This window comes from Pelecanus crispus, chromosome 1 (genome assembly GCF_030463565.1).
Source record: "Pelecanus crispus isolate bPelCri1 chromosome 1, bPelCri1.pri, whole genome shotgun sequence".
Taxonomy (NCBI): domain Eukaryota; kingdom Metazoa; phylum Chordata; class Aves; order Pelecaniformes; family Pelecanidae; genus Pelecanus; species Pelecanus crispus.
This window is the reverse complement of record NC_134643.1, coordinates 222,892,546-223,177,514: the sequence shown is the minus strand read 5'-3', so window position 1 is coordinate 223,177,514 and position 284,969 is coordinate 222,892,546. Positions and strand designations below refer to the sequence as shown.

Genomic DNA, 284,969 nt, shown 5'->3' with positions numbered 1-284,969 from the left:
CTAATTTCAATCTCCTTTGTTGTGACTTAAGCCAGTTACCCCTCCTTCCACCCTTAGTACATGCAAAGAGAAACTGATCTCCTCCTTAGAGCAGCCTTCTGTCTATTTGAAGGCCTCCTTGGTCTCCCTTCTTCTAGCACCACCGACCACTTGGTTATGATCATAGATATGATCATAGACCCTATTTTCTGAACCTTTTTGCCTTCTCAGACACTGATTGTATCTGTTCTTACTGAGGTTATAAATGTGAGAGGTCTCAAAGAGTCCCCTCACCCCTACAACAGAACTGCCCTGAGGTCGGTGGCGTGACTCCTGACTTTCACTTTGGGAAATCCATGCTGGGATAAGCACATCTGAAACCAAGTTTAATTAGGAATCATCCAAATCCGTTAGCATAAAGATAAAACTTCAGGTCTGTAAAATTTGGGGATTTGGGGGGGAAGATGTCAGTAAATAAAGCACTTCTGCATCATTCAAGGAGCTTTTAAAAGTTATTTATTTAACATTCCAGAGATTGTTGTCCTTAACTGGAAGAAATCCATGTTCTAAGAAATAAAGGAAATAGGATCATAATCAAATTATCCATTTTGATTTTCAGAGTGATTAAAACTAAGCTAACAGCCATCTCCAGTATAAAAATAAACTTTTGAATATTAAGATTTTTAAAACTCAGTGTAGGATCCAACTCATGGTCTGTAAAGGAGAATTTGCACTGAAGTCCCAGACTGTCACTTCAGTAGCGCTTCCTTCCCATCAAATCATGGTGGGTTTTCCCCATTCTTCCAGAAGCTTATATATTTAGAAATAATATCTTAATAATAATGAATGTCACAAGAAAAAGATTGAAGTAGTGTGGCATGCAAGAGGAGTGCGTGTCCTTAGGTTATAAACTCCTCAGATCAGCGATGGTATTTTTACCTTTTATTGATCCTGGACCATAGCTGAGGTTGTCTGTCTTTCCTTCAGAATAAATAATAAATAACGGTAATAAATACATTGGCTAGAGAGTAGGCTGTCTACTGGAGGAAGAAGAAGAGAGCATGGGACACTGAAATCCTTTTTTTTTAGCCTAGGTTCTAGTGTGGAAAGCAATGAGAAGAAGAGCTTTTGCCTTCTCATTAAGGATCCAAATTTAATTTGACGATGCGTTAATGCAGCTGTCAGTGTTTCCATCGGGAATTGCACATATGTGACCTGTTCTTGTTTGCAGTGAGAGGACAACTCTGCATGTCCACAAGATATTTTTTTGGATTATTCATTTCTCTTAGGTTGAGTGAGGTTGGCTCAACCCTCAGATCTGGCTCTCTGAACTTATTTAATAGTCAGCAACACTGGAAGAGTAAAATTTCTCCTTTTCCTGATACCTTTTAAATCGTACAGTTATCCCCTAAGTCCAACAAAACAGTAGCTCTTCAGTGCTCTTTAATTTGGCAAACAACCAAAGGAGATCCTTTTGCTGGGCCATGCACTTCTTCCTGTCCCTCCGCTAGTCCATGGCTTAGTCTCCACGGCCCAAGTTAATTTGTTTGAATAATTGCTTTCTTCCGTTCCCCATTGATGGTGGCACTTTGCTACCACCAGGTGAACAGGAACTTGTAGAAGAAGTCATGTGATTTGAAGCGAAAACCCTTTTCAGCAATGTGGGGCTGAAAGGATATTTTATAACCTTTGGCTTCAACATCCATTTGAATGCAGTCCAGCAGATCACCAATACTTGGCGCTGCCTTCCAGGGACCAAACTTCACCACAGATTTTTTATCCATGTCCAAGCTGTTCAAGGCATCCTGACATCTGACCGCGTCCTCCTCACTTCTGACCACGCACACGATGACACTGGACCGGCGGGATGCGACGGCTTCCGCCCTCGCGATGCGGATCATCAGTTCAATGTTCTCGCTGTAGTTGGGCACACGAGCCAGAAACTGCTTCCTCGCCACGAGCTCCCCGAAGATCTGCGGGGAGTCCTCTAGCTGCTTGATTAGAGGTTCGATGTCGTAGAACAACGCCTCCTTGTAGACGTCCTGGATGCACTGGGTGGGCACTTGGTTACTGCGCAGGTACTCCAAGATGTATTTGAAATAGGTGCCTGGCCTGTCGATGAAGAACCTCCCTTCGGAGTCAGTCCTGAGTTTGGGCTGGCCAGTGAACATCTCTGCCAGCTTGGAGCCAGGGTGTTTCTTTAAGGTGCTCAGCGTTGTCGTGTACATCTCCCCGCCAACATTTAACTCCACGATTGGTGACAACTGCAGATATCACAAGGGGACAAAAAAACACGTGTGTTACCCATCTGAGGTTGTCAACACGGAAGTGTCAAGGAAAAGGAAAAAAAAAAAGGTGACTGCAGCTGAAAATTGGAATGACGGTGTAAAGAGCACTGCGAGGCCCCATCCCTTGGGGGACAGGTGGGAACAGCCACCCCATTTATTGCTAAAAGCAGATGCAGGATGTTTATACAGCCTTTATAACCAGAGCAGCAGAGACTTGGACATTTCTAAATGGCTGAGTGCTCACCACATCTTGGGGACGAAGGAAAATGTTGTTTTGCCAGTGAGGAAGAGGCACAAGAAGTACCCTGCCCAGGAAAGCTGTCGGTGACTACAGGATTTGACGTCGATCCCCTAAGTCCCACGCAAGCATTTTCCCTGCTGGCCCCTGTCCTTCCAGCGAGAGTGACCTGAGCTCCCACCTTACCCACATGCAGAGGGACAAGGACCAAGCTCAAAGCTGTGCAACTGCATTCCTCTCACCTAAGCTGGTGTTTTCTCTTAAAAGGAGGAACTAAAGCTCTTTGAAACTTCAGAAATGGGTGGCATTGGCTTCTGCTTGTCTGGGGGTTTAGTTATAAATACTGAAGTAAGACACAAAAATCCAACATGTCAGAGGTGGGGGACAGAAGCTGTTTAGCAAAGCACTTTAAAAATGCATGATAGCTTTAGCTAGGAAGTAAAGGGAATCATTCATGCAACTGGCATGCATTTAAGAAGGAAGAATATAAAGTTTGGATTTTTGTTTGGATTTATTTTGTTTCACCATGCATTCAATACCACTGCTTGAAACACATTGGAAGAGGCCTGAATGTCCGCAAAGCTGGACCTGGTGTCTATTCTGACCTTCCTGACGGTTCAGTGCTGAAGAGTTTTAACAGCCTCCCTTTGCACTCAGTCATTTCTTATAGTACTCAGTGGAGGAAAAGGAGAGGGAAGAAAGGAGGCAGTTATTTTCCCTCCCGACGTCACTGCTGTAATGCAAGTCACATGCCTGGCTGGGATCACACCTGCCATTGGGAGGGCATGAATCAATAAACAACCCTTTTTTCCAGGACCTCACCTGCTCTTTCTTGGATCCAATCGCGCAAGGATCTGCTTCAGTGCTGCTAGTCACATGCCTCAGGTGAAGCGTGTGCTTAAGGGCTTAGCTGGATCCCACAGGTACAGACCCACGGGATGACGTGAGCTGATCTCACAACTCACGCCAAGAGGAGGGGAAGCTCCTGCTGCCCTCTCCCCTTTCCACCCTTGTACCTACCTACGTGCTTCTGTTGCTCCCCTTGTGCCAGCTCTGCTTCTCTTTCATCTTCCAGAGCTGAACTGGCTCACGGAGGATTTAACAAGCACCAGAGCTGGCAGAAGGAAGGGACTAGGAAGAGACAACCCGGAGCAGGGGGAAACCTTCCCTTTAAACAGCAGCAAGCAGAAATTTGCTCACAGCCTAGGCAAGCCAGGGAAACAACAGAAGATTCAGGCCAAAGACCCAGCTGGAATATTGCTTTGCCCTGCTGTGGGTGGCTTCATCTCGAGGGCAATCATTTATGCTAGGGCCAAGGAGACATAAAAAATGATTCTGTCTGAGACTGTCTTGTGATTTCCACCCACTGAAGAACATGGCCTTAAAGCTGTTTCTGTAGTAAAGCCTCTCAGTTAGGAAATTTGCCATTAGTCAAGTGATAATAACAGCTTTCCCTGGCAGGGATCATTTGATAGGAGGCTCTCTTGCTTTTGAGCAGGTGCTCCTTTTTCAGATGGCAGGTCAGATGTTTCATGCTGTTTGTCACTAATACAAATGGATAACATGTTCTTCATTAATACAGTAGCCCAACTAACCTTGTGTTCTCAGACCTTGATTAACGGTTTTGACCTGGGACCAAACTGGTTCCCGGTGGACTGGGAGCACTGGCACCAGCTGACTCCCAGCTCTGTAATTAGCCAGCGAGGGAACACTTAGAAAGTCATTCCACCTATCTGTGCCCCAGTTTATTAATCTGCGAAACAGTTACCTCATTTTGCAACCTACACCTCAAAAATGCAACACAAGAAGGTTGGATCTGTTAAAGACAGAGAGGTCTGGGTGACAGGCTGTACAGCTACAACAGAGAAGGCAAACTGGTTAGCGACAGACTGAGGGCAGGGGAGTGGAAAAGGAAAACATCATCTGATCTTGTCCCTAATTTCTGCCTAGTAGGGCACTGCTTGTCTCGAGCTTGCCATTAATTTTCCTTAGAGGTAGAAAAACTACTGCTCCCAGCTGATGATTCTGCACATCTACAACACAGGGCAGCTTTTACATCATGAGAGACCCTAAGAACTATTGAAAAACCCCACAACTCAAAACAGGCTTTTATTTAGGGATGTGACCAATTAAAATTCGTATTAAATTAATTCCCCTTCTTGTCAAAAGAGAAAAAGAACCACTCTGGTTATTTGCTGTTGCCAGGTCTTGTATACCTGCGAGGGACATGGCCCTTCTGTAAGCAAACTGGTGCAAACAGGTCGGAGTCAGACACAGCTTTTTACCTAGAGTCCTCTTCTTGGTCACATATCTGGCAAGCCCTGGTGTCTTCAAAATGGCAGATGGGGGTAAAAAAACCCTCTAATGTAGCCCAAAGGGGATGATTTGATCCCACAGGATGAAACTCTGCCCCAGAGTCCATACCTTACTCACCGTGTGCAAGCTACCAGTGACCTGCTTCCCAAGGGGCTTGTGCTCCGACGAAATGCTCATCTCCCCCGGGAGCTGATGGCTCAGCGGTGTGGGAAAACCTGCTGCTCAGTGCTCGGGCCCTGCCCCACACGCAGGATGGCTCCTCGCCGTGTTCCAGTCCTCCTTCACTTGTTTTTTCTTCAGTGGGTCAGTTTTTTTCCAAGCTCCCAGCCCAGCCACTGCCCCGGAGGCTTCAGTTTGCTCCAGGCACAGCCCTGGTACAGGTTGCAGGTGTAGGGAGAGGGGAGGGAACAGGCCGAAAGCGGAAGTATTTGCTCATTAGTTTTCTGGCAAGGAGGAAGGTGCAGGGTGGACTTGGGCTGGGTGCCAGCGCACACCTCCTGAAAGACTATCTGTGTGGTGACTAAGAGCCAAATAATCCTTTCCAAAGGAGGCCCAGTGCCCAGAGCACCTCTGAGGAGCCCCTCAACGTGTGCCTGCGTGACCGCCTCTGCCTCGCGAACCGGTTGTATCGAAACCAGTAAACATTTTCACAGCTTTTTGGCCTCTGTGCGCTGCTGGTTTAAACCACAGTTTATCCCAAACCATCTCATTGATCTCATTTGTCGTCTGTATCGATGTCAGTCTGTCCAAGTTGGTGGCATTTTCTTCCTTGCCAATACAATCTCTGGGCACTGAGTAATTTGTGCAAGGTAAATAAAACCAAACCTGAATGTCTGCTTGAGCCTGAATGATTCTTTTCAACTGGTCATGAATATTTGATTAGTATCTTTGCATGACATTGTTTTCTAATATCCTGTATCCACCAAATATCAGAAGTGGAGAGCACCACAGATTTAGTGGTAGTGGGACTGTTTCTCGCAGCATCATCAAAACATTCACAAGGATGTCTCTGTTAATTTTCTAAATGCAGAGGGTCAAATCAGAGTAAACCTAAATAACCTTTCCAGATCTGGACCACACACCTGCAGTCTCCTTGGTTTTATTCTAGGTGTTTTTGAGTGCACTGTTGCTTTCAAATTTGTCTTCAGGCCACTCATCACTTCTGTGTCTTTGTTCCATTATGATGGCAAAATTGCTGTGGTCATGATTGTCCAGAGGTGTAAGTCATTGTTTGTAAGGATAGACAATATCTTTTATTAGATCAGCCGACATTGATGGGTAAAAACATCCAAGCTTTAGGGCACATGAGGCTTTCTCACGTCTGTCAGCTTCTGTTTCAGCTTGCTTGGGTTTTTTTCCCTTTTTTTCCAGTTTCTGTTGGTCTAATAACAGGTGTTATCTCCTCTACCAACCTTGCCTCACTCTCCTTCATTTCAAGCTGCTTTCTGATACCAGCAACCAAAGGGAAAATCTCAGGCAAATACAGCGCTTCCTAAAAATCTTCCTGGGGGAAATTTTAATGATGAAAACCAACAGTGTGGTATATAAGGAAACCATTTGCACAAAATGTGCATTGTGCTCATGGACACCAGCGTTGCTGGTTTTGCATCCTCCAGGGATTTTTCTGGATCTGAATCCGCCCAGAAGACAGCATCAATCTGACCAGAAGCTTGAGGCATGGAGCAAAAAGTTAGAATTTGCACTCATTCACCCACCTTGAGAATAAAGCCAGTCCTCACCCAAAGCTCCATCAAAGCTGGACCCAGATTCGTTTGAATGCTTTATGCATTTGGGTGAACCTCTCATCGAACCCAACTTACATTTTTGCTTCTGCTGCTCTAAAGCATCCTGCGGGATCCTCAGTAATAACCTGTGTCTGCGTTATCTCTGCTGCTTTAAATAGAAGGGCTTGAATTTTCCTTTTGCCAGACCAGAAGAATTAGTACTGCTGGATGCACTAGTGAGGTCTGCTTGCAATAAATTTTAAAAAATCAATGCTTATTGGAAAACAGGGAGAGCTGTAACATCTGCATCTCTGTGCCTTTGATTCCTGCAAATCCCACTCTTTAGGCTGGCTTACATAGATGCTTCAGAAAATACCCTGGATATAACTAAGAGGTGGAGCTCATACTCATTCCATATGGCACGTCTTCAGTGCTGGAAGTGATAACCTTTGCTTCTGCAGCTGCAGCTGCAGAACTGGACAGACAGGCAGACCATCACCTCTCTGCTCCCACAAGCTTTTCACTAGGGAAGGGTGAAGAGCAGTAGAAGAGGTTACTTTGTGCAGAAGTTCATCTGGAAGGTTTCCCCAAACCAGAATCAAGGGTGGCTGATGGGGTTTGAGGCCAAACCTTCAATGCCACAGTGCAGGTCCTTACCACTTCAGCAAACAGAATAGTTGTTAGCTGATGTCCACAACTCTTTTCAACTGCTAGGCCAACCACAGCTGGTCCTTCAGTCTGATGAACATACTGGCCTGGTTCTTCCAGTCTCTTATTCCTTTTTTATATCTTGGCCACTTTTGCTGGCACACTGTGGGACAAAGAATCAGCCTGAAATTCTGTGAAGTATTTTGGCTGGAAGTCACCATGTATGTGAAAAGTCTGATTGTTATTATTTGTGCTTCTTCTGGGACATTTTAATCCCACCAACTGCACAGAATCATAGAATCGTAGAGTCGCTGAGGCTGGAAAAGACCTTTAAGATCATCGAGCTCAACCGTAAACCTAACACTGCCAAGTCCACCACTAAACCATGTCCCTAAGCACCACATCTACGCATCTTTTAAATACCTCCAGGGATGGGGACTGAACCACTTCCCTGGGCAGCCAGTTCCAATGCTTGACTACCCTTTCCGTGAAGAAATTTTTCCTAATATCCAATCTAAACCTCCCCTGGTGCAACTTGAGGCCATTTCCTCTCATCCTATTGCTTGTTACTTGGGAGAAGAGACTGACCCCCACCTCACTACACCCTCCCTTCAGGTAGTTGTAGAGAGCGATAAGGTCTCCCCTCAGCCTCCTCTTCTCCAAGCTAAACAACCCCAGTTCCCTCAGCTGCTCCCCATCAGCCCTGCGCTCCAGACCCTTCCCCAGCTTCGTTGCCCTTCTCTGAACACGCTCCAGCACCTCAATGTCCTTCTTGTACTGAGGGGCCCAAAACTGGACACAGTATTCTGGGTCCAGCCTCACCAGCGCCGAGTACAGGGGAACAATCAGCTCCCTGCTCCTGCTGGCCACACTATTCCTGATACAAGCCAGGATGCTGTTGGCCTTCTTGGCCACCTGGGCACACTGCTGGCTCACGTTCAGCCGGCTGTCGACCAACACCCCCAGGTCCTTTTCAGCCAGGCAGCTTTCCAGCCACTCTTCCCCAAGCCTGTAGCATTGCATGGGGTTGTTGTGACCCAAGTGCAGGACCTGGCACTTGGCCTTGTTGAACCTCATACAATTGGCGTTGGCCCATTGATCCAGCCTGTCCAGATCCCTCTGCAGGGCCATCCTACCCTTGAGCAGACTGACACTCCCACCCAGTTTTGTGTCATCTACCAATTTACTGAGGGTGCACTCGATCCCCTCGTCCATATCGTTGATAAAGATAATAAACAAAACTGGCCCCAGTACTGAGCGCTGGGGAACACCACTTGTGACCAGACACCAGCTGAATTTAACTCCATTCACCACAACTCTCTGGGCTCAGCCATCCAGACAGTTTTTTACCCAGCAAAGAGGACATCCATCCAAGCCATGAGCAGCCAGTTTCTCCAGGATAATGCTGTGGGAAACGGTGTCAAAGGCTTTGCTAAAGTCTAGGTAGACAACATCCACAGCCTTTTCCTCATCCAATAAGTGGGTAAACTTGTCATAGAAGGAGATCAGGTTAGTCAAGCAGGATCTGCCTTTCATAAACCCATGCTGACGGCCTGATCATCTCATTGTCCTGTATGTGCCACGTGATGGCAGTCCAGACGATCTGCTCCATAACCTTCCCTGGCACCGAGCTCAGACTGAAAGGCCTGTAGTTTCCCGGATCCTCCTTCTGACCTTTCTTGTAGATGGTGTCACATTTGCTAACCTCCAGCCAACTGGGACCTCCCTGGTTAGCCAGGACTGCTGATAAATGATGGAAGGTGGCGTGGTGAGCATTTCCGCCAGCTTCCTCAGTACCCTTGTGTGGATCCCATCTGGCCCCATAGGCTTGTGTGTGTCTAAGTGGTTTAGCAGGTCATTACCATTTTCCCTTGGATTACGGTGGGTTCATTCTCCTTCCCATCCCTGTCTTCCAGCTCAGGGGGCTGGGTACCCCAAGAACAATTGGCCTTACTATTAAAGACTGAGGCAAAGAAGGCATTAAGTACCTCAGCCTTTTCTTCATCCTTTGTCACTATGTTTCCCCCCTCATCCAATAACGGATGGAGATTCGCCTTAGACCTCCTTTTGTTGCTAATGTATTTATAGAAATATTTTTATTGTCTTTTATGGCAGCAGCCAAATTAAGTTCTAGTTGGGCTTTGGCCCTTCTAATTTTCTCCCTATATAACCTCATGACACCTTTGTAGTCCACCTGAGTTGCCTGCCCTTTCTTCATAAGGTCGTAAACTCCTTTTTTTCCTGAGTTCCAGCCAAAGCTCTCTGTTCAGCCAGGCCGGTCTTCTTCCCTGATGGCTCATCTTTCAGCACATGGGGACAGCCTGCTCCTGCTCTTTAAGATTTCCTTCGTGAAGAATGTCCAACCTTCCTGGGCTCCTTTGCCCTTCAGGACTGCCTCCCAAGGCACTCTGTCAGCCAGGCTCCTAAACAGGCCAAAGCCTGCCCTCCGGAAGTCCAGTTCTGCTGACCCCACTCCTTACTTCTCCCAGAATCAAAAACTCTATCATTTCATGATCGCTATGCCCACACAGCCTCCAACCATCACCTCACCCACAAGTCCTTCTCTGTTCGCAAATGACTTGCTTTAAGATGGCATTTTTCAGTCCTGCTATACAAATTACTGCCAGATGGATTTTTTTTTTCCCCTTTTCAATAAGGACTTAATTTAAACTGTGAAATTCATCTGATCTTAAAAGAGGCCTTAGGAAGAACTTATCGCTGCCTACCCATGGGGATTTCGTGCTTTGCTTTTAGGTGGTCATCAGAGGTGGCATCCTGGATTACTAGGACCACACATCTGACCTGTTTGGTGACACCGCTTTGCTGGGCAAGCATCCAACTCTGCATCAAAGCCCTCTGTGCCTGCATTAAGTGGAAACAGTCACTCTTACAGTTTGCCACTCCTCCTTTTACCCCACAGTCAAAGCCATGCTGAGGAAACCAGTGGGTGGGGGAGCAGCCCATGAAAGGCAGAAGTGGGATCAGGGTTTTGGAGGGGACCGGAGGAGGCAGCTCTGACAAGGCTCTCAGCAGTCCATGCTGCTGGTGCAGCTAGCTGAGACTGGCTTGAATTTCATTCTTCCCTTGAGAAGGAAGTAAAAAGCCAAGACCATGAAAGTCTCCATAGCCTCGGGCAACCAGGATCCTGGGATTCCCACAACCAGCAGCTCCATTGTAGCTGCTGCTCCACAGCTCCTGGAGAGGTCTTGGCCACGGCTGTGCTGTTTCAGGGAGTTTAGTGGGGTTTCTCCCTTTGGGGAATGGGATTTGATTTGTATTAAGCTGGAATTTCCACCCAGGATCTCTGTTGGGCTTTATGTTACCAGTTGGCTTGGATGCCTGAAATCCTTCATCCTCTGGGCCTTTTAAAGCTGCATCTGATGCACTGATGGTCTGCTGGGGATCCACCTGCTTGCTGTTGGGCAGAGAAAGAGGTCTGAGGATGTTTGCAGAGGAGATCAAGCAGGATCAGCAAGGTCCTGTCATTGAAGGGGAGGCTGCTGAGACCTACTGGAGAAGCTGGCTGCCCAAATGGGTCACAGAACCATGAGGAGGACAAGGGAGAAGAACCAGTTAGATGTTCTTCATTCCTCTTCCAACTCCTCGAGTGCAGCAGTGCTTCAAGCCTTCTGCCTATTCTGCTTGGGGTGGCCACTGGCTCTGACATTTCTTTTGTAGACACTTCAAAAGTAGATTTGCCTCTGCCCACATGTTTTTTTTAGTGAAGAGGGATATTTCCAAGACTGTAAGCTCTTTCAGGCAGGGAGCATCCTTTCACTGTCTTTGTATGAAGGACTAGCCTGTGCCTGGACCTTGTACAAGCAACCACAGTATGAATCATAAGAATAATCGTACTAGTGCTGAGAACATTGTGTCTGCCAAAGAGTGAATAACTTGACAATGGCTTTGTGGGGAATAAATATGTCTTTTGTGAAAATTGTATAAATATGTACATAACAATGAACTGGAACATCTCTATGCTGGTACATACATCAGTTTGGAAAATAGCATTATCCTTAGAAGTATTTTTAACAGATTTCCTTAACACGTTGAATTGGCAGCTTCTGTTTAAGAGAATTAGATCAGCAACATTCAGATTTCGGTTTTATGTTCCAGTCCAAGTAAATACACTAAATCCAAGGGGAAAAAAAAAGAATGACATGCTTAAAACAGGAAGGGAAATGAGAAGTTTAGATGTGGGGAAGCATCTGGGAACAGCTCCTGTTTGCCCTTCTCCTCTTGTTCCCTCTTCTGCAGTATCTAAGTTTCTTGAGGGAATAAAGCCCTTTTGCTTTGGACCATTTGCCTGGAACATGGAGGATCCATAGTCAGTCTCCACCCTTCATGGTATATTGCAGCCACTTAGCATTATCACTGCTGGGAGTGATGATAAATCAATGGAAAGGGCACCTATAGAAGCTGATTCCCAGGACCCACCTGCTCCAGGGCATCTCAGTGGAGGAGATTCCTGTGGAAAGCTAGGGAATGAGCCAGGTTATTTTAAACAGTGGTGGACTGGGTTAACAGAGAGGCAACAAACTTGGCACAACTCTTCTGAACCCCCATGCGGATAGTATTCGCTCCAGCTGGGACTTGGTGGGGCATCCCAGTCTCTGTCCTGGAGTTTGCCGAGGGATGCAGCAAGGCAAGCCAGGTCTCTTGCAAAGGTCACAGGAAAAACAGGGGGGTTTTGTCTTTTGAAGCACTTTCGATTCCTGCAAATTGCCAGGTTGCTCTGGTGACCTGTGGCCAGCCTGCGCAATTTGTGAAGCAACTCTTTGTCACCGCTCACGAGCACTCGGGATCCAAGAGCTTACTGTCCTCACATCAGCTCTCACTGGCATCGCTCCATCTGCACCCTGCATGGCCAGATCCTGGGGATTTGTTCCTAGTGGAGCCAGCAGTGCCCGGCGAGGGGGAGACCCTCATGTGGGCAAACTTCTAGCATAGCAGGGTGAAGCGTGATGCAGCTGAAAAGCAAAACCATCAGCAGTCTGCTTTAGCTCTGCTCGGGAATTGCACCGGTGAAGCTGGGCTGGTGTCTCTGCAGTCCAGGAGCCACGCCTAAATCAAACAGCCATGCACTGTGCAAACACTGTCGGCATTTCTACACACTGCCTTCCAGCCGTTTATCAGCTCCACCCACCTTCGCAGACGTGGGGAGCGCATGGCTGGTGGCTTGTATCAAGATCTGAGCTGGCTTTCGACAGGCCCCAGGACACCATCAAAAGCCAAGAGAGCAAAACACCTCCTGGCCAAGCAAGTGCATGTGCCATCCCCAGTGGATGAATGGAGGGAGGCATCCTCAGGATACAGGCTCAACCACTCATACTGCCATCAGTCAAAACAACCCAGCAGGCCCATCAGTGTCCACGCTCCTGAGAAACCACATTATTCTCCTGGTCCTCATGCCCATTGACTTCTTTCCCATGTTTGTATCATGTTCAGCTTAGGTTGTAGGCTTTCCTGGAGCAAGAAGCCAAACTAGATACAACAGCGCTCTCTTCTTGCCCGTCTTTATCTCCTCATGTGCTTCCCCTTCCTGAGCTCTCCCCCAACTCTTGACATGCCGCATGGAGGGTGTGGGGCAGATCTGAGTGTATGCTTACTACTATTCCCAGGTCCCTGTCGCACAGCAGTCCCATTGAAGGTGTTGGCATGACTCCATTTAGTTGGTCGCTCCATCTTGAGGGATGCTGGGTTGTCTCCAGTCCAAGTTCAGGCTGATGCTGTCAGTCTAGCCAGAAAAAGGACTATCTACAGAAAAGAGGATTATTTCAATGTAGTCTCTGAAGGATGGCAGCCCAACCAGTGGGTTTATGCCTGGCCTTGTTGCTGAGGCTACAAATTGCTTCTCCCAAGCCAGTGGTAGGAGAGGAGATGCTGGGTAGTCATGGAACAGCAAGGCTTTTCCTAAGACCATTTGCTGCCAGCTAGACGCACAGAAGCAAGACTTTGGCTGCGTATCTCTGGGACCCTGTGAGACCAAGGCTTTGATCAAGAGATCCTTGGACATCTGCTGTGGAATTAAGCTGCTGGGGAGCTAGAGGAAGGATCTACACTTTTGGGGCTCCCTCTGGGTATACGTGGCAGATATCCCTGTCCCCCTGGTGAGATGCTCCTGCCAAAGGGGTATTTTTTCCAGCACCTCCTCCCTTTATTTGGGCTGTTGATGCAGTTAGATGGTTTTTACAGTCCCCATTTCACACATTATTCACGTTTTGCTCACACTTGCCACATTACAGCAGCTCAGACTGGGTGGAATAGGGGCATTTCCCAACATTCACACCGTTGCAGAAATGCCTTGTTCCCTTTGGGGACCTTCAATGCAATTATAAATTCTGGTTTCTATCCAGTCCTGCCCTGTTTCCCTGATGGGTGCTTGGACACAGTATTAGCAACAGTTTATGGATACCTTAATTTGTCCTTGTTCAGTGCTGGGCTTTTCAGGGAGTGTCTCTCTCTAAGAAACCCTGGGAGAACAGGATGAAGCAAATGAGAAATTGCCCTTGCTCTGCACATCATGCCTTCTCCTTAAGTAAAAGCTCTGAATGAGTAAGGAGAAGGGGAAGCTGAGGACCAGAGTGGCAAAAGGTTGACCATAGAATCATACAAGGAGTGCTGGGCAAAAAAAATACCATTCAAAGGTCCTGAATTCTATGTCATAAATTCTCCTCCTTCAGAAATCTGAGTCTGCTCCCTCCCCATGAGAAGTCTTGTCTGAAACAAAGATTAACATGTATGTATATATATATAGTACAATGTATATGGAGTGTATCTCTGTATAAGATGTGCATATGTATCTTACAAATATTTTTGTCCCCTCTCCATGTATATGTGGGAGTCCTTTTTGTTTGCATTCTGGTTTTGAGCTTTAAAATGATTGCATAGCACATTTTAAGATAATTCCCTTAGTCACAAGGGGCAGCAAGTCTTTTTCTTAAACAAATGACTAGAGCACATGGATGCACACAGGGAAAATATTAAGCCCAGGAGAGTGAGAGAGGCTGCAGTGTTTTTTGGCACCCATCAGACACCCCCAAACATGCCCAGTTATAAAGGTTTAATACCAACCATACACTTTAAACCGGTAATGCCTCTCTACCCCCTATATTAGCATCCTTGGAGCTATGGTTGGGTAAGATGTGGGAGTTTGTCTCAGAACTCTGCCTGGTTGGTAGACGGGCTGCAGACAGACCTGGGTCTTCCAGCCCTTGGGTCTTTCCCCATGGCCACAGCAGGAGAAGGCTGAAGAGCAATAGTGGGAGCACCAGGCTTGAGTTATCCTCCTTGCTGAGACACTTTCCCAGTCCCATTGCCCTACACGGCACAGTCTCATCTTTTCAGCCTTGGTGGGTCCCCAAAGTTTCAGGGAAGGTAAAAACAAATGGGAAAACTGGGCAAAAAATAATATGTCTTTTCTTTTGCCCAGCACCATCAGTCAATGCTTCTGGGGTAGTTTTGAGACTGTGCAGATATTTAAGCATGACTGATTTTGAGATAGCATCTACTGTTGCTCAGGATGTCAGGGCAGGGGGTGTGGTGGGGGGATGCCTTGAAGCTGCAGGGAATTTTGTTGTTAAATTGTGAAATAAGTTTTCTCTTTTTTTTTCTGTGCTATTGGAGCTTCACTAAAATAAAAGCAAGGGTTGAAGTTCCTGCTTTTCTGTTTCTTTACAATGTTGTGGAGCTTCAAAGTGCTGCTGAGCAATCAGGGCCCCACTGTGGGGGTTAACATGAACCCATGACAAGGCATGGAGCTGCCTCCAGGTAATGGGAAGAAACAGGGGAACCATCTGCAGAATATTTGCTCATTTTAGACTGAGACTTTTAGAGCTGATGAGTCTCTGATTTCAGTCTGAAGGATATTATTTCACTTTTGTGATACGGCAGTTTTGGAGAGCATGTGCAGCAACACAACTGGACCCTGCAGCCCAGGGTATGGTCGCAATCCTCCTCTCACCACAGATGCTCAGAAATCTCCAGTTTCTTTAATCAAAACTGCAAATCTGATGGAAGATTGGTGTTTGTTCAGTCAAAGCAGTGCTGTTTCAACAGCTGAATTTGTTTTAAAATGGGCTGAAGAGGCAAGGGGACACCTCCCTCTAGTGCCCAGTTCAGTAGGACATCCCCAGAGTGGTGTGTCTGGGAGGGAAGGACTCACCTGGAGGTGGGACCCAGCCTGTCCTGAGGGCTCCAACACCCTTGCAAAGGGCTTGCAGCCCCTGCCCACCCACAGTTTTTTTTGCCGAGAGCTTTGACCCTTCTCCCCCCAAAGTTCGAAGGGATCAAAGGTGAGCAAAACCCTTCCTTCCTGCTCACCCCAGCTGAGCATCCCCACCTCCTCCTCTGCTCCTGGCTCTGGAGGGAGCCACGGCCAAGAAGGGAGGAGGCAGAATTGCCCCCTGGTGTTGCTGGGGCTGGTGGGGATTGCGGCAGGTTGTTTCCAGGGCTGTGTGTGGTGGAGGTGGTGCTGGGTCTGAAGGGCTGGATGAGTGTTCTCCGAGGGGAGGGATGTGCAGGTGCCGATTGGGTTGGGGAGCTGAGAAGTTGGGGGTCCAGGAGAGGAGGGGATGTTGGGGAAGGGAAGGAAGGATGCTGGGGAGCAGGTTGGGATCCCAGCACCCATCACAGGATGATGGCAGGATTACACCAAACTTTGCAAAGCATGAGAGCCAGAAGGCTGGTGGAACATCCATCCCAACGCAAACCCAATTTCTGCTCCCCAACAGAGAAACCCTGCTCACCTCCCTGCACTGGAGCGTGGCCTCAGTGGCCAAGGTCCCACCATCCTCATGGGCTGGGAGCTATGCAGAAGCGACAGCTGGTAGGAAACACAGGACACATTTGCACAAGGCTTTGTGTTTCATTTCAGATCAGCCTTGGGAAGCAATTACATTATCAAAGAGACCAAACCAGTTGGGGGGGTTTAGGCACATGCAGAAAAAAGCATCGCTTCAAAGGTACAGATGCCTTCTACAAAGTAATAACGTGAAACACTCATTTCTACCCTGCAGAAATTCCCCTGGGACAGGGGTGAAACAAAGCAGCAAGGTTGCTGGCAGGATTGGCTATGGGGCAAGTTGGATGGTACAGGCAGTGACCAGTGAGAAGACAGCCAAGCTCTGCGCTGCTCATGAAGGACTTTCCTCGGTGGGACTTGGTGCAGGAGAAAAAGTGCCACTGGGCTGCAGATGACGGATTGCCCTGTGGGGATAACCAACACAGCTTGGCTGGGACATCCTCATTCCTGGCCATGTTTCCCCCAAAACAAGAGTTAACATTGCAAAGTACCCGCTAATGCTCCCTGTTGTTGCTGTTACCTTTCTATGATCTCCATTTCAGTACAAGGAGCTTGGCCATGAGCCCCATCTCTGGCGGGGCACAGGGATTTCTCCCCAAGGGTTCTCAGGGATGAAAGTTCCCCCACCATGGAGAATGGGTTTCCATCCCCCAGGGTAGGGGAGAATTGAAATATCCGAGATGTTTGCAGGTGGCATGTCAAATTTAGACTTTTGGAGACCTGAAAGTGCCAAATTGCTCCCGAAAAATGACTCTGTTGCAGTTTCCATCACAGAGAAAAGAGAAGCAGCCAGAGCACCAGTGTCTGGCAGCTCCTGGAGTCCAGAGCTCAGGGTCCTCCAACCATGTGGCCCTTTTTTCCCTGGGATCTTTTGTGTCTGCCCAACAGCAGCCAGACATTGCCTATGCTGCAAGCTGGGGAGTCTTGGGGAAAACGTGGAGCTAACAAAGTGACCTTTGTTCAGTGGCACAGCGTGCACCAGTGGGCAACTGGGAAAGACAAATCCAGGAGGATGTATCTGTTGAGCAACAAAGTGCAGACTCATAACTCCTGGGATCTGGGGGTGTGATGCAAACACTGGAAAGCCACCCAGCTGATGGGGCAAGAGGACAAAGTATGTTACCCCTCAGCCAGCTCCTCCTTGGCAACTCCCCAAGCTCTTACGTCAGAGGCTGAGGTTGCAGGCTCAAGAGCTAGACTGATATTCACTGAGACTCATCTGCTCCAGGATCTGGCTATACCTCCGGGTGAGGGCTTTGGTGTTTTTGGTGAGGTCTGTCAGAACTTGCTGCAAACCATTGACGTGATGGGAGAGGCGTTCTTCCAGATTACTGTCTGAACCCTCATCTAAGGCTGTATCGGCCTCGGCACCAGTCTGGTTCTGGTCGGTGACGGAGGCCAGGCCTTTCTCCACCATGGGCTTGATGGCCTTGAGCAGCTGGTAGCGCTCGTAGAGGTCCGTGCGGCCGCCCGCGGCCGGGGCCGCCCCCTCCTGCTGCGGGAAGACCCCTCGGAGCAGGCTGGGGAACATCACCTCCTGCTCCATCTTCTGGGTGGCCAACAGGTACTGCTCCATGGCCACACGCCCACGGCCCCGGCAGCGCTGCTCTGGGCTCTTCTCGGGGTGCCGCCTGCTCCCCGTCCCCACCGAGGGCTTTTTATGCGGGGCCGGGGCGCGTCCCTGCTCTGCTGTGCTCTGCTGTGCTCTCCTGCCAGCGGGGGCCAGGCTGGACGGCCACGGGGCCGGGCTTGGCTCCAGCCCAGCTGGGGCTCGGCCGCGCCGTGTCCCTGGCTCTGTGCAATCTGTCCCGGCCCAGCTGCCCCGTGGTCTTCGCCCGAGCTGGCCAGGGGTCCTGCTGTGTCACCATGCCGGGAGCGGGGCAGTGAGGAGGGCAGGTGCCTGGAGCATCGTCTGTCCAGTCCCGAGCATCCCCATGGCTCCCAGGGCCCAGGGAGGGTGGGTCCAGTGCCTGTCCCCTGCTGTGGACAGGCTGGAGGCAGCACCATGGGAAAGCTACCTTGATTTGGGCAGTTTTGAGAAGTGAGGAAGGAGACGAAGTGATTTTTTTTTCTGGAGAGAGGGAGTCAACCATATGCCCTGTCCGGCCACCCTCCTTCTTCAGGGCTGGTCTGGGGGTCTCACACAGCCCACCCTTGGCAAGTGGCCTTGATAACAAGCCCTGCTAAAAGAAGAACATGACAATAAACAGGTTGTACCTGTCTGAAGGGTTTTTGCCCAAAGCTGGTTGCGTTAAGGAGCAACATGACCATCAGCTGGATTAAATAGTGAGCAGGGAATTACAAAAGGGACTTTTAAACGAAGAAGGAGTCGGCCTGAAAGGAATGGTCAGCACTCCCAGTGCGAGGGAAGGAGCTCGGAGGGGCGACGGCGGGGACCAAAGCCTGTTGGACGCTGCCAGAGGCAGCCCTGCTGGCGTGGCGGGCTCTGCCCGGGCCTGGCCGAGGTCCCTCCCCACGAGACGCCGAGGGCAGCCTGCAGCCAGCTCCTGGCTGGCAGCACGGGGGGCACCGGGCAGGGCAGAGCCAGGGTCAGCGCTGGAGAGGCTGGAAGGCGCCTCTGGAGACGATCCGGTCCCAGCCCTGCGCAGGCAGGCTCAGCGACGGGGCCGTGTCTGGTCGGGTTTGGCTGTCTGTGAGGACGGGGACTCCACCGCCTCTCCGGGCAGCCTGGGACAGGGTCTGGCCGCCCGCGCTGTCAGAGACACCAAGGGCTGTTCTGACGTTGAGATGGGGTTTCCTGGGCTTCGGTTTGTGCCCGTCGCCTCCCGTGCCGTCACTGGGCACCACAGGAAGGGCCTGGCCCCGCCGTCCCCAGCCACCATTAGGTCTCTGCGCACGTGGGTGAGGTCCCCCTGAGCCTCCTCTTCTCCCGGCTGAGCAGTCCCAGCGCTCTCTCGGCCTCCCTCTCCTCAAGGGAAAATGCTTCAGTCCTTTCAGCGCCGGCACGGCCCTTCGCTGGGCTCTCTCCAGCGCGCCCGTGGCTCTCGTGCTGGGGAGCCCGGGCCGGACCCAGCACCCGGACGCGTCCCAGCAGGGCCGAGCCGAGGGGAAGGATCCCCTCCCTCCACCCCCTCCTGGGGGGCTGGTGGCCACCTTTGCCCTCGGGACACCTTGCTGGCTGCCGGCCAACCTGGGCAAGCAGGGAGCCAGAGCTGGAGGGTGCGGGAGCGAATTTGGGGGGTGCTTTCCCGCCGGCAGCTGCACGAGCGGGCGGTGGGCAGCGGCAGGGGGTACGGCTGCGGCCAGAGCACCCCCGAATCCAAAGGCAGGGGTGTGCAGGCAGGGACCCTGCCCTCCGGGAGGGGCGGGGGAGCTGGCAGCCCCCCGTCCTTGGGGACGTGCAGCGTGCGCGTAGGGCTTTTTGGGAGTGGCCAGGGAAGGGTATTTGGAATTTCTTACTGATTTAACGTTTTGGGTGAAAACTGTGCTTTATCTCTTGTCTTCCTGATAGCGAGCCTGCTTGGCCAGGTCACTGCTCTCTGGTTAATTAGACGTCCTTAAGCAGATACAAATAAACCTGCAATGTGATTTGTTTCAAGGATGTGAATGGACACGCTTGTTGGGCAACAGTGCCAGTGCCCCGGGCATCGATCCAGGGCAGCACGGAGCCAGCATCCCCCTGCCACGCCGGAGAGGGCCTGATCTGCCCCGTGCACCCCCGTCCTGCCAGGGACCGGCGCGGGGTTGTCAAGGACAAAGGCCTTTCCCGTGACCATCTCGCCTCTCTTATCAGCCACGTCCAACAGCGGTGGCCAGCAGCAGGGCACCGTTCGGGGCTTGACGCGTCCCCGGGGCCAGCGTGATGCAACGCCCTGCAATCGGAGCAGGAAGGGAGCCGGGCGTCCTGGGGGGTTGCAAGTGGCCCAAATGTCATCAGCGTGGCCTTCCAGCTGGCACAGACCCTTGCTGGGAACATCTTGCCTCTCTCATCCGTCGTGTTCAACGGCGGTGATGAGCACTTCACCCGATGTGCCGCTACGATACTTCCCCGGGCACCACGAGCCTCTCCAGCTGCCGAGCGCGCTGCCCAAGCCAAAAGCCATTGCTGGAGGTGCCCGCAGCCCTTCCGTGCTGGGACCACCGTCTTCTCCAGGAGACACACACCCCCTCCTTCAGCTCCAGCCGTGTAAACCTCCAGAGGGACATCACCTCCTTTGTGGTCCTCACCTCACCGGGAACCAACGTCCCTCCATTCCTCATGGTTCAATGGAGGCAGAGGAGCTCCAAAGGCAGGCTGGAGACCCCATGTCCACCTTCCAGCTCCACTTCTCCCCTGGCCTGCGCTATCGCACTCCATCGTGCAGTGGCATTGCAATGGGGACGGCTTAGGTGTCTCCTAATATCCCCCTTGTACTCCACTTTCTCGGGATAAGAGAGAAGGCTGCAACCTTGCCAGGGCTGAGGGAGGACACGAGGGCAGATCTGCCCCGACATCCTCCCGCTGGCTGGGAAGAGTTGCGTTTGCCCACGTTTTGGGGCACTTGGTGCTGGGCAACACCTTTGCAGATGCCGTGGCTGCCCTTCCCAGGTAAGCAAGAAATTCAGAGCCACGAGGGAAGTCACCTGGAGGCACGTGGCAGCAGTGCGAGTGGGGTCGGGGATGAGCCCACGGGAGGTGCAATGAGATCCTCAGGTCTTTGCGTCCGCAGACTGGGCATTTGGGCAGGCCTCCCCCTGACCCGCCATCCTCCTGGGGAGCCCGTCCCCTGCCGTGGCTCAGAGGGAGGAAAATGCCACCACACGTGTGTCCCAGTGTCGTCCCCAGCACCGCCTGCTGTCGGATCCCCCGATGTCTGCGCCTCCCCTGACACCGCCAGCGCCAGCACTGTCCTCGTCCTTGCTCAGACCCGCTCGGCGCCCTTTCAGCTGCGGGCTGGCCTTGCCTCCAGCCCCCCGCTGCCCCCTCACAGCCCCCGACCCCCCGGCTGGCCACTCGGCCACAGCGGCTGCAGACCCCGTTCCTGCTGCCCGTGCTCGGGGAGGACACGCCGACGGCGACATGGCCTTGACAGCCGGGAGCAATGGCCTGATGCGGCGAGAGGAGATGGGACTCTCCAATGTCACCCACTCCTAGACCCAGGTTTGGGGTCCCGGGGGCGGCTGCTTCCCAGGGGTGCCGAGACCTGCAGCTCCGCTGCCCCTCGGGCCCGGTCCCCAGGCTCAGCCCTGCTTGGGGCAGCTCCAGGGCAGAAACCCTGATGGGCAGGAGAACGGCGTGGGCAGCTCTGGGGCACAGGGCAGCAGCAGCAGCAGCGGTGGGACAGCCCCGGGGAGGGCTTTGGAGGGAACCCTGAGCCTGGTGACTGTGCTGTGCATGGGCTGACATCTCCCTCCCGGTGCACAGCAGCGGGGCTCAGCGGCCATCTCGCTGTTGCATCTCTGGGCTGTGCCTTGGGCAGATTCACACCCTTTTGTGCACAGAAAACAGGCGCCAGCTTCTGCTGCTGTTGCTGTCGATATAAGGATGAAATTTGGTGGTGCTGTCGAAATAAGGAAGAAATTCCAGTGGTGAGGCACTGGAAGAGGTCGCCCCGAGAAGCTGTGGATGCCCTGCAGCTGGAGAGGGCTCTGATCTACCTGATCAGGGGAAGACATCCCTGCACGCAGCAGGGGCTTGGACGAGATGGTCTCTGAAGGTCCCTTCCAACCCAAACCATCCTGTGACTTTGTGATTCTTTTTCCCTTCAAATTCCCCATCGCTGCATGAGAAAGTCCCCTCCCGGCAGAGCCAGCGTCCCCCAGCCCCACGCCGGGGCACTCCTCGAGGGCTCCAGCAGGGAAAAGCACCACACTGACAAGGGCTTCATGGGGTTCATTTTATTAGCAAAGATCAGGGAAAACGCCCCTCGGAGTCCAGGTACCAGCTGGAAAAGGGCTCGACAGTCACAGGGGACCGTCGGAGGTCGGGGCCACCGTGCAACGCTGCTGCCTTCGTGCCGCTCTTTGAAAATAAAGAGGAGGGCACGAGCTGTGCGGCTCTTCTGATGGGCCTCCCCGCACAACCAGATGCTTCTTCCTATGAGGATAAGGCACCTTCTGGTTCTCTGGTGGTCCCAACCATCGCCAGCGCGCGGTGCCGGCGCTGGCAGATCAGCTGCCGCGGAGCGGGGAGGGCGAGCGGGGCTGGGGAAGAGCCCGCGACGGTCAGCGACGGGGACGTCCTCTCCTTCGTGCCACCAGCACCCATCCTGCAACGGCAGCTGCCCTTAGCCCCAAAGGCCATCCCGGGGGGAGACCTGGCCCACCAGCCCTGGCTCCGTAGATCCCGAACCCCCGGAGTCTCCTCACGGAGGGGTGGGGTGGGTCCCCTCCTTCAGCATGGAGGTGGAGATCTGCGGGTAATTGAGGGGACGGCCCCCATTTCAAGGCTTGTCCCAGGGGCTCCCCAGCCCTGCAGTGTGAGGGGCCTCCCCGGGGACATCGGCCACCCCTAGTCCCGGTGCCCCTGGGCTCCGCGTGCCCCCAGCTCTTACCTGGCGGCCGGGGCAGGGTCACCAGCTGGGCTGGCCCTCGCTGGGGCTGATCTGCTCCAGGATCTGGCTGTACCTGCGGGTGAGGGCGTTGGCGTCCCTGGTGAGGTGGGTGAGGACCTGCTGCAAGCCGGCCAGGTGGTGGGACAGGCGCTCCTCCAGCTGGGCATCCACCGCGTCGCCGTCGTCCGAGGACGTGTCGGCCTCGGCGCCGGTCTGGTTCTGGTCGGTGACGGAGGCCAGGCCTTTCTCCACCACGGGCTTGATGGCCTTGAGCAGCTGGTAGCGCTCGTAGAGGTCCGTGCGGCCGCCCGCGGCCGGGGCCGCCCCCTCCTGCTGCGGGAAGACCCCTCGGAGCAGGCTGGGGAACATCACCTCCTGCTCCATCTTCTGGGTGGCCAACAGGTACTGCTCCATGGCCACACGCCCACGGCCCCGGCAGCGCTGCTCTGGGCTCTTCTCGGGGTGCCGCCTGCTCCCCGTCCCCACCGAGGGCTTTTTATGCGGGGCCGGGGCGCGTCCCTGCTCTGCTGTGCTCTGCTGTGCTCTCCTGCCAGCGGGGGCCAGGCTGGACGGCCACGGGGCCGGGCTTGGCTCCAGCCCAGCTGGGGCTCGGCCGCGCCGTGTCCCTGGCTCTGTGCAATCTGTCCCGGCCCAGCTGCCCCGTGGCCTTCGCCCGAGCTGGCCGGGGGTCCTGCTGTGTCACCATGCCGGGAGCGGGGCAGTGAGGAGGGCAGGTGCCCGGGGCCTCTCCTGACCCAGCACCGCGACATGGCCACTCCTGGGGCACCGGGAGAGTGGGAGCGGCTCCTGTCCCCCGCGTTGGGCAGGCTGCGGGCAGCAGCGCTGCCGGGGGGCGTCACCTCTCCCTGCTCCCTGCTGCCATGCACTGGGAATGTGAACCCCTGGGGACATGGAGCAACCTCCATCCGCAACTGCCGGCCTGGGGGTGGTGGCAGCCACCGGTGTGGAAAATCTCACTGGGGATGCACTGCCGCATGGGGTCCCACCTAGGATCCAGGAGACGTGGGATGGGACCAAACACCGCAATGGAAAAATCCCACGGCGCGGAGCCACTGCTTCCCACGGGGGAGTGCGGACGGGGCCGCCGCCTCCCCCACTGCCCCATCCCGGGGCAGAGGCCACAGCTGGGGCAACAGCCGGCACTGCCCGTCCCCACGTGTCCCTGCGGCATGTGGCAATCGGGGAAGATTGTTCTATTTGGGGAAAGGCTGCAAGGTCCCTTGTCCCTTTTGCAATCCTTGGTGGTGGCAGCTCTCCCACCCCCCCCACCACGTCCCAGCCAGGTGCCCGTGCTGCCGCCCATCCTCTGCACCCCTGACCTGTCCCCTCCGCCCCTCTTGTCCCTGCTAGGGTGCCCCCAGCATTTCTGGGTGCCCTGCTGTGTGGCCCAGCACTGCACCGGGGTGGGCGGGTGCTGCTGGCCCCGTGCTCTTGGGGTGCCTGGGCCACCACGGAGCTTCCCGGAGGTGCATGGACGTCCCAGTGTCCCCCCGGGGTGCAGGAACCATTTTTGGCTGATGGGGTCCCTGGAGGCATGGCGGGGGCATGGGAATGATGCATCTCCCAAGACTGGGGATCTGGGGAGCGACCTGGGGCTGCAGAGCCCCCATATCCCCCTGACCCACTGCCCTGAGTGCTGCGTCAGCTCAGGAGGATGATGCAAAAGCTGAAACAAGGGAGCAGGGGGGCAGAGTGTCTCCTGTGTCCTTCTGCTGCCAGAGTCCTGCAGTGTCCCTGCACCTCCCAGCAGCTTTAGAGTGGCCCAGACACACAACGTGGCCAAGCCCCTTGCTGGCACCTGCAGCATCCACACGTCCAGTGACAGCTGTCACTGGTGGCTGCAGACCAGTGTGTCCTCCACGAAGCCCAGGGTGAAGCTCTAGCTGAAGGATGAACGCAGCCCACCCTGGGGGGACACTGGGACGTCCATGCACCTCCGGAAAGCTCCGTGGTGGCCCAGGCACCCCAAGAGCATGGGGCCAGCAGCACCCGCCCACCCCGGTGCAGTGCTGGGCCACACAGCAGGGCACCCAGAAATGCTGGGGGCACCCTAGCAGGGACAAGAGGGGCGGAGGGGACAGGTCAGGGGTGCAGAGGATGGGCGGCAGCACGGGCACCTGGCTGGGACGTGGTGGGGGGGGGTGGGAGAGCTGCCACCACCAAGGATTGCAAAAGGGACAAGGGACCTTGCGGCCTTTCCCCAAATAGAACAATCTTCCCCGATTGCCACATGCCGCAGGGACACGTGGGGACGGGCAGTGCCGGCTGTTGCCCCAGCTGTGGCCTCTGCCCCGGGATGGGGCAGTGGGGGAGGCGGCGGCCCCGTCCGCACTCCCCCGTGGGAAGCAGCGGCTCCGCGCCGTGGGATTTTTCCATTGCGGTGTTTGGTCCCATCCCACGTCTCCCGGATCCCAGGTGGGACCCCATGCGGCAGTGCATCCCCAGTGAGATTTTCCACACCGGTGGCTGCCACCACCCCCAGGCCGGCAGTTGCAGATGGAGGTTGCTCCATGTGGGCTCAAGCTGCACCAGGGGAGGTTTAGATTAGATATTAGGAAAAATTTCTTCATGGAAAGGGTAGTCAAGCATTGGAACAGGCTGCCCAGAGAGGTGGGGGAGTCCCCATCCCTGAAAGTGGTCAAAAAACAGGCAGACGTGGCACTCTGGGACATGGTTTAGTGGGCACGGTGGTGTTGGGTTGATGGTTGGACAGATGATCTTAGAGGTCCTTTCCAACCTCAATGATTCCTAATTTTTACATTCATTATAATTAATCCAGCCACCAAGCCAGGAAACATGAAATTGCTACTCTACCCTTAATTGGTTTAATTGGTTTAGTGATGGACTTGGTAGTGTTAGATTAATGGTTGGACTGGATGATCTTAAAGGTCTTTTCCAACCTCAACAATTCTATGATTCTATGTCCCCGGGGGGTTCTCGTTCCCAGCGCATGGCAGCAGGGAGCAGGGAGAGGTGACGCCCCCCGGCAGCGCTGCTGCCCGCAGCCTGCCCAACGCGGGGGACAGGAGCCGCTCCCACTCTCCTGGTGCCCCAGGAGTGGCCATGTCGCGGTGCTGGGTCGGGAGAGGCCCCGGGCACCTGCCCTCCTCACTGCCCCGCTCCCGGCATGGTGACACAGCAGGACCCCGGCCAGCTCGGGCGAAGGCCACGGGGCAGCTGGGCCGGGACAGATTGCACAGAGCCAGGGACACGGCGCGGCCGAGCCCCAGCTGGGCTGGAGCCAAGCCCGGCCCCGTGGCCGTCCAGCCTGGCCCCCGCTGGCAGGAGAGCACAGCAGAGCACAGCAGAGCAGGGACGCGCCCCGGCCCCGCATAAAAAGCCCTCGGTGGGGACGGGGAGCAGGCGGCACCCCGAGAAGAGCCCAGAGCAGCGCTGCCGGGGCCGTGGGCGCGTGGCCATGGAGCAGTACCTGTTGGCCACCCAGAAGATGGAGCAGGAGGTGATGTTCCCCAGCCTGCTCCGAGGGGTCTTCCCGCAGCAGGAGGGGGCGGCCCCGGCCGCGGGCGGCCGCACGGACCTCTACGAGCGCTACCAGCTGCTCAAGGCCATCAAGCCCGTGGTGGAGAAAGGCCTGGCCTCCGTCACCGACCAGAACCAGACCGGCGCCGAGGCCGACACGTCCTTGGACGACGGCGACGCGGTGGATGCCCAGCTGGAGGAGCGCCTGTCCCACCACCTGGCCGGCTTGCAGCAGGTCCTCACCCACCTCACCAGGGACGCCAACGCCCTCACCCGCAGGTACAGCCAGATCCTGGAGCAGATCAGCCCCAGCGAGGGCCAGCCCAGCTGGTGACCCTGCCCCGGCCGCCAGGTAAGAGCTGGGGGCACGCGGAGCCCAGGGGCACCGGGACTAGGGGTGGCCGATGTCCCCGGGGAGGCCCCTCACACTGCAGGGCTGGGGAGCCCCTGGGACAAGCCTTGAAATGGGGGCCGTCCCCTCAATTACCCGCAGATCTCCACCTCCATGCTGAAGGAGGGGACCCACCCCACCCCTCCGTGAGGAGACTCCGGGGGTTCGGGATCTACGGAGCCAGGGCTGGTGGGCCAGGTCTCCCCCCGGGATGGCCTTTGGGGCTAAGGGCAGCTGCCGTTGCAGGATGGGTGCTGGTGGCACGAAGGAGAGGACGTCCCCGTCGCTGACCGTCGCGGGCTCTTCCCCAGCCCCGCTCGCCCTCCCCGCTCCGCGGCAGCTGATCTGCCAGCGCCGGCACCGCGCGCTGGCGATGGTTGGGACCACCAGAGAACCAGATGGTGCCTTATCCTCATAGGAAGAAGCATCTGGTTGTGCGGGGAGGCCCATCAGAAGAGCCGCACAGCTTGTGCCCTCCTCTTTATTTTCAAAGAGCGGCACGAAGGCAGCAGCGTTGCACGGTGGCCCCGACCTCCGACGGTCCCCTGTGACTGTCGAGCCCTTTTCCAGCTGGTACCTGGACTCCGAGGGGCGTTTTCCCTGATCTTTGCTAATAAAATGAACCCCATGAAGCCCTTGTCAGTGTGGTGCTTTTCCCTGCTGGAGCCCTCGAGGAGTGCCCCGGCGTGGGGCTGGGGGACGCTGGCTCTGCCGGGAGGGGACTTTCTCATGCAGCGATGGGGAATTTGAAGGGAAAAAGAATCACAAAGTCACAGGATGGTTTGGGTTGGAAGGGACCTTCAGAGACCATCTCGTCCAAGCCCCTGCTGCGTGCAGGGATGTCTTCCCCTGATCAGGTAGATCAGAGCCCTCTCCAGCTGCAGGGCATCCACAGCTTCTCGGGGCGACCTCTTCCAGTGCCTCACCACTGGAATTTCTTCCTTATTTCGACAGCACCACCAAATTTCATCCTTATATCGACAGCAACAGCAGCAGAAGCTGGCGCCTGTTTTCTGTGCACAAAAGGGTGTGAATCTGCCCAAGGCACAGCCCAGAGATGCAACAGCGAGATGGCCACTGAGCCCCGCTGCTGTGCACCGGGAGGGAGATGTCAGCCCACGCACAGCACAGTCACCAGGCTCAGGGTTCCCTCCAAAGCCCTCCCCGGGGCTGTCCCACCGCTGCTGCTGCTGCTGCCCTGTGCCCCAGAGCTGCCCACGCCGTTCTCCTGCCCATCAGGGTTTCTGCCCTGGAGCTGCCCCAAGCAGGGCTGAGCCTGGGGACCGGGCCCGAGGGGCAGCGGAGCTGCAGGTCTCGGCACCCCTGGGAAGCAGCCGCCCCCGGGACCCCAAACCTGGGTCTAGGAGTGGGTGACATTGGAGAGTCCCATCTCCTCTCGCCGCATCAGGCCATTGCTCCCGGCTGTCAAGGCCCTGTCGCCGTCGGCGTGTCCTCCCCGAGCACGGGCAGCAGGGACGGGGTCTGCAGCCGCTGTGGCCGAGTGGCCAGCCGGGGGGTCGGGGGCTGTGAGGGGGCAGCGGGGGGCTGGAGGCAAGGCCAGCCCGCAGCTGAAAGGGCGCCGAGCGGGTCTGAGCAAGGACGAGGACAGTGCTGGCGCTGGCGGTGTCAGGGGAGGCGGAGACATCGGGGGATCCGACAGCAGGCGGTGCTGGGGACGACACTGGGACACACGTGTGGTGGCATTTTCCTCCCTCTGAGCCACGGCAGGGGACGGGCTCCCCAGGAGGATGGCGGGTCAGGGGGAGGCCTGCCCAAATGCCCAGTCTGCGGACGCAAAGACCTGAGGATCTCATTGCACCTCCCGTGGGCTCATCCCCGACCCCACTCGCACTGCTGCCACGTGCCTCCAGGTGACTTCCCTCGTGGCTCTGAATTTCTTGCTTACCTGGGAAGGGCAGCCACGGCATCTGCAAAGGTGTTGCCCAGCACCAAGTGCCCCAAAACGTGGGCAAACGCAACTCTTCCCAGCCAGCGGGAGGATGTCGGGGCAGATCTGCCCTCGTGTCCTCCCTCAGCCCTGGCAAGGTTGCAGCCTTCTCTCTTATCCCGAGAAAGTGGAGTACAAGGGGGATATTAGGAGACACCTAAGCCGTCCCCATTGCAATGCCACTGCATGATGGGGTGCGATAGTGCAGGCCAGGGGAGAAGTGGAGCTGGAAGGTGGACATGGGGTCTCCAGCCTGCCTTTGGAGCTCCTCTGCCTCCATTGAACCATGAGGAATGGAGGGACGTTGGTTCCCGGTGAGGTGAGGACCACAAAGGAGGTGATGTCCCTCTGGAGGTTTACACGGCTGGAGCTGAAGGAGGGGGTGTGTGTCTCCTGGAGAAGACGGTGGTCCCAGCACGGAAGGGCTGCGGGCACCTCCAGCAATGGCTTTTGGCTTGGGCAGCGCGCTCGGTAGCTGGAGAGGCTCGTGGTGCCCGGGGAAGTATCGTAGCGGCACATCGGGTGAAGTGCTCATCACCGCCGTTGAACACGACGGATGAGAGAGGCAAGATGTTCCCAGCAAGGGTCTGTGCCAGCTGGAAGGCCACGCTGATGACACTTGGGCCACTTGCAACCCCCCAGGACGCCCGGCTCCCTTCCTGCTCCGATTGCAGGGCGTTGCATCACGCTGGCCCCGGGGACGCGTCAAGCCCTGAACGGTGCCCTGCTGCTGGCCACCGCTGTTGGACGTGGCTGATAAGAGAGGTGAGATGGTCACGGGAAAGGCCTTTGTCCTTGACAACCCCGCGCCGGTCCCTGGCAGGACGGGGGTGCACGGGGCAGATCAGGCCCTCTCCGGCGTGGCAGGGGGATGCTGGCTCCGTGCTGCCCTGGATCGATGCCCGGGGCACTGGCACTGTTGCCCAACAAGCGTGTCCATTCACATCCTTGAAACAAATCACATTGCAGGTTTATTTGTATCTGCTTAAGGACGTCTAATTAACCAGAGAGCAGTGACCTGGCCAAGCAGGCTCGCTATCAGGAAGACAAGAGATAAAGCACAGTTTTCACCCAAAACGTTAAATCAGTAAGAAATTCCAAATACCCTTCCCTGGCCACTCCCAAAAAGCCCTACGCGCACGCTGCACGTCCCCAAGGACGGGGGGCTGCCAGCTCCCCCGCCCCTCCCGGAGGGCAGGGTCCCTGCCTGCACACCCCTGCCTTTGGATTCGGGGGTGCTCTGGCCGCAGCCGTACCCCCTGCTGCTGCCCACCGCCCGCTCGTGCAGCTGCCAGCGGGAAAGCACCCCCCAAATTCGCTCCCGCACCCTCCAGCTCTGGCTCCCTGCTTGCCCAGGTTGGCCGGCAGCCAGCAAGGTGTCCCGAGGGCAAAGGTGGCCACCAGCCCCCCAGGAGGGGGTGGAGGGAGGGGATCCTTCCCCTCGGCTCGGCCCTGCTGGGACGCGTCCGGGTGCTGGGTCCGGCCCGGGCTCCCCAGCACGAGAGCCACGGGCGCGCTGGAGAGAGCCCAGCGAAGGGCCGTGCCGGCGCTGAAAGGACTGAAGCATTTTCCCTTGAGGAGAGGGAGGCCGAGAGAGCGCTGGGACTGCTCAGCCGGGAGAAGAGGAGGCTCAGGGGGACCTCACCCACGTGCGCAGAGACCTAATGGCGGCTGGGGACGGCGGGGCCAGGCCCTTCCCGTGGTGCCCAGTGACGGCACGGGAGGCGACGGGCACAAACCGAAGCCCAGGAAACCCCATCTCAACGTCAGAACAGCCCTTGGTGTCTCTGACAGCGCGGGCGGCCAGACCCTGTCCCAGGCTGCCCGGAGAGGCGGTGGAGTCCCCGTCCTCACAGACAGCCAAACCCGACCAGACACGGCCCCGTCGCTGAGCCTGCCTGCGCAGGGCTGGGACCGGATCGTCTCCAGAGGCGCCTTCCAGCCTCTCCAGCGCTGACCCTGGCTCTGCCCTGCCCGGTGCCCCCCGTGCTGCCAGCCAGGAGCTGGCTGCAGGCTGCCCTCGGCGTCTCGTGGGGAGGGACCTCGGCCAGGCCCGGGCAGAGCCCGCCACGCCAGCAGGGCTGCCTCTGGCAGCGTCCAACAGGCTTTGGTCCCCGCCGTCGCCCCTCCGAGCTCCTTCCCTCGCGCTGGGAGTGCTGACCATTCCTTTCAGGCCGACTCCTTCTTCGTTTAAAAGTCCCTTTTGTAATTCCCTGCTCACTATTTAATCCAGCTGATGGTCATGTTGCTCCTTAACGCAACAACTTTGGGCAGGGACATCGTCCGCTAGATCAGGCTGATCAAAGCCCGTCCAACTTGACCTTAAAACTTCAAGGGATCCACAACTTCTCTGGGCAACGCGTCCCAGCATCTCACCAGCCTTCTTGTAAAGAATTTCTTAATTTTGTCGACAGCAACGGCGGCAGAAGCCGATCCGTTTTCCAGGCAGGAAAAGCGCTGTATCTGCTGAACGAGGGCCCAGGCGTGTGGCACGGTCAGGGGGACGCTCGCCCCTGTCCCTCTAGCACAGGGCCCCCAGGGGACGGGCGCAGAGCGAGGCGAGCCAGTGGCCACAGCAGTGGCTGCAAACGGAGCTCCGCTGGCGCGATCGCTTTCACCAGCGGATCCAAAGAGCTCGGAATTTCTGCTGGGAGCAGGATCAGACCCCGGTGACGAGGCGAGGAGAGGGACCCACATGTCCCACGCCTCAGCGCGGCACTGGGCTGGAAGCAGGGGTGAGGCAGCGGCGCCCAGGGTGCAGCAAGAGGCTTCCCCAGGGGAGAGGCGCTGGGGAAGGCGCTTTGAGACGCCGCACAAAGTCGCACCAAGTGCACAGGGGGAACGCGGCAGCGCAGGAGGAAGCCAGGGCAGATGCTGAAAACCAGCGTAGGAGATTGGTAATTAGATAAAAAAAAAAACCAAAACATTCGCAACTGGAGCAGCCTCAGCCGGAGGCGTTTTGATGTCCAGAGGTGCCAAGCACCCTGCAGTGAAATTCAGAAGAGTTGCAGATCCTCAGCGTGTCTGGAAAACGCTTGGGTTCAGTATGTGGATTCGGGAGCCAACAACCAAGTGAGAAAGTAGAAAGGTTGGATCCTGGTTCCCAGCAAAGAAAAGTAACGCGAGAATGCAAAATAGAGAGAGGGAATTAATTAGGGAGAGCATCTATTTTCGCTAGCAGGATAGAATTAATTTCACAGCAAAACTTTGGCTAGCATCTACAGGAGCTGGTCCAGACCGTGCTTAAGGGTTAGGAGAAACGCCGATGAGAAATAAAAAGGAGGAATTTACACAGCTACTTTCTGGGTTTTTTTTATAAGATATATCCTGCATGAACAATCTTCCATTTTCACAAATAACTGAAAAAGGGGTGAATCGAAGTTGTTATCCCATTACAAATACCCGTCATCTATATGTTGATACACTGTGACGTAACAGAAGAACAAATAATTAAACAGAGTATTTAATCATAGCTTGTATTACGTGAGAGCGAGTAATGGTTCATTTCCCAAGCCATGGACGGTTGAACAGTTACAGCCAGCCCGCCAAAGTTCTCGGTATGGAATTAGCGCAGCAGACGTATCCTGCAACATGTCGCCGCTGGAGAAATCCTCAGCGAACCGGGTAGAAATCCTCCAAAAGCTCTCCTATTCTTTTCTTTTCTACAAAAGGCAACGGGCAGAGTTGTGAAAACCTAATCAGCATTTAAGACCAATTCTGCAGATTTTTAATATTAAGTCTTAAGGTTAACAAAGCCACCAAAACCTGTTTTTTGCTACCAACAGCGAACTATTAGCTTGCTGCATAAACTAAATACCCAACCCCTTTTCCACAGGGGTGCAGAGCCCTGTGAGGAGATCTCAATACTGACAGTTCTCTACTTCTACAGATTCCCTCCAAAATGGCATTATGCGGATTACAAACCAACAGCCAGAGGCACCTAACTGTATTTTAGTATAAAATAGACAATTTTAACCAAAATTTGCCATTGCATTGCTGGGTTTAGTGACTACATTTAGGAAAACGCTGTTCTTCACCAACGTTCTAAGCCAGCAAGAGCCAACAGCGCTTCAGATTTCCCGATGTTTCTATTTCTTCTTCTTTCACCCACTCTGCTTATTTTCTGAATATTCATCACACCATTTTTAAATCAACAGGCACTGCAATTTTACAAGAATAACCAGTAAAACTGTGATTTTTACAAGAATAAAACCTGTCGTTTCTAATTTTCATTACTTACTTTATTTTTCCTTCACTGGCACAAGTTGGGTCTATTCTAATTCTTTTTTTTGGCTCTGCCATTTTTATATTAAAATAAGCTTTTAGGAGGAGGAGTTGGTCATCAAGGCAGCTGATCAGCTCCATAAAAACATCTATTTTCACATCATAAAATCTTTAATACCGTTGCAATTTAGATTGTGAATAAGCAGGAAAGAGTTAGAGTCGGTACGACTTGCTAGAAAAGAAGAGATGCTGCAAGCAGCCCGGCAACGCCTTTACACACATTAGCACTTTGTAACTGGTACCTTAGGGCAGGCTGAGGTCTGTCTTAAAATACCAACTTATTGTACCTGCTGCCTTAAAGTCTTCCGGGTGCTGCCTGATGTACTCAAACAACTCTCGGTCCCGTTTGGCATGTATGTACTCCGTACGTTTAGCAAGGAAATAGCCAACAAACCATCCCACGGTGGTGAACAGGACCTGGCGGTGAACACCTGCAGCAGGAAGAGGAACGTCCCCTGTTTTGGCCCACCTCCCGGCCCCAGGTGGGCCCCCCGCTCTCCCCAGCCCCCCAGATGCCTCATCCCCACGCGCCCTGGTTCCTCTTCCCCCACTTCGCCCCCGTGGCCGGCCCCCCCGGTCCCGCACGGGCAGGCCTCCCGTGGCCCCGCCAGCCCCTCTTTGCCGCACGGCTCCTTCCCCATCCCACCCCCCATCCCTCAGAGTCACCCCAAAACCCACACACCCCCACATGATGCCCCTTTCTCCAGCCCCCTCCGATTACCTCCGATTCCCCCCCCGAGAGACCCCTCAGCTCAGGGCCTCCTCTCCTTCCCCCTGCCCCTACATCCCTCACAGAGTCACCCCAAATCCCACACACTCCCTTCCCCAGCCCCTCATCTCAGGGCCCCCTCCCCTTCCCCCTACCCCATCTCCCTCACTCACCCCAAATCCCACACACCACCTTCCCCAGGCCCCCCAATCCCCTCTAACCCCCCCATCCCTTCACCTCAGGGCCCTCTCCTCTTTCCCCTGCCCTACCTCCCTCAGAGTCACCCCAAATTCCGCACACCCCCTTCCCCAGCACCCCCAATCCCCTCTAACCCCCGCAGCCCCTCACCTCAGGGCCCCTTCCCCTTCCCCCACCTCCCTCAGAATTACCCCAAATCCCTCCCCTCCCCCCACCTCCCTCACTCACCCCAAATCCCACACACCCCCAACCCCAGCCCCCCCAATCCCCTCCAACCCCCCGATCCCTTCACCTCAGGGCCCCCTCCCCTTCCCCCACCTCCCTCAGAGTCACCCCAAATCCCGCACAACCCCTTCCCCAGCTCCCCCCTCCATCCCCTCACCTCAGGGCCCCCTCCCCTTCCCCCGCCTCCCTCACTCACCCAAATCCCACACACCCCCTTCCCCAGCCCCCCCAATCCCCTCCCACCCCCCCAGCCCCTCACCTCAGGGCCCCCTCCCCTTCACTCCCCCCCCACCTCCCCCAGAGTCACCCCAAATCCCGCACACCCCTTCCCCAGCCCCCCCAATCCCCTCCAACCCCCCAGCCCCTCACCTCAGGGCCCCTTCCCCTTCCCCCTTCCTCCACCTCCCTCAGAATTACCCCAAATCCCGCACACCCCCTTCCCCAGCTCCCCCCTCCATCCCCTCACCTCAGAGCCCCCTCCCCTCCCCCTACCTCCCTCACTCACCCCAAATCCCTCCCCTTCCCCCACCTCCCTCAGTCACCCCAAATCCTGCACACCCCCCTCCCCAGCCCCCCCAATCCCCTCCAGCCCCTCCATCCCCTCACCTCAGGGCCCCCTCCCCTTCCCCCACCTCCCTCACTCACCCCAAATCCCGCGCACCCCCTTCCCCAGCCCCCCCAATCCCCTCCCACCCCCCCAGCCCCTCACCTCAGGGCCCCCTCCCCTTCACTCCCCCCCCACCTCCCCCAGAGTCACCCCAAATCCCGCACACCCCCCTTCCCCAGCCCCCCCAATCCCCCCCAGCCCCTCACCTCAGGGCCCCCTCCCCTTCACCCCCCCCCCTCCCCGAGTCACCCCAATCCCGCCGCGCCCGCCCCCGGCTCCCCCCGCACCGGCGCGGATGACGGGCCGGTGGTTGAAGCCGTTGTCCAGCAGTGCCGCCACCCAGCCGGCCAGGCCCAGCCAGACCGAGCCCTTGTTGAGGAGCGGCGGCGGCGGCAGCGACCGCGCCTCGTCGGGCAGGAACACCATGGCGGCCGGCCGGCCCAAGGTGACCGGGCGGAGCGGTGCCGCAGCGCACTGCCCCCGCCGCGCCCGCCGCCGCGCACTCGCGTTCCGCGCCCGCCCCCGCTTCTGCTTATTTAACCCCCAAACCCCCGCACCCCCACCGCAAACACCCCCCTCCCCCCCCAAATCGGGCGGCTTTACGGGGGGGTTCCCGCCGTCCTGAGCCCTCGGGGTGAAGCGGGTCAGCCCCACGGCCTGCGCCCTGCCGGGGAGGCCAGGCTGGAATTAAATTAGCGTTTTAATTAAACCCTAAAATCAAACCCAGTTCCTTTCCAGAGCTCGTCCTGCCAACAGATTAAACACTGAGACCTACAGTGGTGTTAGCTTTTCTTTCTTCGTTAACATAAAATCACGTTAAACCGGTTGCAACAGTACCAGGACTGACGTAACCATTAAAAAAAACGCGTATGAACGCATCGCGGGTCCCGAAGGATTCCCAGCCTCTTTCCTAAAAACTTGTTATTTAGCTTTTCTCCGCACAGGCGGAGGTTGGGCTGTCACCGCTCCTTAGCAGGAGATGCCCAAGCTGAGGCAGGAGTCCTGGGAGGATTTCAGCTTGACCGGCAAAGGCGCTGCTGGAGAAGAGCCAGGAGAGGGGTTTTTTGGGATATGGCCATTCCGCTACGCACGGACAGCGCCTGTAGACACCTGGGCTTGTCCAAAGCATTTGACACTGTCCCACGTGACATCCTCGTCTCTAAACTGGAGACATGGATTTGATGGATGGACTACTCGGTGGATAAGGAATTGGCTGGATGGTCGCACTCAAAGAGTCGCAGTCAACGGCTCGATGTCCGAGTGGAGACCGGTGACGAGTGGCGTTCCTCAGGGGTCGGTATGGGGGCTGGCGCTGTTGAATGTCTTGGTTGGAAACACGGACAGTGGGATTGAGTGCACCCTCAGCGAGTTTGCAGATGACACCAAGCTGAGTGGTGTGGTTGGTACTCCAGAGAGAAGGGATGCCATCCAGAGGGACCTTGACAGGCTTGAGAGGTGGGCCCATGTGAATCTCATGAAGTTCAACAAGGCCAAGTGCAAGGTCCTGTACCTGCGTTGGAGCAATCCCCAGTATCAATATAGGCTGGGAGATAAAGGATAAAGGAGGACTTGGGGGTACTGTTGGATGAAAAGCTGGACATGAGCCGGCAATGTGCGCTGGCAGCCCAGCAAGCCAACCCCACCCTGGGCTGCATCCCCAGCAGCGTGGCCAGCAGGTCGAGGGAGGGGATTCTGCCCCTCTGCTCCGCTCTGGGCAGACCCCACCTGCAGCCCTGCGCCCAGCTCTGGGGCCCTCAGCACAAGGAGGACACGGAGCTGTTGGAGCGGGGCCAGAGGAGGCCACCAAAATGATCCGAGGGCTGGAGCCCCTCTGCTCCGAGGCCAGGCTGGGGGAGTTGGGGTTGTTCAGCCTGGAGAGGAGAAGGCTGCGGGGAGACCTTAGTGCAAAGGGGGCCTATAGGAAGGGTGGAGGCAATCTTTTTAGCAAGGCCTGTTGTGACAGGAGAAGGAGTAACAGTTTTAAACTAAAGGAGAATGGATTTAGACTGGATATAATGAAGAATTTTTTCACACTGTGGGTGGTGAGGCACTGGCACAGGTTGCCCAGAGAGGCAGTGGAGGCCCCATTCCTGGAAACATTCCAGGTCAGGTTGGACGGGGCTCTGAGCAAGCTGGACTCATGGAAGGTGTCCCTGCCCATGGTGGGGGGTTGGAACTGGGTGATCTTTAAGGTCCCTTCCAACCCAACTGGTCTGTGATTCTATGATAAACATGGGCATTATGGATGCCCTACCCTGCACAGAGCTTTGAGGCTTAGACCAAAGGTAGAACAGAGGTGGAAGCAGCACTGAGGCACTGCCAACAGTCACAGCAGCTAACAGCAGCATGGAAAAGTAGTTAACAGAGTACAAAAAGCAGAAACTATGAGAAAGTAATGAAAAGCAGAGTGGAAAAGCCTGAAAATGAGCTCACTGGCTGTGAAAAGTTTAAGTGTACAAGCTATTTGGTTACACAAATGGCCACAGCAACTACTCTACTGTCCACCCACTGTCCAACAAGAGCCACGCACTATTTTAACATCCAAAATACTCAGAGAACATGAAGAGGGTAACCATCCCCTGGGCTAGCCCCTGTGAAGGGGGTCACGTTCTCCAACTAACATGGAAAAAAGTTGAAGAACTGCTGGAAAGAAAATCAAATCCATCCCTTCTACCCTACCAGGTTCATGTGTCAGCACTGGGCTCCAAACCAGACCCCAATTTCTAGAGCAAAATCTAGAAAGGGTTTTTTTGGAAAAAAAAAAAAAAAAAAAGTACGATGAACTGCATCAGTTACCTACAGCTTGTCATCTTCAAGCGTACAGAACACAATATACCTCTTCCTCAGTGTACTAGAGGAACTGTGGACACTTGGTCTTCTGTCACGGTTGCTGAGTTTTACATGAATTGCAAATAATTATGATTATTCAGCCACGTTATCCGATACGCTTAATGGTGTTAAAACAATACCAAATTGAGGCATGCATCTGAAATGAGGAAGTTGGGCTACAAAAATAAGTACGATTACAAGAATATTAAAACCTTTTCGCAAAGACTGTATGAAAGAAGGAGATCAGAGGGACACAGACATATTAAGCAACTAACAAACCTTCAGATTCGGGTGTTCAAGAGTTTGACAAAGCACCTCACGACAAATTTCTAGCTAGACACTACACCCTTACTTGTGCTGGTGTCCCTCAAAAAGCAGGGTTTAGACATAAGATTAAGAAGAAAAACCACGCAAGAAATGCTCAAACAAAAAATATCAAGTTTTTAATTTACATATTCCACAGAACGCGATTACAACGCTCTCTTCTACACAGTAATGATCCCTTGTACTTTGCCACATCGATTTTTATTCAAATACAAACAGTAATGGGAAAGCCGGGCAGGTTTTCCTCGGGACAGAAGTCTGGACCTCGTTAAGCTTCACAGTTTATCCCCGGCAAGTGGCATCCCACCGCGCCCCACGTTATTGTGCCGAGCGCTTCTGATCAGAGGTATCCTCATTGGGCAGTGTAGAAGTGTCGGAAGAAAAACTTCCCTTTGTGGTGATGGTACACGTATGCTGTGTCTTATCACGAGTTGTATGTCCTTGTGACAACCCCTCACTGTGCCAGATCATCTCCTCAAACCTGGGACTGGTCCCAACACTGGGGTTTTACTCGGCCTTTTGTCGAACAGGAATTCGTTCGGTCAAGACAGAGATGTAGAGTTTCAGCCAAGCGTACGTGACGCCCAGAGCACAGTATACGGAGGTCAGCAACAGAGGGACAAAAGGGAAGTGCTGTTTCCAGGGGGTCAGAGGAAATATAATTTCAGAGAAGATTTCCAAAGGCACTAGTTGGACGAGGTAGATTGTTTCGAGCCAGTTAAGGAGAGGCCTCTCTCTCCTGTCAGAAGAATTAGGAGAGGGGGGGGGGGAGAAAAAAAAAAAAAAGATAGTGTTAAAATACATGTCAACTGAAAATAACCTGGTTCTAGCTATCACTGGTGACCAGTGCAAAGAATATCCCCCGTTAGTTCACAACAAGGCTTTAAATAACAATTTAAAGAGTTTCAGTAGGAAAACACATGATAACAGAGTACACTTAATGTCCTTATTACATGGCTTTAACACCCAGTTCCAAGATGCCCTGGAATCTAAGTAGAAATCTCAGCAGGTGCTCTGCTTCACCACACATCATTCCAGCAAACAACTGAACAGAGACCTTCATACACGTTTGTTCCATGGAAGCTGTTCTACGTCCAAGAATTGGAAACGTCAGATTTATCTTAACTGCTGCCCCCTTCCCCCAAGCTTTCTGTAGGACGTACGAGCCGGTGTCTCTTGCAAGGGGCATTGGCGGTAGGGGTTTGACTGCAGGTAGTTTACAGGGGAATTCATGTCCTTCTGGAAGGAATTTGGGTTTTTTTCAGAACGTTAGGAAGAAGAAACTTGCAAAAGCTCCATCTCTAGACAGAAACTAAGCTCCTACAGCGGTCTTTAGTTAGACGTCTTGAGACAGAATGATTGAATTCTGGAATGCTAAGGGGGAAAAAGCAGTCTGGCTGAAAGAGGAGCACCTCTACCAGTTTGTGACTGAGGTAGTGAATACAGGTTCATAGCATTTCCAACAGATCACAGAATCATAGAATCGTTTAGGTTGGAAAAGACCTTTAAGATCATCCAGTCCAACCATTAACCTAACATTACCGAGTCCACCACCGAACCAATTAAGGGGAGAGTAGCAATTTCATGTTTCCTGGCTTGGTGGCTGGATCCTTCACTACAGCCTGGCTTTGCCATGAAACGTTTCGGAAATAAAAAAGTGGAGGCTACAGGGGTTATAAGGATAAGCGCTATCTTTGGTCAAGCAGCTAAGAGGTCGATGGCCTGCATAAATACACAGGATGATTTGGGGAATTATATGTTCTGACAACCAAGTGTTCACAGGAGATGTGCTGACAAATCACAGCTTGTAAATACATGTTAGTTATAACCTGCCCCTTCCACACATGAAAATAGGAAGTACCACTGCAAAAAAAATGCAGTAGTATTTATAACTGCTAGCACAAACAAACAATCTCTAGATAACTCAATGTAGTGAGTGCTCCAATATTGAATTAAATCCTCACAGGCTACATCACCACAACTTTGTGCTTTAACAGCACATCAAGCAGGCGGGGATTTACAGCCTGCTGGGACTAACTGGGTAGCTGTCACAATTCAAACGTAACAAGGATGCGCTATAATAATCTTAACTTAAGCCTTGCCTCCTGAGAAGAGGACAGGGGCAGCGGCATCTTTTGACTAGTGATACTTCAATTTGATACTTCAGCACCAGTTTTCTGCACTGTTTGCCCTTATGACAACACTGTTCCAAGTGACCAAAGAAATTATTTTGTTCTTGGCTTTGGGAACAAGTTTCTTTACTTACCTGAACAGAGATTTCAACGAAGAGAAGCTATAAACAGTAAATAGCAGCATAAGAAGTATTTTAATTGGAAGTTCTGAAATACAAGGAACATAACATACTTATAAAATTAATTATAAAAACCTTTTGCCATATAAATTGCAGTATCATTAAATCCTACTAGTCACACTTGCATTGCCCAACGTAATAATTTTCTCCAAACAGAACTAAATGTTTTACTGCTTAGGACACCTAAAAATAAGCATAGATATTTACTAAAGCAAATGCTAAGTATTTGCAATACACTTACTTCAATTATCTATTAACATACTGAACACACTAATTATAATTACAATATAATAGCACTGCAAATAAGATTTTCATTATTAAAAAAAATATCAGAAATTACTGGGCTGGGAAGCATAAAGCATAAATGTGACAGCCAAATCAATGCTATCTAGTTCTAGACTGTGTGGTAGATAAAAATTAAGTAATAGAGAAGGCAGAAGAAGTTTCTCATTTCTCAAGGCAGCAGCTTCGCTATTGCAAATAAGCAGCATCATCAGACCAAAAGAATTTGAGTGTTTGGATTTGAACTCTCCCAGAAAGGTGACAATCAAGAGTGCTACGGTGTTGTCGTAGCTATAATGGCCTACAGTTTAAGCGAAGCACAAGGGGAGGAAGGAAGGAACAGCTTTTGGTCACAAAGACAAATCTGTCCCTACACATACTGATTTAACCAACGCTGCTGCATGATTTTTCAGTTTAAGCATGCAGTAGTAGTCAGCTGGAAAACAGCCTGTCAGCTTTGCCGTTTCAAACTGCCTTTATCACTTTTGCTTCACATGGTTATGTTAAACAGGGGGGAGTTTCTAGAACTGTGGCAGAATGAAGGATAACAAGTATTGACTATGACAATTTCCCATCTCTATTTCAACTTAAAGCTTACAGCTCTTCCACAGCTTTTTAAAGCAACGTTTCTTTTCACTAGTTGGAGAGTTTGTATTTATGGCAACAGGCTGACATACAGCCTCTTGCAACTTTCGACTTACTATATAAAAATAATCCAAACCCGTTACCTGCACATCATTCTCTGGAAAAAAAACCCAAAGCAGTAAGATGAAAGCATAGAAAGAAGGAAAACACTTTACCTGGTGGTGTGAACAACAATGGAAAAAGTGAGAAGTGCCCTGTGGTTGTCAGAATCAAGTAGATGCCAGCATCCTTTGCTCTCTGAACAGACAACAAGCTAAAAGTGACAAGAATTTGTTATGCTTTTGTCTTTTAGCAAAGAAACTTAATTGCAGCTAAACAGTACACAATTCATAAGAGACCAAAGAACAGGTAAAATAGAGTTTCATAGCACCCCAGTCCCTCCAAACACTGGACCTGTGATGAAGTCTCCTGCTTCCAAACCACATGGCCTCAGAGAGAAAAATGCAGGAGAAAAATGAGCCAGGAAACCCTTCCCCAGAAACCACACACCCACTGAACACAAGCATCAGAAAGGCCTGGAGTTTTCTACAAATGGTCTTTTCCCTTTGCCAGCTGGCTGCCAACATTGTCATCCCTACTTTTTCCTCCTTCCTTTTGTTTTTCCAGTGTTAATTCCCTCCCTCCCATAATTCCCACTTGAAGTGTTTAAACATCACTAAATGTCCGAACAGGAAAATACAGTTTGTAGCAATACTAGTCAGGCAGCTTAAAAACTACAGCCTCACTTCTACCCAAAACAGGCATTAAGTCCTTTTGGTAGAAACTGTGTCCTGTTCTTATCAGGCATAGTGCGGAAGGCCCCTTTCCTCAGCTGGCTCCTGAACAAGCTACCTAGCATTTTAGCTACAAACCACAGCACTCACCAAGGCTTGAAGTGCCCAAAAGCTAAAAGACTACAATATTTTTACATTTGTCCCTGCAGATTTTTACATTTGCCACAGTAGATCTCTAAACTTAACTATTCAGAAAGAAAAAGAACTTAATTAACTACGCATGCTTGCCAAACTTGAGTATGACAGCAGTGTCAAATGCTTCAAGCCAGGCAAGGCAATTAATTTTTCTCTTCAAAAGGCAAAGCCACAAAACACGCAACGAATAGGTCTTGGACTTTTTGGGTGCAACAATTACATTGCACAAACGCAGTAATAACAGTGGGGGAAACAAACGATCCTAAGAAAGCAGCCTGCTTTCGTCCATCACGTCACATGAGTGAGAAGTTTTATCAAGCCTGCTCCCAAGCTGTCACTAAGAAAAGGAGGCTTCAAGGGGAAGCTAAATGAATTCTTTTAAGAGCTGCGGGTCCACATGCAGCCTAAGGTCTGAACCCCATTCTTTCATAAGCATGGGGTTTTTTGGGTTTGTTTTTTTGTTTTTTTCATTATTCTCACAGCAATCAAGCATCTGAATCAAAACACAGAAATTTGCTGTATACTATGCATCTTAATACAACTCAGCATTCAGAGAGACACAAAAGAGTGTACGTAGTGGGAAGGCCTGTGTGTCAGACTCCTAAACTGACTGGTTAATCATCCCAACACTGTACGCTTCTGTTCGTCCCATCATCTGTAAGTCAGTACAAAGCTTTGCTATGCCCCACAGAGCTGATACAGGAACCAGCTACTCCCAATAAAGCTCTACTTAAAGCTTCTGTCAATGCAAACTACTGCAAAGTATAAGCCAGTGTTAGTGTGTCATAAGATACTGTTTGTTTAACACCACACCGGTTTCCTACATATGCTATACCTGCATCAGCACATTCTCTTGCTAAGGCAGCCACTTTTTATTGTGCCCGAAATCAATTTACTTGAAACACACAAAAACTTTACGGCTTAAGGCATTCTATAAGCACGTTCATTTTCTGAAATATACTGAAAACGAAGTTATCCTCGTTGAGGAATCTTCAACAAGTGCCTGCAGGTTCAGTTTGGCCAATGACTACGTCTGAAATTCACTTACCTTAAAGGCAGAATAGCAAGGAGTATTGCTTTTTCATGCACGTGCCAGCCAAACATAAAGGAGCTCAACGCACAAAGAACAAGGCACTGAAGAAAGCCTCTGGGCCCTTGAGGTTTAAACCAAAGACAGAAAACAGAGGGCTAGAAACAACAGGCAAAAACAGGACTTCAGTGAAAAGTCTGGCAATCCTGAACACAAGCCATCGTCCAATGAGATTTTTTGTCAGTGTTAATAAACAGCACTGCCCCCAGGTTGCGCTTGTGTGGCAGAAGCGTTATATAGCTCTGGAGGAACCGTACCTATCTGGATGTACGAGTAGAGCCTTAAGGACTTCATCAGTGTAACAGGAGGGAAAAAACAGACTGAAAGACTACAGCCAACCCCCTGTTATTTGTGTTGCAAGAACTGTCTCTGACTCCATGCCACTGCACTCATTTTATCAAAGTTACTACATAAAGGTGTTGAAACAAAGATTTCCAATTAAAGGCTAGTTGCTCATTAGAGTGAAAAGGACTCTGTATCCAAGTAATTACTTATTGAACCTTCAATTCTTTGCTTGTCATGTGAAGAACACTACGCTTACCTGTAGCTCATGCTGTTAGGAACACTGCAAGCTGCCCGCACAGTTGCGTCAGTATCTCTACTCACATCCTACTTCAACTACCTTTTGTCACAAAAGGTTACTACTAGCTCAGCATGCAGAGTGGTTTTGATCCAAGATCGCTTTTAATCTCTTAACTGTTCTAGAGCTGACACAGGCCATAGTTTGAGCCATACTTGAAGGAAGTAATATTGTGTATCAAGAAAGATATTAATTCCACATTTATCCTAATAACTGGTTTTATTATTTTTGTTTTTAAAGAAAACTTATTTGTTGCTCTGGAATTAAAATCCATGTGAAGTGCCTGCTAATAAAGTCTACAGAGGACAAAACACATCAAGTTTCAAAAAATATTATTTGTTCTTACCAATATAGATATGAAAGTACAGATTAACGTTGCCAGTGGAGTCACGGAAGGGAGGACAGTATGCTGAAATTCTTGAACCAGCCCTCCCGTCATTGAGGCTTTAGGAATTTTTGTTGGATCAAGAAAATTACACTTTAAACCTAAAAATAAAACATAAAAAGAGCACAAACTGATAAATGTTAATGAAGAAAATGAAGTAGCTGAACGAGGTACATGGCCAAGTTTTTTCTTTTTTAAAAGACAGAGATGGAAGGTTGATTTCTGACCTACCACTGGAAATGTATCATGCACTGGATTATGCAGACAATCAGATGATTTAAGGCAATCTGAAAATGTTATTTACTACCTGCATTTCAAATGGGGAAGACTAAAATCCAGAGAGCTCTATCTGCAAATAGAAACCAAATAGCAAGATTAGCATACCGTACCAAAAATTGTTAGTGCTTTATCCATGGCATTGTACAAAGCCCAGAAGTTGGGGGCCCAATAAGCATGGCAGAGGCCTCGCTTGAAAGGAAAAAGCTGTGAAATGACTTGAGGCAGCTGGCCCTACAGAAAAGAAAGACAAGAAAGAAACGGTCTCTTTAGACAAGACATGGTTTATATTTTTATAACGCAATTTTCTAACAGTTCATGGGAATAACAGGTGAAAAAGAGGTTATTACCAACACTATGAAGGGGCCCAATGAAAGAGCAGAAACAAGACAGACAATCAGCCCCAGAAGAGTTACATGAAGCAAGCTGAAACTTCTCCACTTCAGGGATCCATCTACAAGAAGCAAACAGATTATGAAAACAGTTACTGCAGCAAGTGGAGCAGGAGACAAAGCATTCCATGCCAACGGAGAATTGCTAGCGCCTATCTAAAAGCAGCACATAGCCTTCTAGGTCAATCCATTCAGTTGCTTCCTTCAACAGTTAGTTTGCATTTACTTTTTCCACATTGCAGCTCCTGCATTATACAAACTTTTGGTATTTTCTCTTTCAAGAGAAGTACCTTCTCTGTTCATGTGAGGAGTATCAGACACGTTTCAGTGCTAAGAAGCAGAAACTCAAAGAAGGACTTTAAAATAGCTTCTGATGCTATCTAAGAATTTCATATCCAGAATAATTCTTACGGCTTCAAACTGCCACCTGCCATTTGTTCTTGATGCTTTTTCTCAATAAAGAACTCCCTAGAAACATCAATTTTACAGATACAAATAAATTTCAAAGATCTTTAAAGATCTTACCAACTCTGCTACCGAAGCAGAACTTTTGTTCAACCCACAGCCATCTTGTTCTGATGGTATCTGCATGTCTTGAGTCTTCCCCAGGCCCTACTAATTAACAAAATCCCCCAACAGCGAGCGAGGAAAAACCCATCTTACCTGCATTATTTGCAGTAAAACAATAGGATCGCAACAAATAAATGCCATATGCTGGGGCCACATACACGTAAATGTGTTTGAAATGCAGAAGAACAGCAAAAAGAAGAGCACCCTCCAAGTATCTTTTCTGAAGAAAAAGAAAAAGCAAAACCCAAGCTTCTTCTACTTGTTCTCCCTTTGTACTAACTTTTAACTGTCACTTTAGGAGTACAACAGAGGACAAGACATTTATCATAGGCATAAAAACGAGTATTTACTTCAAATTACAAACTCTGTAGCGTCATGCACAACAAGTGTGGAGGAGGAAACTACATCATCACGATACTTGGAAAACTGGGATAGACCTCACCTCCCCACAGCTTCAGAGGTATGTTTTCTAAGGACTGGTGACTTGGAAGAAGATAAGATGGCAGGAAACCATGCTGCGTTGCTCAGGTATAACACAGAATTTAGCTTTCTCACAGGGAACTGCAATGCTGTGGCATCAGCAAGCAACTACAGTGAGTTTCCAGTACTCCTCTCCACTCCCCCAAACTCAATAAATAATTAGGCATCCAGCTTAGTACACCTCAACTTCCAGCCATGCTCGACCAGTTCATTGGGCTGCTCATATTGAAGGTAATTAATGCACCTAAAACACACACGGCAACAACGGGAAAGAGCCACTTGAGTTTACCTGACATAGTCGGGCAACAGAAAGAAGCATCAGCCCAAACAGAAAGCCATTGTACTGAAAGTGAATATCTGAATTGGAGTCAAGAAAATAACAAAGTAAGTTTTCTTTACTACTATCAGTTTTCTGGGGAGACTCAAACATATAAACAATAAATTCAAATTAAAATGGAACTTAAATCAAGAAAGCAACCTTAAATTCATTCCACATAGGCATGAAGTCATTACTTAACCATATCCGTAAGCACAGACAGAAAAATCTACTAATATTAGTACATTATCTTGATGAAATGAAGCATGACAATCTGACCACATAGGTATCATGCAACATATATGATATAAGTCAAAACAAACAAAAGGTTAATTCTCCACTTTTTGAATTTTTAAATATTAGTTTCTGCCTCACGTTGGTTAATGGATGGAGACAGCAGCCCTCGCTTATCACCTACCACCTGTAATACAGGCAACTTAAGCAAGGACTGGGACACAAAAAACTAGTCCTTCCTATGAAAGAATTACTGTTGCTTTCCCCCTCGGTCCCGTCCTCAGCTAGATGTCACATTATGTCACGACTGACTCACAATAATTGGACCTTCCAGGGGTGTTTTTATATCCTCTTTTTAAAAAAGACCTTGCTAATTCTCATGTAACATTAACCAGCTGAATACAGGTTGAACATAAAGCACTTGTAGAGATTTTCCTTGCCATGGGACAAAGCTGGAACTGCACCCAGGAAAAAAGAGGCTGTCTGCTTCTGTAAGCAGGTGGAGGAGGAGCAGCCAGCAGGAACGGGCATGCTGCTGCCAGACTGGTCCTCCTGCAGTTCTGGCAAATCAGACCAAAAACTGAACAATTTCCATTTTGCCAAATAATTATTCTAATGAAAACATGAAGTTATTCAACTAACCCCAGAAAAGTTGGGTACAAGTGTCACTGGCTGTGATAGTAATAACAATATTCATGGGTTTGTACCACATGCTTTAACAGGTTGTTAAAAAAACAAACCCCAAGCCCACAAAAAACCCACAACAGTTTGAAAGGATACGATCCACAATTAACAACCCAAAATTCCACAACAGCAGAACGGCAAGAATAAACGTTGGTTTTTCCAGGATATCCTTTGCAGCTCGTTTCCCATTTACACATCTGCAGCACCTGAATGAGAGCAGATGAAACAGAAGTCTTAATTGAAACAGCCAACAAAAACATTGTTGCTCTGAAGAGTTGAGAAGTGTACTTAACCTGAAGAAAACTATTTTATTAGGATGGAAAGCAATGATAAAATTATTGCTAAGTTCATAACGAATAATGTTTAGTAAAAAAAGGATTTTAAATTTCAACAGCTGTAGTATGTTCCACATGCTAAAGCTTATGTTAAATAACTTAGTCTCGGGTTCAAGTCTCACATTCAATAATAACCATATCGTTGTCATAACCTGTTTGCTATCAACTTCCCATGAAGGAGCAATGTATTGCTACATCTGGAGACAACGTACCAAGTTGGATTTAAGGTCCCCAGTTGGACATTAACCTCTTCCTGCCCCCCCCCCCCCCCCAATATTATGAGCTATTCCTGTCGGTTAAAAACATCCTATTACTTCTCAGTGCGAAGCCATATAGTCCATATTATTTTTGAAGATAAGTTTATTTCAAATTAAAAAGTTGTGCACGATTTGTGTTGAACTACTATTAGTGAAGCCACTTTAAGAAAGCCAGATCATTCACGCATCTTTGAGTCAAAACAATAAAAGGAAAAAAGCCACAATGCAAAAGCTAGCCCATTTCAAATAAAGTAAGTAAATAAATGAGCTTAGGTAGTGCTCCAATGCAACAGAGAACTTTCTACCCAGATTTTGAGCAGAAAGAATAAAATGAGGGAAGACCATCACAGCCAAATCATTAAAGTAGGCAAAATAATTCTTCAAAACATCTCCCCCCTTCTACTCTTTAGGTGCAAGATAAACGCTTCTTCACAAAGTCAGGGCACACTGAAAACACACCATCTTAATATTGCTAAATTAGACTTAGAATGATCAGTTTATCATCAAGAATACCAAAAACACTGGAGTGACTTCGCATATTTGATGCTACTGGCATTTTGTCACAAGTTTCCTTTATGCTTCTACTCTAGAAGAACAGAGCAATAAGAAAAGTAACAGGAAAACACAGTTGGGTGCAGCCAGACTGTCCTGCAACTCCTACAAAATGAACACAGCGACAGAAATAAACTACCTGTAATGCGTGAAACAGCAGCTAACATCTGAATGCATACAAAGCTGACCGCACATACAGCAACAGCCTCTCCAAGAACAACAAATGTTATCTTGTATATAGCAGCATGTTCCAAATTTCTCCTTGGTTAAAGCAACTTTGGTATTTCCATGCATTTCAAGCTTATTTGTACAAATAATTATTTGTTGTTACTATAGAAAAAGTCCATATATTAGTGACTACCCACTGTCCCTAAAATTAGAACATTAAGACTTACTCACGAACTGCATATATGAAAAGGATATCTGTAAAGATGACAGAAAATCTTTGGAAGAAGATGGTTGCGCGACTGGTGTAATTTAGATTTTCGATAACCAACATGTTGGGGTCAAAGTACTTGGCGACATGCGAAAGCGCATATTCAAACCAAGCAAAAAATGGTGGATAATCCAGGGTCCATTCCGAAGTTGCCTAGAGACAAAATGAGATTAAATAATTTAACACAATCCATGCTGTTTACAGTCCTTCAGGTACAGTTCATCACAGCAAATCAGTTGATGGATTTTATCTCAGTAGCCACTATTTAACAGAAGCTACTTCACTATGAAGTAGCCGGCTGAACATGATTTAAGCTGTTCTTCTGTAGTGCTGGTAGAGGGATGGGACATCTCTTGATCAGTAGCAAGAGATTAAACAACATTTTGTGTATCTGCACCTAACTGAAATATAATTGTCTGTTCTTTATAAACCAACTCACAGTAATAGAGCCAATATTAAAAAAATCTCAGTAAAATAGCTCACGGTGAATATTTGTCTAGAGGAATCACCAGCACAATCAGCCTTGTTACCGTCTCAAAATTATTTTTACTCATTAGTCATAGAATCATAGAATGCTTTGGGTTGGAAGGGACCTTTAGAGGTCACCCAGCCCAACCCCCCTGCAGCGAGCAGGGAGAGCTTTAACCAGATCAGGGTGTTCAGAGCCCCGTCCAACCTGACCTTGAACGTTGCCAGGGATGGGGCCTCCACTGCCTCTCTGGGCAACCTGTGCCAGTGCTTGACCACCCTCAGTGTAAAAAACTTCTTTCTAATGTCTAGTCTAAATATATTCTTCTTTAGTTTAAATCCGTTATTCCTTGTCCTGTCACCGTTTGTATATAAGTCTTGATTCTAATAAGAACTTATCAAGATCAAATAGTATTATTTGATCTTTTCCCATAAGGACAGTTACTATGTCCTGACCAATGATTAAGTCCTTGGCTCTGGAAACAGAAGAGGAGGAAGGAGGCACAGAGCAGTTTGGGATAGGGTATATTTGTCAGCATGCATGCTCCCAAATGCTTGTGTTACACTGCTGAAAGGCATCCTATGTTTTGACACCAGGATCACGCTGGCATAGCAGAAGTTTGTTTTACAGTATTGGATCAGCCTGTCAGAAAGTTCTGACCCACACAAATCATTTACTCCTGGATACACAGTTCCCAGACGCTTACGTGGAGGAGTACTGGAGACTATGATATTTACCCCAGAACTCCAGAAGATATTGTGAGACATATTAAAACCCATTTGCGTAGGCTGAGTCTATCACCAACATGAAGGTGATTCATCTAGATTAAAATCTATGTATGCTAGTAGCACACCAGCAGAGGCTCAAAACTTTAATACAGTGATTGATGTCATAATGTAGATACCCATTTATATGATTCGTTCTTTATCGTGATAACTGTGTATCATTAATAACAAGGGCAAAGAGAGCAGCAACTTAAGACTGCCGTGGAACTTGCTCCTGTGTTACGCACCCTTTCTACTAATCCATGTGCCTTAATCGTCTTTTCCATTTCACCTTCACAAGTATGAGCAGCTTTCCCAAGCAATTCTCATTTTTTAACTACAAGCTACACAAGACCAACAAATCATGACTGGTATGTTTTTGAACCACTGCTATACAGCTGCCAACCATCAGCATCTATAATGTACTTTCTGTAAATAAAAGCCTTTCTCCGCTAGCATTCACATAGGCTGACATACCCAATGTGCCTATAACTTATATACAGCTAAAAAAAAAAACAAACCAAAACCCAAGCGTACTTACTTCATAGTACCACTGAGAGAGGGGCAAGTTGTGAGTGATGGCAAGCCAATTCCTATGTACTTCGAAATCTGTGGAATAACTACAGAAGGTTTCTATTAAGTCATGTACATGCACTTAAAAGAGAAACGTTTCAGAGCACATCACCGCAGGTAGACAAAAAGGAAGCCTACACTGATCAGCTCTAGGGCAAGACTTTGATCAAGGAACTCAAACGGTAACAAAGATGCTGTATGTACTTTGTGCCAAGGACATACACGGGTGACTGCAGGACAAGAAGCTTGTATAGCTTGGCCTTTTCTGACAATTAATGCCAAAATTCCAGGTTCTGACTGACTTTTTAACAGCAATTTGATTTTTTTTGAGGAAAAAAAGCTACAGCGTCTTTTAGAGATAAAAAGCGTTAACGTTTCAGCACATTTAACGGCCCTCCCCAACAAGAGCCAGCCGGCATGGGCTGTAAGCCCCTTCAGACACAAAAGCCAAGCTGCCTCCCAGCGCCGAGAGGACGAGGAGCCAGCGCCGCCCCGCTCCCCACAAGCGCCCGAAGGAAACGAGGGCCTTCAGGACACCCGGGCCCCTCAGGCACCGTCGGCCCACGCCGGCCCGTGCCCCCGTCCCCACCCGCCCTGAGGGGCAGCGGAACCCAAGCGCCGCCCCGGGGGGCTGACAGGCCGTGCGGAGCCCCCCCCAGCCCCGGGAAGCTCCTTACTACGCGGGGATGAGGAGGCACTTGAGGAAGGAGACGCCGAGCGCCAGGGCGCGGAACCAGCCCCGGCCGCCCGCCGCCATGGCGCGCGCCGCCCTGACAGCCCCGCCGCGCATGCGCCCTGGCGGCGGCGGCCCCGCACGCTTTGGGGGGCGCGGCCCCGCCCGCCGCGACGGGGGCGCATGCGCGGGGCTGCCCGCCCTCTGGCGGCGGCCTCGGGCGCAGCACTGCGCATGCGCGGGGTGGGTGGGGTGGGGCGGGGTGGAGCTTGGGTGGGGTGGGCGTGGGGAGCGGCGGGTGATACAGAGTCATGGAATCGTTTAGGTTGGAAAAGACATTTAAGATCATCCAGTCCAACCAACCTAACACTACCAAGTCCACCACTAAACCAGTTAAGGGGAGAGACATAATTTCATCTTTCCTGGCTTGGTGGCTGGATTATTTTTTAATGAAAGTAAAAACTAGGAATCATTAAGGTTGGAAAGGACCTCTAAGACCTTCAGTCCAACCACCAACCCAACACCACCATGCCTACTAAACCATGTCCCTGAGTGCTACGTCCACCCGTTTTTTTGAACACTTCCAGGGATGGGGACTCCACCACCTCTCTGGGCAGCCTGTTCCAATGCTTGACTACCCTTTCCGTGAAGAATTTTTTCCTAATATCCAGTCTAAACCTCCCCTGGCACAGCTTGAGCCCATTTCCTCTCGTTCTATCGCTGACTACTTGGGAGAAGAGACCAACACCCACCTCACTACACCCTCCTTTCAGGCAGTTGTAGAGAGCGATAAGGTCTCCCCTCAGCCTCCTCTTCTCCAGGCTAAACAACCCCAGTTCCCTCAGCCGCTCCTCATAAGGCCTGTGCTCCAGACCCTTCACCAGCCTTGTTGCCCTTCTCTGGACATGCTCCAGCACCTCAATGTCTTTCTTGTATTGAGGGGCCCAAAACTGGACACAGCATTCCAGGTGCGGCCTCACCAGCGCTGAGTACAGGGGGACGATCCCTGCCCTGCTCCTGCTGGCTGTGCTATTCCTGACACAAGCCGGGATGCTGTTGGCCTTCTTGGGGTTGGGGGAGGTGGGACCTGGGTGAGGTTGGGTTGGGGAAGGTGAGACCTGGGTGAAGTGGGATTGGGCGATACGGGACCCAGGTGAGGTGGGACTCCGGTGATGTGGGGTTGGCTGAGATGGGGTTGGGTGAGGTGGGACCAGGGTGAGGTAGGGTTGGGTGCTGTGGAGCTGGGTGAGATGGGACCTGAGTGAGGTGGGGTTGGGTGCTGTGGAGTTGGGTGAGGTGGGACCCAGGTGAGGTGGGACCCGGGGGAGGTGGGGTTGGATGAGGTGGGACCCAGGTGAGGTGGGGTTGGGTGCTGTGAGGTTGGGTGAGGTGGGACCCAGCTGATGTGGGATTGGGTGAGGTGGGACCCGGGGGAGGTGGGGTTGGGTGCTGTGGGACCACCCGCAGGGTTGGGTGGCTGTGGAACCAGGTATGGTGTTGGGTGGCGTGGGGCCTGATGTGGGATCGGGTGGTGTGGGACCAGCAGTGTGGTTGGGTGGTTGGTGATCCTGGGTGATGTGGGGTTAGGTGGCTGTGGGACCACGCGTAGAGTTAGGCGGTGCTGGGCCTGGACGATGTGGGATTGGGTTGGGTGGTGCAGGGACGCTGTGGGGCTGTACTTGCAGCTGCCTGGGCTTGGGCTGCTCCTGGTGTCCAGCATCTCGGTGAGGAGGGGACAAGCTGTGGTGCCAGTTCCATGTTCATCATTACTGGTCTCACACAGGGATGGCATCACCCGAGCTCAGCCCCAGCTCCATCCCTTCATGCTCCTGGGTATTTACTAGAGCTGAGAAAGGCTGTTCCTTACAGGGCTCAAAATCAGCCATTGCTTCTTCCAGGAGACTCCTCTGTCCCTGGGATATGGTTAAAGCGATGGAGGGCTCTGGCTCACCCTGGGTCTGAGTAATCTTTTAGGATCTCTCTGGATGCTCCTTTGCATCCCCTCTGCGATGTTGGGCAGGGTGCCGGGGAGCCCAGCACACTGCTCACCATCAGCACAGGCTTCACCCTGTTTATTTGGGACAGAGACCGGTGTCTCCCCCACGCCTGGAGACATGGTGTCTGTGGGTGGGCTAATGGTGGGTGAGGAGCATGGAGGAATTTATGGCAGCTCTCACGCCAACAGCTGCCCGGCATCGGGCAGAAGCCACTTCGAATTACACCAGCTTAGCTCTGCTCCAGGGAGGTGCCATCTCCAACTAGCGTCACTGGGGGCTGAGCTGGCTCCCAGGTATAAAGTGCTCTTTCAGAGGAACAAGCTCAATTTTTTAATACCCTGAAGAAATTGTGGGCCTAGAGGGTGGATGCATGCAAGGCTGATGCCTTTTCGCTTCCTTACAGCAAACCTTCGTCTATCTAGGAATAGTACCTTGTAGGGGCTGCATGAAATCATACAGATAATATGTCAAACTTATTTTTTCCTATGCAACAGCAATAGAAATGGTTTGTTCAAACTCAGGGACTAGAGACAAGTTCCACAGCAGTAAAGCATTAGGGTTTAGAAGGGTTTTCACTGGAGAAATGAATCCTGTTTATAAATGTTTGAAACGTAAATGAGCTAATGCATTTAAAATGGTTTTGATTATTTAGGAAGGCTTATTCATCCAAGTTTTCTACAACTGCACATTTTGGGGGAGCTTCCTACAGTTCTCAGCCACAGAGACGCACTGTGTAAAATCCTTAGAGAGAGGAAAAGCCACAGATTCAGCAAACATCGCTGCATGCTTTTCTCCCAAGAAGTGTGTGTCAGGCAGAGCATCTCCTGCGTCATTCACATTTTATTTACTGTTTTCTAAAATACATACTAGTAACAGTTCAGAAAAGAGTTACAGGCAGAGAAATGCAACCAGATTTTTAAATGCGATAGCCCTAAAGGCTGTTAAAGTGGTAAGAAATAAAAAACGTCTTTTGACACTTTCCAAATAGTATTCATTCAAAAGCATGGCTTTCAGTGAATTGGGGATCAAATTAAGAGTAGAAGCAAGAAAGTAAGAGGGAGGGGAATGGCAGGAGGAGGAAGAGAAGAGGAATTATTCCATACAGCCCTCCCCTATAGCTCCCTTTTTTCTGAATTCATAGGGAAACCATCCCTCGTGTTATTCCCAAGCAAATCGGAGAGCATGAGCTGCGTATTTATGCTCCACCCAGCCCTTCTCACACAGAGTATCTACATGACTGCCTGTGCTAAGTCACTGGGAGGGCCACATATTAGCACTGGTTGTACCCTGCATGTTTGTGACCATCAGTGTGTGGATATGGGAATCATTACAGAATGGCAGTTAAATATTTCAAAATATATTGAAATTCTGAGCAGTGACACCAAATTCAAAGGGATGCGGTGAAAATTAAACTCCCCAAGGGAGTCTTTTTTGTAACTTCTCCATTTATCTGTGAAGTATCAGAAGATCCGAGATTTATTTTCCACAGTCTATGGCATGGACTGAAGGCAATATTTATCACTCCTGTCAACCTTACATATGGACCCCACCAGCCTTTCCTAGACTGGGAATAAATCTGATTGATTGCAGGTATTTACTGCCAGTGAACTCAGACAGCAATTTATACTCAGCAACCCAGTTAAAATATGGGTAACTACAGCAGTGCATATATTTGGTGATTTAAAGCACATGCAAATTGAAGCAAAGCTGTCTGCTCCTGACAAGTTACTAGCATAACTCTTGCCGTGACCAGTATTTAAGTTGCATAATAGGAGATTAAAACTGGAAAGGACCAGTGAGTCATTCTGATTGCAGCCTCCGTTGTTATCTTGCTGGGTTTTTTTTTCCTGAACACATCAAGATTCTTTATTCTCTCCCTTCTAAATCCTGGATTTCTTGTTAACATGTGAATTCTTTCAGGTCTGACTCTTTACACCTATTTCTTTTATTTCCCTACCATAGCCAGCAGCAACAAACAGTCCTCTCGCTGACTCCTGATGACCTTTAACAACAGCTGCATGAACTAAAGATGTCTTGGTATTTATCTGTGGTTTCAGTCCCTTCATTGTAACTGGACATTGTTAGATATTTAAGAGCTATCAAGCCTAAAAATCCATGAGTGATTCTTTCTGGACTCCACTAAGATGCTTCATAATAATCTTTTTGTCATGTAAGAAATCCCACTGTGCTATGCACGTGCCCGCATCCGAAAATGCCATTAGGCTACAGCTAATAACTTGTTTATCATCTGCCCTAACTCTGGTATTTTTCTGCTCTAACACTATTGATCTCTCTGTTCAGTGGCTCTCTGAGCATTTAGGCCATTTAAAAAAAAAAGTGCAGGACTTAGCCTCATTTTGTAGATGAAGGTTTTGAGGGAGACGGGCATATGGCAGAATCAGAACAGGAGTTATGCACCGAGATGTGGAAGAAAGCACCCTTCAAACTTTAAGGGGAAAAACCTCACTAGATCCTTTCCTTGTTCTCAGGCTCTTACAGGAGAAATATCAGTTTGTTCTGAGAGTGAATATTCCACTCAACGGTGAAATAATTTTTAGATGTTACTGCTAAGAAATGCCAAGTGCTTTTCATGACTAGTGATGGGGTTGTGCTGTACTTAATATGGCTTTATTTACGCTCACTTTTCTTCAATTCAGGAAAATGAGAAGAGTCATCAGTGCTGTTGACTGGTAAACAAAAACAAGTTACACGTCTAGGGCTCAGAAAACGAAGGTAAACAAAAGCCCGCTATCTAGATAAAAAGGGAACAAATGTTTTGGAGAGAGAACATTCCTATAAACAGTCATTATAATGTAACGCACAGACTGCAAAATTAAGAGGCAGCTATAAATTTAGCTTAGCGTGTAGTTTGAAATAGCAACTGCCTTTGTATAACATATGTTTGACTGCAATCGCAAGTGATTCATTTACCGCTTATTTCACGTACTCGATTAGCATGCAGAATGACTGTGGCATTATAAATAGTATCTCATGCTTAGAGATGTTTATTCTGCTTAGCAATTTAGAGGCATCTTAAGTTTTTCTATTCCTCCCAAAGCGTGTCTTCACGGTGTATCTCTCTGCACATTAATCATAGAATCATAGAACCATGGGATGGTTTGGGTTGGAAGGGACCTTAAAGGTCATCTATTTCCAACCCCCCTGCCTTGGGCAGGGACACCTTCCACTAGACCAGGTTGCTCAAAGCCCTGTCCAACCTGGCCTTGAACACTTCCAGGGATGGGGCATCCACAACTTCTCTGGGAAACCTGTTCCAGTGCCTCACCACCCTCATAGTGAAGAATTTCTTCCTTGTATCTTATCTAAACCTGCCCTCTTTCAGTTTAAAGCCATTACCCCTTGTCCTATCACTACATGCCCCTATAAAAAGTCCCTCTCCAGCTTTCTTGTAGGCCCCCTTCAGGTACTGGAAGGCTGCAATAAGGTCTCCCCGCAGCCCTCTCTTCTCCAGGCTGAACAACCCTAACTCTCTTGGCCTGTCTTCATAGGAGAGGTGTTCCAGGCCTCTGAGCATTTTTGTGGCCTCCTCTGGACCTGCTCCAACAGCTCCGTGTCTGTCCTGTGCTGAGGGCCCCAGAGCTGGGCGCAGGGCTGCAGGTGGGGTCTGCCCAGAGCAGAGCAGAGGGGCAGAATCCCCTCCCTCGACCTGCTGGCCACGTCTCTTTTGTTGCAGCCCAGGACATGGTTGGCCTTCTGGGCTGGAAGCCCATTGCTGGGTCATGTTGAGCTTCTCATCAACCAGTACCCCCAAGTCCTTCTCCGCAGGGTTGCTCTCAATCCATTCTCCGCCCAGCCTGTATTTGTGTTTGGGATTGCCCTGACCCAAGTGCAGGACCTTGCACTTGGCCTTGTTGAACTTCATGAGGTTCACAGGGGCCCACCTCTCAAGCCTGTCAAGGTCCCTCTGGATGGCATCCCTTCCCTCCAGTGTGTCAACCACACCACACATAACACACGACAGAGATTTGTGGCCGGCTGTACCTGATTTAGTTACCTGAGCACAGATAAATGGGTATTCAAGTGGTCCATCTTTTGCATCATACGTGGATAGGTTAAATAACTCCAGAAGACCCAGATTCAGTTCTTCCCTCAGTCTTTGGGGATTCAGACCCACATTTCCACATCAGCAGAATTACCCCAGTTTCTATCTAGGTCAGGTTGGGGCACTCTTCATTTCTTGTTTAGAGTTTTAAGAAACTGTATAACTGCTTTTAGTGTGGGTACTGCTACAGTCCGAAGAAAAGAAAAGGGGATGGGGGCAAGGAGGAAGAGTAAATGCTTTAGATTAAGCTATGCATAGTGCTTCTGGGCACTCCTCTTAACGTGCCTTTCACCAGAAAATGCAGTAATGATTCATCTCTCCCAGGGAATATTTTTATTTTGCTGAAACTGAATGGAGCAGTACTGATCCAGAGCTCTAAAGAGTGTGTAGATCAGACTTCTTCCCCCTTCCAAATGAGATTTAAGCCCACTGCTCTTGCCTTTCAATAAACTCAAGCTGACAGGAAACAAATTACTACAGATAAGTATTATTTTAGTCCTGACATACAAGAACTCCTGTCACAGATCATTTAAAATCTACTCTCAAGGGTACAGGCTAAAAAGAAATACTGCCAACAGGCCCCAAAAGCTCTGTTAGCATAAATCCAGCAAAGGCATATCTGTTTCAAGGCATAGATTTGATGAAAGAGGGTTCATGTATGGTATTTTGCAGATCATAATCATGTTACCTGCATAGATCATCACTGCGAATGTCCAACTGACTGGCAAACTCATGTGAGAAATAAGATTCACAGAGGAGTTGCTTTGCTTTGTCAGTGGCTTGCAGCAACCCCTGGAACAGATTACTCCTGCTTTATAATTCAGGATGGGGATGGGGGAAAAGACGTTCTTCCTAATGCAATGAAAACTAGAAGAACATGGTGACTCAGGTTGGAATTTAGCTACAAAATCCTGTTTACAATCCTCAAAATTCACAAAACTTGCCAGGTTTAATGGCTCCGAGGCCTTCAAGTCCAGTCAGTGCTTCCTAACAACATGGTCCCATGTATACCATGCTGGTTTAGCACCAAGTCAGACAGGGGAAGTGGTTTGTAACAGGCTGCCAACAGCTGCAGAACGTGCATTTTTACCATTAGCATGCTGATTTGTGTTGTTCATGCAACTACAGCTTGGGACAGTAGCAATATATTTATCTCACTGTATTTTACGACAGTAATAAAACGCTTCTTTATGCTTGTTCACAGGTCAGCTTAATGTAACGATGGAGTAGTTACTTTGGGAAACAAGAACATGAGCAATACTGAGCTTTGCAGCCCTGTGCTAAGAACTTTTGGAAGCACTAAAATTCTACATGAAAATCTTGCTTATTGCATTTTCCCTTCTGTCTCATTAGACGTAATGGGAAATGTTCCAGAGGATCTCTCATGCACACGTAGCAATCTGGTTAGGGAAAGACAGCTAAGATACTTTTAAACATAATTAGCTGAGAGTGAACCACGTTGAATGTGGCACAAATGATGTTTAGAGCTAACATGCAGCTAGTGGATTAGGATCTTCATTATAACACAGACCGGGCTTGTAAGGAAAGAGCTTGACCGTTGTCATCACCTCTGGTTTCCCACGGCCTTACCCCTGACAATCTGACACTAAAGCCAAGCAAGCAGGTAAAATGCTAGCTTAGTGATCTGACCATTTCACAATGATGTAAAAAATATCGCTCAATGCACCGGGATAGGAAAAGTGAGCCTCTGTTTTTGTAATAAAAAATACTAGGTGTAACCTGATGGGCATGTTGTCTTTCCAGACGGAATCCATCCTACCCAGAGAGCATCCCATGCACTCCAGGCACTGCTGAAGGGAAACATGCCCAAAAGAAGGCCATGCCCAGGCAGAAGAGGCTCAAACGTTTGGAAGATATTTGGGGGCCTCTGCCCCCAAATCTATCTCCACCTCAGAAAATTTAAGTAGCATCCTCCAGAGGAATGTAAGACTATAAGAGAAAGAAAAGGACAAGTTGTCTTGGATGCCTTTGGAATGTAAAAGTAAAGGTTTAAGAGTATCCAAAGCAAAGTTCACACACCAGCCACAATCTTCTCAGTTTGTAAGAGCACCATTCTCTCCCCTATGGGTTCCTTGGTCATTCCCGGTGCCAGTCACATCATTCAAACACAGCTTTCCTGAAAGCACAACGGAGCAGGGGCTTCCTCACAGGGGTCAGAAAAAAACCCCATCAGCTTCAGATGGTGACAGAAATCCTTTGTTGAACCCAAACAGAGAGGATCCCTTACTCATTTGCAGTTTGCACCATCCTTTACAGCTATATTGAGTGCGCGCATGTGGGGAGGCTTCTTCTCTGTGGATCCAACCAAGCTGCTTGGATGCTCTGCACAGGTGATATGGCAAGACATGGGAAATGCGCTCCTGGGCTGTCCGCTGTGCTGCAGCTCCACAGCATCTTTCACTGCATCTGATCTCCAGATACCTTCCACACTGTGATTACTGAACCCTCATATCACCCTTGCAATATAGGTTAAGGATCACGCCCATTTTCCAACTGGAAAATGTAAGGACAGAAATTAAGTGATTTTCCCCACAATTGTACAGCAGGTCAGAGGTGGAGGCAGAGACAGAACCAATCCTTAATTCAGGTGCTAGACAATATTCCTTTCGTCTAGAATATGGACATATTCTGAAAGGTCGCATTGGTAAATACATTAAAGGAAAATCATCTCCCTGTTAGTGACTCTTAATCCAGGTAAGCATGATTCTGAATTAGGCTGTAAGTGTGTTTTAAAGGGAAACACTTAACCTGTGTTATCTCCATGCTGGTGCCATAATAACAGCCATTCCTACTTGTACCGAATTAGGCGAATAATCTTATTATTCATGAAATCTGAAGTATGTGGATGAGAAGAATCTATGCAGAAGCCATCACTCATGGCTATTTTTAGCACTTCTTCCACAAACACCTGGAAGCTATTGATTTGCTTATTATCTGGCACCACCCAGAGTCTCTTTAAGTTGTGTCTGGTGTACTCCTCTTCGGGAAGGCCTTCCACACTTGCAACCCAATCCAAGGTCAAATGGTTGGGGTCCTGCAGGTAGCTGGATATTGAAGAGAGGTTTCCGTTGAAGCAATAGTAAAGTTTGGAACCGAGAAGCTTCAGGAACAGACATGACGTGGAGAAGATATGAGCACTGAACACTTCCATGTTGGAGGAAGACAGGCTGTAGATCTGGGGTGCTTCTCGGACGGTGAAGTGAACAGTCTGGGTCTTCTGATCGAGGGTTATGTTGAGCATGGCATTCTTCTCCGCTTTAGAAAGTTCCACCTCCTTCTCCTGCAAGGCCTCAATCAGTGGCTGAATTTGATAAAAATCTACCTCCCGTCGAAGTAAGCCCATTTCCTGAAAGTCTTCAGGGAGGTCCAAGTGAGAAGTTCGTAAGAAGTTCAGGATATAGCGGAAGATTTTGCCATCTCTGTCGATAAAGCAGTTGCCTTGGCTGTCCTTCTTGGTTGGGATCTTCCCACTAAACATGGCCCCCAGCATGGAGTCTGGAAAGCTAGTCAGGGTGGACAGGGAGGTGGTATAGAGTTTTCCTCCAACATTGAGCGTGATGGGTTCTGACATGATGGAAAAGTCACGATGCTAGGACTAATTCTAAAAAAAAAAAAAAAAAAAAAAAATCCAACACCACATATTTAGTTGCATTTACCTGTTTGAAAGGTTAAACTACAGAGACAGAGAGTCCTAAATATATAAGGGTAACTGCATGGCAAGAATTCATCATAGAAATTAGAAATGGGGAATTACTTTTGGAGGTTGTATCTGAGAACAAATGTAAGGATGTTTTTTCTCCCAACAGACTTGAACAGGACTTTGTTTAGTTCAGTTTAGTGCCAGAAATCATGAGTCTTCCAAAACTTTACAATCATGCTAAAAGCGAAATCTCTCCTGTGGATGCCTACAGCACAACGACTGCTGACTTCAAAGCAAGAGTTGTGTCCTGGGCTCACCTGATCCCATCTCCCTCATGAACACAGAATGTAGCGGGGAAAAAAAGGACAGGGCAAGAACTGGACACATCCCAACATCTTCCATGGCATCCAAAGATATAATTAAAGCAAGAAAGCTGTTGCAGCAGAATCCCCTGACACACGTTCGAGCGCAGTCAGCCTAGCAGGGAGCCGTAAGCATGTGACAGTCTGCGGTTCCATTCAGTAAAAAAAACACCAGGCTTTCTTCTTTCAATCTGCTTTACCTTAGAAAACATTTCCTAATTAATTGGGCCATATCCCAGTTGATGTAAATTCCACGCAGCTTCTCTGCAATCAGCTGAGACGAACGGAGGATGTGATTTTATGGTGCAGTTAAGCATCACTGCGTCTGGAAGGGGCATACCTCCCTTCGCCCTCCACCACACCTTCCTCCTCCCTTACGCCAGCTCTGGCACTTATCTGACCCCACAGTGAGCCAGTTTAGGGAGAAAAAACATCATTTTCTATTCAGGAGATGTTTCTGCTACATTTTGGAACCAGATGAATGCTAGGGCTGGTGCAAGGGAAGAGGAAGGAGCTACATGGCCCCTTCCATTGCAGATCAGCTCAGCTGCCTTGAAAAGCTGGGCCCTCATTCCTGCTAGCTGAGGACCTGCAAATCTGTTTTTCCTTGTTTGCTAAATCCAAATCAATCACCAGTTAATTCCCAGTTTTATTGTTGACTTAATCAGCAGGAAACCCATCAGTGTTTGCTTGCAGAGGTGGGAGGTAGCTCTTGCTGTAGTCTATGGTCATTCAACGGAAAGCTGCCAAACAACTCTTAAAATTAAATTTGAGTGCAGGCATTTTCTTAACTAGTCATGGAATAATCATAGACACTATGACACTATTATCAGATCCAGATTCACAGCAAAATACAGACAGGAAGAACGCCATCTTGTGCTGGAATAGAAATTCTTTTATGGCTGCTAAAACTCAAATAATGGGGGTAATAGCATCCTAAAACAAATATGCCTCTAAAGAGCAAGCACATTTTACTATGAAAGACTTGCTCACCCTAAGGCAGTTTATGAACAGGTCAAAGGAGAATGTGTATTTCACTTCCAGGTTAAGACTAACGTTCCACTCTGTTCTTTAGCCCGCTTTAGTCCTTAGCACACAGTGTATGTCTCACTGCCCAATAACTAATGGAAAGAAGCAGATCTCTAAATCCACTGAGCGCTTTGCCTGTGTATCCCTTAGTCCCACGTATCCAACAAAATTGGCAAATAGAGACGCATGCGTAGACCAACGCAACACCCCGTCTACGCCTATGACCAAAGACCATCCTTGTGACTAACCTCAGCCAAATATACCCTAGAAAAAAACTATTTGTTCCAGTGGTAAACTCCCCTTAGCACTGTAGTCTCAGCGTACCTCCCACTCTTGAAGATTTCTACCCACTTTAGAGTCAAGACATGTTTAAAACTGATCATATAGAGGCTTTAACTGGTCTAATTATATAGTACAAGTGGCTGCCATGTACTTTTTCCCCTAAGGGCTTGCAATACGTCTGTCAAAGCATTGCTGCAAGCACAGTCTGACATTCACAAAAACAACCTAAAATGGATTTTACTTTTTTTCAAGTTTCATCAAACAGAAGCGTTGCCTACATCTCCCTGCAAATAACACAGCTTGTAGAAGCAGACTGACAGTGACCCCAAAGGCCATGTTCGTTGCTTCCCACCTCTGCTACCCCTCAGGCTGCTTTAGACTAAACAACCCAAATTTTTATGTTCTTTCTTCATAGGTCATGTTTTCCGATTTTTGAGCCCAAGCCTGCTCATCTACACCACAGGAGTAGTTTTTACAGGCTGGATTTCAGTCTCCCAGGACACCAGCTTGCTTTTATTTTGGACCCCCCCACTGCCCGCACACTGGATTAAATGTCAAACATTTAATGATGCGAATATCTGGCCCATGGATAAGGCTGCAGGATAACTATTCCACAGCTGTCATTAATAAAGTGGAATCAGCATATGACAAGTTAATCATCTGCTTTTGCCTAATTCATCCCATTACTTGCAGGTTTATATCTTCATAGCGTGAAGATTAATCTGATAGTCTGGCAACCTCGGAAGACCCAAAACTGCAGCACAAATGAGCACACATATGTCTACTGGATTCATCATCAACCTGGACTTAATGCACTGACCAACCAAGGTACTTGACAGCAGCTGGGGAAAGAGTCAATCCTTGCTGCTTTTTTCTCATAAACTTGTTAATGAAAAAAGTTTTTCATAAACACATAAAAATTAAAATTAAATGGGTTGTCAGTTTTCTCTCTTTGCTCATCCAACCAGCATTTGCAGTCCCTACCCTGGTTTATCAGGCCTGGGTACTTTTCTAATGCAATATAAAGGTTCTCCAAGAATACAGCACGGAAATCACTTCTGCTTGGTAGCATTTCCACAAAGAGAAGGGACCAAGAGAGCACCTGCAAATTTGGCTATAACCTGCAGTCACCAAAGACAAGTACGAATTGGGTTAGGGTTCTTGGAAGCAGAGAATTACAGTAAAGCCTTTCATGTAGCTGCTCCCCAGGTAGCACTTAAAGTTCATTCAAATTAGATCAGCTAGAGGTCTAATCTGAGAGTTAAAGATGCAAATTTGGCCAAAGAGCACAGGGTTTATTTTGTGCTTTTAGAGTGGCTTGTATTTAAATACATCTTTCTTTTTAAAACAGATGTATTTAATATTATGGGGGAAAAAATCTAGGGTTGATTTAAAGTCATAATCTTTCAGTTGATGAGAGAGAAACCACCAGCGGTGAACTTTTTGGAAAAATCAAACTCCTGAATAGAAGCTGCTGTCTGAGCATCTGAGCATTTTAACCAACCAGAGCTTGTAAATTTTAACTTGGGTTTTACTCACAGGAGCATCCTCAACAGATGCATAGAGAATATTTCTGCAATGATCTTCTACCCCATGAGGTGAGCTCAGCAAATACTTGGTTCGAACCCAGGAGGGTGCTAAGGGTTACACAGCAGGAAGGTATGAAAGAGCATGTGAAATGACAAAATCTACCTGTTTTCACTTATTGATGCCTTCACGTATTTAGAAACATCAGCTCAGTTCCTTCATTATCCATAATGCTTCCTTTGTTTAATCATTTTAAATGTAGAACAGCTTTGGATATGCTTATTTCCCCTCTTATGTATTCATCATATTTGAGAGCGCTTTAATTAGCTAATAAATAAAATTCTGTATACATAATTTAACTGAGTGCCTGTTTTGCTCAACTTGGCAAAAAAACCCAAGTGTACAAGTAATCATAAAAATAAAATGCATCAGTTGCGATTTGCCAACATAAGTAAAATGTAAAGGAATGGCACAAATACTACGACGTATTTAACCACTCTGAAAAATGCGTACAGCTGTAGTCTATCCTTTTTAGCCAAAAAATGCAGTTTAATGGAAAGTCTAAAGTTATAAATATGTTTATATGGTTTTCAAAGAGACATGGCTCTTTCCTTAAGACATATATATAAAGCAATTTTTAACAGCATTTTTCTGGTTACTCATTCAGATAAAAAATGATGACTTAGATCATTCCAGTTAAAAATAATCTACCCTGAAACAGCATAAAACACCAAAGAGATATGGTATACTTGGTTCTGTTTAACAGTCTCATTGAAGATTTGAAGAAAACTCTCTCTGCATTAACAAAGTAAAGCTAATACTAGTTTAGCCGAAGCTATAAGCACCAGCAGGGCAGAGAAAAGATACTAAACAGATCAGAAAACAAAACAAGAAGTTTTTATTTGGGAAAGTGTGTAGCAATGCCTTGATTTCCCTGACAAGTAACCCCAAATATGAGTATTTCTTGGGAAAATATTGCTTGGAAAAAGCAGCAGTAATCGATTGTAAACACAGATTAGACTTTAGAAATGGCAGGGAAGGAAAGTGAATCAATTCTTTGGGATTTCAGAGGCAATGCCTAAGACAGAGTTAAACAGGCTGTGTCATTCAGAGGATCTCATTAATGAAATTAATTAAACACAGCAGCAAAGCAAGAGCGATCTGTAATTTGGTAGGAGTGGATCATGATGAGTTGTTAAAAAAAGGGTTTCCAAAGTCCTTCCCACAGGCTGCTTAAGGCCTCTGAAGCCTTTACGCTTTACGTGTGGCATTAAAGGCATTAAAAGTTGTAGCATCCCCTGAAATACAAGTCAATGCATGCTGTGACAGCAACGGGGTCTTTTGCTGCCAGACGTAGCGATACGTGGCCATTTACACAGTCATTGCCCCTGGTTTTAATTTTATACGTAAGGTATTACACTGCTGGTCAATTTGATAGTGTAGCCTTCAATAGCCCACCCGTAGAACATCCCTCCATGACCAAAATTTTGGAAACCTGTATTTAAGACAGTGAAATACGTGCAGCTTGGTTAAGAAATAGTTGAGGAGTAACAATGAACTGCAAAGTACACCCACAGCAGAAAAAAGAAAAAAAAAAAAAAAAAAAAAAAAAGAGATGAATTATTTAGGCGGGCACAATGAAGGATGCCTAAGTGGCAATAAAATTAAAGCAAGCCGGGAACCATTTCTGCTAAGCATCAGGGAGAGCAGCCGGACTAAAAAGCTCTTTGGCTTTTTGAGCATTGCCCAAGAGAGCTGGTGAAAGTCACAATCAGCTGGATAAATGTTACGAGAGATAGATCAGGTAATGCATTATAGGAAGTAATTCTGCTTTGGGAGGGGCAGGATTGATTTCAGCTAAAAAGAAGGTATGAAAAAAATACATCTGGGCACCTGTATGGCAGCTGGGGACTCTAAATGTGGTTCGGCAGAAGATGGTTGTTCGGAGGATGGGGCTCCAGTCTGCTTCGTTAGAGTGCATTAATGGCAAACACATAAGCAGGCAAAGACACTTCTTTCTGCTCAGTGCTTGTTCTGCGTTGGGTTTTGCCCCAGATTCCCCGCACCCTGCACGTATCGCTTTGCTCCATCACATCTCACTGAAACCCACGCTTCGGTTTGAGGTAATGTATTGGGCCTGGTTGAGGAGAAATTAATCTTCCCCACAGCAGCCCTCACAGTGCTGTGCTGTGCACGGGTAGCTAGGAAGGTGCTGATAACACACCGGTGGTTTGGCTGCTGCTGAGCCGTGCTCCACAGCATCGGGGCTGTCTCTCCATCATCCCCCCCCCTCACCAGTGGGCTGGGGGTGGGCAAGATCTTGGGAGGGGACACAGCCAGGACAGCTGACCCAAACTGACCAAAGGGATAGTCCATACCATATGACATCCGCTCAGCAATAAAAGCTAAGAGAAAGGAGGAGGAAGGGGGTGCATTTGTAATTTATGTTTGTCTTCTGGAGCAACCGCTACGCATACTGAAGCCCTGCTTCCTGAGAAGTGGCTGGACATCACCTGCTGATGGGAAATAGAGAATAAAATCTTTGTTTTCCTTTTGCTTCCACGCACAGCCTTTGCTTTTGCTTTTTCATTAAACTGCCTTTATCTTGACCCACGAGGTTTTTTTTCCATCTCATTTCTTCCCCCCAGTCCTGCTGAGGAGGGGAGTGATAGAGCGGCTTGGTGGGCACCTGGAATCGAAATTCCAGTTTCCATGAAACACCCGAGTCCTGAGAAAAAATACCTTCCTGAAGTTATGAACTCCAGATCTGGGCACACCCAGCCCCGTGGCACTTGCTGTGCCTTTACCTGCAGACCAGTTTCACCCCTTGTCCCCTCTCAAGGGGACAATTTCACAGAGGAAATCCAGGCCCTCAGCCACCCCCTTGTGCCCTGCGGTGTTATGGGGACTGCAGACTAGGCAGTCTGAGGCCCAGAAGTCACCCCACAAAAGACAGGAGAAAAAAAAATTATAAAAGAACAACAAAGGGAGGGCAGAAACAAAATAAATAGTATTTAGGGAATCAAAAACGAGAAAAAAAATCGTTTGACTGCTTTCCTAGCCAGCAGCAGCCAGTAAGCATCAAGTGAGAGCTGGGTTTAAGGAAGGATTTGGGACAAAATCTGTTGCAAGGACGGATTCGCCCTCCCTTCATGTACCCCTGATGCACATTTATTTATCTCAGCTCGTCCTCAACTACAGCAGGTTAATCATTTGCAGTATGGTTTCCACACCCTATATGCTTATTTATAGTAATCTCAGAGAGGAAACCCCATGTTTTCCCATGGATGGACACACCTACTTTTGGACACTAGGTTAATATCAGCGCCTCCAATAAATATAGTGCAGCACTTTAATACTTAGAGGCTTAAAATTCGGTCGGTGAAGCAGAGCGTGGCGTGTCTGCCGGGAGCTGAAATGCAGCACCGGAGGGGGGCCAGCAGCTGCTTTCTGTTTCAGGACTGCTGTGAGCCACTGGAAATTTCCAGCTGGCATTTGGGGAAAGGCTGCTCACCCCCGAGGCTGGCGCGGAGGACACGGGTGACGAGCTCCAGGAAGGGACTCAAAGTCCCAGCAGGCGCGTGGCAGGAAACGACGGCTCACCCTTCCCTTCTCGGACCGGATCGGTATCGATCTGCTGGCAGCTGCGATAGCCAGCGATAGACACACTGACTGTCCACCGTCGGAGAGCAGCTGCTTAGCCACCAGTTATTTATATTTAATTTTCTAACTGTGCTTTGTTAGGCACGGAAATGCTCCTCTGCCCACGAGACACACGAACGACGGGGAAGCGTGAATGGGAGTTTCACAACATCCCCGGTTTGTTGTGGGTGCGATGCTGTGTGTCCATCCCTTCCCAGACCTGCACCTTCATGCTCTTGAGCATCTCCTGGGCCTCTTGCTTAGGGATGCAGGTGAACGCAAAAGGCTGTGCATCCGGCTCTCTGCAGACGCTGAATTTAAGGAATAAAGAGAAGGGGGTAGGGAGACGGGGGCAGGGAAATAGAGCTGGTGCCCAGTGAGTAAGAGGAAGGAGAATATAAAACAAAGGTCAGATTCCTCTTGAGAGAAGAGGAATGAAAGCAGCGGTGCACGGTGGGGCGGAAGAAAACGAAATGAAGGTTAGTAGCTACTGAAGGAGAACAGCAGAAGACAAGATGGAGGGGGAGAGGGAGTGCAGAGCCAGAGAGATGCGGCTGCAGCGAGGTTTGGAGAATAAAAGCCAAAGTGCTGCGGTGCTCGGCACTCTCCTGGCGTGACTGCCGACACCCGTGGGCTCAGGGGCTGCTGTGTGGGCAGCGCAGATTGCCAGGCGGGCACAGCCGCCGGCTGCCAGGAGGGAGCCCGTCTGGGGTCTCATGGCAGCAGGAGCATCACTTTGCCTTCCAAGCAGCTGATATAACCCTTTGGATGGTCCAATATACCAATTCAACGCCAGCCCCGGCAAAGGTTTTCACTGATTTCTAATGTCCTGTCCCAGCATCCACATGGGTATCACTTGGCACCCTTGGAGTATCTTCCAGATACTCTTATTTCTTTCCTGGACCACTTTATCCGCACACAGGTAGACCACCACCTGCGTGCTGCTTGATGCACGCACGGGGTGGTTCAGCAATCCAGCATCGCCCCTACCTCCCGCTGACGCCATCGCTTCCAGGGTGCCCCTGAATTAAGAGGGCAGTGAATTGCCAGCATGGATGCAGCCGCACGCTAGCGAAAAGCACTCCGAAATAGCACTTACGAGGTGGGTGCCATCCAGAATTAGCCCCTCCGCAGGGCACGGCTCACGTACGGCCCAACGCCGCTGCGCGGGGCTGGCCGCTGCTCGGCTGGCTGCAGAGCCAGCCCCGGGTGTGGGCATACAGGGCTTGGATTTGCTAACCCGCTGTTAAATCCTTGGATGTTGGAGATGTTTGGGTGAAAGCGGGTGCGGATGGCGGGGGGGATGCAAAGTTTGCAGAGCGGCGCTGAGCCCTACGCTGGTAAGATGAACCACAGGCACGGCTCCTCCCTCCATCGCCAGGCACTCGCACTATTAAATCAGCTTAAAATGCTAAAGAAATAACCCCCCCAGGCCCCCAAAGCAGTGCGGGGCTTCCCGCATCCTCCGCGGAGCAGCCCCCCCACACCCCGTGTGCCTCAGTTTCCCCACCTCGGGGGGTTACGGTGGGGTGACCCCGGCCCTTCCCACGCCCCCCCCCGCCCCGCCGGGCGGGTCATACAGAATCGTTTAGGTTGGAAAAGACCTTTAAGATCATCCAGCCCACCCGTCAGCCTCCCCGCCCCGTCCCCCCGTACCCACCTGCGCCCCCTCCAGCCGCCGAGCCCCGGCCGCTCCCCGGGCGCCGCGGGAGGCGGGGGCGGCGGCGGCGGCGGGAGGAGGAAGCGGGGGGCGAGGCCCGGCCCGGCCGCGCTGGGATTTGTAGTTCGCCGCCGCCCTCGGCCCTGCCCCGGCGCTGCCCGCAGGACTGCGGCTCGCAGCCGGCCACGCCGCAGCCTTCACCGGCACGGCCCGGGCCGGCCACGGCGGGAGGTAGCGTGGGGCAGGCGGCAGGGAGGGGAGGGGGGCTCGGAGGGGAGCGGTCGGGGCTTGGGGTGATGGGAGGGAGGGGTGAGGGGGGAAGGGGTGCGTGGGGAGGGGTGCAGGAGGGGTGCTCAGGGGAAGGGGCGAAGGAGGGGTGGTCGGGGAAGGGATGCAGGAGGGGTGCTCAGGGGAGGGGATGCAGGAGGGGTGCTCGGGGGAAGGGGTGAAGGAGGGGTGCTCCGGGTGAGGGATGCAGGAGGGGTGCTCAGGGGAAGGGGTGAAGGAGGGGTGGTCGGGGAAGGGATGCAGGAGGGATGCTCAGGGGAAGGGGTGAAGGAGGGGTGGTCGGGGTGAGGGATGCAGGAGGGATGCTCAGGGGAAGGGGCGAAGGAGGGGTGCTCCGGGTGAGGGATGCAGGAGGGGTGCTCTGGGGAGGGGATGCAGGAGGGGTGGTCGGGGTGAGGGATGCAGGAGGGGTGCTCAGGGGAAGGGGCGAAGGAGGGGTGGTTGGGGTGAGGGATGCAGGAGGGGGTGCTCTGGGGAAGGGGTGAAGGAGGGGTGGTCAGGGAAGGGATGCAGGAGGGGTGCTCTGGGGAAGGGATGCAGGAGGGGTGGTCGGGGTGAGGGATGCAGGAGGGGTGCTCAGGGGAAGGGGCGAAGGAGGGGTGGTCAGGGTGAGGGATGCAGGAGGGGTGCTCTGGGGAAGGGGCGAAGGAGGGGTGCTCCGGGTGAGGGATGCAGGAGGGGTGCTCTGGGGAAGGGATGCAGGAGGGGTGGTTGGGGTGAGGGATGCAAGAAGGGTGCTCAGGGGAAGGGGTGAAGGAGGGGTGGTCGGGGAAGGGATGCAGGAGGGATGCTCAGGGGAAGGGGTGAAGGAGGGGTGGTCAGGGTGAGGGATGCTCAGGGGAAGGGGTGAAGGAGGGGTGGTCGGGGTGAGGGATGCAGGAGGGGTGCTCAGGGGAAGGGGCGAAGGAGGGGTGGTCGGGGATGGGACGCAGGAGGGGTGCTCTGGGGAAGGGATGCAGGAGGGGTGGTCGGGGTGAGGGGTGCAGGAGGGGTGCTCAGGGGAAGGGGCGAAGGAGGGGTGGTCGGGGAAGGGATGCAGGAGGGGTGCTCTGGGGAAGGGGTGAAGGAGGGGTGCTCCGGGTGAGGGATGCAGGAGGGGTGCTCTGGGGAAGGGGTGAAGGAGGGGTGGTCGGGGAAGGGATGCAGGAGGGATGCTCAGGGGAAGGGGCGAAGGAGGGGTGCTCCGGGTGAGGGATGCAGGAGGGGTGCTCTGGGGAAGGGATGCAGGAGGGGTGGTTGGGGTGAGGGATGCAGGAAGGGTGCTCAGGGGAAGGGGTGAAGGAGGGGTGGTCGGGGAAGGGACGCAGGAGGGGTGCTCAGGGGAGGGGATGCAGGAGGGGTGCTCTGGGGAAGGGGCGAAGGAGGGGTGGTCGGGGTGAGGGATGCAGGAGGGGTGCTCAGGGGAAGGGGCGAAGGAGGGGTGGTCGGGGAAGGGATGCAGGAAGGGTGCTCTGGGGAAGGGGCGAAGGAGGGGTGCTCCGGGTGAGGGATGCAGGAGGGATGCTCAGGGGAAGGGGTGAAGGAGGGGTGGTCGGGGTGAGGGATGCAGGAAGGGTGCTCTGGGGAAGGGGTGAAGGAGGGGTGGTCGGGGTGAGGGATGCAGGAGGGGTGCTCAGGGGAAGGGGTGAAGGAGGGGTGGTCGGGGAAGGGATGCAGGAGGGATGCTCAGGGGAAGGGGTGAAGGAGGGGTGGTCGGGGTGAGGGATGCAGGAGGGGTGCTCAGGGGAAGGGGTGAAGGAGGGGTGGTCGGGGAAGGGATGCAGGAGGGATGCTCTGGGGAAGGGGTGAAGGAGGGTGGTCGGGGTGAGGGATGCAGGAGGGATGCTCAGGGGAAGGGGTGAAGGAGGGGTGGTCTGGTGTTGGGATGCAGGAGGGGTGCTCTGGGGAAGGGGTGAAGGAGGGGTGGTTGGGGTGAGGGATGCAGGAGGGATGCTCAGGGGAAGGGGTGAAGGAGGGGTGGTCGGGGTGAGGGATGCAGGAGGGGTGCTCTGGGGAAGGGGTGAAGGAGGGGTGCTCCGGGTGAGGGATGCAGGAGGGGTGCTCTGGGGAAGGGATGCAGGAGGGGTGGTCGGGGTGAGGGATGCAGGAAGGGTGCTCAGGGGAAGGGGTGTAGGAGGGGTGGTCGGGGAAGGGATGCAGGAGGGGTGCTCTGGGGAAGGGGTGAAGGAGGGGTGGTCAGGGTGAGGGATGCTCAGGGGAAGGGGTGAAGGAGGGGTGGTCGGGGTGAGGGATGCAGGAGGGATGCTCAGGGGAAGGGGTGAAGGAGGGGTGGTCGGGGTGAGGGATGCAGGAGGGATGCTCTGGGGAAGGGGTGAAGGAGGGGTGCTCCGGGTGAGGGATGCAGGAGGGGTGCTCTGGGGAAGGGATGCAGGAGGGGTGGTCGGGGAAGGGATGCAGGAAGGGTGCTCTGGGGAAGGGGTGAAGGAGGGGTGGTCGGGGTGAGGGATGCAGGAACGGTGCTCACGGTGAGGGACACAAGAAGGGTGCTCAGGGGAAGGGGTGCAGGAGGGGTGCTGGGGGTGAGAGATGCAGGAGGGATGCTCAGGGGAAGGGATGCAGGAGGGGTGGTCGGGGTGAGGGACACAGGAGGGGTGCTCAAGGGAAGGGACCCAGGAGGGGTGGTCTGGTGTTGGGATGCGGGAGGGGTGCTCTGGGGAAGGGATGCAGGAGGGGTGGTCGGGGTGAGGGACGCAGGAGGGGTGCTCAGGGGAAGGGACACAGGAGGGGTGCTCAGCGTGGGGGATGCAGGAGATTGCTCGGGAGGGAGAAGGGACGCAGGAGGGGTGTTCAGGGTGAGGGACGCAGGAGGGGTGTTTGGAGTGAGGGACGCAGGAGATTGCTCAGGAGAAGGGATGCAGGAGATTGCTCGGGAGAAGGGACGCAGGAGGGATGCTCAGGGGAAGGGATGCAGGAGGGGTGCTGAGGGGAAGGGATGCAGGAGGGATGCTCAGGGGAAGGGATGCAGGAGGGGTGCTCAGGGTGAGGGATGCAGGAGGGGTGCTCTGGGGAAGGGACGCAGGAGATTGCTCAGGGGTCGAGATGCTGGGAGGGAGGGATGCCCGGGGGAAGGGGTGCAGGAGGGCTGCTCAGAGGGAAGGGTGCTTGGGGGTCGGGATGCAGAATGGAAGTGTTGGGGAAAGGGCTGCAGGAGGGATGCTCCAAGGGAGGGATGCTCAAAGGAATTGGTACAGGAGGGGTGTTGGGGGGGTCAGGCTGCTCCGAGGGAAGGGGGGAAGGGACGCAGGGGAAAGGGGCGCAGGAGGGATGCTCAGAGGGAGGGATACGTGGATGGAGGGATGCAGGAGGGTGTTCAGGGTTTGGGATGCAGGAAGGAGCTAGGAGTAAGGAGTGCTTGGGGGTCAGGATTCAGTCGGGATTCTCAGGAACCGGGATGCTGAGGGAGGGAAGCTTGGGGGTTGTGAAGCAGGAGGGATACTCAGAGGGATGCTCAGGGGTTGGGATGTAGGAGAGGCCTTGGAGGGAGGTGTGCAGGAAGGATCCTTGCAGTAAGGGCTGCTCGAGGGGTCGGGATGCAGGAAAGATGCTTGAGGGAGGGATGCTTGGAGGGAAGGGTTCAGGAGGGATGCTCAGAAGTCAGGATTCGCAGTGTGATGCTCGGAGAGAGGGATGCTCTGTGGTCAGGATGCAGGAGGAAACCCTGGAGGAGGGATGCTTGAGGATTTGGATGTTTGAGGGTCAGGCTGCAGGAGGATGATGGAGGGAGGGATACAGGAGCAACGCTGGCAAGCGCGTGTGTGTGCATTTCCCCGGTGCCTGCAGGGCTTTGTAAACCTGTTTACAAGTCAGCATCTTGTTATGAGGAACTGGCCAAGATGGGTTGAGGTTTTCCCCAGGGAAGCTGACCTGGGGAGAGACACCCAGGGATGTTCCCATCCCATAGGGAGCCAAAAAGCCCTAAAAGTGAGGGTCAAATTCAGAGCAGTCCAGATCGAAACCCCTTTCAGGTTAAATCTGCCCTGGCTTGGACTTTGCAGTTGTTAAAGGATAAAAGCAGACATTGGCATCTTGCGTATTTGCCACTTTTATGAGGTTTTCAAAACGCTGTGGGAACTAAACCATACCCTGCTGTGTTTGTACCATGGGACTCATGGCAGAGAAATTTCAACTGCATACCCTACCTCAGGCTGAAAGGATGTAGCAAGGGGCTGAGCTTTCACCTGGGGAGGAGTTTCAAAATGCCTTGAACATCTTTGTGATGGAGTCCATAAAGTTTGCCGTGGTCTCACTTCGCCTTCCTGGTTTCTGGATTGGCTGATGCAAAACCAAATATGTTGGGGGCTGGAGGAAAACTGAGGTCTCAAATAAGTGTCATATCCCATTTTTCCTGAAAGCACCACCAAAAAAATGGAGATCTCTATCTCCAAGCAGTGAGGCAGTGTCTGATGAATCCTAGCCAGCATTGGCAGTGTTGGCCCTCGGTCCAGTATGCTTTGGTGAACAGGACGTGTTTTTTCCTTGGGTTATATCCAGAGGTTTAATTTCTATACACAGACAAAAGCAGAGAGGAATCTGAAGAAAGAAGAGTGATGTTAATGCTATAAATACCTTCAAGAAAACAACCAGCTTTCCGGAGATGTATTTACAGTCTCCAGGGATGATAATAGAAAGGACATTGGTCTGAAGGTCAGTGCAGGATCCGGGCGCTCCTAGTATAAAGCCCCATGGAAGCAGGGTAGCACAGCTCTGGCTGAGAGCTCTGGCTAAGAAGGAAAGCAGAAGGCTTTTGGGGGAAGAAAAGGAAGATATGTTCATCTGGGGGATGTGAGGAGGAGTGACCATCCTGGGAAGATCTACCTAGTGCGGGCGGGACAAAGCCTTTGCGCATCCAATGCCAAATATATTCAGAACATTAAAAAGCAACTGGGGTAGGTTATTTTTGTCTGTGGTTTGTGCTGGGCTTAGCCATAAAGCCAGTGGTTTGTCACTGCTGGTCTAGTGGTTAGAGCAAATCCTGCTTTATGTGCCCTTCTCTGCCGCTGGTTTTCAAGGCAATGGGAGAGAGGAATTTAATTCCTTGTGCCTTGCTTTCTGCATCCATACCAGGATAGCTGATAATGGTGATAATAGCTAGTGATGGCTTTGAGATGCTTTATGATGAAAGGATACCGGGACATATTAGAGATACGTGTATGTAGCTGTTGACTAGAGGGAAGGAACGGAGCTGGGAGGAGTTGTCTGTCCGGAGAAAGAGAGGACGAAATGTTAGGGCCTTGGGCTTTATTTGGCATTATTGTGCTGATCGCTTTGACATCCAGCCAAAGCCTTTTTTTTATTTGATGACTGAGTGCCTAACAGCAAAAAACACAGAGCAGGAGAAGAGACTGGGGGAGCTGCATGCACCAAAGGGATCAGAGAAGCAGCACTGGAGAAATAAGAGAGCAGGGCAGCTAAGATAGCTGGGTAGGGCAGCCAGTCCAGCACTGTTGTCCATGAATTATGGCCATGGTAGGTCACTTGGAGATGACTGATAGAATTGTGCGGTGTGGTCAAACATATTTATAATGTTTTAGAGGAAAAAGGAATTGATGAAATACATGGTACTGCAGAAGAAAGAAAAAGGGTCCACAGTGGTCTGTGGATCTAAAACATCAACAGATTTTAGTAAAGGTAGGGACTACTAGATGATAAATTTAGGCTGATTGCAAATAGATGTCTTTTTGTTAGTTACTTTTTAGGGACCCCTTAGAAAAGCGTGTGGTCACAGGAGAGAAACTCGCTATTCCCAAGGTGGAGCTACTGATGTACAGCAAAGCCATGCAAGATGCCGACAGTCCGGTTGAGTGACAATGCTCAGATAAATCTTTACTCTCCAGAGAGGACAGAAAGCTGCTGAGCAGGTTGGAAGGTCTTGCAGAGCGTGGGGACAACCTCCTCCTCCAAATCTGCTACTGCCTGTGGCTGAAGGGGAATCTCCATTGGTGCTGTACTAAAGGGCAGCTCTGATTCAGAGCGACAGAGGACAGGAAAGCATGAAGAGCCTTGCCAGCCAAAAGTAATTAGCTCTAGTGAGTAGGAGACATACAACACAAGTGCAATCTGTCCCTGGAAAGCAGTATGGGACAGGAACTGAAGAATATGTGATCTCCTTGAAAAGAGAAGGTGAATTTAGAAAGGCAGATTATAATTACGTGCAGAAAAATTGGCCAGCCTGCTGTGCTCATGATTTTTCACTGTTATGACTGCAGGTGGGTAGACTTTCACTTCTGTTGCTAAAGGGGTATTTAACTGGATTTTCTGCAGTTATTAGCTCCGAGTTTCTGCCCAGATCTCATAAAAATGGTCCTGATCCTCTGCTCTGCCATGGCACTTCATTGGGTGTAACTCTGATAGGAGCTGAAGCGAACAAAGCAAGGTGGAGCATTGCCATTCATGTATTTGCAGGTCTGGAGAGGTTTGGCTGCCAGCTTTGCCAAAACCTATTGCATCTCCTTGAGCAAATGGTTTGATCTGGATGTGCCTCGATGTTTCATATTGCTACAACAGTGTGAATGATATCTGCCGTGTCGCTTAAGTGAGGTATATATTCCCTTGCGTATATTCCTATAGATATAGTTTGTAGGCCAGTGGGCTCTATTTTAGTTGAAGCCTCCAGGCATTATTACAGTGCAAATAATATATAAGGGAGGCTGAGGCTTTAGAGAATAATAAGTAGCTGGATGTGAAATAATTAAGAAAGAAGTAAAGAGAGAAGCAGCAACTGTGTCATTGGGAGGACTTGAGGTAGGAACCACAGCATTAAGTTGCAGTGAGTGCTTGACGTATACACAGAAGATCATTGAATTGGAATCACGTCACTTATATTCATTAAGGTTATTTAGTCAGAAAAACTAGATCTCAGCTAAATGAAGAGTATAACCAGGTGTGTAAATCATGCTAGATCACAGGGAGGCAGAAACAGGAGGTGCAGTAGCATGGATGAGGGTCCAGCAGTGGCCTTTGTTTGATGATTTCCAACTCTATAGGGAAATTGCAGTTTCTTCCTAGTTATTTAGAGGGCTTTTTAGCCTTTTAGGAAAATAGTCATAAGGAAGTGCTAAGAATGACTGTCTGTGACTGTCTGATACCTGCTGGTCCGGCTGTATCTGTTGGATGTGGTAATGATGAGTTGCAGGCTGTGGTTCTCCTCCTTGGCTGGATGAACAGGCATGTACTTTGGACTGAAAAAAATCCCCTTTGCCTATGAATTAAGGGGACATTTTTTCCCTGCAAAAAAATCATTAGGACACAATTACTTTGACATTCCTGGAAAACAGACCTAAAGAAGTGTGTGACAATAGGGGCTGGTCCTTTTAAGCAGTTGCATACCAATTCATGGCAAATTTTGTAGAAATTTTAGAGAATGCAGTATTTTTTGTGCAGTATTTTGTGCTCCAGCAAGGCACTGTGTGTGCTCTCTTCCATACTGCAGCAGCTCAGCATGCTGCAGGATTGAGCCCTAATTGCCTGGCTTCCTGGAGGATGCAGCAAGAATAACAGTGATGTCTTGGCTGACATAAAAGAAACCATTTCAGCAGGAGTTAAGGACAATAAAAGGTGAGTCTTGTTTCTGTACTTCCAGGCCTCCAGAGAATTCAGGGAAGTAGATCATGATTTCTTCTTTGTGAGTAAGAAGTAAATCACTTTATTTATCAGTCTATGTTTGGATGGTGGGATTTTTTAATTCCTTTAGTGCTATTTATCAAACCACATGTGGTGCCATTGTAGAAATGTGCTGAATTTATTACAAGATTTCCTAAAGGTAAGGCACATCTCAGATCTATGTTTTCAGAGCTTTGTAAGATCTTGGGTGTAGGAACTGATACTGCATTCTGCAAAAAATTTCCAGCCTTTACTGGAAATCTGCTGCTGGCAGGGATAGGGGAATGAATTGATTTAGAAGTAATTGGATAGACTTCAATTTAAATGAATCCTAATTAAAGAAAAAACACAGGCAGAAAAGAAATATAAGGACACGTCTGAACAGTACAGATTATGAAGATTAGACCCAAGCAAAGCCCAAGGTGACTTTTCATCCTGAGATTGGATTTTGGTTTTTTTTTTTGCAGTTTACTCAGTTTGGAGAGTGAAGCTAAGCTGGTCAATGCTGCTCTTTGCTTAAATTCCTTTTCCCTCTCTGTTTTCTAGAGCGTGGTTGGATTTCTGTCCTTGTGGGGACACATCTCATGGTCAGCAACACCTGTTGCAAATGTTGATGAAATACTTCATTTTATTTGTGGCTTTAGATGGAATTTAAGTCTGGAGCCAGGGCTGCTCTCTTTTACAGCGCCCTTTTTATTTTGAGGGGGCCTGGGAGAAAGCACTGTGGACCCTGGGGTGTATTTGTGAATGCAGTGTGTGCCACGTAATGCCATCAACACTTGTTGATCTGCCAGGTGGAGTGGAGAGTGTCTTCAGGACAGTTTTGTAGGTCTAAGCATCTGCATGACAAGGATGAGATAGGAAGACATCCCTCCCTCTTCCAAAGCACGTATCGCTCTCTTGCACATCTTCAAAAAATCGAGAAGGATTATCTGAGAACCTAGTTTTGTCAGCCTCCCTTTGTTTCTTGGGACGATCATAGAGCACATCCTCTTGGAAGTTGTGTCTGGGCACATGAAGGAGGAGATGACTGCGAATGACCAGCATTCATTTGGGGAGGGTAAATCATGCTTGACCTATGTGATGGCCTTTAAGGATGGACTGGGTTGATCTGTGGATGAGGGGAGAGTAGCAGATGTTGTCTTCTTTGACTTCAGTAAGGTTTTTGAGATGATGGCCCACAGCATCCTTGTATCAAAGATACAAAAGAAACTGCAGTCTAGATGGGTGGACTGCTAATTGGGTAGGAAACTGGCTGGAACTATCCTGGGACCTTTCCTTTTTAACATTTTTATCAAAAGCCTGGCAGAGAGGATGAAATTCACCTCATCAAATTTGTGACTGGCACCAAACTTGCGGGAATGGTCAATACGCTTGAGGCCAGGGCTGCCATACAGGAGGACCAGGACAGGCTGGGTGTGACAAGAACCTCGTGGAATTCAACAAGGACAAATGCAAAGTCTTGCACTTGGGACAGACTCACGTGGGATGGACTCGCCCAGCTTGGACTCATCCAGGATGGAATAACCCCCCTCCACTGACTGACTGACAGCAGCCCCCCAGTGTGTACAGGGAGGTTATTCAGGAGATGGAGCCAGGCTTTTCACAGCAGTGCGAGAAAAAACAGACATAAATTGAAACAAGAGTTTCCAACTTGAAATAAGGAAAAACTTCCCACTATGAGCTGATTAGGCACTGGGACAGGTTGCCCAGGATGGCTGTATGATCTCCATCCTGGGATGTTTTCAAGACCTAAAGGACAAAGCCCTGAGCAGCTTGGTTTGATTTCAGCCTTGTACAAGGGTTGGACTAGAAACCTCCTAAGGTCCCTTCCCTCCTGATTCTGTGATTTTACCCATGCTGCTCCTGCCAGTCGTTCACCGGGGGAGCAGAAGAGTTTTGCCATTTCATGGGATTTTTTTGTTTTCACTGTTATGTGAACTACATAGCAGATGGGAACCTCAAAGCAGCTCTTCAGATCAATAATTAACACTTTGACCTTCTATAGCATCCTCGTGTGCTCCAGGAACTCAGTTCTCTTTACAAGCAGGAATGAGCTGATCCTCCCAACTTCTCCATGAGTTGTTATTGCCAGTGAGGAAGATGAAGTGCAGAAAGGTTTTCCCACTTCAGGAACACCCATTATAAAAGCCTGATTATCTGAATATTTAGTCTCTTTATTTCAGTATTAAACAGAGGAGAGCCAGGGACCAGATATCCAAGGCAGCATTTGGCTGCCCAGCAATGAACTGTCCTTCCCTCTCCTGCAGTTCCCTGGATTCTTTATGACACAATTCCAATTTCTACAACAAATGAGACAGTGGTCTTACAGACAACAGTCTCCTTCACTGCAAACCCTGATTCATTCTCCAGGCAGGTCCTGGTGGGAAAAAAAGTTAATATGAGATCCTTTAAATAATATCTCTCTGAAAGTATCTGGAGCTGTGCCGGGGTTGAATTAGCCATCTTAATTCCTAACCTTTGACATGTGAATGCTCTTTTAGTGTAGAATGCTCTTTTAGTGTAGTTTTAAGACTGTAATATTTGTTATTACATATTACAAAGAAACTTGAATGTTGTTTTAATGTAGTTCTAAGATTGTAATACGTATTATAAATGTCTCCTTTTTAGGGGCTCCCTGGCTAGCACCCTCCATCCTGGCTTTGTCTGGCCCACAGCCAGGGAGCAGTTTGGTGTACCCTGATACACAACAGAAACATGAACTTGTTTGTCCCTGTCTGCTGACATCAGGGTAGTTAGAGAGGTGTAGGTGGGACCGTGTTACCTAAAGCCCAACCTTGTACTGTAAAGTCCTTCGTTAGTGAGGAGAGCATGGACCCTCCACCACAAGGTCACACCTCAGGTGGTTCTCCCTGCGTGTCTTTGAGTTCCTAATGTCAATATGAGACATTACAACATTTTCTGATGAGGAAGGTGGTTTGCTTTTACAGTCCTTAGATACTCTCCATTGGCACTTGTTTGTCTATTGACTATGGAGGGAGTTTGTTTCAGCCTTGTCCTTGCTACACTACATCAGATGAGACCTAGTTGCACTCCAGGCAGCAAGGCTGGGGTCACCCATCCTCACGTCCCCTTCTGTGATCAGCCTGAGAAAGAACCAAGCCCTTTCAGGAGCTGCAAATGTATCTCAAAATTCAGATGCAAGTAGACTCTGCGTTGAAAAATTGGGTGAAGTTTGGCAATGCTAAAGCAGCTAAAAGCCCAGTCATACAGGGACCACCAGTGGGCAACCATCACCCCCGGAGGGGCAGTGAGGCCACGCAACACCACGTACACCAGTGGGCTGTGGACTGTGATGATTTATGGAGTTAGGTCTAAAAGGTCTGTAGCCATTTTTTGAACATCCTGCCTGTGTGGTGTTTCCACGTTGCTGTGCCAGGCTCGGCATGGATTGCTCCAAGGATGTAACCATGGTGAGACACAGTGAGCCCTGTAGATCCTCCTGTCTCCTCCTGGTGCCTTGTCTATCTGCCAGATGTCCAGGGTGTCAGGGCTCAGGCTGTGACGCTGCAGAGAGGAGGTGAAGGGGTCTGTACAGTCTCTGTATGGCCAAGGTGACCACTGAGCTACAGCTAGGGCAACTGCTCCTCCTGATTTCTGGTCTGTCTGCAAGCCCCCTCTGCTCTCCAGGTTGGCTTTTAGCCTTTGCTGTCACTTTGTGGTACTTTCTGTTTGAGGTGAAAAGACGTTACCTGTGGGCTTTTATTCTCTCCTCTTACCTTCTCCTTGTTTGTTACTGGTTTAATGCAGGCTGGTCCCTCAAGAGTCCTGCTTATGTCTTCTGTGCAAACAACGTGGTGAGGAGCATTAGCTTTGCCATAGCTTGTTGTAGGGAAGGCAGCAGTGGTGCTTGATGGGGAAAAATAAATCCAGCACCTGAGCATAGGACTGCATGAGTCAACAGGCAGGGGACCAAAAGGCCAATGTGGTGCCTGGAGAGCCATTGCAGCGTAGGCTGCTGTCATCGCTGGATGAGGGGGTAGCCATGCATATATCATGGTTTTTTTCTTCCTGTGAGATTGTGGGGGAAGCAATGATGGGAAGAGGAGATGTTTGATTGAGTGGGAAGGCTTCCCAGCCAAGCAGCTGTGAGCCAGAGCTTGAGGTTTGTATCTGGCATGGGTTTTCCTTCTTCACCAGCAAGCAGCTGTCTACCAGCAGAGACGATGCTCTCTGGCTCAGATGCAGGCTTACTCCAGGGATGGGATGGTCCTTGGATGGCATCCTCTGAGGTCCTTTCTGGATGTCATCTGTTAAAACCATACTTGGGGTACATGCCACCTGCGTGTATATTTTTCATTAATATAACACTACCCACTTGGAAAGCTTCAAATGCTTTCCAAGTGCTAACGAAGGAAGTTTCAACCAACCCCACTAGGAATTGCTGTGTGTTGTCCTCATTTCACAGGACAGTGTCCTCATTTCACAGTTAGGAAACTGAGGAACAGAAAGGTGGTGATTATTGTTCTGGTCAGACACACGTGAGCGTGGATGGATGTGTCCTGCCTTGATCCCCCATTTAGGTAACAAAGATGATACATACCTTCCTTCTCCCTCCCCCATGGATCATTTCAGGCTATAGGCAGGAAGGGACGTTCTCCAAACGTGTATTTGTGCAGTGCATCGCACTGGGGGGACCTGCTGTGGGTGAGCCTTTATTTAGTCCCTGTAATACATTTTAAGAAATCCTGGCTGTCTAATTTTATCATTCTGTAATGGGGTTTCTTGTGCAGTAATGCATCCAACACCTGGTTATAAATGTTGTTCTGAGCTCTTCCAGGGAAATCCTTAGGGGTTTTTTTTAAGCACTTTCTCCTCTAACGCTTTATTGCTGACGAATTTGGGCCATGACGAATGGGAAACTTTGCCTGACTCTGCAGTTTCTCTCCCCTCTCGCTTTGGTCCTGCATACAAATGCGGCAGGTCCCTGGGGAGCAGCCAAGACTGCACCACTCGGGCAGATTGGCTGGCAGCATGATGTAAATGTCAAACGTACACCCCTGCTGTTGCAGAGAGGCTGCAATCCCATCTCTGCTTCCCAGGGCTTTTCTCTTCTTCCCTGAATGTAAAGACAATCATCAGGAGCATCTTTGCCTCTTGAGGACACCTGAGCCAGCAGACACCAGTGGAAGACCCTGGCTCCCCTAATTCCCCACTCAACCCCTCCATGGGTCTGTGGCAGGCTGTCTCTGGCGGGGAGTGGATTTTGTGAAATGTGGGGCACCATCTTGAGTTGCTGAACCCATCGAAGAGAGGGAGCTCATCCATCCCTAGGGTCAAATGTAAGGGTGTAGTGGGTTGTTTACAAGAGAAAAATGCTCAAATGTGTGATTAGTCTGAAGAAGTTCTGTGTTTTTGTTTATTCATTCAGTTTGGGGGCTTTAGTGTCAGTCACACATCACCAAAGTGGAAAATTTTCTGAATGCCACCATGAAAAGGGCACAAGAATTACCATCCTCATAGTGGTCCCAGACAGCTCTCAAGCTCTGCTTCTTTGACATCCCTTGCCAGCCTGGGCTAGAAAGCTCAGTAGACCCTGCCTGAACTAATCTGCTGCTCTGTTCCTCTCTTTCAGCAGCTGGGAGCAGAGATGGATAAGATACTGGAAGCCGTGGTGATGTCCTCATACCCCAACAATGTGAAGCAAGGGCTTGTGAGGCGCGTCATTGAGGCAGCGAAGCAGCCCATGGACAGTGAACAATGCTGGTCCATGCTGGAGCTGTCTACCAAGCTTTATCTCACAGGGGACACCAAGTATAAAAGAGAGATCGGGAAAGAGGTTTTGGAGGTCTATGGCCATTACCACCCAGAGGAATTTGAGGAGTTCTTCAACGTCCGCTTCCTGCTGAGCCTCCTCCAGGAAGGCTATGGACCTCTGGGGAAGAGAAGCCATTATGTACTCGATTATATCCAATTAGGACTGCAGTTTGTCTTGGAAAGCCCGTCAGCAAACAGCATCTTCAGCTTATTGAGGATTGAGGTGCTCCGGAAAGTCTGTGAGAGGCCCAGCCCCAAGCAGTGTGCAAAGATCAGCAAACTCTTAACCCAGCATCCTCAGTGCATTCCCACGGGCAAACACCAGGTCTTGTTTTGTCAGCAGCTGATCCGGTGCATCGGGCAGTTCCAGTGCGTCTCCGAGGGGGAAGAGGACATCATGGAGTTTTTGGAGCAGGTGAACAAAGTGAGTGGTCTGCTGCAGAGGATCTGGAGGACTCAGACCTCAGCCATCCTGCCCTCTTTGAAGGAGCTGTTCACTATCATTTCTTCAACAGGTAATTAAAAAAAAAAAGGTTGGGAATATAAATGTTGGCTCTGATGAAGTCAAATTTGGTTAGTTTAACATCTTTCATGGTTCTCATCCATTCCAGAGATGCAGCCACAGTTGAAATATAATAAACAAGTATCCCTAAAAGTTACCCAGGGCTTTAAGCTAGGAAAACAATATAGGAAGCCACACAGAGTCTGTACACAGGAGTTGTTAACTGGGTTGAAATATTTGCAGCACAAGTTTGTGTGTTCAGCACTTCACAGCATCAGCTGGGCTTAATGGAAAGCACCTTATCTGCAGCTGGTTAGAGTGGGACTTGAAAGCTTTTAGAAATGTCACTCTCTTATGGCTGACTTGATGGAACCCCACAGCCTGCTCCTTACCAGACACTAGGGACAAAACTAAGGAGTAGCTTAGGAAGCCCACCCTTTGGAGGGTGGTCATATCTTAAGGTGGGACAGAAGATATTTATCAAATTTCTGGGGCCTTTAGATTATTGCAGAGGGTCTCAGAAGATTTTTGGAGGTACCAGTGCCGTGAAAGGCTGGACTCTCTGCTGGCAGGTGAGCTCCTGCTCCAGTATTCCTAAGCCCACGAGGAGATGGATTTTTCAGTGCCCTCTGTATGAAAGCCTCATCCTTTGGAAGATGCTCGAGCAGGAAAACCTGCAGTCGCATCCCATTGCAATTATTTGCAGTAATTAGTATAAAGAGAGCATGCAGAGGGAATTTGGGACCCAGGGTTGGCCCAAGAACGTTCTTGTGCCTGTGATCTCTTCCTCCCTTTGGGTTGTGTGTGGCTTCATGCAAGAGCCCATCTGCTATGACCCGACCTTGTTACGTGCTACACTGGGATTTGGGGAATTGTCCTCCTAACACAGCTAAGTGCAGACTCCACTTTGCTCATTTACGCCAGCTGACTATCCACTCCATTTATGTAGGCAGAAATGATTTGGCTTTTAGGACCAAGAAATGACCTCATGTGCCTGGTTTTCCCAGTGACTAACATCTTAATTGCTGGCACTCATCCATGTCTTGCAGAAGAGCAGGAAACGCCATCCAACGCCTTGGCCAGTGTGGTCCAGTTTGTTCCTCTGGAGCTCATGGATGGTGTCATAAGAAACCTAACCAATGATGACAGCATCACTGATGTGCAAATGATGACGGCCATCAGCAGGTAGGAGAAGCTGCATTAGTGAACGTCATTCTCAGTTTGGATTAAAACCTGCCACAAAGCTCCACTCAGTTCCTCTGCGTGGTTTTATCCCAACAGGTTTGGCTGGTGCTGTCTTGTAAGAAGTGTGTGGGGAAAAGGGGAATTTCTGGATCCTTCTTTCCAGCCCTGAGGGCCTAGAGAACTAGAATAAAGACTGATGATGATGATGATTATTATTATATTTGTTTGGTTTGATTTATTTTTTCTTAAAAATAAGTAGTGTTATGGGATATCCAACATAAGATGCCTTGAAGAGCTTTGATTTTTTTCCAGAAGCTGTTGAGGGCCTTTTCTTCACAAAATCTACTTTACAGAATTTCATATTGATCCCCATCTCCCTTCAGGAGGACATCATCCTAAATCACCAGTCACAGCTAAAAATCCTGGAGAGGGAGATATACCCAACTGTTTCAATGATCTCGCCCTGACCTTTGTCAGATGAGTGTGGTGCTGCTGGTCTGGATCTTGCTGCTGTCTAATGTTTATCCCTGCCCTCTGTGCAGGCAGAGTCAATGGAGACCTTGCCAAGGCATGATGAAGAATAGTGGGTGAAATACTACCTGACATGTTAGACCTGGTCTTTGCAGAGCCAGTGCCCTCCTTGGCATCACCAGATCTTCCTTGCCCACTTGTGTCCAAGTCCTGCAGCTCCTCTGTGCTCCAGTGCCTTGCTCCAGACTTGCTTAGGAGTATCTCCAACCCATGCTTTCCTTAGAGAAATGAGTGATGTTCACATGCAGTAGCACGTGTACTTAACCCAAGGGAGCTGATGTGTCTTCTTCTCACTGGAAACATCTCTTTTCCTCTTCTTATTACAGGATTTGTGCCCCCCACCAATAAGGTTACATGACAGAAACACACATTATTCCTGATGGGAACTTTATTTATGCAGAAAGGGGTTGCTTCTTTTTGACTTGCTGGGGAAGGTCACGGTTTTCCCAGCATCCAGAGCAACCCAAGACAGAAGATTAAGTTATCAGTCAAGTTCTTAACCCTCTTCTCCATCTTTTTACCCTTCTGGGAACCTACTGCTGTGAGCTCCAGGTGATAAAGCCTCTAAGAGTGCCAGTGTCTTAATATAGAGGTTGCAAAATCAATTGCATCATTCCTTAAAACATTCTTTGTCACGCAGAAGGATGAGTAAATGATTACATAGCTGAACATTAAGCAGAGCCTGCAAAATGTAATTAAGATCACTTAGGAGAAATGTGGAAGTTTTGGCAGTGTGTTTATGGCAGACAGGTGCCCCAGAAAACTGCACAACTGTTGGCCTTTTAATGAGCGTCTGCTCCATGCCTAGAAAATCAAAGAAAAATGTACAAGTTGAAATGATCTTTCAGCTTAGGATCCCTGACAAACTGGTTGCATACAGAAGTCTCTTCCTCCAAAGTTTGGGTTTGGGAGTTAGTAACGGGAATAAACTGGACGTGGCGTGGAGCTTCTGATCAAGCGCTTAGAGAACAAATAGTGGTAAAAAAAAAAAAAGCAAGCCTGGCACCTGCTGGTGTAAGTGTACACCACAATCTCTTTTATCTCTAAAAGATAAAAGATATTTCTATAAGATATTTCTTTTAGTTTTCTCTTTTCAAATAAACTCTATTAATGCGCATCCATGACTTCAGAAGTACTCACTGATTTGTTTTTTACTTTTTTTTTCCTGAGGGTGTATCTGTTTCAAAGAGCCCAGGTCCAGATGAAGAAGGCATCTGCCATCATGCAGCAATGCAGGCATTTGCTACCTCTGAAAATCAGGATCTGCGCTTTTAGAAGTTTAGCATACCAAATCAATGGCTCCTTTGGAAAATTAGGGCCCTGGCTTCCAAAACATTTGTGGATCTTGCAATGTGGAAAGTGCAATGTGAATTTAAAATGTAATTTCTTCCTACTGTAGCAATGCAGGCAGGCAGCAGGCAGGACTGTAACTTAGCCACTAGTGCTGGTAAAAAATAACTTACAGTAGACAAGGTTATTTTATGCCTGTGTAGAAGAAGATAGGGTGAAGAGGGGCCTTTGGATCCCTGAATCCATCTTGCTGCTTTATAGGCATTGACATTACAGAGCCCTTTCATGAATGTTCAACTACACTCCTCAAAGCAGGAAGGGCTTTTGCTCCCACTGCTCTTCTTTCATAGCTGTTCCACCATTGGGCTGTTCTGATGGTTCGAATATCTCTTCTAATAGCCAGCCTATATATATTTCTGGCCATCTTATAGTTCGTTTTGATCTTTTGCCAACATAAATAGCTGAAATAGCTCTTTTCCCTCACTGGTGTTTATTCCTTCAATGTATGCAGGCAGAGCAGCCCCTTCCCATTTCTGCTTTCCCATGGCTGTGCTAAACAAGCCAGGTTATTTCAAGCTTTTCTCACAGGAAAGGTTCTTCATTTCCCTGGCCACCTTAACAGGCTTTTTCAACACTTCAGTTCATTGTCTTGGACAAGGATGTTGAGGTTTGTGCACCGTGTTCCAGGTGTGGTTCGTCATGACCTTAGACAATAGCTTGAGAGGTCATTGTTTTGCCGTAGAAAACACTTTTTCTTCTGCAACACAACATGGCTTTTCTGGTATTTGCTTAATTATCCAACTTGGCTTGACTTTTGGTATTTCTCAACATCCCAACATATTCTGCTTTTCAAGCTTTCTTTACTGGCTAGCCTTTTATTTTTCCAGTTCCTTGTAGACTTCACTTATTTTGGCTCTTTGTCTTGTGGTGGTTAGTTATCTGTGTTCCCTTCATATATTTTGCACAAGATACAGACTGATAAGCAAAAGGGACTGATTGGGTAAGATAGCTGGACTGAGGTGGGAGGATGAAGATCTGGGATATCTTCAAATCAAAGGTACCGAAATGGTTAGCAAAGTTTGACCCTTGGAGACCCCGAGCCTTAGTTACTTCCCATTTTTGTTTAACATTAAATGTAAACAGAAACAACGTGTCATCACTCAGTCTGAGGTTATTTTTTTGTGAGTGACTTCTGTAAAGTAATTATTACTTGCAGAAACATGGCAACATGTTGGTTGCGTGACTATAGAAGAAATTTGTTAGCTGTGACATTCAGGAATATCTGGCTTCTATGAGGGTTACCAGTATTTTTCTTTTAATGTGTTTTTGGAAATGAATGTTTCCCACACAGAGAATTTAAAGATCTGAATCTGAATGGTTTTTCCTTACCAGTAACAATTGATCATACCAGTATCACTTGTTCTCTAACAGTGACAATGCAGAGACCTTGATCTTGACCTCACACAGATGCAGATATACAGATACACTACCCCTTTAAATCTGCCTTATGATTCTTTAAAAACAGAGGTTGTCTGTATAGGGCCTCCCCTGGAAGATATATTAGAAAATCCCCAAGGCAGAGCTATGGTATATAGAACACCATACTGATGTTGAAAACTTGAACTCAAGCTGACTGAAGGCAGTGGAAGAAATCCCTACTTTCTTCTACAGACTTGGGTCAGGTGCTCTGATGAGCCACAGCGTGCCGATGGCATTGGGGTAATTTGACTTCAGGCTCCGTTATGCTTTGAATAACATGTGAAATGCCTTATGTGGAGCCCATCTCTTACTTGGTCATCCCACTGACTGGACACAAATTTGGAGGAGGTTTAACCCAGAGCAGAGCTTGGCTTTCCTGATATATGCATTGAATTTAATTTAAAGAATTTGTATTTCATTTCAGGATGATCGACTGGGTGTCCTGGCCCCTGGGAAAGAACATAGACAAGTGGATCATTGCTCTGCTGAAGGGTTTGGCTGCAGTGAAAAAGTTCAGCATCCTGATTGAAGTTACTCTTTCGAAAATTGAAAAGGTTGGTGGGCTCTTTTAACCACAAATGTGAACAACAGACTTCTTGCACCTGAGATATCTTCTTGCCTCTCAACCGAATGAGGATGAGATGTGAATTGAGATGTATAGAAAAGAGAAAAGAGGTTTTGAAGGGACCGTTGTGCCCCCTGCATCCTCTGCAAACGCTGCATTGCTGTGTATGGGGTGGTGGGCTGATGACATTCTCCAGAACAACCTGCAGTTCTGTAGGTCTTGGTTTGCAAAGGTACCAATGTCGTAAAGGTTATGAAATAAGACAAGCCAAGGATTTTCAAGCCAACCAAACAGTTTTCTTCCCAAACTATGGAGCTCTTGTACAACCTGCCTTTGGGAATGTGACACACTCTCCTTCAGCTGTGCCTGGATCAGTGCTGATTGGCATGGGCAAAATGCATACCAGTGAGCATGTTAACAGTGCACACAGTCACAGATCAGTTTTAAAGCCTGTGCCCTGGCCTTAGTTCATTTACTAGTGCAGATAAAGTCCCACTGCCATTGCCATCACCATTGCCAGCAGTGTGTACTTGCTGCTCTCTGAAACCCATGTGACCAAGTGCTGAAATTGGTCACCATTTCCAAACATTTTCTGCGCTGTAGTCCTGCTGTTCCCTCATTTGTAAGATGGGTGTAACACCTGGCTGAGCCTCCAGTGGAAGTCACCGTAGAAGTTATCAATACCATAATTATTGGAACATAAGTATTGGAACTTTATCAATAACTGCATTTGTCCCTGTGATCCCGCATGTGCATTGAGCAGTGGGAAAGTAGCCAAGCATCTCTGGCTTTTCTTTATCTTTCCTTCTGTTGTTAATGCATAGCAAAGGGACACAGCCCTTAAAATAACATGCGATTCTTGGAAACTCTCAGAAGGATGGTCTGAAAGGGGTAGAGGGCATTGTCAACTTACGCCATTTTCTGTAAAGTAGGATAAATATCATTACTTAGCCTTTGAAAAAGGCCTTTGCTTTCTACGTCTTTGCCTGAAAGGTTGGTGATAAAGTTCCAAATATCACAACAAAACAGAAGAGGCACATTTTAGAAAATCTAGCATCATTCTATGCTTGCGTGGCCTCGTCCATGAGGAGGTATGGAGATGCAGCAGTGTTACAGAGCTCTGCGCCAAACTGTGTGTATGGGGTTTGCGTGGCAAGGTTTTGGGAGCAGGGGGGCTACAGGGGTGGCTTCTGTGAGAAGCTGCTAAAAGCTTCCTCCATGTCCAATGGAGCCAATGCCAGCCGGCTCCAAGATGGACCTGCCCTGGCCAAGGCCGAGCCCATCAGCAACGGTGGTAGCGCCTCTGGGATAACGTATTTAAGAAGGGGAAAAAAACCCCTGTGCAACAGCAACTGCAGCTGGAGTGAGGAGTGAGAATATGTGAGAGGCAGGACTCTGCAGACCCCAAGGTCAGTGCAGAAGGAGGGCAGGAGGTGCTCCAGGCACGGAGCAGAGAGTCCCCTGCACCCCTGGTGCAGCCCATGGCGAGGCAGCTGTGCCCCTGCACCCATGGGGGCCCACGGGGGAGCAGAGATCCACCTGCACCCGGGGAGGAGCCCACGCCGGAGCAGGGGGATGTGCCCCAAGGAGGCTGTGACCCCGGGGGAAGCCCACGCTGGAGCAGGCTCCTGGCAGGAGCTGTGGCCCCATGGGGAGAGGAGCCCAGGCTGGAGCAGGTTTGGTGGCAGGGCTGGGGACCCCGTGGGGGACCCACACTGGAGCAGTCTGCTCCTGAAGGGCTGCACCCCGTGGAAGGGACCCACGCTGGAGCAGTTTGTGAAGAACTGCAGCCCATGGGAAGGACCCACGCTGGAGAAGTTCATGGAGGACTGTCTGCCATGGGAGGGACCCCACGCTGGAGCAGGGGAAGAGTGTGAGGAGTCCTCCCCTGGGGAGGAAGGGGCAGCAGAGACAATGTGTGATGAACTGACCGCAGCCCCCATTCCCCGTCCCCCTGCGCTGCTCAAGGGGAGGAGGGAGAGAAAACGGGGAGTGAAGTTGAGCCAGGGAAGAAGGGAGGGGTTGGGGGAAGGTGTTCTAAGATTTGGTTTTATTTCTCATTATCCTACTCTGATTTGATTGGCAATAAATTAATTTCCCCAAGTTGAGTCCATTTTGCCCATGACAGTAATTGCTGAGTGATCTCCCTGTCCTTATCTCAACCCAAGAGCCTTTTGTTATATTTTCTCTCCCCTGTCCAGCTGAGGAGGGGAGTGACAGAGCGGCTTTGGTGGGCACCTGGTGTCCAGCCAGGGTCAGCCCACCACACTGTTGCAGGCATTGCACAGGCCTGAACGAGTGAGGATAACCCACAGGGTATTTTTGGGATGCCCTGAGGCCATGCTCTGGACAGGAGATGACTCTGGAGGACTGGCTGTGGGCTGCTTGCTTTGACATCCAGCGTGGAGCAGGGACAGACCAGCAGCCGTGGTAGATGCCCAGTGCCTCTCTTCCCTGCTGGCCCCTTCTCATGCGTGCTGCGGTGCCATCCTGCCTTCTCATTGGCTTTTCTTCTTCCCCACCAGGTCTTCTCCAAATTGTTGTACCCCATCGTGAGAGAGGGGGCTTTGTCTGTCCTGCAGTACATGCTGCTGAGCTTCCAGCACTCGCATGAGGCATTTCACTTGGTAAGGCTGTGTCCGGCACTCACGAGGCATCACCCTGACTGTAATCATGCCATGGGGCAACATGGGTGGGAGGGAGCCTAAAGTGCTGAGATATTGGGGAGTGTTTCCCTCATCTGCTTAATTTCACTGAGTGATGTAAACCCAACCCTGTCTGTCCACTTGCAGCCTGTCCTGGTGGCTGCTGACCCTCTCCTGCAGCCCAAACAGCTTTTTGGGTACCGCAGAGCTGGTGCTGAGGCGTGGAGGCAAATCCTGAGCCTAAAAGGAGTTGGTTGCCATGGACAGAGCAATGACAGTATGTCAGAGAGTGAGGTCCTGAGGAGAGTGAGCCTTTGCTTTCTCCTCTGATGGTTCCTCCATTTCTCCTGAGGCTTATCAGCTGGATGGCTCATCTCCGGGGATAAATCAGTATAAAGCTGGTTGGGGCTTGGCCCTTCCAGATTTGAAATGTGTGCAATGTGCGCATGCGTGACTTTTTTTCTGCGGTGCTCTACCAGCTGGAGGAGTGGTCTCTATGGGCAAGTGCATCCCCATGGTCCTCTCTCAACTTCAAAGCCCACCAGCCAAGGATGCAGTTAATGCAAATATATCGGATGGCCTGTCAAGTCACGCTGAGGGTCTCCTCAGCAGTGGCTGTATCGCTCTTGCAGTCATTTTAACCTGGTGTTTGCCAGCCCTGCAGGTGAAGAGGAGGTTCCCCTCTTCCCTGCTCTTGCTCTTAGACAGCTCGCTTCTCCCAGCCACTCTCCCTTGTTCTGAGCTGTTTGTACAGCCCTGTGCTGAACTGTGTTGTAAAAGGAGCCCAGGTGAAACCTAACCTAGCAGAAATCATGATGGTCAGTATTGCCCAGCTTGGTCTGGGTCTGGGTCAACCACAAACCTGCACTATTGCATTTGCCTGGAGAAGGAGAGGGGAGGAGGTGGAGGGGTGGCCTGGGGCAGGAAGGTGAGCAGGGCTACGCTGACCCAGGCTGGCTTAGGATGTAGTTTCAGGGTCAGGCTTAGAAGATACGGCCCCATATTTTTTCCTACCCCTTCAGCTGAGGTGTTGCCAACTCTGGCTTTGGGATGCGTTAGGTGAAGCATTTGCATTGAGAGCATCTTGGAGGGCTCAGGCAGCGGAGGACAGGGAACACATTCTTAAGCAGCCCATGCTGTTTCCTAAGCAGGTGCCTGACTGTCCCTTGGACTCAGTGGGCCCCATCCCACGTGTGACTTCAAATTGTCACCAATATGTGGCACCCATTACCATTTCTTGAAGTGATGGGGTACGTTTCCAAGCATTGCAGAGCATCAGCGCCATAAGACTTGAAGACTGAATCAGAACACTTCTGCTTCATGAATTCTCCACTGTTAAAGGTGAAAAACACTTTTAGCAGCATCTGAATCTCTTCTTTTCCACAGTGATATTTTATTTTGCTGTTGACACTAAGGCATGGCTCTGCTTCTTGTCGGTGTTGCCACTGGAATGCTGTAATTAAAAAGCAGAGTTGAAGGCAAAAGCATGCTTGCAATGATTGAACTGATAAAAGAAGTAATGGAAAAATACTCCTATTAATGTTTGATTTTATACTTTTTTTGTTAAAGCCCTTACATTTGGCTTTTCACCTGAAGTTCACAGAATAAACAGATAAGTCTGGAAAAAAGTAAAGCTAGCCAACACTTTCAACTGATGTTTTTTCATTCCTCAGCTGGAGACACTTTAAATGAGCCTGAATTTCTTGAGAAACTCTTTGGTTTCTAAAAATAGGATCGTTCCAACGAATTGTCTTCAGTTGAGTGTCCAAAATTTGAAACACTCCAAAAGCTGTCAGTTGCTCTTGGCTTTAAGTTTCCATCTGCAGCCCAGCGAGCACAAATTTTCTCCCCTATTTATAAAAAACAGGGCACAAACCTGTCTTGCTTCTTATCTTTTTGTGTTTGTCCTGGCTCTTTGGAAGGATTTTGAGAATTGTTCCCATCATAGCTTGGCAAAATATTGATTTATAAAATGGCACTGGGATTCATTTGCTTCCCCAACAAAACCTTTCTGATGCAAAGGAAATGGTTAAAATCACCAACATTTTGAGGAGAAAGAAAGAGAGAGAAAGAAGAAAGGAAGATGAAGGGAGGAAGGGAGGACTGGAAAATGGCCAGACTGGGGATCCTGAGACTTTAGTCCAGGATTGTTCTGGGGTAAAAATCACATAAAATATAAATATGAAAAAGGTTGCATAAGTGTCCAGGGTCACTCTAGCACATCTGCAGGGTTGGGAATAGGTTATTAATTCTCTGTGCAGCTGCGAGGTCAGCAGAGGGTGCCCGTGAGCAGTGTATCGTTTGTGTCTGCTTGTTCATTTTTAAATTTTCTAGATGAATGCAAAATAACAAATGTGCTGCTTATGTGCCTGTCGCTACCTATCTGACCATACCAATTCCAGTTTAGTTTATACAGTATAAAATAAAATATAGCACTCCAGACAACACTTCTTGTACGCTAATTCATCTACCTTGTATGTTTGAATCCCTGCATTTGGCAGCCAGTGTATAATGCTCCTTTCCAATGTGGGTGTGTGATTTAGTAGAGATTGATCTGCAAAAAGAATGGTAATTTCAGCCTGGCAAAGCAGCAGCACAAACCTGCAGGTGTCATGGAGCATGAAACCCTATAAGGTCTATAGCATTTGCACTACTAAAGTCAACAGGAGAGTTGCTGCTGAGTTCATAGGTTGAAGAATGAAGTCCAGAATGGGACTGAAGTCAACTCCTGTTGACTGTCCTTTCTGCCTTGGGGGGGGAATTTCATTCCCCTGTGCATGTGTGTTAAAGCTCTGTGAGTAATTTGAAGCCATTTTTGATGTAGTGAATTTTCCTTTTCCAGCTGCTCCCTCACATCCCCAGGCTCGTGGCCTCTCTGAAGAAGGAGGACTCCAACTCTGCCACCAGCTCCCTGGAGCAGCTGGCCGAGCTCATCCACTGCATGTTCTTCCGCTTCTCAGGATTTCCAGATCTCTACGAGCCAGTCCTAGAAGCAGTTAAAGTAAGGCACGCGCCTCTTGGCCATTTTTCTGTTTTGCATATGGAAATGGCATCTTAGTTTGCAGCCTAGTGCAGAGGGACTGTCCTACTGGTAGGGATGTCCTAACCTCAACACCTCAAATTGTAGTAGAAGAAAGGGTTTAAAATTCTGAGTTTGAGCCCCATGTAGGCAAGTTGAGGGAATATACTTCTCTTACAGTGGGCCTGCAGAAGTCCTGATTGTGCCTGTGGGTTTTAGCTATAACTTTAATCTTGAATGCCTCTAAAGTACTAATACTAGCAGCTAAACACTTCCTTAGAATCATAGAATCGTTTAGGTTGGAAAAGACCATTAAGATCATCCAGTCCAACCATTAACCTAACATTACCAAGTCCACCACTAAACCAATTAAGGGTCCTTGCATAGATGCATGTTCATGCAAAGAGCAGGGGAAATGAGTTGCATGAACACCTCTAGCAGAGAAGTTTTGCAGTTGCTGGTTACTAATTCTTCATGTGGAAAGATAACAATTAGTAACACAGATCTCTCTTCCAAGGCTCTTCCTATTCCAAATGAAGATCGGATTAAACACCTCTTGGGACAAAATGCTTGGACCTCCCAGAAGAACGAGCTGGCCTGCTTCTACCCACGCCTGGTGTCCAAATCGGAGACGGGAAAGATTGGGTTAATTAACTTGGGAAACACCTGCTACATGAACAGCATCATACAGTCTCTTTTCATGGCTTCAGAGTGAGTTTTTGCTCCCTTGCTCCCACTCATCACACCGGTGTTGCATGTCCTGCACTAATTTTCCATCTTACGGTTTGCATCTTTACTTTTCTTTTGCAGCTTTCGGCATTCGGTGTTGAATTTAACCGAGGGCAACTCCCAGCCCCTGATGACAAAGCTCCAGTGGCTCTTTGCGTTTTTGGAGCACAGTCAGGTAATTATTTCATGTTCTAGTTATTTGTTTGGACTGTCGGCTGCGGAAAGGCTCGTCTCCAAGTTGCTTCCTGCCGACTCCAGCGTGCTGATAAGGAACTGTGGATCTTGCTGGGTTTTTATAATGAGACGAATTTTGTTTATATGAAAGAGACTAATTTTGGGGGTGGAGGAGGCAAGCTCCTATCACCCATGAAAGCGAGCTGTGTTCACACCAGGCTGCCTGTCTTCCGCCTGTGGTCTTCCTGGGTTGGACTGATGTAATAACTAATAGTTTTGACAATGAAGTCCATTCGGTAATAGTTTACATATGTGGCCAGCTGAAAAGCATGTTGGGATAAAGCAGAGGTTTTTGTTTCTTGCTGTGCAGCAAAGAAGACTGGAGCTGCTTGCTTGTCCCCTTGCTTCACAGCAAAGCACAAGCAATTGATGAAAATTGCCTTAAAAGTGGTTTTGTTAAAAGAATAATAATAGACACACCCCCCCCCCCCTTAGATTCCAGATGCTTTGAATTCTCTGTGTGTGAAATAAAATAAAAATAACACCCTTAAACAAATTAATTATGAATGCTTTCTTGACAAACATGAAATTTAATATGAGTGACTCCTGGCGATACAACTAGGTCATATCTAGCTCCTCTCTTGAAAATATATCTTTCTGTCCCTAGAAAGACATGATTTTGAAAGTCCAGTGAATTTTCCCTTGCTGTGAAACCAGTCATCTGGGCTTCTTCATTTTCCAAGCCTTGACTGACAGAGGTGTCTTGTTGCATTGTGGTATTATGTCATTACAGATGACTTTTGGGGGAAAAATGTAGACAACCTGTGAAATTTAATATTTGGTCATAGAAGAGTCTAGTTTTTGATGGCAGGTTAAGGTGTCTGTGATCTGTGATGAGCAAATACAGAAGCATATTTGCTTGTTGTGTAATTTATGGTTAATAGTTTCCTGCTAATTTCCTAACAGCCTTCTAGTTATTTTTCTTCTTTGGGCTGTTCAAGTCACTTCTTTGCCGAAGATGGGTCTTTTTCCATGTTAATTAGACAGCAGCTTCCTAACAGCAGTGATTATATTATCCGGTAATGCAGATTACCTGCCTGCAGTGATCAGAATGATGGGTTGAAGTTTAGTGGATTTTTTTCTTTGTTTTTTTTTTTTTAAGAAGGGATTTGGTGAGAGAGATCCTGATCAAATTAAATGGAGCATCAAATTAAATTCAGTCTGAATTAAGTAGAATTCTCTGTGTCAGGCCAATAAACTATTTTAAAATTGAAGGAAGAAATAAACACGTGGATATTTTATAGAAGTATATGTAAAATAATGGCTGAAATTCATCCTTACAGTCCTGGCTTGCAGCAAACCAAGAAAATCTTTCTGTGCACTGGGATTAGCCCTTGTAGGGGAAAAAATGGAGACCTTGTCAGGCACACAAGTGCACCCCGCTCCCAGTGAAGCAGCCAGAAAGACCCTCCTCTTCCCTCTCCATCCCCCTGTGTGAAATAAGAAGCAGATCCCTGGGGTTAAAAGCACTTCTTCTTCTGTGTTGCTGCCAGCGACCTGCCATCTCACCCGAGAGTTTCCTCTCTGCCTCCTGGCCACCCTGGTTCACCCCCGGCGCTCAGCAGGACTGCTCGGAGTATCTCAAGTACTTGCTGGACAGGTACGTAGCAAGTGCCGTGATTTCGGAGCCTGGTGACAATGGCATCCCTAGACCCAACTTAGTGTTGACCCACGTGCAAATGGGGCAAGCAGCTGAGACCCAGAGGAGGTGGGGAAGTGGAGGCTTGGGGTGAAAGATGGTGAGACCGGTCCGGGGCTCCTTGATACAACCTTGGGCTGGCTTAGGGGCAAGGTCAGAACTTAGTTCAGCTTGAAAATTTCTGCCCTTGCTCTGAAGGCAAAGGGAATTGTACCAAGTTTAGAGATTTGCCTGACAAGCCACTCAGCTTCCTCTGTAAAATGTTGATTTTTGCCTTTCTCTTACCTGGAAATCCCGAATCTCTGGTGTTGCAGCAATCTGTTTAGAAGTGGGGGGTCAATGGCACATGGAGACCTCAGGTTCCCAAATCCTGGCCAACCCCTCCCCACCTTCCTCACGCAGTACCAGACTCCTGGGCACAGGCAGGTTAACCCAGATTAACCCCTTGGAGTGAAGAACAGAAACCCTACTTCAGAAACTACCTCTTGGTGTCATATCGGTGCATAACGCAGCCTTTTTTATCCCTGCCAAAGATTACATGAAGAAGAAAAAACTGGAAAAAGGATCTACCAGAAACTCAAGGAATCCAACTTGATGTCTCAGGCGGTGGAGCATCATTACTTAAACAAGACATTGATTGAGAAGATGTTTGGGGGTAAAATGATGACAAAGATCCGCTGCTTGAAGTGTCTGAATGTCTCCTCCCGAGAAGAAGCTTTCACAGACCTGTCCCTGGCTTTTCCCCCACCAGACAGGCACATGCGTGGGAGCACGTCTGTTTTACCGGTGGAAGAAATCGGCCCACAGTTTATTGAGCCTCCTGAAAACCCAAGCCAGCTTACGGGGTCTCCCTGGGTCCAGAGGAAGGCCCCCATGGCCAGAGACCCTGCAGCCCCGCCGATGCCAGTGGAAACATTGGGTTTCCAGGAGCCAGGAGAAGCAGCAAATCCCTCAAGTGGCAATGCCGTTGGCGTGGACGCAGCCACAACCGCTCACTCGGCTTTTGGGGAGCAGGCGTGTGCTCGCAAGGACTCCAGGTCCGTCCCAGATTTAATCAACTATTTCCTATCCCCAGAGAGACTGACAGCAGAGAATAAATACCACTGTGAGAAATGCGCGTCCTTGCAAGACGCTGAGAAGGTGGCCGAGCTGACAGAGGGTCCACACTACCTCATCCTAACGCTGCTGCGGTTCTCCTTTGACCCACGGACTATGAAGAGGAAGAAGATCTTGGACAATGTCTCCATCCCCGTGGTGCTCAAGCTGCCCGTCCTTGTCACCCCAGAGGAAACTGAGGAGGTTTGCCAGCGTGGGAAGGACAGGGCTGCCCCAGGAAGTGGCTTCATGTCTGTTGTGTATGACCTCTGCAGCGTGGTGGTGCATTCAGGCATCTCCTCCGAGAGCGGCCATTACTACTGCTACTCCAGGGAGTGCACCGACACTGTCCCCCTCGGGCAGCCCCGGGACGGGGCACCGAAACCGGCCTCCGACAAGCAGTTGGACTTTGAAATCCAGTGGTACCTCTTCAATGACACCAGAGTTTCGTTCTCCTCCTTCGAATCGGTCAGCAACGTCACCTCTTTCTTCCCCAAAGACACTGCCTACGTCCTCTTCTACAGGCAGCGGCCGGGCAGGCAGAGCTGCCCACTGCACGAGTCTCTGGCTGAGGCTGGCCGCCTGCACGGCGAACCCTCCCTCCATAAGGACTTGATGGAAGCTATTTCCAAAGATAACATCCTCTACTTGCAGGTAACTCCCGCTGCCGTGCACAGCAGGGTGCGATCCTGCGGCTGCCCGGCTCAGGGGCCACATTCCCACCCATCCGGGCAGCAGCAGCGTCGCGTCCTGTGGATAAATCCCTGCATGCGGATACCCACCCGCTCCCTGAAGCCAAATCCCTTTTCCTTTTTAGCATCCAGGTATAAACAGGTCGCAGTTTCCTGATGAAATTGGGCATTGAGGTTGGTGCAAGACACCTCGTGGCTGTGCTCGGGGTTGATTTGCTGTTGCCTGCCCCAGGCAGCTCTGCCTGAACTTTTCTCCTAAGTCCCTGGGAAAGATGGGCAAGCTGGGAATACAGGCTAGAACAGATTTCGTTCAGCTGGTGGAGTTCAACGCTTTCCAAACAGCAGTGTCCCATCGGACTTGAGCAGCACCCCGGGAAATTTGAGGGGTCCCTCCTCCCCCAGAGGTGACAGGGAAGGGCTGTTTTCTGATGACTGGAGAGATGCAATGTTTTGCTGCATCCCGTCTGCTGAGCTTTAGAAATGAACACATGGCATTCTCACCCTGGTTTAATTTGGAGGAGGCTCCCAGGAGCAACCAAACAGGCTCCCAGCTCCTCGGGGAAGGTGGGAGCATCCCCCCACCCAGGTCATTTAGCCACAAATATCCTTGTGTTATTTCTCCCTCTTCCTTCTCCCAGGAGCAGGAAAAAGAAGCGAGGAACAGAGCTGCCTACATTTCTGCCTTGCCGAAATCCCCGCTGTGGTGGAGAGACTTTGACAGGGACAAGGATGATGACAGCTCGTCGGGGGGCTGCAGCCCGGCGGCGGGCGGGGGCGGATCCGGCTCCTTTCATGGACTCGTCTTCTAGCCAGCGGATTAAACCAGATAGTCAGTGTACACAGGGCCCACCTGAAGCCAGAGGCTCCTCTTCCTCACCCTGATGACAGCGAGCATCTTGGAGGAGGATTTGAGGAACATTTCAATGGAAAAGGACTCAGGGGCTGATTTGGAGGCGCCTAGAGGGTCCCACTGCTTCCTATGCACTTGGTCTTCATGCCTTAATGTAACTAAGCTACTGCGGAGATGAGCAGCTGCCGACAGCTCGGAGAAGTGCCCTTTTGCTTCAGCGTAGCCGTGTCTTGCCTGCTGTGAGCCATGCCACCAGCCTGGGGAGGGGATAGGGACAGGGATGGGGATGAAGACGGACCCAGCGGGGCCCCAGGGATGGAGATGTCCCGTGTGTATCTCGTCTGCAAGCCCTTCCCATGGTGCTGAGTCGGTTTTGGGGGGACCTCTGCTTGGTTGTTGGGTTTTTTAATGTGGTTTTCAGAACCACCTTGACACACCTCTAAAGGTAGAAAAAGGCTGAAAAGGCTGAAAAATGCCGTGCAGCCAACATGGCAACGCTGATCTCGTGGGGCAGTGATCTTGCAAGCCTGCTTGGTCACAGCGAGCAGTGGCAGGTCAACCAGAGGGGTTTTATGCAGCATTGCAAAGCACCCAAGAGACCAAGGGGCACAAACCCTTCCAGCCAAGAGAGACTGACCTGGTCCAGTCAGGGTTACGTGGGCTCCAGCAAAGCCCTGTTGTGTTACTGGTGACCGCTGGATGCTGTTAAGATACACGGCAGGCCCAGACACACAGCTGTTTTTCCAGATATGTCTTTAGGACTCGGTTAGCCTCTTTCTGCTGCTGTCATCTCATGGCTTTCTGGGCTGGATCTGTCCTTTAAAACTCGGGTTTTCCTTTGGGATACCTTGAACTGAGTGGCAAATGACAGAGCCCCCCCTCAACCCACTAGCTATTTTTTTTTAAATGCTGATTTGCAAGGAGAGTAGCCCAACCAGATATATTATATCAACCCAATATAAATACATACTATGTAAACCAATGTATTATATAAATCAGTAATGGGACAGGGGCTGATTTTGGTGGCAGGAGACCAGCCTAAGCCCCGGGACAGCACGTCTACAGGACCATGGCTCCCTGCCATGTCCCTCCCCGGCCATTGTCCCTGCCTGCTCCTCCCTCGTGCCTGTAGTAGAGATTTCTCTGGCTCAAGTGGCAGAGACTTGTGCCTTAGGTCCTGGGTGCAGGGCCTAATCCTGACCGTGGGGTATTGTGGGGGGAATATTGCGTTGCCATGGAGGAAAAGGCAAAGCACAGACATTGCTATGGACAATGTGAGCAGAAAGTCTGCTACAAAGGACACTTGGGATCAAATCTCTGGCCTATAGTATCGTATTCTTTTATTGCCTTTCCTGTATATAAATAAAGGAAATTAATTAATTCAACATAGAGGCTTAGTGTCATTGCAATACTCATAGCTGTTGGGCTGATGGGTCAAAAAGAGGTGGGGAAGCTGATGGGAGACGAGCATCCAACCTCACGGACGTGGGACAACCCTGCAGAGTGGTGTCTTGGGAGAGGGGAGCAGGCAGAGGTGGGATGGGGACCCCCAGCCTGGAGCTGGGTGCCCTCTAAATGCAGATCACAATCCTATTAGCTGGGTTTTGTAGATAAGCAGTGGAGTGTGTTCATTGTATTTAAGTCCGCTAGACTTAAAGCAGTGCTAAGAGGAAATAAATGCGGACCCAAAGCTGAAGTGATACGAAAAGGACAGTGTTTCCTGGTATTATTAATAGACTTTTATGAACCTCCTGTCCAAAGAGGTTGCTGAAAGCTTTCATGTTGCTGTCATGCCAGCTCCTTGCTTTGTGCTGGAGTGTCACCCGGAGGCATTTTCTGGGCTGTGTGCTGGAAGGTGCTTTTGCAGGAGACTGTCTCTGCCTTGATGAGATCCTAATCTAAATAATCAATGCAGATAATCAACCCAACATGGAAAATGGAGAGGCTGTATCATAGCTACGCTCTTCCCTGAATATGTCTTGTTTTTTCCCCAAGAGTTTCTGAGATGAGCAGAGGCAAACTGCACACAGTGCTCGGCACAGATGGCAGCCTGGATAGTTTCAATGGTGTAACGAGGTGGTCTGGTTTAGTCCCTGTTCATTTCCTATAATTCTTAGCGTTGGACTTCCCTTTTGGACTCAGCCCTGAGCCTCTGTTTTCACAGCATTATCTACAGTTGCGCCATGATCCTCTCCCCAAAATAATTACTATATATATGTATATGGTATAAATATGTATTTATATACATATATAATATACACATAGATGTACAATTATCAGATAAATATATGTAAGATATGAGTACTAAATATTTAACATACACTAAAGTTTGCATTAATATACTTTATTAATACTATTATTACTATGAATACTATTAATATACCATGTTATAATTTTATAACTATACTGTACTATTAGTAGTATACTGTAATATATTATGAGTATTAGTAATACACTGTTAATATTATAGAATCATAGAACCATGGGATGGTTTGGGTTGGAAGGGACCTTTAAAGATCATCTAGTTCCAACCCCCCTGCCATGGGCAGGGACACCTTCCACTAGACCAGGTTGCTCAAAGCCCCGTCCAGCCTGGCCTTGAACACTTCCAGGGATGGGGCATCCACAGCTTCTCTGGGCAACCTGTGCCAGTGCCTCACCACCCTCATTGTAAAGAATGTCTTCCTTATGCCCAAACTAAACTTGCCCTCTTTCAGTTTAAAAATGTTGCCCCTTGTCCTGTCCCTACACGCCTTGGTAAAAAGTCTTTCTCCATCTTTTTATAAGCCCCCTTTATAGATTGAAAGGCTGCAATAAGGTCTCCCCAGAGCCTTCTCTTCTCCAGGCTGAACAATCCCAACTCTCTCAGCCTGTCTTCATAGCAGAGGTGCTCCATCCCTCTGACCATTTTGTGGCCCTCCTCTGGACCCACTCCAACAGGTCCATGTCTTTCCTGTGCAGAGGACCGCAGAGCTGGACGCAGGGCTGCAGGTGAGGTCTTACCAGAGCTAAGTAGAGGGACACAGTCCCCTCCCTCGACCTGCTGGCCACACTGCTGGGGATGCAGCCCAGGATACAGTTGGCCTTCTGGGCTGAGTGCACATTGCTGCCTCATGTCCAGCTTTTTTACCAGTACCCCCAAGTCCTTCTCCACAGGGCTGCTCTCAATCCCTTCATCCCAGTCTGTATTGATGACAGTGGGGATTGCCCCGACCTTGCACTTGGCCTTGTTGAACTTCATGAGATTCACATGGGCCCACTCCTCAAGCCTGTCAAGGTCCCTCTGGATGGCATCCCTTCTCTCTAGAGTATCAACCACAACACTCAGCTTGGTGTCATCTGCAAACTTGCTGAGGGTGCACTCAATCCCACTGTCTATGTCATTGATGAAGATATTTAATAGTATTGGTCCCAGTACAGACCCTTGAGGGACACTCCTTACTACTGGTTTCCACTTGGACACTGAGCTGTTGACCGTAACTCTTTCAACACAGCCATCTGGCCAATTCCTTATCCATCAAACGGTCCATCCATCAAAACTGTATCTCTCCAATTTAGAGGTAAGAATGTTATGGGGGACTGCATCAAAGGCCTTACAGAAGTCTAGTTAGCATTAGTATAGTATGCTACTATCTATGCTATACCAATTATAGTATATACTATATCGGTATTAGTAATAACAGTAATACTTGTATATGGTATATTGGTAAAGTATATACTATATATGACAGTATGGCCCATAGTATCACACATGCCTCTGGCTGAGGACAGCCCGCAGCGGAGTGCTCAGCTCCGGGTTTGGGATCCCAGATGTGCTGCTGATGTGAGGTGATGCTACTCTTGTCTAAAAAAGGGAGTTACAGGGGCTGTGCTGTAGGGATGTGTCTTTCCCCAGGTGTCATCTTTTTTTTTTTAAAGCAGATATAAGTGTCTTGAAGGGGGGAGTTGAACTTTTAACTCCAGGGAAAAAGATTTGTTCTTGTGTTTAGGTTTTATGGGTGATTTGGTATCCTGAGCTAGGGCTCCCAGGTGTTGAGCTGCTGATGGGCGAGGAAGGCAGCATTTGCCCTAACCCTGCTCACACCAAAGTGTATCCCTGGAGCAGATATATAGTATGAAATTCACTTTAGCAGCTGAAAAACACGCAGTTTGGGTTCTGGTATCAGGAAGAACCCTAACTGCATCCTAAAGGCCCTCATTGCACAGACAGGACACCTGAAGCTGTAGGAGGTACTTGGCTGGGAAGATGCTCTGAAAGATTTAAAGGTGCTGCATAATTCAACTTGATCCGGTCATTAATTCCCCCTTTCTCTCCCCACTCCAAATCCATGCTGGGAGTCACCAGTGAGAGATGTGTTTTTATTATCATTCTTTTATTTGCCCATTGCTTTCCCAATGCATATACAGTACTTAAAAATGAGATCACCTTCATGTCAGGCATGTACCATGTTTATTAACAGCAAAGAAAGTATTATCTAGGCTTCACTCAAGACCAATTTACAGGATAAATAATTGTTTCAAATTACTTAAAAAAACAAACAACAAAACCCTGAAGAATAAATTAATAACTTAAGTGATTAGCTGTCCACAGTGATTTGAAAACTTAATAACCATTCAAACAGTGACACCACAAGAAGACACGTACTGTACAGTTTGCCACAGATTACTCTTGTCTTTCCTTCTACAAATGGAAAAAAAAAATGAAAAATACTCCTCTTTAAGAACAGTCATAGACTTTGAAACACACAAAACATCCCTGCGAATCGGCTGCCGACACAACAGCTTCAAAGCCGGGGCTGCGACCCCGCCTCGCAGCAGGTTAAGAAACAAATGGAGAAAACTACCCTAATTTCTCTGGGTCCATTCCCACGCAACAATGCCCAAAGTCAACGGGGACCTGTTGACTTCGCCAAGGCCGGGGTTGAGTGGGATGTAACTACTCTAAAGGTTTTGTCCTAACCCTACGGGATTCATTGGCGGGCTCCCCACGGAGCCCAGGGTCCTGCTCCCTTCCCCTCTCCATGACATGCTTCAGCCACCACGTCCAAAGGGCTCTCAAACAAAACATGGTATTTTCAGGGTCAGTGTGGCTGCAGATTGCCGAAACTGTGCAAATGGCTTTTCTCCCACCCCCCTCGCTCAGGAAAAAAACCTGCCAGGATTTTTCCACCTTGGTAATTGAGGATGAGGGGTTTTTAATGAGTTTTGCGGAGCAGGATGTGCAGTGCCATGTGTAACGCTGGGCATGACAATGGGGTAGCACCGCATGCCGCCCAGCCATTGCATGCAGACTCAAAACAGCTCTTTGCATTATTAGATGTCAATTCATTACACCTCGCGACAGGCCTGTGAGGTGGGGAAATAAGTACTAAAAATCTTCATTTCACAAGCTGGAGAGAAAGCAGGATACGGACGGTTCAAATGAAGCCCCTCGTCCCACCTGAAGATAAAGTGTGGTGTCACCCGAAGAATGACAATAAAAACGATGGCTTCTTATCTCCTGGTCTTGGGGAAAAACTCTCCCATATAGTCAACCCACTGGCCTACAAATGCACCTGTTATACATTAGCAATGGGCTGCATCGAAAATTAAGAGCCTGCTGATTGGAAGCATTCCATTGAGAAGCTCTTTTAGCTCAAGAGATGGAGCCATGAAGCCCAGCTTCTGCTCCAGATGTTGAAATTTGGACACCATGTGCCACAACCGGCTGGCTGTGGGTTGGCCAGGGGAGAGCTGTTTGGTGACACCGTGTTACATATCAACTTTTCTCAAGAGCAGCCACTGAAGTGGCAACCTGATTAACAGTACAACTCTAGGAGTTGTGAACAAGGACATAAAATTGCGACTACGAGGATGAGACACCAAGGAGAAGCTGATGGAGGGATGAACTGCTCCAGACCAAGGAGAAATCATGACCAAAACGTGCACATCACTACCTGCAAGAGCCTCATTAACAGTCCCAACCAAGATCATTGCATACATGTGGGCAGGTTGGTGCTTTCTGGACAGAGAAGAGAGGCACTTGGACTCACCAGGGGCCCTAAACTGGTTTATCGGCCTTTGTGATTTGATGCTGGACTGGTCCCTCTGATTTTCTTGATGGCTTTTTGATGGCCATGCATGTCCTCTGGCTCAGTCCCTGGCTGGGATTGGGGTTAAGCTCTGCTCTTCGCCCTTCCCGTGACAAGTGGTGGGGCTTCTCCATAGGCACAGCCCCACTGCACCCATCTCATCCAGACAACATCCCTCCAATGGGACACACAGTGCACCTGTCAACTTTTACATGGAATAGCAATGTCACCAGGTGGGAAAACACCAACACAATGCAAGTGTGACTTGAGGAAACCATCCCCTTATTCCTCTCCCAGGCCAGGAAGATCAGACAGGACCTGGGAGCTCTTTAAACAACTTCCTACTGAAACTCATCACTGCATAAGACCTGGGCATGGCTCTACCCCTCCCAAGGATCCATGCTCAATGGGTGGCCAAAAGGAGCCAACTCTTCCCAGTATGCACAAGAGATGGAGCCATGTGGCCCAGCTCCTTCTCCAGATGTTGCTGGCCGGTGTTGAAATTCGGACACCATATGTCACGACCAGCTGGCCATGGTTTGGCAGGGGGAGAGCTGTTTGGTGGGACCCCACCAAAACAGCTGGGACCCCAGAGTGCAGGGGCTCACATGGGGCTCCAGAGAGCCCTGGGTCAGTGTCTATCCTAACAAATTTAGAGGTTCAAGCTGTCACCCAGTTGCTTGGACTGTGTGTCTGTGTCCTGGATGACCTGGCCTGGGCTAGCCAGCCCTCTCCCAGGTGCAAGGGATGGCACCAGTGTGGACTAGGCCACCTTGCTTGGAGGTATGGCCTTAGGGGTTGAGCTGTGCCTTGCCACTTGGTTTCATGGCTGGAGAAGAGGCCCTGGCTTAGGATGCTATAGGACTCTAGGTACTGCCTTTGGCCCCTTCCCTGACATGGAGAAGTCCCCGCTCAGCCCCAGCAGCACGGGGTCTCAGGGTAAATCAGGGGGCAAAGATGCCTCTAGTCCCACCCCCTGCTCCAAACAGGGTCATCCATGGGGTCTGACCCTCTTGCTCAGGGCTTGCTCTAGTCTGGGTGTTGAAAAGCTGCAAGGATGTTGATGGCACAACCTCTTGGGACACCCTGTGAAGCCATAGCACTGCTGTCCCACGATCAGCCCAAGGGAGCCCCAGAGCAAGGTGTCCCCCAGCACCGCCAGATGCCCACCACCCTTCTGGTAGGGCTTCTCCTGCCCAGCTCAGTACCGGGCACATGGCCTGCGGCTCCCTGAAAGCCAGAGCGCAGAGGCGTCATGTTTTCGGACAGGATGACCCCCTCCAGGGTGAAGTGTCCTGGGTAAGTCCCAAGAGTGGTGGGAGATCCCCTCCTACCAATGCCTAGCCTTTACTGAGCAAAACCCCTCTCCACAACCCACAAACCTTCTCTGTAGATCTGACTCGAGACTCATGCCAAAGGATGACATGGTGAGGACCAAGACTCAAATCTTGCTGGCAAACGCTCCTGCCTTCACTCCTTCCAACCTCATGTTCCCCCATGTGTAAACCTTGTCAGTGGCTGGTGGCTCTGGATCCAAATCCATCCCAGTTAGCCCCCAGTCAACCCACGCCTTAGCTACCTTTTGATTCCGGCTCTGGATTTGGCCCTATCTGCCAGACACTCAGCTTTGCCCTGGCACAATCTGCTCTCACACCTATTTTCTTTCTCTGACTTAAGACTGAGACTAAGCCTAAGCCTGGCATCCATTTAGAGCTGGAAATGTATTTCCCACCGAACACTCAAATGTCAGTTCAGAGCAAATCAGCTCCAAGGCAGCTCACACATCTCATCAGACAGAGGAACCATGAGCAGCAGTCACACACTCACAGCAAGGGATACACACTTTTGGAGACTTCTGCCTTTAAAACCACCAGCTTAGTCATTTTAAAGCTTGGGGAGAGCTTTGAGCCATGGGCCTGGTACTTCATAAAACTAAATATTGAGGTCATGATGTTTGTCCCACAGACAACCCTCCTCCATGAGCACACACATACACACACATGCAAGCACATTCCTTTTCTTAAATGGGACTGTAGAGCTGAAGAGCAGGCTCTGATGTGAAGATTCAAGCCATTTTAATTGCAATTAAAATGAATCATTTGCAACGTTCTCAGCTTCCTAAAACACCTATTTCTAACAAAAGAGTCAGTCATACTTGAGCATCCAAGTATAGAGTGGATGTGATAAACTCAATGCCTTCAGGACAAAGTTCTTGACAGTCCATGTAATTAAACCAGCTGCTTTTCAATATGGTTTAAGACTAAATACTGAACAAACATTAATCATCAGGGACTGCTGTAATCAGCTCGGCAACCATCAGGAATGACTATTTCCACTGCAACCATTGATTACTTAACGGCTTTCAGGAGGAGTTGATATAGTCATGTCTATATGGCAATGCATGGAGTCTATAGGCTGCTACTTAGTTTGGAGGGGCCATTTGCTTGGTGCTCAGCAGGAAAAAAATACGGGGGAATATATCTGTTTCCAGGAAAACATAGATCTCACTGCAAAGCAGGGAGGGACCAGCAACCAGCAGTTGCAAAATAGCTACTTTGGGCTGTCTTGGTCCTTGGTCTGCCAAATGCAAAGGACCAGTTACTGGGGATGCTCGTGAAAGCAAATCATCAAAACAGGAGGGCTGAGCCTGGGAAAAGAGCTATCCCATGCCAGGCCCCATGAACAAATGCGGACATTTGTGGGAAAAAAGAGAAAAAGGACTAGTTTCTCTAGTACCACAAAGGGCTTTTCCAATCTTAATGCTTTGGATTAAATGTGGGAGTGAGCACTGGATGCACCTAGTCACAGTGCAGAAGCACAGGGCACCAACTCAGCAAAATGCATCCCAACCCATTGTCTTGTCTCCCAAGCCACTGCACCATCAGAAATAACTACTGCTGCTGCCTCCCCATTGCCTGTCCACTTTCAGGGTACTTTTGGGACTTGTTGAGCTCCCCATCTCCCAGGTGGAGAAAAAGACTCTATCCGAGCATGGTTTATCACTTGATTTCTCCAGGCTTTTGGTCCAGTTCAAGATTTTTTTGGCCTGGAGCTGGGCTCAGTTTCATCTCGAGAATAGTTGCACTGTTTTACTAAGACAGACCCAAAACAGTATAAAGGGCTATTCCCAAAATTGCTGCTGCAATCCACCCCAGAGGTGGCAGTGTTTTAGTGTGATAGGGGGAGAACAACACAATTTTGGCAGGGAAATACATCCAGCATGAACCATAACCCTTCTCCCCCAGCCTCATCTTCCTTTGTATCCGCCTAGCACTTTAGAGGATGAAATAGGAAAAAATCAGCTTCCCGCCTGAGCCACATTTGCTTTTTGGTGGGGATGGAGAGCTTGCTCCCAGCCAGGTGAACGCACACTTCAGTGGGCTCTGGACCAGGCCCAATGTTTAGTCTCCCCTGAGATGCAGTGATGAAAGGGACTACAGAAATATGAAGCACTGTACTCTGGTCTTCATTTCATTATCTCACCATGCAAACGTGCAAACCCCCAACGAGAGGCAAAGGCCCTTGCAGGCTGTAACACATTCCCCGACCTTCAGAAAGCATCTGGCTGTGCTAAATCTTCCCCTTTGGGTCTTTTTTTTTTTTCTCTTCTAGATGGTTATTATTTTTACCATAAGCATTAGGATATTTGCTTCATTATTCCTGTAAAAGGCCAACACTTCAATGTCTTAAAAGGTTTGTCAGAGCTTTTCCATTAATATCCTTCCCTTTCATGGCATGCGAGAAGAAAATACAAACTGGTGTTGGAAGTTCAAGACTTATTTTACCAGCATGCAGCCCTTAAGGGACTGGTATCCTATCCCTGTGAGGGTGATGTCTGGCCCTTTCCAAATTCAGTATAAGCTTAAACAAATGTGTTACTGCTTAAGCATCAATAATCAATACAGCTTGGTGGTGTTGGTGGAATGTAGACCCTGTGGCGTTGGGAGGGGTTCAGCTTGCAGCTATTTAATAAATATTATTACCTAATCTTTCTAATGTCTCCTTCGTTTGGCTCTTGGTTTGCAGTCAGCCGGTTTATCTGTGTCAGCGCTCGCTGTCTGGCAATCAGGCTGCTCCATGGCAATCATTAGTCTTTCCTGTTTTCATGAGATCATGAACTATTATCTCTGCAATAAACTGTCTCTTCCTTCTCAGCTCTCTGCGCCTGGCAGCTGCCTGGGGAGTGATCCCAAAGCCTGGATGTGTCAAGGATGCTGGCAAGGGGCAACAGCAAATTCCCATCCATAATTAGAGCCTAGGGTCATTAACATCAACAAGCGCCATTTCTGTGTTGAAGAGACATTGCTGAAGATGGGGAGAAAATATCTAGTCCAGCCCTTTGCATCCACCACAAACCAACCATAATGCTACATTAAAGCTAATATTAAAACACCTTGCCCTGACTCTCCTGACCAGCCTCTTCCCAAGCCTAAGGCCTCACCATCAACCAACATTTCAATTACTCTACTCCTTTCCTCCAAGATACACCCCACTGGCCCTCCTCACCCAAGACCACCCTCTGCAGTACAGCATCCGCCTTCTCCCGGTCCTCGCAACAGCCTCCCACTTCCTCCTTGTCACTCACCCTCACACCAGTCCAGATATACATGGTCTCCAGAGCCTCCCTGCGCTCCTCATACTCAACCACAGAGCTTCTCATGATGGCCACAGATGTAGGACTCTCACTCTATGGGCTTCTTTTGGTGCCACAAAAGGCAGATTTTTGTTTTTGGGGCCAGATACTCAGGCAATTGGTTTCAGATAGGCAGTGGGTTTGGGCTTAAATTCTGCCATCCAAAGCCTCTCTCCAGCCCATTGACTTTGAGAGATGCTGGAGAGCATCAACAGCAGAAGACACCCGAACAAACTTGGCTGTTGCATGCATGCATGCATGTGTGTGAGCACGTGCTGGCATATATGTGTGTGTATGATGGGGCTTCTGAGTCAGCTCAATGGGGCAGTCTGGATGCTCTTCAAGCTCCTGAAAGTTAACAACCACAACCAAAAACATTGGGGCTGTCCTGCCAGGAGAATAGCCCTCAGACGTTTTGAACGTATTATTTACAAGAGATGGGACAATGAAAGTGATTTCAAAAGGAATGGTCCGTGCTCAGTTTTGGGACTGGGAGGAGGCAGAGAAGAGGGCAACCATAGGGAATGAGGAATCAGAGGTGGGGAATGATGTCCTATGAGAGATGCTGCAAACCTGTATGGCACGTTTTGGGGTACGGTATGGAAGAAGACGGGGACAGATGATGCAGTGTTAGCACATACAAGGTGGCTTTAATAGCTGTAAGCAAAAGATGTGTAGGGTGAAACCTGGTATTGCTAAGTCGAAGTTCCTGGATAGTGCATCCAGCAGATAAAGCACAAACCGAGCCACCAAACATAGTTGGTCTTTACCACTGGCAAACAGTATCCGCCAAGTCTTCCCCTGAAATTAAGTTTCTTTTTGTCTTGAAAGAAAAAAACAATGAAGAACCCCTCCCCTCCACAGACAAGTCTTAGAAATCCAGCCCAAGTGGAGCTGGCAGCCCGGCGGGCCCCAACTGGGGAAAACCGCCAGGACATTTGCCTGTTTTGCTGCCTGCCCCAGGTGCTACTGCTTCGCGCTCTTGGCGGGCTCCGAGGACTGCCGCACATCAGTCCACTCCTGCATGGTGCTCTGCAGCGCCTGTGTCTTCTCCTTGTCCACTTGCACGTAATCAACCTTCTCGTCTGAGGCGACCGATGAGGTGGAGGGCTGCGGGGAGGAGAAACACGGCCACTGCCTGGTCACTCATCAGCTCCCTGCTCTTCCCTCTCGCTCCTTCCTGCAGCGGCACCGTGGGTGCTGCAAGTCCACCAGCACCTCCCCTGATTCCTGGCAGACTCCATAGCTCATCACCCTCCCTCTAACCTCCCGAAGGGTCTTGGATGAAAGACTTCAGTCTGCTCTGCATCTTGCTTGCTTGAGACTGCAGTGCAATGGAAGGGTAGAAACAGTACCTGGGTCTCTACCTTCCCACCAACTCTGGGACATGAACGGTTGCAGCAGTATCTAACTGCTGATATTGCAAATTCAGCATTGCATCTTGCTCGTTTTCTTGTAAAGAACTCAAGAACTCTTATAGATATACCTAAAAATCCCAGCTCCATCCCTCTTAGCTGTGCTGACTCTACACACCTATGGGACTAGATTATTTTCATCCCCATAACAACAGATATGTTTGCAGGTTCACCCAGGAGACCTGTTGAGGGAGAAGGAGATACTTTTTTCCATAGTTTCTTGAGTCCTAGAACTTTGCCTCTACAAGCATTTCAGAGGACTCTCCAGCTGCTTGCAACTGGAGCCAGATGATGTTTTTTAATGGTCTAAAATCACCTTTCCAGGTTGGGATATAATTTAAATTGGTAATACCTGCAGAAATATTGCTGGGCAGAAAGAACAATCAAGGGACAACTGTCAGGTAATAAAAAGACCTAACCAGTGGGAAGTTTTGCCTAGGAAACGAGGCCATGTTTGAGAAAGTCAAGGCCAACTCACAGGTGGTTCCCACAAAGGTTCATACAGTGCCCTGTCCTTCACCATCCCCTTGCTCAGGTGCTGCTTTGCTTGAGCCAGTCTCTCCTTCCCCCTCCCAGTTTGCTCAGTGTGGCACCCAGCAGGACCTGCCTTTGGTTCCTCCCCAGCCTACTCTGTCACCCCTGGGTGTCCTCTTCATCTTGGTATGTGGCCTTGCTGGGGAGGTTGTGAAATCTCCATCATATGAGACTTTTGAGCCTCGTTTGTCACCTCAGAAGAGATGGTTTCCTTTGGATGTGGGGATGCCCTGAGGTCCTCCCCTGCCCTATTTTCCTATGATTCACTTTAAGATGGTGCTTGTTTCCCCTCTATAAACCTGGAGAAAAGTCACCAACATCTGGGTCTTTAGGACCTTCCCCTTCCACATTTCCACTGACACTTGGCAGAGGCATCCCATTTCTGACCCATCTTCTCCCCACAGTTTTTTCTCACTGGGCAATGGCTTGATCAGCTCAACATTATCTAGCTTTTAAACATCAACTTCATCTTTTGAAAGCAGTTTGTACTTTCCCTGCTCAAATGGCACCCTTTAAAAGCACCTGACTGGCAGGAGACAGGTGCCCAGCATTTCTGAATGAGCTCCAGAAAGTATCTCAGGTGGAAAACCCAAGTCTGGTTTTGGAGGACCTGTTGTTTCTGAAGGAGGAAAAAAAATTTTCTGATACTTCTTGGGATACCTCTTGACAGCTTTTGAATATACAATCTCCAGCTGAATTTCTGGTCTCATCAGCATCCCTGAACCCTCGCACATCCATGCTTCTGGTGACAATTCCAGCAAGGCTGCAGACTTGCAACAGAGACTGAGTCTGACCCAGAATAAATATAGCAGCAGATCTGCAGGAAAAATCACACCTCTGAGGTTACTGTGCCACTTACCAACCCTGGCCAGGGCTTTGGACCATGCTGTTGCCAATATGCAAGAAAACCCTTAAAAAATGCATCACTTTTAATCAGAAGTTTATAAAATCCCCTGTACCTTTCTGTGTGGCCCTGGTGAGCTGGGCTGGAAGTCCAGGGCCAGATAATCCACACTCCCCGAACTCTTTTTAGGCGCTGGGCTGTTGGTGCCACTAGGAACAGGAGAAGCAGAAATGGGGTTTTGCTAATGCAGGGAAGAGACAGGAGAGATAACAAGGATTAAAATGGGAAGAAGGAAAAAACAGGAATAAACACAAATCTGGTGATGAAATGCCTCAGTGGCACTTTTTTAAAAGAGGTCTCAGTCTGGATATGCGCTCACCTGCCTCTCTGGGACCAGGGTGTGCAGAACCGCTGGGGGACTATATATATTGTATGTTGTGCTAGCAAATATTTCAAGCTCATGCTCTTGATTTTATGTAGCAGAGCAGTTCTGCTGCCTTTGTGGTGATTTTATTCACATGCCTGACATCAGACGTGGGCTTCAGCACTTCCCAGGAACCACACCTCAGCGAGGCCAGACCAGCTCTGGGATCTTCACTAATCACAACCACGCTACACAGAGCACAGATTTCCTCTACCCCCTTAGTTACACAGCCTCAAAAATATGCTTCAAGTCAGCAGCTTTGCAAAGACAGACAAAATCCCCTCCCTGTAAGCAGTGCCACTCCCTGCTGCTGCTCTGATAGCCCCTGCCCTCCACACAAACATGATGACAGCAGCTATTAGGGGGAAAAAAACCCTGAAAAGAATCAACTTAAATCAGGAAAATAGACTGCGACAGTCTATAGACTTTTTTATCCCCTCTTAATTCCTGGTAAAGTAGGTGATATATGTTCCTGCTCTCATATACGGTTAAAACCCCATGGGACATGTCATTTTAGGAATGAAAGCCAGTGTTTCGTGCATGTAAGGATGTACGTAGGATGTACACCACACAGTGCAAGCTGAGCACTTCCATGTCATGAGCTAGGAATGTGTTTGCAGAGCTGGGGAACTTATATGTCCTGCCAGGACCATATATCTTAGCTGTGGGGCTCTTACCATCGCCACGTAGTTTTCCTCGCTGTCTCCTGAGTCAGTGCTGGTGATGCTCTGGGAGGAGACAGGGCGACAGTATTGCAAAGAGCCGGCGTTGAACGTCTGGCTGTAAGGACAAGGGTCAATGCGTTAATGATGGTTGCAGGTGCCGCCTGTCCATTGCCAAGGAGGGATGGGAGAGGGCAGCACCAGATGCCTCCAAACATCACCATGTTCAGATCTGGGGACTGGGCATGAAGAAGAGCTGGTGGCACTGAGGTTCTAACCTGACTTTCCCATGGGTCAAAGAATCACTGGGTTTGGTCTTCTTGATTTTTTATTTCTAGGTCTTTTTAATAACACCTTGCTTGCTATGTACCCGTAACTCTCCTGCTATCAGCTACATAAATCAGGCTCCATGACCTCTTTTATCTCACAGGAAATATTTAATTGTGGAGGATGCAGGGCCAGCCTCGGTGGAGCTTCTCACCTCCAGCCTCACCGCAGCTCCAGGATTTGTTTACTGTGCAGGGCCCTATCTGAATTTTTTGCTGGAAAACAAAACCTCCAAGGCATCATCTTGCTTTCAATTGGCCAAATCTAATTATACAGAATAACATAATGCAATCAGCGTCTGGCATTAAAGCTCACGTCTTAAAAAGCTATTTGTTGCCTTGCAGTAAAGGCAGGGTCATATGATTAGCTGATAAGGGAAAAATCCATTAGCTTCTCTGGGATCGGACGTCTTGTCAATCAAACCCCACTCGCTGTTTCCTGATGCAGTGATTTCAGAGCACAGCACTCATGCCCTGCAGTCAGTCTCCACACAATCCAATTTATTAGAGGAGTCATAGCAGCCAAGCTTTGCTTCTGCCTTTCATTGGACAACATCAGACCACGAATTAGCAGCAGAACTGGAATTCTGTGAATCCTATTATTTTTGGCCGGCAGAGTTTGCTCTGAAGTGCTTTGGTTTCATTTTGCAGACTTCCTTCAGGCTAGGTTTTTCTTTCAAGGCAATCAAAACACAGCTCGGTCAGACCCTGTGAGTGTCACCCTCCGTTTTGAGTCTACAGAGGATTTTTCTGGGGAAGAGCTGGATGTGAAATTGTGCCCTGCACCCCCAGTGTGGCCGAGCTGGGGTGGCTCAGCTGGATCACGAGTCACGGTGGACCACAGGTCCTCTGTCAGAGCCACAGCTCTCTGGGTGGTGTCAGATCCCAGAAATAGGAAATGTATTCAAGGGATCTTAATTAGCTGCTCAGCTACATGCTGGGCTTTCATGTGAAATCCTGACCTAAATGAATTTATTGTCCTGCCACAGGCTGTGATATGGGGAATATGACTCTGGCTCTTGCAACTCTTGACAGAGTTCATGACAGGTCCAAGGGAGGAGCCCCTCTGCTTTGACAGCATCTGATCCAGGTCCTAAATCTGGCTATGATGTGACCAAGGAAACCCCTGAGCCCTGAACTGCCATGGTGGGACAGGATATTTTAGAAAGAATTACTCCATAAATGCCCCTCTTTCCAGATAGCTCCTGCTGGTCCCTGACGGGGGTAGGGTGTTGGGCAAGGTGGACTTTCATCCCAGTGCAGATGTTTGCATGGCATGACCCACCTCTGCAGCTCCTGTTTCTAAAATTGACAAAGAACGCAATGAGGGCTGAAGGGATCATCCAGCTTTTGGGGAAATTTGGCTCTGCATCCAAAGTCTGGGCTCACTTCTAGCTTGATTTGAAAGGGCTCATGAGAAATGTGCCCCTGCAATAAAAAGAGATGGTGGCCCAGAAGAAACCTCTGCAGCGAGCGGAGGCAGAAGAGCAGCCGACATCCCCCTTACACTCAGCCAGAGATGTTTAATCCATGGCAGAGGTGGAGAACTTATATGTCCTGCCAGGACCATATATCTTAGCTGTGGGGCACCGGTGAGAGCGAGACCGGAGATCTGCTGTCGGAGCAAAGCAAGAATTCACGCCCCCCCATTACTCACGTTGGCCTGGACCAGGATTTCGTGACTGGCGATTTGAAGGGAAGCTCATCGATGACAGTGTTGTTCCTCAGGTCCAGTGGCGATGGCTTTGCTGGGGAGGGGAAAAGCCTTTATTCAGAGGCAGCACGTTCTTACAATTCGGCATCCGTGACTGGCATGAGAGGGTCCCCAACAACTTGCTGTTTGCTTCCCATTCTGCTAATCAGCCCCCCAGCCCTCCTTGCTGATGACAAATACCCCCAACCAAAACCCCTGCACTCATTTATGCCAGAACTGGGGGAAAACAGTGAATTTCCCCTCTGATCAACAGCCTCAGAGTGAATGGGTGGCCCCAAAAGGGCAATGCGACTCCCAGGGAACGGAGATCTGCTAAAAATGCCCAAACACAGAGTATAATAAACCCATTCATTAGGGAGCTGTGATAACCCATTAGATGGGGGCAAGACCAGGCTCTGCCAGTCCTGAGCTGCCTCCAGCTAGAGCATTACCCCACAGAGAATGGGAAAGGACATCTGCAGGATAACATGAAAGCTCTTCTCATTACAGGTGGTTAATTAGGTGGAAGACTGCTGCGCTCCAGCCCTTGCCTAGACATTGATGGGATTAGGTGCTGACACCCTAATAATGATGGGAGCCCTCCTTCTCAGCATCTCCTGGGTGACTTCTCAGGCAATGGTCTGCGGAGGGATTTAGAGGATGTAGGCAAAGCCCTAAGGGAAGAGCTGTCTGGATCCAGCCAGTAGGAAACAGTAGGAGAAATTTGGGTCATCTGAATATAACACAGAGATTTTAGTGTGGAATGTAGGGAGCGGTGAAGGCAAAGGGGGTGAGATACTGCCTGTGACATCTATCTCCTGTAAAGGCCAGGAAGGGTTTGACATAGGCTGCTCAAGCACCATGAAAGCTGTATTTGCACTATAGTCCTCCTGAAAGAGGAAGGGGATGGGGAGGATATGAAGGTCCGACTGTGCTGGTGGTAGCAAAGCACACCCCACATAGGACTCTACTGAGTGTGCACAATGACAGATGTAGTCCAAAGTGTTACAAGAATAGAAGAGTTCCTGGAAAGATTTGCCCACAACCAACCGTTCTTACCTTTCCGGTCAGGTTTGAGGTTGCGGTTGACTGGCGGGGGCTGGATTTCACTCAACCGTCTGTGGCACTGTGCCATGGCTCCTCCTTTATGCATGGGCAGGGTGGCTGAGGACAACCCCACCAGGTCAAAGTGATGCGGCCCAGGGCTCATGGGTATGTAGAGATTTTGGGCATTGTCGTTGGCTTTCTCAGTGTGGATCAGGGGTGAGGACCCGGGGTTCATGGGGACATAGTTGTCCTCGGAGTCGGTACTGTGGGAGCGGGCCACTGCTGCCTTGGCTTGCTGGGGAACAAGCGGGAGGACGTGCTGTGAGCATCAGACACTGCTCAACCCCATCCCACTATAAACGCCTTCATCTCATCATCACTGGACACAAAACTGAGGAGGGACCAGCTCTAAAATCTCAGCACAGTGGGAAGGGATGCTCTGAGCTCTCCTTGGCCATGAGTTTGCACTGAGAGAGTCTAACCTCCACTGTTTCCAAGACATTGCAACATCCTGAGTTTAGGGAAAGGTCTTAATCGCCCAGACTTGAGCTTATTCTCATGATCAGAGTGAGATGCAGAAGCATGCTTAACCTAGAAAGTAATTTTTCCCTGGGCTCTGGCCATGACTAAGATGCAGTATGAAAGGCTGCTTTAATATCATTTCCAGCTCCGGAAATCTTAGAAAGTGCACAAAAGAGGCTGTTCTGGCAACATGTCAAAATTCAGCTCAGCAGCATCCCAGGCTTTGGAGAAGCTGAACTCCTGGGCACTTTTTTGGGGTCAAAGCCCCAGGCAGATAAACTCTGTGGAAGTACCCAAGCAAAGCTCTGCATGTGGTGCTGGGTTAGGTGGTTCTCCCTCCATCTCTACCCTGCCCACGGTTTTAACTGAAATCAGTAATAAACCCCTTCTTTTCTTGACTTAGCTCTGCAGGACTGGGCTGTGAGTTCCCACATGGAATTGACTTGTCTCTGAATCTATAAGGTGCAAATGGTGCCTATAGCACAGTGGCCGACACCAAGGCCAACTCACCAGGTAGGAATTGTACCCATCATTCATCGACTCGACTGACTGCACAGCACTGCCGCCTCCATGCTGGGGGTACTCATACGTCTCGCAAGAAGAAGCTGCAACACAACCACAAATGCAGAATGTGTCCCAGTGCAACTGCTAATAAAAGGGGCCTCCGAAAACAAAATCCAGGTACTGGGAGGGCAGTAGCTATTCTTGATGATTGAGACGCTAGTGGGAAGATGTGGTTTTTAACCTGTCACAGACCCCCTGATATGCTCCTTCCCAATTAGCATCTCTCTGATGTGTCAACACAACTGCATGTGCCGCACGGACCTAACCTGGTTCTGTCAAAGTGCTGCAAAATCCCAGGGGCGAAGATGTCTGATAAGATAGATCATGGTGACAAAACTGGGTTAAGGGAGAGCTCTGTTACAGCTCGCTAGGCAGATGTAAGGTCTGGCAGCCTCTGGTAAGGGGAGGACAGGGTGAGGAGCTAAGCTGTTAGACTTATCGACTGCTGAGCATGGGTCTGATCTCAGCCTGAATGTTGGTATTTAGGTCAGAGGAGATGGAAGAGCCATTTCGGGGAGCTGTGTGTATCATTTACAGTATGTTTTCTCTCCAACCAACTCTTCTAAGTTACTTTGCAACTATCTCATCCTAGGCACAAGATTTGGAAAGGGCAAGCTCATCCATGGCCCATCCATGGCCAATGGGAAGAGCATCTCTGCTGTACTGGATGTGTCAGGTCTTGGAGATGTGCAAAATTATGTCCTTGTCTTGTGAACAAAACGAAGGTAGCTCCAGGCTGCAGCGTGTTCTGATAACCCTGGTTATGAACTGAACTAAAAGCAAGCTAAAAATGGCCAAAATCACCCAAAATCTGGTGAAGGGCTGCACGGGCAAGCAGGCTTGAGGTTTTGGTTCAAGGCACGAAACAGCCAAGAGCCAGCTGAGCAGCTTGGGTGGGCAGAGCCCTGAGGATGCCTCTCCATGCCCATTGCATACAAAAAGCAGGGCCAGATCCTCACCAGGCAGACCTTTTTCGTGTTTGATCTCCTGGCTGATGCCAACAGCCACCCCAGCCCTACTTCAAGCCAGTGGGACCGCCCCATCCAAGGATGCTAGATAAGACAAAGCCATCCCCTGCTCCCCACCCACAAATTCACCTCGGTGCAGCCTGCTGTTCTCCACCGCCGGCAGTGTGTTTCTCCGGGGAATGGTGGCTGCCACGGGGGCCAGCCCTAAGCTTTCACTGGGCTGGGGCCGCTGGGGTGGGCTGCCCCACTGCAGCTCCGTCTGCCCGGGTTTTGGGGGCCGCGGGGGGGGCGCGGCAGGTGAGTCGCTGGCGGCCACGGCCAGAGCGTTGTGATTCTTGTCCAGTGTAAAAGTCCTAGGGATCTGGTAGATGGAGAGTGGGGTGGCAGGGATGTCGTAGGAGTCCGTGGAGAGCTCCCCAAACTCCTTGCAGAGGGTGTTGTTGGGAGTCTTGTAGGTATAGACCTCTTCATTATCCGTTTCGGAGCTGGTGAGGCTCGACTTGGGGTGGGTGTAGGAACCAAAGGTGCGCGGGAGGTCATATGCACTGTCCCTGAACTCTGAGTTGTGCCGGCTGGGTTTTGGCAGGCTGTAAAAGCCGTGGAGCTGCCCGCCGACCCCATTCACACAGTGCCCGTTGCCCTGCGAGAGCTTCTGGACCGCTGTGTCACTCCGCATGAAGAAGGCAGACCTCGTGGCTTGGGAGAAGCTGGCACTCCTGCGGAGGAAGGGGAGAAGGGGGATGAGATGAGGGAAGAGCTGGTCCTGGGGTGCACTGAGCTCTGCTCCCCTCAATTTGTCACCTTCCCGACCCGTGTTGCCCAACCCCAGGGTGACAGGAACATCTCAGTCACCTCCAGACGTGCCCACAATCCATTTTGTCTTGAAATACCTTCAAAATGACCCCGTCATGGGGTGGGAGGTACGTGCACCCAGCTCCATGGTGGGGCTATGGGCAGGAACAATTCAGACATAAATTGCTCAAAATGGGCAATTTTCACATCAGCTGACAGTGACCCAAGACACGGCTGCCAAGAGCCACCCCATCAGCATCGTCATCACGTGTCGGCCGCCCATCTGCAGTGCAGGAGGGAGGCTTACTCTCACCTCTGCCTTGCAAACGTGTTTGAGAGGGACTGCAAAAATTCCTGATGGGGATTATTTCAAAGCCTCCAGCCACGCCACTACCCTTCCCTCTTGCAGGGCAAGCCCTGGGGAAGCGAGGACACTCCTCAGCTGGGATTTGGGATTTGCAACCCTGATCCCAGCTGCAGGTTCATAGGAATGAAACTCAGGGCTGAATTCACATTCATAAAAGCCCTTGAGTCCCCCAGGGTGAGTAGGGCAGCATGGTCATTAGGTCCATGCCTTGCTAATGACTCCTTGATTTGTATTGTAGTCATGTTCAGAGACACCAGCCAGGATGGAGGTGAGCACTGGGGAGACCTTGGTCCTCTAATGACTGCTTGTTAGCCACCGCTCCTCCGCCAATTCCCTCCAAGGTGTTTCATCTCCTGTTTTATCCCTCCTGCTGCTTCCTTTTTGAACGCTCCAATGTTGCAGAAGATGATGAGCCCCATGGCCTTGGCCTTCTGCACCCGTAACCCCAGCAGAGATATTTTCTCGAGTCAGGGGATGCTTGAATTGGCCACTTGGGCTTTTCTCCCCCCCCGCCTCAACGGCCATCTCGCAAGACTTGGGGAAAAGTGAGCATTGCTGTGGAAGCGCTGCGACACAAGGGCGAGACGTGGCAGAGCCGAATGTAGGTGATGACGATGCCTTCCTCCAAGCTGTCTGAAGCAGCATGGAAGAAGAAAACACTACAGAGCTCCAAAAAAGGACAGTTACCCTGCCATGGAGAGCTAATGCATATGCACCAGGAGAGGGTGACAGGTAGTCTTGGGCTGGGTCTTTTTGCTCGCAGAGGTATAACCATGCGTGGGTCAGGCTTTGGGGACCACACACTCACAGCCTGAAAGGGCTCAGCCAGCCCCATTTAAACATCTCCTTGTGGAGGAGAGTCCTGCCCTGTATCAACCACCACGCTGGGAAATAGTGAAATGGCTGGGGGTGGGTGGTTCCGGTTGCGGCAAATTACTGGGGAAGTCCCAGCCCTATGGGAAAAGCTGGGAGATGCTCATTTGCACTGTTCCGGCAGGGCTGATGCTCTGCAGGGAGAACAGGGGCTCTGTTTCATGGAGCCAGCACAAGATGGCGCTCAGAAATCGGGCTTATTTGGGGAAAAAACAAGTGATGCTGCGATATGACACATGAATCCCTGCCGCCTTTGGAGCTCAGTCCGCCCAGGAGATGTTTGGGCTCTGGCAGGATCCTTTTGGCCGAGGACTTGAAGCATCTCATGGGTTAATTACTCAGCATTGCCCACCAATTAGCTACTATTACCCTCATTTTATGGATGAGTAAAGTAAGAGCTCCGGAGCTGCAAGGGGAGGGATTCCCAGCAGTCCTGCAGCCTGGCCCAACGAAGTGGGCATTGATTGGGGTGATTATTTCTGGCCCAGTTGCAGAAGCTGCCACTAGCCAGTTTGTCTCTGTCCACCAAAGCATCAGTGCTTGCTCCCTCCTACTCAGTGTCCCAGCTGTACTCGGGCTCTTGGCGGGTGGCTTTTAGGTGTCCTCACAGCTGGAGTGTCAGAGGGCCTCTTTTTAAACACTGTTCCATTAATTCCATCTGAAGTTAATTTTTCTGAGCCTTTTTCTGTTGTTGTTTTTCGGGTAGGGAAAGGCAGCTGCAGCAGGAAAGCCCAGCGGAGGCTGCAGCCTGGGCTCTGCTCTCACCTCACGCCAGCTGGGCGCCGACTGCCTCTCCCTCCCTCCCTCCTCGCCGCTCTTGCGAGCCAAAACTCTTCACGCCAAAAAACCTCCTCGCTATTTAAGGCAACCGGCTGGGTCCAGAGGCGGAGAGCTGTTGCTCTCTCAGAAATACCACACCATGCACCACGGGCTGCCGTGAAGCCCAGCGAGCTCTGGGCTACAGCAGGGATGAATGGCAGAACGGTGCAAACCCTGCCCATCCCTCTGGTTGTGTTTTTTCTGGTTAAAGGCAGGAATTAGGGCCCCGTCTGCAGGATCACAGGGTGGCTGAAGTCGGAAGAGACCTCCAGAGGTCACCTGGTCCAAGCCCTGTGCTCAAGCAGGGTCACCCAGAGCCAGCTGCCCAGGACCGTGCCCAGATGGCTTTTGAATATCTCCAAGGATGGAGACTCCACAACCTCTCTGGGCAATCTGTGCCGGTGCTCAGTCACCCTCGCAGTGAAAAAGTGTTTCCTGATGTTCAGAGGGACCCTCCTGTGTTTCAGTCTGTGCCTGTTGCCTCTGGTTGTTCCTGCCCAGATGCAGGACTTTGCACTTCTCCTTTTTGAACGTCATGAGGTTCCTGCTGGACCATTTCTCCAGCCTGTTGAGGACCCTCTGGTGTACCAGCATGACCCTCTGGTATATCAGCCATTCCTCCCAGCTTGGTGTCATCAGCAAACTGGCTGAGGGTACACTCTGCCCCATCATCTGGATCATTAATGAAAATCTTAAACAGGACTGGACCCCGTATTGACCCCTGGGGTACACTGCTAGTGACTGGCCTCCAACTAGACTTTGTGCCACTCATCACCACCCTCTGGGTTTGGTTATTCAGCCAGTTTTTAATACAACCCAGAAAGCTAGGAAAGCTGGGAGCTTGGAAGGTCGCTGCTCTGACCTCCTCCTCCCAACCATGATGAGATGAGACCATTGCTCAGGGCTTTCTCCAGCTGGGTTTTGTAGATCTCCAAGGATGGAGGTGGGTTGAGCCACTCACCCCCAGCCCTCCCTCAGCTGTCCCCAAGGTTTGCTCCCAGGTGAGCTACAATACCTTGCGTTTTCTGACTTTCTGCTCATACACTGGTGGAGGAAAAGGTAGTCCTGGGGGGCACTGGCGGACAGGGTGCTCTGGAGGTGGCTGGCGGGTGAGTCGAAGGTGAACAGGGTGGGCTGGCTGGAGTGAGACGGCGCTGAGGACTTGCGCTCTCGCAGCAGGTGGTGGCTGGCACCACTGAGCTCTGCCGGGGAGGAGCGTGGTGCGTGGTTCATGGAGGCGATGCTCCTCAGGGTATCTGTGAAGGGAAAAAACACACCAGTGAGCGGCCAGATGCAGTGACCCCACAGCCTGTGTTCCAGAGATTTTCCTTACTTAAATGCTCCAGCATTTATGGAAGTCGGTGGGGTTTGCTTATGGCTCTGAGTGATGCACTCAGCGGCAGGCTCCTCTACTTGGAGCACATGCAACTATATGTACCATGTAGAGAAATAAATATTTTATCATATTTTATCATGTTATCATATTTTATCACATGTTTAGTGGCTTGCAGGGATGTCTGGGGGATGTCAGCCCAATTCACAGGGAGCTCAGCGGGTTGTTAAAAACTGGTTGAAAAGGAAAAGGAAGAGAAGAGCTTTCACATCACAGTTTCTGCTTCTGTCTTTTCTTAGAGACCTTTTTTTTTAGAGGCTTTAGAGATGTGATTTAAGTCACCCCCGCCCCTCTGTGTAAGGGTATCACTGCTATCCTTTTACAGTTGGGTAAACTGAGGCACAGGGTGGGAATGGGCATGGACGTAATGACAGTAGAGATTAAAAATATTCCCATGTTCCCCAATTGTCTATTAATTTTGTGACCTCAAAAGAGTTCCTGTTATTTTCTCCTAGTACAATGGGATACAGACTGAAGGTGTGAGTCCTAGTGCCTGCTCCCCCTGCTCAAGGAGGAATACGTGTTAAAATATTAAATTAATTTTACACGGAGAATATCCCAGAGGTCAGGAATAATCACATGGCTACTCCAGCCCTCTAATAAGTGTGCTCCAAGCATTTGAACCACGGATGAATTTTTACAGTGAAGCTGTAAACCCCCATTACAAAAAAACCCCACCAAAACCCCAGAAAACCCACAAACTGCAGAGCATTTTGAGGAAGCTGATCCATCTCTGGCTGCAGAAGACCATGGAGAAGACCAGGCAGAAGACCGTGCATGGTCTCCCTGCCATGCATGCACTCCTGGCATGTGAAAACCACTCATCGTGGTTTACTGAAGTCACCCTTTTTAATAGCTGACTTGCATTTATTTGGTGCTGACACAAAATGCACGAAAAAAACCCGAACCGTAACAAAAAGGCCATCTTTCCCTGGGTAAATCCACCCATTTTCTGGCAACCACTGATTTAGGGATTGCTCCCAGGTTTCCCCCAACACAATGTCCACCTGCTCCTCAAATTTGACTTCAGACATCCATAAAGGAACCTGGTCTGACACAGGGACGAGGGGGTTTTACATCTTTCAAACCTCTTTTTTCCATTCCTTCCCTCAAATCCTGGATCCTACCAGAAATTTTGGGCCTGACTCTCTTATGCTGCAGAGAAATCAGTTTTCTGTGAAATGGCTGTCATGGCTTGGACAAGGAGATGTTCCACACAGGGTGATTTTTCACCGCCTTCTGAATCGTGTCAAGATGCAAAATCGATCTGTCTGCCGCTCGTTCACCGCCGCTGCATTTTTTTCCTGGCATTACTGCAAACTTCACCCAATGCAGAAAAAGTACATTAATAAAAGCCAAAGAGCATGGCTTGACTCTGTTGTTTGGTTTGTGCTAAACACAGAAAGGATCAATATTTAACATTGACATTAATGGTGGGGGATGAGAGCTTAAAACTCTGATTTCTGCCTTCTTTGCATGGGCATTAAAGATCCCTTGGTGCTTTTCATGGGAGTAAACAGCTGTCTTGGTGTCCTTGGACAAAACAGTTCCTTGACCCTCATTCTTATTAAATATTTATCCCATAGCAGTGCAGACTAATCCGCATTGGAAAAGGATTCTTGAGAGCTATATAAGTCCCAAATCTTAGTCCCAAATCAAGTGATTGGAGGTCAACCAGCGTGGTAGAGCCCATACCCATGTTGCTATCTGTTGTGGTTTAGCCCCAGCCAGCAACTCAGCACCATGCAGCTGCTCGCTCACTCCCCCTGCCCCAGTGGGATGGGGGAGAGAATTGGAGGAGTAAGAGTGAGAAACATTCCTGGGTTGAGATAAGAACAGTTTAATAACTGAAGTAAAGTAAAATAGTAATGATAATAGTAACAGTATAATAATGATAATATACAAAGCAAGTGATGCACAATGCAATTGCTCACCACCCGCCGACCGATCCCCAGACAGTTCCCGAGCAGCGATCGCTGCTCCCTGGCCAACCCCCCCCCCCAGTTTATATACTGAGCATGACATCATATGGTATGGAATAGCCCTTTGGCCAGTTTGGGTCAACTATTCTGGCTGTGGCCCCTCCCAGTTTCTTGTGCGCCTGGCAGAGCATGGGAAGCTGAAAAAGTCCTTGACTAGCATAAGCAGTACTCAGCAACAACTAAAAACATCAGCATGTTATCAACATTCTTCTCCTACTAAATCCAAAACACAGCACTATGCCTGCTGCTAGGAAGAAAATTAACTCTATCCCAGCCGCACTCAAAGTGCCTCTCAGGAACAGACCCCTGGTCTCACTACCTCACAAATCATGGCCAAGAATTGCCCATGACATTGGGCTTTGGCCAAGACTCTTCCAAGGATGGTGCAAGGATGGCAGGTTGGTGTTGTGTCCCCATCCCAGCATGAAGGTTACCTCTGGGGACAACTTTGAACTGCGCTGAGTTGGGGTCCTTCTGCCCTGAGCAGTCCTCCAACACTATCCTTGCAGGCTCTGCACTTGCCATTGCATGGAAAAGCCATGGCAGGCTAAAATACACCTGGGAGTTAGAAATTATACCAATTTATTTGTGCCAACACAGCCTAAGGGGAGAGATGGGGCTGCACGGAGGAGACAGTCCCCAGCATCACACTGGGACACAGCAAATTCAGATCACAACACTTTGAGGAGCCCAGTGAACCCCACACTGCCAGGAGACCCTAATCTTTTCCCAGAAATCAGTCTAATTCGGGGAAACTGGAGAGCACAGCGCAAAAGACATTCATTGAAAGCAGGATGAATTGCTCTGTGGCTACTCCAACTGCATAAAAGAAAATGGGGGACGGTGGGGAGCAGGCGGCAACGCCTGGTAAAAAGCATGCTGCTTCCCTGGGGGAAGCCGCTCTATCGACGTCCGCATTGATTTTCAAAATGAATTCCCAGATCGCTTCCCACAGCGACTCGGCCACCGAGAGCATTAGCAGGAGCCAATTCAGGACTCATGTACTCCATTAGGTCTGTGAGATGAACTCCGTAATAGCAGGTGAGAGATGGATTGCTTTGTGGGGCTGGGAGGGTATTGCAAGGGCTGGGAAGATAAATCCTGCAGCTGTGGAAGGGGACTGCCAAGACTGCTCTGTATTTTTTATGTTGTGGGGGTTTTTAGCACTAGGAAAAGGGCAGCTCATGCGTCCAGGTCACACGCTGATGACGGGTCCTGCTTGGGGGGCAGAAAAGGAGGCAAGAAAGGAAACCAAGGCAGAAAAGTAGTATTTGATGACTAGTACATGCTAACGGGAAAAGTCAAGACATTTGTGCTCTTACGTTGGCCTGAAACGGAGAGAGGTCCCTGTGAGGGTAAGGCGTACAGGGTGAATTACGAGCCAGAGGTCCCAAAGCCATTTCAATTTGCCATGCTGCAGTGCCCAGCTCCCAGGCGATGAGGACCAATACTCCTTTCCTGTGTCCATGTAGGGCACTTAGTGAATAACCTCCAGGGGGTCCCATCTGGATGCCTCCAGGCATCAGTCCCACCCACATCATGACCAAAGATGTTCAACTCAATCCAGCCATGAGCCAAAAAGAATGATGCTTCTTCATCCCTCGTGGCCATCCACCTCAGGGCCATGGATAAACCCGTAGCCCTCGTTTATTTAACAGTGTAGACATAGCCTTCAAATCACTTGGCTTTATGTTGAGATCTTGAGTTTATGTTGAGGGAATGTATCAAATACAGCCAAGGAGGGATAAGATCCTGTTCCAGTTCCTATTGCCATTCCCAGGGGGGCAGAGTTAAGGTTATGTAGTGGGGCCATGTGGGAAGCGTCATCTTAACCTCACGTTTCCTGGCCGGTTCTCCTCCGAGTTTGGGGAATTGGACTCTCACGGTCTGGAAAAGGCGGCGTTGTACACCCACAATTTAAAATTGGATGTCAGCAGCACAGCTTACATGCATACATCTCGCCGGGCTTGTGCTACAGCTGTTGCACTGGTCCCTGCAAGAAAGTGAGCCAGAGGCTCGGCGGGGATGAGCCAGCACAGCCGTGCAAAACCCCACACTGCTGGGCGGGCTTTGGTCAGCCAAAGGCTCAGCACTTGCTAGTCCAGGTGAAGATGTGCCTTTTTGGCCATGTGTTGCAACAAAGGGGGAAAAAAGAACCTTCTTGTGACTCCATCTCTGAAGCCAAAGTACACAACTGCAAGCATGGCCGGCAAGAGGATGGACCAGGCTGGGAGCCAGGAATTTTTTATGAATGTTTTCAATCCCCCAAAGCGGTATTTCCCTCCTTGCTGACAGCTCTGAATTCCCTTCCTTAGAGTGCTCGACTATTGCTGTGTGCACATAGCTTCACACAACGTTCCTGGGCTTATCTGAGCTAAATAATTACTCAGCCTCCTTCGGAAATTGTTGCTCAGAACGGCCTTTTTCACCAGAGCCGTGATGTCAACCTTCCCCACCTGAAGGCAGAGGCCGGGACTACAACTCCCTGTACCCCATGGACCTGAAATGATGCCCCTGGGAAGGTGGCCATTTTTGGGTGTAGCTAAATTCCTGTGCTCCTGTCGTTGGTCACAGCAAAGGTGCCAGGTTTGCTTGGCATCCCTGAGTGGCACAAAATTCCCGATGAAGCCCACACTGCACTGGCAAGGGCGAGCTGGTCCAAGGGGCCTCATATTAGATCTGGCCTGGCAAATAAGGCCACAAAACGCCTTGGACCATGACCCTGACTTCATGCCATTTAAAACTTATGGGTGATGAGATTTTTTCTTCAGGAGGGAATAGTAGAAATCTACTAGAAATAATCTCTAGGAGGGCACGGGGCAGAGCATACTCATGCGCTACCATCTTCCCCACTCTTTGGAGCAGCTCCATCATTTATTAGCAAAAAAAGGGGAAACTTTCTCCTGTGGGAATCTGCCTGCACCTCCGCTTTCGCTGCCAGCTCACTTCTTGAGCACAAATAAAAAAAAAAAAATTAAAAAAAGACAAACAACCCTACCAAAACAAGCCCTCCGCATGCTTCTCCTGGCAGGGAGAGAACAAACATGTAAGATGGATGAGTCACCATGCCACCGTGCTGCCAGGAGGTCCTGGGATGCCACGGGGATGAGCGTGGCACCCGAGGAAGGTTTATTTACCGAGCTTTCCCTATCGCCCCCGAGTTGGGTGGCATTTGGAAAAGCTGTTGTCAGTCTGAGGATGCCTTGGCAGGTTGCCCGCTAAAGGTTTCCTCCGGCAGGTTAGCTGGAAAGGGCGTCTGATTTGGATAATTTCCCCTCTCCAGTTTCCATCACGGTGGGGAGCTGCGTGCAAGGACATAGCTACCCTAACGTTCGGCACTGGGTGCCAAGCAGGGGGATTGGAGTTCCTCAAAAGTGAGGATGGGGCAAGGTAGGACTCATCACAGCTGCATCCTCCACTGTAGAGGAGCTGAAGGGTGAGGACAAAAGTGACATCGAGCTTTTGAGCTTTTTCTTTCCAGTTTCTGCTGCTTATTTCCATTTGCTTTGAGAAACCAGTCAGGACAGATTGGCCAAGGGAAAGGAGGAGCATCACCGCTTTATGGAGAGGGATCTCCTGCACAGAGGGCTAAGGGCATGGTTTCTCTTACCCAGTTTCAGCTACCTAAATGATATTTAGCCTAAGCTGGTCCCCTTAGGTTTCCTTTACCAATAACAGTGAAATCCCCAAATTATTTAAGCATCCAACACAGGATGGGGAGAATTACCTGAGAAAGAGTTGATGGGAAAGACAGTGAGACAAAGATGAGTGGCAATAAATAGCATAGTTTCTGCCCATTAGTGTCAGTGTTCTGCTTGCATTTGTGTGAAACAACTAAAAAATAGTGGTAATGTAGGAGTGTTTGCCTTGGAGAAGCATGGGAACCAGGGGAAAAAATCACTGTGCTGGAGAATGAGTGAGCGAGAAGAGAGGGAAAGGAGCCAAGTCAGATCATCCTGACCTCAAAGCATTATATATCTCAGTTATTTTAACAGCAATCAATTCTTTGAAGGACGAAGGGGCAGAAGGGAGAGAGACTGCAACACAAACGATGCGATGCTTCTCCCTGGAGAACACAGGTTTGCTTCTGTGAGATGAGGCTGTGCCCAAAATCCCATCCCTGCACTGGGAAACATCTCTTGGTGGCAGTGACCCAGCTCTGTATCATATCAGCATGCCCTGCACATGGCGGCTACCCTTTAAAGAGCTGCTTGATTGTGGAGTTCAACCTTTCGTGTCAATATTTGGAGGCCTAACATTTGGCTAGACGGGGCTGCCTGGTGTGCACCTATTTATTTTTGTTATAAGGGCTTCAGTGCTGGAGATAAAAGCAGTTGAATGTGGATGCTCATAGCCCCGGCTTACGCATGACCTTGAGCATCCCACCTAGGACACCCTTATCTGAGAGCCCTGGAGTGGGACAACGACCTACAGCCAGGGACGAAGGACAGTCCCAGGGTGGCAGCGTGGGCTGGGACAGGCTTCATTTGTTCTGCAGAACCAACCTCGTCTCTGACCCTCTGCTTCATGAATCATCATCTCTGACATTGCAAAACGAATTTGATGAGGAATTAAATTAAAAAAAAAAAAAAGAAAAAAAAGGGCCGGAACAGAGGGAAAGGGCAAAGACGCTGGGCTGTAACTGTATAAAACACCATGTGGTCTCAAGGCGGGGCGTATTTTTGCCTTTTTCAGGGTAGGGATAAGGTGGCAAAGACAAGGCAATGGGGGTGTGCAGAATTATCTGCTTTCTGTCTGGGGGTGGCACACGCGATTCCTGCGGATGCCAGGGGCATCCTTGGCAAATTGGGCTGGAGGTACGAGCAGTCTGTGGAGCCCGCTGCTGCAGGACAGGGCTGAAGCTGTTGGAAGCTCAGAGCTATCAAAAGAGATGAGACATTTATATGAGAAAAGGCTTTTTTTCCCCCTCCAGAGGCAGCCTCATGATGGTCCACCATCAAACCATCTTTCTCACTATGTGAAATGAAGCTCTGGCATCCTGCTTTGGAAGATTGTATTGGTTATTATTATTGGTTATTATCATTGGTTATTATTATTTATGATGATGGCAATGATGATGATTAGCAATTTTGGCATTTCCTAACCGGGCTTTCCCTTGGACATCATGCCAACACAGTCTCACCCAGTGCCGTGGTCCAACATGCCGCCAACGAGCAGGGTGGAAGCTCAGAAATTGGTGCACCATTGAGTTTGCACCCCCTCGCTCAGGAAAAACTTGCTTTTAGGTCCTGAACAATTTTCTTCTCGTCCTCCTTATTGTTCACTGCAAGCAGTACGTAGGCGCCTTTCCTTGCTTGAGCAAACATAGGTGCATGCCTCACTTATCAGGGATGGAGAAGAAGAAAGGATGAATCCCAGCCTAATCCCAGCCAGGGCTTCTTAACATCTCGCTTTAAATTTTATAGCCTTTTTTATGGCGACAGGAGCGTAGGTCTTTAATGCTCCAGGAGAGCAGGTCTTTAATGCTGCAGGAGAGCAAAGGAAAACTTTCACTAGGAGGAAATGTGAACCCATTTTACTTATGCATGATTTAGTACCATTTCTATTCAAGGGAGTGCACGAAAGGCCCAAATATTTGCACTTTGTATTATAGAAGAACTGCCATTCCCAGCTCTTTACAGAAGTAATTTATTTCGATCTCTCCTTACCTTGGGGGAGAAACATTATAACTCCCGGTTTGCTGGGGAGTCAATAAAACAGCAGCGCTGTTAATGGTCTGCTTTGCCATCGCTCAGCAAGGCAGCAATGGGGAAAGGAAGAGGAGCCCCCTTCTTCATAGGTGCCTTTGCACCCATACATAGGACCAAACCGCAGGAGTTTGGCCCCATTTTTCTCTCCTCTATCTGGGATTAGTGCTATTTTTTGCTCTCTGGGTGGTATTTCAGCCAATGGGTTGAAAGGAAAGGGAGGTAGGTGCTGCACAGGGGGTAGGGGGAAAGCTGGGGACAGGGGTTTGTGGTAGAGCCCTGAATTTTTCAGGTGATCCCGGCATGCTCAGGTGGGGCAATATCAGCAGCATCGACTGCAAAAGCCGAAAGAGGACAAAAAAGAAGTCATTAACCCTCATGGCTGTAATACCACGTCCCTGAACCAGCGAGCAAAGCGGCCTGGGGGTCAGTGTGAGCAAGGGTCAGTTCATCCCCAGAAAACATGCCCTTAGGGATGGAGACTCAAAAAAATAAAATAGTTTGGCTTGGGTTTTTTCTTGCTGGAAGTTCAGCTCTCCTTTTTCCACCTCTGCAGCCTTTACTCTCAAAACAAGCCTCTCTGTAAAGGTTTTCCATGCGATTTTTTTTTCATTTAGGGGTATGGGCATACCCTGTCCACATACTAGAATCATCTAAAGAGGGCCTACAGGCAAAACCATTCCCAAGATGTTGAGGGTAAAATGCAAGAAGAAAAATCTCTGCAAGCAATGGGAGGATTGCGCCTTGCACAGGTGCTCTCTTGCTGGGCTCTGCCACACCAGAGCTCCAGCAAAACCACAAACAGCTCAAAAAGCCATCCTGGATCTCTCTACCCATCGTTGAAAACCTGAGTCCTGCCCATTAGGCAGTCTATTAACAGTGCTCAGTGGCAGCAGAGAAAGAAAAGGCCCCTTCCAGGGAGCTATTCTCATTGCCATGAGGTTAAAAATGCCTGTGACCCCCAAAGCTTTATGCATTCAGAAATCGTGAGTTCAGCCGCAGTAAAAGTCTTCAGTATCAGCTAAAACCTGGAGGTTTTTCTCTTTGTCTTCTTTTAAGATGCAATGATGGCAAAAAGGACTTGGAATTTATTCCCTACACATCGCCATAATCAAATAATATGCTAATGCTATTAGCATGGGACCTTGCATCGCAAATGACTTAGAATCATATTCTCTTTCAAAATACTAGAGTTTAATTTAAACTGGTCTCCACAGCAACCGGAAACGAACTGGAATAACGTTGGATGAAAATTTCATGGCTCTGCATGGCGGATGAGGAATTTCACAGCAGGGATTGAGGGGAGAGCCATGAACTCAGCTCGAGCCCACCATGGTTGGTGGGCTTGTGCCAGTCATATTCCACCCAACCAGTTATCAGCTGTGATAACAAATGAACCTGCATGTCCAGGAGGACCTCAAAGCATCCTGATGGAAGAGGGTTGAGTAGACATGAGGTTCATGTAGACGTGGAGGCTTTCTTGGTCCTCCTCCCCGCAGATACTTTCTAAGTGGCCCCAGGGGAGATGCATATGACAACTGGTTTTGTTTGCACTAAATCAGTTCTCATCTGTTAAGCTCAAACCTGGTAATTTGCAAATGGCCTGAGGGAACATAGCTCCTGATCATGGGCCAGACTCTTAAGGTTGTACAAGCACAGACCAGGAGGAAGGTGTTTGTTGCTGGCTTCCAGTTGAAACAGGAGATGCTGCTCATGCCTTCATCCCATCTGCTCTGCTCACAAGCTCACCACAATAGGCACTGTCTCCTATGAGGATCTAGGATGGGAAAGACCTGCAGCATCCTCTGGCCAGCACTTGCCAGCTGATCGCATGGTTTCATCGCATTGAAAACACTCCCCAAATCCATCTGAAACTGAGTTGAGCTTTGTAATGCCATGGCTGGAAAGCTGCTGGTTAGAAACCAGCTCTAATTTGCCATGAAAACTTTTCCCCAGCCGCTCCACTGATCTTCCCTGCACTTGTTTCATTCTGCGGTCACTGTTATGTCAGTGGGCACAGTGCGATCCTCATCCTGCTTGGGGCTTCTCGGCGTTCCCCTAATAAAATGAGTATTAGCAATGCGGCCCACAAAAATGTCTTTGAAAGCAATGTCAGAAAGTGGGAGGCGTCTCGCTTGAGAACAGCTGAGAGTTCAGGCAATGAAAAGAAAACAGCTCCGACCAGTCTCGGTTCTGTTTGTAATTATCTGGGCTCCGGTGGGTGTTAAAACATCTGTACTGGTTTGGCAGGGACTGGGGAGCGCGGCTTGTGCCAAAGGCAAGAACTGGTGTGGGTTGAAAGCAGCACAGCAATACCTTAGCGTGGTATTCACGCTCAGAAACGCGGGGCTGGCAGCCTCTCCTGCAAGTGTTTTTGGGTTAGGGTCAGCCCCAGCCCATCCCCCTGTCCATGACGGCCCGCACCCCTCCGGGACCATCCCAAGGAAAAGCTGAAGATGGCTAAAGGAGATGCAGGGTTGGCTGGAGTCCTGAATCCTGCTGAGTTTAATATCCCACTGGACTTTGGTTGCCGTCAGTTCAGCTCCACATTATGCTCTTGCATTTCTTATCTCTGTGAGCGCCCGTTTCCACCTGGACAACCTCCATCTCCCTGTCACATCTTGTTGTGGACAAGCAAATCTCTCCCTGCTGGATATTTCTGCGCTGAGCAGCGGGGCAAGCTCCCAGCATAGATGTTACTGTTTGAACCTTGTGCACTAAAGCACAGGCGGGTTTTGTGGTTATTTTTAACACACAGCAGTAGCAGAGCTGGGTTTAGTGGGGCAACAGAGCATAATGTAGAGCTTGGTCCTCAGGAGACTCAGGCAAGGCAGATTTATCACCATCTCCTTGAGGGCAATATTTTTGGATTTTGGCATTCCTCATCCCCTGACTCAGGAACAAAACATCCTCCAGCATCTGAGGACCGGAGCAAACGCTCTCTCCCCTGATGCTCTCTCATGGGTTGGGAACCATCCATGAGATGCAGCAGCAGCTCCTCATCCTCCTCTTCCTCACTCCAATGTGGCTCACAAAGTGCAGTGAGCCCATCCTTAAAACCCAGAAGAGCCAGATTACATTATCACCCCTGTGGCTGCACCCATCCTTGCACACACCACAGATGGTACCAGCACCCAGACCAAAATCCGCATTTTCTTGCCCGGTGCATCACCCATGCTTTGTGCTTGGCTTAGGGCCAGCTGAAAATGTTCTGACATCCTCCAGCTGGAAAACGCCATTTAATCAAAATAGGAGCTTGCCAAGGGATTGCTTGCAGCCAGAAATTACAAGAAACCTTTAGAGGATAAAAGTGAATTTTAAGTAAAAGGGAAGAAGGTCAAGGTGTTTCAATTTGTTCTCATCAGAGTGGATCGTTTTTTGGGGGTGGATTGCCCTGCTTTGACCAAATATCATCATCATGTGCTTTTTAGATATGAAAGTGCAATTCTGAGTGGAACTCTTGATTTTTTCTGAAATTCATTCAAATTCAGAACGAAAAGGTGTGAATCAAAATTGACGCTGAAAGCGGATGAAAATGAACTCCAGTGAGAGTGAAAATGAACACACTGAATTTTTACCACCTCTGAAGCGGAGTTTGTGATGGGCTTGTCACCCACTCCACTCACTGCAAGGGCAGCATTCCCCCAGCATCAGCCTGCTCAAACTCCATACGTCCCACTTCTGAGAACTCTTCCTTCCTCACAGGAATGGGATTTATTTTACTTTTTTTAATTACCTAAATGACCCATGTCCAAACTTGGTGTATTTGGCTGCTGAAACTGATCTGGATGTGATCCAACACTTGGTGCCCCTCTCATCACTATCACAGAGTCCTTCACCCATGGGATGAAATGTGGTTTGGTAACAAATACACAGTACGTTGGAGCCGTTTCTCTCCACAGCTGCTGGGAGGAATAAGCCATGATATAATGGATTTTGGCTACGACCACAGGAATGCAGAAATTACCAGGACCAGACCGGACCAGAAGCCAGCCTGCTCCAGCCTTCCATCTCCAACTGTTTTGGATACAGCTGACAACTTCACAGGGATCACTCATGCAGCAACACACCCGCAGGGAAAACTGATTTGCACCCCACTTCATCATTTATAAACCTTATTAAAGCAAATATTTTAACTTATCTAATACAACTGAGGGCATTCTTGCATGCATGGCAGTATTAATTCTTTAAGCCACTTTACCTGTAAAACAAACCACTCTGTGTCATACAGGCCTGTGAACACAGGGTTGGACTTCCCTTCAAACTGCACCAGGAGACACCAGACAGTCACATGTGTTCTCATTACTGAGATAAGGCAGTGGATTTTTTAATGCAAGAAGTACTGTTTGTCCAGGGCTAGGACATCATGGACTTATCTGCATAAAAATATTAGTGGCAGAGGACAGGGTGGTCCTTCCAGCAACGTGCCAAAGAAATTCAAAGCATTTGCAAGTCTGTACTCTCAGTTCTTCTTAAAGGTAGCAGAAACGGCGTAAGTGAGTTTCTGGAGCATCACAGAAAAGCCAGTAGGATCTCAGACCCTCAGAAGAAGTTATGTTGATGCCAAAGAACAGATATAATGGTATTTAAAACCCATAATAAAGCTGTAAAAGCATGAATGAGCTTCATGTGAAGATTACAAATCCACCCCTTTTCTTAGACTCATGGAATGAAGTTTGTGGATGAGGAAAAGCCACAGGAGTCAAGAAACTGGGATTGAGATACTTAAAGAAAAAAAAAAAAAAGACTGAAGAGACACCACAGTGCTCTCCAGGAAAGGCAAAGTCTTCTGGCCTATCAGGATTTTTTTTTTTCAGACAAATCTCAAGAGAGGAAGGCAGCATTTTCACCTGAAAGTTCATGTGTTGACCAGGTTTTGACCCTAACACTAATCATTGAAGCAACCATCAACTCGCAAAAAGACTCATCGCAGAATTTATGGATTTCAAGTGGGTATTTGAAAGATTTCATCATGACTCATTTGAGACCAATGTGAGCCATTATGGCAAGCCAGCAGAAATAATTACCATCCTAAAGGCTTTATATCAAGGTTGAGCCTGTGCAAAGTATATGCAGGCTCGAGGGAATGGTTTACACAGACAGCAATGTCAAACAAGGTGGTGCATGGCAGGGCAGGTAATCTGCTGTGAGATAAAGGTGAGGATGGAGCCACAGGGAGTGCAACAGCCATTCACTACACTTTTACATGTGATGAAGTATTTGCAAGTGCCTGAGTGCCCAGACGCCTGCCCAACACTTCAAAAAGAGGATTCGTTGTCGGTTACGAAAAAAAAAAATAGGAAATGCAATGAGTCACTCAACTCCAGCTTACTTTCAAAAGCAATGGCATACAAGAACAGGGGCAGTTCATATATTTGGCAGTAAAATGATGGAAGGCAATCATACAAAAAACTGGCAAGGAGCAGCTGTGTTGGCCAGGATGGGATTTGGTCATGTGGAGCTGAAAGAACACATGATGAAATTTTTTAGGTGAAATGTTATTTTCCATTCTAATAAACAGATATAAAGGGTGGCAATCAATCAAAGGTGCAAACAAGTCAGACACATTCCTCAGCATGTGGCAACGACCCAGTAAGTATGCAGGAAGGCTTAATCTGAAGCAAGGGCTGAGATGTGCCAGAGCTTCACCACCCGCCACGGAGCAGCTGGAGGACTATGAGGGACATCACACAGAGCAAAAAGGGTAAGAAAACATGAGTCTGGACTTACCCAGATACCCAGGGTATCAGACAATATGCTGTGATATGGACTCGGACAAGGTAATGTCTCATCTCATGCTCTGCCCTCCCACCTTCCTGGTGATGCTAACAGGGAACAACTCCAGCTTTACCTGCTGGAACTGCTGAGGTATCTCAGCTCCTCGCCATACTCTGAAGCCTGGTATTTCCCTGGAGTGTAAGTTCATAAAAATCACAGAGTGACAGAATATTTGGGTTGGAAAGGACTTCTGGAGATGGTCTAGTCCAACCCCCTGCTCAAAGCAGGGGCATCTACAGCAGTTCAGGACTGTGTCTAGTTGGATTTTGAGTATCTCCAAGCATGGAGACTCAATTTGGGGTGGGTTTTTTTGCTTAACTGTAAGTATTTGCTTCATCCTCTGTGGCTTAAAGAGATCATGAGCATGGACCAACAGTTAAGCTGTTCCTTGAATGCCTGGTGGAAACTGTAACCCCCTCCTAGGTCTGACTCCCCAGAGAGAAGCAGCAGGCTGAGAGCAAGAGGGGAACAGGAAAGATAAATGACATCTCATTTTCCTGGACAGTCTCATTTTTCATCAAGGTTTTTAGGAGCTGTGGCTAAGTGTCCCTTTTAAGACCATTCCCAGGTTGGAGGGAGCAGGTACAATCACTGAGCTGCCTCTGGCAGCAAATGGCTACAGGCAGAAGAAAAGATGCACCAACACATCTATGCCATGCCTCGATGATGAATCCCTTCAAGCAGAGGCTGCCTGTATGCTCAGTGCTTGTGCAGCACCTAGCATAGCGGAGACCGCTTTCTTGGCTACATCTACACCATGAGGGACCCTGAGAGATGTTCTCAGCCTTCCCAGAGGGAGCCGGGATGTGGCCAGGGCACATATGAGGACACGGGCATCCCCAGATCAGGTGTAACCCCACAGTCCAAGTAATAAGTTGCCAGTATCACAGTTCTGACATGGTACCACAGTAAATAATGCAGAAGTATGTTTGAGAAGCAGGCAGTAATTATAACTGAAGCATAGAAACCATCTAGGGAAGAAGTGTTATCTTTACAGATAAAATCAGTAATAAATGCTACTGCATTCATAAATAAAAATCAGTCTAGAAACAAACCCTGAGTGGTGTCATGGAAAGTTCACAGCAATCGACAGCTTCACGGCTCCTTCCTGCTCCGTGTGCCTTCACTCAGAGGCTTTAAAGGCTTTAGAAAGCTTTCCTTTTACTCAGGCTCAGTTTTAATTGGAAATATAAAGCAATACAAACCGGTAAACAAACAGGCATTGGGGTCCGGGAAATGAGAGTCTAAATCTGTCCTGGCTTTTACCAGGTTTTACAAAGCAGCGCTCAGGGGGTATAAACCATGGCCCCTATCAAAGGTTTGGAGGGAACAATGTGAAATATATGGAGGGAAGAAAAGGGGAAATACATTGGCTTGGGGGGAAAAAAGAGTCACGCTGTGAAAAATTGCCTGAAATTATCTGCCGTGAAGGTCGCTGTGATTTTCTCCCTTGTCCTCCAACTTGCTCACATGCACGTTTTGGGGACCTGTGTCCATCGCGTTTCCCAGCCCGGCTCTTACATGTTGGGCATCACCTGCAGATCTGCACCCCATCCCGATGCCCGAGCAGCTTTGCAGACACGGGGTACAGCTCCATGAACCCCAGTGCAGCATGGCTGGGGCACACAGGCTAAAACAGTCCCAGGACCCCTCTGGGAAATATGACTGCGAGTTTCTTCCCAGCTGGCCGACACCCAAAATGCCTCCCTCCCTCCCTCGGTTTTGCTTGGGCAGTGCTGCTTCACCAGTCGCTTTGCTCCAAGCCCATCAGCTGTTTTTGTTTCCAAAGTCTTTGCATGGTTTTGCTTTTTGATGTGATGCTGATACCGTCTGCCGCACTCATTTTTCCACGGTCAGTAAGTCATCCTAAAAATTCCTCAGCGCCCATTAAACTAATGGGGCTGACCTGACACACACAGGGCTCGTAGCGATAAAAGCCAATTATAAAAAGAAGAATTATTTTAAATGGGTTTCTGATTCTGGGTACCCGGCCCAGGAGACAGCCCTGGGCAGGGCTGAGAGGTATGAACACAGCCTGCCAACCTCTGCTGGGAAACCTGTGCTGGAAAGGCTGGGCAATGCTTTTTGCTCTAAAAAAACCCTAAACCTCTTGAACTTCGCATTCCTTCCTTCTCCCAGCTCAAATCCCAGCCTCAGCTCAGCAAACCCAGTGGGACTTTGGCCAGGAAAGAGCAGGATTTTCCCCAAAAGCCCCAGTCCTCCAGCTCCATATTTATCTTCAGAAGAGGCAGATCCGATACCCTTGTGCTGGGCTCCTGCTGGGAAACAGTCATGAAGAACTGGGGTATTTGGCTGTTGGTCTTTTTTGTAAGCTCTGCATTTTTTTTTTTTTCTGGTTGATGGTTTTACTATTTGCAGTGAGATAAGAGCATTCTTTGTCTGTAAACCTGGTGTTCCCACAAATGGCCGCATACTCTGCCAGTTCCTATCAATGCCGGGTAGGGTTAAAGGGGGCTCAGCTAACATCTATCTCTCGGTGGTCTCTCTGGGATGTCAGAGTTATGGATTTGCAATCAAAAGCTCACAGATCATCTGGATTTTCCCAGCCTCACCCCTCCAAAATGCTCACAGCCACAAAAAAAATTTAAATAATAGAATCCTAAAAATTCCTAAATTCCCAAATCCGAAGTTCTGAAGAAAATGTTGATCCAGCATTGCAAACCTCAGCTATTCAGTTGCATCAGAGCCTCTGAAGCCTGAAGCTTGGCTTTCTAATCATGCAGATACCCTAAGACCTTCTCTCTTGCTTTCTGGTTTCTAAAGCCCTCTGCATCCTTGCTTCAGTCCTTTTCTTGGCACCCAGATGGGCTAGAAATCTGCTCTTGGTATTAAGGACAGGGACCATGCAGCAGCGCAGTGCTGACTCTGGTCCTGCAATGCTTCTGGTAGCACAACATGATGAAGAGCTGAGTACAGCAAGAAGTAGGTATGGAAGAATAGTAGGGGTTGATCCTCATCTGGTGTAAATGAAATGATGACAAATGACACCATTTGAAGATCCAAATATCTTAAAGGTCTTGACAGCAATCCTGAGATGGCTGGGATTCATCTCAGCAGAGTTTTAGGAGTCTACAAAGTGGATGTCTCTACCTGAGCTCATCAGTCCTGGTTGCCTGGAGAGCCAAGGGAATGAAATGGGCACTTTTAGGGTGCAAATGGTTTGCCTCTTTTTAGACATCTTATTCCATCTTCTCCCCAAAAGTGGACAGATTATAACCACCAGCACACATCTCACTCTCAATGACATCAGTTCCCTCTCCAAAATGCCCAGGGAATCACAGCAAGGAGATCTCTCCCTGTTTCTGTCTTCTAGGAAGCAAATTCTGGGTAGTTAGCAGCCCTCTGCTCTTCAGCAGACTCATTAGCACCTGAACTAGCTCATCTCCAAAGGGAAAGAGGGGAAAAAAGGGGGAAGAAAAAAGGCAGCAGGCACTTAACTGCTCTCAAGCTGCTCCTTTGTGCCAAGACCACTCCATCTCCAGTATTGTTTACACTGAAATAAAAGCTGAACAGTGTCAGATCTTAAAATAACTTGCTGTTTGTGGAGCAGGAAAACCAGGGTCAGGGAAGTTTGGAACAAATTTAAAGAGGCAGAATGACTAAGCGATGAACTGGGACTCAGGCAAGGAGGCGCTCACAATGCACCTGAAGTTCAACCATGCGCCTGGTGCAAAGTGAGTTGGGGTCACTGGGTCTCCCCCACCCATTCCAGTGAGGCTAGGTCAAACCTGGGCTAAGTCAGTCATGATGTGCGGCAGGTTTGCTCTGGGAGGACAACTGTATTTGTCCTTCCAGAGTGAATCTGCAGCCATGGCTGTTTCCCTTGTTAAGAAAACTCGGCACATGGTAGAGAAGGAGGGGTGGGACCAACCCAAATGACCCTGAGATGTGCAACCAGTGGATCTAGATGTGACATACGGTGTTTTAAAAGAAGAAGCTCCATGATTCTAAGTGCAGAAAGTATTGATGAGAATGCTGAGGAAAAGGCTACATCTATACTTATGGTAGGACGTTGGGTGAGAGGAAAGGGCTCAAGGCTCAGGGGCTCCACATTGCCGTCCCAACGCAGGCCACCTCCAGATCCGAAACAGGGCAGGGGACATTAGGTCTTTGGGTAGGTGAACAAGACATGGGAAAGTGGGATACATGGAGAGAACCCAACCAGATCTGCCTCATCTATCCCATGGGTCAAGCTCAACGCAACCGTAATCTTGCTCATTGCTTGTTGTAGAGTGTCGTACTGTCTGCTGGGGGACAGACTGGCCTCCAAGTGAGCTGATATCCAAACACAACCCATACCACAGCTTAAAGATGAAATCAAGACCAATCAACTTGTGACGACCGAAGCTGAAGAGTCAAGTCCTTGCCCACCTTGAGGGTGCAGGGCTCCGCAAGGGGCTGCCTGCTTGGCTGCCCTTAGGTGGCAGTGCTGCCTGCAGATACCAAAACACAGCACATCAGGGCCTGGTTCTTTCAGGGACACAAGGACACCCCCACATCTCCCTCCTTGCCCCCATTTCTCAGTCCCCATTCCTCAGCCCCTGGCATGCTCCCCAGCACAGTGCAGGGCTTGCAACTCATCCAGGACGCGAGCAGGGAAGGAAGGAGGCGTGTGCCAGGCACAATAGCAAGGAAGTACCTGGCCTTGTGGCGGTCATTAGTGTTTCCCCTCTGCTTTAGTTCTGCCTGGTTATAGAAGAGGCGGCGGCAGCAGGAAAGCGGGGGCTGCCCTGAGGCCGTCACCTTGCCTGGGCTCCCTGGTGCTCCGCTCCTGCACACAGGGGTGGTGAACACCAGTGATTCGGGGGCGTCTGGGGGAGGTGGGTGGTATATGACATGCAAACATATCTTTTTACTCTAGTCTTGCTACCTGCAGCCTCTTCACTGAGCTTTTGGGCAGCTCCTGTCCTCCCAACCAGTCTTCAGGGGTATCTTTGTGCTGTTTTTTCTCCAGCCCACCTTGAGCGCCCTTTGCTCAGCAAACACCCATACAAACTTGGCTGCAAGGAACCGATGGGGTGAGTGGCATTGCTGGTCTGATGCTGGGACCAACACATTTTTGGGGGATAAGCACGGAGGGAGCAAGAGAAGTCATATGGACTCACAGCACAGGCTTGCAGGCAGTCCGTGTGAGCAGGCAGCAGGCTGGGGAGCAACCAGGCAGCAGACTGGGAACCAACCAGCCAGCGACCCATATGGGACCCCCAGCCAAAGCAAGTCAAGTGGGTACTAAAGCAATACATTTGCTGTCATGGGCTGGAAGGGGATAACCAGTGGAGGGTCTGGGGGATCATCAAGACAAAGAGACCCACAGTGGAGACCGTGCACGTGGGATGTAGGACATCTCACTGCTGTGAGCAGAAAGTCACTGGTGTCTGGGGCTGATCCGGCAAACTGCTGGAGTGAGCACGGCTGAGTTGAAGGAGGAAGGAGAGACACTCAGCTCTCCATTAAATATTAATGCTCGGCCCTGACTTGCATTCAGAGACGGTAAAAGACTCAGGATGGCTGGGGATCAATCCCAGCTGTGATGCAAAACACCAGCATCACGCCTTGGAGATGGAGCAAGGAGTGAGCCGGAGCCTGGGACCACCCTGGCGCAGCCCCCTCGCAGAAGGCAGAGAAATAAATAAAAGAAATAGAGTCTCATATGAAAAAAAAGATGACATGCCCAGGCTGGGTGGGAGAGGCCACTGCTGCCAGACACAAGCCATCAGGGCAGGAGCCTAGCGCCATCCTTTTCCCACGCCCCCCTCACCCTCTCCGAGAGACAGGAGCCTTCAGCTCAGAGCAAGGACATTTACTCACCCACAAATATTCCCTTCCCTGCTTCCATGGCTGGGTTAAACCTCTAGCACAGGCACATTAATGCAGTGCATGAATAAGCTCTTAAACGCCTCGGTGTTTGCACAGCACCCATGAATCCAAGTCTCCGAGAGAGCCCATGCACCACAGAGGAGGTGGAAGAGGAGATGCAGGGAGGTGCTGGGGGTGGCACAGTAAATTGGGACAGAGTTAATAAAGTACTGACCTCTCCAAAATAACTACCCTGTGCATGGGATCCCTGCAGGACACACACACTGCAAGGATGCATGGTGGTCCATGAGAAATTAAATTATATGCTGCTGTATCTGCACCTCTGAGTTGTATCTGGAATGGGAGATGGCATGGTTTTGGCCAAAGCATCAGCTCCAGAAAGGGTTAACGGCACACAAAATGTGTTTAGTGGGATTTGGTATTTTTTTTAACTCCAGCAAACAAAGCATATGAGAAAATCCAGTTCACAGCTGAGCCCTGGCTGTCTGCCCACTAGGGCAGGGAAAATGCAGATGATTCGAAATACCCACGCGCCTGTGTTTCTCCTGCAGCCCGTGGCTCAGGGTCCCTGGCAGGTCTCCCCCCTACGTTGTATTCAAGCCGGCCAAGGTGGCAGCAGTGCAAATTGCCGTGTAAAAGCGGTGCTGATCCCGGAGCAAATCCACTTTTCTCGAGCCCTGTCAGCTTCCCTGGACCTGCGGAAGAGCCGGGATCCTGTGAGGCTCCACTTGTTCAAAAATAGTAATTAGCTCTCAAAGTAAATAGGTGTTAACAGAAACAAAGAGCTTCGCCACAGTCTGGGTAAACACCTTAGAGTAAACTTAGCTTCCCTTCTCCCAGCAGATGTAATCACGCTGCTCTGCAATTATTTTCAGGTTGGGGTGGGGAATGAAGCCACCACGGCGGCTTTGCGGAGGAGCTGCTCCTCGGCAGTGCCGGGGCAGCTGGAGGTACCCGCCACTTCACTGACATTTAGGTCCCTGAGGCTGAAACGAGCTTCTTTTTGATGAACCAGATGCGTAACTCAGCCAGCAATCAGCTAAACCAGCAGCTAACCATAGCACAACATTAAACTGCCCTAAACTCCAGTCCATTTCTTAATCCTTAGAGTCCCCCTGTCTAGACAGGACATGCAGGACTAATGTGAAAACCAAGCAACAGAAAATTTATACTCTCCTGTTGAGCTGCAAACAGAAAGAAGCATCAAAGGGTACAAATTCATTTAGCCTTTTAATTTTTTGCCTTTTGGGAGTGCAGGCAGCACCCAAGCACGGTCCTGCACCAGTGCAGGGAGTTTGCAGCCAGTTTGTATCACCACATGCAGCCGCTTTCAGATTGCCCATTTGGTCACTAAATCATGCTAAAAAGCAACTGAAAACCCATCTTTTCCCTACCGTCATGGTGAGCTGGTGAAATAGGCTTTTACCCAAACTGCCCCCAAAGCTAAGCAGTTTTTCCTCCACCACCAGTGGGTTAAAAGCAAACTTGTGACCTGTGGCTGGGGTGCAGCTGATGTGGGGTATCCCTTCAAGCAGGAGGTAATTCAGCATGTGATGGCAGCTGTAGTAAATGCCTTTGCCGGTGATGGAGCACTTCCCAAGCTGGGATGTGAATATAACCCAGCTGGGAACAGCACGGCTTTGGGGCCAGACCCAGCAAGGCTTTCAGGTCAGCACTGAGCAGTCACGCACCCAGGAACGAGAACAACCAGAAAAATGTGCACAGCGGCTTCCCTGGCAGTTTCTGATCTCGTTCCGCCACGCTGCCTGTCTACTGGGAGAGGGAGGTTTAGTTAATTAATTGCTACAATTAGCATGGAGCTATTCCTGCCCATGACAGTTACCTTTTCCTCCCCTTTTTGGTGCATCCAATTACTGACTCATTCATTCTCCAAGGCAGAGGCTACAACAAGGCACAGAGAAACTTAAGGATGAAGGGGTGGAGTCTAAGAAAGAAATGGCAGAGGTCCCAAGCTCTATTTCTACCCAGGAACTGGGTTATTCTCATGTGAACTCCTCATCCTCCCACCCATCAATCCATGGCTTCAAGGATGACACCAAACTGGGTGGGAGTGTCGATCTGCTCAAGGGTAGGAAGGCTCTACAGAGGGACCTGGACAGGCTGGACCGATGGGCCGAGGCCAACTGTATGAGGTTCAACAAGGCCAAGTGCTGGGTCCTGCACTTGGGTCACAACAACCCCATGCAACGCTACAGGCTTGGGGAAGAGTGGCTGGAAAGCTGCCTGGCTGAAAAGGACCTGGGGGTGTTGGTAGACAGCCAGCTGAACATGAGCCAGCAGTGTGCCCAGGTGGCCAAGAAGGCCAACAGCATCCTGGCTTGTATCAGGGATAGTGTGGCCAGCAGGAGCAGGGAGGTGATTGTGCCCCTGTACTCGGCGCTGGTGAGGCCGCACCTGGAATACTGTGTCCAGTTTTGGGCCCCTCAATACAGGAAGGACATTGAGGTGCTGGAGCGTGTCCAGAGAAGGGCAACAAGGCTGGTGAAGGGTCTGGAGCACAGGCCTTATGAGGAGCGGCTGAGGGAACTGGGGTTGTTTAGCCTGGAGAAGAGGAGGCTGAGGGGAGACCTTATCGCTCTCTACAGCTGCCTGAAAGGAGGGTGTAGTGAGGTGGGGGTTGGTCTCTTCTCCCAAGTAGTTAGCAATAGGACAAGAGGAAATGGCTTCACGTTGCACCAGGGGAGATTTAGATTGGATATTAGGAAAAATTTCTTCACAGAAAGGGTTTTCAGGCATTGGAACAGGCTTCCCAGGGAAGTGGTTGAGTTGCCATCCCTGGATGTATTTAAAAGACATGTAGATGTGGTGTTTAGGGACATGGTTGAGCGGTGGACTTGGCAGTGTTAGGATTACGGTTGGACTCGATGATCTTAAGGGTCTTTTCCAACCTAAATGATTCTATAATTCTATAAGAAGGTGATGAAGAGGGAGCACAGCAGTTACAAATATTGCTACAACTGTTTTATTTCTCCATCTAGCTGACCCATCAGGAAGGATGGGTGATGGGCTTATGTATGCTAAGACAGACAAGACTCCCAATACCTGTCACACTGCAATGATCCCACAACCTCTCTGCCCAGCCTTGGGCCATGGGTCCTTCAAACAAACATTATCTACTTTGGGAAATCGATGATTTATATGCCATTACTTAGCAGGGATGGTGAGGGAAAGGCGAGCGTGGGGTCACTGCTTCGGCGAGCACCAAAGCGAAGCACCAGCCCTGAATAATTCATGCTCCCCCTTTTCTGCAGCATCTGGACACATCTGCTGCATTTGCCATCACAGGCTTTTTCTCGTCTGACTCAGAAAATCACGCTTTGGCAGCTGGGTACTGTTTCAAGTGGGTACTTTCCCTACAGCATTAACAAGCTGTGATTTTGTTACAAATAGGGGGTTTTGTTCCTCTTTTGCTGATGTCACTTTGTGATCCTGCAGGGAATAGCACTCAGATCTCTGCAGCCTGACGAGCCCTATGTGCCCTTTGGGACAGATGTACTTGCAAGCAGGCGATTGTTTTTCCTTTTGCTGCCCAGATTTATATTTCACTGAAGTCCAGTATTGATCCCGCTGCCGCTGGGCTGGAAGCTCATTTTACTAAATGGGAAGAAAAACAGTTCCCCCAGCTGAATGCACGCAAAATGGAAAATCCTACAACAAAACAGCTCTTAAAAAGGGGCCGAATGATTTTGCTGAACCTCGAGGACTGTGCTGCTGACATCGGAACGGGATGTAATTTATTTAGCCTGACCTTTCCCTGCGAGACTGTGCTGGCGGCATTATCGAGGATCCTTTCTACCACTTGTACACCCATTGCCAAGGTGACGTCCTGTTTCATGCGTCAGTCGGTGAAGATCGCATCCACGCTGCTGTGATGCTTTGTTTGCTGTCCTGCCTGACAAGCTCTTGGCAGGGTTTCAGCTCCTGCGGATGGCAGCTGCTCTGTGAGGGACCAAACCAGATTCAAGCTGGACATTATTATGGGGAGTTTCATTTACACAGAGCATGGGACTGAGGTCCCCTGGATGAGACTGGACCATGGATGAGACAAAGCAAAGATGCGCAGAATTGATACCAGGTGTAACGGGACTGGCAGGTGACCACAGCACTGCACCCCATGCTCATAACCCATCCCATCTCACTCAGGATTTATGTGAGCCCTTGTGGTGCCGGGGAAGCGGAGGCAGCTCACCGGTGCTCACTGCAGAAACTTGCCAAAGCGCAGCTGAGTTTGGATGGTGGAGCACGACCGGTGCAACAGGTCCTGCTGCTGCGCAAAACCACCCGGTGTTTTCCTCTCCCCTCCCAGAGCTTTCCCAGCAGGTCCCAGAAGGAGACAGAGATGCAGGTGGGGAGGACGCGTCTGTCCTTCACATGAGAGCCTGTCAGCAGTGGGGAAAACCACAGTGGAGAGGGACATGGTCCCAGTAAGGCTTCTCCCCACCCCACCAAGGGATTGAAACCACTGAATGAGGGGAATTTTCACTGCTGGTTCCCACGACTCTCAAAGGGACTTCACATATGGATGAGGACAAAGGCTGCAGCTAAAAAAGTCCCCAAACCCCACCAACTTCTTTTAAGAGACTCAAAGGTCTATAGTTATGGGGGGGGGAAATTAATCAGGTGGCTCACAGGGGCAAAGCCTGCTCTGCTTCAGGTATCAAAGGCAGGAAAGCCTTGTGGAGGTTTCCCATGTGTCCATTAATTTCCCACTCCAGCCCCCCCAGCCTTGTGGCGGGCTGCACCCCCCTCCCACAGGTGTGATCTGAAAGAGGAGCCAGGCCCCGTTGGGAGGACAGGACAGGAGACGCTTCTGGCCACGGACACAGCTCTCACAGTACCTGTGTTCTCCTCGGACTGGTTGAAGCCACATATCTGGCAGATGCTACGAACCCACTTGTTCATGTCGTCCTCGGTCTCGGCTACCAGGTAGAAGGTCCTGTCGCTGGTCTTGATGTCAAAGATATAGCTGTCTTGCAGCTCCTTCTTGTTGAAGGTCAGGCCTGCGTCCACTTGTTCACAGAAATTGAGGTTGATCACACGCAAAGGTTTCTTGGAGTGGTCATTTTTGTAGTATTCCAGGACGTCGGGGTCGCCACTCATCCGACCGCTGCGCAGGACGAACCAGCGTTTCTTCCATGCCTGAAAACAAGAAGAGAGGAAGCATGAACCCCATTGCTCAAGTCGTGAGGGCCAAGAGACCACTGCCAGGCATAGGGTGACACAGATGGACACGACAGCTGTCCACCCTGGGATGCTCTGCGATGCTGCTCAGGACATCCCTGCAAGAGGTGCACAGACTCAGCTCACTTCATCAGTTCAGTACTCAAATCCAACTGGTTATCCAGGAGAATTAAATATCAAAATATCAATCTAGCTTAAGATGACCCCAAGAAGTGCTAGTCTTGAGGCTTAGAGCAACGATGCTCCTACCCGACAGCCTAGCTGCACTCCCAGGACCCAAATACCCTTCACTCCTTGATGCGAGATAATCTGCAGGGCAGCATTACCATCAATCGCAGTGCCAAAATGCCTTCCAGTGGCTCAGAGGAGCTCAGGTGCTTTGGACATAGTGCCTTGGGTATCCTGCCCTTCAGAGAAACCCCTGAGAGCATCACAGTGTGCGTCTGCAGATACTGACCACGCCAATCCCATCTCTGTTTAAATGCCAGGATAGAAAGGCTAATAAAACCAACGGGGAACTGGTTTGATTTTTAAATATCAGCAATAATGCCAGGGAGACCCATGGAAAGTCCAAGCTTCATTTGTTTTTCAGCATCTTCTGCTCCCTGGTACATAGGAAGCTCCTTAGCAAAGGAAAAGGTTATCATCGATTCTTCCGAGCACCGCCGATGGTGGACCCTGGCCAAACCACTCAGGGAACGGACTCAGGGGGTTACGGTGTCTGAAGAAAACTGGTAAAATAAATGTCAGCCATCAGCCCTGGCACTTGGAGCTGTGGTCCCTCTGCTCTCCCCACGCCAAATGCAGTTGGGAGCCCACAGGAGGGGGAATAGCCACAACGATAATGTGCTAAATGCTACAACTTATATTATACAGAGTATCATGCAGGTGTAACTCCCCATCCCATGGGCTGGAGGGGTTTTTTTGGGGGGTGGGCTCTGCACGAGCATCCTGGCACTTGCAGGAGGGATGCACGGGGTGAGGGACCGCCTTGAGCTGCTCCCCATCGCAGAGCCATGCTGCCTTGCAGAGGGCTCAGCTCCCATGGCGTATGGAAGGGAAGGACTATGTCTAAGTGCAGTCCTTAAAATATCTGAGTTTGTTCAGGCTCCCTTTGAAGGTGGTGAAGGTTTGAGAGGTGCATGAACAACGTGGGCTGGATATGGCCCACGCAGATGAGTGGGGTGATGTGGGGTATTGCCAGCGCTTCTGCATTACCTGATGCAGACCTTGGATGCCAAGGGAGGGGATGCAATTCCCACCTCCGGCCCCAGCCGTGGACATTTGCTTGTTTTATGAGCTTTACTTTAATTATTTTTTTTTAAAAATCACATTTTTGGGTTCATGTGATTATGAGAGGTTGGGTCATGAGGAAGCACACGACGTTCCTAGGAAGGAAGAACCACCAGCCACAAACATCTTCAGTAACCCAAATGAGGCAACAAGGCGAGCGTTGTGCTGGGACCTCCATGATGCTCCCTGGGAGGTGACTACAGCTTTGCATATTGGTTATTGGGCATGTGCTAGATCTCAGCCATGCACTTGCACCAGGATCCCACAATTTTGCAGAATTTGGTGGCTGAAATAAAGATAAGAAACCCCTGTGATATTTTCTCTGAATGGTCGATTTGCACTGTACTTCTCAAAGGGTTAAAAATAGCTTTTGTTGGTGTCTTTGAGATTTGTAACCGAATTAGTTTTGCACTAATTCTCAAACTGGCTCCTGGTGCCAGCAAAGCAACTTCAGTGCAGTCATCCAAATGCAGTGGAGCAGCAAATTGCTTAGTAAGAGGATGTGCAAGGCTGGCAGATTTTGGTTTCATCCAGGTGATGCTCACCCACTTCTCATGAAAACGGCTGCTTTTACATGAAAAAAAACCTGCACACGGTAAAGCTGCATCCATCAGGGAGGGAAAAAAACCAAATTTCACTGGGCAGCAGCAGCAATAATTTGCTAGTCCATCTCCTCAAAATGGATCACCCAAGTAACTGGGAAAAAACTTCATGAATATTTTTTCTAGCTCTAGGTAGAAAATGTTCCATTAGCTTCTTTCTATTAACACCGAGCCATTTCTTTGCAGACACTTGGCAGGACAAAGACATGGAGACACATCAATGAAGGGGTCTGAAAGAATATCAAGTTGTGCAACCACATGAACCACCACCTCAATGAAGACACATCCAACATCAGTTTTTGCTACTTGGCTGGTTGCTTTTCAACCGTTTGGAGTCAAGCCTTGCAGCATCCCTTCACAAGAAGTTGCATTAAACCCACCATGAAGTACAGAAACTAGACTCCAGAATTTAGAGCTTTAATGGAAAAAATAAGAAGAAATGCTGTAAGCAAGGCCAACAATGCTACCACTGCTTTCCTTTTTATCGCCAGCGCAAAAGCCACAACTTCTCTAGTTCTCTTAGGTCTGTCTGGTAGCAATGGAAAGCCCCTCACAGTCAGTATTTGGCAGAGAAAACAGTACAACACATGCAGTCTGGTGGTATTGGGTAAGTCCTAACATAAGCTGGTTGCAAAGGACTGCTCTTGTCAGGACAAAATTTCTTGGGAAGCTTCAGGAGCTGGGGTGTCACTGGAGGGTGGGACCCTTGGACAGAGCAACAGCCCCACCAACCTGGGATGACCACCCTGTCCACCTCTGCCTGCTGCCCTCAGGATGGTAAAGAGTCACCGGTGTTTTTCTAAAACAGCTTCTGACCCAGAAAAACAGCTCACGGCAGCATATGCTGGACTTGCCTGTCCTGGACAGGTGCCACTGCAGGTCCCTGCAGCCAGGACCAGCCATTTCTGCCTCCTAAGATCAGCTTCTGACCCAGAGGAATAAGCATTGGCCATTAGAAGAGAACAGAAGGAAATAATAAAGAAATAGCCAGGAACTTGCTTATTTTTGTGGAGATTTTCCCCATTTCTTTGAATTTTTTAGCACTGAGCTCAGCAAGCATATTTTAGTTCTTCCCCACGGATTTGCTATGTCTCCATTAGGAAAAGGGCTCAGCTTGTGCTTGCCAGGCTAGGGCTGTGCTTAGAGCATCTTGTGGCACTAATGGAGCTTGCTTCAACATCTAGCAACATGTGGCAAAGGATATGCAGCGTGCAGCATGTGGCCCATCCTCCTGAGACACCTGTTTCCCCATTCAAAGCTATCAATATCACCCAAATCTTCCATGTTTAGGTTTCCCTAGAATATCACCTTCCTGCAAGAGGGTGATTTAAGGGTCTACTGACCACCAGCTATGACAGCAGTAGGATGCATAGGATCCGTATGTGCATGGCAATCACAGCCCATGACAAACCAGAGCAGGATGGAACTCCACATGAACCTCCATGGTCTGCTGCCATGTTTCCAAGACCACCTTCTCCCACCACAGGGCTGTGATGGCCAACATGCATCTCCTCCTCCACCTAAATTTTCTTTCTCTCCTTATTTCTATTTCTTCTTGGTTCCTTCGAAGCCCGTTCCTGTCAGCCCACTCCTGCCAAAACACTGTGCTTCACCACCACGTGGTGTGAGCCAAGGGCTGTGTTTGTTTAACAGCTTTACAACGTAGAGAGACCAACAGCTTAACAGCCATAAAATGGTGCCTTTGCGGCACAAATTTCTAGCTGTGTGGTCCTTTGCCCGCATCAGGTTGTTTTGCAGTTAAATTACAGCTGCTAAAGGCCCTCAATATCATTAAGAAATATATTGATGCTGGGTAAGTACTTCTTTTAAAGACTTTTTTGTTAAAGAAATGTCCATCATGCTGCCAGTGCAATGTAAATCCTCCCAGGTGCTGAGAACTGTGACTGCTGCTTGATTGCTTTCCACCTTAGCAGTGCCATGACAAGTTAAATTTACAGAACTGACCCCTTTCCTGTTGGATGCTACCTGAGGCTGGTTGTTTTATGGGTTGGAGAGTCGGATTGGCAGAGGCGAGGTGGTGCTGCTGGGTTCACAGGCTGAGTGCACTTAGCGGGGATGCTCTGGGGGGCTCAGGTTGCGGTTGGGACCTTTCCTGTCCCCTCTGCTGCGTCAAGAACCAGGAGAACCCAACCAGAGAGGTGGCTGCTTTTGAGCAACCAAGATACAGTCATGGGAGATCTTCTGACCACACCATGAGTGAGGTCCCTCACGTCCCCTGTGGCTGTCCTGATGGCAAAATACTGTGACAGAGCTGGTGGCATCAATGCAGAGGGCTCAGACTGTCCTTTGCTGGAGAATTTGGGGAGTCCAAGTGTGTAATAACCCAAGTTCAATTTAGGACAGGTCAGACAGAAGCTTTATTAAATATGATCATAATGAGATGACATTCAGCCAGCATCTCCTGCTCTGCTCCTCTGTTCTCTGCCAAGTGATTGCAGAGCCCCAGCCTATATACTGTTTCAGAAAAATAGAAGGAGGTGAGGAAAACAGTTAAATTCAATGTTAGCAAAGCCTGGTATTCATCCCCAGGAGGGAGCTTGCTAACTGCCACAATTCTAAGAAGTAAACAGTAAATAATGTGACGATAGGGAGAGATGGCTCTTGGTGGAGCCTATAGGAGTGGCCCACCCAGTATTATCTTAGCTCAGAACTGGGGATTTGGAAACAGTCAGAGACTGTTAGCTTTTAGTCGAAAGGAATGTTCTTTTAATTAGGATAAACTTTTGATCCAGACCTCTCAAATATTAAATATTAATAATTCTACCACCACACCCTTATAGCATATAAAGGGATAGGAGAAGGAGAAAGAAGAGAAGAGAAGAGAAGAGAAGAGAAGAGAAGAGAAGAGAAGAGAAGAGAAGAGAAGAGAAGAGAAGAGAAGAGAAGAGAAGAGAAGAGAAGAGAAGAGAAGAGAAATAATTATTTCCCAGGAAATCTCTCTGCCCTGCTCCCTCTCCCTGCACTGCCACCTTTGTCCCCGGGAGCACAGCACACCACCAGTGTGAAATAAACCTTCCAAAATCTGATCTGACACAAATCTCAGGATCTAATCTGAGCTGGCAGGCGGGATGAGTGACCTAGCCATGACATCAGTCAAATTTCTCACATCGGTATAAAGTCAGGGACTGAGCAATTGGAGCAGGAAACCCCACACTGGGGCAAGTGGGCATTTGTGTCCTGGATTTGCCCAGAGCCAGAGATGCCCCCGGTGCAGAACAGCTCCTGCCACTGCCGCTGCGGCCACCAGCCACTGGCAGGGATGCTACCAAGCCCACGGAAAACTCTGAGCCTGCCCCAGCCCACATGACCCCAGTTTTCACTCTGCAGTGCAGAGTGGTCTCGCATCCCATCAAGCATGTTCACCTTCTGGCTCCTGGTGTATCTATCTGGCATGGCAGAGAGGAGATCACACTCCAGGAGGAGGACTGTGATGTCTGGAAAAGTCTCACTGCTCCTCCTGGCCACCATGTCCCCTCGCTGTCCCCTCCTGGCTGCCACCACTTTAACCATCCTGGCAAGATCATCCTGGCTGAAGGGGGATAGAGACGATGGGGCTGTCCGATGAGAGCACAAGCTGCTCTCATCATAGAATCATAGATTCATAGAAACATAGAATCATAGAATAGTTTGGGTTGGAAGGGACCTTTAAAGTTCATCTAGTCCAACCCCTGCTACAGGGACAGCTTTAACCAGACCAGGTTGCTCAGAGCTTTGTCCAACCTGACCTGGAATGTTTCCAGGGATGGGGCATCTACCACCTCTCTGGGCAACCTGTGCCAGCGTTTCACCACCCTCATTGTAAAAAATTTCTTCCTTATATCTAGTCCTTGTATCATCCTTGCTGTTGTGTTGTTTTGGGTGGCTTGGCTCGCTCAGTGGTGTAATTGTTTTTGCCATGCACAATGGTGCTGACTGTAGCCGTCGGACTGTGTTACCCCACACCGGGGCTGACCCTGCCCCAGCTGCTCCATCCCCACAGTCCTGCACAAGGGACACAGTCCCCTACTGCAGCCAGCACTACCAACATCGGGGAGTGAAGCCCCATACGAGAGAATTGTAGAATAACCTATTGGTGACCTGTATAATAATGTTGTCTTCCTCTGTGTCCCTGGAGGCTTTTTATCTCATTTGATGGACAGAAGGATGCTGGTTTTATTATTCATGCAAGAACGCCTCTCCCCTCCCCATGTTAGCACTAACTCAAAGGAAATGCAGCTTGGAAGAAAATCTGCAAGGAGTGAGGAAATCCCCTGTGTCTGCTCAGGTAACGGTGCTGCTGGCTGATTGCCCGCACAAAGTGCCTTGGGGCCCCACCATGGCTGTCCAGCCCTGACATCCCTGAGCCCAAGAGCAAACAGGAGCGCCCTGAGCTCCCTCCCACCCTCTCACACCCCCATGGCTCTCCAAGCACCTTCTCCTTGCCCGCTGCCCGCTCACAGCACCTTTTGACATGATGCTGGGAACAGACAGGTCCCATCCCTGGTCCTCTCACCCTTCAAAGGGATGGAGACCGATCCCCACTAATCACACCTGCTGTGGCTGAGTTCACGGCGAGTTCGTTAGTGGCATCGCTTTGGGGGAGGCTTGATTGGCAGCATTAATAACGCCGCACTGCAGCAGCGAGACCCTGCAGGGCACAGGAAACCTTGCTGGGGTACAAGGCGGCTCTTCCTCAGCTCGCTGGGGGATTGAGGGAAGTGACGGTGATGCAAAAAGCCCCCAGACCGGTGTGTATCTCGGGCTGTCAAACCGACCTTCCCCCCTAGGATTTTTTTCCCCCCGCTGTCAGAGGTGTAATTAGGCTTCAGAGCACACGCTGAATCTCTATGCGCGAAATCCACCCCAGGGCAGCGCGGCCGGTGCGAGGCCTCCCGCGCCGAGCATCACTCATGGCTGGCTGAGATTGGGTTTTAAGGAGGTGAGGCTCAAGCACGGACTAAAACCTATTTGCAAGATCATTTAAAAACCCATAAGCTTCAAAACCAGCTCCTGCCATCAGAGATTTGCTACCAGGGAAGGAAGAGGTTGGGATGGCTCAGAGCTAAAGGGACGCTGGTGTGAGCTGGAGGACCTGCTCCCCACCGCCACACTCTGCAAACGCAACGGGCGACAAAGCAGTGATACACTGTGGAAAACATTTCCCTCCGTATTTATTTTACAGGAGTTCTCTGGTTTGAAAGATTTCAGTAGCTCAGTGCTGCTCATGGTCAATCTTAGGAAAATAAAGATGTCTCTCCAGGACATGAGGGCACTGACTGTGCTTCTGCTGGGATGCTGGAGTGCCTGATTAAGGATGGGGTATAAAAACAAAATACCAAGTAGTGAGGTTGTACTCACACCGCCAGAGAAGCTGTGACCATCGGAGAAAGAAGGACACAGGGGAAACCCTGGGGTGGGCCAGGAGTGCTCCTACCTGGAGGATGTAGAGAGGATGGAGCCATACTCTACTGGGAGATGCATGGGGACAGCATGAGAGGCAATGGGAAGGTCCCATCAGATGTAAGGAAAAGGCTTCACTATGAGTAGCAGGATAAAAATGAATGATGGGGGGGATGTCCATCCTTGGAGATATTCAAAACCTGCCTGGACAAGACCAGGAGCAATGTGATTTACCTGCAGAGTTGGCCCTAGCTTCAAGCTGGCCCTGCTTTGAGTGGGAGGTTGGTCTCTGAAGGTCCCTTCTGACCTCAAGTTACCTCCGAATCTAAATTGCTTTTCCATGATTAGATCGAGCTCCCAGCAAGAAGTGTTGAACTTGTCACACAGATGAGACTGCTGATGAGACTGCTCAGACCCTGAGCCCTTGTCCTGGTTTCGGCTGGGATAGAGTTAATTTTCTTCCTAGCAGCAGGCATAGTGCTGTGTTTTGGATTTAGTAGGAGAAGAATGTTGATAACATGCTGATGTTTTTAGTTGTTGCTGAGTACTGCTTATGCTAGTCAAGGACTTTTTCAGCTTCCCATGCTCTGCCAGGCGCACAAGAAACTGGGAGGGGGCACAGCCAGAATAGTTGATCCAAACTGGCCAAAGGGCTATTCCATACCATATGACGTCATGCTCAGTATATAAACTGGGGGGGGTTGGCCGGGGAGGAGCGATTGCTGCTCGGGAACTGTCTGGGTATCGGTCGTCGGGTGGTGAGCAATTGCATTGTGCATCACTTGCTTTGTATATTATTATTACTATTATTATTATTATATTGTTATTATTATTATTTTACTTTATTTTATTTCAATTATTAAACTATTCTTATCTCAACCCAGGAGTGTTTCTCACTCTTACTCCTCCGATTCTCTCCGCCATCCCATCGGGGTAGGGGGAGTGAGCGAGCGGCTGCGTGGTACTGAGTTGCTGGCTGGGACTAAACCACGACAGTCCTTTTTGGCGCCCAACGTGGGGCACGAAGGGTTTGAGATAAGAACAGATTAACTAGAGTGTATTAAGGAATCTGTTAACAGTTGCCGGTCATGATATTAGTTCATCTGATCTGTACCATGTTCTTTTCTTGGCTGTGCATGTTAAAGCTTGGTGTTGGTCTGTGCATTGCGCTATGCTCTGTAGTGATTAAGGATGTTTTGATTGGGAGGTTCCTTATCAAAATCCTGACCTTGAGCATGGTTTTGTATCTGGGTTTTATGCACAAGTCATTACTGTACTTCGGGTACCACCTCATGGAGAGAGTTAGCAATTATACCTTTCCCTCGGAGACGTCTGTTGTGGAGGAACTACAGAATGGCACCTTCATTACCTTATTCTATAATGCTTCCTCCCTCATTACAGAAAGTTTTCAGTATTTTGAACATCCCTGGGCAGTTAAGATACTTCTATTGATACTTCTTGGGAATATTGTTTTGGTTTTGACAAAGGTTAGTAAGCAATTTAAGAATATCATCCAGAGATCTGCCCCAAGGCTGGAGAGTTATGAGTGGCAGGGTGTGTGGGATCGTATGCGCAAGTACCTAGGGCAGTGGGGACCTCCAGTGTTTTGGAACTTCACTCCTGAACAAGTGCAGAATCCTGAAGAACTAGTAAAGTATTTGGAAGAAGTATGTTCTCACCCTGGCAACTCCAAAGAGACACAACTCATTGCAACATGCTGGGGACTGGCCCATGCTTATAGAGCCCTGTTCAACACTATTCAGTACCCTCAAGGGAAAGAGAGGGTCTCTGGATCTGATGACAAAACAACAGGCACTGTGGCTACTCCAACCACAGCCATGAGCACTGTGGCTACTCCAACCACAGCCACAAGCACTGCAGCTACTCCAACACCCACCACAGGCACTGCGGCTACTCCAACACCCACCACAGGTACTGCAGCCACTCCAACCCCAGTGGCAGGCACTGCGGCTAAACCAGAGAACCAACCTGCGCCGGTATCAGTTGCCCCTATACAGAAGAAAAAATACACGAGGAAATCAGTTCGTTTAGTAAGGGATGAAGATGAACCAGGGCCATCACGAGAACCAGAGGAGGAAGAACCCATAAATGAGATGGTGACCACCCGATCCCTATCCCTGAGTGAGCTGCGAGATATGCGAAAAGATTTTGGTCGTCATCCAGGCGAGCAATCATCACCTGGCTGCTCCGATGCTGGGATAACAGGGCCAGTAGCCTGGATTTAGAGGGTAGGGAAGCCAAGCAGCTGGGATCCCTTTCCAGGGAAGGGGGCATTGACAAAGCAATTGGAAAAGGGGCAAAACCGCTCAGCCTCTGGAGGCGACTTCTGTCAAGCGTGAAGGAAAGGTATCCCTTCAAGGAGGATGTTTTATACCGCCCAAGCAAATGGACCACCGTAGAGAAAGGTATCCGGTACCTGAGGGAATTAGGCGTGCTGGAGGTGATTTACAGTGACCTGAATGATGAGCAGTTACCCAAAGACCCAGATGAAGTCAGGTGCACACAATCCATGTAGCGGAAGGTGGTACGGAGCGCACCAGCATCATATTCCAACTTGTTGGCAATACTAGCCTGGAAAGACAACGAGGCACCAACGGTGGATGAAGTGGCTAGACAACTCCGGGACTACGAAGAAAAGCTCTCTTCCTCCCTACGGGCCTGTGTCTCGGCTGTGGAAAAACTGTCTGAAAAAATATGCCAAGAGTTCCAACAACTCAGAGAGGATCTGTCCTACTCCCCACCTGCACGGACCAGTGTCTCAGCCATTAGGAGTCAACGTCCCTATGCTCAAGAGAGAGGATATAGAGGATACACACCACGGGGCACCCTGTGGTTTTACCTGCGTGATTATGGAGAGGACATGAGAAAGTGGGATGGAAAACCCACCTCAACCTTAGAGGCACGGGTGCGTGAGTTGCAAGGAAAAACTATTAGGAAAGGCGGTTCTCCCAGGAAAATTGCAGCTCCAGTTTCCAGTGAGCAGTTCCCGAGACAGAGTAAGAGGGCTAATTTTACTTCCGACCTTGATCAGGGGACTTTTGATTCACATTTACAGGAAGTGAACAGCAAATACTGTGACCAGTGTTAGAGGGGCCTTGCCTCCAGCCAGGTGGAGGAAAGGGACAACCGGGTTTACTGGACTGTGTGGATTCGATGGCCTGGAACGTCAGACCCACAGGAGTATAAGGCTCTAGTGGACACTGGTGCACAGTGCACGCTAATGCCATCAACCTATAGAGGGGCAGAACCCATTTGTATTTCTGGAGTGACAGGGGGATCCCAACAGCTAACTGTACTGGAAGCTGAAGTGAGCCTAACTGGGAATGAGTGGCAAAAGCACCCCATTGTGACTGGCCCAGACGCTCCGTGCATCCTTGGCATAGACTACCTCAGGAGAGGGTATTTCAAGGACCCAAAAGGGTACCGGTGGGCTTTTGGTATAGCTGCTTTGGAGACAGAGGAAATTAAACAGCTGTCCACCTTGCCCGGTCTCTCAGAGGACCCTTCGATTGTAGGGTTGCTGAAGGTTGAGGAACAACAGGTGCCGATTGCTACCACAACTGTGCACAGGCGGCAATATCGCACCAACCGAGACTCCCTGATTCCCATCCATAACCTGATTCATTGACTGGAGAGCCAGGGAGTGATCAGCAAGACTCGCTCACCCTTTAACAGTCCCATATGGCCAGTGCGAAAGTCTAATGGGGAGTGGAGACTAACAGTAGACTATCGTGGCCTGAACGAAGTTACACCGCCACTGAGCGCTGCCGTGCCAGACATGCTAGAACTTCAATATGAACTGGAGTCAAAGGCAGCTAAGTGGTATGCCACAATTGATATTGCTAATGCATTTTTCTCCATCCCTTTGGCAGCAGAGTGCAGACCCCAGTTTGCTTTTACCTGGAGGGGTGTTCAGTACACCTGGAACCGACTGCCCCAGGGGTGGAAGCACAGCCCCACCATTTGCCATGGACTGATCCAGACAGCACTGGAACAGGGTGAAGCTCCAGAACACCTGCAGTACATTGATGACATCATTGTGTGGGGCAACACAGCAGAAGAAGTTTTTGAGAAGGGAAAGAAAATAGTCCAAATCCTTCTGAAGGCTGGTTTTGCCATAAAACAGAGTAAGGTCAAGGGGCCTGCACAGGAGATCCAGTTTTTAGGAATAAAATGGCAAGATGGATGTCGTCAGATCCCAATGGATGTGATCAACAAAATAACAGCTATGTCCCCACCAACTAGCAAAAAGGAAACACAAGCTTTCTTAGGTGTTGTGGGGTTTTGGAGAATGCATATTCCAAATTACAGCCAGATCGTAAGCCCTCTCTATCAAGTGACCCGGAAGAAGAACGAATTCAAATGGGGCCCTGAGCAACAACAAGCCTTTGAACAAATTAAACGTGAGATAGTTCATGCAGTAGCCCTTGGGCCAGTCCGGGCAGGGCAGGATATTAAAAATGTGCTCTACACTGCAGCCGGGGAGAATGGCCCTACCTGGAGCCTCTGGCAGAAAGCACCAGGGGAGACTCGAGGTCGACCCCTAGGGTTTTGGAGTCGGGGATACAGGGGATCCAAAGCCCGCTATACTCCAACTGAGAAAGAGATACTGGCAGCATATGAAGGGGTTCGAGCTGCTTTGGAAGTGGTTGGTACTGAAGCCCAGCTCCTGCTGGCACCCCGACTGCCGGTGCTGGGCTGGATGTTCAGAGGTAGGGTCCCCTCTACACATCGTGCAACTGATGCTACATGGAGTAAGTGGGTTTCACTGATCACACAACGGGCTCGAATAGGAAACCCCAGTCGCCCAGGAATCTTGGAAGTGATCATGGACTGGCCAGAAGGAAAAAACATTAGAATATCACCAGAGGAGGAGGTGACACGTGCTGAAGAGGCCCCACTGTATAATAAATTGCCAGAAAATGAAAAGCAATATGCCCTGTTCACTGATGGGTCCTGTCGTCTCGTGGGAAAGCATCGGAGGTGGAAAGCTGCTGTATGGAGTCCTATACGACAAGTCGCAGAAACTGCTGAAGGAGAAGGGGAGTCGAGTCAGTTTGCAGAGGTGAAAGCCATTCAGCTGGCTTTAGATATTGCTGAAAGAGAAAAGTGGCCAGTCCTTTATCTCTATACTGACTCATGGATGGTGGCAAATGCTCTGTGGGGGTGGCTGCAGCAATGGAAGCAGAGCAACTGGCAGCGCAGAGGCAAACCAATCTGGGCTGCCGCATTGTGGCAAGATATTGCTGCCCGGGTAGAGAACCTGGTTGTAAAAGTTCGTCATGTAGATGCTCATGTACCTAAGAGTCGGGCCACTGAAGAACATCAAAACAACCAGCAAGTAGATCAGGCTGCTAAGATTGAAGTGGCTCAGGTGGATTTGGACTGGCAACATAAGGGTGAATTATTTATAGCTCGGTGGGCCCATGACACCTCAGGCCATCAAGGAAGGGATGCAACGTATAAATGGGCTCGTGATCGAGGGGTGGACTTAACTATGGACAGTATTGCACAGGTTATTCATGAGTGTGAAACATGCGCTGCAATCAAGCAAGCCAAGCAGTTCAAGCCCCTTGGGTATAGTGAATGATGGCTGAAATATAAATATGGGGAGGCCTGGCAGATTGATTACATCACGCTCCCACAGACCCGCCAAGGCAAGCGCTATGTGCTCACCATGGTGGAAGCAACCACTGGATGGTTGGAAACATATCCCGTGCCCCATGCCACCGCCCGCAACACCATCCTGGGCCTTGAAAAGCAAGTCCTGTGGCGACATGGCACCCCAGAAAGAATTGAGTCAGACAACGGGACTCATTTCCGAAACAACCTCATAGACACCTGGGCCAAAGAGCACGGCATTGAGTGGGTGTATCACATCCCCTACCATGCACCAGCCTCCGGGAAAATTGAGCGATACAATGGATTGTTAAAGACTACCCTGAGAGCAATGGGTGGTGGGACGTTTAAACATTGGGATACGCATTTAGCAAAAGCCTCCTGGTTAGTCAACACCAGGGGATCTGCCAATCGAGCTGGCCCTGCCCAATCAAAACTTCTACGTACTGTAGAAGGAGATAAAGTTCCTGTAGTGCACATGAAAAATATGCTGGGGAAGACAGTCTGGGTTACTTCCCCCTCTGGCAAAGGCAAACCCATTCGTGGGATTGCTTTTGCTCAAGGACCTGGGTGCACTTGGTGGGTGATGCGAAAGGATGGGGAAGCCCAATGTGTACCTCAAGGGAATTTGATTTTGGGTGAAAATAGCTAATGAACTGAATTGTATGATATTAATTGCTTTATAATACTGTATGTTATCTCTTAACTGTATGTTATCTCTTAACTGCATGTTAATATAATAATATAGTAGGTTAATATTAAGTATATAATACTGTATATTATGATTGCTATATGCCACATCAATGGTATTGCAGTAAGAATTGCCCAGCTTAATGAAAATGAACTTTGATGAAACCATGTTGGAATGAGAACTGACTTCAGCATGCAACAGTCCAACACTGCACACCACCTCTCCTGCTCTGACAGACTGTGATGACAGATGGAACCCAAAGTCATGGGCTAAATGAACTCAATGGACATTTTAGAGGGATGGGCCATAGACGAAGGGAATGATACTTGTGTGTATATCAAGATAGGGAAAGCGGTGGTGATTAATTGGAACACATTGAAAGGGGAGGTCCTGTGCATGACGTAGATGGTATAGAATAAGGGGTGGATACTGTCCTGGTTTCGGCTGGGATAGAGTTAATTTTCTTCCTAGTAGCAGGCATAGTGCTGTGTTTTGGATTTAGTAGGAGAAGAATGTTGATAACATGCTGATGTTTTTAGTTGTTGCTGAGTACTGCTTATGCTAGTCAAGGACTTTTTCAGCTTCCCATGCTCTGCCAGGCGCACAAGAAACTGGGAGGGGCCACAGCCAGAATAGTTGATCCAAACTGGCCAAAGGGCTATTCCATACCATATGACGTCATGCTCAGTATATAAACTGGGGGGGGTTGGCCGGGGAGGAGCGATTGCTGCTCGGGAACTGTCTGGGTATCGGTTGTCGGGTGGTGAGCAATTGCATTGTGCATCACTTGCTTTGTATATTATTATTACTATTATTATTATTATATTGTTATTATTATTATTTTACTTTATTTTATTTCAATTATTAAACTATTCTTATCTCAGCCCAGGAGTGTTTCTCACTCTTACTCCTCCGATTCTCTCCCCCATCCCATCGGGGTAGGGGGAGTGAGCGAGCGGCTGCGTGGTACTGAGTTGCTGGCTGGGGCTAAACCACGACAGCCCTACACACCAGGCGTCAGCATTTATCATAAGAAAGGGCAGTATTGGCATTTTTTAACTCTCCTTAAGTAATGCAACATTTTTTGGGTAATTCCTTCTGCTGAAACCTGCAAGGTGCCTTTGCAAGCAGGAAGGTGCTGGGAAAGTGTGGGGTTTGAAGGAGCGAGCTGGAGCTGGGCTGTCCACTAATGGTCCATGTGCGGGGCCTCCACTGTGTCCCTGCTGCTGTGCCATGGATTTAGTTATCTGAAGTATTTCCTGTTATTCAGCCCTGTTCTGTGTTCCACTCTGTTTTTCCTAGCCAAAACCTCTCCCCCCACCCCACTGCGGCACACCCTTCATGAGGGGACTGGAGCAGGACCTGAAGGAGGTGCAGGCTCGTGGGTGTCCCTGCGTGAGGACGGGCAGAGCTAGTGGCTCCTGGGAGATCTGCAGGACACCTGGCGAAGGGGCGAGACGACGCTGCCATCACCTCTGCCCCAAGTCCCCATCAGCCAGCCTGAGAAAAACAGCACAGTGAAAAGGACTGCGTCCTACAAAAGCAATGCTGCAGGCGATACCCCCTGGGGCCCCGAAGGGATTGCAGTGAGTCTCCAGCCAACTGTTTAGTCTGGGTCTGATCCAGAAGCCAGGGCCACTAAAGGGATTTTTCATCCTTGGCCTTGAGGTGCCTTGTTTTGGCAATGCTGGTCCCAAGGGTGATTCCTGGCCCCTGCATCTGCCCTGGCTGCATCTTGACTTGACAGTGAAGCAAGCCCCAGGGCGATGGCACTGCTGTATCGCCTTGCTGGGCACGAGCGGGCGGCTCTGCCACACGAGTGATGAACTGAGCACAAAGCTGCATCGCCCTCGTCCCCCACCGTCACCGTTACCTGCGCAGCGCCACGGGGGCTGGCTCGCACCTCGCTGCCTCTTTGAAGGCTGACACGGACAAGGGGCTGCGACAACCAAACAGGGTGCTCCAGCAGCTTATTATGTGATACCATATTTGTCATATATATTACGAGACTATAGTAAAATATATTTTACATGATGCATGTCAAGACTGGTGCTTCTCAAGTCTGTTTGCAAAACCCAGCCACCACCATTGACTCCACTCAACCCTACGGAGGTGAGCAAGAGCTGACCAACCCACCGGGGGTAAGTCAGTCTGTGCCACGTGAGCATGCCAACAGCAAGAGCGGAGTTTACTTTGCTTTTTCAACTTCGGGTTTCTGGAAGAAAAAGCAAACTGCTCAGATTTTTTTTCCCTCCTGAGACTTTGGTATCAGGCTCTGATAAGCGCTTTCCCGGCCATTACACAAGCAAGGCTGGACATGGGAACGCAGCATGAACAAATGACTCCAAGCACAGCGCTTTGATAACTGATTTTTTTCTAGCTTTCTAGCCTCTGCAAGAGCAAAATAAATCCCACAGTCCTGTCTGTGGTTTCCCTCTCCTTACCCCTAGCTTTGGGTTACCCCAAATCAAGTTCCTGAGAATAGGGATCTGCCCCTGCTAGCAGGGGCTATGGATGCTTCCCCAGACTTCCCCGGCAAACATACGCGAGTCTCTGCCTGCACAAAACTCATTACAGGGATGCTTTGCCCTGGGAGCACCCAGTGATGGGCTTCATGGGAAAAAACACATCACTGCCCATCTCCCCTCTGCCTTGTCCTGGAGGCTGTGGCTGCTATCCCACCCCACGCCACCTCTTGCCAGCCCTCTGTGACATCAAGGAAGATGCTCAGGAGAGGACAAGGTTTGCTTTCACCAGGCTTGGTCTTAGCTGTGAGATATCTTCCAGGCAGGGCATTGCATTTGTTTTTTTTTTTTTTTTTGTCCCACAGAGCATCCGCGAGCCCCAAAGGGACATGGGGAAGAAGATGCTATAAGAAACAGGTTTCCTACGCAGTGAACCCTTTCCAAAACACAAACACTGCTTGTGTTTCAAAGCAAAGCCAATTTAAAACAACACTTTTGAACCAAGAAAGGAATTTGAAAAAAACAATTTGAGGCTTAGTTTCAATCATTTGGCAATAGGCACCTGTATCAGCTGGATTATGGGAGTGAATCCCATAACCGAACTGCTCTGCCCTCAATCTCTCAGGCAATGGTGGATGGAAATACAGATGGACATAGAGGTGGACAACAGGAATGACAGGTGTGTCAGGATGCTTCTCCCTTCCCTTGGCATGCTGCTTCCTTTGCTTAAAGGCTGCAGAAAAAGGATCTTACAATGTGATACTAAACCTCTTCTGAGCTTAACAGGCTCTATGCACAGAAAAATTCACCATTCCCTGTTTAGTTTGAGATGATGAGCTGGAGGCATCATGGGGCTGAAGATGACAGTAAAGTGTCAGGAAGTTTCTCCCATCATCTAAAGGACTGGTCCCTTGGTTTCTCTGGCTTGTAGCAGGATATTTGGGATAGGCTTGCCTTGCAAGGGATGATTTCTAATTTTAGAAAAACTCCAAAGCTTGTTAATTTTCAGCCACTTTAATGAGCTGTCCCACTGTCTCAGTGTGTAACTGTCTCCAGCTGGAGTAACCTCTGCAAGAGTGAGATGATGTGACAAAACTGCACTTCTTGAGCACCGTGGTGCCCAACTCCTTTTTTTGAGAGAAAGACAATAGCACCATTGGGACATTGGTTGGGAGCGGAGCGAGGGGTATTGTGCTTCCAACTGCCAAAACTTCCACCCGACATACAGGAACTGGCACAGGGTCCAGTCATACAAGGTTTTGCAGAGCTTAGGTTTGCTTTGGTGAAATGCACTCCCTCAAATCTCTCTTTTTTTACCTTCCCCAACACAGTCCCACAAACCCTCTGGAAAATAACACCAGATCCCTGGGGATACCATGGGAATTGGGCATCATCAAGCCTTTACAAAATTTGGACCTTCATCTTCCCCTGCTGTAGCTTTTTAGTCAAGGAAATATTACCATGGTAGCCCCAACACAAGACATTATCCAAAATCTGGGCTGCTTTGTGCCAGACGCTGTGAGAAACATCATTAGCTCAGAGATGCCAGACTACAAGAGAACAGGCAGGCGAGGAATGAAAGAAGAGAGCTAACACAGCCAGGGCTACTCAAATCTATAGTGGTGGTGAGGTCCTTACCTTGCCTTCTGGCTCCCAAGCCAATAAATCATTTGCTTGACCCCTTGGCTACAATCAGACTGCCTCTATGGTCTTTTCCTTGAGGAAATTTCCCCTTTTTATGTCTAGTTTATGTCTAGATGTGGTTGACTTGTAAGTGTCTGCATGAGCTGTTCACTCATAGCAATAATCATTTTTTGAAGCAAAAAAATGTGCTCACCTCTAGGTGTTGGTTCAGGTATTTAAGTGGCTTTCGTGCACCTAGACTGATTCTCTTTTGGAAGAAACGAATCTATTTATCCCTGTCCAAATGTGCTCTGACTCTAGTGGGGCGCATATATAGGGCTACTATGGGGCTGGACCACCAGGATGTGGTGACACCCAGAGACCAATGTGTGCCCAACTCGGTGGCTTGGTGGTCCTCCTGCGGCTGCCCCAGAGGGAAACCAACACAAACACATAAGCACACACAACAAGCATTAGAGGATATTTCAGATGAAGGGGGAAGAGAAGACGACCTGTTGCATCTGCAAACTAGGGAAAAATGGAGGAATTGTCCCGATTCAGCTTGCGTCAAACTCACAGTCTCCTGGACAACCCTTTGTGTCTCCTGGTAGCTAGCTGAGCAGCTTGGCCAGCATCACAGTTGCTGGCACAAAGGGGGCAACAAGGATGATCAAAGGTCTGGAATGGCTTCTCTGCAAGGAACTATTAAGTGAGACAAGACTCCTCAGTCTGGAAAAGAGTCGAGATAGGAGGGATGCTGAGGAAACCATCAACCGCAGGGAGAAGATGGTGGAGATGACCTACTTGGTCTCACCTAATACAAAAATGATGGGCCATCCCAGGAAGAGAACAGGATCCAGACTCTGGGCACAAAAAGAGACTTTCCTTTGGGCAACACAGAAATGACCTGTGAAACTCCTTGCTGAAGGATGTTCTGGATGCTTCAAGCTTAGCTGGCCCCAAGTGGAGACTGAACAAGATCACAGAAACAAAATCCCTCAAAGGTTACTGGGTGCCATCGTGTGTAGCAATGGAAGTCTGCACTGAAAACTGTTGACAACAGGGAAGATAGGAGGAGGAGGAGGAGGCAGTCCTCCCTAGGTGCTTGCTTACTGATCACTGTGCAACATTCAACACTAGATGGACTTGGGTTTGACCTTCTACAGATGTTCAAATGTGCCAGGCTAGGAAGGAGCAAGGGAGGCAGCATTGTCCACACTGACACTCGTGGTAGAGCCCAACCATCCCGGCTTCACATGCTGCCCAGACTTTGCTCCAGGAAATGTGGGTGTGGTTGGTATTTTGGCAAGACAGAGAGGCAGGAGGCTGTGAGGCCAAACACATTAAGTGTGGGCAAAAGTGAGAAATGGAGTTGAAAGCCCCTACGAGAAAGACAGCTCCATGGAGACCAGCACTAACGGCACTCACCCATGGGCTGGTTTCTCATGGCTTTGTTGATTTTGGGAGCTGGGGTTCATTCCTGCAGCTTAAAAGTTCACCCGAACGAGTGGATTCCCTGGTGCTTCATGATGTGTAAGCTCATGCAAAAGCCTTTCCTTAGTTAAAAGAGGATTTCTCTCCTCTTCCAGCTCACCCTTTTACATGAAACTCACAGAGACCTAATTATCTCATCCTGCTGTCAGGCCCCACTGAAACCTGCTGAGGGATTTCCCGGTTGCCAGGAGAGACTCACAGAAGTCACAGGCACATCCAGACACTCCCCAGGGCTCTCCACTAGCCCTGCTGAGCTCACAGCCTCAACCACCGCTCTCCTGGCAGGCACCACTGTCCTGGTTTCGGCTGGGATAGAGTTAATTTTCTTCCTAGCAGCAGGCACAGTGCTGTGTTTTGGATTTAGTAGGAGAAGAATGTTGATAACACGCTGATGTTTTTAGTTGTTGCTGAGTACTGCTTATGCTAGTCAAGGACTTTTCAGCTTCCCATGCTCTGCCAGATGCACAAGAAACTGGGAGGGAGCACAGCCAGAATAGTTGATCCAAACTGACCAAAGGGCTATTCCATACCATATGATGTCATGCTCAGTATAGAAACTGGGGGGGGTTGGCTGGGGAGCAGCGACCGCTGCTCGGGAACTGTCTGGGTATCGGTCGGTGGGTGGTGAGCAATTGCATTGTGCATCACTTGCTTTGTATATTATTATTACTATTATTATTATATTGTTATTATTATTATTTTACTTTATTTCAATTATTAAAGTGTTCTTATCTCAGCCCAGGAGTGTTTCTCACTCTTACGCCTCCGATTCTCTCCCCCATCCCATCGGGGTAGGGGGAGTGAGCGAGCAGCTGCGTGGTGCTTGGTTGCTGGCTGGGGCTAAACCATGACAACCACGCTCAGGCAGTTCAGCTCATTGACTGGAGGGCAGCAGAGCATAGCTTGGGGTGTACTTGGGGACAACCCTAGATCTGCACAACACAAGGGTCCGAATTGCACTTGTTGCACAGCTGGGTTGAGGGTGGCCAGCTAAAATACGCATATTTCTGGTTTCAAGCCTGCCACAGTGAGGTACGTCTCTCCAGATGTCCCCAACAGCCGAAAGACCTTTCAGTGACAGCAATTGGTTCAGGTCTGTGTTGAGTCCTCATAGCACTTCCAGTCCCTCAACCCTGTGCCTACAGAAGGAAATTTTCTCCAGGTTTCCCCCTTACCTGTGTGAATCTCAGATTCAGCCAGTCCAGGTCTCCTGAGGTCCCTTCCAACCTGAATTATTTAATGATCCTATGATCATAAACTGATTTCTTCCATATCATAGGCACTTAATTAAATGCACATTTATGTCCATATGGAACCCAGTAACCGCTCATTTGTCCTCGTATTTAGCCACCATCTCCAGGAAGAAAAAAGCAAGGAGGAGGCTGCTTCCAATCTGTCACTTTGTGGCTTTGGCATCTTGCAAAGTGCTCTTGTGATGCCCTTCTCCGCTAGATTGGAGTGTCCTTAGCACCTTCGCGGGGAGAAAATATCGCAATCATCTATCTACTCCAACCTCTCAGCTCTTCCAAAAAACTAACCAGCTGCCATGCTAAGCATTTTATGTGCTAAACAGCATTCCTGCAATACTTTCATGCTCCCTTTCTTCCTCTTCAGCATCGACATTAGTAGCCAGCTACTCTAACATGTTTTGCTGTTGCTGTATATAAGCAAAAATAAATGCACCTCCTACCCCTTCATTTAGACATCAAAGGTCACTGTAGCTCTTTCTGCCGCAGCCTCAACTCACGTCAGGAGCTACTCGTGCAGTTTCTATCTACTACACCCAGAAAACCCTGCATTTGGTGATTCACTGCCCCTTTCTGTAGGAGCAATCCTAATTTCTTCTCCTTTGGTGTACAGTTTTGCATTGGGATGTATTCTAAGATACTTTATTTAGATAGGCTCTGCTTGCCAAGTGATCCACACTGCCCCATCTGATGAATTTGTCTTCAACATTTACCGTTTCATTACCCTTTGTGCCACTGGCAGCTTCTCCCCCCAGGAGCCATCAGATCTGCTTCACTTAGAGAAATGCCGAGACCTAGTATTAATCCCTGAAAAATGGCATGAAGAAAAGTCACATTTGAGGGTGACAGCTTTCTGGGATCTATCAGGTTTTAATTCACTTGCCACATGCTCTGGGCTGTATGGGCTGCTCTCACTGCCCTGTAGCTGACCTGCCATTAACAGAACCATGGGCTCCACCATTTGGCTCAGGAGTGATGTTGGGCATCGACCTTTTGCTGCTTAGGGAGCCTCTTCTGAACATTTCTTCTACCTTCTGGATTGAAAGTAACTCCCTTATTCAGGATTAACCTACTCCCTTTCTCCCTGTATCTGGAAAGCTGTTGTCTTCCTTACCCAAGCTTTGGTGGAAAGGTGAGAAGACTGCTGCTTCCAGGACCTCCACAAGCTATGGCTAGGGTCTGATGGATGCTGCAGTGGTGTACAACTGTGCATTGGCAGAGTTCGTTATGGCCTTCAGGAACAGCAGTCAACATAGTGCTGACACACTTCATTAACCACATGTCTGCCCCAGCCTTTGCCTTCTGCCAGCAAGCTAAGCCTGGGGAAGATATTCCTGAGCACGGAATAGTCTATTTGGCTTTGGGAACTCAAGTGCATAATAAGTCACTTGATAAACAGCAGTACGGTTTAGCCAGCATAGAAGAGAAGGCCAAATGGACAAGAAGATGGCCTATTCAAAGATAACCTACTCCTAATGGCAGTGCTCATGTCACTGTTGTCTTCCGAAAATTAGAGCCTATAGAAGCCCTTGCAATAGCATATTTGGGATGCTGTAGGATTTCTGGTCATTCCTATTTCCTGCCCAACCAACAACACAGTGAGAACAGGCCCTTTGACATCAAATATTCCTACTCTGACCTGAAGAATGCCCAGAAATCTGGCTGAACAGGGCAGAAAAATAACCTGGGGTCATGGTAACAGATTGCTTTGTTTAAAGACTTCTTTGAAATCAAGGAAGCCAAAGAGGAATAAATCAGCTGAGGTGGTGAAAACCACTTTACAACAGCCGAGAAGCTACCGGATCAACAGGACCATTCAGTGTGACCTCTGTGGATTAGCCCTTTCTCCTTAAATTTAAATTTTTCCATTAAAAGTGGCTGCAGCCAGACACAACTGTGGTAGTCTACTGTTCCCCCTGACTGATCACACAAGCCTCATCTTTTTGGAAACCCATCTGGAAGCCCAGCTTGAAGCCCACGTGCTTGAGGCTTCAGAGGAGCGGACAGGAGGGTGGGAGCTAAATCCACCCCACCACCACCCTACAGCAGCTCCTCTGTCTGCCTGTTAATGTGTGTTGAAAAGCTGTTAACAGTGGGTTGAAATGGGGGTAGCTCTATTTTAGCCCCACAACACAGATATGCTCATTGGTGGAGAATGATGCCCACCATCTCTCCCTCTGCTGGAATCCCAACGGCCACCGACCCAGCTGCTGACCCCGTCAATAGCTGAAAAGCCCTTCCAAAAGCAGCAAACCTCTCTCCTTTCATGTATTATTAAAATCCTCACTGGTTAATTTATTAGGGTACTTTGCACTGAGGAGAATGACCTCTTTGTTGACCCACTTAAACATGCTCCACTCCAACAGCAAACCGTCAGAAGGGCTAAGGCGAGAGCGGGGAAGTTGTGAGCAGACTGATGTCCTTTGTCCCAGCGAGACAGCTCCAGGATGGAAGTGCTGGGACTCCCTGGCACGAGAGCAAAGGGCTAGACACAAGCCTTCACAGACTAAGCCACAAAGGAAACATTCAGCCCATATGCCGCATGGACACAGCCAGAGAAACAAGGCTCCCCGGTCCTCCTTCCTACGCAGGGCTCATCCCTCCCCGAATCTGTGGGTTTGGGGAAGAAACCTTGAGTCCTCCCCACATTGACGACTCTAAAAACGCAAACAGAAAACATGGCGATGGGTGGTGGATGAGCCCATCCACATGTGTTTGGAATCCCAGTGCTCATGAGACACCAAAGGTGCATCCTGAACATCCTCCAGCTGAAGGTGTCCAGACCCGCACCTGGACCGTCCTCTTCTCTGCTCCTGGGTTTCTCCAGCAAGTGAATCACTAGATTTGCTACACAGCAATCCCTCATCCAAACTAACTTGTATGGGGTGTGGAGGAGCAGGGCACTGCAGGGCAAAACTGGGTAAGCCAAACTGACAGCATAAACAACACTCGGCACCAAAAGTAGCCCTGTAAGTGAAATGAGCTGTCATTAGGTCTTGTTTTTCCATTAGTGTCATAAAGATAAAGCTGCCCTCCTCCCATAAAGGCGGCCTGCAAAGTGCTCAGACTCTACAGGACTCTCAGGCTATTAGAGAGGACACAAAAGCTCCATTTGCTTCATCACCGAGAAAGCGCCTGGGAAGTGCAGCGAGGACAAAAGGATACGGCAAGGTGCCTTCAAACCTCGGGGGGCTGAGAGCTCCATCCTGTGCCCTGCTCCTGGCCCTACCACACCAGGTTCCTGCTGGAGAGCGCTTTAAAGCCCAAGTGCTTTGTTGGGGCTCGTTCTCACGTGATGCTCTTTATCTCAAGCAAATGGGCTGCCAATTAACTTTGATGCTAAGGGGGTATGTAAAGAACGGTTCATGAGGACACCTAAACAGTGTGCCAAATTTCACCCTTTAGGAGAAGACCTGGAGGGAGACCTTGGAGATAGACATGAAATGCATTAATCCCTGCTTTCTCTTAGCTTCATAAAGCTCATACATCCTGGGTGTTAGATGAGATAAAATACACAGAACAGGACTGAACAGAGTAAACTGCAGCAGAAAGCTGAATGCAAGATCGGGAGGTAGGAGTTTGTGAGATCCGATGCTGCAGCTGCCATTAATCTGTCAAAAACCCTTGGAGAAAGGGGTTTTACCCTGTTGTGCCGCAGTTTTCCAAGTGCCAAATCAAGACCCTATCTCAGATGGATGTTACAATAAAAATGACTGAGTTGCTATCTGCAAAATTACTTTGGGGGTGGAAAGTGTAGTTATATGATGGGTGGGGAGTAATTTTTCTGCCTGCAACAGTTCTGCAAACCTAGAGGTAGAAAACAGTGCGTGGGAACCTGAACCTGCAGCAAAGAGGGGTGGAAAGAGCAGTAACTGATGAGTTTCATTGCAGCATGTGTTAATCATCCCTCTAGAAGAGGGACTGGGATTGGGGTAGAGGACTTGGCAGCTGGGGGTAATGACGGTTTTAAGATATATTTGTAATGCTAACTCACATCTGGGATCAATCCTGGAAGGGGAACACAATGTTTGGCCCAGGCAGGCCAGAAGGAAAAGTTCTTTGTGGCCAACCTGCATGAAGGACCTGACCTGCTGAGCCAAGCGTGGCCTTCAGAGGTGCACCTCAAGTGACCTGGGGTCGCAGACTACCGCAGATGCTTTCCAAAGGGAGCAGAGAGTTTCTCCGAGTGATTTGCTCAGAGACTGTGAGGACCACCCTGCATGGGATGCCAGGGAAGAACAGTTCCAGCTCTCATTGGGAGCTCTTGTCCCCATATCCCTTGGTGGGGCAGGCTGAACTTGGTGGCTTGGTGGCTCAGGTAGGTGCAGAGTGAAGTTGAAAGATGTTTTCCCCTCCACTTTGGGATGCCGCACCTCCATCCCAACATTTCTTCATTCAGATTTTCCTGTTTATCTGATCCCACTTGCATGCCTCTCCCACCAGTATAACCCTCCATTATTTCAGTGCTGTTACCCCTGGCTCACAGCAGCAAGTGGGGGACCCAAAGTGTGGCCATGGGCACACAGGCACGCTGCGATCAGGAATTGCACCTACAGGCACTGTGATAAGAGCCACCCTGTTCCCACACAGGACCTCATTTGCAAACTGCTTTGGAGTCAGTTCGTCTTTAGAAACCAACTTTACTAAAGTATGTGACCTTTCTGGAGGATGCACGGGGTACGTGGCTTTCCTGCACTGACTTGTGTAGGCTGTTGGGTTTGGGGAAGATGGGGAGTCTGCACTGAGCTAAAATACCCCAGATTCTTTGGATGGGTGTTTCTGAGGAGATATGTATATGTACCCCATGCTCTGCAAAAGTTTGAGGGAAGCCACTCCTTATTGCATTACCTCCTGTTGCGCAGGGGATCCTGGGCTTTGCTTTTGCCGTGAGCCTCCTACACCCCCCATGCATCCCTGCACTCCCTGTCTGGCTCCGTGGGGGTTTGATGCTGCCCCACCACGCTGCTGTAGCCTGCTGCAGGCGGTTTGTGTTGACTCTATGGGTGCCCTTTGCAAGTTCAAGTAGTTTCCGCAGCTGAGTAAATAGGAGTGAAGCCTATTGTGGATCCCTGCTTTGTCTACACGTGGCCTCCTCACCCTCCCACCAGCAAGGATGAGCAATGAGGACCCTGCTGGGTTCTCCACCCTGAGCAAACACCCGGAGAATGGCTCTCCTTCCTGTTGAGGGTGGGCTCCATGTGTAGCCCAGACGCTCCTGATGACTGCTTTTGGCATCCAGGGATGCAGAAGAAAGAAACTCCTACGCCAAGCCAAGGATGTCTCCTTGCTTCAGCCAGCAAGATCAAGTGAGAGATTATAGCAGCAGGGCCATGGAATAATGAAGGTTGAGGAGATGGCAGCAGAACCAGGCTGGGCTTCAAAAGCTGTATCATTATGTCTAGAGATAAGGCTTATTAGTGTTTTTTTTTCTACTGGCGAAACCATCCCACACACGTAGATGAGTTGGCAGAGAAGCTCTGAAGACCCCTTTGGTGCTGTAGGTCTGCAGAGGGGTTTTAGCTTGGCAAAGCTCAGTTTCCATCTTCGCTACGGAGAACGCAGGAGGGGTGACCCCAGGGAAGGGCCATCAGACAGGCACCCACCGACCTCCACAGACAGTGGTCCTAAATTTGCTGATCCCTGGGTTCAGCCAAGGGGCCATGGGGCCACCTCCAGTCTGCACTTATTCAAACAAGGCAAGGAGGCATCTAGACCCCCTGAAACCCAGCACCCCTTCTGGCTTCGTATGCCACAGGGACCTGGATTTTCTACCCATCATTTGGTTTTATGCAAAGATGGCACCTCCTGTATCACCATCAGGGCCAGGTGCCATGATCTCAGGAAAATATCAATAAACTGGAGGAAATTCAGAGAAGAACAAAGCAAAATATTATGGAGTCAGAGAGACTGACTTTCTGAGCTAACGTGTTTAGCTTGGCTTAACAGCAGCTTAGCAGGGGCTTGGCAACTCAACTGTCTGCAAATATTTGAAGGGTGTAAACACCAAGGACAAGAGGGAAATCACCAAGGGAGTTTTACAGAGTAGGATGAGCAGGAATGAGGTGAAGGCACTAACCCACCACGATTGCTAACTGGGGCTTATGTCTCTCCACATACAACTTGCTCAAGCTCCCAGCTGCTCTATAGGTCTCCGTAGCATCTGTTGTGGCATGATGGGACTCAGAGAAGCACACACAACTCTTACGTTGGGTTTCATCTCTGCGGATGCCAACAAGGAGAAGGTTTCTAGATATTAATGTGATTTTATGCTCACCAGGGCAAGAGCAAGTGGTATCTAACACCACACAGCCCTGCTCCCAGCAGGTCTTCAGGCTGCTTATAACAAGCACATTTCCCCACCTACACCCTGTTTTTCTCCTCTATCACCACCACCTTCAAGTCTAAAGCATAGGGATGGGTGACAATTTTTAGCTGAAACCTTAGAAGGACAGACGTGGCAAGAAATATTTTGCTAATCCATATCAATTCTGCAAATTATCTACTTGGAGAAAACATCCTTTAAACCCTCCTCCAAGCCCCTGAAACAATTCATTTTAGCGTTTCATAACTATGTTTGGATTTTTCAGTTCAAAGTAACACTTTCAAATTCGAAGGGTTAAAACAATAGCTCCAAATCAAAATATTTAATTTACAGTCAGGGGAAATATTTATTCATCTTTCAAGCAAAGTTCTCCAGCTTTGCAGAACTGCCAGAGAGACCTAAACCAAGCCATTATATGTTATAGGGTGACTCCAAACTGTTTTGACTCCCTGTAGTGACGTCGTTAAACCCCAGACGAAAAGGATATATCCCAGTAGGCACCAAAAAATTGCTTACGGAAGGGAAGATTCAAATTTAGAGTGGCTGCCTGTCTATAAATAGTCTGCAGAACTAAAATACATTCCACTTTGGCTGAAAATGCCTTTGGCCTCATAGTCATAAACACTCCTGCCTTTTATAGTTGAACCAAATATTTGGTTTCTATAGTTATAACAGTGAGTACCCAGTGGTCTTTATTTTTAATCTGCACAGTGTTTGCATGAAAAGCAGGGCAGCGGTTTGTGGGGACCTCGGTGGAGTCTGGACCACAGGTGCATCATTAAAAATAAACCTGTGAACAGCACAAAAAGCTCTCCCCGAAGCATCCAAACGCACTGAGGTTTGCTTGTAAACAGCATTTGGCTTTTAGATACTGCACTAAGTGCGTCGAGAGTGAAAAAGGCCAAGGAACCGGTGATTGCTAATATAATAATGAGGCTCTGTCCTACTAATCTGATGTTCTCAAAGCATTTTGCAAGCATTAATCATCCTCCCAGCGGGGCAGGTTGGGGATCGTCACTCCGAGCATGTAACATGGCGCAGGGTGGCTGGCAGAGAGCCGCGTACAGCCCGAAAGATTGGGGATGTCCAAGGAGGGGGGGGGTCTGCATTGCTTTATGTATATATAAAAAAAAGTCACAGCCATCTCCCAGAAACTTGCCTTCAAAGGGGCCTGTTTATCTCTCTGACAGCAATACACATGAAAGCCCTATTATTCAGTGCTTAATAAATCAAACACCTGTCCGCCAGCATTACTCATGGAAGGAAAAGGAAATTAATGGTGACCTGCTTGGCTTGGAGATCATAGGATGTTTCCCCATCCATTTACAATAATTTAAGGTGGTTAAATCCTGCCTGTACGAACTAAACAGGTTTCAGTTATCTTCGTGTCCCACCTTAGAGAGGATCTCAGGGTGGGAGACTGGGCTTCCCAAGGGATGCCTGGAGGTGATGGTGCAGACCTGGCATCTCTGTCCTCCCGGGCAGAGAACCTCCAAAACTAGCCCTGCACAAGGGCGGTGCTTTCCCTGGAAAACACCTAAATTCAGCTTCTTAGCAAAGCCACAGCTGTTTCACTTAACAGACCTGAATTTATTACCACAATGGACATGCCAAGAGGATGATGGGGCAGGAAGGGTGAAAGGTAAATCACTGCAATCTCGGTTTTGGCAAGGCTGGGCTCACACTGGCCAACCAAGGCCCTGTTCTCCCTGCTCGTGCTCAGGATCAAGGGACATCCTAATGCCACATCCTGTATCATCTTCTGGCAGGTGAAGCTACTCACACTTGCTGATGTATGCATGGCACACTCCTGTGCCCATGCCCGATGGACTGATGGATGCCAGCATGCCAGTTGTGTGAAGACACATCCACCTGGGACAAATCCCCATTTTGGCTGCTCTACACAGCTACAGAAAGCCAAGGGAAAGCCGCATCGGGCAAAAAAGCACCTGGCAATCACAGGGATTTATTATGAGAGGGAAAATCTTTCAAACTGCCCCAAAGGGGCAAGTTTCTGCGTGACTCATGCGGTCTTGACCTCTTGCTCTCTTGGGCAAAAGGGTCTTGAATTATCGCAGGTCAGGGCTGTCTGTGCAGTGATGGATGTGAAAAATAGGTAATTATTGGGGAAAAGAGCTGGTACAACACCCAGGTTGTGGTGGCGGGGGGCTGAAGACATCTGAGTGCATCTGTTCGCGGCAGGAGAGGAGCCACCGCTCCCTCCCTTAAATTTATCCAGGAGTGAACACAGACGTCCCAGGTGAGATGAAAACCCTTTTCCCCAGCTTTTTCATACTCACACAGCGCTCTGGGCAGAATTCAACCAGCATTTTTTGCTCAGCAAAGGGAGTTTAGGCAGTCCCATGACCCCATGCTGCCCCAGACCTGGCTCGTAGCTCTTGCTTCAAGGCAGAAGCACTGGAAGAACCTTGTTGCCCTGCTGCAGGCCAGCTGCCCATCGGCCATCGGCCAAAGGAGATGTGACAATGGTGCATGGACCTGTTGGATGCCCAGAGCCGGGCTTTCAACTCTCAGCAGTTGCTTCTGCCTTAATTTGCCAAAATTAATGTGCCACAGAGATGCTCTCCTACAAGGCAGAGGTAGCACCGAGTTCACCAGGGCGCCATCGTGCAGTCTGGAGCACTTGTGCTCCCCTAGTCACTGCAAAGATGCCACCTTGCTCTGCGATGGCACACTTAAACAGTGTGACATTGCTCACGAGCTCCCGGAGGGCTTTAAAACCCTTCAAGTGCCGTGCATTTGCCTCTGGAGCTAATGAGGCTCCAAGACATCACTCGTTAGCATGTCGCTACCTGCAAACGGCACACCTCTGGGTGCTGGCATCCCTCCCTCCTTCCCCTCGGCAGCATTAAAATGCCTTGCGCTTGCTGCGTCACTGATTTCCAAACCTGTGGTTGCTCTGCAATATTGATATTCTTATATTTACCGGCAGCCATCTCACAGCTTCATGGAATGGGCCTACAGTAAATTGCTCCTGTGATTTAATTACCCGCTTCGATTCGCCATGCATTTGCAAGCAGCGGTGGGGATGCTGAACATCACTGATCTGCATCAACCTGGCGCTGCCATTTCGGAGCCGAACCCTTCACCCTGTCCCTGGCTGGGACAACCTCAGCTCGTGTCAGCTGTAAAAGCTGATGTGTTTTGGGGTGCTTGGGGGCATAAGATGGCTGTGTGCTTGGCCCAGCAGCCATGAAGAGCTCCGGGAACCCACGTTCATGGCTTTAGGGGTAATTCTTACGTAGCAGTGGAAGAAATTTTCTCATCTGTAGGCTCACAGAAATGCAGAGTGGTTCTAGGATGGGACACCAATCCCATTAGGGACTATAAAGCAAGACACATGCCCAGTGTTTGTTACATGCAACAAACCCCATTTCAAAAACACTTGTTGCACAAACCACCCCGTTCACCCGCTTTCACCCCTCACAGCACCACTTTGGTTGTACAAAGCCGTCTTCTCCCACCCTGCACGTCTCGGCACCCCTGAGTGCTCCCCAAGCAGGGTTCCTACAGCAGCTGCGAAGCTCCTCCTGGGACTCCTGAAGTTTATTTGGGCAAGAATGTGAAAATACCGATTATTACAATCATTACTTCATCATGTGGCACTATGTGGAGCATCTGGGAACCGTCCAAGTTTATATAAGAAGAGCATATAAGAACCACACCCCAGGAAGGATTTGTTTGTATTTCCTCTGCACAGTCTCACAGGATGAATAAAACGCCCTTTGCTTGCAACCTTGTTGATCAAGGTTGGATGAAAAGCTTGTCCAGGATGCCACACATGAGCAAGGATTGATGGCTGTTCTCGGAATAAGACTCTTGTACCTGAGCTGTAGTTCAGGTCGGGTCCAGCAACCTACTCCCTGCATGTCCTGTTATCTCATATATCCAAATGCTTTATAAAATTCAGAAAAAATTGAGGAAATTGGATTTTTTGCATTTTTCAAGACAGGAATCATTTAACTAGAGAAGTTTAAAGTGAAGCTAGGAGTATATGACTGCTCTGAGGGAGCCCTGGGTCTTGGGATGGGACAAGGGATGGGGAGCAGGATAGTGACGCCCTCATGGAAGGATCCCGGCAGCAGAAGCGCTAGGAAGAAGATGCAGATTTTATATGGAACAAGGTGTGATTTCAACAGCCAAACCTGCTCCTGCCTGGTCCAAGTCACCACCACAGCAGAAATACAGATTTAGGGATGGATTCTCATCTCAGACACTCAGGCTAACATCCAGACAATCTCCAGTGGTTTTAAGCTCTCCTGTGTTTATGTTTCCATCAAAGAGAGGCTGCAAGGACCACCACAGCCATCGGAAGCTGCAACCCCCCCGCCCGGCACTCTTCTAGATGCTGCAACAATTTCCCTGTCACTTGCCTCGGCCATAAGTGCTGCTACAAGAAAGCTGTGGCTCAACAGCAGCAATCTCCTATCTGCCAACTGGGTGATGCCCCCTGGTTTTCTAGAGTCAGATCTGAAAACCTGCTCAGATCTGGGAGGTTTTGGCTTGGGGATGCTGAACACCCAACGCTCAGTACATCCTCCCATGGACCACCCGGGATCCGCTAGCCTGTGTCATGGCCAAAGGTCTTCTTGTCTCTGTCTAGTCCCCAAAGCGTGGCTGGTATCGTATGTCCCAGGGAAAGGTGGAGGAATCCCCAAAACAGTGAAATTGCTTGGTTTGGGAAACACATCCCCCTAATCCAGGCAGCGGAGGACATGTTCAGCACATGGCGCTTAACAACCCCGATTGCAGCTGTGGCTGATGCTGGGAAGTGGATCAGATAACAAAGCTTTTTGTCTATATTTTAACATCATTAAAAAGTGGATAATCTCCTCCTCTATAAAAGCACAGGCTCCCTCCGGGAGCCTCTTTGGCTGCTGCATAGAGCCAGAGCAATCCTGAAGCCGGCTCTGTACCCAACCAGGACATGGCAATGTAAAATGGCATTTTGGAAACTCAGCCTGGGATGTGCAGGCATGGGGCTGATCTGCAGCAACGGAGCTGTGCCTCTAACAAGCTGTCGGTCATTTATTTAACATGTGGTGACCCCTTTGGTGCTGGTGCCACACAATCACGGCAGGAAGGACTGACACGTTTTCTTCTCTCCTTGTTTTTCTCCTTTTTCATGAGTGTTTCGGAAACTTATGAGAGAAATTTTTATTCTTATTACTATTTTTTTCTTTTGCAAGAAATGCCCACTGCAGCAGGCACAGCTGGGAATCATCCTTAGCTCTTTGCCTGGTGTTATTTTGCCTTTTGTGTTTTTCTTCTGCCAGCTCTCTGGGGACATGAAGAAGGTCATTATAAGAAGCACCCTTTTGGATGAGCACTGGGCATGGCAGGGAGAGATGGTGAGAGGAGCTCACCTCTCACCTTCTGCACCCAGATCTCACCTTGCTTGCCTTTCCATGGATGGATAGCAGCAGGATTAAGACGAGCAGGTAGCCAGCTGCTGCCACATACTCCCACTTGCCCATGCTACGCATCAACACCCTCAAAATCCCAATTATCACACTATTTCACCTACCAGTTGCATTACCCAAGACACTGTCCTATTGCTAACCCATGTTCACAGCATCAAGACCTGCAGAGCCACATTTTGCTCTCAGATATGCAACACCCTCAGACGCTGTGAGACATCCCACCTCACCCTCTTTATTTCTAACCTCTTGCCTGGCACGTGCGAGTGACCCAGGATTTCTCCCAGCCCTTCCCTTTTGCAAACGCCTCCCTCCCTCCCCATCACCTCTGATGATAGACCTCCAGATATTTTCGGCGAAGAGTGGCTAAAACCTGGGAGGGGAGAAGAAGAGTCGGTTCTGCTTGGATCAATGCATCACCATTGAAACGAGAAGGAGAGGGCTGTAGTGGATGTGCCCTTGGGAGTTGGCTGATCCATCCCCTGTCAAACCCAAGGGTCCCTGTGGAGGGGCTGTCTAGTGAGGCCAGGCAGCTCTTGGTTATTTTTAGGAAGAGCTTCCCTCCTCTGTTGTCCCTTTCGTGTAGCAGGAAATCTTTTCTTGGACATTTTATTAAAAAAAAGAGCACAAAACAACAAAAACCCCACCTCATTTCCTGGAGTCTTCCTCTCTGCCTCGCTTCTCTCTTCCCATTTTTCCCTGTTTTTTAGGGTTTTTTTGGGCATGACATTCAGCAGCTTTTACTCTACCTCCAGCTCCTCAACTTGCATGCTAGCATGGGCGTCTGTTGCATTCACAGCTGCTGCATGGGAGGAATCAAATGCCCTGAGCTCCCTCCGGCACCTGGAGAATGTCCCCAAGAAGCATCCTCATGCAGATCCTACCCCAAATGCCACTCAACACATGAAGCCATCCTGTTGACTTTGGCCAATGGTGGAGCCGGCCCTTGGGGCGCAGCAGGAGCATGCACGGGCTCCTCTTCCACGTCCATATGCTCCATCCGGAAACATCAATTCTCTTTCTATAGGAAGGCAGGTTATCCTGGGGCAGAGGAAATGTTTCCTCTTCCCGGCAGGATGTTTGCAGTGAGCCCAGAGCGAGGTATGTATAGAAACTTCCCGATGTGGCTGTACCTCTGTGGGGATTTCAGCAAATATCTCCCAGCAAACAGCCTGAATCAATGTTACTGCCCTCAGAACAAACTAGAGCCAGCCCCAGGAAAACAGCCAAAGACAAACGTAAAAAATAACATCCTACCCTTGCCAAAATTAGGCAGAAGGTCCCCTACTAGCCACAGTGATCAATAAAGTTGGGGGAGATCCCTGTGGGGAGATCTTCACACCTGGGATGCCCTGAATCCAGGGAGATGGTGCCCAGGTCTGGCCAGAAAGGAATTTTTTTTCACCCCTTCCATTGATTTTTCCTCTTGAGTACGGGAAAGCAAAGCTTCCCTGTAAAACACATATTTTTTTTTAATGTGGAATTTTTCTGAACCCAAAAAATGATTTATCAAAATATTCCCACCTTGGTCTGTTAAAACAATTGAGATCTCAGCCCCTCATCTAGTTTAAAGCGTAACTCCTGAAGTGCAGCTCCCTAGGGTTCAAGACAAGCCTCTCTTCTAGGCTCTGGGCAAGGTACCTGACTTCAAGGTTTGCAGATGAAACTTTTAAGAAAATCAGCCCTTTAGCAGCCAGAAACTTCCCTTGGCTGCACAAAGAGGTTTCAAGAGCTCTTTGACAAGAGCTTTGATCCCTCTTCTTGTACAACTCACTGAAGATTTACTGGAGCGCTCTGGAGTACGGTATTTAGAACAGAGAAAATAAACCCCAAAGAAATTCAGTGCTCAGGAAGGAGTTTTTCCTGTGCGGCTGCAATTTAGGGATTTGGGAACTTCAACCCCAAACATTGCATGAGATCATTAGATAAATCAGAGCTTCACCCTTTTGATCATCAAATCACAGCCTCCAACACTGCTTGCATGAAGTGATAAAGTGGTGCTGAGCAATAAGCTCTTTTGGATGCTGACACACACCCCCCCCCCCCCCCGCCGCCTTTTAATTGCTCTATGTGGTTGTAATTATTTCATTTGCCCCTATTTCCCTCTTAACACGAATCCAGTCCCTGTGAGATCCAGCACAGTGCAGCTCTGCCACTCTTTCTAGCTTGTAATCTTTCAGGATGAAAACCAGGGAATCAGAGGGGTAGGATGGGGAAACACGAGCTGTCCATACACTCGAACAAGTTTTGATACTTTAGGAAAAAGGAAGTAAACTAGATATTTTAGAAATTTTCTGCAACACAAATAAAAATAAATGGTTTTGGAAAATGTCTCTTTTTTTTCCTCCTCTTTTTTTTTTTTTTTTGAGTAAATCATTCCTATGTCCTGTTACCCTACTGTGGGACATGCATGTAGTGGTGCATAGCTGGTTTTACCACTAATGATGGGTCAGTCCGTTGAGGTTTATTTTAATTTTATGACCTTTACGAGAAACTCTTGTGTAGCAATGATTAAAATAGCAGCCGTCTCCTGTTTGTGCCGTGGTGAAACCATCTGACACCAACATAGACACACCACCAAGATGAAAAACATCGCCCTTCCTAATTTATCACATAAACACCATTTGCCTAAACTCATCAACCCAAGCAGGTGTTGGTCTGACCCAGTGCTCCTGGATCTCCCGCCAAGCCCTGACCATCCACACTGGGGACCCAGCAGTGTATTTTCCCATAGGGATTTGCAGGGCAGGGATGGGGAGGATGTCTTCATTTCTGCCAGGTGGCCAGAAGCCTCTAAGACATGATGTGCTTATTCACTGTATCTCCAGTTTCTGCTGTACCCATCCCCAGGGCTGATCCTTGCTGTTGTGTGGGGAAACTCAGACCCACCAAACATCAGCAAAGCCATTCCTCCTGCACAAATGTTGTACCAGTCCCACGTGAACATAGAGCACGGCACACGGAAATACGAGTGAACGGTGAGGCTGTGGGAAGGGATGGAGACTTGCTTTGGTAGCCAAAATTTTCAAAACATCATAACAACAACAACAACAATAATAATAATAATAATAATTTTCAGGCACCTGATATTCAGAAAGGACCAACCACCTCCATAAGGAAAATCAGGTACCTCCTAGCACGAGTTTGGGACCTGCTCTTCCTTCCCACCATTGGCAGCTAGAAGCGGTAGTTGCCCTACTTGCATTTCTTTTTTTTTTGGGGGGGGGAAACATTCACGTGAATGAAGTTCTGTTTGTGGAAAATTACATCACTTGGGCTGAAGGAGACTTCCTGCTTTTCTTCGTCTAATTATCTCATGACGGCTGTCTCTTTGCAACATGCTCGCTTCAGTATTTTGGTTTTTGCTATGTTGGTGGGATCAGCAATCAAGGGGGTGTGCAGGCACGGGTCTGAGGGCATAAGGACAACGTTGCCTTCTTGGCTAAACTTTTCCCTTCTCATTGTTTGCCCCCAGCTTTTGCCAAAACACACAAAATTAAGGGTGGCAGGTTGATGAGGACATTTGAAAGACCTCAGCCCAGGTCCTACCCCAAACGCCCCTCAATGCAGGAAGCCACCCTGTTGACTCTCAGGTCCTGAGAACTTATAGAAAAATGTGGAAAATCCACATCCTCTTAGCAAATCAAGCAACTGGCCCTTCTTTCCAAAGGCCTGGGCTGAAATCCCAGATTTCAAGTCCTCCCAACTTTACACACAATCATCGGCTCCATCACAAAGACATGCAAGTACCTGGCTCTGAAGGCAGATGAGCTGCTGAACCAAAGGGCTTAAAAAGGTAATTGGGGACAGATTTCAACCTCAGAAAGGCTTTGGATGCTTACGCAGTGCTAATGATAAGATAATTCAGAAATATTTCAAACCTGACAACATAACATACTAGCTCCGGCGGCAATTTAGTGCGTGTTATCAGGTTTTTCATTGCTTTTCCCTCGCTGTGATGAATCCCAAGCTTGCCGTTATTACAGCCATTACATGCTTGATTTTAATGGCGGGTGCTTGCAGCTGTCACAACGGGCTGAAAATATATTCTTTATGTCAAACTGCACAGGAGACATTTCCTCCTTGAGTCACTGACAGGTCACCTCCCCAAACCAATTAGCTAATTGTCTCATATCACTCCCTGAAGAGCAAGAGAAATGAGTGACTTGCGAATGAACTCTGCCCATAGAAAACGCTTGTTCTCTCTCCCCCTCTCTAATTTTTTTTTAAAACCTTAATTTAATCTGTCGGCCATTCCAACAAACGAGGCAGTGTGCCTGCCCATTCCTTGCATGCTGACTCTCTGCCAGGCTGTTTTATTTTTTTGTTAAATAAAGGGGAATAAAAATTAATAGTGTTTCTTTCCTAGTATATATAGACAACTTGCTGCAGCAGAGGGGGTCATCAGCAACCATTAGCTCATGGTTGGGTCTTACTCCCAAATCTGCCATCAGCTCTTCTCAGCTTCAACCCGACCCTCGAGAGCTGGTAGGGCTCTTGCTTAATGTAAGGACACCTTTGTGCCTGCTTTGGCTTCAGTCAGCCGGGTTAGGAAGCGTTACTTTACTCGGCAGAACTGCTGCTTGGGCAAAGCCCCTCTTGGCCGCTGGCTTCACAAGCGTACTGAGCTGCCACTCTTATTTCTATTTCTCTTGGCCCTGCAAAAGCAATGCAAGGAGGGAAAAATAAATAAAAAGAAAATAAATTGCTCCTTGCTGCATATCAACTGAGTTGCATGTTGTATTGCATGGAGGACAGAGGGGAGATGTGGCTTCACGTACAGCAGCATGGAGAGAGAAGCCCCATTTTCCTGGCACAGACGGGGATGTGAGTGGACCAGGAGATACGTGCTGGCCTCAGCACACTCATTAGAGGGGCAGTCATGGGGCAAAACCTGAATGATAAACCCCTGTGTGTTGCTGAGCTCCACAAAGAAGCCCTGTGTCTGCCCAGGGACACCTTCCCTGCTGCTAGATGTTACTAGAGCATGAATATCATGGCTGAAATGCTCCAACAAAACTGAAACATCTGTTGCAGCTATCACTATGTCACGTCAACCTTCTGCAATCCCCTCTGACCCCACACCCTTCTGTAGTAAGACCCCTAAATCACCCTTGACAAACGTGATAGCCCTCTACGGGGAGATGACTGGTTTGGTGAGAGTAGTGGGTGCTTCTTATCAGGACGTTAGTAATGCTTTCTTTCAAAATATCTCCCATAAGGTCCTCATAGACAAGCTGGTGAAGTATGGGCTAGATAACTAGACAGTGAGGTGGGTCTCACTGGGGCCTGACTGGCTGGAAAGCAGCTTTATCCACCAGACTGGGGGGTCCTGGTGCAGACCAAGTTGTCCATGAGCCAGCAATGAGTCCTCACAAGCCAAGAAAGTCACCAGCCTCCTGGGCTGTGTTAGGCTGAGCATTGCCAGCAGGTCAAGGGAAGGGATCCTTCCCCTCTGCTGAGCCCTGGTGGGACACATCCAGGTGCTGGATCCAGGTCTGGACTCCCCAGCGCAAGAGAGACATGGGCATACTGGAGTGAGACCAACAAAGGGCCACAAGGATGATTAAGGGACTGGAGCATCTGACATGAGGAGAGGTTGAGAGAGCTGGGACTGTTCAGCCTGGAGAAGAGAAGGCTCAGGGGGATCTTTTCTATGGGCATAAATACCTGATGGGGGGGAATTCAAGAAGGCCAAGCCAGATTCTTTTCAGTGGTGCCCAATGGCAGGACAAGAGGCAATGGGCACAAATTAAAAATACAGGAAATTCCATTTAAACATAAACATTTAGCTGTGAGGATGGTCAAACACTGGCACAGGCTGCTCAAAGAGGTTATGGAGTCTCCATCCCTGGAGATACTCAAAATCCTAAGCAATCTGCACTTGGTGACCCTGCTTTAGGAAAGGGGGTTGAACTAGGGGATTACCAGAGGTCCCTTCCAGCCTCACTGATTCTGGGGTCCAGCGGATGATCTCCACCATGTCACTTCCTACATCTTCCTCCCAAGCTGCTTGTCCTTTCCCTACAGTCACGTCTCAAAAGACAACATCCTCCCACCCTCCAACCTCCCAGCTCAATGGAGGAGTTGAGACCCTTGATGGAGGAGGAACAGAATGAAAACAGCAGGTCAGGAGTCAGCAAGTCCCATGTGAAAACCAGGTACCCTGAAGGTACAAATTCAATCTGATGCTTTGGCTCTGGCTTCCCCATAATAATAACCTGGGAAAACAATGATTCACCTGAAGCTTTGCCTTATGGGGATGTGAAAATGATAAATACAGCAAAGGTCTTGATTTATTGAGGTACAGCTCTAATGGAGGTCTAAGAATATATCTCAGATGGACAGAGATGGTTAGGACAGGGATGTGGCCCGCCAATTCATTTTTTCAGGCTAGTCATTGATGGATTTGAAATAAAACCAATAGTCACCACAGCAGAAACACCCTATAAAATGACATTTGTTGACTTTACTGCGTTTTTGAAGAGGTGAGGTGGGAAATGAAATAAACTGACAGCAGACAGTAAAATGTCTTAAGGTCATGAGGAAAATGAAAGCAGTGAGAAGAAATAAGGAAAAAGACAGTCCTCGGGATCTTAGAAACACTCCTAACAGCTACAGATTTTAATCCTTACTTGAGGTCCCCCCAGATGGGCTGAACTTGGCTTCCTGCAGCACCCTGACCCCCTTGGCAGCGACCCAGCTGGCTGACACTCGGTGGATGCTCGTTAAATTGGCATCCGGAGGGTTAAGCACATTAGAAGAACCTGCATTGACACATTGCTATCCACAATCTCTTTTTTCCTTTGGAAAACGCTAAGTCACTCTTTAGCAAGAGGCCAGGCGAGAGGTTGCTTAGGAACTAAATTACTTCTCATTCTTAGACAGTGATGCTAGCTGGCACCCGGGGCGGCGTGGACGCATTCAGAGAGGAGCTGGAGCACTGGGAAAGGTGTGAGCAACGGGCTGTGGGGTCATCCCAAAGACCAAGATCAGCAGCAATCGCTGCTCCCTGCTCCTCTAGACAACTGCCCTGGGCTCTTGCAGGAAAACCTTGGGTTTGCTCCGGAAAAGCAACACTAAAAGGCAAGAGAAGTCTAAATTAGAAAGGTTTTGATAATATCACAAGAGGTGATGCACGAGCTCGTGTACAGTGTCAGGGTTTCTGCTGGCACCGTGTCCAATGGGAGGAAGGAAGGAAGTTTCAGGATGAGCGACCTTTCGTCCAGGATTTCAAAATACTTTAGAGACCCATATGACACGCAGTACACAACGCTGTCAGAGGTATCTTCAAGTCATTCACAAGACTTGTCCTCCTTTAGGTAAAAACACCACTGGAAACGATTTTTCCTCTCAATGCTTTTAGGAAAAGTTAAAAACCTTTTAGAGACCAGAACTGCCCCGGAGGGCCTGGCCGCTACAGCAGCTTCTCAAAAAAAGGTTGTGCTGACGGGGCTGCCCGGTCCTCATGCCGTCTGCTCGAGGGAAGCTATTTTGAGGGAATCACGTGAAGAAAGACCAATGAGTCAACACTTCGGACCCGATGAAGCAACAAAAGCTGCAGGAAGAAGCCAAATTGTCAGATTTCCACTGTGTGTGCTCTTGGGGAAAGGACTGGTTTGACTGAGCCACACAGGAAAACTTTGGAAGTGGCAAGATAGGGATACAAGAAGTGAAAGTCCCTTTCTCCTTTCCTGAGATAGTCCAGCAGCTTGCATTGACAACTCTATTCAAGTTTTTACGCCATTAACACTTGTAAAACATGCCCAGCTTCCACGTTTTGTAAGAAAGGAAATCCCCCATTTTACCCAGCAATTTTCCGGCATATGCAGTCTCTGGAGTCTTGCGACAGGAGGTGAGGCTGAGCTGAGGGATGAGCAGCTGATAAGGACCTCAGCAGCAGGGAGCTGCCAGAGATAAACTGTTGTTCCTGCATGATTTTCTAGATGAGTGTAAGGGAGCTGGGTGCCTATCTTCTGCTGGATTTCCCACCCAACTTCAGAGATTCATTTGAAAAAACAGTATAAACCCATTATACTCCAAGGTGACATCTTACAGCCACTGAAATGGGACTGAATCGCATTCTGATAGATTTCATGCTAATGTCCAAGCTGGCCCTTTTTACCCCAAAACAGCTTTGTACTCTAACAAATGGAGTTTCCCCAAAAATACTTAAACAAACAAAAAAAAAACCCCAAGAACAAAGCTAGACATCTCACGATGCTTTCTGAGAAGGACCTTCAGAAGTGGTGCTTCTCAGCACCTGCAGAAGTGGGGGAGAGGATGCAAACTAAAAGCGAATCACACTAGAAAGACAAATAATAGTTTTCAAAAGGCTTGGCACCCTTGCCTGTGTGTCCCTGAGCCTGACAGACCAGCGCAGAGGCGCTGAGAAGCACATTCTGGAAGGGATAAATAGAAAACTCTTCATTGCAGGGACCACACTGGTGCTTTATATGCACACTGAGTTTACCATGACAAAGTTTGGGCACCAAAATGGGTCCTTTTACTTGTCGATCCTGTACTGTTTTATGGAGTATCATGGCTGTGTTCAGGACTCAGTGGAGTTTGGGATTATACATGGTATCTCCTGCAAGCATCCCCTCCCATCCTGCAGGACCCAGATGAGAGGAGAAGCACATGCTGAAGCAAAATTATTCCCTAATGGACAAAACTGAAGCTCACCAACCCGAACGAGAAAGCGACAGGGCCAGTAAGCTAGTCCTCTCCCCAGTAATCCCCGCTGCCTCCATCCTGAATTCCTGAAGACCATGGATTCACGTGGTACCATCGTCGCTTACCGCAAGGTAACCCAACAACCTCAAGCCAATCCCACAGCAGGCACAAGAGAAACTGCAAAGTTCCTGGGACAACCAACCGGGGCAGCTAGAAAACAGCTCATGGGATGTCCTGTCCTGGGCATGGCTCGTGCAGGGAAAAGGCCATAGCTCTCCTCACCCATGAGTGGGCATCACAGCAGTCTCACGTGCAGAGCCTCCCAGACAGTGATTTGACTTGCATGCCCGTAACATGAACAAGTCAAGATGAGTCAGTTCACTATTAAATTCTCATTTAGTGTCCTGATATCAGCCCCGGGCCAGAAAACAAAATAACTGTCTAGAGGAAGAGCCCAAGGAGAATTCAGCTGGCTACAGCAGGTGCTTGAAACTCAGTGGAATAAGTCAGCTTGCAGACCCTTGTCTCCGCCTTTCTCTGGGTCAGGGATTTTTTGGCCAAGGCAGCACAGATGTCAAGGACTAGCAGATGCAGCAGTGACTCTGCATCACTACCTCCCTGCCTTCCGGAACAATACCCTCAGGCTCACTTCACTCAGGTCCATTGCACCAGCTGGAGGTTTAAGCTGGAGCCCACCAGACTCCTGGGTAGCATGAATTTAACTTCACAAGGTGGTTTGATCAGTGAATCGTCTTCATGTTATAGGGAAAAGGATAAAGCCAAAAGGCAACCACCTTCCACTCTGCTAACCCTCTGCTCCATGCCAGATGCACCCATACTATTCTGTTTTTCTCTCCAAAATCACTAAAATCCTGTGGTTCCCTCTTTTCCTACCACCTGTCCTTCCTAGCAGCGGTCTCAGCATGCTTAGGCTTTTCATCTAATATATTTTTACAGCCCCCACCTTGCTACTAGCCAAGCTTCACTGCTCCTCCTCAGGATGCACCAGCCCAGGGTAGACAAATCCACACGCATTGCTCCTTGTCCATATCCCCGCGGGGTCAGAGAGGGTTCATTTTCTCACCCCATTGCCACCGCACAAACCTGAGAAAGGGTTTAGCACAGATTTGATTCGGACGTCAGCGCCTGCAAATGGCTTCACCGAACAGTGCTGTGCCATAGTTTTCCCTTCGAGAACAACTCTACCAACCCCAGCTCGTGTCGAAGGGTGGAAGCCGTCTGCCCAGACTTCCAAGCTGTTCCCCAAACAAGGCCCTTTCGCCTGCCAAAGGCAGCTCACATCTGTGGGGCCGCGTTTGTTGTGCCAACAGCCGGTGTACCCAGCCCTGCTCTCCCCAAAGGGCATGGGAAAAGGCAGAGGGGACGGCGCACAAAAATGTGTGGATGGGAACATGGCGGGGGAAGGAGTGGGAGACTTTGACCCGCGATTTGTTTGCTCAGTATCTTGTCTCTGGAGGAAGCAATGTTTCACTTGTGGAGGGCAGGAGAGGAGCTTGTGTGCAAGAATAAATTAGGGATAGAGGGAGGGGGGCAACTCTTTGCTCCCCAGTTTTAAAGTCCAGAAGCCAACTTTTCTTGCATTTTGTCCCTTTTCCCCCCACAGTGACCAGGTCATGGGGCAAGAAAAGAGGACTCGGTGCAACACTCCAGCCCGTTTCCTCATGCAGGGACTTCTGGGGATCATGGGAAGAGGATGGGTGGTCACCCTGGGGACAATGGTAGCTTAAGGTAGGGGGTTTAGATGAGGCTTTTAAAGGCTTCATTGGACTCTGCCATCTTCATACTCGTTCATCCAAAGAAATAGTATGAAAAAGACAAAAATCAGGCTGGGAGAACTTGCATCAGGCAGAAAAGATTTCCCTTCCTTGTATTCACACAGCCCTGCGTCCATCTGAAAGGCATCACCCCCACCCTCCTCACATGATTCCCAAGCTCTCAGATATGCTTAAAAAAAAAAAAAAAATAGAAAAAAAACCCAAACCAGCACTCAGCAAGCAATATACTACAAGGACACATGTTTTTGCGCTCACTTGAGCTAAACCTCCTCCACAATTTTTCCTTTAGCCAAATGTTTCTGAGTAGGAGCACTGGAAAAATAAACTCCCCCGGCGCAGCGGGACGCGGGCGGGCAGCCGGGCTGAGCTGAGCCCCGGGGGCTTGCGGCCGCAGTCGAACCCTCGGGAGCCCCTTCCCAGTCCCCTTCGCAGCAGAGGCTGTCTGCTGGGGGACATTTACTGGGAACAAGTGCCTATTGTCCCCTGTCAAGACTGGGAGGCAGCTCAGTGGGGTAAAAATATAATGAAAAAGGACTTCAGCCTTCCTTTTCGCCCGCTTGGCTTTACTTTTACTTTCCAAGTCAGCATAAAGCCCCAGCTTTGGTCCTTCTCTTCCTGCTTTGCTTTTAGACCTTGATAAGTAGCTCTGAAATGACACCTCGAGAAAATTATTATCATTATCATCTCCAGAACAGGTCTCTCTTTTTTTTTTTTTTTTTTTTTAATCTTTTTTGCCTTGCAGCACTGTTCCAGCAATGCACATTGCAGGATTGAAGGTAGCACAAAAGCCGGCAGGTCTTCTGGAATAAAGACCTCGGCAGCACCTGGTTTCCAGGGCATGGCTGAAGTAGCTCAAAGCAAGCGTGTGCCAACAATTGCAAGGTCCAAAGAGCCTTTTAGGAAGAAATCACGGTCAGCTCTGTCAGGGCATGCCTGCAGCTGATGCCCATCTGGTTTCTTCAGTGCCTCTTATTTCCCATGTGGGATAAATACACTGATTTCTCCAAGGCAACGGCTTCTGTGATCCTTGCATGACATTTGTTGCACATATGCCAATTAATACTAATAAATATGCTAGCACTATTGCTGAAAGGATACACAGAGCGATAAAAAACAAACAGCGCTTAGGAAGGACAAGGAGAATAAAAGATGGCAAAGGAAAGCAGTAGCGTGGAGTTAATGATCTGAGATCAAACTGGAGGAACTAATGGCCCCTTTTTCACGATGTAGTTAAGTCTATGAATATTGAAAACCTTGTTCAGAAATCCTCCAGCAGGGAGACCCACGGCAAGTCTAACAAGTGAAGAAAAAAAATTAGCAGCCGCTTCCCCTGGGGAAATAGGGACACTGTTAGAGGCTGGCTCATAAAACAGCCATGAGGATGAGAAAACCCTATTATTTTCAATATCCTGCTGCAGGATGAAAGCTGGCCCGATTGGGCACAAAACCCGTCATCCCTGGGGCAAAAGCCCCCAGAGGCCAAATTCCACTCAGGCTCAGCAGCGTCTGCCCCATCCTCATCCCCCCGAGCTCCCTCCCAGAGCGCCCGCGGAGGGTGATGGTCAAGGGCTTTGCAACACATATCCATCACGGAGCCATTTCAAGCCAGACAAGGACCCCGAGCACATATCGATCAATTTTATTTCCAGCAGACAAGGCCTTCCCCAATGTTAAAAATAAACCCATAAAGGCTAATTCAGCGTATCGCAACAAGTCGGATGAATCCATCCAAGCGGTCTGGTGCTGCCTGGTGTTTTATCTTCTATATCGCTCGGTCGTGAATCTGGACAGGGCATGCAGTTAAGGACCGGCTGCCACAAGCAGCTTGTCCCCCTGACCCTGCTCCAAAGCATCTGCACTTGCAATCAGTCCTTCTTACAGGTGGTTCCTTTTATTTTTACAGCATCTGCCATTAAACAAGACTAATTAATGCAACAGGAAGATGAGGTTCACCTCAATGTTTAGTGCTGGGTGCCAGTAAATCTTAGTCTGCCGGGAGGAGGTGAGATCTTTGAGAGCATCCTTGGGGAGATGCTGCCCAAAGCATGTCCCAAGCAATCCCCGGGAGCAGGCATGGACTCCAGCTCATTTGGGGGAGGATATTAAAAAGCTTATTTTACCTTAGAGCAAGTATTGTTCTGGCATTGATACTCATCTGTTGATGATATTTCTACAGCGCTGGAGGGAAGTGTGGCGATTTCGACGCAAAATGGAAAGACAGAGCGACATGAAGGCTGGTCTCTGGGAAAGCTGATGCAGAAACCAGATTCACTGGACAGAAACGTGCCCCTGCTGCTTGGCTGGAAGCAATCAGAGTTGCAGGGTCTCCGGAGAGATCTCTGCTTTCCTGGGAAGGCCAACGTTTAAAGAATCAAAAAGCAGACACAGCCGTTCTGAGCTACCCAGGATTTTTTGAGCTTTTTTGGGCAGTTTTGGCTGTGTAAATTATTTTTGGTTGCAAACCCTTATGGTTACAGACCCAAATTCTGATCCTGATGGCAAAGAACAAAGATTTCCTACATGTTGAGCAAATGACCGCAACTGTGGGTTGAATTTGTACAGCACCACGGGTATAGGAGAGGGTCAGCAGCACCTTCACTTGATCAAAGGGTCCTTCAGAGGCCACAGCAACCAAAGATTTGGTCCTGAAGCTGTACTGAAGTGCAGGCTGAACCAACCCAGAATGAATCGGCCTCATCTCTACTCCCAGCTTGTTGCTGGATTTACCCTCCCAGCTTAGGAATGCAGTTGAAATTCAGTTCAGTTTAATAAATATAAGCCTGACAGAGATGCACAATCCACCCCACTGTGTCTTCCTCACGCCCAGGCCAAGAAGCTGACTTGGAGCACCTGCTCCTCATGGTGCAAGTGCTGGTGGCTCTGGTGAGGTGCATGAGAGCCCACGCCACTGCAAGCCCCATCCTCCCGCAGCTGGATGCTCACAGGTCTCCCTGTCAATTTAAAAAATGCTTTTTGGATGCAAACCCCCATGAAACACCAGCACTGTGGACTCAGACTGCAGTTTCTCACGCCACCACACGCTTCGTGGGCTGGTACAGTACAGCTGGAAGTATTTTAAAAAAGCAACTAAGCATCTTTGAAGTCTTACAGTGGGATTTATGCCAGCCAGAAACTGAATACAGGTCTCCGAAAGGTATGGCTTGATTTATTTCAAGGAGAAATAAAGGAGGTTTTAGAGAAGGACATGTAGGTTATGGAGAGCAGCACCCTACGGGCAGAGCTGAACCACAATCCCAAGTATTGCTCTGGCATTGATACCTATCTGTTGATGACAGTTGTCCAGCACTGGAGGGAAGCACCATGATTTCTATGCAAAATGGAAAGACGGAGCAACGTGAAGGCTGGTCCAGCCACCTTCAGCTTAGAAGCAAACTCACACTTGGCATGCAACAGGCAATAAACTCAATCTGCTAAGAAAAGCAGAGACCGGCTGGGTAAACTGAAAATGTCACCAGCAAACTCAAGCCCTGAGTCCCTTCTTGCTGCTTTTCCTTCAACAAGCCAAAAAAAGAAAACTGATTTTTAAAACCTCACTTGCTTCGGCGCTCTAGGACCTGGCTTTTTATTACAAAACAGTAGTAAAGAACAGGAAAAAATAATCAGCCTTCATTTTTGTTTAATAAGAGCCCCCAAACCACTCAAAGGACTTGCAACTGCTGAGATAACTGTCCTGATTTCAGAGAGGACGGGTGTGGGTGGCACCTCCCGGCACGGAGGGGACGTTTGTATTGGCAGCCGAGGCAGAAAGCCTCCACACAACCTAGGGAAAAGGAAAAAAAAAGAAAGAAAAAAACCCCACCCAGCAAATAAACAAAAGCATTCCTAATAAACTGGAAATGTCATACTACATCAGGGATCACAAGATCGAGCCCAGAAAGGTCCAAGTGGCAAGAACACACTGTTAAAAACAGATGGGAAAAACAAGATGGGAAAGGTTGAGACTGTGTTTCTGAACTTCTGTTCCCGACATGGGTTTTAGAGCTGGTGCTGGTGTGGCTGGGGAGACAGTGGGGTAAAATACCAGCTGCCCGCATCATCCCAGTAATCCCTGTGGAAACCTTAAAGCCAGAGGACGGAGAAGAGAGTTTCACATTAAAATCTCCAATCAACCACTTTGGAAATGTAGATTTTTCCAGCTTCCCAAGCCCAGGCTTGCCACATGTTGATTCAGGTTAATAATACTGCTTTTTTATATCTTGGCCTTGGTTTTGTGGAGTCCTGCTTGGAATGGGAGCTGCTCTTCGTGGCACTGCTGTGGGTCGAGGCAGAGGTTCAGGCTGGGTTTCTGGGATGCTCTGCAGCATGGGGATGGCCATGGTAGCCTTTCTGTGCTCATTGCTGCTCGTCGGAAGATGGACTTGCAGAGGTGGCTCTATTCAGTACCATCAAACCAGGTCTTCAGCAAGAGTAATACGACAGGTTGCTGGGAAAGGTGGGTTCCTCCTGACAACCCTCTAAATGTTAGGAATTAGATGAAAAGGAGGAGGGAAGACTAAAATAAAATGGAAAGATGAAGTTACCAAACCATGGAGCCCGCAGAGAGCTGCGGAGAGGAAATCTCCGAGTCTGCCGCCTCCAAGCTCAGCCCATCATCCGGAAGGCGAGTGGAGATAAAGCTCCCAGTGACAAACTCCTAAGATACACCAGATGGTATCAGCTATTCCTTGAGACTGTCAAAGACCTTCCAACATAACAAAATAACAGAAGTTTGGTGTTTGGTTTTTGGTTTGTTTTTTTTTTTTTTTTTAATGCAACGCCTTCCCCCACTTCTGAGTACATGAAGACAGAGCTGGAGCCAACACAGCTCTGGATGCAAGGAGTCCTGTTTGGGGTCCACACTTTCCAGGAGCTCAGACACATTCAAGCCAAGAGCTATTATTTATAGAAAGAGGGTGTAGCCTGGAAGATCTCAAAAACTTTTGAGCTCCTAAACCTGGACAATCTCAAAAATATTTGTAAATACAGGGGGTTGGCTCAGGTGCCTTTCTACGCAAGAGGAGTGTGTGGGGGAACACTTTCCAAAGCTCAGACCAAATGCTCTTCTGAAATTTAACAAGTTCAACTGATTTCCTCTATTATTTTGCATTCCTTCATGCTCTATGTTCCCGGAGATGCCTAAATATCCAAGCGCAAAGGCTGTCAGCACAGCTTTTCCAGCCCAGCAGGAAGTAGGAGATATCTCCAGGGAGAGCCTATTTTTGGAGAGCTATCCAATTCCAAACTAAGCCTTCAAACTTTCTGTTGTTATTATTCGGATTAAGACAGCAGAGTAGGAGAGCTGAGGCATTCCCACAGCAGATCACATTGCTTCTCACACTGCCTACTTCTCAGAGGTGGAAGGGAAGTCTTTGTATGGATGCAGGACATGGCTGGAAATCCACGGCTAAGGTCCTAGGGATTTTTGAGGTCCCGAGCTGATACATGGGCACCTTGACATTTGGATGCAGTTGTGTTTAAATTTCGAAAATCGGTTCTTAATTCTGCACAACTTATCTTGCACGAGGCCAAGACAGATGGAGAAGACTATTTTCCCTTTTACCCAAAATATTCCAAGTGAAAACCATGTATATGACAAAGAACTGCATTACAATAGCTTTGCACATCACCCAACACACCTGTAGTATCAGCAGCCAAGAGTAGGACACCCCAGAGCCCCATTGCTGAACAACTGGTTTACACTGAATTAATTGCATCAGCCAGTGTTGTTTTTTTTTTTTCTTTTACAACTCCTATTTTATACATTAAAAAACATTTAATAGCCATCCCTCAGCTTACTCCTTAAGATTAGTAAGTCAAAACAGAAACACTGGGGAGTATGCAATAAAAAAAATACACTAAAACCCCCTTGGCTGAATTTAATATCTATTAGAATCCTTAGTCATGATGGAAACATATTTATAACCACAAACCTCCACTAAATTATCTTAACAGCCTCTAGCTGTTGCACTGATGGCCAAAACAGCACAGTAAATTACCAGCTCACCGTACAAAATTATATGCATCACTATTATACCATGTTTTAGTCCCAGCCTCTCAAAAGCAGAGCAAGATTTACTCTTATTACCCAACTGAGTTCACCTACCAGCACACACGTGTGCACTGCCACGTGTTTACTCCTGAAACAGAGTAAATCCACTGATTTTTGCAATGTGGCACAAACCCACTGCCAAGCCCACAACGAATGCAGCGCTGGCAACAACTGCTTGCCTTTTCCCCCTCCTTTCCCACGTCTGATTGACTTTCCGCTCATCAGATTTTCCTGTCTGGCAGCTGGACTGAGTTTTTAAACAGGCTGAATTCACTCCTAACCTCATCCGATGGACTTCAAGGCAAGGCACACGCGAGGTGAACTTGGCTCAGAAAACTTGGACTTTCTCAACATGACACCGCAGGGACAGAGCATGCCGGGATGCAGCTTAGAAATGGGCAAGATGAAGATGAGACTGAAGGATGTTGGTGTCTGGTTCCCAGCTCTGCAATGGACTTGTTGCAGACCCTGAAAGATTCACTTAATCCCTGCACCCTTTAATTTCCTATTTATAAAGCAGGGACAGTGAACACCCAAGAGTCCAGCAAGCAACCTGGCAGCACAAGGGTGGAAAGGTTGGAAACCCATCGAGTGACCAACCCCTTGCACCAACTCTTTGCTCTGCTGTGATGTGCAAGGCTAAAATCATTTGCGTTTGCAACCCACCTCGGTGCTATAATGCCAAGACCCTGTAATATTCAGGGTAGGCGGATGAATATTAGTGAGAGAGTTGAAAGTGCAAGGACCAAAGCCTGGGGGAAAGAAAATGAACCCAAGCCCAGCACACACCACCGGGCTTTGGGTACAAAAGGATAAAGGTGGGAAAATGGGAAAAGCAGAGATGATAATATCCAGGAATATACACCGACTGGGAATGGACGTCTGCGGTACAACTAGGAGAGCACCGCAGCTGTGTTTCTGATCATGCTTTGGTGTCTTGTTTTCTAACAAACTGAGGTTTTTTTGGGTTTTTTTTTTTTTTTAATATATATATATAATTAGTTAAAACCGTCCCATGCTTTGAAGGAAACAAATCCAAGGTTTTGACCAGGCCCTTCCACACTGACAAAAGAAGGTTAAAGCTTGCATAAATTACAGCTGATTCAGTAGTAATGCATGCAGCAGAGGGGAGCACGTAAACCCCAAACACGTTGTTCTGGCTTCTCACCTTCCTTCACAATCTGAGCTACGGTTGGTTAGTGGGAGGCTTCAGGTACAAAGAAATGCAAAGAATAGGCTTTAAAAGCTCTTCTTCTTAATTACAAAAGCAAATCTTGAAGCTTCTCATCCCCAAGTGGTACTCAACAACTTGATCCTATCTGAAATTACAAGCGCACCAGAGCAGCAGGTCCACACTTCACCCCACCTAGCCTTAATGACAGCATTTAACAGCGTTGAGTGGGTCATGGCAGACTCTTCCAAGAAGCAGGATGGACAGAGAAGCATCACAAAGAGAATATTTTCATCAAACACCCTAGTTAACTAAAAACGCATACAAAAAGCCTCATAAACACCCTATGCATAGCACAGGACAGAATTTGCTTTACATCCCTTTTTCAGTTTCAGCCCAGACCAATGCCTGAGGTCCAGTGTCCATCTGCCCCAAGACAAATACTCATTTTTAGCCCCACTGTGGACATCCAACACACACTACTGAGCACAGAATATTTTGTGAAGCACCATCCACGATACCAACTTGTAAGACGCCCTGCCTTCTGTTGCGCGTGAAGCACCTTCAGTATTAAAAAAAATCCTGCAGACAACCTTCTTCTCTACACATGACTCTGTCTTCAAACCTCGCTCCTCAGTACACCTCCCTGTGACAGCACATGATACATCAGCCCGTCTGCACGCCAGCTGGCTGTACTGATTTGATGCTAAAAAGAGCGTATTGATTGATTCCCAGTCGAAGCCTCAGCCAACATGTTTTGCAAGTGTTTGAGACAACGGCCTGATCCTTTCAGGCCCTCCCTCAGGTTGACTTTGAAGGGAGTGCAAGGCAGGAGCTCATAACATGGTTCTGGGAGCAACTCCACGGGTATGGTGCTGGATCTAGCTAGTTTGGACCAAAGCACACCCTGCTGCAGGTGGAAACTCTCTGAAAAGGCAGGTGGAGGGAGCCCCATCACTATGAAAAACCTGTCCTTAAACCTTGACTGGTTTAAAACTCTAAACATCCATTTTGTTCCTTTCCAGTGTTTTCTTCATGGTATCAACTTCTACCGTTGCAGATATTTGCATTACTCATGTCTCATCTCCTTTAAAAGGTGCAAATTCAGACTCGGGAGGAGGAGGCATGTTTCTCCCCCATCGCACATCTATAGTGGAGGCAGAACCTGCTGAAGGATGCAAAGACAAAAAGATCTCGCATGCTTTAACATCTGTGAAACATCTGGTCACCTCTCCTGCTGAGTGCAAATCTCACCTCTCCAAGAGTGGGTTCAGGTGGTGGGGTGGGACACCTGCCTCTTTGGTGATGTGCCAGACACTTTGGGCCACCTCCTGGGAGAAGGACCCTGGGGTGCTCCCATAAGAAGTCCCACAAGCTGAGCTTACATGCTGGCCCCACTCTGCACAGACAGCAGCCCTGCGGGCTTTTATCAGGGCACTTTCTCATTCACTTTCTTTGGAAGGTGGCCGTCCCTTGCTGTTTCGGAGGCCTGTCGTGTAAAGCTTTCCCAGGCTCCTAATCACTCTCGTCACCCTTCTCCAAAGACTCTGGTGTCAGGGGTCCACCCACACGCACATTGCTGCAGGATAAAGTCCCGATCACTGGCAGGAAAACTCCCCGCTCACTGTCCTGCCTCACTCCGTGCATGCAGAGGGCTCAGAAAGGGATCCATATGGTCAGGGCTAGGTTCAAACCTCAATCCCCAGTTTCTAGCCTCCTGCAGGGACCAGTCTGCATAATTTCTCAGCATCTCCTTCCCCTTGGTGCAGCCAGGAACACCCCATACACTCCCTGTCATTCCCCACATCCCATCTCTTCTGCCTTCCTTCTTTTTTTTCTTTCATTTATTTTATTTATTCCCCTCCCTTAAAGGCTTTAAGCCTCCCACAACCACAGACTGCTCACTGTCTGCACAGCTGCCACTATAGGTAATATAAGACTGGGCTGGAGGTAGCAGCGTGGCTCAGCCGCCAGCTCCGCTCCCCTCTCTCCTGCCACCCCAGCCCTGCACCCTGAGCCCCGAAACAATGAGCCCTTCTATTCCCCAGTGCCTCGCTGGAAACTCCGGTCTGACATTACGTGTGGGGGACAGTGGGTGAGGGAGGCAGGGAAGGTGAGAGGGAGGGAGAACACAAGCCTCAAGTCATCGGTTCTTCTTGGGTCAAAGCAAATGAGGTTTTCCTGGGAGCTTCCTATCTGGAGGGAGTTATTTAGGAACAACACAGAGACCCAGAATCAAAGGAGCTGTGTGCGGTGTTGATGGCATGGAAGCAGAGCGGCTATTTTCTGCTGTCAATAAGCCAGAAGGGGCATTTATTGTGTTTGCCCCTTCCTGTGCTGGATGGCTCTCAAGCACAGCACCCGCATGGAAGTGGAGTGAGAAGGAAGATCTGGAGGTGCCGAGGTGGCCTCTGTAGGGGTGGTGAGCAGGACTTTGCAAGGGAGAGGCAACCAAGGAGTACTGAAACCCCAAGCTGAATTACATAGCTAATCTTCCCTTTTCCATGGGGCACTGTTTCAAGCCAAGAGTATCCAGGGAGCAGTAAAAAACCACATATACCCCCTAAAAATAAACAACAAAAAACCCAAAAGATGCCTAAATAAGTATGTGGATGAAGATCTGCAGAACAGATCGGTAGCAATGACTAACAACCCCATGTAGCATGATTACTGACATTACAATGAGATAAAAAAATGCAGACAAATGTAAGTATTGCCCAGTTCAACAGCAGCACACAGTACCAGACCTACAGTGTACATGTGACACAGCTCTTTCGAAGCTGAAAATTTAGAAGACAAACTCAGCATCACCAGAGAAGAGGAGGGAAAGGAAGGTTTACTAATCAGCTTTGAAAACACGACATAATCCCCATTTGGGTATTACGTTAAGTGGCCAAGGAGTTTGTTTAGCAAGTCAACTTGCATCCTTTGGCAGCCACATGCAAGTCCACAGGGATGTTCAGAAGGTCAGCAAGGAACCTGAACGGGCGAGGCAGCAGTTGTGATCATCAGCAAAACTTAATCACTGAAAATCTACAAAATTCAAAAGACCACAAATCTTTGACTCAAAATGTTATTTCCATCTCACCATATGGATGCAGGAGCTGGAACTCCACCAAAGAGATGTCTAAATGCCTTCCAAAGCAAACGCCTTTGGAAAATACCAGGTTTAAATGGAATAAGATGCATAACAAGTACTGAGATACTATTCGGATAGCATCTTAGATCCAGGAGACACGACGGAAATATTTTGGATGTGTCCAAAGGGCGTTGGGAAGCAAAAGAAATAACAAATAATAATAACAAAAAAACCACCAGAAGATAGATTACTGTCTATAGATTACAGGAAAAAGAGAGACCAAATAGACAGGATTTAAAAATTCAGAGGCCATGTGAAGAAGAGTCTGGAGCAAGCAGAGATGGAAAAGCTTTCCAAGCAATGGAAAGGAAAAAGCAATCCGAACACTTAATACAGAAATGTCTAAGAGCTGTTCTCAACTGGTCCTGCCTCAAAGCCAGATGTAAACTATAAATAAAAACATCCCATTTCTGGCCCAAGAGTGAACCATCTATCCTGAACAGGCATCATTTTGGGGTGAGAATATTCACATTTGGACAGAGAAGTTCATTTCTAGGTATTAGTGTAATGCAGACAACCAGACCAATGAAAGATTTCCCAGATCCTAACCTTCTCCAGGAAAACTGCGCAAGAGCTCAGAAAAAAAAAGGAACTGAATACGAAAATACAAATCCAGAGCTGAAATCGCCCCCCCAGGTTGCTGGCATCAAATTATTCCAGATTCATTGGAGAAACAGGCACTGCTGGCTATCTTACACAGCAAGAAACATATGCTTCCAGCACTCATATTTTCCTCCTGTTCTTTAAAGGCACAGCTTCCAGGCTAAAGATGACTATGAGGTTTCGGTTTTTTTTTTTGACTGAGGCTGATTTTTATTATTTATTTATTTATTTAAATTTATACACAGCACATATTTAAATTGCTGTATAGCTAGGTATGATTGATGACGTACATATAACTGCACCGTGTGGGTTTGCATGCTGACCTTCAGGAATTCCTCTTTGTACGTTGTAAAACCCGGTCGCTGCAGGCATACCTGAGGTGCAAGCGTGTTTGCCTGGAGGCGTGCACATGGTCTGGATCGCTTCTTGAGGTCTCAGGTCTGTTCTGTGCGATTTCACATGCTGAGTATCTGCCTTTTCTGTTGCTAATCATGAATAAGAAAGAAAAGAGGTGCTCTACGCTGACTGCATCTATACAGCTTCCTGTGTTCACTGCCAATTTGCTGCCAGTTTAACCTGGGATAACCACAAAGCTCGTTTCACTTGGCAGCAAGGTGTTCAGGTGCTGATCCAATTTCTCCAGATTTAGGCTGAAAAAGCCTAAGGAGAAGCAAATCCACCCATCCCTCTGCGAGAGTCAGACCTGGACTGCTTTGCACCAGCATTTCCAGGCCAGCAACTCTACTAGCTTTTGCCTAAAAGCATCCAGCCATGGTGGGATATTAACATAGTGGTGTGCAAGGATGTAAGCAAGTAATTTCTAACACTGATGACTTCTCAGCTGGGATGAGAGACTGGAAAAGGCAAACAAAAACCCAACCCAGCCTTTCCCTGCTCTGCTCTGCTCCTTTCAAGCCCACAGGGCTGCGTGTGTGGGAAGGAGCAGACATAAGGCACAGACATCATCTGATGTGCAAACAAGAATGGGGATTTTTCTTTCTCAGGTTACTTTTATTATTTGAACAGAATTACAGGAGCCATCACTAGACTGTGGAGACACCAAATGAAACTTTGGAGGTCAGGTCTGCTCCTAGCTTATTCATCCGCATGAGCAGTGCTGCTGTAGATGCTGCTCAGTGACCACAGCAGAGGTCCAGGATGCTCCAGGAGACTTTCTGGACACTCAGCAGCTTTGGGAGCCTCTCCAGAGTCAGGTGCCCCAGCTGGTGGCATGGGCCAGGCTCTCAATTTCCTTACTGAAAGAGTGATCAAGCATTGGAATAGGCTGCCCAGAGAGGCGGTGGAGTCCCCATCCCTGGAGGTGTTCAAAAACCAGGTAGATGCGGCACTTTGGGACATGGTTTAGTAGGCATTGTGGTGTTGGGTTGATGGTTGGACTCATGATCTTAGAGGTCCTTTCCAACCTTAATGATTCTATTCTAGTTTTGCTTTCATTAATAATGCAGCCACCAAGCCAGGAAACATGAAATTAATTATTACTCTACCCTTAGTTGGTTTAGTGGTGGACTTGGTAGTGTTAGGTTAATGGTTGGACTGGATGATCTTAAGGTCTTTTCCAACCTAAATAATTCTATGATTCTATGATTCAATAGCCCTGGTGGTGGAGCCAGGCTTCCCGCTCACAGCTCCAGACGAGGAAATCGCAACAGCCTGTATTCACACGACGCCTCTCGGCCAAACGATATGCCTAGGTGTGCCACAATTAAAACTCCATAGAATTACCCAGCCAAAGGACAGTGTTGGGTAATAAGCATTTGCATATTGTTGATCCTGGGCTTAACCTTTTTTTGTCTAAATCTTTGGCAGGATGGGACTATCCCATGAAGAAGGGCTGAGAGGTGAAGGAGAGGCCACACAGAACAGCAGCGACAGCAGTTCATAAACCTGTTTCAGCTCTACTGCTGCTCTCTGCGCACCCTAGATTAAATCAAAGTGTCTCTTTTTCATTTCTCCCACCTCCTGAGATAAGGATAAATACACTTCATCACCAGTTAGGTGCTGTAAGATCCACCTAAGCATTACAATAGGGAAGTGAGACTTTAAAGACTTGAAGGGAGTACTGAAAGGAAGGGCAGTTTATATTAAAAGCAGTAATTTCCAAATCTTTGGATCAACTCATCTCGGAGAGCCCCCAGATGACCTTGACACTCCCGCCGACTAAATCCCTGCTGGAAGTACTATGTACTTCTGTGGACCAGTTGCAATCCCTTTCCGTAGCTTCACACATGCCCAGCAGCCTGCAAGCAGCTCGGAAACCTCTGGCTCAGGTAGAAGCGATAAAACCAAGCTGAGTTCCCAGCTGTGGGAATGACCCTGAACCCAAGTGCAGCCAAACCACTGACTTGATCCGTGCCTCGGTTTCCCCATCCAACCAGCGCCTTCAGGGCAGATGTGGTCTCACCAAACACCCAGCGCATCAAGCCCCAACCCCAGTCGCCTCAGCTGCTACTGTAATCCAAATAAATAATATTTGCTCTGCCTTTGAGTCACTACTATAAATTATGTGCTTCGGTCTGGTAAACAGTATTACATCACCTCTTGCATCTGACACTCACTAAAAGAAAAAGAGGAAAAAAAAAAAAAAAAAGGGTTTCAGTATCACTTCTGCTCTCTTCCAAAGAGAAATGAAGCCAGCTTCCTCTTACACTTTCCTTAAGTATTGTTTGCCTTTTTTGAGTTCAACCTGCGCTTTGCCACCATCAATCTTTAACATCCACCATGGACTTTGCCAGGACCACCGTCCAGCTCTGAAGTCATGACAGAAAGCTGAAGATTCACTCAGGCTGTCTTAGCAAAGCCAAAGCACCAGGAAAATACACCGGTTTCACTCCCCACACAACACACAGACTCCTTACCTCTACGGGCACGTCCACCTCAATCGATGCAATGCCTCAGGAAGACATGCGCGTTAGTCCTGACCAAACCAGTTTGAGTTTCAGCAGCTGAAGAGCTGCCCTAGTACAGCACTTCTCCCAGTTGCTTGTGTTGGTAGAAAACAAAACAAGACTATCCACCTGCACAGGGAGCTGGGCTAAAGCAGCTATATTGCTTCCTAGATTGACGGCTCCATGCTGTGCTATGCCACAGAGGTGTCAGAAATGTTGGGTTGGAGGCACCTCGGGAGGTCTCTAGTCCAACCTCGCATTTGAGGTGTGACTAGATCAGGTCAGCTGGGATATTCTTTAGCCAAGTCCTGAAAACCTCCAAAGACAGGCCCTGCAGCCTCTCAGGAACCTGTTCCTCTATACCACAACCCTCCTACTGGAGGAGCTTGCCCAAGACCCAGCCTGAACCTCCAACGCTGGTTTGTTGTTGTTGCCCCTTATTTTGTCACCTGCTACAACCAAGAAGAGTTTGACTCCATCGTCCTCATAATCACCCTCCAAGTAGCTGCAAGTTATTAGCTCAAAAGTATCATGACGACAATATACGACCATCTGACTGTGCCTGGAAAATGTTACAGTGGGCAAAGGAACACACCCTCACACCCAAACAAAATGACCCTGAGAGAAGGTTGCAGGGAACAGGTTGTGTATTTTGACTCATCAGCGATGATGCAGCAGAGAAACAAGTTACGGAGCTTGACCTTTGCACAGCATTGCACAAGGGAGGTGGTACTGCAGGGGTGCTGGCGGGCACTGCCCTTGCAAGTGAAATGCACCCCCTGACCTGCAAAACCTTCTCTGGTGGAGCAAGTGTTCATCCCTCCTCTGAATCACGGGGCAGATGACAACAGCTAAAACGTCTGATAGTCTTTTTGAATCGAGCTGGGAGATTACATGGGTGGAGCAAGGTGCAGCAAGGCAGCTTGACAGCTGGAATAAGATGCAAAGTCACGGAGTTCAGTGCTGTCAAAATTTTCTACAAAGAACTTGTTTGCCCTGGGTCAGAGGACTTCCCTGAGTCCCATCAGCAGATCCACGTGACACAATTTGTGCCCTAAAGCCTCTCTGCTACCTCTCCTGAGTTCAGGCTCAAAATCCATAAATTCACCTAAACCAGCACTGGAAGGGACTTTTGGAGAATTTGTCAAATTTATTCCACGGCCTCAAAACAGGATCAGGTGTCCTGAAGCACTGTTTGGCCAACCTGCTCTTTGAAACTTCCACCAATGGAGACTCCGAGCCCATCCCAAACCATCTGTTCCACTGCTCCACTCCTCTGGCCATCAGAGGTTAGGAAGTTTTTCCTAACACTTGTTTCCCTTGCACTTCTTGGCCTCCCATCACTGGCCATGAAGAACAGTTTACTCCCTTCCCCTTCACAGCTACCTTTGCCATACTTGAGGACTGTTATTTCTCCTCTCAGCCCTCTCATCCCTAGACTAAACAACCTCATTTCCATCTGTCTTTCCATGTTTTCTAGGTTTCTGCTCATTATTTGGTGCTTTTCTTTGGAGTCTCCGCAACCGTTTCCTACTTTCGGTAGAGGGGAGCATCCTGAATCAGGCATGGCACAGCTGAACATGAGAGCAACCCATTAAACCTCCTTAGAGAGAAGAGGAAAAAACCAAAGATCACCACTTTACTTAATACCCATTTTTTTGTATTTTGCTGCAGACTTAAAGGAACATCCTTTCTTCTCCCCCTGCTCTAAAATTCCATCCTGATTAGCACCATGCCAAACTTCACCTGGTACCCCCATCATTTGAGCAGCCTAAGACTTCTCTGCTTCAGTGGTCCTACTTCAGCCCACATCCCACATCCTCATTTAATGAGGATATCCTTGCTATGCACCTTCAAGTGGGATGCGAAAGGTCTACTTCAGGGCCCAAAAAAAGCTCTTCATCACAGAGTTACCCCTAGGAATAGGGCTGTGATCAGTAAATCAGCCCGTTATATGCCCCCTTAACCTGTTCTGCTCACCCCATCAGAGAGGAGCAGGTCTTCCAACGACCTTGATGAAACTGCTTCTGCTTGATGTAAAAATGACCATTGATGCACAAAGCCAAACTCTCCTCCCAGTTAAACCAGCGTGGCGGGGAAGCAGTAAAAGATTGTAAAACCAGCGCAAGATGAGAAGCTTTTGTTTTAGTCAGAATTGTAGACATACATCACAGCCAGACAGAAAACACTCTGACTTCACGGTACATAAATGAACAGGCAAAGCACACTGATTTAATGATAGGAAGCTAAGAGCTCTTCTACAACGACAGTAGTTATTTTTCACATTGCTTTTCTGCCAGAGAGCCCACCCCCAAAGCCCATCGTGTCGGGCAGCGGACAGACACAAAACACCACTCTAAACCCACGTCTAACTCGGGAGACAACAGACAGGCACGTCCAGGGAGAGAGCACCAGGAGACAGTGAGTCAGTACAGACCGGCACAACATGCGCTGGTCTCGGCTCATCGGTCACACAACTAAAGCCAAGGGTTTTGTTTAGGGATTGGTTTTTATTTTTTTCACGGGTGTTTTAAGGAGGAGCCAGGAGGAGAATTAAAGGAGAGCTCCGCGCTTTGTGGCTGTGTACAAGGAGACCCTTCCATGCATTAAAGTCAGAAGGGGAGAAGGCGGGGACAGACTTTTTAATAGGGCCTGTAGTGACAAGGGGTAATGGTTTTAAACTGAAGGAAGGTAGATTCGGACTGGATATAAGGAAGAAAGTTTTTTTTACAGTGAGGGTGGTGAGGCACTGGCACAGGTTGCCCAGAGAGGTGGTCGATGCCCCATCCCTGGGAACATTCCAGGTCAGGTTGGACGGGGCTCTCAGCAACCTGATCTAGTTGAAGATGTCCCTGCCCCTGGCAGGGGGGTTGGAACTAGATGGCCTTTAAAGGTCCCTTCTAACCCAAAGCATTCTGTGATTCTATGAAGGTACAAAAATGTTTGTCTGGGGAAAAAAAACAAAAAATCAAGCAACGGGCAATGGAGCTTGGTGTCCCGAGCAGAATGGAGGTGGAAGGTGGTATTCTGGTATCTCGGTTACTTTTGGCCTTCAATTGTTTGGTTACCTTTTATTGTCAATATTAGAGTAGCATCTACAGGGCTCATCCAAGACCATGGCCAAACTGCTTAGGGTCTACATGAGCCCCTGTCCCCAGCTATGAGGCAGAAAAGAGGCACAATTCATCTCAACCTTGAAGGAGTTATCGTTTGATCATTTGAATGTCCCCCAACAGAAGAGAAACTCCTGACCCTGGTATTTCCCAGAGCATTGTACAAAGAGGTCCTACATAAAATATCCCACAATCTCACATAAACACAATCCTCTGAAGTGAAACCGAGCAGCTACTGCTGTAAATGCAGATTAATGCTGCGTGGATCAGGTGTGGAGAAGAATCCTCTTCCCCAACCACTCTGGATGGATGTTAGAAAGAAAATTTAGCACCTTCCCCTCTTGCCAAGGATCTCCTTGAAAAGTAAACCCAAAACAAAACCAGGCTTATAAAAGCACAGCATTTCAAGGACAGCATTAGCAACACACACATGTGCAGACAGGTACATTTGAAATGCACTTGTCAAAGAAAAAATAAATCTATCATCTTCCCTCGGTCAATACAGCCAGAGCAGGAACTTAAACCCGATTAGCAGCATCCTGCAGCCTAAGATTCCTCCTTTGAGGTCTCAAAGCAGAATATAAACCAAAGGCATAAGGAAAGCGGCAAAGCCAGCAATTCAGCGCCTTCCCTTTGAGGCCGTACAAAAGCTGGTGTAACACCGTGGTGGCTGAAAACTCGCCTTTTGTGCATGAAAACCAAAGTCCAACCGTGCGGGTTTGTTGCAGATGAAGGCAGGTTTTAGGGGAGCAAAGCCATCAGCCTCAGGCTCTACCACACCTACCTGCTCTGAACAACTATCGAACAACTTGATCAATGCGTCAACACCCTGAACGCACAATGCAGTTACGTAAGTATTATTATATTATGCATTAGTAATAATGCATTAAAAAGCAAGGGGATGGGGCACCACCGAGCGAGACACAGTCCAAGCTAAGGCCAGCATTTTCAAATCCAGCCACCGATGCAGGAAGCTGGCGCAACTGGCGTGACTGGAAGGGAAGTCCCACTGACCACAGCGCCGGGACCGCTCCGGCACAGAGATCCCCTCAAGTGACATCTGCCGAGCATTGCTTCCTGCCCCGCGGAGGCTGCGTGGGACGGCCGGGCACATCTCAGCACGGCTGCGTTTCCTCTTGGAGGAACGAGGATGTTTTGAAAACATAGGTGGCTTGCAAAGCACTTTGGGATGTATCTGGATGAAAAGCAGTCTTATGCACATCGATAATTAGCGCTAACCGCCGGCGTGTCACACCCTCGTGTAGAGCATTTAGCAGATTTATTCAGCTCTTGCTGGAATGCCGGAGCACAAGCTGGATATTCAGAAGGCGATGTGAGCGCCCTTTCACGGGGCAGATGCTGGGGAGCTAATGATTTTTGATGAGTTAAGGCCACTGGTGACTCAGGATAAGCAATTAGTTGATTTCTGCGGGAGGAAGGTGCTTTGCTCCATTAAGCTAAAAGCATCCTCCACAGTTCAGCATGCACAAAGTCATTCTGTCCATCTCCCACAAAGCCTGCCTACATACGTTAGGGGTTTGGTATTTCCCATGTAAACACCCGGTTTTTACCTTTGTCTCAGTACATTTAGGGGGACAGGGAGCAAAAGAAATGGATTCCCTCGCAGCTCCATCCTGCAGCCAACCTGAACCTCCCCTGAAGGGGATCAGGCATGCAAGGAAAGGATTGCCAAGAGGGTCCCAGACATGCAGTCTAACGCAAAGGGATGTGGCACCACTGATGTCTGCGGGGCTGCACCCGTTTTGGACAAGGCTAATAACACCGCATCACAAATCGGACACCCCCCAGCCCTGCCGTAGCCTAGACTGCAGACATCCACCTCCCTCTCAAGGGCAGGCAGCGATGCTTCCATCAACCAGTAACAGGCACCGGGGAGACACCAACTGCACTTGTTCTGCCTGTCACTCCCAAAATCCACGCAGGCAAAAGCAACGGGACCAAAGGACGATTTGGCTGGTGCCCCCCTTGGAAGGGAGAGCACCCAGCTGTCTCCCGGAGGCCGCGTCCCAGCCAACCGAAGCCTGGCAGAGGTCGGTCACTGGAGTCAGGGAGCGGGACCCCGGCTTCATCCCGGGGAGCGATGTGCCGAGTCATAGGATGGCAGCTTGATGTAGCCGCGTTTCTGAGCTCTAACGCTCGTGGCGCCCGGCGAGAGCGTCAGGCGGAGGGCGCAAAGAACAGTTATTTCTTTCAATGAGTGGGGAATGTGACAGAGCTGGCATTTGGACCCTCTTTTTACAACTTCTTTGAAGTGTTTGATCTCGGCCGCTAATGACACAAAAGGCTATCGAGGCGCTACTGGTGCTATCTTCAAAGGGCTTGGACGTTAAATGATTAATAGGAACCGCGCGCGGGGAGGGGGCAAGCGACCGTTACGGGGGCGTTGGGGGGGGACTCGAGATGTGTTATTACCTTTACTCTTTGGGGCAAAGGTATTCCCAGCCTCCCCTAAAAAACACGACTTCAAAGGCGGGGGTGTGACACCCGCAGCTCCTGGGGGAGCCCGGCCGTAGCGGGGCGCAGCCAAAACCGCCCCAACAGCCGGTGCCCGCTCGGGCTGTGGCCGGGGACGAGCCGGGGGGCTCGGAGATGCTCCCACCCACCCCTTCCCCCGAGCAGCGGGGAGCCACGACCACGACGAGCACCCACCCCGGCGCGGGCAAGGGGCACACCCGGCCCCGCCGAGCCCCCGGCAGGTGCAGGCGGCGAGGGAGGGGAGAGGAGCGGGGAGAGCCCGGCTTCCCCGGAGCCGGGGGTAGAGGTGAGATTGGGGTGGGCTGAGACTTACGTATCTCCGTAACTTCTTCTCCGGCGGTGACTTTCGGAGCCAGCCCGAGCACACCACCTCCCCGCCGCTCATCGCGGCAGCCGGGCGCTGCCTCCCGGCGCTCAGCGCCGGCAGCGCCGGCCCATGGAGGGCGGTGGGTGGAGGGAGGGATGGATGGAGGGATGGAGGGATGGATGGAGGGAGGGATGAGGGGATGGAGGGAGGGATGGGGGGGACGGAGGGGGGGCGATGGGCGCCTCCCCCGCCGCCGCCGCCGCCCGACTGCTTGCGGGGAAGCAGGAAACCGGCTCCCTGCCGCTCACCACGCCTCCCGCCCGGCCCGCCGCCCCGCCAGCCGCTTTAAAGACACAAACCCCGCGGGGAAGAGGGGCTGCCCGGCCCCCGGAGGCATCCCCGCCGCCCGGGAGGGCTTTGCTTCTCATGCCCGCCCCCCACGCACTCCCACGGTACCTGCAGAGAAACTTTACACGGGCGGCGGCAGGTGAGCTCCTGCGGCGCTGCCTTAAGCAAAAAGCGGGGTCCCCCCCGCTCCCCCCCAAAAAAAACCCCCGCCACTGGAAGATTTAATCACCCCAGGACCTTTCCCTTCTCTTGCTGGACAAGGTCCTTCCCACCCCAAAAAGGAGAGGCTGGCTTCGGCCCCGCCGCGCTTGGGGGCTCGTGCGTGAGATGGAGGTGCCATAGGAAAACAAAGAGGTTGAGCAAGAAACAGCCAAACAGCAGCAATAGCCAAACCCTCCTGGAGAGGAGCGGGGGGAAAAAAAAAAAAAAAAAAATTAAAAAAAAAAGAGGGGAATCGATAAAAGCTTCATATTTTATTATCGATTTTTAGATAATGGAGCTGTGCCCACTGAAAGGGGATTTGAGTGCCACTGGAGCCTCATGCAGACAAGCTGGGTTTCGCGTTACAATGTATTACACCCTGGCTGAGATTAACTATCATCTTCCAGATCTAGAAACACCGTACATTTAAAAGTCTGATCCTCTCCCCAGCTCAGGCAGCAATAAAACTTCCCTCCTCAGCCCTGTGAGGGGGATTATGCTCTAACCCTCCTTTTGCTGCATCCTTAAAAGCAAAAACCTGCGCATGGCCCCCATAAAAGCTGAGTCCTCCTAGCCCCCAACGCTCTCATGCTGCCCACTTATTCGGAAAATACAACTTGGGGTTGTTTGCTGGGGATGGATTTCTAAGACCTGTCTCTATATGGCAGCTCTGGCCCAAACCTGCTGGGGCACATTCAGTCATCCCTGCCTCGACTTCCCTGCCTGTCCAACGTCCATGGGTAGGGACGGTCCCTCCCTACGTGGTTGTGCAGTAGCTGGTGCAATAACAACTCCACGCTGGCTGGATGCTCTACCGTATGTCAAACAACAATCTTTATATAACGCTGCTCGCGCGGGGATCTTGCATCACTCGAGAGCAGTAATTACAACTCGCGGTGCCGCTGGGAAGTAGGCATGACACCTCTTTTCAAGATGGGGACAGCACAGTTAAGCCATATGTTGTTTATCATCTTTATGAATACATAAAGGAGGGGAATAACCCCTTAAAGAACAAGTATGTCATTTGTTAGGAATGCATTTTTTTCAACAGCTTTGTTTTTCTTTTTCCGCCACTGAAATGCAAAGGCTAAACCAGAAGATTTTTCTACCTTTTCACTGCCCAAAGGAAGGGCTGGATGCTATTCAAGCGCTGGGCAATCTCTGCGCAGACGCCAGCTACGGTCAGACCAGCTCGCCATATCTGCCAGCACGGCGTGCGTGATGGAGCTGGGGGCCGGGGAGGACGGAGAGGCCAGTTCTGGGCTGGCATCAGCCAGCATTGCCTTATTCAGTGCGCTGGAGCTGTATCAATTTACGCTGCATGAGGGCGAGAGTCTTGCCCGCAAGCTCTCCCGGGTTAGAGGCGTTTTGCGCATTCGCAGGGAAAACTGCGTCCTGGTGACCTGCACTTGAGAGATCTTCCCAAAACCCAGAGCAATTTCCGGGAGGCTGGTGACCTACTAGGGATTTGTAAAAATGTAATTGAGAGCAGACGATCATGATTAATACGCAGGTATCGTGCAAAGCCATTCCATAGTGTATGTTAATGATTCACAGGTTAGGAATTCGCTCATCCTGACACCAATGCAAAGTGGTATCAGCTCGAGAACCAGTTGCAGAGAACCCCGTCCGCATTTTTATGTTAACAACTTTCACCACGCGGAGTTGAAACACTTCATTTGGGCGATGGATGTTTAAAGAAATGCTCTATAATTATCATCGTGTGAATTGGAATGAATTATTCTCCGTGTTCTGTGACAGCCTTTGGTTTATTACCCCGCTCCCTTGCTGTACTATCCTTTCTCTCTGCTCATCCCCTATTCTGGATCACATTTACTGACTTGGTTATATCACAAGATATATCTGAACAGTGTCCAAAACATGAAGTACCCCTGTGAATTCTTTTTTTCATGCCTTGGTGATGCCTGACACATGTACCTCAGACTGCTGGGACCTTTGGATGGGAAAGGGGTTGCATTTGCTGTACATGTAAATATCCTGCCACCTCAAATGTGAAATACAAGCTCTGCGCAGAGAAATGCTCGAAACAAAGACGCTCCACGCGAACGTGCCTCCCTCATTCCACCACGGTTGTATGCAGAGGGGGAACAGCGAGTTAATTCTGGCATCAGGCTGCCAGATTACATATGATCCAATGCATGTAATGTTACAATGTCTTATAACGCTGGCCCCACTTAAAGCATTTGGCCAGCAATACAAATATTACCTCCAGTGCCTCTAGGAGTTAAAGACGATGCATGTCATGAGTGCGGCTCTGATTTGGCAGCGCTTGCACGTTCGTAACAGTTTTACCAACTTCAAGCTGTTCCTCCAACCGGCGGCGGAGACTGAACTCAGGCTGGCCCCAGCTGACTGCGTAAATCTCCCAAGTCTGAGCTAACAGCCAGCAGCCTTGGCGGAAAACTGTGAAAACCACATCCCTGTGTTGGAAAAACGCGATGAGGGAGTTATACGAAGCCATCGAGAATCCGTCTCTGCCAGCAGGAGCAACTGAAGGGGGAACAGCAGAATTATCAGGCATAGCAAGGGAGAAATTAAGAGATGCCATGTATGAAATCATATTCCTCGCACAAGCGTAGGGCAGAAAGAAAAACATTTTTCCAAGAAAAAGCCCTTGTGCTGTGTGTTTAATGTGCTCTGGCATGCACGAAAAAGTTACACTTTCTCCTGCAGAAACATCCGGGGTTTTTAATCATAACCTTCAGCGTGCTTCCTTGTTCTTGGCTGAAACCGAAATCTATGAAAAATCAGAACTTCTAAGAAAGAAACCACAATGCCCACCGCTTCTCCTGCCTGCTCCAAATTTATTTAAATGAGCTGTGCCATCTACTGGCAGATGGGAAAGCTGCAGGCAGAGCAATTCCCCTCCTCGCTGCTGGTCGCTGGTGTAAGCAGCAGCGATGGATGGAGACACACGGCATTTCCTGGGGATTAGGGACCAGCTGGCTGAAATGCTTCGGGCTACTTACCCCAGCCAGGCACTAATCCCTTGCAAATGCCCTATACCGAGGTTAATATAAACTGAAACATGCTGAGGGCGGGGGGCTTTAAAAATCTGCTGTGCTGCTTGGTGCTACATGCCTGCTTTTCAATTCTGAGCGAATGCTCAATCTCATGAGATCCAGCTCCACAACAATACAACCTGACTTTATCTTCACGAAACAGTTCCTGCAGCGGAGCTAGATGGAAACAGCTTTTTTTATTTCATCAAGAATTTTCAAGGTTAAAAAGAAAAAGTAGTCTCTTTCAAGAACTCCAGTCTTTTCAAGCTTTCCACCCTCCGTAAAAGGGCACAGCAAGCCCCCCAGAACAACCGCAATTGAAGCCACGCCACAAGACGGTCCTTTCCTGCGTGTGATAGACAGCAGCTCCAGCAGCACTGGCTGCTTTCACTGAGCGGGGGGAATAGTAGCACAGGATGCTTTGATCAGATAATGAGACAGTTTGAAGCACCTTCACTACAGTGTTCTGGCAAAGATGGGGGCATCAGAGCTCTGATGCCTTAATAGAGGCTCAAAAAAGAGAGAAGGGAAGAGATGACTTGCGGGTCAGCAGTGTTCAAGGCACACACACTCAACGGCGATGTGGTGGCGATGGGAAAACAACGGATTAAACCTGCTTTGTCCCCTCTCTGCTTGAGATCCTGGCAAAAGCCAGCACATCCCGTCAAAAATGGATGCAGACCACTGGGCAGCACGGGGAGGGGGCTGGGGTGCTAAGCTGGACAGTGTCTGCGGATGCAGCCAGAGGACACTTCCAGTCCTTGAAGATAAATGGATTTTCCTATTCAGGAACCACAGTCCAAGCTGAAGCCCAGTCCTGCTTCCCTCAGTAAACTGGACATTTAGAAATAATTTTGCCTGGTGCTGAGCTGGGACAGAATGCTACTGAAATATTTCTGTTTTCAGCCTGGATAGGGCTCCTTCATGTCTGGTCCTTCCTCCTAGGATGGATGAGTTCCTCATGCAAACTCTCCTGCCTGGCTCCAGATACATTTTTGGCAGCTATGTTTACCCTTCTTTTTTTCCACTTATGCTGTTTCCACCATGGAAGAGAAAGAAACTGGGAGTTTTCCTATTTTTTTCTCACCTTCTCAAAACAGAAAACCATTGTAGCATTGCTCGGTGGAAAAAGCACCAGGCAGTGCTCCAGACACGGACACTATTCTGATTTAAGCATAAAGGCCACTTCATCCTTGTTTTTTCCTGACGAAACCAGAAGCTCTGTATGGAAAGGACTCCCTCTACGGACACTACTTGGCACAATGGGGCTTTGACAGCAGCTGGGCAAAGGGCAAGCAACCATAAAACAAATGATAATAAAAACAAGCAGGGAGAAATCTTCGCTGGGCTCCCCTGCCTGTTTACCCGACCCTGGTATACTCTCACATCCTTAGGCATTACTTCAAGACCAGATGGTGCTCTGTGGTAGAGCAAACGAGCAATTATCCTCCTGACACCCTGCAAGGCCTCCCCGCATGTGATCGCAAGAAGTTACTTCACCCCAAGCTAAGAGCTGTTGTCTGGCTTTTCAGCATAATTGGATATAATCAAGTTTAATTTGGTTGGTGCAGTAAGTCTGAAGACTTTTGTAACTGGATTACTGTCGGCTCAACGGTCATGTGCCATTATATTTGCTGGTCAAAACAGAAGCCAGAATAAAAACAGATGCTTTCCCCCTACTCCTCCTTCCAATGACACCCCTTCAGGATATGAGTTTGCACCGTACAGTCAATATAACTAAAAATTCTATTAGAAGAAGGAAGTCATTGCTGTCATATTATGTTCAGGCCTCTCCTAGAAAGTGTAAATTATTTAGAGTATGTATCTACGTTTGTTTACAATTGTAGACCATGCACAGCTTAGAGCTAAAACTACTGGAGCACAGACCTATGATGCACATGAGCTTTGAGACCTATAAATCTTATTATCCTTACTGTACAAGTAGGGAAGCTGAGACCATGAGCAGGAGTGAATGGCTGATGAGGAAGGAGTCCCTCAGGTCCCATTTTCCACTGTATATCACCAGCTGAGAATAAGGAATATACAAAAATGCTGTGTTCATAGCAGACTTATAGCTCTACTACAGGTAATCTATAGGTGAGAGTGGCAGCCGATAAATGTAACAAAGCCAGCAGCATAAAAACCTTATGTTCAGAGCCCCCAGCTCCTCCCAGTATTAAGTCACAGAAGCAGCATGTGAAAGCCTGTTCCCATCATACTTTAGGTGAAATTTTGCAAGTTCAAGAGCCTGTGGTCTTTTCTAATGCCCTCGGAATGCTGAGAGTTAAGACACACTGATATCCTCCTGACAGACGCTGAGGCCAGGCAAATGAGACTGAAATATGGCACTTTTTGAACAGCAAAAATAACCACTGGAGCAATGCATGGAGGTGATACGCTCCTGTGGTTTCAAGCATTTTAGGCCATTTGGAGGCATAGGAAACGTATTATATTCCTGGCTGAAATGTCGACTGCATTTTAGACAGACACCTCCTAGAAGTCAGTTCAATTTTGAATTGCAGATCAACCATAAAAAGACCAAAGTGACAAGAGACTTCCCAGCAGCAAAGGATGCTCTCCAGCTCCCAGTCCCGAATGCTACAGAGCAGCCACCCTCACAGCTGAATGCTGTTAAGCCATAGATGCAGGCATATGCATCTCTGGTTTTGGCCAGATGGCTATTTTGAGTTTCTAATGATCCGGGAAATGAACACTTCATAATGTTCTATCTCAGAGGGTTTAGGACAAACTTTCTTCCTTTTTTCCACACCAGCACTGTTACAGTTGGTACCAAATCTTGATCAGGGACTGGAGTAACACGGTGCTAAAAACACCGTGTTTTAGCATGTACTCCAGGGAGACGGCAATGTAATCCTGCCCAGCAAGTCATCCATCAAGTTTGTTAACAAATAGGCTCATGAAATTTGCTAAATACTTGAACCCTATACTTCCTAAATCACCACAAACACTAATAATTTATTAACGCTATTAATAATAATGGAATTTGAAAGACGGTTTGAAGCCACTGTAGAAACCAGGCCCTCAGATTTGATTTGCGTGGTTATTTATTTGGGTTCTGTGGGTGGCAAAGTTCAGACATATAGGGTGATACGGAAAAGCACCACCCATGCATGTTTACAGAGAGGCACCTAAAGCACACCCTTTCCAGCACTTCAGCTGCTATGCAGAGCCCGTTCTCAGCAGCTATGACGCTGTGTACACGCACATGGTGATTTATTTATACTAAACAACTGCAGAGGTCATTTCAAGTGCTTCACGGAGATGCCATCGTGTGACTCCAACCTGCCAGAACAAGGCCTCATCGGTTACAGCGATGCCAGAATCTCTACAGTAGGTAAATGCTCACAGCTGGATCTCCTGGAGCTGCAAACTGGCTACCGGCTGAGCACTGATTTTCCGTAACTTCATGAAGAAATGGGAGAAACCTGTTCTCAACCTGGGCAGGGGAGCCTGGAAATCTAACCCTGATCCTAACTCTTGCTTCCCTCCATAGCCTCTGGCAAGTCCCTTCATCTGTCCCTGACTTTTCTGCACTCACCTGGAGCATCACAGCTGTGTGAACAGCCCTGGCAGCATCAACACAGAGAGGTCAGTAAGCCTTGAAGTTGTCTAGGGCGGGTGTCTAGCTGGATGGGCAGCCCGTGGCCATGCATTCATCAACAGAGCAGCAGCAAAGCTGAGGGACAAGCAGAAAACGGGAGACCTGTATCTCAGAAAAATATGTATCACAAGCCCACTTCACACAGCTTAATCATAGTACCGAGCACTTAGAGCCGAGGATCTTCAAAGGGCCACAAAGATAGTGCTGAATTAATGCTCAAAAATCACTTTGGAGGTAAAGACACCATAGAAGTATTAGTACAAAACCATTGTGTCTATGCAATATAATTCTTTTCCTCTGTGGCTGGAAATCTAGCCTCTTTTGGAAGTCATGGCAGATAGTACAGAACAGTCCAATATAGAAATGTATGTGTTTACATGATTTATCAAGGCCACCTCCCAGACCACACTATGACATTTTCTGAGCAGTTTGCGTATTTTTTTGCCAGCAACTCATATCATCGGCGACTTACGAAAATTTAGACCTCCATTTTTACAGCCCATACAAGTATCAGCACATTAACCTGCTGAAGACAGTAAGATATACAGCTATTGGTAAAGAGCAAAAGCAAGATCAAGCTTGGCAAAGAAAATTAAAAATGTACTCTGTTGGCTGCCTCAAATTATTCAGAAAAAAATCAATTGTAAGAGTAATAAAAATAAACAGTAGGATTGCTATCTCTGAAAGGCCTCGGGACATACAGGGATAGATAAAAATCACTGAAGCACAGTCTAGGATCTTAGAAATGCCAAAAATGCGTTTGAAACTGGATCAGCTGCAAACATCCTGCCTTGCTTCTGGTGTGGCAGCGCACCCAAAGGCAAACAGAGGGAAGTCTCGTGGGGAGGTGCTGAGCAAAGATTCGGTTGATTTGGGTCAGTTCCATGGTTCTGCCACACATCTTCCATAATCTTGGGCAAGTAGCTTAATTGCTCTGTGCCTCAATTTCCCACAGTAAAATAGCGTCAGCAGTAAGAGCAACAAAGATTCTGAAGTCATCTCATCCACATTTCACCCATAATCAAGCCTATGATCTCTGATGGAGCTAATATATGTCTTTTAAATGGCCACACAGTCTTACCCCACTCCTGCCCTTTATGTGAAAGCTCTCCCTTTACAGCATCTTTGCCGAACAACTTGTGCAGCAGACACTGAGACACAGCTGTAGGACAGATAACAATACATTTCGCAGCAGCAATAAAACAACGGGAGCCATAATTTCTTTGAACTCTGGGTCAAACTTGTTGTTAGCCAAGTCTGTAAGAACTCGTATAGTAAATTACACACGTCTCTTTACCAGCAGGATCATAAAATAAAACTTTACAATCCTTCCGAAGGTCACAGCTCTGCAACACACAGGAAGACAAAACTATAAATTCACCCCCGAGACCACCATTTTTGTGGCTTTGGCAGCTTTGGTTAGATCTGAGGAAATTAGAACTTTGACAGTCTTTATACAAAGTCTTTCTTATTTCTCCTTTGGACCCATCTCCCAAATCTCCCTAAGCGTAAGGCAGAGGGGCTAAAACAACAGTAATAATGATTGTTACTGGTTTCAGCAGCAGCAAAGCCATATTTATCTCTATACACGCATTTAATGGAAACAATGACCAAAGTGTTTCTTGGCAAATTAGTCCCCTTCTCCCCCCGAAGAGAAACACATCTATAAGCTATTTCCAAAACAATCAATATTAGTCCAGCAAGCAAAACTGTACGTTGCATTTCCCATCAAAGTCTTGGCATTCCCACAAACAAGCAATGCTTTATAAATTACAACTACTACCAAATAAACTGGAGAGAGGACTGCTGAGCTGGGCACCTTGCTGCTTTTCCCCCAGGTCTGGGGGCCTGAATGCAGGTAATTCAGCTAAAATCCCTGCGCTGGTCTGCTGACTTTTAAACATTTGGCCCAGCGATGTATCTTTTCATCTATGCTTGTACGGAAGCTAGTCCAACAGTTCAAGATCTAGACACTGCCATGGCATCACAACATAAATTGTAAGGGGGAGAACAGCAATATCTACTACTAGCTTCAGAGCATGCATTTGCTCTCCCGTGGATGTAAAACCAAGAAGACTGAGACATGGTGTTAGTTCTGTGGGTATTATTTTTTAAATTAAAAATAAAGTACTTGGGGATACTTTGATCCTGCACATAAAAATCTTAAGTGAAGGGATTATCTGATATTCTTGAAGTGAAAACAAAGGTTTTCCTCTAAACACTTTTCTGAGAGGCTGGCATTTGGTTATGCAAAGTTTATGGCATCGCTCTTTAATTCCTAGGGGTGTTGCTCTCCCATCACTCTGTCCTAATGTTGCAAAGCCACAGACACAGTAATCAACAACACTGATTCTTTCCTCTGAAGCTCAAAGTGAGGACAAATGTGAAAAGAGGCAGTGCTAGCTGCTGAGGAACTGAAACTTCAAGAAATACTTACCAAAAGGATGCTAGCAGAGACTGCGCTGGCCACCTGGGCTTGCGAGCTGACCGCTTACTGCACTGAAAACACCCCAATGTAAGCTACTGCACTGCATGTTCAGGCTAAGAGATGATTCCTGTGTGCAAAGAATAACAGCTTTTTATTTGAAGACATGTCAGAGGTTTTATCTGGCTTTAGCCACTGCCAGAGTGCAGACTCTAAGCAAAGATGTAGCGAGGAAAACTGCTTAAATCTAAGAAATGCTCAGTGCGTTTCCCTGCCTGTCCAGGAGGAACGACCTCCCCTGTCCTGCACATTAACTTCCGTTTCATTCTGGGAGAGGAGACTCGAAGGAAATACATGACATTCCACATGGAAATCCCGGGGAAAACATGTCGCATTCCTTGGCAATACCAGCCAATGTTATATATACATAGCACGAGGCGAACAATACCAGCCTGGAGGGAAAGAGTGGCTCCCACCCTTGCTGGGTACCCATAAATCAAGCTTCTCACAAGAACGCCAACCTTGGTATTAACCCTAAGCAGTATCATCATGCACATGGGCCTCAGCCTCTACCTTCTCCTCTCTCCCACCGCTAGGATAAACAACGCATGTTGAAGGCTGTTCCTAAGTCTGGACAACCCTTTCTTCTGCCTTCTGAGCCTGAACGTTCATCTGGTTAGCTCTGTTGGGAACAACCCTGTTCTCCTCCTGCTTATTCTGCCAGATTATCAGGGGGTTGTTTTTTGGATGAGCTTTTAGACCCAAGGGCAATGCCCCCTTAGCACAACCCTGCCCATCTGATCTCCAACTCACCGAGTACCTTTGAGTGAAATAGAAATACACGTAGAAGACCAGGGTGATGGGTCCTCTTGGATGCGTAGTTGGAAACACACCAAGAATCACTCACGGTGCATCCTTGCTACATCTTCCTTAAAAATCTGCCTTTCTGCAATGGCTGCAACCAGAAAAAACAAAAAGAAACACCACCAAATAAAAAAAAAAATCCCTAAACCCCAAAACTTTTGACATTCCTTCGTATACCTACTTATCTACAAATCAAAGGTTCAACCTTTGCCTCCTGTCCTGCAACAACCTCTTATCAAGGCAAAGAATGAAGGGTGGATCGTACCAGTCCTTGGTTCTTGCAAGCTGCCACCTCATATAAGGCCCTGGCAACCACTCTGCAAGCCTGTTTGAAACAGTCCTGCTATCCTGTCCTGTAACTTGTGACTCATGCCACATAATCCTACGACTTTTTGGCACCTTCCATTGTCGTCTTCTCTACACCTTGTTTTTCACCTGTCACTGTTTAGCCCCACCCTGCCCATCAGATCTGGCATCTCACAGAGCGATCAACAACGTCCCAGTGACAACAGCCTGCTGATGCCAAAACCAACACAGCCAGCCCAGAGCTGCTGCAGGGATGAGAGCAGAGTGGACAGAAGATGGTTTTGCCATCCACCCACTCTGTTCTCAGCAGATGGGCTTCCAGTTCAAACACTCTCATTTACAGCAACTGTGACAGAGCCAGTGACTAAGGATCTCAATAAGGACACCTGCTGATAGCAAGTTATTTAGGAACATGGTATGGATGGGGCTGTTTGGCAGCTGTACTCTTTCCACATCTTTCTGCTGAGAGAAGTAATTCCAAAACATAAAGGCCAGCAACAACATTTAAGACAACGCATTAAAAGAAAAGGAGAGATGGTCCAAATGCAAGAAGATACTCGGGTGTTCGATATAGGAACTTCTCGGTGGTTTCAAAAGGAGGGCAGGTGCTTGACCTGCTTCATGGAACCAGATTTACCAACTCAGGCTGTACTGGGAAATGCAAACCAGCAAATGCACAGTTAGCACCTGCCTAATCAAGCGGATCAAGGAGATACGAAAAAAAATCTTGATAGGCAGGGGATGTCTCAGTGCATGCAATGAACACCCCAAACCAGTGACCTTGTGGTGATGATGTTTGCATGATCATAACACGTAAAAGCCCCACCCATGGACCAAACTGAGTCAGGTGCCACATGACATAAATATGTATTTTTAGAAACTGCAGGTGCAGTTATTATACAGCCCTACCAGAGAGAACTGTGACTGCAATATTACCAGCGCAATGCTATTTGATTAGTATTTTTCAATCCTTTTCATCTACTTGGAAAAGAAGTCTTCAGGGCTGTTATGCAGCCACTTCACGTTGTACGTGGCAATTTACACAGGGTTCATTAGCAATAAGGCTGTTACCTTGCTTTTTCTCTTTATACATATTGTTTATACTGCAGCCATCTGGGGCTCCAGAGTAGTAAGCACTATGCAAATGACCATTTGCTGGATCGTGATAATTTGGAAGGGAAGAAGGATGCTGGAATCCTTCAGTTTAAGTCCCAAATAAACCACTAGTTTCCAATTGCCTTGAGCAAGTCACTTGATCTTCCCGTAATCCCGTCTTCAAAACAGAAATGAGTATTTCTTTACCTGGCAGGGAAGCTGAGAGCATAAACCCATTAAAGCCTGCAAAGACTTCAGATCCTAGAGTGATAAGCAATTACTTATTACATATGCAATGCTTGGGAGCACATGCTGGTTGTTTCAAAATATAGACAAAACTGCTTGGTCCGATGAGCACATGAGATATTTTCTCAATAACAACCACAAAAAAAGCAAAGCAACAACAAAAAACACCAATAAACTGCAAGTTGGCTCTGGCAAGATGAATGAACTCTCATCTAACTGAACACTTCCTTCTGCTATGAACATGTGCTCTCTTGGAGACAGAAAACTTCCTGCAGAAGTTGTGCAACTAATTGGGTATACAGAAAAGGAAACATCTACCAAAGACCCTCAAGAAAACACTATGATGCTGAGCGCTACAGTTTTATAACAGAAGAAACCATACAGAGTTACAAAACAACCTACGCCTTTATTGATGGTTCACAAAATCAAACATCATCACCTAATTCGCTCCAGCAGTTCCAATACGACATTTTTCCTTGCTAGATTTGGCTGATTTTTCCAAGGTAAACAATATTTGCTTTTAACTCGGGGTGGGGAGAATCATGCTTTACAGTAGCCATTTCGTAACAGCAAGTGCATCACAGCCATGACAATACTTCACAATTTTGGAACACTCACTCTTCAAAGCACTGTGCAGGCATTTAATTAAAGCCTATTAAAGTCTCACAGCAGTTCTGGCTCCCAGGCCATTTTAGGTCACACCTCCTTATTAATATTTCACATAAAACCCCCACTACCTCCCAACAACACTTATTCAGTACTTCCATGGCTTGTACTAGTCTCACGAGAATCTTAACCCTTTAGTTAAGTGTGATTTATTAATACTCCTGAAGTGCACTGAAGACATGAACCACTATCAAATTAACTGCAAGCATGCTTCCATAATCTCACCAGAACATACATTATTTTCAATAAGCCAGTATTAAATTTACCAAGAGTTTCACTGATATAAAAATTATATTGATTTCCTACTAAAACACACTTAGTCATATCCTAATTTATTTTATATATATATAGTTACACCAGCAGCTTGCTCCGTGCGAGTCAACTGCTGAGCTACAGGAGACAGGAGTGAGAAAACCTGGGGAAAGGAATAACATCTTTGATATTGTCAACTCCCAAGATGCACTGCAGGTAGCGTTCAAACCCCATTCCGAAGCCTCCATGAGGAACTGAGCCGAATTTTCGGAGGTCTAGATACCTGTAATTTAAACAGACAGTTACATTTGCAGCACAGTTATGCTGATGTAGTTACAGAGAGCTTTTTATCTAGGGTTTTGCTTTCCATCTTAATTACTTCCCTTTGACCCTAACCACTGTGGATTTCTGCCAACACAACCGCCGTTGGTCAGGGGTGTGAAGAGGTGTGGCTCCCTGACAGGCAGAGCTGTATAAGCAGAAACCCCAAACGCAAATGCATTTAAACCAGCATAGCTATGCTTTGCCAATATGCTAGAGCCTGTTTGGTTTGGGAGCAAGAACTCATTTGGGTATGAAGAACAGCTTTAACATCATAGCTCTGCTCATATTGAAAACATCTTTGTAAGTTTTAATGTCTAAAATATTCCTAGCAGAGGCACAAACCCAGGTTCCTACAGAAGCACGAAACATTGCCGCTGTTGGAGATGGAGTTGCCTGCTTAGGTTTGTTTAGTCCTTGCAATGCTGGTGCTGGAATCCGCCCTACAATAAATTCTTTCATTTTCTGTCTTCTTTTCAATAGTCTAAGTCATTTCATTTCCAGTAATTTCTCCAGAAGCCTGAACAGGTCTTGCTGTCTCCTGAATATTCCTTCAGATTTTTTTTTCCTTTTAAGGTGATTATGATACCTTTTTGTTACTTTTTCCCCAATCACTCTTACAGACAGATTCATTTATTTCCACAGTAAGTCAGCAAAAAATCTTGGACATATTTTCTCAAAAAATGAGATCTGAACAGGACATTTCATTTTCGAGAACAGCACCTGTTGTGCATAGAAAACTCAGAAAACATTTGGAAGCAGATATTCCTAATATATGGGTGTCAACAAGATTATGGTGGTTCTTTAGAGTTCCCCACTTCCCAGCTGGACTGTAGCTGATGTGATACACAGGAACTATATTTGCAGCGATAAATTGTCACCAACAGTTTTATTTTAATAGGAGTGAGAAACATCTCAGTGGTTCTATTGATTTATGGGGCCACTTCTGAGCTTGCTGAGGCCACAAAGTTATTCTTCTTTATATGAATGCACTAGTAAGGGATTGAGTGACTCCAGATGTATTACATGCTTCTAATCTTTGTGTATGAATATTTTATCATCCCAGTTTAAAAAAAAAAATCAAGTACACTTAAATATAAATGCATATATATGTTTTACTACCTAGGCAGTAGAATAGAGGGGGAAAAACACTGTGAAAAAAAAAATGAAGATTGGATTGATTGTAATAAATGGCTTCCCAAATTTTAACTACTGTTAATGAACTGCAAGGAAGAAGTATATTTGTGTGTAGATATATATTTTTATCTATATTAATATGTAAAATATACATTATATATATATAAGTGTACTTGCTTAAATATACACATATTTAAGTGTATTTGCTTGGATTTCAGAATTTTCTTGGCTTGAAGACTACATTTTAACAGAGTGAAGCCAAAGTAACGCCACTGATTACCTCTACTTGCAAAATAAAAATACTCTCCCAACAAATTCCACAGCTGCAAGAGATTGTCCTGGCAGACTCAGTTTGACAGTATGCCTTTTATACCATGAAATATTATCTTTCCTTGCAGTTCATTAACAGTAGTAAAAATTTGCAAAGCCATTTATTAGACTCAATTCAATCTTCACGTTTTTATCCCCAGTGTTTTCTCCCCTCCCCTCCACTGCCCAAGTAGTAAAACCAGAAGCAGAACTTCATGGAATCATAGAACTTCTTACCTCTTCCTATTAGCACTGACACACAAAGTGCAGTTATGCCTATACTGCAAGTTGAACAGCAGGCTCAAGAGCAGGACGTATGTTTTCTGATCCCTGGGACCCACGTGCTTTCTATCTGTGCTGCTGGGTGTTAGCTTGGCTTGCTAAGGCTTAGTTGTATCCACCCCACACCTTGTGATGAAGATTATGCTCAGAATATGAAAGACTGTGCAAACAGCATGGTGGTCTTCATCTCTATCCACTTCATACAGACTGCCTTAAGAAGAACTTGAGTTTCCACTAATACACTGGGAACTGCCCCTGGGGAGCTTCACTTAGCAGCTCTTCAAGGGTTTGCAAGGAAGATGATGGGCAGATCTGGTGCTGAGGGTGGTGACTTGTGAAATAGGAAAGACCTCGTAAATGTGAGGGATATGGGTGCTGGCCCTGGCAGATCAATCTGTACCAGCTCAGTAGTTCTGAGCAGAACTGGCAAGCCAGCTGGTGACAACTCTAGCTGCAACTAGTAATATAAATAAGAGCACAAACATTTCTGATGACGTCTGTAAGCATATCTCAGCCTGTGCAAAGACAGTTGAGACGAAGCCTAGCATCTTTTCTCCCCTTTTGCTGGCAACAGAGTTTATAAAGTCATTGAAAGGAGATGAAATAACTCGGCTTCTTCCAGATGAACAATAATAATAAATTCTACTCTTGCTTATCCAGGGCTTTCATCTGTAGATCTCAAAGCACTCTAAGAAGCCATTTTGGCAAAAGGAGCGAAACAAAACCCATTAAAGTTAATGGAAAAAGTCAATTGAATTAAACGTGCTGAGGATCAAGCCTGTGAATCCTTTCTGATGACTGTGCTTAGAAGCAGCAAAGAAATTGAGAAATTTTCCATTCTTCCCAGATGAAAGAAAAAGTAACTGCCTGCAGATGAAGAGAAAATTCCCTTTAGGCTGGAAAATGCTCCCTGAGGTTTTCCTTCATTCAGTGGTCTCCAGACATCGGATGCTTCTCACCTCAAAACCAGTCATGAACTAGTCTAGCAATTTCTCCTAGTAGCTCACACTTAAGAGGAGAGCTGAGCCCTCCATTGGCAACTGGAGGACTGCGCAACATTATGTGCCCCCTGTACTCGGCGCTGGTGAGGCCGCACCTGGAATACTGTGTCCAGTTTTGGGCCCCTCACTACAAGAAAGACATTGAGGTGCTGGAGCGTGTCCAGAGAAGGGCAACGAAGCTGGTGAAGGGTCTGGAGAACAAGTCTTATGAGGAGCGGCTGAGGGAACTGGGGTTGTTTAGCCTGGAAAAGAGGAGGCTGAGGGGAGACCTTATCGCTCTCTACAACTACCTGAAAGGAGGTTGTAGTGAGGTGGGTGTTGGTCTCTTCTCCCAAGTAGTTAGCGATAGGACAAGAGGAAATGGGCTTAAGCTGCGCCAGGGGAGGTTTAGACTGGAAATTAGGAAAAATTTCTTTACGGAAAGGGTGGTCAGGCATTGGAACAGGCTGCCCAGAGAGGTGGTGGAGTCACCATCCCTGGAGGCGTTTAAAAAACGGGTAGATGTGGCACTTCGGGATATGGTTTAGTCTGGTCTACCCTTGATTAGTCTAGAGTGGGCTTGGTAGTGTAGGTTAATGGTTGGACTGGATGATCTTAAAGGTCTTTTCCAACCTAGATGATTCTATGATTCTATGATTCTATGATTATTCCATGGGGAAAATAAGTTTCTGCGACCCCAGCTAGCTCTGGAGCTCATGTTCTGGACCTGGAGGACTGGTAGTTCTTCAGAGATTTGAATCTTACTGAAGTATGTGCTGCAACAACATCCCCCGGCAATGAATTCCAGGAGCTTGTTATGTGCCAAGTTAGAAGAGCATTTCCTTTCATCCTTTTAAAAATCTATACCCTTTTATCATCATCATGAGCTCCTGTGTTGCACAGCAAGGCACTATGAAGATCAGTGCTCTTTTAGTGACCATTCATAAGCAGAATGTATTCTTTTCGGTCTCCTTTCAAAACAAATATAATCTCGATCTTTTGTATAACCCTCTTGTTATACTGAAGCCTCCGCAGCCAGTTTGAAAAAAGTAAGGCTGAAAGAACAAAGATATTGCAGTCCATGAAGTTAAATATTCTACTAAAAAAAAAAAGGGAAAAAAGTGAGGGTAACGAAAAGCTGCTAGTGAAATGACATTTGAAAGACCATTTTTTTGAATGTTTCAGGAAATAAGCATGCAAAGCATTGCCAGGTTCTGTTACCGGCTAAAACATTGTCTTTTCGTTTCAGACAGTTTCTGCTCTGCTACAACTTTTTGGGAATCTACAAAATCAGCATTCAGGGAGGTGAATCTAAAACACTCCCACTGATACAAGTGGGGTTTGGGCACATTTTGGCTGGCTTTAGCACTGACTTTCTCCCTGCCTCCGTATAGCCCAGCACAGCGCTCTGGTTTCTCCCCAAAGCAGGAGCAATAGGACCAGGTGCCTGCCAAGGAGACCGATGGGCTACCTGTGTTCACTGGGCTCTGAAGGAGGTTAAAGGATGATATGAATGCTGTCAGTGGCTGTGGATTGCAAGTGGCTCACTGGTGCTGCTGTTCCTTAAGTCCAACTCCTCCTTTCTACCTTGCTACACAAGGACCCAACAGAACACTCTGGCATTCAAGCTTCAAAGAAATTTAGAAATTACAGAGCCCAACATAGCTCAATCTTCTCCATCTAGAGCAGGAACAAGGCCAAGACAACATAGTAGTATCCTTTCTAAGACAGCAGATAACACCTGCTCCTGCCACTGGGTACTTTCACCAGCGTTACCCCAGAAGATCAGAAAGGTACCTGGACTGTAAAGGGTTCAGTATGAGGCCATCTTCTCCACTGATGCACATGATGACAATCAGAGTGAGGAAATGGGTGCCTTACATGTAGAAAGACTGTCCAAAATGCAGCTCAAGCTGATGGTAGTGGGGACACATTGTTCATTACAAAGTACCGTCGTTGTTACTGCTCATGCTAAGCTGGCACCTGGAGGCTGCAAACAGGATCAGGACCCCTGTTTACAAGGCAATATACTCGATAATCCCTGGTCACAGTCACAGAGAAAGCAAGTGACTTCCCAGAGTAAACTCTGATCGCCCGACTTTCCCACCTCACTTCCACAGACCTCTCCAAGTCTAGCCAAGATCAGCATCTACAGCACTGAACTCTTTTCTATCTCCAGTTCAAAGGAAGGAGTGTGAAAATAAGATAAAATAACTCTGCAAAATCAAGCCAAATACTTTTGCAACTCATATTCTTTATGGAAAGAAACCTGCACAACAGAAAGATGTAGCGAACTGAAGAAGATTCAGAGGACTTTGACCATGTCCCTTTATCTACTTTTTTCCAAAAACTTTCTAAAAGGTAGGAATGGGCAGAAGCACAACAGTATTTCAGATCATCAGTTACCTCTTTGCCCCATGATTCTCCCACAAACAAGACCCTCCTGAAGCACAATATCCTCATGCTTGGTGGGAGAAGAAAACAGGTAGAAACAGATACGCCAATATAAGGGATTTCAAAAGGGACCATATCTCATACAGCTGCCTGTTCTAAAATCAGCAAATATTATATTTAAAAAGGAATGACTCAACTGTTCTTCAAGGAGTTTGTGAGCCAGCTATGGAGACTAAATTCAATCACTAAATTGGAGGAGATTAATTTCAGTCTCTCCTGCCACCTCCACTGAAAGATGGATGCTGGCAAACCACCTACCTGTTTTCTGGCAGATTCTGGACTGTAGTCCAGAAGCTTCCAGGATTACTCCTATCCTGCACCTTCCTAGGACAGCAGAGCCTGCTATGGCAGGGGGTAACAACAGTTTTAATCTTCGCTGGGAAGTTAGATTGTCTGTGATGGAGTAGAGGGAATAGAGGAGGAAAGAGTCTCCAAAACAAGATCACAGGAAGAAAGAATTTCCAGAATGTGATTGCTACATATCACATGAAAATGCAAATGGCTGATGGGCAATGTCTTAATCTCCTCTCTTGAGGGAAGCACAAGACAGGGCTGAGCTATCTTAGTAGTGCTGGAAGGCTCTGCCACTGAACACCAGACTCCCTCAGGCTATATCTCAGCATCTAACCACACAACTGATCATCCTTGGTCAGGATAATCCTTCCCTCAGATGCAGTGACATGGTGTATTCTAGCCCATAAATGCAAACAATAAAGGAAGACAGTTCATTCACCCTGTTTGCAGATGGATGATGTAAAGGTCTGCCATGCACTGGGCTGTTCCCAAGTGATTTCATGTTGTGGGAAGAGGAGAGTGAAGAATCCTGCGCTTACTCTGCTTTTTTTCAAGGCAGCCTCCCTAATGATCATTCCAAATACTGCGGAGTATTTGAATATACTCTTCTAAATTTAAAATTCTTCACACTATCACCTCTCAGTAGCTGTGACAAAGTACATACCAAGAAACACTTGTCAAGAGGAACACTAAGATCCTTCTGTCATTTTAATAGGCTAAACCATTAATTCAAAGGTTGTTCTGTCTCCTTAGCAGGACAGTTTTAATTGCTTCAACCACTTTGTTAGGGAAGATTTTTCGACCCAATTGCCCTGTCGATTGCAAAGGGAGTTATTCATAGAGCTGTTAAAGGTCACAAATTGTTTGTGGTTCTGTAACCTGTTTATCTCATGCAATGGCGGTCAGAATCTATACAACATGGAAAACAGCTTAATGATTTAATATCAAAAATCATTGATGGGTTGTAAATTAATCCACTTCATGCAATCCTGAAAGGAATGACCTGTGCTGTGAGTGGACAAATTGGGAAGATAAACTAAGTAGCATTAGATTAAACTTTGTTTAAATGAACTAGCTGTTCCATTTAGACTGGCAGTGATGGCAGAGCAACTGGGCCAAGAAACATCCCCTCAACAACAGGATCAAAAAAATGAAACAGTTGTTTAAAGAGTCTCAAAAAAAGAAATGTAAGCTGCAGACCAAGATAGTGTCTTACCATTGGTAGGCATCTGTGAGTCCTAATCTGTGGAACAAAAAGAAAACCCCTTGTAAGTAAAGGAACAGAGGAGATCCACACAAGCAGCACTTGCCTGGAAGAGAATGCTACAAGAAAAGGGAGGGTCTGACGACTAAACTCAGTCCAACAAGGAAAGGCAGGAAATTAAGGGAATACACAACGAGCGGCTGTCAGTTCTGGTAATAGGCAGACAATCTTGAGCAGATTCCTAACATGCTTCTTAAAATGTAAAGTTTGTTTTGTCAACATACAGGGTTGATCCCAGCTTCATGCAAAGACTTGTGCATATTCTTAACTTTAAGCATATCAGTAAACTACTTGTGAATGTTTGGAGAGTACAAGCCCAAATATTAAATTTACAATGACATGCAGCCAACCTCATTTATGAGTGAGTCAAAATCTCTTCACGTGTGGCCATGCAGCTCCCCTTCCGTAGTGCATAAAACTACCAAACTCCCATAGCTTTATTAACATGTGCCAAATTCTGTAAAACTACTAAATAAAATACATCTTTTCTAATTGCCACCAGTGCGCCCTCTCCCCTTTTCCTGCCCTGGCAGAGTCAGAGTGAAATTGTTGCATTTTTTTCCCCATTTCTCTGAACAGAAACAGAAAGCTGTAGGCAAATAAAGACCACTTCTCTCATCTTCAGTGCATTGCAGCTGTCCCTGACTAGGGCTTGGAGAACTACTGTGTGCAGTGTGTATACGGAGACAAGAATCCCATTCTTTATCTCTTAGTTATGCTGGGTCTGCAGGAAGTATAATTTAAAAGCCTTAACAAAGTATTTGGGCTCAGCAGATCAGATCCTGAGTACTCAAAATTAAGAAAAACATGTGAAAAGAGGCGTCATCTTCAATGCAGAGCTGTACTTTAAGGTCACTGAAGATACACCCCATTTGTACCTTGAAATGCTTTCCATGACTTTCCTGACAAACAAGAAAGTCTGGCTTCAACCTTCACAAGGACCACTCCTGCAGCCTCACACCTTGAGGGGCTGTGGACTCTAGATCTCACTAGCAAAAATTTCAAATGAAAAAGTGCAGCAGGCAACACTGTACTTTGCTTCAGCTGAAGCACGCCTGCTTTGGAAGAGCTCTATTCAGAGAATAACAGGAAGCACAGGGAATAACACCATCCTATGCCACAAATTGAGAACCAATGTTCTGGTGATTTTAATTGCCCTGTGCCTTTTGGATTCATTATGGAAATGGATTTTGCGCTTCTCCACTGACTAGATATGTCTCTGTGAGCATGTGGCTGATTTAAGCCACAAATTCATTCCCAATGTGCAAATGATGTTACTCTGGGATTAATCCTCCTCCAAAATTGCTTCGCATGAGTGTACGACTGGCCCAAATGGACTTGTCTTGAGTTATGAAAGGTTCTTTTGAACAATCAGACAGGATCCAGGGAGTAATTGTCTATGGAGAATTACCCCATCCATAATGTCAATTATTGTTAACTAAACAGCAGCTCTGATATTCTGACACTGAATTTAGCCTAAAATTACTCGAAGTCACACGATCCAGAACAAAGCAGCAGGGAAAGAGCCATATGACTCAGCACAGGTCCCAGGCACTTCCAGTGAAGGTTTCCACCAAACTGTTAGCAAAGAACTGTATCCTCTTAAATGACGCCACTAAGGCCAGCTGCATCACAGCTAGCGAAGCTTCTGACCAAAACTGCCGTTCCTCAGTTACACAATGTGATGACAAATACATATAAGCTCTGTCTACGTGACAACTTCCACCTTCACAATCCACTCTCAGCCACAAAAGCTGCAAAGAAAAGGCTCAAAGATCAAGTGCCTCATACAAGACCCTCTTCCAGACAGTCCCAGCAGAGCTGAGGCGTTCTGCTGCCCTGGCCTTCAAGCATAAAATAAACTCTTCTCTGATGAGCTAAAACAGAGAGGCAGTTTCCATACCTACAACAGAAGCACAAGAACTTCTTCATCAGTTTGCAATCACATACTCAGATAAACAGGTATCTCAAAGACAAAAATAGGCTTTTTTTAAATAGCGTTAGTTGCCCATCCTCTCCGCTGTCTTGCCAACCACTGAGAGCTGCTGAAATGAAACACTGTCGTGGTTTAGCCCCTGTCGGCAACCAAGCACCACACAGCTGTTCACTTACCCTCCCTCCCCCGGTGGGATGGGGGAGACAATCGGAAGGGCAAAAATAAGAAAACTAGTGGGTTTAGATAAGAACAGTTTAATAGTTGAAATAATAATAATAGTAGTAATAAAAATTGTAATGAAAAGGAGAACAATGAGAAAGAGAGAAACAAAACCCAGGGGAAAAAAAAACAAGTGATGCAACTGCTCACCACCCACCGACCAATGCTCAGCTAGTCCCCGAGCAGTGATCGCTGCCCCCCTGGCCAACTCCCCCCAGTTTATGTACTGAGCATGGTGTCACATGGTGTGGAATATCCCTTTGGTCAGTTTGGGTCAGCTGTCCTGGCTATGATTCTTCCCAGCTTCTTGTGCACCTCCTTGCTAGCAGAGCATGGGAAGATGAAAAAGTCCTTAACTAGTGTAAGCACTACTTCGCAACAACTAAAACGTCAGCGTGTTATCAACGTTATTCTCAAACTAAATCCAAAACACAGCACTATGTCAGCTACTAGGAAGAAAACTAACTCTATCCCAGCCAAAACCAGGACACACTCTCTTGGTCAGGCTAGTCTGCTGGCAACTGTGAGTTTTCCATACCTCTGCAAGCGTGATTCAAGGAAGGGTAGTCGCTCCTCTCTCAAGCTGCCTCCACACAACTCCCCTATTCCCGATACGAGGAGATCAACAGCTGCAACCTTAAAAGAAAGAAACGTGACATAAGTCGTGCCATGTAGCCATACAGTCTACAGCAGAAGTGCAGTTGACACTGGATGGCTGTTTGTGAAAAGCTACTGTAATTCTTTTATTGAGTCCAGGACACTTAGGTAAGCATTTGCAAATGCTTGAAAAGTGCCCTGTCAGCAGAAGGCTGGGAGGGAACTTTATAGTGATAAAAATCAGCAAGCCTACAGAAAACCTAAACAAGTGCAGTGATGTTCCAGACTGAGGACATCTACAGCAGGTGGTGTGAACTGAATCCCACCAGGTTACTCTGGTGACAACCTGTGCATGTAGGCAAGCCTGTGCAGAGTATAAAGAACCCAACAGCAGCTTGCAAGGAGGCAAAGACACATGGGCAAGTTTCCCAAAGTCCTGATTCCCTTACAGTTTAAGCTGCTTTGATGCTTGTAACTTGTCTTTACCCTGTCTGCGCCGATTCCTTAAGCCAGCTCTAGTGGTAATGATACCAATGGATCAATGGCATTGACGTGCTGATCCAAGTATTAGGATCCCAGTGTTATCACCTATGCTGTTAGGTTTGGGCTGGTTTTCTTCTCTGTTTTATTTTGTAGAGCTACTTCTCTTATCTCACAGCTGAACTGTTGCTAGATTTAATGCCAGTGAAGCGACAGTGACACATAGTCGGGTAGTCACTCTTTTTAGCAGAAGCAATGTTTCGGGTTGTCTCAGTTCAATTGGGAAATCACACCTTCAAAGCATAAGACTTGTGGAGGAAGAGTTTACGTCTTGTGTCCATCTGCTATTTGAGGATTACACAGATGGTAGATTTGGATGACAGGAGAATCATGGGCTGCTTGGAGCCATGCAATTTTAGGCATTTCACCTAGGAGTACCGAAGTCTATCAGGAAACGAAATAAACTAGGGCAAATCAGTCTTAAAGGACTTAAGCAAAAACTTAACGCTACCCAACTCCTGAATCCTCCTCCTGTTATTCCTGCTTTGGGGATTTCTTCTACAACAGGAAAATGATTGAACAAGATCACCTGATGGTCATGTCTTACCTTGGACTTATGACTGGAGGCCCAGCAGAAGACTATCCTCGTCTGTCTGTCTATCAGTAGGCTAAGACACATACCTAGCCAAAACAAAGGTGGAAGTATGACCAATGGACTCACTGTGTGTTGAGGTCCATCTTCATTGTCCCGCATGTAGAAAGGTTTGAGGTTGTATGGGTAGTTAATCACAAACACGGGAACCTCACCACAGTGCTTCACCAGGTACTTTTCATGTTCTGTTTGGAGGTCACAGCCCCACTGTAAAGACAGCAAAAGGGACCTGGGATCCTGCTTTGGTGTATCTCGCCTGTGGCAAGAGACACAGCAAAATCCCTGCATATAAGAGATGTGCAGCTTTGAATAACATGAAACCAAGCACAGCAACTTCTCACACAGGCCACTGGGAAAATTTGCTAAGCAGACAAGAGTTTCACGAGTTTTAAGGCAGAGCAAAACAATGAAAATAAAATGGTGTAACTTCCATAGAACAGGGCCAGATCACCCCTGCATCAAGCCCAAGCATCTGGTATCAAATCAGAAAAAAAATCTGAAATAAACAAACAAAAACACCCAAACCACACTCTGCATTGCTTAAGGGAAATAGGCACCTATCCAAAATCAGCTTACTCAACCCAGCAAACCATCCTTATTTGAGTACTACCTTTGGTATATAGAAAGCAGCTTTACTAGGTTGACTGCTCTCTTCCCTGCTGTGTCCTGTTACATGCTACATTAATTCTCATTTAAGAAAACCCAGTATCCTATCAATCAATTCTTTGTTACCAGAAACCTTGGACATCTGCAATGTCCTTCATTTCTCCTTTCTTTCAGCAATGTTATAAATTCTGTGGCTTTTGACCAGAGACCAGCAGACCTTATAGGATGTGCAAAGAATCGGGGGAGCAGAAGGGGAACAGGTATTCTGCAGACTGCCCTCATCCGAAAATAACCTGAGTTTGCTATCTCAGATCAAGGTAGTGCAGATACAGGATTTGAGGTTCTACACCCACTTGTACACAGAGATGAGACAGCTACCCAACTGGCTATGAAGGTGGCTTCAGCCAGAGACTTATTTTCCTCAAAGCATCAGAATGAGATAGAGATTAATCAGTATACATATGAGATGAGCACTACCACAAACGCTCTCCCTACTGGTGTGTGTGGTTGAAATTGGTCAAGATATGATTTTCAGAAAACCATAATCTGACAGTGTTAGAAAGACTAGCATATGTTTTTTTCCCAGTCAACATCTATACTTTGGAAAGACAAGGGATTCCCTTTACCTACATCGAGATTACATGGTATTTTGACATGGTTTTGGCTTATTAGTCCTTGTCAAACTTTTGGTGCTGTCCTAATACCATTCCTTTATTTGAGGACTATTACAGCAACCCTCCTTAGATGACTGCTACTGAATCCACAACACACTCAGCACTACTCCCACACAGGAAAGAGAATTGCTTTTGCCAAAACCTTGGTCCTTCAACAGCAAACTCATCACTTCCTTCCCTGCAAATGTTCTATGTTCTTCTGCTACAGAACTTGCTCCTTATATTGCTCCCATTTCACCCCAAAGGGCAAAGTTATACCTGGGTTACAACTGGGCAAACACCCCAGGAGGCAGATAACCTCTATGCGAAGTAACAACTCTTGTGGTATCAGAAAGAGAGAAATGAGATCTACAAAGTTCATGCTGGCTATGTGCACGAACAGGCACAGGGACAAGCCACCAGGCAACTACCTACCTCTGGCTTGAAAGAGAAAGTTTGAGAAGCTTGCTTCAAAATTTCCACTGCTTCATTGTAGGAAATTCTGCAAGAGGAAAAAAAAAAAGTCTTTAAGATAACTATGAAAGGAACAACAAGAAAGTTTTCTGGCTAAGTGCCACACTGGAAAATTAAGGAGGCATTTCCCCACCACCATGCCAATTTGTGCTGTGATGTCAGACTTCCCAGCAATGCTTCTTTGGACAGAAACCAAAAATCATTTTATATGGCAAGAACCCTATGTCTTCCTGTGCTTCAGCTACATGCAGGGCAGGAAGTGCTAAGCTCTCAAGACACTTTTGCATTATTGCAATATTGCATTTCAGTCAGAAGTGAGCTCTGCAGAGAATTGCTTCACAGAAATTTGTGGATTTTTTTTTTTTAAGAAAACAATGTGCCCTCATCGGCACAGCTCCAACAACATAGCTCCACTGTTCAGAACGGTGTTAGGCAAAAATAACAACCCAGAGTACAAAGGGCTTGTAACTCAAACATTTTCATTTTACTTTGTAAAAATCGTGAGATTTATTTGCGGCAATGTTTCTCTACTCCTCCAACAGATCTGAGAGCAGATTCTCCACTGAATTCCACCAGCGACTTCCACCAGTACAAAAGAACAGCATCATGGCAGAGCAAACAGAAAAAACGCAGTGAAAAATGCTGCAGGTTTGATGACTGGAAATCAAGACTCAACGGAAGATACTTTTGCTGACAAGTTTTCCACATACCAAGCAAATGTTGTGGACAGAGAGAAGAAAGAATAACCTGATCACAATAATTTCATCTCTCCATATCATTGGCTAAATCCAATTGTAAACCAAATTCCCTAAAGAGCACGAGCTCCTTACACCCAGCTACAAGGTTTCACTAATCCAGGGAAGGCTTCTGAAGGAAATACCTCAGGAAGGAATATATTGCTCCATGTATTCGGGTTATGTGAGGCCACGGTCAAAATGAGGTATATCACTGGCACAGGTTCAACGCATGTAACTGATGTGTGTAAGCCAGGAATGTCCCAGATCTGCCAGCAGTTGATGAAGAGAGAGACAGACAGAGAGGGAGGGAATGACTGAAATGGGGAGAGAGTGACTTCACTGAGGTCTTCCTTGGCACTTAAGCAGGCACGAGGCACAGGGAGGATCTATCATGATTCTGTTGCCTAAGCGTGGCTGTAGCTGCTTAAGAGGAAAACCAGTGCTGGGCTGAGCAGCCCTACAACGTTCTGTGGGATAAATGGAGAATGCCACTATTTGAAGAGACAGGCAAGAGTAGGGAAGAGGGGGTATTCTTGGGGGTCAAGGAGGGAAGCCAAAATCTTTCAGTTCTTTAGCACACAGAGAACTGGGAAAAGGAGTTGCACAAGAATCAGGAATAGAAAACCAATTGGGATTTTTAAATATCAAAAAATAGTTTCATAAAAAGGGAGCCACTGGAGTGGCAGTGTGAAGGAAGGCAGAGCACCAAAGCCAAACCCAAGCCAGACAGTGAGCAAACCACTGCACAGGTACATGCTGGAAGGATATCCTGACAGAAAGAGGATCTTGTCCAGGGAAGCAAAAGCCAAAGGCCAGCAGATTCAGATGCCAGTCTCATGTGGAGATGGACAGGCAACTGGCAAACAGTACAAAGGGAACTGCAACACATGCTTTTTTGGAAACATTATGCTAACCCAGAAGACACTGAGTCGGGAAAGAAAAAGAACATATACAAAATAGGAACTCCTTCCCCAAAAGCCCTCTTCCAGATAATTTTGAAATAGAAGTACTTACATCACAAATTTGTTCTTCAGCATTTGTTCCAACCTGTCCTTGGTCAAAATGAGAAAAAATAAAGATGTAAAGCTACTCTTAAAGGTTCAGGGGCCCAGAGGAAACTCAGAAAAGCTACCTCCCTCTAAGTTTTGATTTGTAGGTCCGCACTGTTCTCTAGATAGAATTATAGAATCATTTAGGTTGGAGAAGTCCCTTAAGATCGAGTCCAACCGTAAACCTAACACTGCCAAGTCCACCACTAAACCATGTCCCTAAGCACCACATCTACACATCTTTTAAATACCTCCAGGGATGGGGACTCAACCACTTCCTTTGGCCAGTCTGTTCCAATGCCCCACAACCCCTTCCGTGAAGAAAGTTTTCCTCATATCCAATCTAAACCTCCCCTGGCACAACCTGAGGCCCATTTCCTCTTGTCCTATCACTTGTTACTTGGCAGAAGAGACCAACCCCCACCTCACTACAACCTCCTTTCAGGTAGTTGTAGAGAGCGATAAGGTCTCCCCTCAGCCTCCTCTTCTCCAGGCTAAACAACCCCAGTTCCCTCAGCCGCTCCTCATAAGGCCTGTGCTCCAGACCCTTCACCAGCCTTGTTGCCCTTCTCTGGACACGCTCCAGCACCTCAATGTCCTTCTTGTACTGAGGGGCCCAAAACTGGACACAGTAGTCCAGGTGCGGCCTCACCAGTGCTGAGTACAGGGGGAAAATCACCTCCCTGCTCCTGCTGGCCACACCATTCCTGATACAGGCCAGGATGCTGTTGGCCTTCTTGGCCACCTGGGCACACTGCTGGCTCATGTTCAGCCAGCTGTCAACCAACACCCCCAGGTCCTTTTCTGCCAGGCAGCTTTCCAGCCACTCTTCCCCAAGCCTGCAGCGTTGCATGGGGTTGTTGTGACCCACGTGCAGGACCCAGCACTTGGCCTTGTTGAACCTCATACAATTGGCCTCGGCCCATCGGTCCAGCGGGTCCAGATCCCTCTGTAGAGATATGGATCAAAATCCACTCCTGGACATTCAGTGCTAAAAAGGTACCTGGTTTTTGGAGCTGAGGATTCAGAAGCTGCTAGATGATATGACAGCTACAGTTCTACCACACTTGCTAACAGCTACAGAAAGTTGTGTGTCCTCCCTGTGTTGGCCTGAACAATCACTTAAGATCAGACTGACTTTTGGCTCTGCAGAGTTTGTAAACACAGGACAGCACAGTAAAAACCCAACCAACCAACCAAACAAACCCCCTCCCTATTGACAAGAGTCCCCAAAATGCATGAAAGTGTTGCAGCTCTTTCCTGTCACATTTGTTACCTTCCGGCCAGGAGCTATGTATTTATGAAAAAGCTCAACATCATGAGGACATTTGGAGAGCACAGTGTGTGTCGTTGTCTTGAAAAGATCTTCCATAACCTAAGAGAAAACAAGAGTCCATGAAAAATTAACACTGCTTAGATGTTCCAGACTATAAATAAAATACGGTACACATCAGCCAAAGGGTACAGAAGGAGCTTCTGTCCTTCTGCATGGTCAGACTGCATAAGAGGGTACCAGCTCACTAAGGCTCCTAATTAGCAAGCTTGCTCTGTAGCTGAAAAGGAACGGAATCTGTGTTTCTGCTATGGGTTTAGGGCTTCACTGTTTGCTGATGGCCTCAGTACCTTCAGTCAGGTATCTCCAGTGAAAAAAGCACAGCTAAAATATGCAAGCAGCAGCCCTGGTCAGCTACAAACACACGTTACAACCCTTTGTGGTGAAGGGTCTCAGATTATTTATTAGTGAGGTGCCTTTCCTGTAATGAGCAATTCAGGTTTTCTGCTTTGTTGTTACAAGAGGCAGAACTAAAGGAGAGGAGAATAAATGTGTACTGTGTAGAGCCAGCCCATCAAACAGATCCCAGCTAGAGAGACTCTGCATGGTAAGAGCAAAGCAAAGAGAACATGTACAGAGATGAGTAGAGAGCTGAAGTGGAGAACACATCAATGCGGGGATGATTGAGAAACTAAAAAAAGATGTGGTTTCATTTCCCTAAACTAATGTGGATTAGCCAAATGACATTAACATCCAATTTGGATATACTTATCCAGTAAAATGGACTTCACCCATGAAGAAATTAAAATGCCATTTTAGTTCTAAACAACAACAACAAAAAAAACCCCACATGGGATGCCACTGCATTTTGATCAACCCATTTTAAATGTAGGTTTTTTTTTTTTTTGGTTAAGCAAAACAGACCATCCAAGACATTTGCTGTCACGCAGATTAAGAGTTCCCATGACTCCTCATAGTCCCATGCCTGCACAAAGCAGATAGCTGATACCTGTGTAGTACTGCTGATCCCAATTCCTGTTCAAAATCACCCTCCTCATTCTCATCTCCTTTGTAAGCAACAGAGCAATGCAGTTGGGCTGCATGTCATCTCAGCCTGGGATAGGACCAGTTTTTTTCCAACAAAAAACACCTCTGAAAGTCCTGACACATTCCTGTTTTTCTTTCTGTGAGCATAACAACTGCTTCATTAACTGCAGAGTTGAGAGAAGCGAAGTATCCACCAACGATACCACGGCGAGTAGCAGTCTCTTGACACCGCAAAGCCCAAGGGAGACTAACTGCCAAAATATGAACCTGACGTTCATTCAGTCAGCAGATCTGAGGAAGAAGCAGGTCTCTGCCTTGCAAGGAACCAGATCTTACAAGGCAAGAGGAACAAAAGGCACAGAAAAGAAGCTGGGCTACCGATATAGGCAAGATGAGATTTCAGGCATGTTGTTCAAACTCCCATGTTTAGAAGAACATCCTTCATCACCTGTCCCAAACTGCTGAAACACTGCTCTGCGCTGAAGAACCACCTCTGCATGCCACCAGCCTAGAGAAGCTGGTAAATCATCCCATTTTGACTCCTCTGGAGCCAAACTCAGCCTTCAGACTCCTGCATCAATCTTGGCCCATCTGTTTAAAAATGGAAGATCCAAATAAAGGTACAGCATTATCATATGCAGATGAACAGTTTTACCCCTACTGGTACTCAAACACAGAGGAAATGAAAAGCTAGCATTCCCGCTGCCGGGTGGCAAATAACCAAACAGTCAGCTTTGAACTTTCTTCAAAGTAGCTAGAAAAAGGCTTATGCAAATGAAATTAGAAAATTTCTTGGCAATTCATCTGGTTTCACCAGGCAGAGACGAAGGGATTTTACATTAAGCTTCCTCTTTCTAGAAAATGAAAGTATCATCTGTTTTCAGAAAAGCATGTTGTTTAATTAGCACTTTTTTCCTCACTGTGCGATAAAGTAACAATTAGGTTCCCACAGCATTCAACATAAGCAGCTTCCTCTTGTGGAAAAAAGATGTGGGTGGTATGGGAAAAAACAATCTGAGAAATATTTCCAGGTTTGAGACTGAGGTTTTATCCTGGCAAAAGAGAGAGACACGTGGGTCATGCATTGGCCTCCACACTAATTTTATTTATGCCAAATGCGTACTAGGCACGAACAGTGGAGGGAAAAAAGAAAAGGGGAGAAAAAAAAAAAAAGCTCTCCAACTCAGAAGTTATGGCTTTAAGCAGGTAATACAATGGACTAGAAAGTAGGCTATATGAAAAATGAGTGGAGAAGCATAACCACTGGCTTGCTGGTTTGAGGGAATGCATGAGCTGGAGATACAGGCCAAGTGATTGGTTTGAATGCATCCTGTAAGAAACATGTTTGATAGGAGACTTATACAGGGGAAAAAGCCATGGGAATCACAGCAAGTAGCTCATCTCAGCAGTGGGACTCGGTGCCCAAAAGCCCATTAATTTGGTTGTTTCATAATGAAAATGTAGAAATTGTGCTGGTAGTAGGGCAGTCGAGGAGGACTGGTAAAAGTTTTGGTAAAACTTTTTTTTGGTAAAACTTTTACCAAAACTAACTGGTAAAAAAACTGGTAAAAGTTTTCCCTTCTCCCTCAGCCCTCCCAGCCTTTATCTCTTGATTTGCACCTTTCAAAGAAGTTCAGCAGTATCAGTCCTGGCCTTCCCCAGTGTTGCTATGGAACTGAACAGTTAACTCTCCCATTTTGATCAGAGGCAGCTCCCAACTATATTGTTTAATTTTAACTCGGATCTTTTCATACTGCAACTTATCATCTTCCCGAATAAAATTATGACCAGAGTTGAAACAGAGGAAATCAACAAAACAGCAGTGAACGTCAGCAGCAGCAACTGAAGGTGCTGTGCACTACAAGAAGAGTTCAAATCATCATCTTTATTACATAAGACACTTTCAGAAAAATCACAAGAACTGCCAGTAGGATTTTTGTTTATTATGGGGAATGAGACCTGGGGCATGCATATGCATGCAGTGTAGATCACAGGGTATTTACATATGAAACATTCACCAAGTGGACCATTATTTCTTGCCTTCATGCTCGCTCACACACACCGTACGTGTGTGCACATACACACACAGAGAGGGGAGGTTTGCATCTGATCTTGGTCATAAAGTCTCCTCTCTCAGCTATATAACCAACCGCTCAGGACCCACTCTGGAGAGATGCTGCTGTTACGAAAGGAAGGAGACTCTTGTCTGTCAGATCGCTGCTTCACTGACCATCAAAGCTGAACAATAAATGCTGATGGAAGTCAGGAAACAGAAAGAGCCCCAGCTATGGCAGCTGGATGCCACTCCAGAGAAGGAACCTGTAGCCCTGCAGACACCCCAATATCCCTAAAATGCGCTGTGGAAGACCCTTGGAAGACACCTTTCCCATGTTACTACCAGTGTTTGTTCCCTTGAGAATGCAGTCAGATTTGCCCAACTGTCTTAGCCTTGGCACTAAAGGCAGAAAGTACTCTGAGTGCAAACTATTCTGGAAATCAAACCACACTCACATTTAAGATCTAAGGTCCCTGAAACTGGCACCCAAAATCAGTGCTACTGTTGATTTCATCTCATGCCTGAATTGCCTTCTGTAAAACGGAGGTAATAATGCTCCATGTGTCACTGGGCTGTAATGACAGCAAATTAATTTTGATGAAGTACATAACCAGTGGAAGACAATACTTCTGCCCTCAGGACAGAGCTCAAATACTGTGTGTTAAATTGTATTCCCCATCTTAAAGAGATGTATTCTCCATCTCTTCAAGAGACAGTGGTGCTAGGATGCAATCTTGTTAAGGAAGACTAACACTATGCATAAACTCCCAAAAATGCCCTCAGGAAAACTTCCTTCTGGCATTTCCTAACTTTACAGCCTAAATAATGGGGTTTTAGCATGGCTTTGTATGTGTGTTTGATGAAATTCAATAATTATTACATCATGTAGCTTCTTTGAGACCCCATTAGTATCATGAGTGAAGTGGGATCCTTTAAATCCACTGCACTGCCAAGACAGCGGAACAAGAAATAGAAGATAATGACCTAACAAATACAGCTACATGACAGCACTGAAGGGAGAGGGTGGCAGCAGGCACCTCAGAGGACAGATGAGACTGGAGACCTTGGAGCTCCAGTTCAGGGACTGGAGGGGCAATGACTCTAGTGAGTCCAGGCACTTCCATACAAATTTGACCCCTTCCACTGTCTTACCTGACCTTCCCTTCTTCTAACTCCCTCTCTTTCTCATCCAGTTTGGAGGAAGAGCGCCTTGGGGCAACTTGACTCAACTTCTTGACTAGACTATTCTGGAAAGAGGCCACAGACGTCTCTCCTTAGATACACTTACATACACCCGGTACACTAAAGTAGTAATACTATCACCCAGCCACGCAGGGTAGAGTACTGCACTGAGCACATGGGACTTTCCACAGAAAAATATTGTGAAACCAGTATTGTGAGAGTTTAAGCTTCTTTGTAGCACTAAAACACGTTTTGGCACAGAAAAGTAATTTAGATTGCATGATCAAGACGCATGAGACTTCACAAGAACTGTGCTACTAATTTAGGAATAACTGAGCATTACTCTGTGCAATTACAGTGAGGAAAAAAAGGCTATTGCACTAAGATTTCAGGCCCGTTGCCCCCAAATACATGTAACTTTTTTATTAAATCTTCTTTTTGCTTTTATTTTGTAAGGAAAGTTATGTTCCTTTTGGAGCTTTTGCTGAGAGAAAGATCTCAAGCCTCATCAGAGAATGGTAAACATGTACATCTTCGTAGCAAGGCTGCTCTTTAATGGTGTATAAGCAAATACTTCAACATGTCCCTGAAGAAGCTGAGCATTCCCAGCACACTAACTTGCTGAAGTTAGAGGTATTCGGTCCAAATGCTGAATACCAATTTTAAAAATAAATTTTAAACAATCCAGTTCTTTATGTGAGGACAAAGTTCAGATGCTAACCCTGGCCAAGAGCCCCCAAGGCTTTCAAATGGGCGTTTTGCACCGAACAAAGAACTTGCAGATGACGACAAACAGACAAACTGCCCAACAGGCAGATACATGAGAGAACACTGAATTTAGGTCAGTTATGCGGGGAAAAAGAAACTTAACTTAGGCTTCAGCGCAGCTGTCAGGTTTTGGTTTTGGGGTTTTTTTCTTTTTTTTTTTTTTTCCAAAGAGAGATTGCCCAAGAATTTAAAAATAAACAAAACAGGAACTCCATTTCTGCAAATGAGAACATCACAAAAGTAAGCATGTTGCAATGTAGACTTGCTATAAGGAATGCAAAACGATGGCTGCTAGGAGACTTTCTGTCTCTACCTATAGGGAAAGATGCTTGTCAAAGACTTTGGGACAGAGGGAAGAAGTGAGAGAGGAGAGCACAAGCTGAGGCTTCACAAGATGTTTAGCAACAACAAAAGCCAAGCCAACAGGAGAAGTTCCTCCTTTCCTTACAAATAAAAGCGCTACACATTCCAGAACAGTTCTCAAACCTAATTCTCTGAATTGTCTGAACTGGCTGTCTGTACTTCAAAAGCCAAGAAATTAGGGTTCTCGGCACAAGAGTACAGATATGTTCATACTGTGCTCAAGGGCTCAAACACCACTTAACAGAAGACCCTGCTTATTTTACTAGATAAAAGCAGTGAAGATTTCAATCAGCTCCTGACTACTACCTAGAGGAATGGGGCGGGGGGGGGGTGGGGTGGTCAGGAAGTAAGGCATAAACATACACATATGCTGTGCTCTAAGAATACACAAAGTTGTTCTGGAGAAAAGGAGAGAGAAAAGAAAAAGCAGGATGCTATCAATGATGGAGCACACAGATTCCCAACAGGTCACTCCGCACATCCCAGTGCCATCCAGACATCCAAGATGCAGAAGCAGCACACACAAGGGAGAGATGTCAGCTCTGCTGTCAGGCCATACTGACTCAGCAGACTGTATATGATCCAGGCTGAAGAAACCACCACCTGCATGTTATTTTATACATCTGTAGCGAGTGCCTCAGGTCGTTTTCTTTTTAAGGCTATTTCTCCAACAGCTTTCCAAGGAGCTTATCTGATATATGAGAGCGTGTGTGGATGTTTACTCACAAGTCCTACTGGGCATAAGCTGGCTTATGCCGAGACTCATAAGATGCATTAGCACCCATCACGTGGTTAAACTGCAACTGAGAGGTCAATCCTGAAAAATCAAAAGCTAGCTGACTAAGGACTTCAGTCTTCTGCTAAAGCCACAGTGAACAGCGTTTGCCAGGAACTGTTGTTTCTGCTGGAGATTTCAATGCAGGTTTCAAGGAGCTCTTCAGAGCGCACACCAAGGGACACACTGCATAAATACTGCTCAGATTCACTGGAGAGATGCTGAAGGTTTTGAAGGGGAGAGTGCCACTGTCATTAGCACCAGTCAGGCACATTTACACATTTCCTGACAATACAGCAACTGTACAGCCTCCCATTCAGATGGGGGCTGTGTCGGCACCTATATCTTCCCTCCCAAAACCCCTCTGTCACCTTACCTCTGCTGAGCAAACCCTGATCCTTGGAAAGTCCCTGTGCAACCTCTACCCATCTCACACAGGGTGAGAGGAGCTGCAACCTCAGTTGAGGGCAGGGAGCACAGCTCAGGGAGGAGGAGGAAGTTCTGGCACTGGTCCTACATAAACATTTGGAGTGCCCACCTGCATGATGTCTTGGAGGCTTTCTGTGAAGGATAGTTCAGCCTCCACCATATAGAACTCCGACAGGTGCCGGCGACTCTGCGAGTTTTCTGCTCGAAATGTCGGGCCAAAGGTAAACACGTGGGTAAAAGCCCTGCAAGGCAACAAGAAACAGGTAGGTCAGGCCCAGCACTCAAGCAATTCTGTTATATTGAAGCCTCATCCACAAGCTCTCTTTTGTCCCAGGATCTAGAAGCATTCACGTTTCCATTTCATCTTTAACCAGTTTAATGGCACTGTTGGGCATGCTGCTATTACATTGCTTCAGCCAGGCATTAAGAGGGGTTATTCACACCTCTCCACGACTCAGCAAGGTTGCACAAACCCTGTTCAGCTTTCACTGAATACCATTCATGCTCAGGACACTTTTTGCAGCTGTGTGGGAATAAAAAAAAGACATTCTGCAGAACCAGATCACCGGTTCACCCGGACATCGCACCAGTCAGGCTCCCCTTGTCCACATCCCTTCACATTTGTTTGGCTGCAAGGTCTGACCTTTATGGATGCTGTGACACCTCAGAGCCCAACAGAGCAGAGAGGGTCCTGCTGCTGGAGTTGCTGGGCTGGTGATGGCACAGAGTGGGCTGGCGAAGGCCAGCAGGATGGAGGTACAGCGTACAGCCTGCAGTCCCCCTCTAGTGGCAACACCAAAGTTTATCGCCTTCGAGATAACGAACTGGGCTCCTTCCACGCAGCTAAAAATGGTTTAGCTAAAAGTGGTCCCTAGTGCAGAGAACACACCTGGGCTATCATTTGATGCTGAAGCAGCCAGTGCATTTCCTATTATGAAGCTATTTCTCCAGCAACCTTCTGGGCAGTCTATTTAAATACAATCTCTCTTGTTCTGCAGTCACGTCATGCTGCGTTACGCAGGACAGAAAAGCCTTCTTGATTCTCCACTCCCTTCATAAGAAACCTTCCTATCAAACACCAACACATCTTTAAAAGTTTTATTTTTACCGTGGGGAAGCTGCACTCCAAGGAATACCTTTAACACTGTGGGCTCCTGGACATCCTCAAACCAGTGAGAGCTTCCCAAACAGATGCCGTGATAGCTGTTTCCTCCCATGCTCCCTGGGAATCAAACCATGATCAGGGAGAGAGCGAGCTGCTTCAGAAAAACCATGTGCAGCTGTTATCTTTGGTACATCTTTAACTTGACATTATTTTTAGCTGTAGACAGTGTGTAGGAGAAAAAGAACCCGATCACTAGAGATTAAGCACAGTTTAACACTCATGAAAGGATGCGTGCTAATTGCTGTGGTTGGCATTTGACTTGCATCTTGCTCTGCAAGCTTTCAACTCAAAGAGGATGTTCGCTGAAGTTTCTGCACAGGCTAATTTTGTTAGACTGAAGTTCAAACAAGCAACGCTACAAAAAGCAGTGTTCTTCCTTTGCCCCTTATGGAGGCATCTGCACTGCAAATAAAGGAACACACTCATTCTGCTTCACTCATCTGTTCCCTCATGCCACATGACGGTTAAAGGTTACGATCCAGAGAAACAGCACTTTCTTTTTCCTTGAATTGCCAGTAGTAAACGCACCAGAAGAAAGTTCCAGGTCAAGACTCTGAATACATAGCCTGCCTGTAGGTTTCTTTTCCCCACTGGCTCTGCTTTCCTTGCTCCAGCAAATACACTTTCTGTTTCTACTTTGCTCCCGTACCTGCAGCACTCTCTTGTAGATGACCACAGCATCCACGATGCTAACCAGATTTTGCAGCAAACATCTTTCCTCAAGTATCATTTTCAGCATGCCTCTTTTCCCTCTGCTGCCTTTCTCGCTTGCTGTATATATTACTGTAAACTTCTGCCGTCACTTGATCATCCTTCAAGCTGCCCTTCCCTGGTGTCTATAAAACCTCAGCAATGTTTAGATAAGTGATGTACCAAGACTATTACTCACTGCACAGGTCAGTATTATCTCATCAGTTCCTTGTGCTCCCCCATCTGTAGCCATCTGTTGTCTTGGGTTATAAAGAAACACATGTTCTTCCTCACAAGGCCTTTTTGGTTTTTTTTTTTCCATGTTCCTACAGTACCTGGCACAACAAGGTCTTGGATCCAAAGCGTAAGAGCCTCAACTGCTATAGCAATACAAACAACAAATATGACACAACCAGTCACTCGGCCAAAATTGTTCAATGTTTAAGGCAGAACTGGTCAAAAACTTTTGCTTGCCAGGCCATGGAGGTTGGCCTGCAGTGGGAAACAGGAGACGTAGGTTCTTGTGCTACCTGTGCCCATGTTTCAGGCTTTTGTTAAAATATTTCAATTTGGGGCTCTTCAGTTAAAGAAAGAATTTTCCCTAAACAAATCAGTTTAGTCACAAGTTCAGGTTGTGACCGGGCCAGGAGTGGACACAAGGCACAAATATTTTGCAAAGCTCGCAATTGCTGAAGTACCCACCCAGGACTGCTGGGTTTGATGGGCAGGCCTCTAATTTCTCCCTGGCATGAAGTCTTCAAAAAGCAACACTTAAAACTAAAACATGATACCAGCTGGCTAGCAGGAGATCCTGTCCCACAGAGCAGCAGTCTGGCTTCAGTGAGACACAGATTTCTCAGCTGCTGTGCAGGCATAGGCACTGACACTTCACTTACTGTAGGCTACTGCGGCAGATGACAGTCTCCAGCAATGCAGGCTACTATGAGCACCTTGAACTGTACTTATTTCCTACTGAACAGCAGCCCAAGCATGACGACTAGATACTTATCTTCCAAGGGGCCTGCTGGCTGCAAGATACCTAAAAATAATTAAAAAAAAAAATCCTTATTGCTCCGAGATGTCAACCATGGTCAAACACTTCACGGTAACAGATCAATTTTGTGTTGCAAGAATAAAGCCTCTCTGTGCCCGAGACAGAGCTTTTGGGGAGGACAAGTGCAGAACAACTCCCACAGGAACAGATTCCAGTCTTTTCTCGGTTGTAGGCATCCTGCCCAGACCAACCTTCTCTAACTTGTACACTGAGCACCACCTACGTTTACAAAACAAACCATCAGCACTGCAACTTCATGGACTGTCCCAAGGTGCTCAACAACAGCAGGAGTAAGGGCCTTCTGGTAGCCTGTAGAGAACCTAACATCACTGGTGTAGGGCTGAATTTGCCTGCCTGCCCCTTGGAAGAAGGGAAAAAAAAAAAAAAAAAAACCCAAACCAAAAACCACCAAACCCAAACCCCAAAATAAACCCACATCTGCAGGGAGGGGACGAATCAGTCATTTCTCAGGCTAATTGTAAAGGGAAAAGATAGACACAAATAACTGTGAGAACTTCACCACGATGCTGGGACCCTGGCAAAGGGAAACTAGCCAGATGTCATGCTGGCAAAGCAATCAAAGGAGCACAGTAAATACAAGTCATCTGGTAACGGCAATGCAGCACTGACCAGAGGCCTGGACATAACAGAGAAACACAGCTAAAAATACATATAGTCACTGTTATCAACTCCAAACATGAACAATTATTTTTCATCCAGGCATCCACATACTGTTTACTGTGCTCTGCCATTCAAGACATTAAGCAAATACATGCTACATAAATCCAACCTTTATTTGTACTTCATCTGCTATTAAAAACCACATCTGTGTTTTGACACACTGCTGTATCACACTGAGCATGTATAAATATATCTGAAAAGAGAGATGGGAGCTGACTCCGCTCCAATTTCATGGTACCAAGGGCAAAACCAGTCATTTTGTTCTGTGTGCATTCAGCACCTAGCACAATGGAGTCTCAGTCCAGGGCTGTGACTCCTATCCTCTACGATGCAAATAATCAATCATTTAACATTCCCAGACCTCTAAAAGACTTCCAGCATTTAAAAATAACTTGAAAATTCTGCCTAAGTCTCCAAAAGTGCCTAGGTCACAGTTGGGGTTGTGGGCACTCAAGAGTCTTTAAAAAAAAAAGGACAAAAAAATCAGTAGGGCTAATTCCTCATCTCCAACAAAGGCACACACATGGGGGGGGGGGGCAGGGAAGCAAGCCCAATAATCTGTCAAGTCCTTTTCTTTAGCCATTACAGGCAGAGCAGTAATGTCTGTAACGCTGTCCTTGTACGTGCTACCGAAGAACACAAGAGAGGCTTTGAAACGAGTCCCTTTGCAGTTCGCTTCACCCAGATCAGAGCTCTGGACAGCAAGCCCAAGTGCATTGATGCAGTTCACAGGCGCTGCCAGGGTCGACACCAGAAGAAGGCACAGAGCTGTTTAATTAATTGCTCCTTTTCTGGGACTGTATTTTGCTCTGCCCACTTCTCTGGGAAAATTCGAGAGCTTAATGTGGAGGCCAAGAGAATACCCACAGTGCTTCCTTCAACACGCTCAAATGCTGCAAAAGCCAGGGCCCCATCCAGCAAAACGCTGAGCTTGCTTGCCCCAGCCCAGCCAAGGGCTTAGCCACCTTCTAGGTACAGGCTCACAAGAATCCCTTTGGATGCAGACAGCAGCGCTTGGATGCATTGCTGGAGCACAGCTGTCCTCCGCACGGACGATCGCTTGGTGAAGGGAGAAACTTGACTCTTTTCGCCCTTATTTTACACGCTACTGAACCCTCCTTCAGAAGCAGCTACCTCTCCCCCTTTGAGAGCTTTGCGCCACGCAGAATGAAAGCTCATTTCATTTGAACTTCTTGACAATTCATCATTGAGGCAGTGATACAAACCAATAGAGGAGTATAAAGCATCTGTGCCCAAAGCTGCTTAAAATCATCCTTTTAATTAAACTCACACAATGTTTGTAGGCCTGAGCGTCTCTGCCTTACTGGCAATTTTTACACTGCAATCCAAATATAATTAATTGTGCTGATGGTTCCAAAGCCAGGAATGGATTGTGCTCCTTTTCTGAGCCAGGACTCCATGCTGCTACTGGGGTAATAAAGACTTACTTGTGTTGTCAGACCAAGGGGATATAACTCTGAGCAAGGCTATTAATCAAGAAGATGCAATCCCTGCACAGTCAGCTTACAGCCTACGCCAAGGTCACACCACACAGCAGTGACACAGCTGGAGGCAGAAGCTGGTTGTTGTGACTCAGGGCTAAGCACTGAACCACACCAGTACACGCAGCGATTCATTTGTACGGTGCCCTCGCTCTCACCCCCAAATACTACAGGTGTCTGCATAATCACAAATACAGTGATTACCCTGACAAGGTTTGCAGCAAAGAGTTAAGCTGGAAGGCGATTTGTGCCAAATCTTATCTTTGGCCATGCTAAATGAACACAACGTGACCCTTCAGTGAAGTACGTTCCCCCCCACCATTGTCCAACAGCAACCTGCCCCCCACTCCCCCCCCAAAAAAGAATTTAGATTGCAAGAAAATCTAGAAACAATACCTTCTAACCCAAGGATAAAACAACACATGATGTCAACAGAGGAGGAAAGGAGAGCAAGGTGACCCTAAAGCCCAGGAGCTTAGCTTTGTCAGCCACACTGTCCTTTCCCTTAGGAAGGGGAGAAATTAATAAAGCGAGCCATCCAATTTAATTCCACTCTGTTCCAGCGTGACCATATTCATTTTGAGGATGGAGGACCTGCCTGCTGCATCGAAACAAGCGGATGACTTTGCTCAGCTGCCAGAAGACACCATTTGGCTGCAGCGCTTGACCCCAAGCATGACTGGGATTGTTCAGGGACGTTGAGAATTTGTATGTTGAAAGATGTTCTGGCCCAACGCAAGAAACCACAGGCACGCAGACCACTCAAACATACCGATCCAACGCCTCCAGGGCCTAGTTTTTAGAGAAGCAGGAAACCCAGGGCTCCTGATGATGTGAGCAAGGTACAGGTGTCCAGCAGTTTGGAGAAGAGGGAGAGCATTTTACATCCTTGAGCTGGGTAGACTATGTTAAAATGAAACCTCAGAGCTGGACAGAAATACCTGGTTTTTAACCTCAGTGTAAAAATAATACTCCCATCAGTATTGTTTGGTGGTTTGGATTTTGCACAGTGAAAATGCACATGTTTCTGTTGAAAAGGCAGTGGGGTGGACTGAATTTTATGCAGAAAAAAAAAGCAGAAAAAAAGAGTTTTAAAAGATTCCTCATAGAACATGCCACTTCTGTCTGCCCTCTGAGGAAGCACAGATGAGAAAAGCTGCATCTTGACAAGGGCTTCTATAGCGGTACGTGAGGCTTAGGCCTGGGGAGCAGAGCTGGTGTGCTGAGTGCTAAGGTTTCAATTCACACTGTGACAAGATGGGACTGTACTTCCTTTTGTAAGCAGCCAAAAATAAATACATAAATTAAAAAACCCCACTAAGTTCCCAGACAGGGACTGGGAAGTGCCAAAATTCCGCCCCCCAGCTAGTCAGACTGAAGCAATGCAGCATTTTCCCTCGCTGCAACCTCCAGAAGGCAGAGTCCTATCATGCCCGCAGCGCCGCAGGCACAGCAGCACCCTCCTGCCACGCTCCGGGACCAGCTCTCCCCCTGTCACCTCCTCTGCTCTGGTTTCAGCAGCAAGAAAAGAAGAAGATGGGACAAGGATCCTCTCCAGGTCATCCACCTCTGCTTGAAAACGATGCAGACACCCTTGAGTAATTAACAACAACATGACCCATATACCCTAATTAGCTGGCAAAGCACCCCACGCTTTGTATATTAAGCCTCACAGCACACCTAGGCACTGTGTTAGTTTACAGACGGCAGGAGAATAGGGGAAAATGGAGACACAAAAGAAACACAGTTACCCAGAGCCACACAGTGTCTTCTGCTCCAGGCTCAAAGATCTCATCAGCCTGGGTCCTCCAGCCTTTTATGTGATACTTTTGTACTTTATTCTCAGTGGAGTCTTGTTTTGTCCTAGTTTTGATATTATTATTTCTAATTAAAGTAAATAAAATGACCAATTAGCAATGATAACTCAAGCTGGGCTGATGAAAGCCACCAGAGTAGTTACGCATTTATTTAAATAACCATTTCCCATGCCCTAGCTAACAGAGATCTTCTACAAAGGAGTGATACAAAAGGTTTCAAAGATTTAAACAAAACAGGGAGCAAAGATCTCTTTCAAAACTTAATCATCCCAGTGACTCCTACTGGGACAAAAATACATTACCAACATGGGGGGCGGGGGCAATTGTGTTAAATCTTTTGCCTTTCAGAGTGGAAAAACCACACATTCTCCAGAAACTGCATTATAATAGCTATGAAGAAGATTTTTTTTTTTAAAATCAAATTTTTTCAGATGGACACTGGTTCTATGAACTCCGCAAATATGAATCACAGCAAGAAACTGCATCAGTGGGTGCATTACTGCACAAAAGGAGTCATGGTTCAGGCCACATTTCAAAGTTTGGGTGTAGGTATTTAAAATCTCCAAGGCCTCAAATTCTACAGTAGCTAAAGAAAGTAAACAACTGTATTAAAAAAAATTACTAAAAGCTATATTAAATGCAGCACGTTCCAGCTGACTATGAGATGTATCTATACCCATATTCTACTTCAGTGCAATGACAGCAAACCCTTGAAGAAATTCAGGGCATGTGCTATTGGATTTGTGCATCTATTTTAAGGAAAGCTGTGGGAGCAAACAGGGATGGAGCTGCCTGCCTTAACATCTCATAATGGAGCCAATTCTTGGGGCATGGAGGCTCCCTGAGAAGCAGGAGCTGCAGCCCAAACACAGGGCACGCTCACACTCTCGTAAGCAATCCAGTTTGCCATGGCGTCATAAGCCACTGATGGTCAGCTGAGCTGCAGCAACAAACCGCCCGCAGGCTTCTTGCTTGCCTCACTTGTAAAATAAAACGAGTTTGCAGAAGCCATCATGAATGTGGCTACTATGGTACGGGGGAGCATGTGGGCAGAGGGTTATAACAGCCCCATTGTAACTCACAAAGCCACAGTCTCTTAACCCTCTGCAGCTCTCATGGTTTTGTCTGGGCACACGCATGAAGCTCAGCTGCAAGGCCCGACACAAACCTGGATGCTGGGATCTTCTGACACGGACCTTGCGGCTTCTACTACTGCTTCAAAGAGGGATGACAAGATGTTCAGAGAAGGAAAAAGGGCCATGCAGTGGATTCAAGACAGAAACGGAATGGTTTATCTTAGCTTACTTGTAAAAGGAGGACCAAGAATTTCAGCTGATGACACCTTTCACCAGATAAGCGTAAAACTTGTTCTTCTGTTGCTACCTGCATGTGCTTTTTACAGCCGGGAGACAAAATAAAGAGCACATAGTCCAAGACACTACTGGGATTGCACTCAGCCCAGGGACATGGCTGAACTGCAGCTACTCTCCGCATGCTCACCATGTTTCTTGCAATGGAATTACCTGCCTCCCCTCCCCAAAAAGCGGAGAGGGAGAAAGGACCAACACGTCCATGCGGACCGTAAAGCTCCAACCAGCCAAGCGACCCTGGGCTCACTGTTGTACCTACAAAGTTCATGCATTGAGCCTCCCAGTAATACAAAATCATTAACAATCACTGCAGCAGTCATGAACCAGACTGAAGCATGTGGCAATTGATTAAAACCAGACATGTCAGGGTTGCTTTTTATAGCTCCAATTAAGTATCAGCCTAATTAATGGAAGTTAGCGTGCTAATTATAAGAGTCTGCGTTGTGAGTCAGACTCAAACAAATGTTGTGCAAGAAACATCAGAGATTTTTTTCAGGCATCCAAGATAAATAATTACACTTTTTTTTGTTAATTCTTAGCAACAGGAATGTTATACAACTGGACATTATTCCTGCAGCTGCATTCAAAAGTTTTTAAAATTGTAAAATGTAGAGCAAATATTTGCTTGAAGACAATGCAATCTGTTCCATCATCAGCAAGTCATTTTGGAATCAAATTTTAAGGCTGCATTTGCCAGACTGCTGAAAATGAAGCCTCTTTTATGGAAGGCAGCCTCAAACACATCTCTTTTCAGCTCTGCAGTGTTTTCTTGAACACCAATCCAAAATGACAGCTATCTCTCCCTATCTCTTCCATGCTTTGAAAAGCAGTGAAGTAGTGGCATTTTAGAAGTTAAATCAGTGTGATTTCAGTATCTTCTGAAACCAGCAGGAAATTCACTGCGTTCAGCTCTCTACAAACTCAGGCAGACACAGCTAAAATGGTCTGGATGACTGAGATTTTTTTAGAACCTCTCTGCAACCAGAAAAACCAGTTGCAGGATTGCAGAGAATGTCTGGAATAGGCAGAACAGTAGCAAAATCCATGATGGTTTAGAAATCAAGGGGATGTTCTTGAGGAGAGGGGAGTGGGATTAATTATGTTTCAACTAAACCAAATCTGACAGCTAGACATTAACAGGCAGATGTCAGTATGACAGGCTGAGATTTTAAATTAGGCAGAAAAATACAGGTCCTGGGGAGAGATACTGAACTGAAAGTGTCCTAGAGAAAGAATTCACCGAGATGGTCTTGTGGATGAGACTGGTGGAGAGGAAAATGAGAATGAAGCCAAGAATAAACTTAGGAGGACACACTAATTCAGGCTGGAAGGGACCTCAGGTCGCTGGTCCAGTCTTCTGCTTAAGGCAGGGTCAGCGAGAAGGCGTCTGGCCTTCTTCAGGTTGCTCAAGGCTTTATCTAGCTGGGTCTTGAAAATCTCTAAGAATGAAGAGTGCACAGTCTCTCTCAGCAATCTTTTCCAATGCTTGACTGATCTCTTAGTGATTTTTTCCCCCCTATATCCACTCAGAACTTCTCTTGTTTCAACTTAGCCCCATTGTCTCTTGTCCTCCTGTCGTTCACCATTGCAAAGTGTGGGCCTGTCATCTTGATAACCTCCTCGCAGGGCCTAGCAGGCTGCTATTAGGATGCCCCTGAGCCTTTTACCCATTTGCAGGGAACTTCAAGAGAATGCAAGACAAAAAAAGAGAGGAGAAATCTGCTGAAGGTCTGATAAGAGAAAAGAAACAGAGCTAGGGAGAGCAAAAAATGAGGAGAGAACTTATTCTGTGATTTAGGGAGGGGATAGCCTCCAGAGCTTTTAGGAAAAGCAGTTTTAGTTAAGCTCATGATGCAAAAGGCAGAACAGACAGTGCCTGGGATGAAACGTGGCACAAGGAAAATCAATGCAAAACAATGATGTAAACTATTAGCAAGAGGGGCTGAAAGGAGAGGAGCAGGTATAGCTTGTGGAAAGTGTAGACGGGTGAAAGGAATAATAAAAAAGAAGATATGAGTAAATACAGCCAGTGAGCTGTACTTCTTGGCAACAACTGGTTTTGGCTGTCTCCAGTATGCCTCTGAATCATCTTCAGCTGTCACAGGCCCTCCAGCCCAGTTCAGGTCCCCAAAGGGGACTTTATCCTCACCGGAGGATCACAGGGCAAGGAAATACCGCAAGGATTTCACAGCAAACCAATGACATTTAAAACCAGTTATTGGAACACACACAGTCCTACAAGCTTCTACCACATACACTGGTTACTGACTCATCCGAGACTGAGAAGACTAAAGGGGACAGCTGTATTACTGCATAAAGACTTTTCTGGAGACCTTAAAGAGCCTATAGATTTATAGCAGCTGACAATGATTCAGACACCCCGAGCAGTCAACCTAGATGCCATCACTGCAAAGATAAAGTACAATGAAATGAGAAGTTGTGCCAACTAGGCCTTTCGTGTCATACTGAGAGACAACATGAACTTCTCTGACCTTGCCTTCAATAACAAGCATACACAGCACAGCAGACAGTCAATAAGCGCAGGAACACCTCTCTTCCCAATTTTCCTCAAAGAAAAAGGCTAAAACCTCACAAATCATAAACGGCTCGCTGTTCTCTCCTGTAATCGGGAATAGCATCAAGCAGCCCTGCCATAAAATGGAGCCCTGAACAACACATAGGCACGGGTATTCAGATGATACCCAGCGGGCTGCAAATGAACTTGCAGCAAGGGCAGCAGAAGAGTTAGTTCCAGACACATCTGGTAAGTCTTCTCCATACCTCTCCTGCCCAGACTTTTCCAACCACAGCCTGGAGGTTGGTCATGAGCTCTGTAAAGCTAAAAGCTAACTCCAAACAGACATGACTGCCTAGCTGACTTTCCATTCCCTACCACAAAAACCCCATGGACAGATTCCTCCCTGCCTCTCATACCTATGCTGCTCCACCCCTGGTTTCTAATGGACTTTCTGCAGGATCTGTCTCTGCAATTCCACATCCCACAGCAAGTCACAACAGGATATGGGCAAAGACTGCACAGGGAAGGGTCTCCCAAGCATTTCTACCTTGGTCTCCTCCCACAAATTCTCAGGGACCAGTTGTTCCCGAAAGCCTTAAGACTGCAGCAAGTCAACATTTTATTTGAGCTAAAGGGCATTTTTGAAGAACAGCTCCTTTTCTGGGCATGAAAAATTTAGTCTGACTAAAACAAAGGTTAAATTTCACAGGATCAAATCCAAAACACGTAAATCTTTACTGTTTTGGCTGCTTTGTTTATTGGGAAGACCAGAATATTCCCATTTTGGAGGGAGAAGGACTCCCACTTTTTACTACTCCGAAAGCATCATCAAAACACATTCATTTGCCAAGCAGCTCTGGTTGCTATTACGTACTTACGTTCTTTGATCATGTAGGAGTCCCATTCACAGAATAAGACCAACTTGATAATGACACATAAAATCTTCAGAGTATCTAAAGGGTTTCACGGTATCTAGAGGGTTAATACTGTGATGCATCACTACGGTGCTTCTGCATTTAGAAGAGCTTGATCTATTTTTGAAGACTGAAGGGATTCAATACCACTTGAGCTGTAGGCCTCAAAAACTCAGTGTGCTTAAATAAAACAAAAATAAAAGGAGCAGGTTCACAGAACAGCTATGCCCCATTGTGAATAAACACAGCTTATCTAAATTTAGATGACACTGGATCCATTTAAAATGCCTGTTAAGAACAACACACTACTGTAAAACAGGAACATGAAGCTGTAATGTAACCTACTACATGCTGAAGAGCACTGATTTGTTTACCCATCCTTAGAGAGCAAGGTGCACCTGAGTGATGTCAATGGAAAAAATATGTAGCAGACAAGTCTTGCATCTGCCCAGTTTAGCCTTCTGCTCCATCCCAGAGCACACTGTGTACTATTTAAAGGGAACAGACTGATGTAAGAGAGTGAGAATGTATTTCAAGTTAATCATTACAATCCACACTTTTTCTTTGGACTTATTTGATTTGTGCAATTACGTCTTTCAATAAAGGTCACAACACATGAGAGCCAATTAAGTCTAACACATACAAATGCATGTCATCCCATCTTCTTTCAGGGATGCAAAAACCCCACCACTCCTACAGTTAAACAAACCTCTTCCTCATTAACTTTCCCCAGCTAATGTCTGAGATGACGCATCAGCCTTTGGCTGCCAAGTGACCTGTGCTTCTCTCACAGCAGCCAGGGCACCACATGCGAAACATCTTGTCCATCGAGAACCTTTAGCTTGAGTATTTCAGCAGACCACAGCCATCTAGGTGGTCTGAGGAGAGACACTGTCTCTCAGAGATAACAAGCCAGCCAGGCAGAAAAGAGCTTTCTGAAGAAATTTATACCTTTTGATTCATACGCAAAACTTGCCCTTTGAACAATTTCACTGCAGCTATTTACCAGCAGCCAATTAAACTGTGCAACAGTGATTAAATAAAAACCAGCTACACATTTATTATTTGGTTCTCAACACTGGATGTAAGGCATTGACAGCAAATATTAAGACTACTAGAAATACTTGTTAGAACCTCCACACGAAGAGGTAGATCTTCCAAGTTCACATTTTCTAAAACTAGGATCTTACCCCTCTCATCTTCAGGAGATTTGCACTGGACAGTAACTAATCACTTCCGAAGTAATCTTAAAGTCACTTAAGTGCATGACGAACCCCCTTGGCAAATGGCAAACAATTGCAGTGCTACCTGCCTGAGACCTGGTCTCTGGCAGGCTTTATCAGCCATTCAGCTGGCAAGCAGTGATTTGGCTGAAGTACCACATCTGAGGAGAACACACAACACCCATTGCAAGCGCTCAGAAAACTGTGCCTTCAAATAAGGCATTGTGCTGATTTGACTCCATCTGTTTAATGTACTAATTTAGTTAATTTATTGGGAAAATTCAGTGTAGATGAGGACCAAACCCCCTAATCAAACAGAACTGTCTGACAGACTGACACTTTCACCTCTGACAATCTCAGTGAACTATTAACATTAAAAGCTTAAGGACAATTTCTTTTTTAATCAAAGTCAGTATTAACTATTTGACTGTGATCACTTTAGTGGCTAGAATGAACAAAGCATCAAGTATGAAAGCCATGAAACAGGAGAAGTGGGAACTGGCAGAAGGAAGAAACAACAGGAAGACTGAAGGAGACAGAAAAAGGAAGCTTGGGGAAAAAAGGAGAAGAAAGGAATGTGATAGCTAAAATGAAAAAGATTTTCTTGGTGGTCTGAGGAGGGACACTGTCTCTCAGAGATAACAAGCCAGCCAGGCAGAAAAGAGCTTTCTGAAGAAATTTATACCTTTTGATTTATAGGCAAAACTTGCCCTTTGAACAATTTCACTGCAGCTATTTACGAGCAGCCAATTAAACTGTGCAACAGTGATTTTTCGTCTTGGCCAGATGTCAACAACAACAAGAAGACACTTAAGGTACTACAGTTATTAGCAACAATCCTACAGTCATTCCCATAAAGATAACATCTCCATCCAATGTTCCCAATCCATGGCAAGCAGAAGGAGACTCCTAATATTTACAACTATTTCATAGAGCAGAATTAAAAAGCAGTCTAGTTTTCCCCTGCCTAGGCTGGCCTCTCACACCATCATCCAACCACTGATGCTCAATTTGTTTCTGGCACACACATGGCAGACACCTAATTGGATACCAATGAGGCAAAATTACCAACTGAGAAGATCCCACAGATCAAGCCAAAAACTTCTCATTTTGCTCACCCTGCCATCACTTCCAAATGAAGCTGGCCAGAAACTGTCAGGAAGGCAGGCACATCGAAGAAATGGGTCTTTTCCACAGGTTCTCTTGCCTCATTTGATCTCTGTAAGTCAAAAAATGAGCAAGAAAGTCAGACTATTGGTGTTTGAATAAAAAGCACAGCTCCCAGATTATTTTCCCTTGTTCTCTGAAAAAATTCCATAAGGTTCAACCCAAACACTGCTGAGATGGAATCCAACAGCGTGGTAAGTCATAATACAATGCTCCCCATCTTTGCTCAGACTGCTAATGGGCTCTAAAACCTGTTCAAGCAAAACACGTTAAGAGAAAACCCCACAAGAAAAAGCATTCTTGGGGACTTCTCTTTCTAGGGGTCCGATGCAAATAATGTGTCTGTGTAGTGAAAAGCCATACTTTAAGTGGGAAATACCACAGCTCCTGCCTCCACTTTCGGTGATTTATGAGGATGTGGGTTGTAGGAATCACAACAACTTGCAGAACAAGTTTGTGAACTGTGGCACATACCTCCAGTGTCACCAGCAAAGTTTGGACATGTCAGTACAGAGGAAGGATAACACAGTTCTTTCAGACATTTCTCAAACTAACAGGGATTGTAAATTGAATCACCAGCGACTAGTTATATCAGTTCAGCTGAGAGGGAAGTAACTTGTTAAGATGACACAACTTCAAGGAGTTTGACTGCGTGCCCAAAACTTTGCGGAAAGCACAGAGTTCATAGAAAGCTAAAAGAATATGTGGCTCTTCACGTCTCACCTCTTACCTTTGTATGTGGGTATGTCAGGAGCTCTAAATTTTACTCAGAGAAAAGAATTGTATGACTTAGGTGTTTAAACACCTATGAGCTGAATTAGGAATGACATTGTAGAAAGGAAGGAGGCAACAAAGTGTAAAACAAAATGTCAGGAAGGACATATTCACCATTTATGCAAGCAAGTCTGAGAACAAGACTGGTAGAAATGCAGATTTTCTAGAGTAGCCTCTGATTTTTGGCTCCCCAGTAAAGTAACACACATAAAGCTAAGGGCCCGTCTACCTAGGAGTTTGGGAGCAGGAGGAGAAACTGCATCCCACGTTTCTGGGAAATGCAGACATACAAAATGAAATTCCCCCTGGATTATCTGCTGCGGAACATTTTGCCCAGCAACATACAAAGGAAACATGCCAGCCTATCAACCCAGTCTCCAAATACAAGTATTGATTTTTCTCTCTTTCCTACCAAGATGAACAGTGAGGGGCAGAAGGGAAGAATCTCTGTCACTTGGAAGTCTGAAGCTTCATGCAGCATTGCCTTCAAAATTCCATTTCAAGTCTGGTGAGAAAATGGAGGAGTATTTTCCGTGTCAGGTGCACCGACTTTTAGCAGACTTAAAACCAGTGCTATTTCCTTTTCATGCGCAAATGAATTTGTTTCCATTGCAAAAAGACCAACAGTAATCAGAAGGAAAAAAAAAAAAAAAAGGAATGCAATATCCTCCTATGACCTGTTATTCAGTCTTCAAAAAAAGAAGAACTGAAACAATATGGAGTTGGAAACATCACAGCTTACACATTATATAGGCACTGAAAAACAAGCTATGTTTCATTTCAGCTTTTGCATATTTTTTCAGGTCACCAGCTATTTTAAGCATAAAAAACCTACGAGTAATGGAAAATTTAGCAAGTTCAGTGTTTCATTATGAGAAATGGACTAAAAAACACCCATTCCATTAAAGTGATGGTATATATATATTTTTTTTTTTAATTTACAGGCACAGAAGAAAAATTAGAAGACCTCTGTGTCAAGCACTTTAAAAGTCATTTGAGCATAAGGACTGTGCTTCACCATTTCCCTGGCAGGCACCAAGCTGACTGAAGAAAGTCACCAGTCTCCTGGGCTACGTTAGGCAAGGGAGGGGATCCCTTCCTCTGCACAGCACTGGTGACTCACCAAGATCGCTGGGTGAAGTGCTCGCCTCCCCAGTACAGGAGAGACACGGACATACTGGGGAGAGTCCAGCAAAGGGCCACAAAGATGATTAATGGACTGGAGCATCTTTCCTATGGAGAGAGGCTGAGAAAGCTGGGACTGTTCAGCATGGAGAAGAGGAGGTTCAGGGAGGATCTTATCCATGTGTATAAATATCTGACGGAAGGGAATGAAGAAGGAACCAGACTCATCTCAGCCGTGCTCACTGAGAGGACAAGAGGCAGTGGGCGCAGATTTTAAAAAAGACACACAAAATTTCATCTGACAACAAGAATAAACTTTTTTATTTCCTGTGAGGGTGGTCAAACACTAGAGCAGTTTGCTCAGAGAGACTGTGAAGTCTCCACCTGAGGAGATACTCAAAACTCAGCAGGACGGAGTCCTGGGCAACCTGCTCTAGTTGACCCTGTTTGAGCGCAGTGAGATGGATTAGACAATCTCTAGAGGTCACAATTCTGTGACTTTAAAAAAAAACATGAAGATAAATGAGATTTCTGTTTCAGCATCTTCTATATTTCAATGTCATCCCTAAGCTTTGGAGGAGTCAAAGGTCCAGGAGAAAGACAGAAAGAAACTTCGAAGCTAATTTGAGGTTTGGCTGATCGACATTCAAACGAATGTTTTCTTCTGAGATAAGTTTGACATACGCACTTTTCAAAGTGTAGTTCCTAGGAGTTATGCTAAGTGTTGCTAGCTCAGCTAAGCATGCCACTGCCTCCAGCCACCCTACTCCCCACTTGCTTTGTCACAGGGAGGTTGCTAGGCTCAGGCTTGTTTGCCAGCCTTTGATATTCTACAACCTGCCATTTTTCTCAATGAGTCGGAAGGTGTTGCTTTTGTTGTCAAAAAGCTGTGCTACTCATCGCAAAGATAAAACAGAGTGCACCAAAGACCTCAGATCACAAGGCAGTTTTATCTCTTCACAGCATCACACTGAAGAAAAGAGCAAGCTTGCCTTGCTCCACAGAGATCAATGGAAATATGACAATTTGTGGCTGTAACCCCAGGACTGCTTCCTTTGTTTCATGGGTTTTGCAGTTCTAAAAAAACCAAATGACGACACCCAAGGATGCAGAAGCAGGCCCCTATTGTTTTCTTCAAATAAACCCAGAACATTTGCTCAAAAACAATAAGGATATTAATAAACATACAAACATCCACATATCACAGCCTCAGAGCCACGGCCTGAGCACTAAAGAGAAGAGCCACGTACCGCTCCAGTTTCTCCTACTGCAAGCTTAGTTCAGCTACATTCCTTGTGAAAAAATCCCACCTAATCCTGTAGGATGCGACTTCTAAACAACAAGAAAGAGACAGACTAGAAGCAGGAAAAGAAGAAATCAGCTATGAAATCTCAACACTTCCCCCCAAATCCACAAACAGGATACAGCTGTCTCCAGGAGCTGGGGCTTGGTTTATTTATAATGACTTTGTGTCATTTTTCATTCTCCAAGTCAGATGTAATCTCAGTGAGAGAAAGAGAAAATAGACACAACAGTAAGTGACTGGAGAAAGAAAGCGAGAAGGCCTACAGCTCAAATGGACTTATAAAAACCTGCAGCCAGTTTGAGAGGCCACCGAGAGATCCCGAGATGCGTGTCTGCATTGCGAGCAGCTCCTGGATGGCTTCCAACAGAGGGTGAAGAGTGAACATAGCAATATTTAGATAAAATTTTACTCCCCCATCACCATCCGATCACCTCGCCTCTCCACAGCTGCCCACTTCCTCTCCCTCATTTTGAGACACAAAGTTTGATGAACGGGTGTTGTGAGCTGCAAAAGTCAATCCACCCTCTCCGCAGCAAAAAAGAAATGCCTCCCTTCAGCAAGGAGGTATCCCATAATTAGCAACTTCCCATTTCACATGTACAAATATCAACTAACCCACTAGAGGTGGTTTCTCCACTTTACACATTCAAGCACAGGATCAGGTCAATGTTTTCATAGAATCATAGAATCGTTTAGGTTGGAAAAGACCTTTAAGATCATCCAGTCCAACCATTAACCTACACTACCAAGTCCACACTAAACCAATCAAGGGTAGACTAGACTAAACCATGTCCCCAGGTGCCACATCTACCCGTTTTTTGAACACTTCCAGGGATGGGGACTCCACCACCTCTCTGGGCAGCCTGTTCCAATGCTTGACCACCCTTTCCATGAAGAAAGTTCTAAGTTTCAAGTGCCTATGCCCCACATTAAGGCTCAGCCTTTTAGATCAAGCTTGCTCCTTTATTGTAAACAACCACAGTCACTGGTAGAAGACAAATAATAAATAGTAGGTGATGCTATCCCTTCACTGCTGACACTGAGCAAGATTGTTTTTCATGTCCATGACTAGCAAAATGAAATGACAACATCGTGGTGCTTTTATTTCAATTAGATGGACTTTTCTTCCACTTCCCAACCCCAAAATACCTACTTGATAAAAGATTAGTGGGGAATAATGTGTTTGCTTTCAAGTTCTCTCCATTCCCTAGTCGAAAACTACCTAAATTACAATGGGGAAAGAGGGAAGTGGAATCTGTATGAAACATCTTGATGTCTCAGAGTAAACGTGCTATAAACATAGTAGGATTCAACATCAACATCAAAGGATTTTTATTCTCATTCTAAATACGAGAACAACTGGATTTAGTACCTGTTTTGTCCTCCATCTCCTGAAATGTCTAATGATTTAATTTAAAATTATTCCCTTTGATGTCAGTCTTGTATTAACTTTTACTTGAGGCAATCAGCTTCAGGGAAGTACAAACCGTTTGATTCTGTCTTTCACTCTATGCAAGCCAAATGCACGAAGGGATCAGAGAAGACTTGAAAAAGCTCATAGAAATCACTGCTGTAGCTCTAGCCCAGGCCCACACCACCATGCTGCTGAAACACAGCGCATCTTTAATCTGGACCTGCCCTCTGTGATGTCTCATTATAAACATGATTGGGTTTTCCTTTTTCGACAACCACTGCAGAATTCATAACTTCCAAGAACTCCTCCTTGCACTTCCAGTCCTAATTCTGATCAGCTGGACTTGCATTGGGCAATAGCAGCTGGTTCTGCTGAGACAAACATCTCATAAATATGGACTGGAATTACAGGCAGAGATGAACCAGGTAGAAACGAGCAGAAACTGGGAGAGCTAGAAAAGGCAAGAGCAAGCCCTCCCTCAGCTCAGTTCCAGCTTACCCTGATGGCTGCTGAGCACCTCTCTGAAGTCCCAGTCTCCCAGGGACTGGCTGCCTCCCAGACTGTGACACATCTCTAAGGGGAAAACACCTGACAGACACTAATACTGTTGTATTTAACTGCGATTCTCCCCAGCAGATCCCAGCCTTCCTTGGTGCTGACAAGGCTATTTTTCAGCGGTACCAAAGGAACCGTAGGAGTAAGTTTCTGCATCTTCAGCAGCAGGCACGTATTTCTGGCGCCACAATAGGCGCAGCCATGAACTTGCACCTTTCGGGTATCTAGAAACTTTTACATTCACTCCTGTGAGCAGGTGCCAAAAAACCCCCCGAAGCCAAACGCCCTACAATCTCTGGATACATTTTAGAGAAGAACCAATACCTGAATGGTTCTTCAGATTTAGAGTTAAGTATCCTTTCAAATCACAAAATAGCCTGATCCAGACCCTGGGTTCAATCAAACAACACCCAGCTGCAATAAGGTACGTGTGTTGGAAGAGGCAAGCCTGATACAGAGCACATATTACCTCCGCTGGAGACAAGAGGTAGAATGCAGCACTCCTTACACGTAGAGCAAGGTCCCCAGGAAAGGATAAGGCCACAGGCAATACAAACCACATGTGAGATCTACTTTAAAGAGCTGTGAATGCCAATACAGCTGTTGTGCTTTGTAACTCACTGCATGCTGAGTTCTTTTAAAAGGCTGCAGCTGGGCAGCAGGGAAAGTGGCTGTCCAGGGCCTCACCAAACCAGCTGGAGTGTCCAGGGCCAGAAAGACTCTTCTAGAGCATAGAGGAGCCTCCACTTTCTCCACAGCAGCTGAGGACATCAAACAAGGAAACTTTCCAGGGAGCAAAGTGGAAAAGACAGAGCAAGAGACCCAGAAAGCAGGGAGCCTTCAACACTGCAGACAGAGTGGGAGGCTACCGAAAATAGCAGGGAACAGACATGCAGCCAGGTCACAAAGACAAAAGAAAGGCAGATTTCCTAGGAAGCAGCCCCAGAAGGGGACTGGGTAAATTTTCTTGCAACATACAAAGCTGCTAAGAATTTTAGACTTCAGAACAAAAAAAGAAAAATGTGCGGAAAGGATCTGCCCTGAGGTGCCAAGAAAGACAGTACAGATGAATTATTCTCAGATTAAATGAAAATAAAATAAAATAAAAAGGGCAGTCTCACCCTGCTGATGTCAGTTCTCCTTATTTCAAAAATTACCTTGTCCTACTTTGCATCCTACTAAAACCCAGCTTTCAATATTCAAAGCTCTCTTGGCATTTTCAGTAAGTTCACTTTAAAGAAGGCAGCATGAACAAGAGGCTTCCCCCCCTCCAGCATTCCACCAAAGTTCCACTTCTGGCAGTTTCTCCTCAAACCTATACTTTTCAGGTGTAGAAAGTCTCAGGTGCAAAAGATTTCTCTGGAGTTCTTACTATCTTGCAAATTTATTTAGTTTTTAAAATCTCTGCTTACCAACCTCTTTTCACTGTTATGGTACTTCATTTTAAAAATATTTAGCTGAACTGATTTGCCCAGCAGAGAGGGAAGGGATTCTCCCCCATCCCAAGTCCTAGTATGAGAACATCCCAGCCAAAGCTATGTACAGACTAATCAGTATGCCCAAAACCAAACAAAGATAGTGAGGAAGCTGAACATATAAACAAACACAAATCCTACAGCATTAAGAGGTCTAGGAATAAAGATCATATGCCTTCAAAAAGCCTTTTCCTTCTAACTCAAGATACTTCTTTCCCCATCTCTTCAAGTCTCATGTAAAAACAGATTCCTACTCTCTTCACTTTCCACCATTTCCAAAGAATGCAGGGGCTTGAGCAGCCACCAGACATTAGTCAGAGGATTAAAATTGCGCTAGTCAGGAGAAGACAGCTATTAAAAGGCAATGGTTCACAGTGGGCACAAAAGCAGCCTCTACTTGGGTCCTAAAGGCTACACAACCAAAGTTTTCAACTTATTCCACCCACAGCAGGACAGCTAAACTGGCATTTTACATACTGCCCAAGGGAGCTAAAACAAACAAACAAAAAAAACCCCCAAAAACCAACCTGTAAGCAGCTGGTGTATTGTAACTACTACAAATTCAGGAGCAATAGGACACCAATTTACTTTCTGGTTGCAACTACAGGACAGGTCTCAAAACCTTAAGTCCAGGATTTAAACTTCTTTTAAATTGAAGAATCTAATTCGCAGGTTGCTTTCACCGATTCCCATCTCTGTAATTCTTGGCTACTGCTCAAATATAAGAGCAATAGGAATTTATTTTCTCCCTTGGCCTGTGCAAGCAGTGAATTAAGGGCAAGTTTAAAAGGGACTGAACACAGCAGACGAGGAATGCACTGATAGCTGATTTGATTAAAAGCATATAGAGATTGTGGGCTTTGCTGCACATAACACACCCTTATTTTCATTTGTGACAGCCCCACATGCATGGCCCAAAGAAGACTTAATCTTCCCCAGATTTCCACTGTCAAGAAACAGTGTCACTGCTCCAGTGGAGTGAAGTGGTCACAGTGGGATAGCAAGTAGTCTTGGATCTCTGCTAGCCAAGATCAATTCTGAACAGAGCTTTGCAGAAATAAAACCAAGTCCTAAATTAGGCCAGACAATGAAGCAGTGCTCAAAGAAGAAACAGGAAATCAAGGAGAACTTCCCACTTCCCAGCAACAAGTGGGTTTCTGAAGCCCTTTCTTTGTGGCACTAGCCATGTAATGGGATCTGACCACACCTTTCAAGCACAGCTGTCACTACATTTCTCCAAGACAGGTATTATTTACACCTAAGCAATCACACTGGAGAGAAAGAGATTTGCTTTGAACTACGCATTTAGTTAAGATCCAGTTTATACAAGTTTCAGATTCACACTTTAGCACCTCAATCAACACTTGCATCAGTGCTTCTGTTACTACCAGCCACCTACGCTGTAGTCCTGCATCCTTTACAGCTTTCAAGTGGATACAATTTGTACCAAAGACGTAATATACTGTACAGCTGCAAACTGTATAATGTTCTCATCATCAAGTGTCACTTGTTTTCACATCTTAATTTGCATGCAACAGCCTGGAACGAACCTTTGGTAGCATTAAGGGATCTCAATTAAACAGGAACAATTTAGTTTAGCTAATCAACTCTATTGTCCCAGCAAGCAAAAAGCTGAGCCACATGTACTGGTCTGGAAGGGAATCACTAGTAGCACAGGTTAGACCTTGAGATCCAGAAGAACCAGTACATGAAGGCTGTTTGTCATGAGGCTGTGCAGAGAGCGGAAGATGCGATCCTGCAGCAAGCAACTGCTACCTCAACAATTTTTCTTTTGCTTGCAGATGATTCACCAGCAAGGCTAAAGCCAATTAAGTGGCAATGGATGTAATTGTTTGAGACAGAAGAGTGAATTTCAAATATAGAAGTATAAAAGGCAGATGGAATTTCGTATGATTCATGGACGTGGGGGTTAGGAATCATGAGAAATCTGTGGGGAAGATCTTAGTGGTTATAGCTGTATTTAAGTTTCATAGGAGGCTTTGACCCAAGACGTGAAGTACTTTATATAATGACGGATTGTGGCAGTAATTTGGTGGATGGATGGGGAGACTTGGCAACATTGGGGGAGAATTCTGACATGCAACACAAGCAGCTTGTAGGGAGGAATATATACACAGGTGAAAAGGAGTTTTAGGTATTGCTGACTTTCTTTTAAGGAGTTATCTCATGGTGAATTATATTCTCCATTTCAAAACTAAGAAATATTTGCGTGTAGTAGGCTGTTCTGAGTGTCCCATCCCGTCTCATGGACTCTTATGATCACATCTTTCTATTTACTAAGATGTTCCACCTCCCTCTGTTGTTCTTTGTAAACTTTTCCACAGCACCAGGGATAGAAAAACCTCATCAGCACAAAACAGCTATTAAAAAAAAATAATGCATCTGTTTAACTCTGTCTAAATTATTAGTTGAAGCAAAGGACTGCTACATTAAAAAGTAATCACAGAAGTACATAAAGGAAAGGTTTTGTAAAGACAAAGGTTTCCTCTAACCTTCAATGACTCCAGAATTGCTCTGCAAGCAAAAATCAAAACAAACTTTACGCAACCCAACTTACCTCAATTTGAAAGAGTTCCCCAGCACCTTCACAGTCATTTGATGTAATTATGGGGGTATGAATATGCACGTAGCCATTATCCTGGAACAAACAGAACACTAAAGCTAAAGATATCGAACATTAACTTCAAGGATGACATCAACCAGCACACATCATAACTCAGCTATTAGCCCCTGACAGCATATGTACTCTTTCAGGCAACTTCTGCCTTACATGAACAAAGACAGAGGACTAACTAAATGCTAGCGTTATTTACAAATCAATGTTTATTAGTTGTGCTTCTTCCTCCACTTTTCATAAAGAAATAAGATTTATGCCATTACTATGGGTTTTTGCAACGGCCCATCTCCACACCATTCCCCTTTCTTTTCACCCCCTCCAGTATTTTTATGGTTTTGGGCAGTTTCAACCTAATTCACCCCTATGGCCTTAACAACTGAGTTTCTTCCAGCTTTTTGGCAGCTGGTGGTTGGGCGGAGGACGCTCTCGGTGTTCTCCACTAACAGAAATGATCAAGTGTGTTAGATGACAGAAATCACACACTGCATTGGAGAGAGGCCTTAAAACCACCCAACCACTATGAAAATGTCAGTCCCACCTCACATCTTCTGAGATATCAAAGTTAAACTGATTTTTAAGAGGCAGGGTATACCCTGGCTTGGTCATGTTCTAGATATCTGGAGAATTACTCGTTCATGTTCATAGATCCAGCACAGGCCTCTGAAACCAGGAAGGCTGTATGGAGAAAGAGCCCCTATTCTCTGGGTTTCTCTGCAGTGCAGCTATAGGCTTTCAAACCAGCTGCAACCCAGTTTTCAGTGGATGGGTTGTGCTGGGCTGACCCTGGCTGGATGCCAAGTGCCCACCAAAGCCACTCTATCACTCCCCTTCTCAACTGGACAGGGGAGAGAAAATCTAATGAGAAAGCTCATGGGTCAAGATAAGGACAGGGAGATCACTCACCAATTACCGCAAAACAGACCCGACTTGGGGAAAACCAGTTTAATTTATTACCAATCAAAACTGAGTAGGGTAATGAGAAATAAAACCAAAGCTTAAAACACCTTCCCCCTGGGCTCAACTTCACTCCCCATTTTCTCTACCTCCTCCCCCTGAGCACACACAGAATGGGGGCTGTGGTCAATTAATCACACACCATCTCTGCCGCTCCCTCCTCCCCAGGGGAGGACTCCTCACACTCCTCCCCTGCTCCAGCGTGGGGTCCCTCCCATGGGAGACAGTCCTCCATGAACTTTTCCAATGTGAGTCCTTCCCATGGGCTGCAGTTTTTCATGAACTGCCCCAGCGTGGGTGCCTTCCACGGGGTCACAAGTCCTGCCACCAAACCTGCTCCAGCCTGGGCTCCTCTCTCCATGGGGCCACAGCTCCTGCCAGGAGCCTGCTCCAGCGTGGGCTTCCCCCGGGGTCACAGCCTCCTTGGGGCACATCCCCCTGCTCCGGCGTGGGCTCCTCCCCGGGTGCAGGTGGATCTCTGCTCCCCCGTGGGCCCCCATGGGTGCAGGGGCACAGCTGCCTCGCCATGGGCTGCACCAGGGGTGCAGGGGAATCTCTGCTCCGTGCCTGGAGCACCTCCTGCCCTCCTCCTGCACTGACCTTGGTGTCTGCAGAGTCATGCCTCTCACATATTCTCACTCCTCTCCCCGGCTGCATCGTCAAGCAGACCTCAGACAATCACATACACCATGTTAGAGGCAAAACCAGGAACAGAACTCTACTAACCATCACCTTCCTAACTTAGTCTCAACACAGAGATCACTGGTGGAACACAGAGATCATACCTGTGCATGTCAAGGCAAGCAAGAACCTGGAACAAGCTGATTTCATCTGTGAACAAAGGATTTGTTTTCTCTTGCATCACTGTAATGTCTAGCACAAAGGGAACCCCTTTAAAATCAGGGTGTGCCAGCATTACCATGATACAGGCAATGATGTAGCACAACCCATTGTCTATTTACACAAAATACTAATAAAAAAATAAAAAAGCAAATGTTTCCAAAAGCTTAGTTTCACAGCTTTTACCAGAATAATACAAATTGACCATTCACATGATAGGTCCTGATCCTTATCACCAGCTAGTTAAAAGGCTAAGAAGACAGGAGCAGTATTTACTGCCCATGCGGTGAATCAAACTAAGATTAATTTGGACCAAAGAGCTCATGCAGCGAGCATTTATGCAATGCATTTTATGGAAGTACTCCGAGATGACCAAGAGGGAGCAAAGTCCCTGCAGTCAGCTCTAGGCTACCTTGGTTACAGGTGCAGAGACCTTGGCTTGCCCAGTGCCTGGCAGGAGCTCCTCACTGAGATCCAGTTACTATACAGAAAGTAGTTTTGGAGCCAGAACTACTTGCTTTGCCCAGGGAGGGCAGTTTTAACCTTCCGATATAAAATGCAGGTCTCTGCCATAATCCCATGCATATTCCAGAGATCTGCTGGTCAAGCAGCCTCCCAACCCTACATGAGTTTTTGGAAAATTGCCTAAATGACAGCAACTGCTACCACTGTATGAGGAAAGAAGCACACTTCACAGAGAAGACCCTTTACATGCTTTGGAAAGGAATATGAACTCCACAGGTCTGAAAGATGAGAATCCCCTAAAAACCTCCTGCATAGTGCCCCTTATAAAAGCTCCTAAAATACTTCAAGTCACATTACTGTCTCTGACAAACCTGGAAGTTAATTAATGTGCAAAGTGGAGGTTGCCATTCACATTGCAACTATTTTACGGTGCCTAGGAACAATGTTCCTATCCCACATGGACCACAATACTCAGGAGAAGATTTAAAGATGACATTTTAGCCTTCAACTTCCAAACCAAAGGCATTTGGTATTAGTTATTCACTGCTGGAAATGAACAGGCTTTAAAAAAGGAAAAAAGAGGAGGAAAAAGGAGGAGGAAAAAGGAGGAGGAAAAAGGAGGAGGAAAAAGGAGGAGGAAAAAGGAGGAGGAAAAAGGAGGAGGAAAAAGGAGGAGGAAAAAGGAGGAGGAAAAAGGAGGAGGAAAAAGGAGGAGGAAAAAGGAGGAGGAAAAAGGAGGAGGAAAAAGGAGGAGGAAAAAGGAGGAGGAAAGAGGAGGAAAAGAGGAAAAGAGGAAAAAAAAGAAAAAAAAAAGAGTTTTTAAAGTTATAAGGGGTCTAGATAATTTTGAGCATGTATTCAAAAAAACTTTTTTTTTTACCATTAAGCTCTTTACAGCTTTGCACAGTGAAAACACTCCAATTGTACCTTCTAGTTATTACATGTTCTGACATTGTCAAGTTGGAAATTGCAACATTCTTGGGATGATGTAGGTGGTGATTTAAAAAGACTGCCTTCCTTCCATCACAAATGGAGCAAACCACAGACATTCCTGGTGCTAGGAGAGTTGTGACATAAGCATTCGCAAATATCAGGTCTGGGACCAAATCTTCCTTATCTCTTTAGAAGTAACTTTAGTGTAGCTGCTGCTGCTAAATTGATGATACTTTTTTTTTTAATACTGCTGAGCTCTTGAGCATTTTAAACAGGAAGATATGTCAGAGTCTGAGCTGGAGTTAATTTGGAGAAGTAAAGCCTTTGTCAGAATAAGATGCTTTGTTGTATCTCAGCTGGCTTCCTTGTGCATGTTTGAAATCAAACTGTTGCAGGCAATGCCATCTAGTGGCTCCACACCTGCAGGACCAATACCCAGCAGAGCCGGGTTCTGCCTCACGAGCCACCACAATCCTGAAACCAACAGCAGCTTTACCCGACACAGTATTTCTGTTAGGGTCTTTAAAAGGGGAAGGAAAAAAAAAAAAAAATCTTCCAAATACCATGCAATTCCATACAGATAACTCCTAGAGCAAGCAAACCTTCTCTGCCACTGCAAGCAACAAATACCAGCGTACTGAGGACCAGAAATTCCATCTCAACAATTCTGACCTGTTCTTTGGGCCATAGTAATTACTACATATGAATTTTGTACTCAGAATGCTCCGAATATGATTCTACTCAAACTAAAGCCAGTATAAAACTAAACTAAAACACATTTATTTCAATGAACAGCTTTCAAAGAAAGGGCTCAGGTGTGGTAGAGGACTTGTTACCGTTCTTTATCTACTTACACAAAGAATCGCATGGTCTCTATATGGCATCTGGAATCAGAGTTAATTCACTGCCCCCACCACCAGCACAAAGCCTGTACCGTGCCCACGGCTTAAGAGTGACACATTGATAAAACACAGGTGCCTCCCACCCATCAGTCTGAAATGCATCAAAACAGGAGTCTCCTAATCTCAGCTAACAGCATCCACACAGACTTGTAACGCAGGAACAGAAAGGTAAAAACTGAGAATAGTAACATGAAGCTCCAGGTCAGTTTGTCGGTAGCCCTCCTGCATCACAGATTTTTTTCCATGTGGGAGGAGGCTTCTCTCCAAGGACCGTTAAGGTCACCGCTAAGGGTGCATTAAACGACTCCATATTACGTTGTGTTCCACAGACCACACACACTCCCAGGCAATTATATTGCAACTTAGTGAAAGCGATAAAATAACTAACAGGAAATGGGTGGAAAGACACTAACAAGACCACAGATGTGCTAACAGTCTGGCCAAGGCCTCAGTCCGGCCCAGGCCTGAATAGAAAACCACTGTGTCCAAAATTCATAGCCTGCAGTCAAGACATCATGCTCCCTCCCTCCTAACGTGCTCCTGTGAAGCCAAACTGGGGGAAGTGTTTTACAGATAAGGCTCGGTACAGAATGGACTACCTGGAAGAATGAGTGGATGGCTGCAGTGGCTTCACTGCGGATTCTCAAGAGGGAGCCCAGCGTGTTGTTTCTGCATCGCAGGTGAGGGAACTGTCGGACATACTCCAGCGCGTGCCTCTCCTTCATTTTCAGCGGGAATGACTAAAAACAACACGGAAAGAAAAGTAAGAGGATGAGAACTTGGAGTCAATTAGTTTTATTGTTATCCATGGAATACCATCTCTGCCTACTAAAACTCAATTGTCATTACAGAGCAGAGAACTAGATGCTTTTGCCTATCTTTTCTAGTTATTTTGTGGATTTTATAATGCTTGCAGCAGAGCCAGAGCCATGAACACAAGAGAAGGTAGTAGCGCTCTGAAATACTCCACCTTCTAGCTGTTGAGCCCCCTTGAAAGCCAGCTGTTCATCTCACTGCCACAACAGCAAGCTGGTTCCAAATGTGCCTGTGGCAGATCCGGTTCTTCCACCTGTACCATCTGGAGCGTTTCGCCAGTCCCGCTGCTTCTCCAATTCGTGTCCCAGCCAGATTTGCCAAGTAAACCACCTGGCACAGGTAACTGCTTCAGGGTGGGGCAAATGCACACTCTTAGCTGCCAGCACATGTGCCAGTTTCCATGTAGAAACAGCTCTGCCCCTGAAGAGAGCTTTCATGGTGATACCATGTTTCTCCTTTGACATACCCTATAGGCACCGCTGACAAATCGAAGCCCGCAGGAGCACTCAGACTTAAAGAAAATACAGTCAGAAGCATGCTTTGCTGGATACTTGGACCTTTCGAAATGAATTCCCAAAGCGCTCCTACCAGTTGGACTCCTGCTGCAGTGACATACCCAAGTATCACAAGGTCCCACCACACGGATGGTTTCGGCTTTCAGCTCCATGTTTTGCATCCTATGAGGACTTTTGACGAGTTTTCCTTGCACTTCCACTGCGCTTCCAAAAGTCAGGTCTCTAAGAAACCAAGAAAAAACAACAGCTTAACTAAGCGCTGATACAAAGTCAACTACATTCAGAAGAGATTCCTGTTAATTTAGCCGGACCACTCGAGATCACAAGTGATACCATAGCCATAGGGCTTAATTGATGAAATTAAAAATTATTAAATGGATAGATGGGAATGTGAATAGATTCACAAAGCTACAGAAGAATTTAGGACGAGGCAGGAGTGTCGGACAAGTGGAAAAGAGACAGGCTTTCATTAGAAGGGGCTACCGGTGGGGACAAACCAGGCTTATAGAAAAAAAAAAAAATCATCAAGTTACATGCAGAAGATTCCTGGATCATCCTGAAACCCCCAAACCTAGCCCACAGAAAAATCAAGAGTAACAAACAAAATGAAGCTGTAAAGCAAGTGCATTATTTTATTGTAATAGAACAGGCATGCCTACCTAGGGGTTATGCCTACTGAGCCAGCCCTCAAGTTGTTATAGGAAGAGCAACAGCACTCTCCAAAAATCTGGGGGACAGTTATCCCTGGCTACGCTGTGTGATTTCCAAGCAAGTCCAACAGTAGTCCAGAATGCCCATGCTGCTACAGCTATTAAGAAAATTAGGTCCAAATTAACCTCACAGGACAAGCAACTGAACCACAAGCCCTCAGCTAAGTGGAGACAGCGTAGTTGGACACCCTCCATCCTACAAACACCTCCAGAGACCCCAGACTGCAGCAGTGCCTTTCCTGTGGTCTGGTGCCAGCTGCTGGAGGCTCCTCCAGCAGTCCGGCGAGTCACTGGGACAGGAGAGGAAGCCCGAGCAGACCCCTCCAAGCACTGGTCAACACAGAAGTTTCTCCAAGTATCTCAAGTTGACTAACCTATTTTCCAGGCTGGGATCAGCAACCACTTGGAGGCTTTCCAGAGAACTCCCATCGTTTATATGCAGGAACAAAACTTCCTTCTGGGATCGGACAGAGCGGACCCAGCCCTAGAGGTAAAAGAAAAAGAAATCTGTTATCTCTTGGCACAGACTCTGTGTAGTCATGCTCTTCTTCCAGAGCTGAGCTGCACATGCTACTTCAGGCCTATTTCAACTTCTTATTGAAATCAAAGGAAATATTTCTTTAGGGGCAACAAAAATAAAAAAAAAAATTTAAAAAGTCAGTGTCAGTTTTTCTACTGACTTCAAAGCAAAGAGAAACAAATCCTTAGTCAGAGACATCAACTCTCCTCCTCAGTACAGCAGGGATAACCAAGATCTACCTGCATCTCTGGGGAGCTAAGAATACAGAAAGCAGCAGAGCACTCTGAAGATGAAAAGCATTTTAGCAAAGTACATATTCTTATTGGTGATGTCCCTTCAAAACACTTCTTACTGCGACAGGAGAGACCAGTAATGCACTGTTCTTTATGATAACACACTCAAGGCTGTTTTGATGATTTTTAGTACCATTTTTTGTTGCTGTATCACCCGTAGGAAGGTTCCAACTGAAATTTGTTCACTAGTTGTTTACATGCCCTAAGACGTTGGACTGCTAAAACAATGATGCTGCAGCCAGTAGATTCAGGTGCAAAGTTACGTGTTCATGCAACACAAAAATCAAAATTAATGCCCTGACAATTTTGGATGTTTCTCCTTACACCTCAAAATCAAGACTGCTACACTGTCTCTAGGGAAAAAAAGCATTAAGGAAAAAAAAAAAAATCTAGAAGCATTCTTGTCCAGTTTAACTAAAGGAATTAAAACACTAACACAGCAGTTCTTTGTAACAGCAAAACAGTAGGACTGACCACATACATGTCAGGCTAATGTCTTAATTTGAGTTTTTCAATGAGAAATAACACTTCCCTTACAAATAAAATAAATTTTAAGTCAGTACCAAGGCACCAAGCAAAAGTAATAGCATCCAAAATACAACTCTCTTAGTTGCTCCCCAGCTCACAAGAGTTGAGACAAAGCTGCCCTTAAAAGCAAAACTACGTGTTGGGGAGCTTCCAGCTCATCTTATAACAATACTGTAGAGAACAACCAAAACCAGTGCTGATTAAACAACCAAACTGCCTCTTTTCCAATCAGTTTTGTCTTTTGCTTAACTGTAAGTGCCCAAGTAGTTCCAATGAATCCAAACTGTGTAAGTGCTTTAGGGATTTTTTTTATCAGACAAACCAATGTGAATCCATCTACTTCTATTGTCTAGACTGAACAAACTTCAAGAATTAAACAGTACCAAAAGTAAAGCATTCTTAAAATTACAACGTGACTACTAACACAGACAAAGCATTAGACAGGCTTGTATAATGGGGGGAGAACAACTGCATACAAGAACTATGGAAGATATTAAAGCCATAAACCTAATGATTAACAAAGCTTCAGCTTTTGCTCAAGCCTCACAATTTCAGGCAGGCGTTTACCTGAACGAACTCTGCAGGGTGTCCCACCCGAGGCAATAACTAATGCAAGAAACAAGAGTCTAAACCTAAAGTCTGATCATTTGGGCATCCTCATAGTCTTATGGCTAAAGCAACAGGTGTTTAAAAGGTATTTCATACAATAACATGCCTGAAACTGTTGTGCTTATCCTCTGTATTCCAGTAAACCCCCAGAACACGTCATAGACATTATACTTGATGCATAATGGTTAATGTATAACAGCAGCTGTTTTTCTTAGTTTATTTCCTCATACGTGCTCCTTAACAAAACACACAAAACACCTGAACAAAGAAACATTCTCAAGAGCTTTTTTCCCACCTCATCAGGCTGCTCTGGGATCTGTTAAATAAGGAGGTGAGGCTTGCATCCTTCAATAGGAAATAAGAGCATACCCACAGGCTTGTACTGGAGCAGCAGGAGCTGTGGCAGCAATGTTTTGACCACTTCCCACCTTATCAGAAACAATGTGTAGTGAGGATCCCAGCTCAGACCAGACTGCACATTGCAAGAACGTGGCCATAATAAGGTTGGGTTTAAGCCAGACCAGTTCTCCAATCCAGGTCAATATAAAAAAAAAAAAAATTTTGCCAGCACAGGGGAAGAGCAACAAAGCAATAAGGACCTGGGGTAAAAAAAGAGGCGGTATTGCCAATTTTAGCATCAGTTTACTCCAGCCTGCATTATTCATAAAACTACAACTGAAAAGCACCTACACTGGATGAGCTTCTTCCTACCATATTAGGCTTCATCTCTGTGTGTGCGTGCAGGAATACCAGTGTGCTACAAATTGGGTTTTGTGTCAAAAGAATCACAGAACGGTTTGGGTTGGAAGCGACCTTTAAAGATCATCTGGTCCAACCCCACTGCCATGGGCAGGGACACCTTCCACTAGAACAGGTTGCTCAGAGCCTTGTCCAACCTGGCCTTGAACACTTCCAGGGATGGGGCATCTACCACCTCTCTGGGAAACCTGTTCCAGTGCCTTACCACCCTCATCATAAAGAATTTCTTCCTTATAAATCTAAATCTACCCTCTTTCAGTTTAGTTTAAAACCATTAAAGTTTTAAAGTAACCCAGTCCTTTACAGATTCATCCAGAAATACTGACAACTGTTCAGTCCTAGCCAAGGGCCTTGCACTAAAACAGGGACTATACATCTGCAACCACTGCTCTGTCAGTCAGGAACACCAGAAAACAGGGGGACACACAACCTTGGGCTGAGGAAAGGGAAAAAGCTCCATTGCTAAAGAGTCCGTTCATCCCAGTGTACCTTGCTTCACAATATCAGCTGGACAGAAATATCAATAAAACTGTCATCGCTGGCTCTACCTGACGCTGCTATAAACCTAGACATGAAACAAGACCTAAAGCAAAGCTTTAAAGACATCAACACAAAGGCACTGGTTCACTCTCCCAAACCAAACAGGTGATAAAACCAAAACTCTGCAGAGCATGTTTCAGTATAACCCATCCCAGTAACCCTGCATGTGCCCCGAGTAACTTCAAAGCTTCCCAGCTGATCTAACAACGGCAAACTGAACAAATACAGCAAGAGCTGGCTCCACAGACTATAAAGGAGATCTGGAAGTTGAGTAAAGCACGTTGCAGAGGTTCTAGCTTTTCTCCCTGAAGTACAGGCAGCGAAACCGGCGTGCGCCACGCCGCTCCAGGCTCTCTCCCTCCCGTTAAGGCTCCAAGTCGGGTCATTACCAGGCACACCCCGACCTCCCGGCCACACACCTGCACTTTGACCTCGCCAGCCGGCTCCCGGGCCCCCAGCGCCTCACGGACCCGCAGCCGCACCGCTCGCTGCGCCCGAGGCAGGGAGGCGCAGCGGCGGAGGGCCTGCCACCCGCCCCGGGCCCGGGCCCCCAGCATGGCGGAGGCCTAGCGGGCCTGCTCCCTGCGGCGGGGCTGCTCCCTGCGGCGGCCCGGCCTCATCCCGCCGCGACCGCCCGCTCCGCTCCCGGCCCGCTCTCACACGGCTCCCGTGAGGCGACGCGCCTCCCGCCGCGTCACGTGACCGCCTCACCCAATGGCCGCTGGGGGCTGCCCCAGCGAGCCAATCGGAACGGAAGAGCACCCCTTCCGAAGGCCCGCCTTTTCCGCCGCGCCGGCGCAAGGGACGCTGGGAAATGTAGTTCCTGGCAGAGGGGTTGGAGGGACGCTGCGGCGGGGGCGGGGGGGGTCGAGAATCATAGAACCATAGAATGCTTTGGGTTGGAAGGGACCTTTAAAGATCATCTAGTTCCAACCCCCCTGCAGTGAGCAGGGACAGCTTTAACCAGATCAGGGTGCTCAGAGCCCCGTCCAACCTGACCTGGAATGTTTCCAGAGATGGGGCCTCCACTGCCTCTCTGGGCAACCTGTGCCAGTGCCTCACCACCCACAGTGTGAAAAATTTCTTTCTTATATCCAGTCTAAATCTATTCTTCTTTAGTTTAAAACCATTACTCCTTGGCCTTGCTAAAAAGATTCTCCCCATCTTTCCTGTAGGCCCCCTTTAAGTACTGCAAGGCCGCACTAAGGTCTCCCCGGTGCCTTCTCCTCTCCAGGCTGAACAACCCCAACTCCCCCAGCCTGGCCTCGGAGCAGAGGGGCTCCAGCCCTCGGATCATTTTGGTGGCCTCCTCTGGCCCCGCTCCAACAGCTCCGTGTCCTCCTTGTGCTGAGGGCCCCAGAGCTGGGCGCAGGGCTGCAGGTGGGGTCTGCCCAGAGCGGAGCAGAGGGGCAGAATCCCCTCCCTCGACCTGCTGGCCACGCTGCTGGGGATGCAGCCCAGGATGGGGTTGGCTTGCTGGGCTGCCAGCGCACATTGACAGCTCATGTCCAGCTTTTCATCCCCCAGTACCCCTAGTCCTTCTCCACAGGGCTGCTCTCAGTCCCTTCATCCCCCAGCCTGTATTGATATTGGGGTTGCCCCGACCCAGGTGCAGGACCTTGCACTCATGGCACCAAGCAGGGCACAGGCCTCCCATGGCCACAGGAGGGATCCTTGTGTTGGGAGACAAGGGATGCCCATGGCAGGAGTAAGGGATCCTGCTGCTTTCTGAGGCCTTGGCAGCGCTGTCGCTGCCTCCTGTGCCTCAGGAGCCCCAGCTGGGCTCCCACCACCTCCATTGCATGACAGTGGCTGGGGACAGGCCAAGACAAAGCCTCTGAGGGAGAAATCAATCCCAGCTGGACTCTCAGCCATGGCAGGCTGCAGCCCTGCTTCTTACCCGGCCCTGGGAGTGCTTGTGGGAGTGGGCTGAAGGCAGCAGCTGCCCTCCGCAGTGGCAGCACAGGCTGGGGATGGTGTGTGCCCATGGGTGCAGCCTGGCCTGCAGTGGGTTTCAGGGACCATCTGCTGCCGTGCTGCTCTCCTGTCCTCCTGGGTCCATCTCCAGGAGGATAAGCCCCATGTTGGCCCCTCCGTTTCCTAATCAGGGACACAGGACTCTGTTCTGCTCTGCAAGCCCTGCTGGGGGACAAGACCCTGCTCCCGTCTGGTTTTCTGCCTCCTGACCCTCTGCCTCTTCCAGCTGCCCTGAGTGGTGGGTGAAAAGCAGCTGTCAAGGAAGCGAGTGTCTCCAGCCCTGCATAGAACAACGTGGGGATACTGGTGGGAAAAAAAATTGGACATGAGCCAGCAATGTGCGCTCACAGCCCAGCAAGCCAACCCCATCCTGGGCTGCATCCCCAGCAGCGTGGCCAGCAGGTCGAGGGAGGGGATTCTGCCCCTCTGCTCCGCTCTGGGCAGACCCCACCTGCAGCCCTGCGCCCAGCTCTGGGGCCCTCAGCACAAGGAGGACACGGAGCTGTTGGAGCGGGTCCAGAGGAGGCCACCAAAATGATCCGAGGGCTGGAGCCCCCTCTGCTCCGAGGCCAGGCTGGGGGAGTTGGGGTTGTTCAGCCTGGAGAAGAGAAGGCTGCGGGGAGACCTTAGTGCGGCCTTGCAGTACCTAAAGGGGGCCCATAGGAAAGATGGAGAGAGAGTTTTTATTAAGGTCTGCAGTGACAGGACAAGGGGCAATGGTTTTAAACTGTAAGAGGGTAAGTTCAGATTCGATATAAGGAAGAAATTTTTCACACTGTGGGTGGTGAGACACTGGAATGGGTTGCCCAGAGAAGTTGTGGATGCCCCATCCCTGGAAGTGTTCAAGGTCAGCTTGAATGGGGCTTTGAGCAAGCTAGTGTAAGGAGTCCCTGCCCAGAGCAGTGGGGTTGGAACTAGATGATCTTTAAGGCCCCTTCCAACCCAAACGATTCTATGATTTTATGAAAAAGGGGTAAAGCCAGCACTGCTTCCCCATGCAGCCCAGACTTTGCCGCTCTGTTCTGCCCTTTGCCTGCAAGTCCCTCTTCTGCACAGTCACGCTGCGGGAAGGCAGCAGCTGAACATCTCTGCTGTGCTTGTGGTCAGAGGTTGTCCCATTCCTGTGCATAGATCTTTGGAGTACTGGGTGAAAGAAGAGACAGCAGCAGTATGATACCCCAGGGCCAGGAGGTGCTGGGAGGCAGCTTTGGCAGTGACACTGCCTGTAAGGAGACAAATCCCTGCCTCACTGCAAAGTCTCAGGTAAGAAAAGAATTGCTGGCCAGGACCTCGTTTAAAAGAAACAAGCTGGGCTCATGGGAAAGAGAAGACAAAAGCTTTGTAGATGCCTGGTTTTGACATTCCCCCGTGGTGCTTTTTATCTGTGCATGAAAAACTTCTTGTCCTCAAAGCCCTCATGCTGCTTGGCAGGGTCTTCCTCCACCTCTGCCTTTGCTCCCAGTAAGCCGATGTCCCCACCTGTGGCTCTCAGTCTAGACCTGATCTCTGAGCTGCCTTGAAAGGCCATCCCGAGGAATTAGAGCTGCAGAGCAGGGGCACGAGCATAACCGGGTGGATGAGAAAGACGTTCAGAGATAGGACAGGAGGCTGCAGGGAGGGGTGCAGGGAGGGTAGGTGAGAACTGTGCTAGAAGTGCATCCTCAGCCAACGAGGACAGTTTGTCCAATGTCCATCCTCCGTGCTGCTGCAAGGAATCGGGCAGACTGCCTGGACACACGCAGGTTACTGCATCAGTGCTGGATGGAAACACAGGGACACACATGTCTTGGTGCTCCTGAGTGAGTGCAATTAGTTTTGTTTTAATGTCAATCACTATCCCCTCCTGTAAGGGCCAGCATTGAGCTTTGCTGTGTGTTGTGATGTGGTTTCTTACAGAATCACAGCACAGGAAGGAGCTGGTACTGCTGCGGTGTCAGGCAGAGATGCAGGATGTAAATTGGTAGGAAATTAGTGCTCTGTCGTTCAGGGAACTCCTGGCTTAATGTGAGAATTAAACAAGTGTGTAATGGCTGTTCAGTGCATGTTACGTGTTCTCTCTGCCTGGTCACAGATGGTGCTTTTATTACTGCTCTCAGCTATAGGCTTTTCCTCTCTTGTTCGGCCCGTAGTGTCCCAAAATATTTTTTCCAGGGTTGACTCATAAACCCCTCTCCAGGCCAGATAAACAATTAATTTAGGGAATAATTAGGGAGTAACACCAATGGTGGTGTCTAAATGCACCAGCAAAGGGGTGAGGTCCTTCCCCTCGGACCCATCTGCTCCAGGGTCAGCTGTGGGTCTTTGAAGACAAGGGAGTAACGCGGTGAAGTCTGGCCTCAAATTTCTAGGACTGGACTTGAACTTTTCCCATCCAGCTGAATATTCTTCCTTCTAAAGACTAAATGGTATCACTGGAGAGGGCAGGAATTTGGTCCATCAGTCCCCAAAAGAAAATGAGGATGAAGCACTAGGAGAGTGCAAAGCTGACGGTCTCCCGGATGGCTTTTCTGCCCTCGAAGCTCAGCTCTGCATCAGCTGCTGCTCCATACACCTCCATCTGCTCCATACTCCCTTTTGCCGAGTTACTCACCTGGAGCTGATGCTTACTTAGGTTGCTGTGAGCCGTTCCAGGCTCCTGGACTGCAGACAGTGTTTGTGTGCTGACAGGCGCAATCTCCAGCAATTTTTTTAAGAGGACAGGGGGACAGACAGGGATTACTGTGTTCCCAGAGCTCTCCAAAAAACATCAACTTGTTCCCAACAGAGCTGACCATCCTCTTTTCACTGCTGGATGCTCTTCTCACTGGCCAGCAGTTTGGCAACGCCAGTACTATGAACCATAGTCCCAGTGATGACCCTGGGTCTCAGGTTGTTTTGTATGGGTCCATACAGTGCTGGAGCTAACTCATAGCTCTGCTCCCTCTCTGGCACATGAGCTGGGTGTTTTGGAACCATTTAGCGTGTCTGCAAAGACATGGCAGTGTCTGAATGTGTATTTTGTTTTTTTCCCTGCAGAGCAGAGATCTGCTAAAAGCTCTCCAGAGGGCACTGGTGCTGTTTGTGGATCAGATTAGTAAGGTAAGTCTGGGCTGGGAGGCAGGAAGTGGGTTTTCAGGGTGTCTGCAGGGAGGGAAGTTTAAAGGATGATGAGAAATAATGATTCTTCTCTACTCCCAGCTGGGTGTGGGGGCTGTGGAGAAAGCATGGAGCACTGGTGGAAAGGGCTTCCAAACAGGTAGTGTCAGTTTTTGGGCGGGAGCGGAGAATCAGGCTTATGCTTGCAGGGCACCACCTCCTTAGCACTATCCAAAGAGCAATGCCCAGCCTTCACCTGGCAGGAGAAGTGCTCTGAAATGCCTCCTCTGTGGATGTTTCAGCCCGGTGCTTTAGGTCCAGACTGTTGCCACATGGAGCCTCCTCACCCATGCCCTCTACCTTTCTGTTCCTTCACTTCGTCCTTTCTAGTGGGTGGAGGAGGAAGAGCTCCATGCAGTTCTGCTTTTGAAGTGAATCTGTCCTTGTTCCCTACTGATTCTGAGGCTCCAGATCTGGCCAGGGAGTGGGACTCCTAAGAAAGGCAAGGAACAGGGTGGGAGTGGTACGAACCAAGAAATCAAATCTTTCCTCCTCCAAGATGACTCTCATCTGTCTGGTGTCTGAAGACATGAACCTGATTTGTTCACATAGTTCAGAATTGGAGATGCTGTTACAGAAAAACTCTCCCCTTGGGGCTGGGCACATGGAAATCTTTTCTGTCTCTTCTGAGAGCCCTGAAGATGCATTTTTCCAGCAGTGGCATCTCTTTCTGATTTCAAGGGCTCTTTCAGTGAGGGCTTTTATCAGCAGTGGTGTCTACTGTTCTTGGACCTCTGATCTGGAGTTCTGAGCATCCCCAGAAAGTCCAGCATCCTTTTGACTACATTGCCAGGAGATCAACTTGTACCTTCTACTTGAAGCTTGACATAGTGCCTTCTGGGCAAATAAAGGACTATCCATGCAGGGCATAAGCATGTCCTTCCAAAAGGAAGAAGAGTAAGGCAGATAAATCCTTGTTAACCTGTGGATAATATGCAGTTCTCAATCTGACAGACTCCCCACAGGTATGAAGTCTTCTTGCTGTATCAGTGGATGCCCTTTGGCGTCCTTAAAGGTCCTAGTTTGAAACTTAGATGCACAAGATAGTCAACATCCTGCTGTGCCTTAGATCTAGGAATGGGGACACTGTGATTAAAAAGTGCTGGCCTTTCTTTCAGTGGTACCCTGGTAACCTGAAATGAAGCACATTTGTCTTTATTCCAAAGTAAAGGATTTGTATTTCTTTGTTTCACAGCAGTAACTTTCCAATGAAATGAGATACAATATGTAACACATTCCTTCCAATAAACAAAGTTGATTTTCCCTAAGCAAACCACTAGTTTAGATATTTCATTCTTTCTGTCTCAACTTCCAGGTGTTTTTTCTGAACCCTTCGCTGAAAACAAAACGAAAGCAGATGCAAAAACTGCTTCTTACCATGTCCTTCAGATTTTTCTTTATGTTTCCCAGCAGATGAAGAAACAGGGAGACCCTGTCCTTCTGTCAGAGGGGAACACATGACTTGGCCTGACTGACTTTAGGTTTTGGGACGGGGCCAGCTTCGTGGTGCCACTCTTTGCCCAGGTTGGTGGGTGAGTAAACACAATGCTCAGAGATACTGTAAGCTTGCTCTGCTGGGGCTAGGCTGTATTCACAGTCCTCTGAGAGCACCCCTGGGTCCCAGGAGGAGCCAGCCCAGAGATAACACTCCAAGGATGGAGCCCTGGGAGTTGCACAGCAGTATCTGAGCTGCTTTGTTGACTGTTCTGC

The 284,969-nt window shown here is 48.0% G+C and overlaps 10 protein-coding genes across 23 annotated transcripts; 2 read left to right on the top strand and 8 right to left on the bottom strand.

Moving 5' to 3' along the window:
• Positions 1-1,571: 1,571 nt before the first annotated feature.
• Positions 1,572-4,998, bottom strand: KCTD14 (potassium channel tetramerization domain containing 14). Of its 3 annotated transcripts, XM_009489481.1 has the most exons (3): positions 4,722-4,734; positions 4,464-4,492; positions 1,572-2,243 (listed from the first exon to the last, which is right to left on the bottom strand). In XM_009489481.1, exons 1-3 carry the CDS (start codon positions 4,732-4,734, stop codon positions 1,572-1,574), a joined length of 714 nt encoding a protein of 237 aa, XP_009487756.1. The 3 variants fall into 3 exon arrangements, with proteins under 3 accessions (XP_009487756.1, XP_075583913.1, XP_009487755.1); XM_075727798.1 differs by lacking the exons at positions 4,464-4,492; positions 4,722-4,734 and adding an exon at positions 4,930-4,998; XM_009489480.2 differs by lacking the exons at positions 4,464-4,492; positions 4,722-4,734 and adding an exon at positions 4,939-4,998.
• Positions 4,999-17,182: 12,184 nt separating this feature from the next.
• Positions 17,183-17,572, bottom strand: LOC142597135 (mid1-interacting protein 1A-like). Its single transcript, XM_075727581.1, has one exon. The coding sequence runs from the start codon at positions 17,570-17,572 to the stop codon at positions 17,183-17,185; it is 390 nt and encodes a 129-aa protein (XP_075583696.1).
• A 4,936-nt stretch (positions 17,573-22,508) lies between these two features.
• LOC142597133 (mid1-interacting protein 1-B-like) lies at positions 22,509-22,904 on the bottom strand. Its single transcript, XM_075727579.1, has one exon. The coding sequence runs from the start codon at positions 22,902-22,904 to the stop codon at positions 22,509-22,511; it is 396 nt and encodes a 131-aa protein (XP_075583694.1).
• A 3,025-nt stretch (positions 22,905-25,929) lies between these two features.
• LOC142597134 (mid1-interacting protein 1-B-like) lies at positions 25,930-26,325 on the top strand. Its single transcript, XM_075727580.1, has one exon. The coding sequence runs from the start codon at positions 25,930-25,932 to the stop codon at positions 26,323-26,325; it is 396 nt and encodes a 131-aa protein (XP_075583695.1).
• A 5,319-nt stretch (positions 26,326-31,644) lies between these two features.
• Positions 31,645-34,779, bottom strand: NDUFC2 (NADH:ubiquinone oxidoreductase subunit C2). The gene is made up of 3 exons (XM_075725984.1): positions 34,641-34,779; positions 32,902-33,045; positions 31,645-31,992 (listed from the first exon to the last, which is right to left on the bottom strand). Exons 1-3 carry the CDS (start codon positions 34,777-34,779, stop codon positions 31,943-31,945), a joined length of 333 nt encoding a protein of 110 aa, XP_075582099.1. The 3' UTR covers positions 31,645-31,942.
• Positions 34,780-37,648: 2,869 nt separating this feature from the next.
• ALG8 (ALG8 alpha-1,3-glucosyltransferase) lies at positions 37,649-50,773 on the bottom strand. 7 transcript variants are annotated; one of them, XM_075723041.1, is made up of 13 exons: positions 50,723-50,773; positions 50,014-50,092; positions 48,199-48,392; positions 46,756-46,865; positions 45,679-45,782; positions 45,039-45,231; positions 44,334-44,437; positions 44,097-44,217; positions 43,669-43,808; positions 42,701-42,840; positions 40,900-40,997; positions 39,773-39,845; positions 37,649-38,245 (listed from the first exon to the last, which is right to left on the bottom strand). In XM_075723041.1, the coding sequence occupies exons 3-13, from the start codon at positions 48,300-48,302 to the stop codon at positions 38,014-38,016; spliced, it is 1,419 nt and encodes a 472-aa protein (XP_075579156.1). In that variant the 5' UTR covers positions 48,303-48,392; positions 50,014-50,092; positions 50,723-50,773; the 3' UTR covers positions 37,649-38,013. The 7 variants fall into 7 exon arrangements, with proteins under 7 accessions (XP_075579156.1, XP_075579203.1, XP_075579027.1 ...); XM_075723088.1 differs by having other exon boundaries at positions 44,097-44,211; positions 45,039-45,165; positions 45,715-45,782; XM_075722912.1 differs by having other exon boundaries at positions 45,039-45,165; positions 45,715-45,782; positions 50,723-50,772.
• Positions 50,774-59,587: 8,814 nt separating this feature from the next.
• Positions 59,588-60,370, bottom strand: KCTD21 (potassium channel tetramerization domain containing 21). Its single transcript, XM_009484829.2, has one exon. It carries the CDS (start codon positions 60,368-60,370, stop codon positions 59,588-59,590), a length of 783 nt encoding a protein of 260 aa, XP_009483104.1.
• A 22,066-nt stretch (positions 60,371-82,436) lies between these two features.
• On the top strand, positions 82,437-99,020 carry USP35 (ubiquitin specific peptidase 35). The gene is made up of 10 exons (XM_075722999.1): positions 82,437-83,121; positions 84,158-84,293; positions 88,018-88,147; positions 90,684-90,785; positions 93,646-93,804; positions 94,340-94,533; positions 94,633-94,726; positions 96,279-96,385; positions 96,958-98,173; positions 98,850-99,020. Exons 1-10 carry the CDS (start codon positions 82,440-82,442, stop codon positions 99,018-99,020), a joined length of 2,991 nt encoding a protein of 996 aa, XP_075579114.1. The 5' UTR covers positions 82,437-82,439.
• Positions 99,021-110,731: 11,711 nt separating this feature from the next.
• GAB2 (GRB2 associated binding protein 2) lies at positions 110,732-210,068 on the bottom strand. Its single transcript, XM_075721337.1, has 10 exons — positions 209,997-210,068; positions 147,174-147,474; positions 122,631-122,871; positions 118,894-119,480; positions 117,743-117,837; positions 116,723-117,005; positions 115,628-115,718; positions 113,660-113,762; positions 112,674-112,799; positions 110,732-110,875 (listed from the first exon to the last, which is right to left on the bottom strand). The coding sequence occupies exons 1-10, from the start codon at positions 210,066-210,068 to the stop codon at positions 110,732-110,734; spliced, it is 2,043 nt and encodes a 680-aa protein (XP_075577452.1).
• Positions 210,069-222,590: 12,522 nt separating this feature from the next.
• Positions 222,591-278,704, bottom strand: NARS2 (asparaginyl-tRNA synthetase 2, mitochondrial). Of its 6 annotated transcripts, XM_075711743.1 has the most exons (15): positions 278,567-278,704; positions 275,273-275,382; positions 274,290-274,410; positions 273,457-273,597; positions 268,704-268,784; positions 259,428-259,528; positions 256,419-256,493; positions 245,485-245,620; positions 238,759-238,857; positions 237,448-237,485; positions 235,658-235,724; positions 234,033-234,170; positions 232,773-232,870; positions 230,032-230,058; positions 222,591-223,321 (listed from the first exon to the last, which is right to left on the bottom strand). In XM_075711743.1, exons 1-15 carry the CDS (start codon positions 278,702-278,704, stop codon positions 223,177-223,179), a joined length of 1,515 nt encoding a protein of 504 aa, XP_075567858.1. In that variant the 3' UTR covers positions 222,591-223,176. The 6 variants fall into 6 exon arrangements, with proteins under 6 accessions (XP_075567858.1, XP_075567863.1, XP_075567857.1 ...); XM_075711748.1 differs by lacking the exon at positions 256,419-256,493 and having other exon boundaries at positions 238,750-238,857; positions 245,485-245,617; XM_075711742.1 differs by lacking the exon at positions 256,419-256,493 and having other exon boundaries at positions 234,033-234,245; positions 245,485-245,617.
• Between the last annotated feature and the right edge of the window lie 6,265 nt (positions 278,705-284,969).

Excerpts from the sequence above, each read along its gene's own strand:
- KCTD14 (XM_075727798.1), bottom strand. The coding sequence starts at position 4,998 with ATGAGCATTTCGTCGGAGCACAAGCCCCTTGGGAAGCAGGTCACTGGT. Across the intron at positions 2,244-4,929 it reads GCTTGCACACGGTGAGTAAG|TTGTCACCAATCGTGGAGTT; the intron begins GTATGGACTCTG and ends TGATATCTGCAG.
- LOC142597135 (XM_075727581.1), bottom strand. The coding sequence starts at position 17,572 with ATGGAGCAGTACCTGTTGGCCACCCAGAAGATGGAGCAGGAGGTGATG.
- LOC142597133 (XM_075727579.1), bottom strand. The coding sequence starts at position 22,904 with ATGGAGCAGTACCTGTTGGCCACCCAGAAGATGGAGCAGGAGGTGATG.
- LOC142597134 (XM_075727580.1), top strand. The coding sequence starts at position 25,930 with ATGGAGCAGTACCTGTTGGCCACCCAGAAGATGGAGCAGGAGGTGATG.
- NDUFC2 (XM_075725984.1), bottom strand. The coding sequence starts at position 34,779 with ATGGTGTTCCTGCCCGACGAGGCGCGGTCGCTGCCGCCGCCGCCGCTC. Across the intron at positions 33,046-34,640 it reads CCGGCCCGTCATCCGCGCCG|GTGTTCACCGCCAGGTCCTG; the intron begins GTGCGGGGGGAG and ends TTCCTGCTGCAG. Across the intron at positions 31,993-32,901 it reads GGAAGACTTTAAGGCAGCAG|AAAAGAAAAGAATAGGAGAG; the intron begins GTACAATAAGTT and ends TGCCTTTTGTAG.
- ALG8 (XM_075723041.1), bottom strand. The coding sequence starts at position 48,302 with ATGTTGGTTATCGAAAATCTAAATTACACCAGTCGCGCAACCATCTTC. Across the intron at positions 46,866-48,198 it reads TTCATATATGCAGTTCGTGA|GTGCTGCAGATGTGTAAATG; the intron begins GTAAGTCTTAAT and ends GCTCTCATTCAG. Across the intron at positions 44,218-44,333 it reads TGGGCCCCTTCATAGTGTTG|GGCCAGCTGCCTCAAGTCAT; the intron begins GTAATAACCTCT and ends TCTTTTCTGTAG.
- KCTD21 (XM_009484829.2), bottom strand. The coding sequence starts at position 60,370 with ATGTCAGAACCCATCACGCTCAATGTTGGAGGAAAACTCTATACCACC.
- USP35 (XM_075722999.1), top strand. The coding sequence starts at position 82,440 with ATGGATAAGATACTGGAAGCCGTGGTGATGTCCTCATACCCCAACAAT. Across the intron at positions 83,122-84,157 it reads CACTATCATTTCTTCAACAG|AAGAGCAGGAAACGCCATCC; the intron begins GTAATTAAAAAA and ends CATGTCTTGCAG. Across the intron at positions 96,386-96,957 it reads CTCAAGTACTTGCTGGACAG|ATTACATGAAGAAGAAAAAA; the intron begins GTACGTAGCAAG and ends TCCCTGCCAAAG.
- GAB2 (XM_075721337.1), bottom strand. The coding sequence starts at position 210,068 with ATGAGCGGCGGGGAGGTGGTGTGCTCGGGCTGGCTCCGAAAGTCACCG. Across the intron at positions 122,872-147,173 it reads CCAGTCCGAGGAGAACACAG|ATACCCTGAGGAGCATCGCC; the intron begins GTACTGTGAGAG and ends TTCCCTTCACAG. Across the intron at positions 115,719-116,722 it reads CCTCAAACCTGACCGGAAAG|CAAAGCCATCGCCACTGGAC; the intron begins GTAAGAACGGTT and ends TCCCCTCCCCAG.
- NARS2 (XM_075711743.1), bottom strand. The coding sequence starts at position 278,704 with ATGCTGGGGGCCCGGGCCCGGGGCGGGTGGCAGGCCCTCCGCCGCTGC. Across the intron at positions 256,494-259,427 it reads CATTTGGAAGTGATGGCAGG|CTTTACAGAGCTCATGACCA; the intron begins GTGAGCAAAATG and ends GTTAGCTTTTAG. Across the intron at positions 235,725-237,447 it reads CTGAAGAACAAATTTGTGAT|AATTTCCTACAATGAAGCAG; the intron begins GTAAGTACTTCT and ends TTCCTCTTGCAG.